The following is a 236,081-nucleotide window of genomic DNA, read 5'->3' on the forward strand; positions in this document are numbered from 1 at the left end:
CTAAATAGATGGAAAGAATATTTTGAGAAGTTGATGAATGAAGAAAATGAGAGAGAAGGAAGAGTTGAAGAGGCAAGAGTGAAGGACCAGGAAGTGGAAATGATTACTAAGGGGGAAGTCAGAAAGGCACTACAAAGGATGAAAAATGGAAAGGCAGTTGGTCCTGATGACATACCGGTAGAGGTATGGAAGCAATTTGGAGAGATGGCTGTGGAGTTTTTGACCAACTTATTCAACAGAATACTAGCGGGCGAAAAGATGCCTGAAGAATGGAGGAAAAGTGTTCTAGTTCCCATTTTTAAGAACAAAGGGGATGTTCAGAGCTGAGGGAACTATAGAGGAATAAAGTTGATGAGCCACACAATGAAGTTATGGGAAAGAGTAGTGGAGGCTAGACTCAGGACAGAAGTAAGTATCTGCGAGCAACAGTATGGTTTCATGCCTAGAAAGAGTACCACAGATGCATTATTTGCCTTGAGGATGCTCGTGGAAAAGTACAGAGAAGGTCAGAAGGAGCTACATTGTGTCTTTGTGGATCTAGAGAAAGCCTATGACAGAGTACCAAGAGAGGAACTGTGGTACTGCATGCGTAAGTCTGGTGTGGCAGAGAAGTATGTTAAAATAGTACAGGACATGTATGATGGTAGCAGAACAATGGTGAGGTGTGACAGAGGAATTTAAGGTGGAGGTGGGACTGCATCAGGGATCAGCTCTGAGCCCCTTCCTGTTTGCAGTGGTAATGGATAGGCTGACAGATGAGGTTAGACTGGAATCCCCTTGGACCATGATGTTCGCAGATGATAGTGTCATATGCAGTGAAAGCAGGGAGCATGCAGAGGAACAATTGGAAAGATGGAGACATGCACTGGAAAGGAGAGGAATGAAGATTAGCCGAAGTAAAACAGAATATATGTGCGTGAATGAGAAAAGTAGAGGGGGAAGAGTGAGGCTACAGGGAGAAGAGATAGCGAGGGTGGACGACTTCAAATACTTGGGGTCAACAATCCAGAGCAATGGAGAGTGTGGTCAGGAAGTGAAGAAACGGGTCCAAGCAGGTTGGAACAGCTGGCGAAAGGTGTCTGGTGTGTTATGTGACAGAAGAGTGTCTGCTCGGATGAAGGGCAAAGTCTACAAAACAGTGGTGAGGCCGGCCATGATGTACGGATTAGAGATGGTGGCACTGAAGAAACAACAGGAAGCTGAACTCGAGGTGGCAGAAATGAAGATGTTGAGGTTCTCGCTCGGAGTGACCAGGTTGGATAGGATTAGAAATGAGCTCATTCGAGGGACGGCCAAAGCTGGATGTTTTGGAGACAAGATCCGAGAGAGCAGACTTCGATGGTTTGGACATGTTCAGAGGCGAGAGAGTGAGTATATTGGTAGAAGGATGCTGAGGATGGCGCTCCCAGGCAAAAGAGCGAGAGGAAGACCAAAGAGAAGGTTTATGGATGTGGTGAGGGAAGACATGAGGGCAGTTGGGGTTAGAGAGGAAGATGCAGGAGATAGGCTAAGATGGCAAAAGATGACACGCTGTGGCGACCCCTAACGGGACAAGCCGAAAGGAAAAGAAGAAGAAGAAGAAGAATTTGTTAAAAAAAAGTTCAAAATATCCAATAAAATTTGTTCCTGTTCACAATTGTGTCCCACTTGTTGTTTATTCTTGGCAAAACATTTAAATTTTATATCCTTATGTTTGAAGCCTGAAATGTGGCCGAATACTTTCACAAGGCACTGTAGAATAAAAACTGGACTGCGTACAGGCCACTTTCACTTGGTCAACTCCCGATCAGGGCAAAACATTGCTTTGGGTACGATTTCACATGAAAGTTGACGTCCTTTGACATCCTTACAATTGAACATTGTGAAACATAATAAATCCAATTTAATTTGCAAACGTTAGGTTTAGCTTTTTTATTGCGCATTTGGTTGTCAAAACTTTTCACTGGTAAGTGTGTTTCAGCTTAACGTTCATAATTAATTTTTATATATTTATCACATCGTTTTCCATAATAATGTGTGTATGTTTACCATACTTTTTGCCCTGAGCAGAAGTCATAGCCTGTTGACCATGGCGGAACTATTGATGGATGCAGAGTACGCAGTCCCGTTTTATTCTACATCATTGGTGTGCCTAAAAATGAACAAAAAGTGCTCCTTAATATCCTAAATTTTGCTATAAAACTTTCACAAATAAGACTTTACAATTTGCACGAATCTGCAGACCCATTCAAAATTTCATTGGAAATTTGGAATTATATTCTTCATTGCAGTTTGTTTTGTGCATACTTCTTATCCTATACAAGTAGATAAGCAGCTCAGTCTTCATATATTCAATCTGTCATGAGGGTGACTATGCTCACATTTGATAATAGAGCACTTAAATAAAATTGTCATGGTTGATTTCTGGTGCTTGGTGTCTCAGCTGCAACCTGAGGCTAGGGCTTGGCTTGAGAGATTCAACACAGCAGACTGCATACCAAGAAGAAAAAAAGTAATGTTCCCAATTTTAATTGCTCATTTTATATACAGTGCAATATATACTTTTGTAATTGACATTTGATCATTGTGAGTGCAGCATGGTGGATGGATGACTGATTGGCTTCCCAGTTCCTAGAACATGGGTCACGGGTTCAAATCACCTTTGTGGAATGTCCATGTTCTCCCCGTTTCTTACCAGATCCCAAAAACATGCATGGTAGGTGAACTGAAGACTTTGAATTGCCTCTCGGTGTAAATGTGGGTGCAAATAGTTGTTTGTATATGCCCTGCGATTGCCTGGCGACCATCTCAGGGTGTACCCTGCCTCTTGCCTGAAGATAGCTGGGATGGGCTACAGCACACCCACTACCTGAGTGAGGATATGCTGCATAGAAAATTGACAGATAGATACCACAGACAATAGGTGTCAAAATCAAGGCCCGGGGACCAAGTCTGGCCCACCATATGATTTTATGAGGCCCATGAAGACGAATCATGTTTGTCAACTTCCATTTTTTGTTAAAATCTGTACCAATCATGAATGACGATGTTTAGATATTGCAAGCATTTGTCTAACCCTAACCTCATCAACAGTATTTGAAATACCCATTACCCTGGATTTTTAATAATTTATACATTTCATATGTAAATATGATGAGGCGATTAAAGATTTTTAGGGTTTCAGTCACAACAGCCCTCAGAAGGAAACCGTTACTACAATGTGCCCCACGCACGACAAAAATTAATTTGAGACCCCCGGCATAGACATAACATGTTATGTTTTTTTTACTGGTTACTTTGAGCCTCCTCTGCATCTCTGGTGGTCGTATTACTGATTTTAAATTGAAATAGATTTGAACCATATATTATAAAAGGGCGTATTTAAAAAGAACATGAAGCAAGCAAGGAATGTTATAAAAATTTAATATTATTTGAAAAGTGAAGTCAAGGGTGAAAGGATTTTTTGCTTCAGTCCTCCCACTACAGATGCAGAATTTATTTAATTTAAAGACTCCTATTCAATAATCACTACAAACCAAAATAGTATTCAGTCGACTCCAGACCTTCAGCTAGGGTCCGCAATCTTAAACATGCCCATCTTTCTATTTTTGTTGGCTACAGCTTCACTCCAGTGCAGAAACTAGTCACCCTGCAAATGTTGATAAAAGATGAAGTTCTCTTGCGATATCTTCTCACAAACTTGCACTTTGGGAGAATTCTGCATGAAAGAAATCAAACCTTTTTGGGCAAATATTTCATATTAGGATTAAGTTTACTTTTGCTGGTTCCTTGAAAATAACAGCGTCATGTGCACGTCTTTAGTACACTTTGCAGCTTCTGTGCATGATAGGAGCCAAAAACATTTAATTCTGACAGCTTCGAATTCAGCCATGGGATCGGTGCTCGCATTCATTTATAGTGTAAATATGTATGCCTCTCTTTGTAATCAGTAGGATTCAGCAAAAAGCTGCCTCTCCAGACTCATCATCAGATAAAAGGCGTTCTGCCTGCCTTACTGATAGTCACGCTTTGCCATGAGAATAATGGGATTAATTTACTCAGCAGATGACCGATAACTTCAAACAACCTTTGTGAGGGAGGAAAAATGGAGCTGTATAAAACCACTTTTAATTAAGATGGTTGACTACCAGCCATTCACTATTTCTGGTGGCTGTGAGTCGTCTGCAATATAATCAAATTACATTTTTCCTGTGGTCCTTTTTTTCACGATTTTTTTTAAGTTTTTTTTTTTACAAATTGTTTGGTCACTTTCATCCACCTATGCATCTTCTACCACTTTTCCAGGTTGGGTTGCAGGGGCAGTAACTTTAGCAGGGCCCAGAATTCATATTCTCCAGCCACTTCATCCTGCTCTTTCGGAGGGATCCTGACACATTTCTAGGCCAGCCGAGAGACGTAATCTCTCAAGCGTGTCCTGGGTCATCCCTGGGTTTTTTTGTTCTGGTGGGACGTGCTTGGAACACCTCACCAGGGAGAGGGCACTCCACCTTATTCCGACTGAGGACCATGGTCTCAGATTTGGAGGTGCTTATTCTCACTTAGCTGTGAACTGCTCCAATGAGGATTGGAAATCACAGTTTATTGAAGCTAACAGAATCACATCATCTGCAAAGAGCATAGATCCAATGCTGAGGCCACCAAACCCAACTGCCTCTATACCTCGGCTCCACCTAGAGATTTTGTCCATAAAAGTTGAACAAAATCTGTTAAAAGGGGCAGCCTTGGTGGAGTCCAACTCTCACCATATATGCGCCCGACTTACTGCAATGCAGCCCGAACTCTGACACCGTACCCCATACTGGACTCCCATAAGGACCCCCCACAGGAATCCCTGAGGGACACTGTCAAAGGACTTCTCCAAGTCCACAAAACACATGTAAACTGCTTGGGCGAACTCCCATGCACCCTCAAGGATTGTGCTGAAGGCTTAAAGCTATTTCACTGTTCTATGGCCAGCACAAAAACCACATTGCTCCTCCTGAATCTGAGATTCTACTTCCCGATGGACCCTCCTGTTGAGCACCCCCTAATAGACCTTAGCAGGGAGGCTGAAGGGTGGTGATCCACCTGTAGTTGGAACACACCCTTCAGACCACCACCCTAGTCTGCCATTCCAAAGGCCTTATTCCTAATATCCAGGCAATGTTGCAGAGGCCTGTTAAGCAGGACAGCCCCACAACATCCAAAGCCTTTCAGAAATCTGGATGAGTCTCATACACCCCGGGGCTGTCACAAAGGAGCTTTTTAACCACCTCAGGAACCTCAACCCCAGAGAAAGGAGAGGCGAACTCAGAGAACCCAGACTCTGCTTCTTCATGGGAAGGCGTGTCGGTGAAATTGAGGAGGTCTTCCAAGTATTTTCCAAATTGACTCAACGTCCCAAGTCAAGGTCAGCATTGCCTGATCCTCAGTATACACAGTGTTGATAATGCACTGCTGCATTCCGCATGGCCAGACGGTACCTTTCAGCTGCCTCAGGAGTCCCACAGGCCTGAAAGGCCTGAAAGGACTGCTTCTTCAGCTTGATGGCATCCCTCACTGTTGGTGTCCACCAACGTGTTCGGGCATTGCCGCCATGAGAGGCACTGACCACCTTACGGCCACAGCTCCAGTCACCCGCATGACCAATGGAGGCGTGGAACAACCTTCACTCGGACTCAATGTCCCCCACATCCCTTGGAACATGAGCAAAGTTCTTTTGGAGGTGGGAGTTGAAAAACCTTCTGAAGGGGTTCTGCCAGCAGTTCCCAGTAGACCCTCAGACTACTTTTGGGCCTGTCACGTTAGACCGGCATCTTCCCCAACCATCGAAACCAACTCACCACCTCTCTTCACCTGAGTGTCCAAAACATGGAGCTGCAAGTCTGATGACACAACTACAAATTGAATCATTGAACCACGACCTAGGGTTTGCTGGGGCCAAGTGCAGATGTGGACAGCCTTATGACTGAACATGGTGTTCGTTATGGACAATCCGTGATGAGGTCCAGGAATAGAACACCACTGGGGTTCTGGTTGGTTGGGTTGGGGGTATTGGGATTCATCCCAATCACACCTTTCCAAGTCTCACTGTCATTGCCTAGAGTGGAATCATCCCCTTTCAAGAGGACCGGTACCAGAGCCCAAGCAGTGTGTAGAGGTGAATCCGACTATATCTACTTGGAAGTTTTCAACCTCACACAGCAGCTCGCGCTTCTTACCTCCCAGAGAAGTGACATTTAATGCCCCTAGAGCCAGTTTCTGTAGCCGGGGATCGAATTACAAAGGTTCCCTCCTTCAGCACTGCACAGCTCACACTGCACCTGACCCCTATGAGCCTTGGGAAGGGGGACCCATGTTACCCTTTCAGGCCATAACCAGCCGAGGCCAATGGGTGCAGGCCTGAACACCAGGCGATCGCCTTTAAACCCCACCTACAGGCCGGACTCTGGAGGGGACCCCCGGGGACTATCGCCCCTGCAAGTGAAACCTGAATCCATCTGTCTTTACAGTCATGGGGGTCTTTTGGCCATGCTTTGTCTGGTCCCTCGCCGAGAACCAGTTTTCCATGGATGATCCTTCCAGGGGCATGAAGCCCCAGATAACTTAGCGCCTAGGACCAATGGGACACACAAACCACTTCACCATGATAAGGTGGTGGCTCAAGTTGCTGACATCACCTCTGTTGGCAACTTATTGCATTTGTGTGCACCATAATAGCTAAATGCTATATATATATATATATATATATATATATATATATACAGTAATCATAATAACCCCAATACCGCAAAAAGTAAAAAAAGGCGTTTTTTTATTTATTTATCTCTTTGCTTCATAGGTCCTTGTCATCTTGCTGGGGATGCCACATTATACCCTATCATTGAGACTTCTGGCATTGGCATGGGATGGCACATTGGAACGTAGCAATCCCGTTTTTTTGGGGCGGAGGGGTGGAAATCTGCGATGCACTGAATCTGCGCTAGGTGAGCTGCGAAGTAGAGAGGGATTACTGTATATATCTATCCATCCATCCAATTTCTGAGCTACTTATCCTCACAAGAGTCACAGGAATCCTGGAGCCAATCCCAGCAGTCAACTGGCAGTATGCAGGGTACACCCTGATCTGGTTTTCAGCCAATTGAACGCCACATGGAGACAGGCAACAGTCACACTCACAATCACACTGAGGGGCAATTTAGAGGCTGCAGTTAATGCATGTTTTTGTGATTTGGGAGGGGGAAGAAACCAGAGTACATGGAGAAAACCCACGCAGGCACAGGGAGAACATGCAAATTTCACACAGGTAGGACTGGGATTTGAATCCCAGTCGTCAGAACGGTGAGGCCAACGCTCTACAGATACACCACCGTGTTTCTATCTATCTATCTATCTATCTATCTATCTATCTATCTATCTATCTATCTATCTATCTATCTATCTATCTATCTATCTATCTATCTATCTATCTATCTATCTATCTATCTATCTATCTATCTATCTATATATCTATCTATCTATCTATCTATCTATCTATCTATCTATCTATCTATCTATCTATCTATCTATCTATCTATCTATCTATCTATCTGTCTGTCTGTCTGTCTGTCTGTCTGTCTGTCTGTCTGTCGAACCATTATCTCAAATTTTATTCATTTTCTTTTGGATAAATCCTTTCTGGATAAAAAATGTACAGATTTTAAATGATCTTATCGAAAAGGGTGGTCATATGAGAAAGTACATAGGCGAGTAAAAAAAACATGATGTGATGGCTATTACTTTTTGACCCTCTGCAACCTCCATTTTTTTCTCTGTTTTTAACAGAAATGGAGCGAAGAGAGACAACCAGATCCCACGTCTGCTTAATTTCCCAATGTGCAACATGAAGGAGAATGTTTTGCTTAACAGTATATCCAGAGGATTTGTTTTCTGCAGAACTCTGTACCCTGCGTCATGAAAACGTGCACGGAAGTAAGAAAAATAAATAAATACATTTAAAAAAAGTTACATCCTCTGCTTGTGTGGACCCTCAGGAGCGAAGCAAAGACCAATGCCTGCCAGTTACACAACAATTTGATCGGCCTCAAGACTGTTAACCGCAATGACTGTTATCCATTTACTGCCCTTGCCACTTTAGGTACATGTTTTTTCTATAGCGAGCTCTTAAAAAAATATGAATTAGTCTAACCAGACGGAATTCCAATCAATTATCCTGTTGGAGTATTATATATTTTTTGCAAGTATGGAGCTCATAAGTTTTTCTATCAAGCTGCAGATGTTCCTCAGCACATGTATGGGCCTGCAGTTTTTAGGCACACCAGGTCAGTGGGCTCGTTACCTCCGCTGGGATGCCAGTATCCGTGGTGATCTCAGCTTCCAATTCAAGACAGAGTTCTCAGAGGCACTGCTGCTCTACTTTGACGATGGAGGCTACTGTGACTTTCTGCAGCTGTCTGTGGTTGAGGGTCTTCTTCAGCTGCGTTTTAGCATTGACTGTGCTGAAACTACAGTTGTGTCTGACAGAAGGGTGGATGACAACAACTGGCACTTTGTATTTCTCAGCAGGTATAACTTGCGCACTGTTTTGGCACTGGACGGAAAAGCCAAAGCAGATGAGGTGCGGCCGCAGCGCCAGTACATGAACATTGTGAGTGACCTGTTCCTGGGTGGAGTGCCTCAGGATATCCGCAGCGGTGCATTCACACTGCCCACAGCGCGAAACATGCAGCCCTTCAAGGGCTCAATCACAGACCTGAAATATGGCAAGTCACAACCACTGTTCCTGGGAAGTCTCAAAGTGCCCCTGGAGTCCGAGGGGTGGTGCACCGAGAACCCTTGTGAGAATGGCGGCACTTGCACAGTGGTGGACGGGCAACCATTCTGTGATTGCTCCAAAACAGAATACAAAGGCCACTTCTGCACAGAAGGTAACAAACACTTCTTAAAAATTTTTTTTTTCATTCACATTCACTATGTGACTACCATCAATTCAAAATTAACTATGATGTTTTCCCAGTAATTATTTGTCACAATACACAGTAAGGACAAAAGTATTGCCAAACAGGTCATCACAATGATTAAATGGGTAAAGGAGGGCGCGGCAAAGCAAGTAAAAAGGTAGTTGTGTGAAAATACAGGTGGGGGCAGCAACCTGGTTGATTCAGTTCAAATGATGACCACAACTATATCGATCACCCCCAGTACTATTACTTTTACCAGTACTACTCCTACAACTACAAGTACAACTACGGTGTCCTCAAGTGCCGCTAACACACAGTTCACATTTATGCCATCATCACCTCATCAATTTATTCATTTTTGGTGCATCAGTCCTTTAAAAGAAAACAGCATTCCCAAATAATTAATTATTTTATGTATTTTATTTTTTATTTAATTCGCATTATTTTTATTTATTTTGATCTATTTTTTATTTTGCTTTTAAATATGCACAGAAGCAAGAGAGGCTCTCCAATTTCATTATACAGTTTGTATGATTGCAATAAATGACAGTCATTCATTCATTCAATTTCCATCAAGCAAACACAGATCGGCAAAAGAATAAAAATTCACGGGTATGGTTCGGCATCTTGTCAAATCACTGAATAATTCTTAATAGTTTCTGTCCATGTGTCGGTCCTTATAGTGAACCTTCACAGTAGTGGACCTGCCTTTGGGCTTTTGGGGGCCCTGTTGTTGATAATGTAATAACAAATGGGTGCGAAACAAATAGTCAAATATAAATTCTTCTTCTTTTTCTTTCGGCTTGTCCCGTTAGGGGTCGTCACAGTGTGTTATCTTTTTCCATCTAAGCCTATCTCGTGCATCCTCCTCTCTAACACCCACTGTCATTTCTGCTACCTCCAGTTCTGCTTCCTGTTGTTTCTTCAGTGCCACCGTCTCTAATCTGTTCATTATAGCCGGCCTCACCACTTTTTTATAAACTTTGCCCTTCATCAAAGCGGAGACTCTTCTGTCGCATAGAACACCAGACAACTTCCTCCAACTCAACAAAAACATGCTTTGCTTTCACAGAATGTATTAGTCGTGGCTACTCTTACAAATTATATGGTACCCGCATAACCTTGAAATGTCGTACATTTTTCTGATTTATTTTATTTTCACTGGTCAAAGGATTGTTTCTGATATTTCACCAAGTATTGCCATTTTACCGGTAGTTTGACTTTGTGAGCTTGCCAGGCTCTCACTGTAATATGTGTTGGTGTCTGTGTATGTGACCAAGCTGTAAAATCTGAAAGCTAATCTCAATACTGCTAGCCAGTACAACACATTCTAATGACATGGTTCTGCAGCCGCTGATAAGGATGCCTCTTGAGAGAATGGAGCTCCCCAGGCCCCTTTTCATTATCCAATCACTAGATGTCAGGTGTCCTATATCACATTCTTTTGTGCTGGGAATTGCACTACTGAAAAGGCTCCCCATCTCCCCCACAACCTTACCCCTCAATGTGTTTTCTCTCTGCACTCCCAAGCACAAACACCTAACCTTTCTTTTGGTACAACATGATGACAACTTGCACAACATAACACAGGGGTTCGATGAAATATTTTTCAAAACAGTTGCTAAAAATAATACAAAGGTCTGCATTACCGTAAACTACAACCACAATAATAGACTGTACCTCCCACAACTTTGGAGAGGCAACACATTTGAAACAGCTGTGGTGCAGTGTTTTTACACAGCTTTGAGTCACCAGTAAATTCAATTCTAAAAGTAATCATCAGCAACCAAAATATTTTAAATTAACAGTTTACCGAACTGATTAAGAATCAATTTTAAAATCATTTGGACTCAGTTCCTCTCTTTAAGATGTCTTTCTGTGAATTCATCCATCCATTTTCCAAGCCACTTATCATTACAAGAGTTGCGGGAGTGCGAAAGCCTTTCCCAGCTCACTTCGAGTGAGAGGCGTAGTACACCCTGAACAGGTCACTAGTCAGTTGCAGGGCACATATCAACACCACGACTGAGCAGGAATCGATCCCACACTGCCAGCAGATGTTTGCACCACTACACCATCAGTGACTACTCTTTTAGTGCCTTCAAATAAAAAAGAAAAGTTTGGCTTATTGATTTCCATGAAGGGGGCAAACTATGAGAAATACCTCAGTTTTAGGCTGTGCAGTTCTGCTCCTTTAAAAAACATAATATGCATTTTTCTGACAGTGCCAATCATCTATCCATCCATCCATTTTTTGTGCCACTTATCCTCACTAGGGTCATGGGCTGCTGGAGCCTATCCCAGCTATCTTCTGGACAAGAGGCTGGGTACACCCTGAATTCATCACCAGTCAATCGCAGAACACATACAGAATAAGCAAAAAAACATTCACACTCACATTCACAACTGCAGTCAACCTACCACGCATGATTTTGAGATGTGGGAGTAAATCAGAGTACCCCAAGAAAACCCACGCAGGGTTGGGAAAAAAATGCAAAGAACACACAGACAGGGCCTTGATTTTAAGCACAGTCCTCAGAAGCCCAAGGCAGATGTACTACCACAGTATTGCCCAGTGCCAATCGAAATTACTTAAAATGATTTGAATTTCCATAATCTCTCATCTAATGCCCACGTGTATAGTACACACACCCAAACTTTAATTCAAAATTCTGGTCAATGCTTAGAAGGCCACTGACAACTAAAACATAAAATTTAGTATGTTGTTAAAAAAAAAAATCAGCTGTAATGGACACATCCGTTTGTTCAAGGCGCGTCAAAATATTCATTTTTATTTTAATTTATTCATCTACCGCCATGAAAATTCTGCCGACTGGTTTGAGTTGATGAAGAACCAGAAAGTTATGTTTTTTTTTGCAGTAGTGGGGTTGAGTGTTTATATTGGTTTATACCTATTGTACTGGCGAGAAATTACCTGTTTTTTCTGCATGTTAGCTAAAATGCTGGCTCGTTGTATTGCTGGATTTTTCTAGAACACTCAGGAGAATGGATTCACTCGTCACATGTATCCAAAAGACCCATTTGTTGTGAAAAATGGATTGCACAGGTGCAAAGGTCAAGAACTTTGTGTGTTCTAAATGACAGTTAGGTGTGTATATAGCTATTAAAAAAATAATTGTTGGGGGGACTAATTTGTCTCACAGTTTATAGCATATGTTACGTGATAATTTAAAATAAGTAAGTAAGTTTCTTTTGGCTTGTCCCGTTAGGGGTCGCCACAGGGTGACATCTCAGATGAACACTCATATTCGCTTGGCACAGTTTTTACGTTGGCACAACCCCTCTTGGGGAGTAGAGGCCCCAGTGAGACACGAACTCATGACCCTTGGTTTACCAAACCAATGTTCTAACCACTGAGTTATGGGGCCTCCAATTGGGAATAAATCTCCTGGTCAAACCAGCTAAATATAACAAAGCACTGGGTTAAAGACAGGTTAATCACACAATAAAATAAAGGGACCAGACAAAGTGTGACTCCAAAACCCCGATGATGAATACAAAAATTGGATCTTGGTTTCTCTTGCTTGGACGCTGGTCATCGGGGGCCCCTTCTGGAGCCAGGCCTGGAGGTGGGGCTCGAAAGGCGAGTGCCTGGTGGCCGGGCCTGCACCCATGGGGCTCGGCCAGGTACAACGCGAAAGGTTAACATGGGTCCCCTTTCCCATGGGCTCACCGCTTGTGTGAGGGGCCATAGGGGTTGGGTGTGATTTAAACTGGGGCGATCCCCAGCTACAAAAACTAGCACTAGGGACATGGAATGTCACGTCTTTGGCAGGGAAAGAACCTAAGTTGGTGCGTGAGATCAAGTATTTCCGACTAGATATACAGTGAAGAAAATAAGTATTTCAATACCCTGCTATATTGCAAGTTCTCCCACTTAGAAATCATGGTGGGGTCTGAAATTTTCGTCGTGGGTGCATGTCCACTGTGAGAGAGATAATCTAAAAAGAAAAATCAAAAAATCACAATGTATGATTTTTTTAACGATTTACTTGTGTGATAGAGCACCTAACACCTGAGAAAACCAATGTTTATATTTGGTACAGTAGCCTTTGTTTGCAATTACAGAGGTCAAATGTTTCCTGTAGTTGTTCACCAGGTTTGCACACACTGCAGGAGGGATTTTGGCCCACTCCTCCACACAGAGCTTCTCTAGATCAGACAGGTTTCTGGGCTGTCGCTGAGAAACACAGAGTTTCAGCTCCCTCCAAAGAATTTTTATTGGGTTTAGGTCTGGAGACTGGCTAGGCCATGCCAGAACCTTTATATGCTTCTTACGGAGCCACTCCCTGGTTTTCCTGGTTGTGTGCTTCAGGCCATTGTCATGTTGAAAGACCCAGTCACGACCCATCTTCAATGCTCTGACTGAGGGAAAGAGGTTGTTCCCCAAAATCTCACAATACATGGCCGCGATCATCCTCTACTTTAATACAGTGCAGTCGTCCTATCCCACATGCCGAAAAACACCCCCAAAACATGATACTACCACCCCCATGCTTCACAGTAAAGATGGTGTTCTTGGGATGGAACTCATCATTTGTCTTCCTCCAAACACGGTTAGTGGAATTACGACCAAAAAGTTCAATTTTGGTGTCATCTGACCACAAAACTTTCTCCCATGATTCCTCTGTATTATCCAAATGGTCATTGACAAACTTAAAACGGGCCTCGACATGTGCAGGTTTAAGCAGGGGAACCTTCCGTGCCATGCATGATTTCAAACCATGATGTCTTAGTGTATTACCAACAGTCACCTTGGAAATAGTGGACCCAGCTCTTTTCAGGTCATTGACCGAGTCCCGTCGTGTAGTCCTGGGCTGATTCCTCACCTTTCTAAGATTATTGAGACCCCACGAGGTTATATCTTGTATGGGGTTCCACTCCGATTGAGATTGACCATCATGCTTAGCTTTTTCCTTTTTCTAATGATTGCTCCAACAGTGGACCTTTTTTCACCAAGCTGCTTGGCAATTTCTCTGTCACATCTTTACAGCCGTTTGAAGTTGTACAATTTCTCTGGTGTATTTGAACAGTTCTTTGGTCTTGGCCATGTTACAAGTTTGAGTCTTACTGATTGTATGGGTGGACAGGTGTCTTTATGCAGCTAAAACCTCACACAGGTGCATCTGATTCAGGATAATACATGGAGTGGAGGTGGACTGTTAAAGGCAGACTAACAAGTCTTTGAGGGTCATAATTCTTGCTGATAGACAGGTGTTCAAATACTTATTTGCATCTGTATCACACAAATAAATTGTTAAAAAAATCATACATTGTGATTTCTGGATTTTTCTTTTTAGATTATGTCTCTTACTCTGGACATCCACCTACGATGAAAATTTCAGACCCCTCCATGATTTCTAAGTGGGAGAACTTGCAATAATATAGCAGGGTGTTCAAATATTAATTTTCTTCACTGTAGTCGGACTCACCTCTACACACCGCTTGGGCTCTGGCACCACTCCTCTTGAGTGGGGTTGGGCTCTGTAACACTCTGGAGTTCCTTAGTCGTTCCTCTGGGGAGACCATCATTCTGCTGGGGGTCTTCAATGCCCACGTAGTCAATGACAGTGAGACCTGGAAGGGCGTGATTAGGAAGAATGGCCCTGCTGATCAGAACCCAAGTGGTGTTCTGCTACTGGACTTCTGTGCTCATCACGGATTGTCCATAACGAACATAATGTTCAGGCCTAAGGGTGTTCATATGTCCACCTGGCACCAGGACACCCTTGGTTGCAGTTCGATAATCGATTTTATGGTCGTGTTATCGGACTTGCGACCACAAGTCAATCAAGACAATCGGGTGAAGAGAGGGGCGGCGCTGTCAACAGATCACCACCTGTCGGTGACTTGGCTCCAATGGTGGGGGAAGATGCCGGTTTGACTTGGCAGCCCCAAACATATTGTGAGGGTCTGCTGGGAATGGGTGGAAGATTCCCCTGTCAGAAGCAATTTCAACTTCCACCTCCGAAAGAAACTTGCTCACGTCCCAGAGGAGGCGTGGGACATTGAGATTTTCTCTTCCTCAAAAAAGAGCTTCGGTCTCAGAAGGAGTGTCAGAAAAATTGGAAAATCGCTGTTATTCATCTGCCATAGCATTTGGCACAATGTGTTTTCTCTCGCAACTGCCCCAGTGTGACATCTGCAAATGACGTCACAGACAAAATGGCTGCCACTGGGATGTCGAGTCATACCTTCGCTACTTTGCACTTTAATAAAATGCTCCCAGCTCACTTTTTACGACTCATAATATCATCAAAGTGATTAATATTGCATGTAGTTTTGGTAACAATACCGTTTTAAAATGTATATTTTGTTCTCAGTGGCACTTTCAAGAATCATTTTTCTCTATATAACCTATTAAAATAAATAATGTACAATATACATAATGCCCTGCAACTAATTGGTGACCACTTTAGGGTGTAGTCGACCTTTCGCTGGAAGTTAGCTGGGATAGGCTCCAGCTCTCCTGTGACCCTTGTGAAGATAAGCGTCTTGGATAATGGCTGGATGGGCAGAACATGTAATGTAATCCGCATTTAAAATAATAACTCAAGTGGACAGCTGTAAGGGCGGCACGGTGGAGCAGCTGGAACGCATTGGCCTCATAGTTCTGAGGACCCGGATTCAATCCCATCCTTCCCTGTGTGGAGTTTGCATGTTCTTCAAAGATGCTTTGACTGCACAGACTGGAGTGTCTTCGAAAATTCAGCCCGCAGCTTCGATTAATTCATGAATATTTTTACTGTGTATGTCAGTTTCTGTGAGCAGGTGTGTGTACCAACAAAAACTTTTTGCACGTTCAATAACAACAAGCTGTGGTTTTCAGCCAGTCTTGGGCAACTCCGCCATGCTGAAGAGATTGCATATCATAGTGGGCACAGGGCCCTCTACAATCGCACAAGAAATCAGCTGACTAAATAAATTAACATTGGAAAGAGGTACTATGCAGTTAGATTGGAAAAAAATCTCAGCGCTAATGACTCCAAATCAGTTTGTCACAGACAACAACCGCTCACCAATTACAAGTGATGTTGGCACCTGGTAGAAAACAAGAGCATGGTAGCTGATGACCATGCCACGCACCCACCAAGCTGCACCATCTTCCACTCCACTGTATAACATTCATGAAAGCAAGGTTGTATAACATCCATGAAAGCAAGGTTAGACAGATTTTCAATCAACAAAGGATCAACAAAGTGCCAGGCCCAGACTTTGTGTTCCCATCCTGCCTCAAAGTCTACGCAGAGCAACTTTCTCCTGTCTTCACAAAGATCTTCAACTTGTCTCTACAACTGTGTGAAGCACACAGTTGACTACAAGCCTGTTGCCTTGACATCTGTGGTCATGAAGTCCTTGGATGGCCTTGTGCTGGACTACCGCAAGAGCATCACAGGTTCCCAGCTGGACCCACTGCAGTTTGCCTATTGAGCTAAAAGGTCTGGGGATGATGCCGTCAACATGGGTCTGCACTTCATTTTTAAACATCTTGACAGCGAGAGTACCTATGCGAGGATCCTGTTCATAGACTTCAGCTCTGTGTTTATTACCATCATCCCTGAACTCCTCTCTTCCAAACTTCTCCAGCTCGGAGTTTCGCCTACCATCTCCCGGTGTATCTACAACTTCCTGATGGGCAGGACACAGCAGGTGAGGCTGGGGGACACCACCTCATCCACTCGCACTGTCAGCACCAGGGCACCTTAAGGTTGTGTGCTCTCCCCTATGCTCTTCTCACTCTACACAAACAACTACACTTCGTGGCGTCCGACTGTCAAACTCCTGAAGTTCGCAGATGACACCACGGTCATCGGCCTCATCAAAGACGGCGATGAGATTGCGTATCGACAGGAAGTGCCGAGATTGGAGTTTTGGTGTGGTCAACACAACCTGGCATTGAACACTCAAAAGACTGTAGAGATGATTGTCTACTTCAGGAAGCATCCTTCACCACAACTGCCCCTGACGCTGTCCACCTGTCTTGTTTTTGTCAAAATCTAACCCATCGTGGTAATAAAATGATTGCAGTTGTGCGGGGCTTTCAGACAAAATTCAGAGCCACTATGCACCATGTTTGAAATGAAACAATCGGCATAATGTGGTAAGGAGACATTACGGCCCTACGGCATTTGGTGATGGACCAGCTAGATGTTTGTCAGCATGGCAAGTCAGCCATCAGGCTGCTCATAGCTGCTCGGGGTTTGCAGCACATGCAAGAATAAAAAAATGGTGTTTAACATTTCCGGGGTTCTACATTTACTATCCTGGAAAACGTACTCAACTCTTTGGCACAACGTGCACAAGGACCAATAAGAGAGGGAATGCCCACACTTTAGTGTTCCTCCACCTTAAATGCGCACATGCTCAGAAGACGTGAAAATGATGGAATTTAGTGGACGTGAGAATTGGTGTAGACAGAAAAGTGCATAGCTGTACACCTTTTCTGACTTAAACCTATGATACATAGCCCTTTATCTTTATAGCTACAGCTAGAAATGATCTCAGTTGATAATCTTATTAAATTAGATGGGATTAACTGATCGAGTCAAATTGTTTCTTTGAAAATAACTAATTTACAAATCTGTCTTGGCTGGTATTACATACCAAGTAAGTGCTGTGTATGCAGCCCTGCTGTGCAATTTAGCTGCTATGGCAATATCCAATTAGGAGCAGTGTGAACAAGATAAGGTCTGGTACTCTTTAATCAATTATTAATTAATGAAGCCAAAAAGAACAGGAAATTAGAAGAAGTGTTGTTCTGGATAAATAAAATTGATGATGAAAGAGAAAGCTCGTGATGAAACTCCAGATAAGGTTACTTATCCATCCATTCATTTTATGAGCTGCTTATCCTCATGATGCTCAAGGGAGTCCCGGTGCCAATACCAGCTGTAATCGGGCAGTAGGCAGGGTAAACCCTGAACTGGTTGCCAGCCAATCGCAGGGCACATGGAGACAGACAATAGTCGTATTGACAATTACACCAAGGGGGAATTTAGAATCTCCAATTAATACTTGTTTTGGGGATATGGGAGGAAACCGGAGTGCCCAAAGAAATCCCACAAAAGCACAAGGAGAACATGCAACTCCACACAGGTGAGGTTGAGGTTTGAAACCCAATACTTAAAACTGAGGCCAACGCTTTATAGCTGTTCCACCATGCAGCCTTAAAACATACAAAAACATTTCACAGCACTGTGAACATTACACAATGCAGTAGGACAGAGTGTAATACAGTTCTCTGGAAACTTAATTGAAGATTACATTTTTTGTTACATGTTCTATCAATCCATCCATCCGTTTTCTGAGCCGCCTATCCTCACGAGGGGTCGTGGGAGTGCTGGAGCGAATCCCAGCAGTCATCAGGCAGGAGGCAGGGTACACCCTGAACTGGTTGCAGACAAAAGACAGACAAAAGTTACACTCACAATCACAAATAATGCCAATTTATAAAATTAACCCATGTTTTTGGGATGTGGAAGGAAACCAGAGTGCCTGGAAAAATCCAACAAAAGCTCGGGGAGGACATGCAAACTCCACACAGGTGAGGTCAGGATTGAAACCCCAGTCCTCATAACTGGGAGGGCAATGCTCTACACCTCTTCCACCATACCGCCCCTGTTACATGTTTCATTGTCCACATAATTCCCTTTTTTTTCTGAGCCAAGAAGAAAAGTTAAACAGGACCACCTTTTGTAAAATTCATACTGCTTATATTTTCTGTTTTTATTTTTATTTTAATCAAATTTACCATTTTGAATTTCACAAATAAAAACTCAAAATATATAATAAAAATAAATAATCAATCCAGATTACCATTAAATCATATAAAAATATAAGAAAATTTATTGCTTCAAGAGATTATAACAATCCCTCAATTAGGGAATAATGGTAGAATACAGTGCTGTGAAAACATCTTTTTGAATTCTCAATTGTGTAAATATTTCCACCATTTAAATGTTTAAGACCATCAAATAAATTTCAACCCTCAACAAAACCAAAGCAAACAGAAAATGCGGTTAAGAAATATTTAAATACTTAAGGGGAAAAGCTATCCCAAACCAGCTGCGCCACGTGAAAAAGTAAATAAAATTTCACTGCCAAAACCAAAGATATAAACACTTCCTTATCTGACACAAAAATCACATTTTAAAGTAGTATTGTTATCAAAACTATAAATAATACTAATCACTTTTATAATAATACCAGTCGGAAAAAGTGAGCTGGGAGCATTTTATAAAAGCGCAGTTGCGTAAGTCTGACTCGACACAAAGGACATCCCAGTGGCAGTCATATTTGTCTATGACATCATGTCCAGACATCACACTGGAGCCCTGCCATTGAAAACACGCTCTGCTGAATTCAATGGCAGATGAATGAGGGCTATTTTTTGGATTTTTCTGACGCCCCTTCTGAGACTGAAGCTCTTTTTGAGGAAGAAAACATCTCAGAAGCAAATGGAGTGACCGGGGCCATTTTATCATATCGTTTCGAGCTATATTTAGACAATATGTGGATCACTTCTCCACTGACAACAGAGTCGCCTACAGACACAGACAAGTGGGGAGATGAGGAGGATGAGGGACCTCATGAAATATTCTAAATGATTGGCCCACAATTTTTTGATTTCCTAACCCTTTTACAAGTCTTGTGTATGTAGCGTATTCAGGAGGACTCAGGAGGGTGAAGTGAATATCATGGATGTTATCGGAATTAATCTAGAGCTATGTGTTATGTGTGTCTATATCTTTCTTGTAGTTATTCATTCTTTATTCTTCTCTTTATTTACCTTTCTTGCATACTTTATTACTTATGTCAGGGGTGCCCAAACACCGGTGGCGGGTTGGGGGAGAGGTCCTTTTTCATCCCTGTGCCCGCCCACCTATCTGCCTGACCGTGTTGGGGGAAACAGCAGCCTGCGTCCCTGGTAACGGCGGCCCGTGCCACCACTAACGGCAGCCCGCGCACATCGACACATTGAGCACCCTGACTTACGTACTTTATTAAGTTATTATGACATGGATCTTTTGTTACGTTCTGAGAGAAGGACTCCATTATGTGGTCGGACGCAGATGTCTAGAATGTTCAGAAGGATGGCTGTCAATGGAGTTACTACCACTGCTGCTTTTGGACAAGTACACAGACGACACACTGTCTTCTGCCTTTCATATCCGGAACATTCACTGACTTCGAGCATTCGCTGGAAATAATATTCGCCTGTTTGGAACATTCGTTTGACTTTGGTGATGTTACGTCATTTAGCTAGTTAACTCGTCTTACACGTTTTTATTTCTATTTTGTTATTGTTTTGTTTTGTATTGTATTGTGTGTGATTAAATTGTCTTGAACGCAATACAAGTGCTTTGTTATGTTATGCTGGTTTGACCAAGGGGATTTATTCTAAATTTACACGTAACATATGCTATAAACTTTGACACAAATTAGTCCCCTCACCCTATTATTTTTTTTTTACTAGCTCCATACACACCTACCTGTTAATTAGAACCCCCAAAGCTCGTGTCCTTTGCAACTGTGCAATCCATTTTTAACGACGAATCAGGTCTTTTGGAAATGTGTGGAGAGTGAATCCATCCCCCCGAGTCTTAGGGAAAAATCCAGCAACAGAGTGAGCTTGCATTTAAAGGCTCCATCACACCATGACGTTCTGGTCAACCTCCTCTGAACGTTTCAATCGTTCTATTTTTCAGCCTTCTCAAACGTGGATGACACATGTGGCGTGTGATTGACGTGTGTCTAAAGCATGACTTAATGTGTGTCTAATGCACGAAAAGCGTGTCTAACACACGAAAAGCGTGTCTAGCACACGAAAAGCGTGTAACAGCGACCAAATAAGATACCCCTAAAAACCATTAGCGTGTGCAAACGCGTCATTGGGGCGCGACGTAAGACGAGTGTGTTGCGCGTGAGACCAATGGGTGAATAACGACAGAAAAGCGTTTTGCTGGCATGTAATTTTTACAGTGGAACCGGCACTAAAACGTTAAAAAGTTCATAGTCACTTCAATTGTTGTCGTGAGTTAGAACAGTGAGCATTATGCCGCCGAGAAGAAAAAAAGTTAGGGCGCGGACTTCAGCAACTAGCGATGCTAGTAAGAAAGCTAAGCCTCTTTCATCACGAGCAATGTGATTGGAGGAAAAACAACAGCAGGAGGAAGAGCACGTCCACGAAGTCACACACCAAGTGACACCCCCTGGGGACCCTAAACACCTTGCAAACCCCAGTGAGGACGGTCCAAGAAAGAGACAAAAGAAGCAGAGAAAGGATTGCAGGATCCTGGACCGAGCTGTTGAGGATAGTCTGGTGGAGTTTTTCCACGAAAACGAACTGCTGCTTTCTGGATCTTCCATAGGAGGTGCTCTCTACTGTAGCTTAATATTAAATGGACCTTGCTTTCACAAAGCATCGGTTTATATACCCATATGCATGGAAGTTCGGGAAACGCTGGAATGACGGTCAATGGACACCAAACGACGTTCGTTTCACTTTGGTTATACGCTGTGTGCGCTAGGGGATTATTCAGTGGGCGTTGCCAGGTTGCCAGTGAGTCGTTCACTGCGAAGCAAACGATTAAGTAACAACCAAGTAAAGCTAGAGTTATGACTGACTAACGATAGGCAAACACGTGCACCGCTCGGTGAACCTTAGTAAAACGTTCCATGGATGTTCTTGAAAGTTCTGCAGTGTTTAAAATTAAACGTTGATGAACGTTGGTCACGGTGAGAACTTTTGTGCATGTTCAAAACTTTTTTTCCGGACCGGCGTTCTCTGCCAATTCCCAGCGATCATTGACGTTCACTGGCGTGGAAACAACGCTACTCTGGAGCTAGCCCGGCGACCATGGGTGACTACCAACTGTCACGACCCATCGGAACGGAGGTCGGACCCAAATGCACCCCAACCCCAGTCTGGTGGCCATCCAGGCCACCAAACGCGAGGCGTCCGGGTGGACAGGTCAGGAGGATGACCCGGATGGGAAACACCAGGATCCCCACGGGGCGATTCGGGTGGGCGACCTCGGTGAGGAACCAAACGGCGAAGCAGGAACCAGACCAAGGCAGGCAACTGCTCCAGACGAGAACCTCCAATGTCGTGGTTGCGAGACAACCAGGGATTGGTCGCCACCAAGGCTTGGTCAGGAGGCAGCCGTGGATTGGTCACAAATGAGACCTGCTCATGAACCGGCTGGGAGCCATCAGGAGCGAAGAGGATGATGGAGAGAAGGACCAGAGCCATGACCGCCACCCCGAAGTCTCTCTAGCTCCGGGGTGGCTCAACAAAACTCCCCAGCTCCTGTCGCCATCGAGACAGGGGCGTGGGACGGCCGCGGATGAGTTGCCCCCGGTCCTCCTGGACGGGAACGTGAGAAGGCGGCATTCTCGCCACCTCCTCCTGGACAGCACTGTGAGAAGGCGGCGTCCTCGCCACCTCCTCCTGGACAGCAACATGAGAAGGCGGCGGCGGCGTCCTCGCCACCTCATCCTGGACGGGAACGTTAGAAGGCAACGGCGCCATCTCCACCTCCTGGACGGCAACGTGAGGCGGCGGCAACGACATCACCATCTCCTCCTGGATCGGGATGTGAGAAGGCAGAGGCGACATCACCACCTCTTCCTGGACGGGAACGTGAGAAGGCCGCAGCGTCCTCGCCACCTCCTGGACGGCAACGTGAGGCGGCGACATCACCACCTCCTCCTGGACGGGAACGTGAGAAGGCAGCGGCGATGGCATCACCACCTCCTCCTGGACGGGAACGTGAGAAGGCGGCGGCGACATCACCACCTCCTCCTGGACGGGAACGTGAGAAGGCGGCGGCGTCCTCACCACCTCCTCCCGGACAGCAACGTGAGAAGGCGGCGGCAAAGCCACCATCGCCAACTCCTCCTGGACAGCAACATGAGAAGGCGGCGGCACCATCGCCACCTCCTGGACGGGAACATATGGGTGTGCCCATCACCGTCGGAGCAGGAACGGGGGGCGACCACGGACCGGTCGCCAACGTAGTAGGAGCGTGGAGCGGCCGCGAGCCGGTCGCCACCGGTACTCTTGGGCACGGATGAGAAGGGGCTGCGGAGACGTCGCCACCTCCTGGACAGCAACGTGAGGCAGCATCAGGTCAGTCTCTACTGCCACGTGAGCTTGCAGTGCTTTCGTTGATACAGCAACGTGGGCGTGGCGCGTGGCGGATCCATTTCCACGGCGACGTGAACAAGAGTAGGCAGAGAGTCAGTCGAAACTGACACGTCGGCATGTCTCGGGGGCGGGTCAGTTCCAACTGCCGCGTGAGCATGAGTCAGAAATGAGTCCGTTGAAACTGCAACGTGGGCGTGTCGAGGTGGCGGATCACTTCCCACTGCAACGTGCGCTTGGCTTGGTAGTGGATCCGTTCCCACTCCAGCGTGAATCTGCGTCAGGAGTGAGTCAGTAGTCGTCGCAATGTCAGCGTAGCTCGGCTGGTTCTTCAATCCTTGCTGAATCTAGGCCATGAGAGCCGCTCTATCTCCACCCGCATTTCGCGGCAGAACACCTCGTGATTTGGCGGCTCCTCCTCCCTCTTGTCTAGAAGCTTCGCCACCAGCTGCGGGTCTGCCGGTTTCACGTCGTATTCATAGCTTGCCGGCGGAGCATGTTACACGGAAGTGTAGAACGTCATGGAGCCTACCTGGACCAGACCGGCTTGGTCCGGCAGTCGGTCTCCCTTGCGTCGGTCCCGGTGACGCCAGGTCTTTCCTGCTGGGTCCTGTTTTGGCCAGATCGTTCTGTCACGACCCATCGAGACAGAAGTAGGACCCAAATGCAGGAGGACACTGGAGACGCAGAGGTAATTCGGGATAAACATTTATTATTCAATGGTCGGAGATCGGGCAGGCAGTCAGGAGCAGCAGCGGTATTTGGGACATCGGTCATAGAGAGCAGGTCAGCGGGCAGGCAGGAGATTGATCAATTGATCAAGGAAGACAGAAGTGTCAAAGGAGTCAGGCTTACGGGGTCGGTCGGAGAACAGGCGGAGGTCCGTACACACGGGTTGACGATCAGGGATACGGGAGTACTTGAATGGGGCATGAAGCTCAACGATCTGCCCAAGAACCAGTCGTCATCGGGGTCCTATATATACAGGGGATAATCAGCCCGCATGAGGCGCAGGTGTATGCCTCCCACTCAGCGCGACCGCGCGGGCACCCGCACAGCCCGGGCTGGAGCGGCAGGATCATGACACCAACGTTTCCTCAAATGTTATAGGACGCTGGCCAGAACGTCATGGTGTGGCGGTGCCATAAGCAAAAACAGGTAATTTCTCACCTGTATAAGAGTTTAAAGCACTTGATCCTGCAGCTGAAGTTGTCTGCAAAATATGTTACTTCCGGCGTATTCTTTAACCTTACACAGTCCACAGATTTTTCATGGGGCGAGAGTAAAAAATCAATATTCAGCAACATTCTCACGTGCCGTGACCAAACGGATGATTCCATTCCTGCTGATTTTTTTTGGGGGGGTGTTAATAACATACTAAATTTCATGTTTTTGCTGTCAGTGGCACTTTAAGTTACACCCAGGAGATGAAGACAATTTCACGAATGATCACACAAACCCACACCAGACACTAAAAAGCCTTTAAATGAAATGATGAACGATATTAGATTTTAGCTGAAAAATAAAATTTTCGATTTTTGTTTATTCTTAGTGGCTTGAAAATCTTGCCAGTGTAATTTTTCAACTGTAGTGTAGTGACAATTGCAGTGATTTTTGATTGCTCAGCCTGTCCATATTTATAGAAAAACTGTGTATCGAGGGTGGGGTGGGTATTTCCCCCTCAAAGTCTAACACGGACATTGCACTGCAAATGCTGGCTAACTAAATAAATGAACTTGAAAAAAGGCACCCAGATTCAACCATCATTATTCTTGGCGATTGTAACAAAGCAAAACTCAGCCACAAACTCCTTAAATACAAGCAACAAAATTTGAGACCACTACAATACAACAGGCGACACAGTGAAGCAACTGGTTAGAGCGTTGGACTCACAGTTTTGGGGACTGGGGTTCAAAGGTTCCAGCCCCGCCTGTGTGGAGCTTGCATGTTTTCCCTGTGCCTGTGTAAGTTTTCTCTGGGCAATCAATACTGTTGTCTGTCTTTATGTGCTCTGCGATTGGCTTGCAACCCCTTCATAATGTACCCTGCTTCCTGCCTGATGATATCTGGGATAGGCTCCAGCACCTCCGCGACCCTTGTGAGGATAAGAAAGATAAGACAAGAAAAGAATCTATATCAACGATATACATCTATATAACTATATATCTACAGAGCTCGTGCACCAATGTCATAAAATCACATGATTTTTGCTTACGTCGGCAGATTGCAGGTAAAAACAAAGCATTGTTGCAACCTAATTTTGTTGAGTCGAACCAAAAATATGTCTCATAGCACGACACCCAGAGTTTTGTCCAATACTGTTAAACATTTAGAAGGTGATAATAAACGAAGGTACATGGAAACATGAGAGACACTTGGCATAGAGGATACATATTTATGCCGAAGTTGATGTTTTCGTTGATAAGAAATTTGGACTGTTAATTCACTTCCGCTTGTCTTGGACAACTGGATATTCACACGTATCTGGTGAATAGGTCGTTGAGATTTACACAGAAGAGTTTGAAAGCGTATAAAAGTCTGGACGCCTACAAATACTATGTTGCTGGATCTGTTCTCAATCAGGAATAAATCTCACATAGTGATTGACTCAGATTTTTTCAATACAAATACCAATATTTAAGTCCTGGCACTTGGTTTGACACAAACTTTCATTCTTTAACTATAATTGAAAAAAATTTAGGACAGCGAGTCATCTCCTCGGTACACGGAAGCGTATTCCTGCCACATGCTTACCTCCATTAACCTCTCTGTGACAGACTTTTTATTATTTTTTTTAAAGATGCATTGTTCTCAAATGAGTCAACTTGGCTTTATAAATACTTCTTGCTAATTCGAAATTGAGAAGAATAATTCCTGCCTGAAATGAAATGATCGCTACACAGGCGTGTGTACTTCGTTGGGCACCATCCATCCCGTTTAATTGCCGAAATCCATCAATCTTTTCTCGTCTTTTCAGCTGGTATTCCATTGAAAGATCTATTTGAAGAACTGTCTCATCTAATGTGACAACCAACAGCACAATAGGTCTCGGGCATTGTGAAAAATCCAGTTCAACGACTTCCGTACTGACAAGCAGCCTTGTTTGACCAGCTATCCATCGATGTTTTCTTGTTTTTCAGCTGGTATTCTATAGAATGGTATCTCTGAAGAACTGTCTCATCTATTGTGACAGCCAACAGCACAACAGTTCTTGGGCAATTTGAAAAATCTTCTCCTGCCGAAAGACTACCGAGCAGCTAGGTTTGACCGGCAATATGGCGCCATGCAAACTGTGATGTCATGTGCACGAGCTCTATAGCACCAGCATGATGCTGCCACCATACATCATTATAGGGATGGTACTGACAAGGTGATGAGTGATGCCTGGTTGCCTCTGAACATGACATCTGGAATTTATGCCCAAGATTTCAGAATTTTGCCTCATCAAACCAGAGCATTTAATGTCTTATGGACCCAGAGTCCTTTAGTTGCCTTGGGGCAAATTCAGGTGTGGTGTCATGCGCCTTTTAAAAAGGTCTTCCGAGTAGCAAGTCAACCATACAGCCCTGACTAGTGGATTGCTGCAGCAATGGTTTTCTTCTGGAAGCTTCTCCTCTTTTTTCAAAGAAACCCCAAGGATCTGACAGTGAACTCTCTCGGTCACCACACTAAAACCTAAGAAGACTCCCTCAACCACTCAATTTAGATGAGCATCAAGCTCAAGGAAGAATCATGATGGTTCAGAACAGCTTTCATTTGCTGATGAAGAAGGCAATCCTACTAACTTGGATCTTCAAAAGAGCAGAAATTTTCTCTGAAACATTATGTTGATCTGTGCCATGAGCTTATCCTCTCTCGTAGGGCTTCAAAAATTTCTTTGACATAAATGCTTGGTCTGAGCTTTGCATCCCTTTGGGGGGGGGGGGGGGGGCACAAACCAGTGCAAACTGTAGGGTGACCCCATGCAGAGGGTTGTGTCAGGGAGGCCATCCGTCTAAAAACTTTTCCAAACAAATACCAGTGTTCATCGAAAGAATCCCACACCAGATAGGTCATGGCCCGGGATAACAACGTCTGCCCCCGCCATTGTTAACCTGCAGTGTGCTTGTGGAAATTCACTTAGTCTGAGTCAAAGACAAAGGAAAGCTAGAAAGCGGGTTCTTCAGAAAGAGAAGAGGAAAGCACAGAGCCCACAACTTTGGGATGATGACAGGAGAAGCTCACAGCTCAGGAGTTGGTTGACATGATGTTTAGAAGAAAGGTTAATATATTGTGCATCCAAGATAGCAGGTGGGAATGCAGTAAGGCTAGGAGTTTAGGGGAATGGTTTAAAATATTTGACCATGGTGCAGAAGTGAAGAGAAATAGGGTAGGGGTTATTTATAAGGACGAGTTAGCTAAGAATGTCTCGGAGGGCTTGCAATTGACTGGCGACCAGTTCAGGGTGTACCCCACCTCCTGCCTAAAGATAGCTGGGATAGGCTCGAGCACCCCCACAACCCTTGTGAGTGTAAGGGGGAATGGGAATATGGGATGGGAAGAGAAATGTATTTGGGATAATTTTAAAGGAAGAGTTAGCCAAGAATGAGTGGAGGTTAAAAAAAAAAAGGGGGCGAAAATATGTTGGAACACTAGAATGAACACCAGATGTGCACGCTTGAATCTCTGATGTTGAATCTGTTAATTGTGCCAAAAAAGGAAAGCAAAGAAATGCAGTTTATTATTACAAAAAGTGAGGTAATCGCAACAATTTACAGCCCGATACGACATCGACATTTGACCATGGGATATTTGAATGCTAGAGGGAAATGTTGTCGTTAACTGAAATCCAATAATTACAATTTGAAATGAATCCAGTGGTTTAAACCATCCATCCATCCATCCATCCATCCATCCATCCATCCATCCATCCATCCATCCATCCATCCATCCATCCATCCATCCATCCATCCATCCATCCATCCATCCATTTTCTTAGCAGTTTATCCTCACAAGGATTGCGGGACTGCTCCAGCCTGTCCCATCTGTAAACAGGCAGAAGGCAGGGTGCACCCTGAACTGATTGCTAGCCAATCGCATGAGGGGAGATAGCAGCTGCACTCACAATCACACCTAGGGGGAATTTAGAGTGTTGGTTTAAACCAAATTAATCTTAAAATGAAAAGTAGGGTTTGGGCAGTACAGGCATGGTCTGGCCCCTGGTTCGAGCTCGGATATGAAAACACCCACTTGTCCCTTCTCCATGGATAGAAAAGGCCAATGACATACTTCACTTGCTCTCTCGCTCTCTCCCTCTGGACGATCTCTTGAGATTCGTCCTGGCTGGTGCGATTGGTTGGCGAGCAGTTCAAGGTCTACCCTAACTCTTGCCCAAAGATGGATGCACACCCACAAACTTAACCTGGAGAAGCTGTGTTGAAAATGACTGGGTGATAATAATAATAGTTATAAAAATAATGAAACTGTTAGAATCCAAAGGGTTTGTACTTGTCCTGAACCAGATCATTCAGGTGAAAGCACTGAATCCCTTACACAAGTGGTTAAAACCGAGAATAATCTTTTTTCAAGTTATTACCCTCACCCTTACCCCAAACACACATATGTATGGACCCTAACACATGCATGTATACATGCATGGACACAGACACACACATACACAGACAGACTCCTTTCCAAGATTTTACCAAGTAATTTCAATGACAGAGTACTGCTAACATAAGTTCTCATTTTCAAATAAATTATTAGTTAATGCATATCTGAATGACTTCCATCTGCTTGTATTCACGTTAACAGTCACACATGCTCAATTTGTCCCGGCCAAGGAAATTTAATGCATCTTAAATCAATTATATTTATGTTAAATTAAAGCAATTAGATTTGCCTGAAAATAAATGTTGTTCTGATTGCTTTTATTTTGTCACAACAATCTTGAGTATTTACTGTATAATTAGCCATATATTACAATTAGCTCAAGTATCAACCTAAGACGATTGAGATTTTGTTTTTATTGTCCACATGGTCAACAGAATTTTCACAAGCTTATGTCTGATTCATGAGGTCATTTATCTGCACTGAAAGAAAAATGCAAAAGAAAAAGGGGACGTTTGCTAATCTGGGTCAAACTAATTTAATTTCTCCATTCTCTGAATTTTCACCTTCATTATTATCACTCTAATAATATTGAGCTGTGATTTGACTGAAATGTCTTGAAATGGTACAGAACATACACATGGTTGTGCTCACTGCTGGCCATTTGTATGGCCCATGAAGAGTGCTGTTACAATATTTGCATGACAGTGAACATGCAAGTCACAAGAGTGTCTAATTCCTCCTTTATTTCCTTTTCTCTCTATTTTTTGTTGCAGAGGTCAGCACCAAAACAGGTGAGTTGGAGTGAAAAAAAAAACTAAAAACTGATTGATATACTGGTGACTGTGACAGGACTTTATGCATCTTGAATCTCATATTTAGGTTTTGCATTAATCGATGTTTGAATCTTTAGTTCATAGTAACTTACTGGAATAATAATGTTAAAATACTAAAACAAGACAGGTATAACATAAAATACTATAGTTATCATAGTCCAGTGATTCTTAATAACAAACAAGAACTTCACAAATGCTTACCAGTCTTTGTTTCCAACACTAAATAGAACCATTAGAAGTGCTCAATCTCAACAAATGAATATATGGGGTACCTCAAGGCTGAATTCTTGGATGCCTCCTTTTCAGCCTGTATATGCGACCCTTGGGTCAAATTTTACAGCACTTTCGTTTTGACGATTATAGCTATGCAGATGACACACAGTTACATGTAGCAGTGTTTGAAGATGGATGAATAACTGGATGAGCCAACATTTCCCTACTAACTAAACCACAATAAAACTGATATACAGTGAAGAAAATAAGTATTTGAACACCCTGCTATATTTCAAGTTTTCCCACTTAGAAATCATGGAGGGGTCTGAAATTTTCATTGTAGGGGCATGTCCACTGTGAGAGAGATAATCAAAAAATAAAAATCCAGAAATCACAATGTATTATTTTCTTAATGATTTATTTGTGTGACATAGCTGCAAATAAATATTAGAACACCTGAGAAAACCAATGTTAATATTTGGTACAGTAGCCTTTGTTTGCAATGACAGAAGTCAAACATTTCTTGTAGTTGTTCACCAAATTTGCACACACTCAAGGAGGGATTTTGGCCTACTCCTCCACACAAATCTTCTCTTGATCAGACAGGTTTCTGGGCTGTCGCTGAGAAACACGAAGTTTCAGCTCCCTCCAAATATTTTCTATTGGGTTTAGGTCTGGAGCCTGGCTAGGTTACGACAGAACCTTGATATGCTTCTTACGGAGCCACTCCTTGGTTTTCCTGGCTGTGTGCTTCGGGTCATCTTCAATGCTCTGACTGTGGGAAAGACGTTTTTCCACAAAATCTCACAATACATGGCCGCGTTCATCCTCTCCTTAATAGAGTGCAGTCGTCCTGTCCCATGTGCAGAAAAACACCCCCAAAGCATGGTGCTGCCACCCACATGCTTCACAGTATGGATGGTGTTCTTGGGATGGAACTCATCATTCGTCTTCCTCCGAACATGGTTAGTGGAATTATGACCAAAAAGTTTAATTTTGATCTCATCTGAACACAAAACATTTTCCCATGATTCCTCTGTATCATCCAAATGGTCATTGGCACACTTAAAACGGGCCTCGACATGTGCAGGTTTAAGCAGGGGAACCTTCCGTGTCATGCATGATTTCAAACCCTGACGTCTTAGTGTATTACCAACAGTCACCTTGGAAACGGTGGTCCCAGCTCTTTTCAGGTCATTGACCAAGTCCTGTCTTTCTAAGGATCATTGAGACCCCATGAGGTGATATCTTGCATGGGGCTCCATTCCGATTGAAACTGACCGCCATGTTTAGCTTCTTCCATTTTCTAATGATTGCTCCAACAGTGGACCTTTTTTCACCAAGCTGCTTGGCAATTTCTCCGAAGCCCTTTCCAGCTGTGTGGAGTTGTATAATTTTGACTTTGGTGTCTTTGGACAGCTCTTTGGTCATGGCCATGTTACAAGTTTGAGTCTTACTGATTGTATGGGGTGGACAGGTGTCTTTATGCAGCTAACAACCTCAAACAGGTGCATCTGATCCAAGATAATACATGGAGTGGAGGTGGACTAATAGGTCTTTGAGGGTCAGAATTCTAGTTCATAGATAGGTGTTCAAATACTTATTTGCAGTTGTATCACACAAATAAATCATTTTAAAAAAATCATCAATTGTGATTTCTGGATTTTTCCTTTTAGATTATCTCTCTCACAGTGGACATGCTCATACAATGAAAATTTCAGACCCCGCCATGGTTTCTAAGTGGAAAGCACTTGCTATAGAGAAGTGTTCAAATACTTATTTTCTTCACCGTAATTTTTTGTGACAATGAAGAAAAAAAAGATTGCTGTTCATAAATACCTGGACTAACTATCTTTAAAAAGCAAAGACCAAGTCCGCAACCTTGGTGTTCTGATAGATTCCAACCTCATATGTCATATGAAATCCATTACTAAAACTGCCGTTTACCATCTGATGAACATATCTAGATGAAGGCTTGCATGTGTCAAGAAGCTCATCCATGCTTTAATCTCATGTAGACTTGACTATAGTAAAGAGCATTAAACAGCTCCAGCTTGTTCAGAATGTTGCAGCCCACTTAAACTGTTGAGTGAGGTCGAGAAGATCCGACTAGATAGAGTTGGGTCACCTCCACATAAGTTTTGGGCTCTGGTATCCATCCTCTTGAGGATGGTTGGACTCTGTTCCTCTGGAGTCACCCATGGTGAGAGGTGCCGAGCAGGTGTGGGCATACTTTATTGCTCCCCAGCTTGCCGCCTGTATGTTGGGGTTCATCCTGGTGGATGACAGGATAGCTTCCCTCTGCCTTCCAGTCGGGAATGGGTTCTGACTGTTGTTTGTACCTACGCACAGAGCAACAGTTCAAAGTACCCAGCCTTTTCGAACTCCTTAGCCTCTGGAAGCTTCGTGTTACCTGTAAGCATGCCCTGATGTCATGCTCTCCCTTTTGTGGGGAATCATGTCGTCACAATACCAGTGTATTGGAAATGTGCTCAAGTGTTCTCTTCCACATCTTTTCCTTCCTTTCCCTTTCACCTTTTCAAGGCCTTGCACACATGATGGCAGAACAAGGTATGACTCTCTTGACCTTCCTTCTGTCATGTCCAGAATTTGTTTTCACTGCTGTAACACATTTGCCAGTTCAGACACTAGTTTTTTGATCCTTTACTACATTGTCCTACAAAATTTAAGCGCAGTCAAATCAGTCTTTTGGCTTTAAAGCCAGCAACAGAGCACATATATGTTACAGAGGGTTACATTATATTAATGTATGTTCTGCTTAGTTAACTGCCAAGGTAGTTATGGATTGTTGCTCCTGAAGCTTTGAGTACATACTATATTAGTAGTTATTAAATGTTAGAGAATTGGGTTCATAACCACTGGTAAATCAAAACTCAAGAAATCAAAACATCATATTCATTATGAGACCATGGTCCGTAATAAAAATGACATTCAAGTAAAAAAAGAAATACAGACAGAATAAAGAAAATTCATTTGTAAAATAATGAACCCATTTTACAATGTGCTACTTCTCCCTTTTTGTTGGGAATCTATATATTAAGACCGTGTGCTCTGTCGCTCAAAAGTCTGTTCTGATACGTAGTTAGTTGATGTGGTTGCATGCTTGAAGTGGTTTTTGATGTGCAATTGCAATACTGTTGGGACTTAACATCATTTGATGCTATCAAAGCATGTTCCCATGAGCAGCTTACTCAATTGGGGCGGAACCAAATGCACTGTAACAGAAGAAACCCAGATATAATTGTTGGGCAATGAAAAGTAGGAATCTTCATTTTTTTAAGCTTTGTTTATCAGTAAACCATCCAACCATCCATCTTCTACCACTTATCCGGGTCAGGTCAAGGAGTGGGGGAGCTTTAGCAGGGACCCCCAGACTTCCCTTTGCACAGTCACTTTTTCCAGCTCTTTCAAGCTACCGGCTTCATCCAGATCCCAAGGATTTTCCAGGCCAGCCCAGAGACTTAGTCTCTCCAGCGTGTCCTTGGTCATTCCCAGGAAGCTAATTTCGCCCATTTATATCTTTCGGTCATGACCCATAGCGAGTGACCATAGGTGAGGGAAGAAATGTAGATCGAGGGATTAAATTGAGAGCTTCAACTTTCTGCTTAGCTCCTTCTTTTCCACAACAGATCAATACAAAGCCTGCATCACTGGAGATAGTGGACCATTCCACCTGTCCATCTACTGCTCCATTCTTCCCTCACTCATGAACAAAACCCCAAGATACTTGAACTCCTCCATTTGGGGCAGAATCTCATCCCGACCTGTAGAGGGCATGCCACACTTCTCCGACCGAAGACCATGGGCTCAGATTTGGAGGTGCTGATTATCATCTTAGCCACTTCATACTCTGCTGCAAACCTCTCCAGTGAGAGTCGGAGATCATGGCTTGATGACACCAACAGAATTACATCATTTACAGAAAGCTGTGATGCGATACTGAGGCCACCTCTCTGCTTCGGCTGCACGTAGAGATTCTGACCATAAGTTATGAGCAGAATCGGTGACAAAAGGTAATCTTGGCGGACTCCAACTCTCACTTGAAACGAGTCTGAATTTCTGACAGCAGCAAATTCAGTCACCAGACGTGCAGTGATCGAACAGCCCTTATCAGAGTGTTCAGTACCCCATACTCCCATCACCTGGAATGCGAGCAAAGTGCTTTTGGAGATTGGAGGTAAAACTCTTTCTGACAGCGGATTCTTCCAGATGTTCCCATCAGACCCTCATGATGCATTTGGGCTTGCCACATCGGACTGGCATCTTCCCCAACATCGGCACCAACTCACCAATAGACGGTGACCAGTTAACAACTCAGCCTCTCTCTTTACCCGAGTGTCCAAGCCATGCAGTCTCAAGATAAGACAACCACAAAGTTGATCATTTAACTGCGACTTTGGTCATCCTGGTGCCAAGTGCAGACATGGTGTTTGTTATGGACAATGGGTGATGAGCACAGAAGACCAGTAATAGAACACGGCTCGAGTTCTGATTTCGGGGGGCAGCTCTTCCCATTCACTCTGTACCAGGTGTCACTGTCATTGCCCACGTGAGCATTGAAGTCCCCCCAGCTAAATAATGGAGTTCCCAGAGGAAGCATTCTCTAGCACCCCTTATAAGGGCTCCAAAAATGGTGCTGTTTGGTGCATAGGCACAAACAAAAATTGGGACCCATCCCGCCACCTGAAGGCGGAGGGAGGCTAGCCTCTCATCCACCAGGGTGAACCTCAATGTCCAGTCACTGAGCCAGAGGGGAATAAATATAATCACACCTGATCGGCCCCTCTAACCGTGTCAACTCCAGAGTGGATGAGAGTCCAACCCCTCCGAAGAAGACTGGTACCAGAACCCAAGCTGTGTGTGGAGGTCAGCACGACTATATCTAGTCTGAATTTCTCGACCTGACACACCAGCTCAGGCTCCTTCCCTGCCAGAGAGATGACATTCCCATGACTAACCCATCCCTTCTGCAGCTAGGAATCAGCTCGCAATAACAAAAAATACAATTTGAAGATGCATGTTCTTTAACAATAGTGTTTTAAGACAATATATAACCACCAGTTATCCAGTAGCAAGGTTACTTTTACTTTTATTTCACTGCCTGTTGTTTTTCAATAGTACAAAAAAAGAATTTCCCAAACGAAGTCCACTAACTGCTCATGAGAATGCCACTGCATGAAATATATTAGTAAACACTATGATGAATTATATCAATCAATGTACTTTTTCTTCTCCCTGTCTGTGTGTCTTGGCTGTGGCTGCGGTCTCTCTTCTCCCTTCAACTCCACCTGCTCTTCTAGCTAAAAGCAAAGGTACAGCTTTTTCCTAATCTTTCCTTTTTCAACATTATGAAAAGCAACACTTGCTCTGTGAGTGAATGGGACCACATTATAAATTCAATAATGTCTTTGATCTCAAAAGTGTTTACACATCTGTGCTGTTTTTCCTCTCTCATGGCTTCTTGGTGAAATATTTAATTTGCATTTCAGTCAAACTTAATTGAAGCAGAAAGAAATGTGTCTTAGTTTGTGTTTTCTCTGTGTATATTTATTATTTATTTGTAAATATTTTTTTCTGAAGGTTTCCCTGCGTGAACTGGGCCAAAAGATATTTTTACAAACCCAATTTAACAGCACTTTTATATTTTCAATTATGTTGCATTTTCCTCAACTCAACAAAACAGTCACCAGTTTTTTGCTGTTTGCTGGAAAACATAACAGGACAATAAATATTTTATATTTTTAGTATATTGAGAAAACAGCTATGCTTTTTCTTTTTAGCATTGTTTTTACACGAAACTTCATTTACATCTGGTGTGATTGGTATTCAGATTTTAAGATGACTCTTTGCCCAGTCATTGCAGCAAGTTACAACACCAGTGACACAAATCCATCTAACTCATGTCCCCAGAGATGGAAGTAAGTACAGTACATACAGTGAAGAATATAAGTATTTGAACACCCTGCTATATTGCAAGTTTTCCCACTTAGAAATCATGGAGGGGTCTGAAATTTTCAATGTAGGTGGATGTCCACTGTGAGAGAGATAATCTAAAAAGAAAAATCTGTCACGACCCATCAAGACGGAGGGAGGACCCAAATGCAGGAGTACATGGGAGACGCAGAGGTAATTCTGGAAAAAACGTTTATTTTTCCAAGGTCGAGGATCGGACAGTCAGTCAGGTACAGCAGCGGTAGTCGGGACGTCGGGCGTAGAGAGCAGGTCCACAGGAAGGCAAGAGTCGGTACACGGGAGATCGATCAAAGCAGGCAGGCGTATCAAAGGAGTCAGGCTTACGGGGTCAGCCGGAGAACAGGCGGAGGTCAGTAGAAACGGGTTGACGATCAGGGATACGGGAGTGCTGGAACGGGGCATGAACCGCAATGATCTGGCGCCGGACCAGTCGTCCCCATGGTCCTATATACACAGGGGCCAATCAGCCAGCATGAGGCAGGTGTGTGCCTCCCAATCAGCGCGACCGCGCGGGCACCCGCGCAGCCAGGGCTGGACTGGCAGGATCATGACAAAATCCAGAAATCACAATATATGTATGTACATTTTTAATGATTTATTTGTGTGATTCAGCTGCAAATAAGTATTTATTATCTGAGAAAAACAATGTTAATATTTGGTACAGTAGCCTTTGTTTGCAATTACAGAGGTCAAAGATTTCCTGTAGTTGTTCGCCAGGTTTGCACACACTGCAGGAGGGATTTTGGCCCACTCCTTCACACAAATTTTCTCTAGATAAGACAGGTTTCTGGAATTGCACTGAGAAACATGGATTTTCTATTGGACAAAGATTTTCTATTGGGTTTTGGTCTGGAGACTGTCTAAGCCACGCCAGAACCTTGATATGCTTCTTATAGAGCCACTCCTTGGTTTTCGTGGCTATGTGCTTCAGGCCATTGTCATGTTGGAAGTCCCAGCAATGATCTTCAATACTCTGACTAAAGGAAAGCGGTTGTTCCCCAAAATCTCACAATACATGGCCGCGGTCATGCTCTCCTTAATACAGTGCAGTCGTCCTGTCCCATGTGCAGAAAAACACCCTCAAAGCATGATGCTACCACCCCCATGCTTCACAGTAGGGGTGATGAACTAGGGATGGAACTCATCATTCGTCTTCCTCCAAACACCGTTACTGGAATTATGACCAAAAAGTTCAATTTTGGTCTCATCTGACCACAAAACATTCTCCCATGACTCCTCTATATCATCCAAATTGTCATTGGCAAAGTTAAGACGGTCTTTGACATGTGCTGGTTTCAGGAGGGGAACCTTCCGTGCCATGCATGATTTCAAACCAAGAGGTCTTAGTGTATTTCCAACAGTCATTTTGGAAACGGTGGTCCCAGGTCTTTTCAGGTCATTGACCAAGTCCTGTCAGGTAGTCCTGATTCCTTACCTTTCTAAGGATCATTGAGACCCCACGAGGTGATATGTTGCATGGGGCTCTTTTCCGATTGAGATCGACTGTCATGTTTAGCTTTTTTTCACCAAGCTGCTTGGCAATTTCTCCATAGGCATTTCCAGCCATGTGGAGTTGTACAATTTTGCCTCTGGTGTCTTTGGACACCTTTTTTGTCTCTGTTATGTCACAAGTTTGAATCTTACTGATTGTATGGGGTGGACAGGTGTCTTTATGCAGCTCGTGACCTAGTAGAGCTCTGAGATCGACAGACTCAGGTGAAATAGTGGCGCGCAGAGTCAAAAGAAAACATGGTGAAACAGCATTTAGCCATTATGGTGCACATAAACGAAATAAGTTCCCAACAGAGGTGATGTCAGCCCTAAATTTTTAATTTCAGGATGAAAATTCTTCTTTTTTCTCATGCTTTTTCTAATTCTAATATTTCTTGCATTGTAAACTGTTTTTAATTGTACTTTTATTTTTATTATATATATATATGTTGCTGTCATTTTTATTGTTTTTCCCCATTTAAATGTTTTATCTCTTTGTATTCAAATCTTTTCAATCACACAAAGCACATTGAGTTAACTTGCATGAAATGCGCTATATAAATATGTTTGCTTTCTTTTGATTTGCTTTATGTGTCAACCCACTAAGATGCATTCTCTATCATGAGGCCAAAATTAAAGACATTAATTATTTGTGGAGTAATCATCATTTGTATCACTGTAGTAATGCTAATTAATACCAGCGCTGTGTTTGCAGCCTATTGAATTGGCTGTGAATGTAACGATAAATCCAGATTTTAGGCAATCAATTACAGAATTTGTCAAACATAAAAATGCCACCTGTGATGTGACGTTATGACTATGCATAAAAATAAAACAATCCACTACCTTTAGTGGTGACACAGTGGGGCAACTGTAAAGGTACAGGGTTCAATCCCAGCCCGCCTGTGTGGAGTTTGTATGTTCTTCCATGTCTGTGTAGGTTTTTTTACGGGCACTTTGGTTTCCTCCCACATCCCAAAAACATGCAACATTAGTTGGACACTCTAAATTACCCCTATGTGTGATTGTGAGTGCAACTGTTGTCTGTCTTCATGTGCCCTGCAATTAGTTGGAAATTTGTTCAGGGTGTAGCTTGCCTTCTGCCCATTGACAGCTGGGATAGGCTCCAGCACTCCCACAACCCTTGTGAAGATAAGTGGCAAAAAATGGATGGATGGATGTATGGACTACCTTTTGTACTCCAGAGCACAAAAATAGAAAACACAAAACAAAAAGACAATCCTGAAATAACAAACAAATCTAGAAAGACCTCCCTTTTTTGATAAAGTTACATGTGATCCTATCCATGCTCACTTTAGCAAAATACAAAAGCATAGAACATTCCCAAAAACCATAAAGCAGTAAACACCGGATGGAATTTGCCCAAAGAGTAACAAGACACATACTGGAAAAATACTTCCAACAGTGTCCATGCGAAGTAGATGCTGGCGGTGTTGGTGGATGAGCAGTTTAGCATTTGTCGAATTGGCGGATTGTTTCAGATTAACCCTAGATTTGCTGATAGCTGAAACAATTTGAAATTACTTGGGAAATGTCCAAGATGCAGAAAAGAACATTGCGTAAGAAGTTCAAATCTTAAAGCCCCAACACAAAGCATGTATGGCTGTTGTCAAAAAATTTACCCAATTAGTCAAGCGCTGACAGATGACCAAAAGGCTTGCATTCTTGTACTCACACTGAAGGTTTCAATGTCAGAGAAATGAGAACATAAAACACACAGCTGCACATAAAAAGATCAGTCCAGAGCACATCAAAACAAAAAACACAGCTACACACAAAGACACAACGCTTTTATTAAAACCACAAAAAACACAGAAAAGACAAAAAATAAAACCGAAAGCTGCACAAAGTCATGACTGCAGGTTGTACTTACCCCATAACGATCAATTTTAATAATTCAATACCAGTTTTACGTTGAACTCAAGACACTACTAGTTACCGTTAACTTTGAATGCACGCAGATAATTATTCCAATCTAATATTATTTTCTCTTCTGAACCTCTAGTTGGTCTATTTCTCAGATTTTGACGGCTGCCTTTTCTCCTATTTTCCCTTATTGAAATCTGTTTTTGTACAGGTCTCATGAACAATCCACTTTCACCAAACTCTTGATTAAGATTCCAGCATTTGTTTCTCAAACACCACACGAACACATAAACGTACACGCAACATCAACACAAACGCTCACACAAAGTCCTTTTTTGTAGCCAAGTGGAATCTTGTGTCATTAAGATGTGAAGTATGGATCTGAAGGGAAAATGCGCTTTGTTGATCACATCAATGACAAGAAGCACACACAGTAGGTTGTGAGTGCGTGTGTGTCCTCTCTCCAATGGCCACAACAACGTAGAGAGGATGTTGAAATCAGTTAAATTTTATGTTTACTCACTTGTAGCCATTTCATTGGGAAAAGTCAGCATGTATGAAGCAAACAAAAACATCACACATCTATTTAGAAACAATAGATATCAAAAGCAGTCAAACTGACCCCCCAAAATATACGGCAAATAGGCTGGTTAATTAATTATTAATCTATCTAAGACAGATAGATAAATTGCCAATGTTTCTTTCGGCTTGTCTGTTAGGGGTCGCCACAGCGTGACATCTCAGATGAACGCTCATATTTGTTTGGCACAGTTTTTACGCCGGATGCCCTTCCTGACGCAACCCCTCTCGTGGAGTCGAGGCCCCAGTGGCATACAAACTCACAACCCCTGATTTACCAAACCAATGCTCTAACCACTGAGCAATGGGGCCTCTTTGATAGATTGCCAATGTAAATTATGTCATTCCATACACCATGAATATCTTCCAAGTCTCTATGATACCATCTGGTCACAGAAACAATGATCAAGTCTTGAAAATACTGTATGTATTGTTACACACCTCAGAGCATATCACACTAGTGTGTGTGTTTTGAGAATATTTGTTTACAGATTTTTGGAAGGAATTCATCAATACTCATTGATACAGTAATGAGAAAACACTTTTTAGTGAAGCCCATGCTTGGTTAGCTTCTCACACCCACTTGAAAGAAATGCCATATTGTGTAGAGGTCTGTGCTAGCAAGCTTTGTATGCCAAAAAACCAGCAGTGGCATCCTATAAACAACAGAACCAGACACAGCAGAACAGGCAAAGCCCTGACAAATTTTTTTCTTCACTGCTTCCCTCTGCCATAGATTGTCTCTCTACTCATTGTGTTCCATATGTTTCTGAGCATGTACTTTATACTGGAGTGTTAGAGTTGCTTTTGTGTCACATGTGCCTGCATACACTACCCTCCAAACAAATTGGAATTCTTATATTTTCCATTCACTATCCAATTTATGTACTGCTTCTCCTAACTAGGATCACGGGCCAGGTGCACCATGAACTGGCTGCCAGCCAATTGCAGAGCTATTATATGTACCAAAAGCATCTTCTTCTTTTTCTTTTGGCTTGTCCCGTTAGGGGTCCCCACAGCGTGTCATCTTTTTCCATTTAAGCCTATCTCATGCATCCTCTTCTCTCACGCTGACTGTCCTCATGTCCTCCCTCACAACATCCATCAACCTTTTCTTTGGTCTTCCTCTCGCTCTTTTGCCTGGCAGCTCCATCCTCAGCACCCTTCTACCAACATACTCAATCGCTCACCTCTGAACAGGTCCACACCATCGAAATCTGCTCTCTCTAACCTTGTTCCCAAAACATCCAACTTTGGCTGTCTCTCTAATGAGCAAAAGCAAAGCAAAAGCACAAAGTGGCTTGAAAACAAGAATGTGACTCTTTTGTTAGTAGTTTTAAAGCAAGTGAAACAGACAAACCATTTGTTTTGAGTTTGGTACCTTAACCTTTCATTGCATGAAAATGGTAAAGTATAAAAAAAAAAAAAACAAGAGTACTGTAAGAGTCTAAATATAATTTGTTTGCTAAAATATTTCAGCAAAGATTTCATAATCTAGGATACATTATTTACAAATGGTTTGTTCTATGTACGCTGTTGATGACGAGCATATTGCTTTCTGTGGTTGTCAAAAATGCACATTTGTTTGTTACAGTTTGTGTTGTGATAACGTTATGAACCAGAAGAAGAAGGACAGTCAGACATGCAGTGGAAATATGGAAGGGCGAAATAGTGATCATTCTAGAGTTCTAACGCTCTACCATTCATTCATTCTCTATTTCTTTATTACTTCACTATGCTTTAATTAGGTAGCTTACAGTGGAAAGTTCATTCGATGTGGAATGTTTTATTTTGAATTCAACTAAACCGTTTTTCTTTAAACAAAACTCCTGCATCGGTGGATTATCTTTTTTGCAAGTGAAGACAAGGAAGAATGCGTCAAGCTGAGCCCATTCAGGATACTATAAGTGCTGTACAATAATTAATTAGTAAATGGAGTGCTCACTTCTATGTCTGTCCTTTATTTGATGACGTGAGTCATCACCATCCCACAAATTTGGAAATGAATGAACAAAATGAATGAAAGAAAGTCTAATGTGCATTCCTCCTTGAAAGACTATTGAGAAATAGATTAAATTAGAAATAAAAACAATATGGCAGCACGGTTAGTGGATGACCAATTAGCACATCTGCCTTACATTTCTGAGGACTCAGTTTCAAATCTGTCTCTGCCTTGGAATAGAGTGGAGTTTGCAAGTTGTTGCCGTACCTGCGTGGGTTTTCTCCGCATGTTGCAGTTTCCTCCCATATTCCAAAAAACATGTATTAATTGAGGACTATAAATTATCTGGAGGTGTGAATGTAAGTGAAAATGGTTGTTTGTTTCTATGTGCGCTGAGATTGGCTGGCCACCAGCTCAGGGTGTACCCTGCCGTTCACCTGGAGGTAGCTGGGATAGGCTCCAGCATGCACATGAACCTAGTGAGGATAAGATGAACAGAACATGAATGAATGAATATAAATAAAAATAAGATAGATAGAAATAAAAGGGTGCATGGTGGCGCAGCTGTAAAGTGTTGGCCTCACTGTTCTTGTGGTCCAGGGTTCATTCCCGGCCCCGCCTGTGTGGAGTTTACATGTTCTCCCCATGCCTGCGTGGGTTTTCTCCGCGCATTACGGTTTTCTCCCACATCCCAAAACCATGCAACATTAATTGGACACTCTAAATTGCCCCGAGGTGTGATTGTGAGTGTGGCTGTTTGCCTCGATGTGCACTACGATTGGCTGGCAACCAGTTCAGGGTGTACCCCACCTCCTGCCCGCTGACAGCTGGGCTAGGCTCCAGCACTCACGCAACACTTGTGAAGATAAGCGGCTAAGAATATAGATGGATGGATGGTTAAAAATAAGAAGAATATGATGCTCAAGGAAGCTAACCCAAATGAAGGATATCACATGAAAATAAGCCCAAAAGACCACTCACTAAATGAGCATTTAACAATAAATCGGGCACTACATGTTTTTTTTCTCACTCATCCATTTTCGCTTATCTGAGGTTGGGTCGCGGGGGAAGTAGCTTTAGCAGGGACACCCAGATTTACCTGTCCCTAGCCACTTTAGCAAGCTCTTCTGAGGAGATTCTGAGGCGTTCCCAAGCCATCTGAGAAACACAATCCCTCCAGTGTGTCCTGGATAGTCTCTGGGGTCTCCTCCCAGTAGGAAATGCCCGCACCACTTCACCAGGGATGGTTCTGGGAGGCATCCGAATCAAATGCTCTAGCCACCTCATCTGCCTCCTCTCAATGCCCGGACACCCTGTAGAGGTAACTAATATTGTCTGCTTGTATCGGGCATCTTGTTTCGGTCATGGCACACAGCTAATGACCAAATGTGAGAGTAGAAATATTGATTGACTGGTAAATTGTGACCATCGTCTTTTTCCTTAGCTCCTTCTTTACCACAACAGTCTGATACAAAATTCCGCATCACAACAGACACTTGTTCCATTTGTCACTCACTTGTGAACAAGACCCCAAGACACTTGAACTCCTCCATTTGGGGCAAAATCTCATCACCTGGAGAGGGTATGCTACCCTTTTCCGAATGAGGACCAGGGTCTCAGATGTGGAGGTGCCGATTGTCATCCCAGCTGTTTCACAGTAGGGTGTGAACCACTTCACCGAGAGTTGGAGATCACTGCTTGATGAAGCCAACAGAACCACATCATCTGCAAAAAGCAGAGATGCAATACTGAGGCCAGACAAACCGGATGCCCTCTATGCCTCGGCTTCGCCAAGAAACACTGTCCACAGAAGTTATGGATGGAAGGAGTGACAATGGGCAGCCTTGGTGGAGTCCTACTCTCAAATCCGACTTACTGCCGGCAATGCGTACCTAACTCTGACACCGGTCACACAGGGTCCAAACAGCGCATATCAGGAGGTTCAGTTCCCCATACTCCTGAGGCACCTCGCACAGGAAGGACATGGTCAAATGCCTTCTCCAAGTCTACAAAACGGATGTAACCTCGAGGACCCTGCCGATGGTGTAGAGCTGGCCCACTGTTCCACGACCAGGGCGAAACCCAGACTGCTTCTCCTGAATCTGAATTTCGACTTCCCAATGGACCCTCCTCTCCAGCACCCTTGAATAAACATTAACTGGGAAGGCTGAGGAGTGTGATCCACCTGTAGTTGGAACACATCCTCTGGTCCCCCTTAGATGCACGAGTAGGTAAAAAATGACATGGTGAGGTTATTTTCTTGAAATAGCTTAGTATCAATAATTAACATTTCATATTCCAGGAATTCCTCAAAATATGTCTTTGATATAGTGGCATTCACATTTTAACTGACCTTTTATAAATTTCAAGAAATTGTAGTTTTTGTATTACGACCCCAACATCCATAAGTGGGTCACAAATGACCCGCAGGCATTTTCTATGGAGTCCCATCCTTTGATTCTAATCAAATTTGGCTGTGAGGAATAAATTAACTACAGACCACACAGACTATACAGGAAGTGTCACGCCTCAGGAAAATGATTTTACACAGCAAGAGGTGATACGTGTAAGTATTATCGTCATATAATATTGTGTATGTTTCATAACTGTTGTTATAATCTACAGATTAGGGTACTTTATAACTAGCGAACTAAGATACCTAATATTACTATATTTAGTGTGTGTATATGAGTATTTATTTATATCACTCCATAATGACCAATTGAAAACATAACTCTTGTGTTGCCTCATCCAAGGTGTCATAACTGCTTGATACACATCTGAAATGGTCCAACAAATGCTCGATCAGGAGAGGCAATAAGGTTGGACTTGAAGTCTGAAATTTCTAATGATAAGGACCCAAACTATTGTCCAAGTGGCAGTGGCAGTCATCCACCTGGAAATCCAACTGAACCGGATCAGTCTGACACAGAAGATTCTTCTTGTGTGTCCTCTGAAGAAGAAGGTGTGCAAATCACGTCCAACACAATGAGTCAGAAGGGGTTTTATTGGAGTGACTTACCTCCCACCCAGGGCAGAGGACAAAGCCCCAATATCCTCAGAAGTTGGTCAGGGCCAGCACAAGCCCCTGACCACTGTCTCAACAAAAGATGTATGAAAACTATTCATCACTGATGATATAATTCAAGAGGTGATGAAGTGCATAAACTTGGAAGGATGGAGAGGAGCAACAGCTAGAGAAAAAGAATGGGATAATGTCACCAAATCTGAATTCATGGCCTTCATTGGATTTACCCTTATTGCAGGAAGTGATAATAACTCAGATGTATCAGTGAGCTGTTTGGGAGCCCTCTACATAATCCTATGTACAAAGCCATGATGGCTGTTGGAAGATTTGAAGAGATTCACCATAACTTGCACCTCCATGATAAGAGGACCAGAGCTTCCCAGCTGGAAAGACGTATGGCAGCTTTCTGCTATGTATGGGACCTGTTCCTAGTCCACTGCAGACAGCGATTCATCCCCACTGATTGTGTCACTGTGGAAAAACAGCTTTTGCCGTTCAGAAGTAGGTGCAAGTTTCTACAGTGGATGCCAACCAAGCCTGCCAAATACGGCATTAAGACCTTCTGGGATTGTGATCCATGCATCTCTTATGCAACAGATGGTATAGTTTACATGGGGAGACAACCAGGGGAAGGAGGTCAGAAGAATCTGGTGGAAAAATTGTCCGGCAGTTGTGTAGTAGACTTAAAACACAGGTCGCAACATCATGTATGTCAGAAAGAAAGGAAAGATTTCAAGACTGGCATCACCAATGCACGACGGCTCATCCTCAAAGAGCTGTCAAAGGAGCTTGTTAAACCACACGTGAGGTGTCAACTGGAAGGCCGCCCCCAACTCCAAAACCTGATTATTGAAGCAATGAAAAGGTGTAGGGTAACAAAGGTTACAATCCAGCTACAGGAAAGAAGCAAACATGGCCAACCAAAGAAAAATAGGTGTCAGATCTGCCCAAGTAACAAAGACCGCAAAGTCAACAATAGTTGTGGGAAATGCAAGATACCTGTGTACAATGATCACTGCCAGAAACAGGTAGTTTGTCTACCTGCATAAAATGATGAGACAAGAAGGCATAACAGGGAAAAGAGTGAGAAACCATCAATGATTGGACAGTTACAGGTACACACATTTGTACTCACACACACGCACACACACGCACACATATACACCATGGATGCTCACAGTTTTTTTTTATTGCTGTTTTGGGTCATTTTCTGTTTCAAAAATGTTAAAAGGTGAAAAATAAAGATATTTGAAACATGAGATCATTCTTGTGTGGTCCTAAATACAACACTAAATATTATACAAGTGATTATTCTGTCACGAACGAGGCTTGGGAGCGGACCCAAAAGCACGACTCAGGTTGTTGAGAAGCGGTGCGGAATATGCCTTTATTCGTTCCAGTATCAGAGATCAGTGAGTCGTTCCAAACAAATAGCAGGGTCAGAATCGGCAGGCTTACAGGAGAGTCGGTAGACAGGCGTAGGTCGGTAAAAGGGAGGTCGGAGTCAGGAGTTCAGAAGTGCGGGAACGAGGCATCAGTGGCAATGATCTGGCGAAGGACCAGTCATCCCCAGGATCCTATATATACACCGGAGTTCATCAGACCGTATGAGGCGCAGGTGTGCGTCTCCTAATCAGCTAGCCACGCCCAGCCAGAACTGGACACCAGGGACATGACATATTCTTAACCAAAATCACATAAAAACACTGATTCTAATGTGGGTCATTTTTGACCCACTTATGGAAGAGTACAGGGTTAAGTCAATCGTCTATCTAAGGATTTAAAAGGGGGACCACCAAACCAGTCTGCCAATCCAGAGGCACTGGCCCCCACTGTCCATACGTCCACATGTTGCAGAGGCATGTGAACCAAGACAGCCCGACAACATCCAGAGACTTGAGGAACTCTGGGCAAATCTCATCCAGCTCCAGAGTTTTTCCAATGAGGAGCTTTTTTCCACCTCGCTCTGCCCCTCTGTTCACCTTAGTGTCCAAGACATGCGGTCACAAGTCTGATGACGCAACCACAAAGTCGATCATCAAACTGCGACCAAGAGTTTCCCGGTGCCAAGTGCACATGTCAAGACCCTTATACTTAAACTTGGTGTTGTTATGGACAATCCGTAATAAGCACAGAAGTCCAATCATAGACAAAATTTGGGTCTGATCAGTAGAGGTGGTGGTGGAGGCCCGTAGCTCAGTGGTTAGAGCACTGGTTTTGTAAACCAGGGGTTGTGGGTTGTGTCCCACTGGGGCCTCCACTCCCTGAGAAGGGTTGTGTCAGGAAGGGCATCCGGCGTAAAAATTGTGCCAAACATATATGTGCGTTCATCTGAGATGACACGCTGTGGCGACCCCGAAAGGGACAAGCTGAAAGTAACCATCAGTAGAGGTGGTGGTGTGGGGTGTTTCAACTGATAATGCCCTTATAGCTTTCACTCTATTGCCCACGTAGGCATTGAGGTCACCTGGCAGAATGATGAAGTTGCCATGGAGAGTGCTCCCAAGCATCCCCTCTAAGGACTCCAAAAAAAAGGTGAGTACTAGGGGGGGAGGCCACCCTCTCGTCTACTGGGGTAAACCTCAACATACAGGGGCTGAGCCGGGGGCCAACAAGTATGCCCACACATGCTTGGCGCCTCTCACCATGTGCAACTATAGAGTGGAAGAGAGTACAACACCTCTCAAGAGGACTGGTACCACAGCTCAAGCCTTGTGTGGAGGGAAGCCCGACTATATCTAATCGGAACTTCTCAACCTTACACACAAGGTTGAGCTCCTTCCCTGCCAGAGAGGTGATGTTCCACTTTCCTAGACCAAGCTTCTCTAAGAGGGGATTGGATTGCAAAGGAGCCTGCCTTCAGCCACTACCCAGCTCGCAGTGCACCCGATCCCTATGGCCCCTCCCAAGGTGGTGAGCCCAAAGGAAGGGGGACCAACATTACCCTTTTGGGCTGTGCTTCAAACCCCACTTCTAGCCCTGGCTCCAGGCAGTGGAAGGCTTTGACCTGCATCTGGGTAAAGGAAACCTTGATCCATTAAATTTGCTTTGGGAGTTTTATCCAGTCCCTCACTTAGGACTGTTTGCCATGAGTGAACCTACCAGGGAAGCTCCAGACATCTTAGCTCTCAGGATTATTGGGACACACAAACCCCTTCACCACTTTGCGGTGATAGCTTCCAGGACGGTTTTTTGTTTGTTTTTTACTTCTCGGAGAAAACATACCAAATAAACAATAATCTGCTATTTCCTATAAGGCACCAATTTTACATTTTATTTTGGCTTTTCATGAGATTACAATTAGAGTGCTACACATTAAATCTCAATTTAATCGCTTTCTATATTGAAAGCCATACTATTAATCAAGATCTTTATGATTATGATTACAACTATAACTCTTCTCATTATTATTGGTATGAGAGGAATAGTAGTCGTAGTTGTAGGATTTTTTTTTCTAAGACAGAAGGACAAAACATTGTCATGGTCCTCCAATCGGTCGTAAACGAAAGCATTAATTAATATTTTCTCGTAAACTGTACCCACAGAATGTGTACATTATGTATATAGTACTATCTACTGATAAGAAAACATTATCAAATGAATATTTATTCACTTCTTCAAACCAAACATAATTTGGGGGAATCATTGTTCATGCCTAATTTTAGACCTCAGGTGTTCCTCAGTGTGTCTCATCTTCTGACACACAAGTACCAAACTATTAATGTAAAAAAGGAAGGTGCAACAGAGGGCACTTCTGCAATGTCACAAAGACCTGAACATTGAATGGTAACACATTCAGTCAAAGATGTCAGCCCCAATAGTATAATTGCCCTAGAGCAAGCACATTTGAGCTGCAAAACACTCCCCAGACGACATTTCAAAGAGGAAGTTGGGGGGTGCAGCACAGATGTATGGTTGGGGTTGGTGAGGTAGGGGAGAGAACATGCTTCAGGGGAAGAAAAACATGCTGCTGATCTGGGAAACGATTAAACCTAGATTCATACTGACACATTTTCTCTTCTCCCAGAGGGAGATGGCGCTGGGAGTCACAATATAGAAAGAAAAATGAGCAAGAGGGGAGGGAAGAAAGAGATTATGCGCGAGGAAAGACTGGTTATCATAATTAAATGGAATTGCATTTTATCCTTATCCTATTGATTTGTGCCAAGGGCAATGTTTTTATTACCAAAGGAAAGTCTGTGCTGTTATTTTGGTTTGGAGCCGGTATTTTTGCTTGTGGAAGATGTGAATATTGCAGTCAACAAGCTATTTAGTACATCATTTAACAGAGTCCCAGAAAAAATGTACACCTGCCAGATAAAATTGGGCTCATACAGACACAATGAGACGACACATGATCTACATTGAGGGGGAGGAGTGAAAAAGAAACACAAGGCAATGACAGCAATGCATTTTCATTTTCTTACTTTCCTACCCTCAATTGCAGTCTTCCCTTTCCTCATTTTGATTTTTGCAAGTGAGTGCAAACTCTTGTCGAATGCACTTTGGCCTGGACAACATAGCTTAAGTATGTCTTTGCAATTTTTGTGGGCTGCTTTCTACTTGTTTTTTTACATTAATACCCCATCATTCATCTTTCCTAGTTCTCGCCTTAACCCAATCCACCTGTCCTGTGTCCTCTCTCCAACACTCCTTGTTCACTGTATTTTGCATTATAAAATCCCCCCCTGCTAAAAATTTTCTATAGAACATTTCTAAAGAATTTCTAAAGAACTATAGAACTTTAGGACCCAAGTCCTATAGAATTTTTGCAGAAATTCTATTGTTCTGGAGAAATTCTATAGAAAATTACAGCCAAAGTTCGATTGAACAAGTTGTTCTGTACAAATTCTATGGAATTCTATAGATTTCTATCGAATTTCTATAGAAAATCTTTAGCAGGGTCTTATCATGATCATGATACTAATAAAATATTGCCATACATGACAACATAGCACATTGAGTAGGCTGGCAAACTCAAGTATAGTTTTAAACACTTGGGTTTCATTGTTTTATTCTGCAAATGTATTACCTTTTACATTTTTATAAAGGTAAATCCATGAAGGGAACATACATATACTCAGAAATGAAGAAAAGCCACAGAGGAGTTCTGTGTGCGTGACAAATGTTTACATCTTTCAAGATCCAAAACCTGCCAACCCCTCAGCATTTACCTCTCAAACCATAATCAAACGTAAAGATTTCACAGTTTTGAGCAGCCAACAGCTCCCATTTTTTACTTTGCAATATTAAAAGCGTCCCATTACAATCTTACCAAAGTTGAAATTCTCTCTCCTGCAAAAAGCATGGTTTATGTTCTTCTTTTTATTCCCATGCTTGTATTTATTCATAATTTGTGAAATTAATTACATGGACGGCAGCACGGTGGATCATCTGAAAAGTGTTGGCCTCAGAGTTTTGAGGTCCCGGGTTCAATCACTCCGCGGAGTTTGCATGTTCTCCCCGTGCCTCCGTGGGTTTCCTCCGGGCTCTCCGGTTTCCTCCCACATCCTCAAAACATGCAACATTAATTGGACACTCTAAATTACCCATAAGTGTGATTGTGAGTGTGGTTGTTTGTCTTGATGTGCCCTGCGATTGGCTGGCAACCAGTTCAGCGTGTACCCCGCCTCCTGCCGGTTGACAGCAAGGATAGGCTCTAGCACTCTCTGTGACCCTTGTGAGGATAAGCGGTTAAGAAAATGCATGGATGGATAATTACATGGGACTGGTTAGCCTTTCTATTTCTCTATTTTTATTTTTTTTATGGCCTTCAGGAAGAAAGGACTGCATCATGCTGAAGACTCATCATGCTCAAGCTCTTTACATTTGTAGAAAATGTAAAAAATAAAAGCGTGTTCAAGTGAAAGCAATTGCATCTTTAAGAGCCCCTTTGGTACCAACAGAACCTATAGCCTCTTTGTCAAACTTTGTTGTTTGCATTTTTTTTTTTTTACATAAAAAGTGAGCATGCGTTATTTAAGATCTTTGAACACTATCTGTTCCAGTCATATGGAGGTAAATATGTGCCATCAGGATTTGAATTAAAAATGCCACTGAAAATTTTATGTTAGAAAATTCGCATTGTTATTCCAAAGTGATTTGTATTTCAGATTAGGCGGCACTGTAGCACAGCTGGTAAAGCGTTGGCCTCACAGTTCTGAGGATCCGTGTTCGATCCCAGCCTCGCCTGTGTGGAGTTTGCATGCTCTGCCCGTGCCTGCATGGGTTTTCTCACCCCAAAATATGCAACATTAATTGGACACTAAATTGCCCCTGGGTGTGATTGTGAGTGCGGCTCTTGTTCGTCTCTATGTGCCCTCTGATTGGCTGGGAACCAGTTCAGGGTGAGCCCTGCCTCCTACACGTTGACAGCTAGGATAGGCTCCAAAGTACTGTGACCCTTGTGAGGATAAGCGGCTAAGAAAATGGATGGATGGAGGATGGAGTTATTTTGTGTATGAAATGCAATAAATTTCCTTTGCTTTGCTTGTCTTCCTTGCCATCACTAACCCCAACTAACTCCAATTAATGCACATTTTATTGGGATGTGGGAGGAAACCGGAGGGCTCGGAGAAAACCCACACAGGCATGGGGAGAATATTCAAACTCCACAGAGGCGGGTCTGGGATTGAACCCAGGTCTGCAGAACTGTGAGGCCACCGTGCAGCCCACTTCTCTTTATAGTTGTTGTTATAAAGCATAATTTTTAAGCATAAAAGAACCAACTCGCATGATTATATCATTATTGTAGCTATTTACAATTAAACAGCAAAACCATATCCCTCTTAGCTGTTCCTGTTAACAAAGTAACGTCAATCCATTTCTCGAGTATGAGTTATCTCTGAAATGATAAGTGTATTCGTAGTTATTCCGACACCTCACCTTTCTGTCCACCTAAATTACCACCTAAAACCATATGGATACATGTTATATTCTTTTACAAAGAAGGTGTGGTCAGCATAGACAGGGAACAATATTATTCTCTGGTATTTCACCACAAATAAAATTTGCATACCTTTTATTAACTTAGCAGTCAGATTTTGCCTTTCACATCTCTTAAGCATTGTTCTACTTGGCTGAGTTACAGTGATCATCTGATTGCTGTTACTGCAACAATCATGACTCTCAGAAAGAAGAAACGTTTCCCTGTGCTGCCTCGTCCTTTGATATTGTCTCAGGAATAACTACAGATAGATATTATTGCATAATGCTGAAGGTGACCTGTGAACCTTTCCCATCTGTCTCTGAAAATTTGAAGGTTGGTGGTATGAGATGGACAAAGGCTAAGCTGATATACTGTATATGCTGCATGACAATAACTGAACATATCTATTATTTAAATACCAATTGTTGGATGCTCTGCCTCGGAGACAAATTTGTCTCATGTAATATTCTATCAACATTTTCCAGCCTCCTGAATTTATCAGTAAGGGCTATGCCCAGTATATTCTTTGTAATCAAGGCAGAATTATTCATGCTTCACCATCATCTGGGTCCCCAAGAAACTGTCACGACCCATCAGAACGAAGGTAGGACCCAAATGCAGGATTCGTCAGATGCAAGGTAGTTCGGGGAAAAACGTTGATTATTCAATGGTCGGGGACCGGGCAGGCAGTCACTCTCAATCTTTGTTCATGAAGTCCTTTGAATGCCTTGTGGTTGACCACCTCACGACCGTCACAGGTCCCTGGCTGGACCCACTGCTGTTTGCCTACCGAGCTACCAGGTCTGCAAACGATCCGGTCAAGATTGATCTGCTCTTCATCTTTGAACACCTCTTGCCTGCTATCTGGCAGTGGATCTATAACTTCCTAATGGGTAGGACTAATAGGTGAGGCTGGGGCAACACCACCTTATCCATGTGCACCATCTACACCGGGGCACCCAAAGTTTGTGTCCTCTCCCTGCTACGCTTCTCACTCTTTACAAATGGCTGCACCTCAACGCACCTGGCCTGTCAAACTCCTGAAGACCGCAGAGGACACCACAGTCATTGGATTCGTCAAAGATGGTGACAGGTTTGTGTATCGACACCAAGTGGAGAGGCCGTAGCTTTGATATGGCTGACAACCTGGAGCTGAACACACTAAAGACTATAGAGATGATTGTGGACTTCGGGAGGCATCCTTCACCACATCTGCCCATCACACTGTCCAACTCCCTTGTGTCAACCGTCAAGACCTTCAAGTTCCAAGGAATTATTAATGTCAAAGGACCTGAAATTGGAGACAAACATCCACTCCATCCACAAAAAAATCCCAGTCAACGATGTAATTCTTACAGCTTCTGAGGAAGCACAGCCAGTCACAAGAGCTGCTGAGACAGTTCTACTCGGTGGTCATTCAATCAGTGCTGTCTACCTCCATCACAGTCTTTTTTGGGGGTTCCACAAAAAAGAATGCAACAGACAATCAAAACTGCAGAACAGATAGTTGGCACCACCCTACTCAACTTTGACAACTTACATGCCCCCCGAACTAGGACAAGAGCTGCCAGGATCCTATTGGACTATCCTAGACGCCAGCTCTTCCCGAACTTTCCCTCGAGTAGGCGCTTCCGAACAACACAAACCAAAACTAGCTGGTATTCCAAAAGCTAACATCCAATTCAACTGCAAAATGTAGCCATTTTTCTGCCTTGAGTTTGTTGTCACATTCTGCCAGGCCAATTAGTTTGATACATTATAGATTACAGGTTTCAAACTCAAGGCCTAAGGGCCAGATCAAACATGCCACATGATCATTTGTGAACTTCCATGATTCTTGTGAAAATGTGTTTGTTCTGTCTATTTCCATCAAAATTTATTTCAAATTGTCGTATTATCAAAAATAATAAGGTTGAGATGATATAAGCATTTTTTGTGTTACCAAACATGAACAATGTTTGGAAAAACCATTACCTTTGAATTCTGATTCCAAAACTAGCTCATACATTTCATGTGTAAATATAAGGAAACAAATATTTTTATGGTTTCAGAGTCATAACGGCCCTCTGAGGGAAACCATAACTACAATGTGGCCCTCGGCAAAAAAGGATTTTGACACTCCTGTTATCGATTATTTATGCACTCAGTGTGGTAGTGTGACCACTCTGCACCATCTGCACGTCTGCTGTTGTCTAATATTAGCCTCTTGTACCTGAGTAGCACCTGCACTAGCACAATCTCTGTCAATGTCTGCTGTCGTACTCAATAAGTATCCCGTACTAGGGCGATTCCAACTACTGGTGTCAAATTCCTTGTGAGTTCATTTATATACTTGGACAATAGAGCTGATCCAGATTCTGATTTATCAACAACACCCATAAATACCCCTGACTTCTCTGGGCCAGAGCTCATCTGAGATGAACTGGCACAAAGTGGAAAAGCATGCGGCGGTCTGTCCACATTTCAACTTGTTTTGGGAAATCATGGATGTCATATCCTTTGAGCCAAAGAGGAAAAAAAAAACTATCTGGATTGTTATCAACACAAACTTCAAAAGCTGATATCGGTCATGCTATGAGGTTGTGTTAGTGCCAGTGGCGTGGGTAACTTGTATTTCTGTGAAGTCATCATTAATTCTAAAAAGTACATACATACTGCCTTTCTCTGATAGCCATTACAAAATTCTGTCTTCAGAGGGGAAGGGCCTTATCTACGGTGACCTCTTGCATGCAGAAGGGAGCACTATCCAGAGATCATCTTAAAGATGCTTTACAGCATACTATACTTCTGTTCTGTGTGTACCTAGTTATGTGTTGTGAGTGGTTTTATTGTAGCTGAGCTTTTACATTTTTATTTGACAAAACAGTATGGATGGAGAAGTGCTGTTTATATGTGTGTGTGTGTTTAAAATGTCTGTGTGCGCGCGCGTGTGTGTGTGTGTGTGTGTGTGTGTGTGTGTGTGTAGCCAGATTATTCCATCAGTAGAGAACAATCTGCAATCAGTGCTTCGCTCCATCTCAGTTTATGTAATTACGACTGATGATGTAATGTTTCTGCGTGTGCGTGCGTGCTTGTTGTGTGTTTGTGCATAGGTTCCATGTGTTATAGTCTTTAGATTCTATTTCTGAGATGCTTATCCTCACAAGGGTTGTGGAAGTGCTGGAGCCTATGCCAGCTATCATTGGGCAGGAATCGGGGTACACCCTGAACCAGATGCCAGCCAGTTGCAGGGCATAACAGTCCCACTCACAATCACACCTAAGGGAAATTTAGAGTCTCCAATCGATACATGTTTTTGGGAAGTGGGAGGAAACTGGAGTGCTCAGAGAAAATCCACGCAGGGACGGGGAGAACATGTAAACTCCACACAGATTTGAGATTGATCTGAGATTTGAACCCAGGTTCTCAGAACTGTGAGGCCAAGGATCTAACCAGCTGCTCCACCGTGCCACCTTCTGTAGATTTCATTCTGACCAATAAGACCGTTTCAATAATTTGTGGTGATTTGATCAATTGGACTTTTCTAAATGGCACAATATCCTTCTTTTATTTTAGTTCAGCATGCTACTAAGTGTTCTTTGTTTGTTGAGACTTCAGATCCATCCATCCATTTTCTGAGCCACTTATCCTCACACAGGTCGCAGGAGTGCTGGAGCCTATCCTAGTTGTCATCAGGCAGGATGACTGGTTGCCAGCCAATCATAGACATAAGATCCAAAAGTGGTTAAAACTGACTCCAGCCTCCCTCTTCTCAGTCTTTGTCTTTGGTTTTGTATTTGGAGATTAGGTAATTCACGAGTTTCAGGCATGTTTCTGACCTAGAAAATATTAAGTATCCTATCTGAAATTAGAGTTAAATAATTCCAGAAACCATGAACCATTTTTTCTTTGAAATGCCACAACGGATTTAAGTAATTGCAGTGGATACTTACAGCTTTAATTTTGTGGTTTTACAAAACCATTTACCAATTAAAGAAAAATAGGAGCACACGTATCTTAAGGAAATTAGATCTCTGAAGACAAAGTGGCATAACTAGATAAAATGTAAATGATTTAGTAATTTTAGTAAATTTAAATATACATTTAAGGGCATCAGATGGATTTGGACAGTGTGACATAACTAAACAACACAATAAGCAGTCAGTATATGTAAATCTAAACATAATTTCTTGAGTAATTATTTAAACACAAACAATATTTCCCAAGTTACAATATATATATAAATATATGCCATATATTTGTAAATCTCTTAAATTAAAAGTGATACACGACCTATCAGTCACACCTTGGTTATGGCTGTTTGATTTCTGGTGTCTAACGCAAATATCAAAAATAATCAGTTACCTAACAGTACTGAACATTGTCATATAACATATAGGTGTGACAATGTTCAGGACTACAGCAATGAATGCACAGTATCTGAGATTTAATATGTTTTATCTGTAAAACAAAACCATCAACATTGTTTAAAAAAAACGTGATACAATACATGATCATGGTGATAATCAGATAACTCCTTTGTAACTGACTGAATAAATTCAAGTCAAATGTATTTATATAGCCCTGAGTCACTAAAGCATTTCAAAGGGATGCACAGGCCCACAGTGTTCAAAAATCACTGACAACCATTGGTCAAGAACCCCCCCCCCATTCCCTCCCATTAAGGCAAGGGAAAAACTAAGAGAAAATTATTTGAGGGGGGCAGGAAGAAACCTTGATTTTTATTCCTTCACTTTCTCCACTCCTGCAGGGACATTGTGATTTGAATCTCTTTCATCCTTTATTTTTTCTTTCTTCATATGTGTTCGGACCGTAACTTTAACTGAGTCTAGGTAGTATGTGAATTGTGTACCTTGTGTGTTGACTTTGTTTATTTGATTGTCATTATTTGACTATCTTCAGCTCTATGGGTGGCACAAGCAATCTGTAGTCCAGTCCCAAGCAAGGATAAATGCAGAGGGTTACGTCATGAAGGGCATCCGGCTTAAAACTGTGCCAAACACATATGAGTGTTCATCAAACGAATCCCAGACCGGATCAGTCATTGCCCGGGTTTACAACACCCGCCCCCGCCACCGTTAACCTGCAGGGTGTCTGTGCAAATTCAGCTACTGTGGATCAAAGACAATCAAGAGGAGGAAAGCGGCTTAGTTGGCAGAAAGTTTAGGAGCAGGGTTTAAATTATTTTACCATGGAGTAGATGGGAAGAGAAATGGAGTAGAGGTCATTTTAAAGGAAGAGCTGGCTAAGAACATCTTGGAGGTGAAAAGAGTATCAAATAGAGTGATGAGGCTGAAATTTGAAATTGAGGGTGTTATGTATAATGTGATTAGTGGCTATGCCCCATAGGTAGGATGTGACCGAGAGTTGAAAAAAAAATTCTGCAAGGAAGTAGATCAAGTAGTTCTGAGCATCCCAGACAGAGAGTTGTGATTGGTCCAGGACATGTTGGTGAAGGAAACAGGGGTGATGATGAAGTGATGGGTAAATACGGGATCCAGGAAAGGAACTTTGAGGGACAGATGGTGGTGGACTTTGCAAAAAGGATGGACATGGCAGTAGTGTACTACTTTTTTTCCAGAAGAGGCAGGAACATATAGTGACAAGAGCGGAGGTAGAAGCATGCGGGTGGATTATATTTTGTGCAGACGATGTAATCTGAAGGTGGTTACTGACTGTAAAGAATTGGTAGGGGAGAGTGTATCTTGACAACACAGGATGGTGGTGTGTAGCACAATTCTGGAGGTGGCTAGGTAAATTAAGAAAAACAAAGGTAAAGCAGAGAGCCAGGTGGTGGAAGCTGAGAAAGGAAGAATGCTGTGCGGCCTTCTAGAAAGAGGTGAGACAGGCTCTTGATGGACAGGAGGAGGTCCGGGAAGATTGGACTTCTACACCGAAGGTGATCAGAGAGACAGGCAGGAGAGTACTCGGTGTGTCTTTTGGTAGGAAAGGGGAGAAGGAGACCTGCTGGTGGAGCCTTAAAATACAGGAAGTCATATAGGAAAGAGATTAGCGACGAAGACGTGGGACAGTGAGAGGACTGAGGAGAGGCGAAAGGAATACACTGACATGCGACATAGGGCAAAGGTACAGGTGGCGAAGGCTAAACAAGAGGCATATGATGACATGTATAGCAGGGTTGACACAAAAGAAGGAGAAATTGATCTCTACAGATTGGCCAGACAGAGGGACAGAGATGGGAAGGATGTGCAGCAGGTAAGGGTGATTAAGGATAGAGATGGAAATGAGTTGACTGGTGCCAGTAGTGTGCTGAATAGATGTTAGAGAAGTTGGTGAATGGAAAAAAATGGAAAAGGAAAGGATGGAAAATGTAAAGGCACTTGGTCCTGATGAAATATCGGTGGAGGTATTGAAGCAATTTGGAGAGGTGGCTGTGGAGTTTTTGTCCAACTTATTCAATGGAATACTGGGAGGCGAGAAGATGCCTGAAGAATGGAGGAAAGGTGTGTGAGTCCCTATTTTTAAGAACAAAGTGGACTTGCAGAGCTCTGGCAACTATAGAGGAATAAAGTTGATGAGCCACTCAATGAAGTTATGGGAAGGAGTAGAGGAGGTTAGACTCAGGTCAGAAGTCATTTTCTGTGAGCAACAGTATGGTGTCATGCCTTGTGGGAGAATGAGGCTCCCGAGAGAAGAGATAGCGAGGATGGATGACTTCAAATACTTGGGGGTCAACAATCCAAAGCAACGGTGAATGTGGTAAGGAAGTAAAGAAACGAGTCCAACCAGGTTGGAACAGCTGGCAGGAGATGTCTGGTGTGTTATGTGACAGGGAGTCTCTGCTAGGATGAAGGGCAAAGTTTATAAAACAGTGGTGATGCCGGCCATGATGTACGGATTAAAGACAGTGGCACTGAAGAGACAACAGGAAGCAGAACTGGAGGTGGCAGAATTGAAGATGTTGAGTTTCTTGTTCGGAGTGAGCAAGTTGGATAGGATTTGAAAAGATCTCATGAGAGGGACAGCCAAAGTTGGATGTTTTAGAGACAAGGTTCGAGAGAGCAGACTTCGATGGTTTGGAGATGTCCTGAGGCGAGAGATTGAGTATATTGGTAGAAGCGTGCTGGGGATGAAGCTGCCAGGAAAAAGAGCAAGAGGAAGACCAAAGAAAAGGTTGATGGATGATGTGAGGGAAGACTTAAGGACAGTGAGTGTTTGAGAGGAAGATGCACTAGATATACTTAGATGGAACCTAACCCTAACACACCGTGGCGACCTCTAACGGGACAAGCCGAAAGGAAAAGAAGAAGAAGATTTGCACTGTACACTCTTGAGCGTCCTATGCAATACATGTCCACAAATGTACGTGAGTGAAATTCCTGAGATGATGCTTTGCTGGATTCATAGATGATGTTTACTGAGGTTACAGGTTTGATGAACACCTTTTCTGAGTAAATTTTATTATTTGTAATATTTGTCTATGTATGTATGTGGAAGTGTTTGAGGATCAGATTATTGAGGTGGCTATCATCCTATCTCTGTAGGCCAGGTGCTAACCGTGACACACCATTCATATGATGAAACAGAGAGAGAGGGGGGGGGTAGAGCTGTTATCTCTTTCCCTGCAGAACCCACATTTGCACAACCAATGTCCCTCCCTCTAATCACTACTGCTCTCCAATTCACAATACTTCCCATTGTCTGCCCAATCCCCCCAATCATCTTTATTCATGAAGGTCCATAGCACAATAAACCAGTCCACATTTTATATTAGTATTTCAATTGCAACATTTGTAATGTGTCTTCAACATAAGGGGGAAAAAAGCACTGCCAACTACAGTGAAAAAAAGGATAACTAAATTTTTTCATTATTTTAGCTTTCATTCAATAAAAATAATCAATTTCGTGTAACTTAGCTTAGTTAAGAAAGACAGCAGCAAGTTTCAGTGCTTATACACGCACACGCACTTCACTCAAGGCAGTCTTTTACTGATTTTATTTCACAACATTTCATTTTTGGCATATTTGAGAATAATACAGTTTATACATTTAAAATGCAGCTCTTTCGGTCCCCAGTGTCTAATTGCGTGTATCCTTTGGACAATAATGCGTTGAATTTGACAACTGAATAAATCCTTCAGTCAAGGTAACATTGTTTGAAAACTGAAATGACTTCAACCAAACTTTATGTCCTTAAACTACAGCATATATTAATTTTCCTTCCGTCCTTCCTTCCAAACATCAACATCAGTCCTTCTATGCAAGTCTTCATGTCACGAGCATGGGACATGAATTTAGACCCAAATGCAAGACAGGAGGCAGAGACATGATGTCAAGGATGGTTTTATGCTAGGCACCAAATTACAGTAAAGAAAATAAATTTCTATCAATTAAAGCAAGCACTCCAATATTTTTCAACAATTTGAATAAAAAATCTAGTAAACAGATGAGAGCTATTTAAACACTTTAATATAAAATGTTCAACCACAGATTTCTCCCCTTACATCTGTAAACAAAAATGGTGAGTCACAGTGTGTACAAGCTTTTTCCAAGAGGTAATTCGGGTTACAGTAGGAGAAAGGGCTGCTCGAGGTGGTGGTGAAAACAAGCCAATCAAGCCTGATAATGTGTTCCGAGATGCACCACTCACTCTCACCTCAATAACACCCCCACTCCTTGGTCACAACATAATTACACACACATTTACACTCAACAGAAAGACACACCAAGCTTCATTTATCAATAAGAGTTTCTTTTTTTATTTTCAACCATTATGTTTTGGACTATTGTTTAGAGTAAATCTATACTGTAGTCCAAACAGTATAGATTTCAAACAGGTATCTAGATTTCTTAACTGTAGAGTACATGTATGGTTGAACTGCACAAGCCATCCTTCCATTTTCTCACATATTCCATGCAAGGTAATTACATTGACAGAACATTATTACCACATTTTCTTACTTTTTAAACTGTGTTGTGTGTATGCTGTTTGTATGTGTGTGGCTATGCACGTTCATGCATCCGTGTTCACATATACAAATCTATCTTTGTGGATAAATGAGGGAAGGGTGATTGATTTGAACTGTAAAGCACATTGAGATCCATATGATTGCTTGAAAAGTGGTCAGTAAATAAAAGCTGGATTGATATGACTAGTTTTGATTTGATGGGAGAGCTGGAATGTATCCCAACTCTTTTTTGGGCTAAAGAAACGAATGGACAGGTGTCAATCGAGTGGCGATGTCAGTTGACTCTGGGTGAGAGAAGAATTACATCCTGAAGTGGTTGCTAGTCAATCGCAGGGCACATATAAACAAACCGTTTGCACAACCACGTTAGAAATTAAAGAACTGTTCCCATAAATTTGAGTGCAAGAAATTTTCCAAACTGTAGGCTCCTTAGTTTCAGTGAAAGGAATGCTGCAGGGTTCAGGATTGTCACGTAAGGTGAGAAGCTGGACCCAAGAGCAGGCAGAGGCAAATATAATATGATGAACAGTTTATTTAAGAGTGGTTATGGAGGTGGTCCGGGATGTGGTTTCAGGTGGTGGTGTGGACAGGTGGCAAGCAGTGAAGAGGCCAGGTGGCTGGCTTGGTGTCAAGAATAAAGTGGGTCAGGAACACAGGAGAATGAGAAGACACAAGGATTAACAAGAGAACAAGGAATATACATACATATATATATATATAATATATATATATATATATATAATATATATATATATACACCCACATATTATAAAGTTCTGCTATTGGTCTATAACTCCTGAAATGGTTTAAGTCCTGAATACATGAAAGAAGTGCTGATGGAATACAAACCTATTAGGGCTCTGAGAGTGACTGACTCAGGACAAATAGTGGAGTACACAGTCCAAAGCAAACATAGTGAAGCACCATTTAGCTATAATGCTGCACAAAAATGGAATAAGTTTCCAACAGAAGTGACTTCAGCGCCAAGTGTGAATGTTTTCAAATCCACTTGAAGAACTCTTGTTTTTTTTTTGTCATGCGTCTGAGAGTACTTCCACTCTTCAATGATATGTAAACTGTTTTAAATGTACTTTTTATTTTCAAATGTTTGTATTTCTCTGAATTTGAATGCTTTTAGTCATGTAAAAGTAAACTGAGTTTACTTGTGGGGAGCACAATGCCGTAGCTATAAAGTGTTGGCCTCACAGTTCTGAGGACTCAAGTTCAATCCCGGCCCCGCCAGTATGTAGTTTCCACATTCTCCCTGTACCTGTGTGGGTTTTCTCTGGGCACTCCAATTTCCTCCCACATCCCAAAAAATGCATTAATTGGACACTCTAAATTTCCCCTGGGTGTGATTGTGAGTGCGGATTTTGTTCGTCTCTATGTGCCCTCTGATTGACTGGGAACCAGTTCAGGGTGAGCCCTGCCTCTTACACCTTGACAGCTAGGATAGGCTCCGAACTACCGTGACCCTTGTGAGGATAAGTGACGAAAGAAAATGGATGGATGGAGGATGGAGTTACCTTGTGTATGAAATGCAATAAATTTGCTTTGCTTTGCTTGTCTTCCTTGCCATCACTAGCCCCAACTGTGGTACCACCACCCAAGACCACCAGAAACCAAAGAACTCATGAACAAAATGCAGTTGCAAAAATATTATACAGGTTTTTTTTAATATTAGTAAGAATCTGAGCTTGTTAAACAGCTCAACATCATTAATTACACAGCTCATTATCATTAATTAACTAAGCCTCTTGAAATTGACTGCTTAGTAATTTTAACATTTCCCAAATTGTTTAGGATTTTGATTGATTTATTATGTTGTTATTTTTAATTTGTGTAATTTCTCTTAACTATTTGTGCAGTGACTTTAAAGGAGAAATCCACTGGTCATGTAATATACTCTATTTTCACAATGTGATGTTAAATCCTCTCTCATTTGATAGTGTTTTGAGAAGATTATGAATTTTCAGGGGCGCTGTCACATGACCTATGTGCATGGATGTGACGTGTTACAGTGAAGAAAATAAGTATTTGAACACCCTGTTATATTGCAAGTTCTCCCACTTACAAATCATGGAGGGGTCTGAAATTTTCATCGTAGGTCCATGTCCACTGTGAGAGAGATAATCTAAAAAGAAAAATCCAGATATCACAATGTATGATTTTTTTTAGCAATTTATTTGTGTGATACAGCTGCAAATAAGTATTTGAACACCTGTCCATCAGCTAAAATTCTGACCCTCAAGGACCTGTTAGTCCGCCTTTAAAAATCCATCTCCACTCCATGTATTATCCTGAATCAGATGCACCTGTGTGACGTCGTTAGATGCATAAAGACACCGGTCCTCCCTCTCACCCCCATACAAACAGTAAGACTCAAACTTGCGACATGGCCAAGACCAAAGAGGTGTCCAAAGACACCAGAGACAAAATTGTACAACTCCACATGGCTGGAAAAGGCTACGGAGAAATTGCCAAGCAGCCTTGTGGAAAAAAGGTCCACTGTTGAAGCAATCATTAGAAAATGGAAGAAGCTAAACATGACGGTCAATCTCAATCAGAGTGGAGTCCCATGCAAGACATCACCTCATTGATCCTTAGAAAGGTGAGGAATCAGCCGAGGACTACAGGGCAGCACTTGGTCAATGACCTGAAAAGAGCTGGAACTGTCACGACCCATCGGAACGGAGGTAGGACCCAAATTCAGGAATACACAAGGGACGCAGAGGTAATTCGGGAAAAACGTTTATTATTTCCAAGGTCGGGGATCGCACAGGCAGTCAGGTATAGCAGCGGTAATCAGGACGTCGGCTGTAGAGAGCAGATCAGCGGGCAGGCAGGAGTCGGTACACGTGAGATCGATCAAGGAAGGCAGAAGTGTCAAAGGAGTCAGGCTTACGGGGTCGGTCGGAGAACAGGCGGAGGTCAGTACGCACAGGAATACGATCAGATATACGGGGGTGCTGGAACGGGGCATGAACATCAATGATCTGATGGAGGACCAGTCGTCACCAGGTCCTATAAGTACCGGGCGTAATCAGGCGAAACAAGGTGTAGGTGTGTGCCGACTAATTGGGTGGCCACACCCAGCCTGGGCAGGATGCCAGGACCATGATAGGAACTACTGTTTCCAAGATGACTGTTGACCTTCCTGTTTGCTGTGGTCATGGATAAGCTGGCAGATGAGGTGAGAATGGAATACTTGGACCATGATGTTTGCAGATGATGTTGTGATCTGCAGTCAAAGCAGGAAGCAGGTGGAGGAACAATTCAAAAGTGGAGGCATGCACTAGAAAGAAGAAGAATGAAGATTAGCCGAAGTAAAACAGAATATATGTACGTGAATGAGCAGGGTTGAGGGGGAATAGTGAGGCTACAAGGAGAAGAGATAGCAGGGGTGAACAACTTCAAATACTCGGGTCAACAATCCATAGCAATGGTGAGTGTGGTCAGGAAGTGAAGAAACGGGTCCAAGCAGGTTGGAACAGCTGGCGGAAGGTGTCTGTGGTGTTATGTGACAGAGGTCTCTGCTAAGATGAAGGGCAAAGTTTATAACAGTGGTAATGCCGGCCATGATGTATAGATTCAAGACAGTGGCACTGAAGAGATAACAGGAAGCAGAGCTGGAGGTGATATAAATGTAGATGTTGGGGTTCTATCTAGGAGTGAGCTGGTTGGATAGGATCAGAAATGAGCACATTAGAGGGACAGGCAAAGTTAGATGTTTTGGAGACAAGGTTTAAGAAAGCCGAGTTCGATTGTTTGGACATGTTCCGAGGCGATAGAGTGAGTATATTGATAGAAGGATGCAGAGGATTGAGCTGCCAGGCAAAAGAGCAAGACGAAGACCAAAGAGAAGGTTTGTGGATGTTGTGAGGGAAAACATGAGGGCAGTTGGTGTTAGAGAGAAAGATGCAAGAAATAGGCTTACATGGAAAAAGATGACACGCTTTGGCGACTCCTACCGGGGCAAGCGCATAGTAAAAGAAGACTAATATTATTATTATCCCTCTATTGTGTATCCCAATGATCCAAGATGCTAAGTTGTCTTGGACTCCACAGTAGGATCGCTCCTACTGTGAAAAAACATGGCTCCAAAAACCGTTATGATGAGTACAATAAATGGACATGGGTTATCACTGGAGCCCCCTTCTGGACCATGGGGCACAGTCCCAAATGGTGATGTCTGTCCCGCATCTCACCACCTGTGGAAGGGCTCAGGTGCAGTGTGAGCTGGGCGGTAGCTGAAGGCGTGGACTTTGGCAATTTGATCTCTGTCTAAAGAGCTTGTGCACCTACGTCATAAAATCATGTGATTTTTGTTTACGTCGCGTTATTGCCAGTCAAACAAAGCATTGTTGCAAGTTAATTCTGTTGAGACGAAACAAAAATGTGTCTTATAGCACGACACCAAGAGTTTTGTCCGATACCGTTAAACATTTAGAAGGTGATAATAAACAAAGGTACGTGGAAAAATTAGAGCCACTTGGCATAGAGGATCCATATATATTGCTGAAATTTATGTTTTCGCCGATAAGAAATTTGACTGTTAGTTTGCTTCCGCTTGTCTTGAACAACTGGACACATCTGGTGAATATATGGTATCTGGTGAATGGGTCATCGAGATTTACACAGAAGAATTTGAAAGTGTTTAAACGTCTGGGCGCATACAAATCATTCGTTGCTGGATCTGTTCTCAATCAAGAATAAATCCCACATTGTGATGGACCCACTCAGATTTTTTCAATACAAATACCAATATTTTAAAAAAATACCCTTGGTTTTACCCAAACTTGCATTTATTAACTTTGATTGGGAAAAAAAAAAGTTAGAACAGGGAGTCCTCTCCTCCGTACATGGAAACGTATGCTGCCACACATTAACCTCCGTAAACCTCTCTGTGACAGACTGTTTATTTTTTTTAAATATGCATTGTTCTGAAATGAGTCAGCTTGGCGTTATAAATACTTCTTAATAATTTGACATTGAGAAGAATAATTCCTACCTGAAATGAAATGATCGCTACACGGGCGTGTGTATTTCGTTGGCCACCATCTATCCATTTGAATTCCCGAAATCCATCAATGTTTTCTCGTCTTTTCAGAGGGTATTCCATAGAATGATCTGTTTGAAGAACTGTCTCGTGTATTGTGACAACCAACAGCAGAACAGGTCTCGGCCATTGTGAAAAATCTGCTCCAGTTTGACGATTCCCGTGCTGCCGAGCATCTTGTTTGAGCAGCAATCCATCGATCTTTTCTTGTCTTTTCAGCTGGTTTTCTATTGAATTATATCTTTGAAGAACTGTCTTGTCTATTGTGACAACCAAGAGCACGACATGTCACTGGCAATATGAAAAATCTGCTCCAGTCCAACGACTCCTGCACTGCTGAGCAACTTTGTTTGACCGGCAATATTGCACGTGATGTCACGTGCACGAGCTCTAGAGAAACTACCTCTTAGAATGTTGAATGTCACCTCCCAGGCAGGAAAGGAACACAAGTTGGTGCGTGAAATTGACAAGTTCGGACTAGATATATTCAGGCTCACCTCCTCACATGGCTTGGGCTCTGTCACCAGTCCTCTTTAGAGCGGCTTGACTCTCTTCAACTCTGGAGTTATCCAGGGTGAGAGGTAGCCTGTACGCTGGGTTTCACCTTGGTGGACGAAAAGAGAGCCTCCCTCTGCCTTTAGGTGGCGAAACATGCCCTGACTGTTGTTTGTGCAAATGCACCAAACAGCAGTTCAGAATACCATGATTGGAGCCCTGGAACGGAACGCTGGAGAACAATCCTGCTGGGGACTCCATCTTTCTGATAGAGGACTTAAATGCTCACCTGAGCAATGACAGTAAGAGCTGGAGGGTTTATTTTGGGAGGAAGATTGGGGAAAACAACCCCCTAATTAGTATCTGTATGGTCTTTTGGTAACACAGATTTGCATAATACTACTACATTCTCATAATAGTACTACTACTACTGGTGCTGTCAACCGATCACCACCCCCAAAAGGAACATTGAGGAGTGCTTGACAGAAAATAACTCAAAAAGATGTGGGAAGGACTACGACACATCACCAACTACAGCAAAAAACAAGATGTGTGCCGGAAACTCATATGCCTAACTGGCAGAGGAACTAAACCATTTCTTTGCCTGCTTCGAGACTGACAGATCAGATTTAGTCTTATCACAACCACTTCCCATCAGCAGCTGACGCTTCAAGAACATGAAATGAGACGTGTGCTCAGTACTGTAAGCACCAGGAAGGCTGCTCGCCCAGATGAAGTGCCTGTGAAGGTACTGAAAGCCTGTGTTGATCAGCTCACTAGTCACAATGTCCATCGATCCATTATCCAAGCCACTTATCCTCACAAGGGTCACAGGAAAGCTGGAGTCTCTCCCAGCTAGTTTCAGGCGAAAGACAGACTACACCCTGAACAGGTCGCCAGCCAGTCGTAGGGCAGATATCGACGGGACTCAATCCCAGGCTGCCCGCACCAAAGGCGGGTGTGGTTACCACGACACCATCAGTGACTCTTCAGCTCACTCGACATTTTAGAAAAATCTTCAACAGTTCCCTCCAACAATCTCTCATTCCCTCCTGCCTGAAATCTACAACAATCGTCCCTGTCCCCAAAAGCCAGCCAGACAGTTTGGTTGAAGGCCTGTTCCACTCATGCCTGTGATCATAAAGTGCTTTGAGAGGCACATCACATAAGGGGCTCACTCCCTCCCTCACTCGAACTCTACCAGTTTGCCTACAGAGGAAACCGGTCCATCGAGAATGCTATTGCGATAGCTCTCCACACTTCACTGAGCCACCTGGAATACAGAGAGAACTATGTGAGGATGCTTTTCATAGACTTTAGCTCAGCCTTTAAGACCACAATCACTGGTATTTTGGTTGACAAGCTCTCCCTCCTTGGACTATCTGCTTCCATCTGCTGCTGGATTAAAAACTTTCTTACAAACCATCCACAGTCTGTCAGACTCGGTCCACAACTCTCTTCCTCAATCATGCTCAGCACCGGGTCCCCTCAAGGTGTACAGAGTTCTCATCTATACTCTCTGTACACATAAATGCATACCAGCCCATCATCAAGTTTGTTGATGATACCAACGTCATCGGGCTCATCTCGAAAGGAGATGAGTCTGCCTACAGATATGAGATTACTAACCTGTCAAAGTGGTGTTCAGCAAACATCCTCACACTAAACACCACAAAATTGAAGGAAATCATCCTGGACCTCTGAAGGTGTGGCATGGACACGGTCCCACTGTTCATTAATGGGGAGTATGTGGAGAGGGTCCACTTTTTCAGATTTCTCTGAGTCTACATCACAGATAAACTCACCTGGACTTTAAATACCATGACGGTGGTGAACAAGGCCCAGCAGTGACTCTACTTCCTGAGAATGCTCAGGAAGAGGGCCCAGAAGATCATTAGCTGCGTTCTGCTCTCCCTCGAGGACATTCCTAGCTCTTGCTATCACAACAAAGCTACAAACATTGTTAAGGACTCTTCCCAGCCTGGTCACCATCTGTTTAACCTGCGGCCCTCTGGCAGGTGTTACATGTCCCACAAAAAAAAAAAAAACAACATTAACAGACTCAAAGATAGCTTTTTCCTTTCAACACTTTGAATTTAAAGGGCTACTGTCATGAAATGGATGCGTTTTAGTATGTTATTAATGAAAAAACATCAGCCAATATGGGCCCATGTGTTTTTTCACCACAAAACATGATTTTGATGTATACAGCTTTTTGTAACTCTCGCGATGAAAATCCTCTCAAGGGATTTGTTTTCGAGAAGAAGCAGGAAGTGATGTAAAGGACAGCGGCGCCCCCAAGTGGACTCATTTGTTTCCATTACTTTTACCCCCGGGAAGGTAGCTCATTGTTCGTTCGTGTTAGCCAAAATGCCGGCTCATTCCATTGCTGGACATTGCTTGAACACTCGGGAGAATGGATTTACCCTTCATGAGTTTGAAAGAGACCCGGTTCGTTGTGAAAAATGGATTGCATGGGTGCAGAGGACGAGAGCTTCATGGGTTCCGAATGACAGGTAGGTGTGTATACAGGTACAAAAAAAATAATAATTTGGGGTGGACCACTAATCGGTCTCTCATAACATAACAAAAGATCCGTGTACAAAATATGTCGATGTGCACGTCGGACGGCGTCGGACTGCTGCGCGGACGGCGGCGAATCTGAAGAACCCAGCCAAGAATGCCTCACTCAGCCGCGTGCGAGCAGTAATGCTCCCCGGCTCGACAGTGTTCATCAAGTACTGCGGCGGCTATGATCATCCCCCTAAAAGCAGTACGGCTCGGCTCCATTATATGCTACAATGGCGCTGAAATTTAGACACACCGGCTGAGGCGTTCGGCGGTCATGGCTTCTGCGAAGGCTGCGCGTCGGGCTTTGCGGACGGGGGCAGCTCTGAAGAACCCAGCCGAGAATGCTTCACTCAGCCGCGTGCGCACAGTAAAGCACCCCGGCTCGACTGTGTTGCTCATCGCGTACTGCGGCATCTGTGAACAACCCCCTAAAGCAGCACGGCTCGGCTGCATCATAAGCCACACCGGCCGGCTGCGATGAGCCACGATGGCTCATCTCCACTGCAGAAATGGATCGGACAGGGATGCCGTTTGGCCGTGATCGCATATCATCTGAATATGGTTTGAAACAATTGTGTAATATTGTCCCGAGGGCTCAAAACAATAGTGTAATGTTGCCCCGTAACTTCACTCGGTTGTGTGGTGTTCTCCTTTTCGAAAAGAGCTTCCGTGTCAGAAGGGGCACGTTTGTCTCCCATAGTTAGGGTGCACCATCTGTTTTCATTGGCGAATGTCCGGGTGATGTCACGGACGGTGGATGCAGCAAATATGGCGACCACGTGGATATCGTAGAATGACACTTCTGCAACTATGGCCATGGATGACGCGCTCTCTGCTCACATTTATTTTTTCGTATAGACATTGAAATGGATAATGTTATGTATTTTTTATTACAATATCTATTTTAGAATGTTTATGGGGATGACACTTGGGCTTTAAGACCACTAAACATAAAAAGTACTGTAATCTAAGATTATGCAACTGCACTTTCTTGTTTGTTTTTCTGAGCAACAGGAGGGTACAAACAGGTAATAATATTACCAATAACTGGACATGGGGAATCAGCCTGAAAAATACACCATTTATTTATTTATCTATTTATTTATTTAAGTTGTTTTTGCAATAACTGCCTTTAGTGTAAATATTTTTATTTGAGTTACTTTATATTATATTTAAGATGTTTTCCTATTTTATTTCATTGGTTCAAGCATTTTGTGGAGAAACGCCCGTTATCTCATTGTATGTAATCATATTGTATATATTGTATCATATAATGACAATAAAGGCTTTGATTTGATTGCTAACAATTATTATTATTATTCCTCATCATCTTTTTCTTTTCTATCTTCGGGCGAGAGCCAAGGTACACTCTGAACTGGTTGCCAGCCAATCGCAGGGCAGCTATTATTATGATCATTAATAATATTATTGTGATTAATAGTTGTAATACAATACACTTTATGATTATCTACGTAATGCAATGCAAACAAATTTATGTGTTAGCAAAACCATTTCATTTAAAGTGATGGAAAGGCACTCAGAAAACAAAGGATATCGAGATTCAAGGAGAGAAATCGTGAGGAAACTGACAGCAGAGCTGAACAAATCCCAAACATCAACACAATGTGCAGGAGAGTGTGTCACTTTCAGGAAAAGCTGTTGCATCAGTCAGAAAAAATGTTTTGTATGGAACAATATTGATGTAGATCAATGCAGAGATGCAGGAAACATACTGCTTGCATGCAGAAAAGGGGACACACCAGAAACCTATTACATGGCCCACTGAGTGCATTATGTAGTACACTACATGATGGGTTGTGATGCACAGATGACAAAAAAGAAAAAGCTGGAAGGGAGAGATCCATTGATTGATATCTAGAATGTTGAATTTAAAGACTCCAATATTTTGTTTTGTAAGAAGTAATCACCACAAAAAAAAAAAAAAAAATACAGTCAAACAAACAAGAATTTTGCGTTCTTTTTCCTGTAAGGTTTCGTCCTTGCAGCAGAAGGAAATCTGATGCTGAGACTTTCAAAGGGTAGCCAACCATGACACGTGATTGGGTTGGATCTTTTGTGGTCAGAATCAGACACTTCTTCTACACACAGCTTTAATGTTGCATAATTGGAAATTTGGATGGCATCTATAAAGGAAAAAGGGATGTGTGGAGGTGTAAAAAAAAACCAAACCTGAGCTTCCGCTGCAATGGACATATTGCCAGGTGGAATAGGAGCTCCGTTAGACATAAGAGAAAAGACTGGAGAGAGGTTGTGAAGACAATTCGGGTAAGGGTGCAGGTGTGTGTGTGTGTGTGTGTGTGTGTGGTGTGTGTGTGTGTGTGCGCGCGCGAGTGGGTGTGCATGTGTGTGTGTGTGTGTGTGTGTGTGTTGAGGAGGGTCAACGACACATACACAGATAAGCATCAGTAATTTCAGCGTGCTGGTGGATGTCCATTTGTTCGACTGCTTGACCAATGATGCATTGCATATCTTCACCAGAAGGCAATGTGGGGCTTCACAGGGGAGGTGGAGGTCAAACAACATTGGTGTCCTCTTGAATGTTAAGAGGAAGAGCTAAACACCACGGTATTGTTTACAACAACACATCTAAGGCATACATACACAAAGGACTGGTCAACTGTTTTGATTGATATGTATTAAAATGAATAAATAAATCCTGACTAACTAACTAAAAAGTAATTTAAGATTTTAAATTTGAATAAATAAAAAAATATATTAAAATTTATCTTAAAAGTTTAACCTGAAAGTTGTTTATTTTTTGTAAAACCATTTCAAATGTTGGAACAAATATATATCCATCCATCCATTTTCTTTGCCTCTTATCCTCACTAGGGTTGCGGGGAGTGCTGGAGCCTATCCCAACTGTCGACAGGCAGGAGGCAGGAGACTCCCTGAATTGGTTTCCAGCCAATTGCAGGGCACAAACACCCGCACTCAAAATCCCACATCGGGGCAATTTAGAGTGCCCAATCATTAATAAGTGTAATGTAATAATGTATATTTTAACCGAAATGTTAGCTCTTATATACTTACTCTAGCTAATGTTAGAAACACAAGGCTGCACTCATACACATTCATGGACTCCACACAAGGCAGAGAGGCTTTTACCATCTGTCAGGTTCACCAAATAGACATTCATTAAACAGGACAAAAAAAAAAAAAGGAAGCAAAGACACCAGTTCAAGTCTCGTGAGGAGAGGAACTGTCTCGTACAATTCACCACTGCACTCTCTGATTATCCTCTCCTCGGCACCTCTATTTATTTAGTTTTGAGACGCCCCTTATTTACATGGATGTTACAAAAAGGAGATGACAAGCAAAACAGTTTGAAACACGGTGTAAATGTTTGTTCATGTGCGTGTGCATGTGTGGAAGATTGCTGAATACATGTGTGGTCATCATTTCTTTAACAGGCAGCATTTCTAACAGTTCCGATGATTAGATGTTTTTGTTCCTGCTATCTCCTGCTAGGAGGCTGCCACATTATCTAGGGCAGAGCAAATCATTTCTTTATTGGAAGCAAATGTATGATAATTATGATCATAATTATTCCTACATTTCCCCCCTGTTTATCCTACATTTGCTACCACGTTTTCTAGAGCAGAGCAAAGCATTCTTCATTGCAGGCAGAGACAGTAACTGAATTGGAGCAGAGCAAAGCATTTCTTCATTGCAGGCAGAAACAGTAACTGAATTGGAGCAGAGCAAAGCATTTCTTCATTGCAGGCAGAAACAGTAACTGAATTGGAGCAGAGCAGAGCATTTCTTCATTGCAGTCAGAAGCTGTTACTTAATACTATTTAGAATTATTTCTACATGAACCTCCAGTTTATCCTACATTTGCTCAAATCCTTAAATCATCTAATTGATCACCCTTTCGGCTTACACTCGGAGGAAAATATAGCACTAATTACTTGTAATCTTCTGCATCAGAGAACATGTCTGGTAGAGAAGTCATAACATCATCATCATCAACAATATCACTGTCATTACCCTGTTGTGCCAATAGTGGATATATTTCTGCCAATTTGAATTTGTCGGGGCAATAGCATTGGTTATAAGTTGGTTAAGTGATGCCTTTATGCAGGGAATACAACAACATCCACACAATGGAAGAATAGCTGCAAACAGCGATAGAAACTAGGACAGAGAACACCAAATTTTTAGAATTGCCAAACTTTTTTTTCTTTTTTTTTTTCCCCACCACTCAGACCTGGCTGTTGAGGCCCCGTAGCTCAGTGGTTAGAGCACTGGTTTGGTAAATCAGGGGTTGTGGGTTCGTATCCCACTGGGGTCTCCACTCCCCGAGAAGGTTTGCGTCAGGAAGGCCATCCGGCGTAAAAAATTGTGCCAAACATATATATGCGTTCATCTGACACGCTTTGGCGACCCTGAAAGGGACAAGCGGAAAGAATGTGTGACTCAGACCTGGCTGATGTGTTTACATCAGAGTGCTCCTTCATCTTGTGGTTCAGGGTGCGGAGGCCTTGAAGGGCCTTTGTGCGTGACCCATCAGGTGCTGTGATATTTGGAATAAACAACACTGGTCACCGAACATTGAGCTGTCGCCACCCTTCTCGGCCGGGAGCATGTCAACCGCTATGCGGTTCTGGAACGTCATGAGTGAGGTTGCAGCTGGTTGTTCCCTGACGGCAATAAAGGCTGCTTCCGTATAATTACCTAGTTTCTGTACATTGTAATGTATGTAGTTGATTCTGTCAAAGTTTTTATTTAGAGTTTTCCATAATAAGATGGATTCCCATCCTGCAGCAATCTCATTAACCAATTTATACTCATCTGGTATGCAGTTGGGATCCCATTTGCATCAATGTATCTTCATCTTTCCAAGAGGACTTTTGCCTTCGGGAGAACCCAAGGGGAGGTCCAAAGATGGATGCGCCCAATTGTATATCCTCTGCTTTGGCAGGAAACACAGTCACAGATAAGAGCAGTGATACCAGTGTACACGTTCCTGCTGCATTTATCAGTGTGTCATACAACTTTTGACCAACACACCACCACAACAAATCGCTGGATGGGAGCAGTGGGGCAGTTTGCAGATGGATATCATGACACCATGATTTGTTGAGACTTCCCACCTTAAAATCTGTCCCTGTAAAGCGAACACAGGAGAAATTAGCCAATGCAACATTAGTACAAAATATCAGTTTATCATTTACTGCCTTGGTCGTTGGATAAACACTTTTCCATTTCTGACAAGTGGTGTTAGGAGTTGTTTTAATCATTGCCTCCAGGGTACATTGTGTTGGGATTTCTGTTGGAATGACACGCATTAGTGGCCTCGGGTCCATGCATGTGATGTAACTATAGTTTACCTTGTTAGCAGCATTCTACATTAATAACAACCAGTTTTGTTTCCTATTTGTAAAAAAAAAAATAATCATAATAATGAAAAAATGTTCCTCAGGCTTTTTCGGTTAAAATACTCCCTCCATAGTATACGTACTCTTTTGTATGGCATTCGGGTTTAAAGTAGCATTAAATTGGCAAATGGTGAGAAGAAAGTGGGGGTTTCCTTTAGCATAAGCCCATAGATGGAATTCCCAGCAATTAGACTCTGCCAAGGAATTTAAAAAGTGGTGAACTGATTCACTGGGAGGCACACATGGAGTCCTCCTCTCATGCCTCGGTGACTCCCGCATAGTTGTTTACCAATGTTATTTGAAATGAGGTTGCACTTCTTTATCTTATGTGTGGTAAGCATAGCTGACTGAGTATAATTATTGGTTCTGTTGTTATGTATTTTTGTCAGCTTTACAGGTGTCCAAAAGTAGCATATGAACAAAAATATCATTCTGGCTGTCAATGTTGCAGCCAAACATGCTATCATATTATTTAGCCATTTTGAAGTCATGTCGACCAAGTCACCCCGAAATGAGTCAAGTGTCTTTTAAATCTTCACCAGCCTTCAGGTATTTTCAGATACTATATATCTGCACCCACCGTATACTGGACTTTGCTCACCTTTCCCCTTGGGTGACTCAGCTGAGATGACCTTTGACAGTGTGTAAGGTGGATCCACGTGTTTTTTTTCTGCTATTTTGTCCATGTCATTCAGCTCTTGCTCAGTCTATGCCAGTGTTCGGATAAAACTGCATGTACAGTAGATGTTAATTCATAAACAGACAAAGGATGAATAAACAAATGGCAGTAATAAGGTTATTTAAAGCACAGTAACTTGTTACTTTTTTTTTCTGATGGTGTAGTGCAGGGATGTCAAACTCGTTTCTCTCGCGGGCCACGTTGTAGTTCGGGTTTCCCTCAGAGGGACATTTCGAGTGAAGGCAGCGTGGGATCGATTCCCGCTCAGTGATGGTGTCGACATCTGCACTGCGACTGGCTGGTGACCAGTTCGAGGTGTAGTCTGCCGCTGCCCGAAGTTAGCTGGGATTGGCTCCAGCTCTCTCTACGAATAAATGCAGAAGGGTTGCGTCAGGAAAGACATCCGGCGTAAAAAAAAAATCAAAAAGACAGTTACTGCCACACCACCATGACAGTGGCACAAAAATGGCTTCACGCATCAATGCTGATAAAATTCCCAATTTGTTTCTAGTCCTATCAAATTGATGCATGTGAAATTTCCTACTGACACGCCATTAGAAAACAGTTTTTTGTTTTTCAAGAGAAGTTAATGGATAGACAGAATCCCCCAACTTTTTTATTTTATTTTTTTTGCATTCATTATCAATTAATAGCATTGGTATTATCTCTGGATCTGTGCAAACAACACAATCTTTTGGACACGTTTTTTGTATGTAGTTATCCAATTTGTTTTGTTTTTATTTTATCTCTTTTTTTTGGGGGGTGGGGGCTTGAGTGGTTCCCACAGGTACCACTCGAAGAGAAAAATGAAAATAACTGGTAGCGTTTTCATCCAACAGCCAACAGTAAAATTTAACTGTTTAGTTGCCATTATGACAGCAGTCTCACTCCCATGTGTAACCGGACTACAGCGACCTTGGCAGTGGGAATGAGAACAGCCAATAAAAACAAATTAGTTTTGTTTGTGTTAACAATGGTTTCAAAACCAATAACTTTCCTACAATGAACAAATGAACTCAAGTACCCCTTTTTGCAATTTTTTAAGCTTTTTGGGGTTGTTAATAACGCCTGAAAGGGACCCACTTGTGTGTGTTTTTTTTCCTTCATCATTTGTCTATCTCTCATTGTGTGGAAAATATTGGTAATTTGTATGGTCTCCAAAACAATGTTTTGAATGGAATGAGACGCTTACGTGCTTGTAATGTATGTATAGTTAGACTAAATCTATCATTGTGTCCAAATTGCTCCTACGTGTGATTGTGAGTGCGGCTGTTTGTCTCCATGTGACCTACAATTTGCTGGCAACCAGGTCAGGGTGTACCTTGCCTCCTGCCCGTTGACAGCTGGGATAGGCTCCAGCCCTCCCCGTGACACTTGTGAGGATGAGCGGCTAAGAAAATGGATGGAGGGATGAATGGATGTGTCGCTTGAGGAAACTGACCACGTTTTGGATGCACATTCCCTTGTGGATTATGTCGCACGCAGATCAAACAAGCCCTACAAAAAAGTTTTTTGCATACAAGTTAAATCCATGGATCATGTAATGCCTTTGTACCAGGGGGAATCCCTGTTGGGACCTGAGACTTCCCATGGTTCAAGATTGCCGCCCCTTAAAAATGTTTTTGGTGGAATTTTTTTTTTTTTTTTGTATCTGTGCTGACATAATTCCCATTTTCTATGTAGTACCTTGTTTTTTCCACATTTTTAGTTCTGCTGGTAAGCTTTTTTGTTGCATTTTGTTTAACACATCATCTCAAAGTATGTCTTCATTTGTTTCATGGTCAGCTAATCCCATAAAGCTTTTGGCTGCTGCTTCTTTTGCTGTTTTATCTGGAAATCCATTTCCTAATGATTCTTTGTCTGTTTTTGATGTGTGGACTGCACATTTACATATGGCTATTTCTTTTGGTAATTGAACTGCTATGAGCAAATTTTGTAGTAGCTCTGCATGTGTCACTGTGTTCCCTGTAGTTGTCGCTATTCCTCTATTTTCCAGTATTGTCGGTGTAGATTGTGATACCACCGTGAATACAGCAGCATCTGGTCTCAGATTGTTTAAGACTGTCCAAAAAGATATTGTCTGTACAGTTCAGTCGTCCCAATCCAAATCTGGTTCTTTTTCTGTCCAATCAGGAACATTTCGTACTACCAAAACAAATTGTCCCAAACTATTCCACTCCTGTTGTAATGACGTGTGTGGTGGTGTCCATTCCCTGTGTAGTGCATTTAGTTTGTCAGTCAGTCTTGTTCCTGTCACCACAACTGATATACCATCTGAGTACAGATAATCATGATCTTGTCTGGTGTGGGCTGTTATAAGTTTATCTTATACTACATTGTCACATGCAATGAGTCACTTCCTACGTCATTGGTTGTTCAATCACGTCTTGAGCTGTTTGCAGCAAGAAATCTCCTGTTCTTGTGGGAGGTTTGTTTGGAATATCTAAGGCAGACATGTCCAAAGTCCGGCCCCCGGGCCAATTGCGGCCCGTGGACAAATTTTTACCGGCCCGCGGCCTCTATCATGAAATCAATAATATGCGGCCCGCCAGCACTGTTGACCACAGTATAAAATACATGTGTACAAAAAGCTATTTTTCATATTTTTCATTTCACCAGAAGATGGCAGTAGCCCTGTGGCCGCACTCTGGCCGCCGTGACCCTTGACCTTGCGTGATCGTTTCAGCCCAGCCCATTTCTAACATGGCGTCTGTAAACAAAAAAAGGAAAGTTGACCGCGAGGGCCGCCGCTTCCAGGACAAGTGGAAATTTGAGTATTTTTTCACTGAAATACGAAACAACTGTGTCTGCCTAATTTGCCAAGAGACTGTGGCTGTTTTAAAGGAATTCAACATCAAGAGGCACTACCAGACGAAACATGCTAGCTACGACAAGCTAACTGGGAACAAACGCGGTGAAAAAGTGAAGCAACTGGAAGCTGTTTTAACGGCACAGCAAAGCTTTTTCACAAGAGTCCGTGAGTCAAATGAAAATGCCACAAAGGCAAGCTACGAAGTGGCAACGCTGATTGCAAAGCACTGCAAACCTTTCACTGAGGGTGAATTTATTAAAGACCGTGTAATGAAAATGGTTGAGAAAATTTGTCCCGCGAAGAAGCAAGAGTTTGCCAATATTTGCCTGGCTCGTAATACTGTGGTACGGAGAATTGAAGACGTTTCATTAGATATTAAGAGACAGTTAGAGGCAAAAGGAACTGAGTTTGACTTTTTCTCGTTAGCGTGCGATGAAAGCACGGATGCGTCCGACACCGCTCAGTTACTGATCTTTTTAAGAGGAGTGGACAATGACATGAACGTGAGTGAAGAGCTTCTGGACCTCCAGAGTCTGAAGGGCCAAACAAGAGGAACAGATTTATTTGTTTCTGTTTGTTCCACCGTAGATGACATGAAACTACAGTGGAATAAAGTCACCGGGATTATTACGGACGGCGCCCCTGCCATGGCTGGCGAGCGGAGTGGATTATCAAGCCTTGTCTGTAACAAAGTCAGCGAAGAAGGAGGCAGCGCTATTAAACTCCACTGTATTATTCATCAAGAAGTTCTCTGTGCCAAATATATGAAACCGGTGATAAAGACTATTAATTATATTCGCTCCAAAGCGCTGTGCCACCGCCAGTTTCAACAGTTTCTTCTCGACATCCAGGCTGAATACGGAGATGTTTTGTATCACACCGACGTAAGGTGGCTCAGTCGGGGGTCTGCGCTGCAGCGCTTCTTCTCTCTCAGGGAGGAAATTGGACAATTCTTGACTAAAAAGGGACAACCCATGCCACAATTAAATGATCCTGTTTGGCTGGCTGATTTGGGATTTTTAGTTGACTTAACGCGACATCTGAATGCGCTGAACACAAGCCTTCAAGGGCAAAATGCAGTGGTAAGCCAACTGTATTCACACATCAAAGCCTTTCGGACCAAGCTGCTACTTTTCCAAAGACACCTGTCACAGGCGCAGCCCAATACCGCACATTTCCCGTCGCTGCAGGAAATTGTGACCAGTTTCCCACAAATCAATATCAGTGCGCAAATGACAAAGTATGCAGCAGACATCTCATCTCTGGTTGAGGAGTTTCAGCAGCGCTTTCGGGACTTTGCAGCTATTGAAAAGGAGATCACGCTTTTTTCCTCTCCTTTCTCCGTGGACCCTGATGACGCTCCAGACCACCTGCAACTGGAGCTCATTGAGCTGCAGTGTGACGCCGAGCATCGCAGTCGGCACCAACAGCTCCCTCTTGTCAACTTCTACCGCCAGCTGGATGAAGGCAGGTTCCAAGCAATTCGGACATTTGCTAAGAAAATGCTGAGCTTGTTTGGCTCCACATACATGTGCGAGAAGACATTCTCCGTTATGAACATTAACAAGAGCCGCATGAGGACGAGACTGAGTGACTCTCACCTGCGTGACGTCTTGCGCATCAAAACCACTGCTCTTGAGCCAGACATGGACTACATACTGCAGTCAAGATCCCAGTATCACCCTTCACATTAGTGCAGGCAAGACCTTTGTTAAGTCCTCTGAGTTGAATAAATTCTTAAATCTCAGTTAATTAATTTTTTTGTGATGGTCAAAATCACAGTTTGAATATGCAGTGATCATTGTTTTGTTTTCAGCACTTTTCCTACAGTGAGCATATAATAGTGAATAATATGTAATGTTTCACATGAACTTAGATATCCTTTATAGTTTTAATTTTTTGTGGTTTGTGATTTCGGTAAAAACCTAAATGTAAAAAAAAATGTAAAAGTAAAAGTATGCCATTTGTAATTAAATTAAAAAAAATCCCAAAAAGTTAATTTGTATTTAATGTTAATGGTTCAAAGAATGTCAGGCTAAATAGTCGGCCCCCACACATTTTCACCTTACCAAATCTGGCCCTCTTTGCAAAAAGTTTGGACACCCCTGATCTAAGGTGTAATAATAGAGCGCTGGATTCCTATTTTGTAAGATATTTTACTGTCCTCCCAGTAATTCCTTTTTTTCTTTTTACTTCTATTTTTCCCGTCACGAGAGAATTAAGCCCAGTCCTAGTTTCAGCAAGCCATCTCTTCCCAAAAAACGTACGGGGCAAATTAAAACGTTGCATTTAAGGAGCATTAGTTGTGACATTTTTGATGGGGAGATGGCTGCTCTCTTCCTCATCTGTGGCCACAATTATTAAATGTTTCACATAAAGCTCCATAAATTTCTCCTTCCTCTGTCAGAAAGGTGTCAACTTTCTTTTTCTTATTTTGTAGCACTCTTTCTGCGTGTAGTGCTTGGTTAACGTAATGTTACAGGCTGCCAGTCGGTTTGTCAACCCAATGTTTTTCAATCCATTGTTTTGTAGGATTATTTGAATTTGCATGAAGAGCATTTTTTTTAATTGGCCTTGATACACACTCCCTGGAGTGTGATCTTCAGGAATGCTTCTGTTTGCTTTAAAACATGCATTTATTCCAATTCTATATTCTTCAAATGGTTCATTGTTGTTTTATTTTGCTCTTCCAATGGCAGAACAATTTGTTGTTGTTTTTTTAAATCTAGCAGAGGTCCGCGATATTAACCCTCAAACTCCCTGCTGCTGTGAGAAAGTACTTTGCTGTCGTCCAAATTTATTGTACTTCCACACCATTTAAGTGGTAAGATTTTCTCAAGTCTTGCATTCCCTGGATGAATTATGTTACATCAACTTTATGAGATGTGATACCTTTTATGGCCATTTTCATATCATCTTGAGTCCAGCTTTTTTTTGTTGGTTTTTGTGTGTGTGTGTGTGTGTGTGTTTCTCTTATTTTATCCTGCAGGTTAACTATATATATTTTTTGTGTGTATGTTGAGCTGGCCAGCAAAGTCATATTGTGTTATCCACAAATTTAGATGTTTTGTTTTAGTAGGACATTTGCTTTCTCCAAACTTCTAGTCCTTACACATCATTATTATTATTTTTTTTTTAGATGTTGTGTTTCAACTATTTTGCTATTTATCAACTATTTTGCTATTTGTTTTTCCCCTGTTGGAGTCAGTGGTTCACCTAGAGTGACTATACTGACTTCCCCCTGAACAGGGTGACAATTATGTTCCGTTTGAGGTAATTCTCAAGCTTCTACCACAGGTGGCGGAGAATTCTTACCTCTGCATCCTCAAACAGTTGTCACTCAATTTCCTGTTCAAATGAGGTAGCGAACCTCCACTCACACTTTTAAACATGCACACGTTTCACGGAGCTCACGTACAGGACACACCTTGCCCTTTTCTCAGTGTTATAGACTAATTAGTCTACTCGATAGTGACTAGTATTCTCGAGGTTTGGTTCTGCCGCAGTCACCCAGACGCGCATTCACTCATTCCTCATCAGTGTGGGAGTTTCCTACTCACCAGAGATGTCTTCACTTCGTTTGGCTTCTCGTCAACCCTCAGCCTCCAGGCGCAAAGTTGAGGCCCAGTCCCGGAAAGGGTCTCAAATACCGTGGCCACGGTCTTTGCCTGGACGTTGACTCGGTCCCTGGAAACCTCAGGTATCTTGAGATCCGGCTCGAAGGACCAAGTAAATGTCAGGTTGTAGACAGTAGACATTTATTAAACAGGACAAAAAAAAGGAAGCAAAGACACCAGTTCAAGTCTCGCGAGGAGAGAGGAGAGGAACTGTCTCGTACAATTCACCACTGCAATCTCTGATTATCCTCTCCTCGCCACCTCTATTTATTTAGTTTTGAGACGCCCCTTATTTACATGGATGTTACAAAAAGGAGATGACAAGCAAAACAGTTTGAAACAAGGTGTAAATGTTTGTTCATATGCGTGTGCATGTGTGGTCATCATTTCTTTCACAGGCAGCATTTCTAACTGTTCTGATGATTAGATGTTTTTGTTCTTGCTATCTCCTGCTAGGAGGCTGCCACGTTATCTAGGGCAGAGCAAAGCATTTCTTTATTGGAAGCAAATGTATGATAATTCTGATCACAATTATTCCTACACCATCATTAGTTAAAAACATTTATGGCATGTTTTTGGTTCATCTGAAGGGAAATTACATTTACAGCTCCTCCCAACTCCACAAAGCTACTGACTATCTGGCCTGCATTTTTTGCAACATAAATTACTTCAATATAACCACAACATAACCAAAATGCAATGTTTACATTGTCACTCAAACCCCTATGATGAGTACAAAAATTGGATCTTGGTTTCCCTTGCCCGGACGCGGGTCAGCGGGGCCCCCCTCTGGAGCCAGGCCTGGAGGTGGGGCTCGAAGGCGAGCGCCTGGTGGCCGGGCCTTCTACCATGGGGTTCGGCCGGGCACAGCCCAAAAGGGTAACATGGGTCGCCCTTCTCATGGGCTCACCACCTGTGAGAGGGGCCATAGGGGTCGAGTGCGAAGTAAGTTGGACAGTGGACAAAGGCAGGGACCTTGGCGATTCCATCCCCAGCTACATAAACTAGTTCTAGGGACATGGAATGTCACCTTTTTGGCAGGGAAGGAGCCCGCGTTCTGACTAGATATAGGCAGACTCGCCTCTACGTACCACTTGGGCTCTGGCACCACTCCACTTGAGAGGGGTTAGACTCTGGAGTTGACCACAGGGAGAGACGCAGAGCAGGTGTGGGTATACTTATTCCTCGGGGCCTGTAGGTTGGGATTTACCCCTGTAGATGAGAGGGTAGCCTCCCTCCGCCTGGAGGTAGGGGGACGGGTGCTGACTGTTGTTTGTGCTTATGCACCAAATAGCAGTTCAGAGTACCCACCCTTTTTGGAGCTCTCAGACGAAGTGCTGGAGAGCACCCCCTCTGGCAACTCCATCATTCTGCTGGGGGACTTCAGTGCCCACATGGGCAATGACAGTGAGACCTGGAAGAGTGTGATTGGGAAGAACGCCCCCCGATCAGAACTCGAGTGGTGTTCTGTGACTGGACTTCTGTGCTCATCACAGATTGTCCATAACGAACACAATATTCAAGCATAAGGGTGTTCACATTTGCACCTGACACCAGGACACCCTAGGTCGCAGTTCGATGATCGACTTTGTGGTTGACAAGACTTATGACACTCGGGTGAAGAGAGGGGCGGAGCTGTCAACTGATCAGCACCTGGTGGTGAGTTGGCTCCGATGGTGGGGGAAAATGCCAGTCGGGCCAGGCAGGCCCAAACATATTGTGAGGGTCTGCTGGGAATGGCTGGCAGATTCCCTTGTCAGAAGGAATTTCAACTACCACCTCTGAAAGAACTTTGCTCACTTTCCGGAGAAGCCGGAGGACATTGAGTCCAAGTGGATGATGTTCCGTGCCTCCATTGCTGAGGCGGCAAACTGGAGCTGTGGCCCTAAGGTGGTCGGTGCCTGTTGTGGCGGCAATCCACAAACACGTTGGTGGACACCAACAGTGAGGAATGCTGTCAAGCTGAAGGAGGAGTCCTATCAGGTATTTCTGGCACCATCAACACTGTATATAGTGAAGACGGTGCGCTGCTGACCTCAACTCAGGATGTTGTGAGTTGGTGGGGAGAATACTTCGAAGACCTCCTCAATTCCACCAACACGCCTTCCCACGAGGAACCTGAGTCTGGGTGTTCTAAGGGGGTCTCTTCTATCTCTGGGGTTGAGGTCACCGAGGTGGTTAAAAAGCTCCTTGGTTGCAGGGCCCCGTGGGTAGATGAGATTCACCCGCAGTTGCTAAAGGCTCTGAATGTTGTGGGGCTGTCCTGGTTGACACACCTCTGCAACATCGCGTGGACATCGGGGACAGTGCCTCTGGATTGGCAGACTGGGGTGGTGGTACCCCTTTTCAATAAGGCTGACTGCAGGGTGTCTTCCAACTATAGAGGGATCACTGTCTTCAGCCTCCCTGGTAGGGTCTACTCAGGGTACAGGAGTGGAGGGTCCGTCGGGAAGTTGAATCTCGGATTCAGGAGGAGCAATGTGGTTTTTGTCTTGTCCGTGGAACCAAGGACCAGTGCTACACCCTTGGCAGGATCCTCAAGGTTGCATGGGAGTTCGCCCAACCAGTCTTCCGGGTTTTGTGGCCTTGGAAAAGGCGTTCGTACGACTGCTGTCAGAGTTTGGTCCGCATTGCCGGCAATAAGTCGGAGTCGTTTTTGGTGAGAGTTGGACTCTGCCAAGGCTGCCCTTTGTCACCAATTTTGTTCATAACTTTTATGAACAGAATTTCTTGGTGCAGCTGAGGTGTAGGGGGTGTCTGGTTTAGGGGCCTCAGCATCGCATCTCTGCTCTTTGCAGATGATGTTTTACTGTTGGCTTCATCAAGCCGTGATCTCCAGCCCTCACTGGAGCGATTCGCACCCGAGTGTGAAACGGTGGGGTTGGGAATCAGCACGTCCAAATCCGAGGCTATGGTCCTCAGTCGGAAAAGGGTGGTGTGCCCTCTCCGGGTCGGCGAAGAGATCCTCCCCCAAATGAAGGAGTTCAAGTATCTTGGGGTCTTGTTGATGAGTGAGGGAAGAATTGAGCAGGGGATCGACAGACACATCGGTGCAGCGTCTGCAGTGATGCGGACTTTGTATCGGTCCACTGTGGTCAAGACGGAGCTAGGACAAAAGGCAATGTGCTCAATTTACCAGTCGATCTACGTACCTACCCCTACCCATGGGCACGAGCTGTGAGTCATGACCGAAAGAACAAGATCCCGGATACAAGCGGCCCAAATGAGTTTCCACCGTAGGGTGTCCGGGCTCTCCCTTAGGGTGAGAAGCTCGGTCATCCGGGAGGGGCTCAGTGTCGAGTTGCTTCTCCTCCGCATTGAGAGGAGCCAGATGAGATGGCTGGGATATCTGATTCGGATGCCTCCTTGACGCCTCACTGGTGAGGTGTTCCAGGTATGTCACACCGGAAAGAAACACCGACGATGACCCAGTACACGGTGGAGAGACTATGTCTCTCTGCAGGCTTTGGAACGCTTCAAGATCCCTCCGGAAGAGCTGGAAGAAATGGCTGGGGAAAGGGATGTCTGGGTATTTCTGTGAAGCTAGCCCATGACCTGACCCAGAAAAGCGGTAGATAATGGATGGATGGTTGGATTGACATTGTCACTTCTTCCATCCAAGTCCGCAATGCATTCAGAAATAACTTAAAAATTAAAGAAAATAACCCCTCACTTTATCATGGTGGAGGGGTTTGTGTGCCCATTGAGGCGAGGGTTGGACTCTGCCAAGGCTGCTCTTTGTCACCGATTTTGCTCAAACTGTAACTTTTATGGGCAGAATTATTAGGTGCCGTCGAGCCGTAGAAGGGGTCCAGTGTGATGGCCCCAGTTTTGAATCTCTGATTTTTTCAGATGATGTGATTCAGTTGGCTTCACAACCCGTGATCTCTAACTCTCACTGGAGCGGTTAGTAGCCAAGTATGAAGTGGCTGTAATGAGAATCAGCACCTCCAAAAAAGATGGCATGGCCTTTCCAGGTTGGGAATGAGATTCTGCCCTAACTGGAAGAGTTCAAGTATCCTGGTGTCTTGTTCACGAGTGGAGGAAGAATGGAACACAAGATCAACAGGCGGTGGGTTTCCATTGATGTGTTCTTTGTATTGGTCCGTTGTGGTAAAGAAGGAGCTAAGTTAAAAGGCAAAGCTCTCAATTTCCCAGTCAATCTATGTTCCTAAACTCACCTATGGTCATGAGTTGCGGCTCATGACCAAAAGAACAAGATCCCGGATACAAGCACCCAAAATAAGTTTGCTCTGCAGGGTGTTTGGGGCCCCCCTTAGAGATATGGTGAGAAGCTAAGTCATCAGGGAGTGGCTCAGTGTGGAACTTCTGCTCCTCCACATTGAGAGGATCCAGATGAGGTGGGTAGGTTTCTGATATGGATGCCTCCTAGGTGCATCCCTGGTGAGGTCTTCCCGGCACATCTCACTGGAAAAAGACCAAGGGGATGACCCAGGACACGCTGGAGAGACCACGTGTCTCGGATGACCTCAGGATCCCCCTGGAAGAGCTGGATGAACTGGCTGGGGACAGGGAAGTCTGGGCATCCCTGCTAAAGCTGTTTCCCCACAACCTGACCTTGGATAAGCGGTAGAAGATGGATGGACGGATGGATGGATGAATAAAGAAATACTTTGGCAAAATGAAATACAGTTTGGTGCCCCGCTGTATAAATAAACTGCATAAAGAAAATACATAATACAATATATAAATGATAGTTCACTCAAAATAGTCAACTAATAATTTTTCAAGAATTTTAATTTAAAAAACAATACAAGAACAACTACAAAAAAATGAACTTAGCTATATTTTGCTATAATTGTTTTCACTTGACATTAGTACCAAAAGATGGGCAACCAAAATTGACAATGACGAAGATGCATACATATTAAAGACAGGTTGTGAACGCATTCATGTGAATATTCACATGTGTGTTTCTTCCCACATATGGAGAAGTGAAGGAGCACCCCTCCAACCTCCAGCCTCACTCACACGCTCTCTCACACACACACTCACACAAACCCATCCAGACGATAACTCCCTGAAGCATGACAGTGAGGTTGGCTCTGTCGCTGGACCCTTTTCATTTACTGCCCAACATAATGCCATATCCCTGTCCCTCCCCCACTCCCATCCCAACACACTCACAGAGACACACATGCAGACACACACACACACACACAAACACACACTCTTATTGGCTATTATCTGCACCGTCTGAGCCTGTGTTGATAGCTAATGAAGGGCTACGGTTGCCATTTTTCAGCTGATGATCACCATGGTTACAGGGGGCGAGAGAAGGGGAAAAAAAAGGAAAGAAGAGGAGTGTGTATTTAAACAAACAAAACAAAAAAATCTAGAAATCAGACTGCTTGTGTATTTTTGTTATTTTCACCGAGAATTGAACATTTTATTTTAACTTGGCAAAATGTGTACACATCATGGCCTTAAATACTCCATATACAATTTTGTTTTAGTAAGTTTGAGTTATTTTCATCTGTGTTATCTGAAGATGGAGTATTTTTGAGTGGCTTTATTGTCTGGATTTTACCTTATTTGTGTTTTATATGTAAAGTATCCTTGCTTTTCTGTGCCACCTCCGTCTGACTCTAAACAATCTTGGATCTGATCCCACTCCTTGTCCAGTGCCAGTCACTGTTTCATGCTGATTTGTATTCTGGTGTGTCTGATGGATGATTTGGCCTTTACCTCAGAGACATAATTGCATTTTGAGAGGGACAGTTGCCACAAGGGACAGAATCATCATAAACATTACACTCATTTCTGAAGGACAATTGTGAGTTGCAGCGGGAGCAGTGATTTGATGAAGGAGGTATGAATAACTGTAATGAAATGTGGCAGGACTTATAGGTTGAGAGCTACTTCGTGAGCACCAATCGTATGAAGGACTACATTATTTGTTAGCGGCAAACTACCAAAATAACAAAACTCCTTATACTATACATATATATAAATACTTTATTTGATACAACATTATTTAAAAGTTTTAATCAATGTAATCAAGGCAAATTCAAAATTTAAAGAACAAATAATAATAATAAAAAGAATTTGTGACCTGACCTATTTTTTGAACATACCTCGCAGGCAACCATGTGCCCCCCTATGGTGACCCCTGGTCTACACCATGACCTAATGAAGGGAGAGTCAGGTTGCGATGATGAGACATCAGTCACCCTCCACGACAAACTTCTCACTGAGACAACATGGCTTGTCCGTATGTCTGTGTACATGTGTGACATTTGCTGTTTGATGAGTAATGCAGTATACATAACATTCACATTTTTAAATCCAATTAATGTGGGACCTTTTCATATAATATGATCAATAACAATGAAGATATGGCCCACTGAATTTTCTTTTGAAAATCAATTCATTTCATTGAGTATTTAAATTATTGGTAGTTGTTACTCATCAAAAGGTGATAATGGTTTCTAAGAAGAAAGAGAAAAAAATATCTAAAAGTAATATTTTTGTAACTCTTTAAGCCAAAATATCTTTTCCATTAGGTGTGAGGTGAATTTTCATGATATGCAACATGATTCAGAAGGGTTTTTTTTTTTTTGTATATTTGTTTGTTTGTTTTTTAAATAATACAAATGCATCTCCATGTGTTCAGAGTTCCTTTTGTGGGGTTTCATTATTTTTCTGCAGGCAGCAAGCCCTTGTAGTCAATATTTTTGGTCATAGTTTAAGTTAAAACAAACTCACAGGCAGCCGTTTCTGATGATTCTTACAGTAGTAACAAATATGTTATGATTGCCATCCATCCAACCGTCCATCGATACTTCCATCCATTTTTTTTGCTGCTTTTCCTGACGGGGGAGTGCTTGAGCCTATCCCAGCTGTCAACGGGCAGGAGGCGGGATACTGGACTAGTTGCCAGCCAATTGCAGAGCACATAGAGACATACAGCCGCACTCATAATCACACCTAGGGGCAATTTAGAGAGTCCAATTAATGACAAATATATATGTTAACCAAAATGTTAGCTTTTACATACTTACTGTAGCTAATTTTAGAAATATAAGGCTGCGCTCATACACATTCATGGACTCCACATAAGGCAGAGGCTTTTTACCATCATTCATTAAAAAAGATTTATGGCATGTTTTTGGTTCATCTGAAGGGAAATTACATTCAAACAGCAGCTGTGTGTATATATATACAGTGAAGAATATAAGTATTTTAAAACCTTGCTATATTGCAAGTTCTCCCACTTAGTGGACATGCACCTATGCTGAAAATTTCAGACCCCTCCATAATTTCTATGAGACAGATAATCTAAAAAGAAAAATCCAGAAATCACTATAAATTATTTTTTAACGATTTATTTATGTGATACAGCTGCAAATAAGTATTTGAACACCTGAGAAAAGGAATATTAATACTGGGTACAGTAGCCTTTGTTTGCAATTACAGAGGTCAAACGTTTCCTGTAGTTGTTCACCAGGTTTGCAAATTCCACATAGGCGTGGCCGGGATGAAACCCGAGTCCTCAGAACTGTGAGGCCAACGATTTACCAGCTGAACCACCGTGCCGCCACACATATTTCTGCATGGTCCAGAAATATATGAAGAGTTTGTTTTCAAAACGAGACATAGGCATTTTTTTTTTCAGATTTACGAAACTCGCGCCAAAATTATCCAGCTCCGAATGGATAATTTTGGCGCGAGTTTCGTAAATCTGAAAAAAATGCCTAAGTCTCGTTTTGAAAACAAATTCTTCATATGTTAGGTTAACTCTAAGACTTGAAAATGTGATATGCATATGCATTTTGACATTGAGAAGCAAAATCAATTTCATCTTATTGGTAAACAAAACAACATGCTAAGCTTTAAACTAATCCATTATGAGTCAATACATTACTCCTATTAAAAACATGTAATTGTTTGAACTGATTATCCTCTTCCTATTGTACAGTTTTGATCAATACAATGAACGGCCTGAAATCAAGCCTTTTATAGTAACACAAAGAAATGCCCTGGCTACCTCTAGTCACCTGCTTTATCAAAGATGCTGGTAAGTCATGAACAGGAAGGAAACTGTGAAAATTAATATATGTGTAAAAACAAACGCACTGATTGGCCTTCTTCTTAGTAGTATCTACCCAAATGTGATGGTCTTTATGAGGGTGGGGGAGCAATTGATAGAGGAAAATAGTAAGTGATTTCAGATCACAGCGGGAACGCCTATCATCCAGACACATCTGTTAGTGCCAACTATACAAACACACAATGGACCTCTGTCAGCTATCCTGAGGCTAAGTGGCATTAACCTCTTTCTCTCATGGGGCCCAGACAAAAGCCCCAGAGGACTGCTAATAATCACCTCCGCCTAGCTACCTCCTCCCCCTTGTCCTCACAACTCATGACGCTCAAACCTAATTTTGGGCAATACAGTCTGGTTCCATATTGTGATCTACTCCATATAAAAAAAAAAAAAAAAAAAAAAAAATATATATATATATATATATATATATATATATATATATATATATATATATATATATATATATAGCCTGTGTTAGTTTTTTCCGAGCACTCCGGTTTCCTTCCACATCTCAAAAACATGCAACATTAATTGGACACGCCAAATTCTCCCTAGGTGTGATTGTGAGTGCGACTGTTCGTCTCCATGTGCCCTCCGATTGGCTAGCAACTAGTTCAGGGTGTCCCCCTCCTCCTGCCCGTTGACAGCTGGGATAGGCTCCAGCAATCCCGGGACCCTTGTGAGGATAAGCGGTTTAGAAATATATATATATATATATATATATATATATATATATATATATATACACACACATGACATAAATAAAAACATGTACACACACAAAATATGTCAGATAATGTTTAGCCCCTGCTATATTTCCCACACTTTTCAAAGCTATCTCATCTCTCACCTGTGCAGTAGCTATAAACATGTAATTAAAAAATTGAAGGAATTAATGTAATTACGCTAACACGGGGATATGAAAAAGGATTTGTCAAATTCAAATTAGCTGGATAAAAAATTGCTTCAGCAGGATGTCACATATGCAGCGGCAATCTGCTTTCAGAACATTTTGGTGTCATGAACTGCAGGGCTGATAAAAGCAAATCATTTCCATGAGAGGGGAGAGAGTGTGAGACCCAGAGACTCTTTGGGCTCAAACATTGATTGTCTACGAATGTATTCATCCTTTTTCTTAGTACCATTCCCATAACAATATGTATTAAGTTATAACAATAACAACACTTAGTGTATAACCACCAAAAAAAGTAAAAGTCAAATGGACTGGTTTGATTATTTAACTCTTACACGTAAAGATTAATTTTAAATATCAGAATCAGAATTTTGCCAAATGTGTAAAAAACACAAGGAATTTTTCTCCGGCAGTCGTACATTCAAAACAAAGAACGAAAAAAAGATACATTTCTGTTTATAGGAACAATTCCTTATACGAGTTGTGCAAGATGTAAAATATTCTTCATTTAAACAGGTAAGAGATAACTGTGTCAACGATATATGAATTGTAGGTGCAGCTGTGTGTATTCATTTTCTTTGAACTTCATCAACGATGATAAATGGCACACTGAATTTTCTTCTGAAAATACATTTTACTTATATGAGTATTTCAATCATTGGCAGTAGTTATCTATCAAATATTTGATTTTTTTTTAAATGGTGAAGTAATGTTTGTCAAACTTAATCCTAAAATGTCTTTATCTGTAGGTGTCTGAAATAAAGATTCATGATTTTTATGTTTTCTGATTAGGCTAATTACACTTTGGGATACATATACATTTTGTGTATTACTTTTCCATGAAAATTAACACAAATACATCTTAGTGCCTTCTGGGTTACTTTTTTTGGTTCTTTTATAAGTAGTCCTTCGTTGTCACTCAAGCTATCATTACCATTAATGCCACTGGAGAGAGCCTCATTACATTGATACAATCAAGCGGAGGGATCTTTATGATGAAGTGCCAGTATGAGAGTAATTTTGCATTCACACAACAACAGAGAGCAAAATACACGCTGTTATTTCTGAGATTTGGATGAATGTATGCAAGAATTTCTGAAAGTGGCAGAACTATTGCATGTCTTTACCATTAGTACAGTTGGATAAAGACAAAAGTGTAATGAGTTTAAAGAATAGTTAGAATCATTTATGCACCTGTATCCATAGAGTCTGAAGGGCAAGATGTTAACCATGATGCACTTTTATTTTTACTGCTGTAAAACGACATGTATGTTAATGGGTCACCACCATTTGTTCTGTGAATAAGGATTGCCTAACTATGAATGGATTTCGATTTTAACATTAATAACTTTATGAAAATAGGACTTTAAGTGTGGTTGTTTCAGTGTGGGAGACATGTATCCATATAAAATAAAGGCAACATAATCACAGCTGACTTTGAGCAAGAGGCAGGATATACCCTAAACTGGTTACTACCCAAGTTTAAGGCACATATAAGACAACCATTTACATGCACATTAACATGTACTAACAAATTAGAGTAATCATTTAATCTACTCGGCATTGTGGGAGGAAACTTTGGACGGGAGAGGACATGCAAACTCCAAACAGGAAGGCTGACCATCTCAATCCCCATGAAGCAGGGATGTCAAACGTACAGCCCACGGGCCGGTTTAATCTGATGCCATGGACATGGACACAAAAAAAAAGCTACAATTTTTCAATAAAAGCATCTGCTGTTTCTATTGCGTCCACTGGATGGCACCATAACAATTGTGCTCAACAAGCAAACCATTTACACAGGGGCAGAGTAAGTAGGTCAAGCGTGCAGTCCGGATGAGCTGCTTTGTGTACTCTCTGTGCTATTTATTACATCTTTTATGGTACAATGCTATTAATGTGTGCTTTGGCACCCTCATTGCACCAATATGTCTCTCAAAAAAGAGAAAAGTGGATGCAGAGTGCAGCATGTTCCAAGAAAAATGTTATCCCATTTATTCACGGAAGTAAATGGGAAAAACATATGCACATGTTCGGTGTGTTCACAGAATGTTTCAGTTCTGAAAGAATATAACCTTTGTCGACACTATTTGAGTCTTCATGCCAACAAGTAGGCCAGTCCGAAGAAACAATAGTCTGTGTTGACTCATAGCAGGAGACATCAGTGGCACTGCTGTGAAGGCTAGCTACCTCATTGCTAATGAAATCGCAGTGGCTTCAAAACCATTTAATGAGGGAGAATTTGTAAAACATGCACGATGAAGGGAGCAGAGATTGTGTTCCCTGAAAGGTGTCAGGCTTTTGCAATTACGTGCCTGACAAGAAACACAGTGGCAGATGGAATTTCCGATCTTTCAGTGGATTTGAACAGCCAGTTACAGCATAGAGTACGGAAATTACAGATGTTACACAACTGGCCATTTTCATCAGCGGAGTTGACGACACATTGACTGTCACCAGGGAATTCGTGGAGAGGGTGCTCAAAAAAAAGACATGACAATAGCATCTGATAATTTCACCACACTCGTAGCGGTGGTGCCATGGTGTCTGCCTAGCTACAGACGGTACACCCTTAATGATCAAGAAAAAAGGGAGGTTTTGTGACAAAGTTCAGAGAGAAAATGCAGTCTGCAAATGGAGGATGTGATTTTTGGATTTTTCACTGTATTTTGCACCAGGGGGCTTTATGTTGCAAGTCATAAAAACCGGATAACATCATTAAACTGGCAATCAAAACTGTTAATTTCATACAATCCAGAAGCCTGAATCACTGTCAGTTTTACAGCCTTCTCAGAGAGAAAGACCAAATCTATGCCCTGCCACACCATACTAAGGTAAGGAGGTTAACCCGAGTTTCTGTGCTGAGGCGCTTCTTTGATTTATAAGAAGAAATTGGACCGTTCATGGAAGAAAAGACAAACGAGTATTAGAATTCATTCCGCAGAATGGATGGCGGACCTTTTTGTTTTTGGTGGATGTTACAAAGTCCCTGAATAACTTGAACAAACAGTTGCTGGGGTGCAACAAAGTTATGCAGTATTTTGACAGAATACGCTCTTCTTGCACTTGTTTAGGAAATGGGATGATGTTATTTTTATATAAATTTCTACCTGAGAAACAACACCCTGATATGGTTGTGTTCTCTGAGATACTTATGTGAATAACTGAGGCATTGTGTGTTCTTTTTCCTTAGAATTACAAAAAAAGCTTGAAATGTTTTATGTTTAATAGTGATGTTGTCCTTGTATTATATCAAACTTTATTAAAACAAAGAAAACAATGATGAAATTTTTGTTTTTAAGTTATTAAGTATATAACTTTTTATATAAAGGTCATGATTTACCGATCCAACCCTTTTGGTAATGGATTTTCACCCATGTGGCCCCTGAGCCAGAATGAGTTTGATACCCCTGCCCTAAGGAATGGTGGTCCAAGTCCAAGTCGGTGCGTGTCTCTTCCTCTGTGAGGCCAATGAAGATGAACACTGGCTTGAGGCTGGCCTGCGGGGACACTCCGATGGTTAAATCACTTAAAGTCACTTGCGGGAGGAGTAAAAAAGTAGTTTTTATTTCCCTGGAAAGTCATTTTGAGACACGGTGGAACAACTGGTTAGACCATTGGCCTTACACTTCTGAGGACAGGGGTTCAAATCCCGGCCCCATCTGTCTGGATTTTCTATGTTTTCTCCGGGCACTCCGATTTCCTCCCACATCCCAAAAACATGCATTAATGAAAGACTCTAAATTGCCCCTAGGTGAGATTGTGAGTGTGGCTGTTGTCTGTCTCTTTGTGCCCTGCAATTGGCTGGCAATCAGTTTATGGTGTACCCTACCTCCTACCCATTGATCGGTTGAATAGGGTCCAGCACTTCTATGACCCTTGTGAGGATAAGCGGCAAAGAAAATGGATGGACAGAAGTTCAAACCATAGAATATTAGTGCAATACTTAGAGAAAAAAATCAAAATACAATTTGACAAAAAGATGATCGCATATGCAATATTATCTTGACAGCTATTAGCATGTTAGCTTTGTATCAATTTTAGAACACAAACTTAATTGAGCTGCCTTTCCGTTTTGTTGAGGCCAAAGCTTAAAGTAGTGTCCAAAGAAACCTCAACTTACAATAAATACTTCACAAATGCGGGTCACGGAATTGCAGGAGTTAGCGGGACTATTCAAAATTTATACTGTCATTGTTTCTGATTTTAATTATGATTTTTACTGAGACTAGTGACTGAAACGAATTTATTACCCACCTGTTTTCTTTTTCTTCACAACAGCAAGGGAAGCGAATGTGGCCACATTCCGTGGTTCAGAGTATTTCTGCTATGACCTCTCTCAGAACCCAATCCAGAGCAGCAGTGATGAAATCACACTCTCCTTCAAGACATGGCAGCGCAATGGCCTTATACTTCACACTGGCAAATCTGCTGACTATGTCAACTTGGCGCTGAAGGATGGTGCTGTCTCGCTTGTGATCAACCTGGGCTCTGGAGCTTTTGAGGCAATTGTTGAGCCCGTCAATGGAAAGTTCAATGACAACTCGTGGCATGATGTCAAAGTGACTCGCAACCTACGGCAGGTAAGGCCGTTGGGTGGAGTGTAGTAGGTGATAAGGTCAGTTGTGTTGAATGGAATTGTAGTGATGTACAATACAATCAATGAATGTTGCAGGTCTCTATTATACGCACCACTTGTGTACATTTTTGGTATGCTTTTACAGGATCAGGATTTTTAGGACAGGTAACTGATCACCCATTAGGGAGTTACAAAAAAAAAGATAATCAATCACCAATCTGATCACAAGATGCAGAAATGAGTCAATTTAAATGACCTGTACATTTACTGTATATACTTGTTTACTTAATTGTTCAAAATAATAAATAATGCACCTTTTTTCATCTATTTATGCCAGTGAGGCATAGTGACAAACAGAACAAATTAATGGTCTTCTATTTGATGGCAGGAAGCACATAAATCAATTAGTGTGTCTAGTTTTTGTGATGTTATTGTTTGTTGGTGTGCCGTGAGATTTTTCCCCTGTAAGGTACGTACTTTGGCTCCAAAAAGGTTATAACACAGTCGCCACGATCCAGTTGTATTGTCAATTGTATTGTATTGTCAAGAGTACAGTAATCGGGTCGCATTTGAGTTTCCAAGATAAAGCCCAATGATCATTAAAAACTGGATGCAGTTGTATCAGAAAAAAATTTTTATTGCAGTAGTCTGACATAGTGCAATCGTGGAAGAGCAAATTTGTATTGTAGTCTGATCCCCGTATTATGTGCTGTCTCTCAGTTGCCTTGTCTCTCCCATTGCGCCAGTTTTTTTTATTTTCTTCGTAGACGTCAGATATTTACAGTACTACTAGGTTTTAGATCCAGATATACTGTGCACAACAGCAATTTGGAGTAAATGTCTTTCTCTGAGCTGATCAATGGATGACCTCATGGATGAGATCAACAAATTATGCCATCAAAACCTATCAGCAATATCCGATCCAATCAGACCCATCAAATTGGCAGTAAGTCGCATTTTGGGCCACAAGTTTTGGTTTTTCATCCACAGGTATATTATAAATGATAAATTTTTTGAAAAATCAATAAATGTATACTTTATAATTTACAGAATCTGTATGACTTGAGGCTAGGCTGGCATGGCGGCCATTCTGTGTTTCACTCACTTAAAACCTGCCAATGTGTTTTTAGCATGAGTGAAAGTTTATGTGCTTTTTTATTGACTGTAATGTTATCGCTGCGATATGATTGGCTGATTGATCTTGAAACATAGTAAACCAAACCCTGCACACTGCATGAAGGTTAAGTGACATTTAGCTGCAATAATAACTAGTCTAATTTTTGAGCAAAGACAACATATTATCCATTCAGCCATCCATCTATCCATCCATCGATCTAGTTTCATTAATTGGATGTGGGGATGCGGGGGGCAACATCTTAAGCAGGGAAGCCCAGACTTCTTTCTGCTGAATCACTTCATCCAACTCTTCTGGTGGCTTCCCAAGGTGTTCCTAGGCTAATTTACAAGGAAAGAGATCCAGTATCACAGATTCAAACAATTCAACAGTTTAACAATTTTAGATTAATAGAATTTTGGCTTTACTTGTAGAAACAGAATATATATATTTTAATGATGGCATAAATACATTTTATCTAGTCACATATGAGAAACCCTAAACACATTTTTGTGTAATGTATACAGCTGTCTTTGCAAATAATGATAATGATGTATTACTTTTTTTTAAAATAAAAGCACAACACTATAATATTTCAAAACCTAAAAAAGCAAATGACATTGAGAAACTGCTACAGTGCTTCTTCTATCTTTAGACCAAATTATCGAAGTTGGTAATCTCAAAGTGCTTCAAGTTGTGGTCAGATTCCCCACTAGGGAGGGAAAGAAGAAGAGCCATATGATCCATTTACGGTGGCACACAGGACATCTAAGGTTTTATTCTATCTCTTTTCAGAGTGTAGGTTGTGTGAAGTTGTTCGTAGATAAGAGAGAAACATGATTAAGTCTCCACTGACTAGCATGAGGGCACCAGGAGACTGTAATTGTCACGTTGGCTGGTTGGCAGTTTTCTAACAGCTGTTGGTTGGTCTGGTGGCAAATTGAATCTAGCATTCCCCATAATGATCAACGAAAGGAAATGGATCAAATCTCCTGTCCTCACTTTCACTTTTATACCACTTTAGGTCTAGCGCTTGTATCTCTCTAGATCTTCTCTGGGATACAGTCTAACGAGAAGAAATGGAGGCGGGCTCCATATTAGAGCCCCAAAAGCAAGTAGCTTAGGCGAATCTGGGTGAACCATCATAGAGGAGGAGAAGAAGAAAATCAGATGTTGATATTCTCTAATAGTGCATCTTGCAAAATTGTAAATAGGATTTTTTTAAATACAATAAAGAGGAAATAAATAAAAGAGGAAGCGAGTCAGAGTTGCTGTAAAGTAAATGATTCTCAGTACCTAGGAGTACCTTTTGTCTTTTTCACAAGAAGATTTAAAGGAGCAACACATTATTTTGCTCAGCTTATTCACTCATTCGCAGTCTTTTCAAAAAATTGTGTGAAAGTGACTGAAGAAAAATTGGTTTGTAATATCAAGCCATCCGTTTTCTGTATCTTTGTCCTCATTTAGGTAACGAGTGTGCTGGAACCTAGTCAAGCTATCTTCGGGTGAGAGACAGGGTACACCCTGAACTTGTCGCCAAGTGATCGCAGAAACTTCTTTGAAATGAAATACCTTATCCTCTCTGATAAAATATTAACCACAAAGTTTAAATGATAAATTAAAGTAGATTTTAATATACTATTAAAAAGTAAGGTGACATTAATATTTTATTCCAGTGCCCACTTAAATTGTTGCAATGCGTCATTATTAAATATTTCAATGAAGAGACTCAGAATATAAAAAAAATACAAATAAAACATTTGAGTGTGCAAATTATTGACATGACATTTTGCCACGCATCCTATTTCTACAGTCTCAGATTACTTATTATTGTCATGCTGTGCCCACTTGTAAAATAAAATGTGGGAATTTAGAAGCCTTAGGTGGGGCCAAAGAGGGATTTTTTTTTTCAAAAGATTCTTTTAATCATCCAGTGTCAGGGTCATAAAGACAAGATAAATCGATGTGATAAAATGTTTTTTTTTTTATTGCAAAGTCTCCCTTTCATGACCACAATTTGAACAGTAAGGATACGTGTAAAACGGCTTTGCACACAGCAAAAATGTTTTTACTTTTTACTTGCACCATTGTAATTGAAATTAGAAGGATTGTTCTTATGTATTTTACTAACATTTGCAATATGCAACTCATCTTCATTTGTTTTCATTTGATTTGTTGAAATGCAATGACAAACCATTCCTAGTTAAGTTCTTCTGTAACCCACTCCACCTTTTTGCAAAGCAATCGGGCATCGGATACACCATGGCTAACACACTCCATTGTCTGGTAGATATCAATCATTCATTGTTTTAATATTTTAGGGTTTGCTGTGTACTCTTGCTTTGGCTGTATGTGCAACATAGTTTTTAACATAAGACTCTCAGAACAATAAAATATGATTTGCTTCTTTCTGTTTAAAGTTGGAATAACTTCAATTTCCTCTTATACTTGGGTCAAACTTGGACCTTGATCTTAAGTGGGATGTTTACATGGACAGGATTAATTTGTCCAATCATTTATTTATTTTTTATTCATTAATTTATTTTTTGTTTTACATTCCACAACACATAAGCCAGTATCCCTGCAGATTTGACACAAAATGCCAACAAAATACTGTAGTCTGATCTAGGCATAACGCATAATCAAATGTGACAAGTATAATTTTGGGAAAAGCATGGATAATTACACAACCAATTCTACGTATTCAATAATAATATTAATAATAATAATTAATGTGCCATTCCCAAATATGTAGCCTTCTTTAGGCTAATTCTGGAATATTCATGTTCATGTAAACATAATGACTTGAGCCACATGTGTTTTCTGTTTTGATGAGATTGCTCTGGAAACTTGCCAGGAAAAAAAAACTAGGATTTTCTGCCTTGTATTTACAATTTCTTACCTGACCATTCTCTTGAATCACATTATTTGATTCAGCACTGTGGATCCGCCATCCTTTGTGTTCTGAATTTTCATTCTGTTTGTCATTCCTTATTTCACCTGGTTTGACAGTTGTGTTGATTTTTTTTTTTTTGTTCTTGTTGAAAAAAAAAGATTTGCTGCTACGCCTTATAAAAAAATATATTAAGCCAATTCTCATCTCATCACATTAAGACACTTTTTAATGGTCTTTGCATCTACTATTAATTTACAAAGGAATTACTCTTCTGCAGTTCTAACATAATACCATTACAAACCGAGAAAAATAGCTGTGCTACTGTTCAGATTTGAAATAGTATACAAGTAAAACGACGGTACACCCAAAGGGCAAAGTCATTTTAATATTATTATCAAATGTCAGTTCATAATCTTGACTTGATTGAATGTGGATGATATTCTCGTAGTGGTAATCAATGTTCTTATTAAAAATTAATATCAGAGGATGACATCATTTCCCATGTTGATCTAAATGACTTGACACACTTTAAAGCCCTGTATAGTATTTTCACCAATCCGAAAGGCTAGCACTCTATTAGCCAGAATATAATGCAGAGATCCAAAGATAGTGCTGGTGCTGTTGAAGCAATAAAAGATCAGATGTGCATACACTAATACGTACCTAATACATAATTGCGTTTAAGTAGTTTCAGAAAGTTTAATTAATGTTCATATGAATTATTATATATATTATTAACATAAATATTTCACTAATGTGACTGCTTTTAATGAATAGTCCAATGTCAATTGTACTAATTCAACACTAGGAACAAAGGACTGCCACGTTTCTCCCCAGATATCACCACAAAGACTTAATTTACTTACTATTCTTTTAACTCCTCATCATCAGGTGACAATATCAGTGGATGGGATTTTGACCACCACGGGTTACACCCAGGAGGACTACACCATGCTTGGCTCAGATGACTTTTTCTATGTTGGTGGTAGCCCCAGCACTGCTGACCTACCCGGATCTCCTGTGAGCAACAACTTCATGGGCTGTCTCAAAGAAGTAAGGGGCCACATTCTTTGTGATTTTATCAATGTTTGGTGAACATTTGGTAAAAGGAAGTTTTATCTGTGAAAATAAAATTTACGGAGATCTATAAATAAAATATATATTGGTGATTTCTTTGACACATTAATTAGAAACTCTAACTTGCCCTTTGTTGTGATTGGGAGTGCGAGTGTTTTATCTCTATGTGCCCTGAGATTGGTTGGAGTCATGTTCAGGGTGCACCCTGGTTCCTACCCGATGATTGCTAGGATTGGTTCTACCACTCCTGCGACCCTTGTGAGGATAAGCGGCTCAGTAATGGATGAATGGATGGATTTCTTTAACAATTTGATGACCGCCAAGGTTGAACATCTGCGCTGCGTTCTCTTGGAATTGTTTGGAGATTTGAACAGTTGCAGCAGCAGAGTGACACGCTGTAGTGTTTGTCTCACAGTTGTGAGGACCGGTGTTCAAATCCTGGTCCCGCCTTTGAGGAGTTTGCATGTTCTCCCCATGCCTGCGTAGGTTTTCTCCGCCCACTGTGGTTTCCTCCCACATCCGAAAAAAAGCGGAACATGAATTAGACACTCTAAATTGCCCCTAGGTGTGATTGTGAGTGCAACTGTTGTCTGTCTCCATGTGTCTGTGATTGGCTGACAAACGATTCAGGATGTACCCTGCCTCCTGCCCGAAGACAGCTGGGATAGGCTTCAGCACTCCTGTGACCCTTGTGAGGATAAGCAGCTCAGAAAATGGATGGATGGATATGAAAAGTTGCTTGGTAGATTTTTTTTGTCTTGTGATGTCAGCAAAAAATCTGACAAACGAGTACACTTCAGACTTCCACTGCTTGATGGCAGCACAAACGTCGCACCATCGGGCCACCACCATTTCACATTGGTTTTCTCGAAGTCGAAGGACATTATCAATTGATGGTGCCAATGCGCCATTCAGATATTGTGCCAACTACCAATAAATCCAGCAGAAGACAAAAAAACCCCAAAACATTAGATACATTCACGTTTAGTGGACCCAAATTCTGTGTTTGCAGGTCAGAAAATGTCGTTACTGAGTGTAAATATACAATAACATATATTTGGGTACAATTTTTCTTCTTCTGCTGTGTGTCTAAATTCACAGATGGTGAGTATGCCAAAGCATTTGGACTTGTTGTCAATAAACATTTTGCCAACTTCACATAAAGACAAGATAATCAAACAAATAAAGGACATACCATTGTCGGCAAGAACTATTAACCATCCCACCACCATGATAGCAAATTAAATTGAATTATGTTCATGAGTAACAGATGGAAGTCTCAATGCCTGCATGAAGCTTAATCTAATGATGTATGAAACAGACTATAAAGCCATTAGCAAAACGGTGCAGCACCAGAAGTCACATTAATGGTAAGAAGTACTTTTGTCATCATTGGTTAGCAACACCGTAACAATGTTATTTAAAATAATTCTGAGACTTATTGTACTCTAAAAGTGTTAGTCTTACATAAATGCGCAATTTACACTTGTAATTATTTTTTTGTAAATATTGTATGGGTCTTTTGAAATTACACTTATAATATTTGGCCTTTATGGGTCTCTCAGTGGAAAAAGGTTCCCGACCCTTCCACTACAAGAAAAACTTGGATGGAGTCTGGTTGTGTTTGCAATGACCCCGTTTTTTTTTTTTTTTCTTTTTATTTACCAGCACTGTGAATACAAATACAAAGCTACTGTCCATGTGAGTGCTCCCTCACCTACTCTCTCATTAACCTCTAAAAGAGGTTGCGCAATGCATTGCTCTAAATGCGGTAAGCATGTTTACTGTCATGATCCAGCCGCTTCAGCACGAGCTGTGCGGGTGCCCGCGCGGCTGCGCTAATTGGGAGGCACACACCTGCGCCTCATGCGGTCTGATCATCCCCCGTATAAATAAGACCCGGTGACGACTGGTCGGCGGCCAGTTCGTTGAGCTTTATGTCCCGTTCCAGCACTCTCGTATTCCTGACAGAACCTGTGTGTACAGACCTTCGTCCGTTCTCCGACCAACCCTGTAAGCCTGACTCCTTGACCCTTCTGCCTGCGTTGATTGTTTCCCCGTGTACCGACTCCTGCCTGTCCGCTCATCTGTTCTCGTCCCTCGACGTCCCAACTACCGCTGCTGCACCGGACTGCCTGCTCGATCCCCGACCTCGGCATATAATAAACGTGTCTCTTCTTGAACTACCTTGCGTCTTCCGAGTTCCTGCATTTGGGTCCTACCTCTCGTTCCGATGGGACGTGACATTTACTACAATTGGGTGTGGTGATGATAACCATTTGAAATGTTAGCATAATTAATCAAACAACTGTAATCCATTTCATCCCCACTGTACACTAAAACACACTCAAGAGTGAAATGTACTGCTCCCTCAAGCTTATCATGTCTGACACTTGAATGGAATTGGTTGCTGCAGCAGAGGGCTGACTTTTGTGTCACAGCCAAGACAAAATACACACACAGAAACACTGACACCGAGGGTGCACAGTACCATATGAGCTCCGGGGTGAATGAGGATGTGCTGCAGTAGCGATTTAATCCTGCTCTGGCCCACTTCCTGCTCTGAGCATGCTGGTCAGGTTTGCCATTGCCTGTACCATACAGTCGAGACAGGCAGATACACACACGTTCAAACTCAGACATATCAATAGAAACACACATTCTCTTTGGAGCTGTCTTTTGTGTAGAGTATACTGTACATGTTAACAGAGATTTAAATAAAACAAAACTTGAATAAAACAAAAGATAGATGTTGTATGCATGCTCAAGCAAACACAAGTTGACACACACCCATACAAACAAGCACGCACTCTCTGCCTTAATGATGGATTGCAATTAAGATGCTTTCTACTGGTCATGACTCATGAATTCAACATCCAGCTAATGAAATCACAGTAAATAAAAAAATTGAAGATTGAGTTTATCCATGCCAAAATAGCTAATCCTCATTAATACCCAACTCATCACATTGATACCTAAATATAATTTTGAAACATGTTATACATGAAATTTATCACAGTCTAACATGAAATATATCATTCTGTGCATGTTCTCTCCGTGCCTGTGTGGGTTTCCTACGGGCACTACGGTTTCTTCCCACATCCCAACAACATGCAACATTAATTGGACACTCTAAATTGCCCCTTGGTGTGATTGTGAGTGCGACAGTTTATCTCTATGTGTCCTGCGATTGGCTGGCAACCAGTTCAGGGTGTACCCTGCCTCCTGCCCAATGACAGGTGGGATAGGCTTCACCACTCCCGTGACCCTCGTGAGGATAAGCGGCAAAGAACATGAATGGATGGATGGATGGATGGATGATATGTTATGGATATTATATAGTAATGTCTTCATTTCAGATGTCTAAAAGTCTTAAAGCGGCGCTTGGGGTGTGAAAGGTTGCTGACCCCTGTTCAAGAACTGCCCATCTCACTACTTCATCTCTGGAGCTCAGCCACAGCCTCTTTAAGTTCTTCTTTACCTTTATCACCAAGGCTTTTCTACCCCGGTTGCTCAATTTGGCCAAACTACTAGCTTGACGAAACTTTCTGGTAGTCCCAAACGTCTTCTATTTAAGGATTATGGAGGCCACTGTGATCTGATGAACCTTGAGTGCAGCTGATTTTTTTTCACGTCGGTCTTATCTGTGCCTTGACACAATTCTGTTTGTGAGCTCTTCGCGCAGTTCCTTTGACCTCCTGATTCTCATTTGCTCCAACATGCACTGTGAGCTGTTAGGTCTTATATAGACTCCTGAAACAGCTGACGGTTACTGGCTGCCCATGCTGTTTGGCACTTTTTTGGTTGCTGATTCTAAAACTTGAGCATGGGAGGAGTTGGGTGACGTCATGAAGAATGACTTCTGGGTAGATTTGGGGAAATTCTGGTCCACCATCCAGTGTCTTAGGATCACCCTCAACACTATTTGCACTTGGTATGAGGTGCTGCTGATCTCGACTAGGGATGTTGTGAGTCAATGGGGAGAATATTTTTAAGACCTCCTCAATTCCAAAGACACGCCTTCCCATGAGGAAGGAGAATCTGGGTTATCTGAGGTGGGCTCTCCTATACTGGGGTTGAGGTCACTGAGGTGGTTTTAAAGCTCCTCAGTGGCAAACCGCCAGGAGTGAATAAGATTTACCCAAAGATCCTAAAGACTCTGGAGGTTGTGGGGCTGTCCTGGTTGACACACCTCTGCAACATCGCATAGACATCTGAGAAAATGCCTCTGGATTGGAAGATTGGGGTGGTGGTCCCACATTTTAATATTGTGGACATGGGAGGGGGGCGTCCAACTACAGGGAAATTACTCCTCAGGCTCCCCAGTAAGGTCTATTTGGGTGCTGGAAAGCAGGGTCTATTGGGAAGACGAATCTCAGATACAGGAGGAGAAGTGTGGTTTTCATCCTGCCAGTGGAACAGTGGCCCAGCTCTTCATCTTCAGATGGGTCCTCAAGGGTGCATGGGAGTTCTCCTCTCTGTTTTATGGACTTTATAGACTCAACCGTGTTTTGTTGGAGAGTCCTGTGGGGGATGCTTCTAGAGTATGGGATAGATACTAAACTATCTGGTACGGGCTGTTTGGTCCCTGTACGATGTCTGGGTTTTTTCTGCATTTCCAGCAGTGAGTCAGACTCATTTCCGGTGAGAGTCCAATTTTACCAAGGCGATTCTATTAACTTTTATGGAAAGAATTTGAAGGTCCAGTCAAAGTGTAGAAGGTGCAGTCAAAGTGTAGAGGGGGTCCGATTTGATGGCCTCAGTTTTCCATCTCTTCTTTTTGCAGATGATGCGGTTCTCTTGGCTTCTTCCAGCCGTGATCTCCAACTCTCACTGGAGCAGTTTACAGTTGAATGTGAAGAAGTGCTGTGATGAAAATCAGCACCTCCAAATCTGAGATTATGGACCTCAGTCGAAAAAGGGTTGAGTGACGTCTCCACGTTGAGAAAAGATCCTGCCCATAATGGAGGAGTTCAAATATTTCTGAGTCTCGTTCACAAGTCAGGGAAGAATTGAACAGGAGATCGTCAGATGGATTGGTGCAGTTTCTGCAGTGATGTGGGCTTTGCATCAGTCCATTGTGGTGAAGAAGCAATTAAGCCAAAAAAATTAAGCTCTCTATTTTTATTTAAGGCCACACCTCAAACACCCTGCTTCCTTGTGTGATATAATGGAAAAGTCAAAAGAAATCAGCCAGGAAATCAGAGAAACAATCATGTTGTTCCACAAATCTGGATCATCCTTGGGTGCAATTTCCAGGTGCTTTAAGGTGCCATGTTCATTTGTTCAAACAATCACACGCAAGTATAAACTTCATAGGAATGTCCAGCCATCACAACATTCAGAAAGGAGATGAACATGTTTTGGTCTAAAATGTGCGAATCAACCCCAGAACACAAGCTTAAGACTTTGAGAAAATGCAGGATGAAGCTGGGAAGAAAGTGTATTTATCCACAGGGAACAAGTCCTGCACTGACATGGGCTGAAAAAACACTCACAGAGAATGAAGCCATTACTTTGAAAGAAACATTAAAAAAGACAGATTACAGTTTGCAAAAAGACACCAAGACAAAGATCTTAACTTCAGGTGACATGTCCGGTGGTCTGCTGAAATTAAGGTGGAGCTGTTTGGTTATAATGACCAACAACAATTAACATTAAATGGTGATATTAAGGCAACATCTCCAGACATCAGCCAGGAAGCTAAAATGTTGGCACAAATGGGTCTTCACAATGGACGATGACCCTTAGCATACTGACAAAATTGTAAAAAAGCGGCATGAGGATAACAAAGTCAATGTCTTGGTGTTGCCATCACAAAGCCCTGATCTGAATCCCATTTTAAATTTGTGACCAGATTGCAAAAAGGCAATTGGAGCCCAAATAATTTGGAATTGTTTCTAGAATAATCTAGTTAAGAAATATCACCAATGGTTATACATGAATATTTATTCAGTGTTTAGTATCTTATGTCATCATCCCTGAAGATTTATATTATTTCCATCAAACCATGCAGGGACTTTCCTTTGCAGAGTTCCATCCAAGTTCAGTACTCACCAGCAATCCTTGTCTGCTGTCACACCCTCTCATCCTGCACCTCAACCATTATGAGGCTAATTTCCCTGCTTACAATGCTCTTGTCGTTGCCATCCAGAGTGGCATTATCGAAAAATGTTTTGTTACCATGGCACCAAACACTGGTTGCCCTAGGTAGCCCATTTGGCTGGCTAGCCCACGATTATTATGCCTTTCATAAGCCAGCAATTACAGAGAAAGCCTACATCTCAGGGCCTACAAAATGCATAATGGCCTACAATAACACATAATTGCTGTAATTGTGACAACTCCCAGTACCCCCAACCAGGTCCCCCACATTCCCCACCCCCTCTACCTTTCACATCTTGTCCTTTTACTTAGCCAGCAGTAGACTATCAGAACACAAAGGACTGAGCACTAATGTAAAGCAAAACCCTAACTGCTGATCTCACTCAATAAAGTCACAGTGGTTAACAACTTTCATAAGCATACTCATCATTCCCACCAAAGGGATATATTTCTTGCAATATTAATGATTAATTTACAGTCCTCCTATGTACAATGAAAAATAAAGCAGGTATTACCAGTAAAAAAATGGGTAGATCCAAACCATGCATAAAATTAAATGGCCATTGTGATTAGTTCCAATGTATGCTTGCCTGCACTTCCAGAATATAGATGATAAACCTTCTGCATGAGAATACAAAATAATCTTAAAAAAATAGAAATGATGGGGACTGGTGTGTCGCAGTCGATTGGGGGTCAGCATGATAAAGCCTGCAGCCTATTGAAACTGAGCTCTCCACAAAAGTGTGGAAGGAGATGTACTATTTGGCCTCAAAGCAAAATGTGTTATTTTATATATGATTTTAAATCTTTAAGGATATGAGTCATCATTTTGTCACACAGAATATGTAATCTTTGTTTTCAGTTTTCAATTATTTTAATGGCCTGCACAAATGACTGTGTTAGAATCTTCAGTGTTACAAGCACACAGGTACAACTTAATTGCAAATTTACTGTGTTACACAACTATCGTACATTAAAAGGAATATAGCCACTTATAATTGTTTTAAGGGTTCCACTTTAGTACCTTCAAGCTCAAATATTTCTGTACATACTCAAATATGAAAATGAAATTGGATAACCAGATCACAGACAAGCAGGCATACAAGAAGGAACGGAAAAGGTGCATGCAAACAATGCTGCACCTCTTGAGGGGGGTGTTGTTAGTGCCTTTCTGAAGGGCAGCTCGACATTGGCCTGGAAGCAGACTAGCATCTTTTCAACAACTCGCTGCTATTTGTACATATGTCCACAGATGGATTTTAACCATGACACCTTCAGAAAAGATGAAGTACTGGGACCACAACATTGAAAATACAATTTGTATTTGTAACTATACATATTGTATTGTTTTTCCCAAGAAACAGGTGAGCCGGGTTGAACTGGACTGACCTGAAATTTTTTATTGACTTTTTATATGGGTTTATGGATTAGAATTAATTGTACTAAATAGTAGATTGATATATTTGTACCAAAAGTTAAACAAAAACATCTTGGAGAAATAATTGAATATTACACATTATATTAGCCAATCCTGTAAAGGATGGTTATTGTGAGGTTGAGTGTTGAAACTGTCAGCCTTATTTAGGTCTTGATTTTAAAATTCGTACAGAGTGCTGCAGCTGCTCAAATGACCCAAAGTAATTATGTTCAATCTGAGCATCAGAAAGCCTGGCTGAGGTTTGGGGCTGTTGGAGAGGGAGAATGTTGATGGATGAGAGGAGAGGGTTTCGAGAGGAAGGATGAAATAAAAACAGAAATGATGAATTAATGAGTACAAACAAAAGAAGGAAAGGCAAAAACTACAATTTCCAATCCAGTTCACCCAGACCTCAGGAGATAATTTAATTTATTGTCAAATCTGATGGTGGATTGTTGATGATCTCAGCCCTTTAATTTACGCACTCAGACATAACTCTGGGCAAGTATATACATACACATACATACTTTATTTTGTTTTTTGTATGCCCACGCCCAAATATATCCAGACAGGAGTTACGCTGTCCAGAGAATGAAAAAAGAGGTGAAAAAAGGGCTTTAATTTTCCACTTGAGCAGATTTCAATTTGCACACACACACGTTTCCATGACTCCCTCCTCCCTTTGTTATTGACAGCATTTAGAACTGCTGTGATAAGATATTGGCCACTTAATGTTTTCATTCTTTATTTTTCCTTCATTGAATGGACAATTTCTTCTACATGGGAATATCCCCATTTTACTGTTGAGATTTATCAAAATTTCATCGAGATGAATGTTGAACAAAAGCCTATTATTTTTCTTTGTGGTTCATTGTGTGTTGTAGACAGAGAAAACGGATGGGATTTCTTATGCAGCGTGGTACAAAAATCCCTGATCAACAAGAGCCCTTTTTTTATATAAACCTCATTCACAGCAGTCATTTTAATAGTTTGGACAAAAGGTAGAACAAATGTGACTGTTCCGATGCAGTTAATCTGGGAACTCTCATTTCAAATAGAATAGTACACAGTATATCTGCAATTATCTATATGTCTACACATGATTGTTTATTTATTTATTTAGGGGGGCACACGTACACCCAAGTGATGCTCAAACCTTTGCACTTTTTTCCTAGATGAAAAAGTTCCCTGTTTTTCCTGTGCTCGTCATTCATAAATATTAAAAAATGGGAAATAAAAATGACCCTCTGTCATTCCTTCCACTCCATGTTTTGATATTTGAATGGCTTTTTTATGTCCTTGGGAAAATTGTATGTTAATTTACAGTGAAGAAAATGAGCATTTGAACACCCCGCTATATTCCAAGTACTCCCACTTAGAAATCATGGAGGGGTCTGAAATTTTCATCATAGGTGCATATCTACTGTGAGAGAGATGATCTAAAAAGAAAAATCCAGAAATCACAATGTATGATTTTTTTTAACGATTTGTTTGTGTGATACAGCTGCAAATAAGTATTTGAACACTTGAGAAAACCAATGTTAATATTTGGTACAGTAGCCTTTGTTTGCAATTACAGAGGTCAAACATTTCCTGTAGTTGTTCACCAGGTTTGCACACACTGCAGGAGGGATTTTGACCCACTCCTCCACACAGATCTTCTCTAGATCAGACAGGTTTCTGGGCTGTCGCTCAGAAAGACGAAGTTTCCGCTCCCTCCAAAGATTTTCTATTGGGTTTAGGTCTGGAGACTGGCTAGTCCACACCAGAACCTTGATATACTTCTTACGGAGCCACTCATTGGTTTTCCTGGCTGTGTCATGTTGAAAGACCCAGCCACGACCCATCATCAATGCTCTGACTGAGGGAAAGAGGTTGTTCCCCAAAATCTCGCAATACATGGCTGTGGTCATCCTCTCCTTGAGACAGTGCGGTCATCCTGTCCCATGTGCAGAAAAACTCCCCCAAAGCATGATACTACCACACCCATGCTTCATAGTAGGGATGGTGTTTTTGTGATGGAACTCATAATTCGTCTTCCTCCAAACACAGTTAGTGGAATTATGACCAAAACATTCCATTTTGGTCTCATTTGACCACAAAACTCTCTCCCATGACTCCTGTGTATCATCTAAATGGTCATTGGTAAATTTAAGACGGGCCTTGACATGTGCTGGATTAACCAGGGGAACCTTCTGTGCCATGAATGATTTCAAACCATGACGTCTTCCATTTTCTAACGGTGTCTGGTATCTTTGGACAGCTCTTTGGTCTTGGGCATGTTACAAATTTGAGTTTTATTGATTGTATAGGGTTGACAGGTGTCTTTATGCAGCTAACGACCTCATACAGGTGCATCTGATTCAGGGTAATACATGGAGTGGAGGTGGACTTTTAAAGGTGGACTAACAGGTCTTTGAGGGTCAGAATTCTAACTGAATCACACAAATAAATTGTTTAAAAAAATCATACATTGTGATTTCTGGATTTTTCTTTCTTTTGATTATCTGTCTCACAGTGGACATGCACCTACAATGAAAATTTCAGACCCCTCCATGATTTCTAAGTTGGAGAACTTGCGATATAGCAGGGTGTTCAAATTTGTATTTCCTTCACTGTATTTCTGGTTATTCAGAGGCACTTTAAATAGTGGCACATGTGTGGTAACCCCCATTGATTGCCAAACTCCGAACACAGCAAAATCTCCGTTTATAAGCAGTTGTGCTATTATTTTTACTTCTCATCTCAAAATTTTCTTCCTCAATTAAGTGAAACAATTTATAGGTAAACTAATGGTGGATTATTTTTTTAATGGTCAATGTTGAAACACTGACCCCCTTCCATGGTGGTAATATATTTTTGACTGTGTTTCTTATGTTAACAGAAATAAATACATCAGTTAAATATATACTACTGTGTTGTTTTCTAAATTATTGGATTTGGTGATAGGTACCCATTGGTGATAGGTACCCCAAAAATGTCTCTGCATGGTTTGGATGCAGTTTGGATTTTCTTGTTACACAAATTATATTTGAGTCACTGGTTGTGTTGTTGCACAGTTGCTTGATTGGTGCAGGGTTTTGTGAGATTCATTGTCGTACAGGCAGGTGCCCTGTGACTGACTGAATGGTGACCTACCCAGGGTGTAGTCTGGCTTTTGCCCAGAATGAGTTAACTCTGTGTCCCTAAAAGGGATAAGCAGTATCGAAAAAATGCTCCATGTTTCTGGTGATCCAAGCGTTGTCCAAAAACAGTAGATTTTTGTCAAAAATGACAGAGGAAATCTTCAATAAAACTAAATTTATATATTTTTCTTGTTTCTTAAATAGGTGGTGTACAAGAACAATGACATCCGCCTTGAATTGTCCCGACTTGCCCGGATTGTTGACCCCAAGATGAAGATCCAGGGTGAGGTGTCCTACAGGTGTGAAGATGTGGCCACCCTCGATCCCATTTCTTTTGAGACCCCAGAGGCCTATATCAGCTTACCCAAGTGGAATACCAAGCGGATGGGATCCATCTCTTTTGATTTTCGCACTACAGAGCCCAATGGCCTCATCCTCTTCACCCACGGCAAACCACAAGAGCGTAAAGATGCAGCCCGTAGCCAAAAGAACACCAAGGTCTGGCCTTCTGTATAATAATAATATTGTACAAGATGTGATGCTTTTAATTATGTGCACAAGTTCATTTCCAAGGTGCTCGATGGGTGTCAAGGTCAGCCCTTTGCACCCAATGCCTTTTCTTGTGCACTGAAGCAGAGTTATACTGGAATAGAAGAGGGCCTTTGCCAAACTGATCCTACAAAGCAACAAAGCGTTTGCCAGATTTATTTGCATCCGCAATCTTATTTGCATCTGCTATCTGAGTGACACTGCCTGTATTTGAAAGCCACAGACTGAATAATATAAACTAATGGCATTACCTAAAGGAAGATCTACTTTGATTTCGATGTCTGTTGGTACAATTTGAAAAAAAAAAAACAACGTTTTTTTCCAGGTGGATTTTTTTGCTGTTGAGCTACTGGATGGAAGTTTATACTTGCTGTTGGACATGGGATCAGGGACTATAAAGGTGAAGGCCACTCAAACAAAGGTCAATGACGGTGCCTGGTATCATGTGGACATCCAGAGAGATGGCCGCTCAGGTCAGTTCTGTCAGCAAAGTTAGTAAATTATTGTTTTGCACATGGAATTAAATAAAACAATGTTATCCACCCAAGATCAACAAAAGACAGCTAATAACATTTAGTGTCTCAATGTAGAGTTACTTTCTGTATTTATTGAGCAATTCCCTAGCTGTGACACTGTAATTGACCTTCCAGAAAAAAAATTATTAAAAAAAATTCAACCCCAAAGAGAAAAATAGTAAGCTGTATATTTTTTAGACTGATTGTAGTCTCAAAGTGAACTGTAAGAATTAACTTAAATGTATCTTGTATATATCTTCCTGGAAGCTTTCACCTTATCATGGTGAAGGGATTTTTGTGTCTCAATGATCCTAGGAGCAAAGTTGTCTAGGGCTTCACACTCCTGCTAGGGTAACCCATGACAAAGAGGTCCTAGGTGAGGAACCAGAAAAAGTACGGCTATAAGACTTCTATGATGAAAACAATAAATCGCTCAAAGTTTCTCTTGCCCAGACATGGGTCACCGGGGCTCCCTTCTGGAGCCAGGCCGAGGTGGGGCACGAAGGTGTGCGCCTGGTGGCCGGGCTTACACCCATGGGGTCCAGCCGGGCACAGGTTGAAAGGGTTGCGTGGGTCCCCCTTCCCATGAATTCATCCCCTGTGGGAGGGTCAATCGGGGTCAAGCGAAGCCAGGGACCTTGGGGATCCAGTCCCTGGTTACAGAAGTTGGATCTCGGAACATGGAACTTCACGTCTCTGCCAAGGAAGGAATGAACTGGTGTATGTGTTCGAGAACATCCAACTAGCTATAGTCAAACTTGCCTCTCCACACCACTTGGGCTGTGGTATAAGTTCTCTGTCATGACCAGAACACGGGATTGGACCCAAATGCATGATTCGGGAGAGGTAGAGGCCGTTCAGGAAATGTATTTATTCAGTCCAGTGTCGGGGATCAGCCAGGCAGTCAATGGGAGCCGCAGTAACAAGGAAGTTAAGTGTAGGAGGCAGGTCAGGGGCCAGACAGGGGTCGGAACACGGGAGATCAGGAACAGGATCATGAGAGTGCGGGAACGAGGCATGAAGCAACGATCTGGCAAAGGCCAGAACGTACATGTGGTTCTATATAACTGGGATGTAATTACTAGAGACAAGGCGCAGGTGTGCGCCTCTGCTGATTGCGGCAGGAAGGTTCACATCGGGGACCGGTACGGCCGGGACAGGGACCGGCAGAGCCATGACAGTACCACCCCCCCTTAACGGCCGGCCCCGGACAGCCCAGGCGCCTTGGGGTGAGAGGCGTGAAAGTCTCTGATGAAGGAAGGATTGACCACGAACTGGGACGGGATTTATGATCAGTCTTCGGGACTGTAGCCCTTCCAGTCTACCAGGTACTGGACACTCCTTCCCTGACGTCGGGATGACACAAGCCGGTGCACAGTGTAGACCGGGCCCCCATCAACCATGCGGGTGGCGAAGGGGGTTCAGCAGGCAGGACCACCATTCTTGGACCCTGGCCTGTAGAACATCGTGAAGTGGATCCTAGTAAAAAAAAGGGGGCCCACCTATCTTGGTGAGCTTTCAGTTTTTAGATATTTGAGGTTTTTATGGTCCGTCAGCACTAGGAACAGGACTGGAGTCCCTTCTAACCAGTGTCACCACTCCGCCATGGCTGTCTTGACGGTGAGCAACTCCCAGTCTCCAATCTCATAGTTCCATTCCATCGGCGTCAGCCTCTTGGAGAAGAAAGCGCATGGGTATAGTCTCCACTCCCTGGAACTCTTCTGAGAGAGGACCGCCCCTATCCTGGAATCTAATGCGTCCACCTCGACAATAAACTGCCTATCAGGGTCAGGCAGGATGAGGACCGGAGCTGACGTGACGCGGCCTTGAGCTTGCTGAAAGCCGCCTGGCAGGCCGGATCCCAGTCAAAGGCACTGAAGGGAGAGGTGAATGCATGCAAGCGTGCAGCTATGGTGCTAAAATTCCTAATAAACTTGCAATAAGAGTTGACAAACCCAATGAATCTCTGTACCTCTTTACGATTCGTGGGAGTGGGCCACTAAAGGACGGCCTCGACCTTGCTGGGATCCATGCGGGTTTCCCCCTCTGCTAGGACAAAACCCAGGAATGAGACAGAGGATTCGTCTGCCTTGGATCTGCAGGGACAGGCAGGGAGTCAACGGGAGCCCTGGTAACAAGGACTTTAGGTGTAGAAGGCAGGTCAGTCGGCAGGCAGGGGTCGGTACACGGGGAGATCAGGAATGGGATCACGAGAGTGCGGAAATGAGGCATGAAGCAACGATCTGGCAAAGGCCAGCCCGTAAGTGTGGTTCTATATAACTGGGACGTAATTACTAGAAATGAGGCGCAAGTGTGCGCCTCCGCTGATTGCGGCGAGTGCGTGCCGCATTGGGGACCCGTACAGCCATGAAACAGACCGGCAGGGCCGTGACATCCTCTTGAAAGGGGTTGGGCGCTCTCTTCCAGAGGAGAGGAGCCGAGGAAGTGTGGGTAAAATTATTGGCCCCCAGCTTGGCGCATGTATGTTGGGGTTCACCGCAGCGTTGGGGCTCACCCCATCATTGGGGTTCACCCCAGTGGATGAGAGAGTAGCCTCCCTTTGGGAGGACAGGTGCCGACTATTGTTTGTGCCAATGCACTGAACAGCAGTTCCGAGTACCCAAGTTTTTTGGAGTCCTTAGAGGGGGTGTTAGAGAGCTCTCCCACTGGGGATTCCATCATTCTGCTGGGGACTTATATGCTCAAGTGGGCAATGGCTGTGAGAACTGGAAAGCATGATTGGGAGGAACGGCCCAACCCCCGATCAGAACTGGAGATGTGTTCCATTATTGGACTTCTGTGCTCTTCAAGGATTGTCCATAACAAACACCATGTTCAAGTATAACGGTCTCCACACATGCGCCTGGCACCAGGACAGGACGGTGCACTTTTGCGTTGAGAGGACCCAGATATGGGGGCTGGAGCATCTGATTCGGATGCCTTCCATATACCTCCTTGGTGAGGTGTTCCGGGAATGTCTCACTGGAAGGAGATCCAGGAAGAACTGGATGAAATACCTGCGGAAAGTGAAGTCTGGATGTCCCTGCTGAAACTACTCCCTCCGTGATCCAACCTCGGATAAGGAAAAGAAGATGAATGGATGTTGGATGTTTTATGCATTGTCATGTTTCATATGTTGTTTGAATAGTGTTCTGATAAAATTTTGGATGTTAATTTAGAACTGGATCAGATTGGGTAACCCCTCCAGAACAAGTCAAATACTTTTACAGTGTGTGCGATTTCTTTTCATTCTTTTATTTGTTTTACTCTTTGGTAGTTATGTTATTCTGTTTGGTGTGGTGTGATAATTTTAGGTTTGATGAGAAACTATGAGGTGGCATGGTGGAACAGCTGTAGCATGTTGGCTTCACAGTTCTGAAGACCAGGGTTCAATCCCAGCCCCGCTAGTGTGGAGTTTGCATGTTCTCCAAGTGTCTGTGTTGGTTTCCTCCCACATCCCAAAAACATGCATTAATTGGACACTCTAAATTGCCCCCAGGTGTGATCATGAGTGCAACTGTTGTCTGTCTCCATGTGCCCTGCGATCGGCTGGCAACCAGTTCAGGTTGTACCCTGCCTCCTGCCCAATATTATGTGTATATTTACTCTGTTCTCTTTATTTTCCTATGATGCTTTTAACTTGTTGTAATGCGGGTCTTTGTGACAGCCAGCAAAATTTAGTTTAATGTTGAGCACTTCATTAGGTCTCCTACCCCTGAATAGGTCTGTGATTTGCGCAAATCCGACCTCTGACAACTTGCTAGTTATTTCCGACTTGATGCCAAACCTGCTATGAGGAAATTCCAACTTTTGAAAATTGTTCTGAATCATTACGTTGATGAGAGAATATTTATTCCTGATGTGTTGGCCTTGGTTGAGGAACCTTCAGACGATTTGGAAGTAAGGAAACTGGAATTACAACTTCAGATTGCAAAAGAGAGACGAAGGAAAGAAGAGACTGAACTTGAGAAACTTGAAAGGTCCTTTGATTCAGTTAGTTCATCCTCTTTTGATATTACACGGTGTCAAAATGGTCCCTACTTTCAATGAAAAAGAAAGTGATAAATATTTCCTCCACTTTGAGAAAGTTGCTGAAAATCTGATGGAGGAATTTAAGCAGTGCGTTCATTCCAATCTTACGACTTAGTCGGATGAACAGAATGTTAAAATCTTACATGATGCAGCGGTGTTAGCATATAATTATTTTTTGACTCAGAATAGTTCTTTTCAATCTGTTCAGACTGTTTCTCTCGAGTCAAGTGATGATAAGGCAGGTCGAAATTCAAATTCTCAGGACCGGTCTGTGCCTTTTGTAAGAAGCCCAGTCACTTGATTTTTATTTGCAAAAAGCTCAAATACAAAAATCAGTCCACTCTTTCCCCAAATGCCTGTGCATATATCGCACCTCATCCTTCCTTGCCAGGTGGTTCTGAGGAGAGTTTTGGTTCTGACAATGAACTTTCAGATTCTGAAGTTACGGTGACGTTTTTACTTTTTATTTACAATGGTTCGGTTTCACTTATGGGAGATAATTCTACCCCAAGGCCCATTACTATTTCGAGGGACACTGGAGCTCTGTATTCTCTGATTTTGAAGGATGATTTGCCCTTTTCTGCAGAGTCTTCAGCTAACTCGGATATTATTATTAAGGGTATAAGTGGCTGTTCTCTTGCTCCTTTGCATTTTGTGAATTTGACTTCAGATCTCGTTTCTGACACCATCGAAGTTGGTGTTCTTGACGCTCTTCCAGTTCCGGGTGTCGATTTGTTGATAGGCAATGATCTTATAGGGGCACAAGTTGGCACAGATTCCATTGTCACTGGTTCTCCGGAGTGTTCGCCCAATACAGAGCAATTACAGTATGACATTTCTTATCCAGTGACTCCTTGGATGTCATAAGACATTTTTACCAAGACTTCTTTGCCGAGTGATTCCATTTGTGATCTATCAGATACATTCATGGGTCATTCTTTAGCCTCAAAGGCTGATGACTTATTTTCAAACTCCTCAGGTCCTACTGATTATTATGAAAATATGTTAAAGAACACACAAGTCAGTTGCATTGCAACAACACTCTCATCCCCAGTTACTGATTGTACAGTTGATGATGATGCAAGCGTCAAAGACAATGTTGATGATATTATCAGCGAAGTCAAGTTTGATGATGTAAGTGATAATGCATCAGCCAAAGTTGTGCAATTCCAATGTGTTAGCGCACCTTCATGAAAAAGTGACACATTTATCAACTGACCTGGAAGCAGAAATGTCACGTTTGCTTTTTGAGTTTTCTGACCCGTTTCCAGATGTGCCTGGCCGCACATGCACAATTAGTCATGATAAAGATGTGGGTGATGCTGTCCCTGTGAAAAAAAAAAAAAACATATTGAATTAATCCTGCAAAGAGAGAGATTCTGCAGAAGGAGGTGCAGTACATGCTGGACAATGAAATTAAAGAACCCAGCGACTTTCCATGGAGATCACCAAGTGTACTTGTGCCTAAGAGTGGTGATGTCAGTTGGCGCTGCTACACTAAGTCAAAAAATGTCAATCCACTGTCACGAACTGACTCCTACCCTCAGCCAAGAGTGGATGATTCCATTGATCACGTCAGTCAAGCTACATACATGAGTACGTTTGATCTTCTGAAGGGCTTCTGGGAGGTGCCGCTCACAGAGCGTGCTAAGAAGATTGTGGTATTCCCTTTGCCTGACAGACTGTATCAATACAAAGGGATGCTGTTCGGCTTAAAGAATGCCCCAGCAACGTTCCAAAGGCTCCTCAACAGCGTGACATTGGGTCTGGAAGTTGTCAAAGCCTACATGGATGATGTCATCGTTTATGCCATGGAAGAGGATTCAGGAGTTCTTCAAGGGACTGTCGGCAGGGAAACAGACTGTCCATCTTGCAAAGTGCAAGTTTGGAAAGGTCCAGGTTGAATTCTTGGGGCATGTTGTAGGGCATGGCCGGTACAACCAGTCAGTGCTTAGGTGGAGGCTATTGCACACGATGATGTACTCTCCAGGGTGTAAAGTTATGTTTGACTTTTGATACTTCTGTTGTACTTTTCTGTGTTTTCGTTCATGTATTTACTGTTTTAACATGTTTAAGTGTTACTTAGTTATATTACAACAGAAGGTTTCTCTGCAACTTTCTTTTCCTGAAATGGGAGCGTGTTATGCGTGTGTGTATTTTCACTCTCTGTTCTCTTTATTTTCGTATTATGCTCTTAAGTTGATTGATGAATGATGTGTAGGTGAATTGTAATGCATCTTACTTCATAACCTTCTGGTAACATTAGTGAAAGAAGATGTAAATCGCTGTAAAATATAAAACCAATACAATGTTCTTTCACGAGCAAGGAACAAGGGTGAGGACCCAAATGCATGACTCCAAGGCCAGACGTAGTTTTAAGGGAAGTTTAATCCAGGCAGAGGTTGATTCACAAGTCGGCAGTTCAAAAGATGACAGTACATAATGCACGGCAAAAGGCAAGGTCCAAAAAACAAACAAAGGTTCTGATTATCATAAGGCAAGATGTGGAAAAAAAGATTGGTGGAAAGTGAGAAACATGTACAATGAACTAGCCATGAACAAATTGACACACGAGTTTTGCATGCATTGCACAATTAACATAAGGCACAGGTGAGGAGCTTGATGTCAGGAGTAGACGGGCGTCAGGCAGTGGCATGACCACGCCCCTGACATATTCTGCCTTTGGTACAGTTACTAGTCAAAGAACCACAAAGTAATCATGGGAGCGGTGGTAAACTACACATGACACTGGTGCCCAAATGCGAATGAAAAGTGTGTTACAGATATCCCAATGCAACAAACTGCAAGGCAAAAAGACCTGGTATAAAACACACATGCACTGAAAAAAAATTAGCTTTGTTCTGCATATTTACCTGCAATTATTAACAAGATATCATAATATGACAATTTTTGGACCTAAACAAAAACAAAACATGTTTGCAAGTAAAAAGGGCATTATGACTAATGAGGTTTTATTTTTTTTTTGGCTTGTTTGTTTATTTAAGGTGACTCCTGAATTTAGAAATAATGTGACCCTAATTCTGATTTTTACTCCATACTAATTACAGGCACCATCTCTGTCAACAGCAGAAGAACCCCATTCACAGCAAGTGGTGAGAGTGAAATCCTAGACCTGGAAGGTGATATGTACTTGGGCGGGCTTCCCACTGATCGCACTAACCTAATTTTGCCGACTGAGCTCTGGACAGCAATGCTTAACTATGGCTATGTAGGCTGCATCCGTGATCTTTTCATTGACGGTCGAAGCAAAGACATCCGTCAAATTGCTGAAGCACAGAATGGTGCTGGGATTAAGCCCTCCTGTAACAAGCAAACTGGAAAACAGTGTGAGAGTTACCCCTGCAAGAACCGAGGGGCCTGCAAAGAAGGCTGGAATCGATTTATCTGTGACTGCACCGGCACGGGTTATTGGTCCCGCACTTGTGAGAGAGGTAAATATTTGTGATGAGTGTCTGAGTGCTTTTATCTGTTTTACAATGCATTATAAATGTAAAACTAAAAAGGAAATTTGGTGCAGAGTAAGAAATTACACCAAATCAACCAAATTTTGGCATGCTTCTTGCGCTGGGCTTGTGAAAAATATCCAGTTATCTGTTCTTCGATTAGGCCTGGGACAAGCACAGGTAATTTTTTAGCAGTGACTGAACCTACGCATAAAGAGAAAAAAAAACATTTAATATTTTAGGTCATATTGTGTGTGCTGTGTTCTGTTACTCCCAACACTGAACACCACACACATTTGGATTATGTTCCACTGCTGATATAGGGCCACGTTCTCAGAAGCTCAGATGTCATGTCATATATGATCAGTATTATTGGGACATATACACTCATAACACATTTCAGACCTAAGGTTTTTTTTTGTTTTGTTTTTTAGGATAATCTTTTTAAAAAAAAAAAGACAGTCTGGCATTTCACATGCTTGTTCAGGTGAAAGCAGGGAGGGGGGATAGGTTACAAAATTGCCTAATTTTTTCCTTTTGTGTATACTAAATACTAATTCTGAAGAACACGACAAAATGTTTGTACACTGTTTACCACTGCCCTTACATGGTTCACTCGTCTTACTTAGTTAACTTTTACATCTAAGCCTCAAAATGTCTGCTTGGACTTTTTTGCTTATTTTGACTATAAAAGGATCAGAAAATGTCGTGTGAATTTTGTTCCTTTTCCCAGAAAACTTGAAATTTTCAAGAGACTTTAAGCCGATTTTATCAGCCTGATTAGAATCAGATGATAATTGCCATTTTATGCTGATTGGGTGATCACCTTAGATGTCATAATTCACAGTTCCAATCAATGACGTCATTGATCAGCTCCGCAAAAGACATTGACTCCACGTCGCTATCGTGCACAGTATATCTGAATCCAAAAGCTAGTTTTTTTTCAAAGGGGGTTATGTGTGTGTGCTTTGACACAGTACTAGAAATAGATGACAGCCAATAGTTATCTAAAAAGAAAAAACATTGGCCCCAAGTGACAGATAACACTTCTGAGACAGACAACACATAATGTCCGGATCAGATTATAAGATAAATGTGCTCTTTCACGGTTGCACTGTTAGACTATAGCATTAAAATCCTGAATTGCGATACCACTGAATCCCATTTTCGTCCCTCATATAGCGACTGTATTTAAACAGGCTGCTGTCCTGTTGAATCATGCTTGAAATATTTGGTGTGGGTGAAGTAATTTAATTACAAGAAAATCATTTCATGACAGTAAATTACCACCCATTATTAGTCATTTTGTAATGTTGGTTTGACAGAATGACTCCTGAATTCCCTTGATTCCCGAATGAAGGGCACTTTACTTTCATCCATTGGACAACAGGCCACTCCTTCTTCTCCTTGACCCAGTTGTTAAGCTTCCTACGTAGGCTCAGAAGTGGCTTAACCCAAGAAACTCTACCATTGTAGTCCATCTCCTGGATCTGTCTGAATATTGTGGTTTTTGAAGCTCTGGTTCCCAACTCACTCCGCTCTTTCTGGATATCTGCTAGAATCTTAAATTTTCTTTGTTTGGTAATCTGCTGACTCTGGATTCGTCATCTCCATCTTCTTCTTCAGCATTTTGTCCCTCCACTAGACCTCCCATTGATACAGTGAAGAAAATAAGTATTTGAACACACTGCTATATTGCAAGTTCTCCCACTTAGAAATCATGGAGGGGTCTGAAATTTTAATCGTAAGTGCATGTCCACTGTGAGAGAGACAATCTAAAAAGAAAAATCCAGAAATCACAATATATGATTTTTAACGATTTATTTGTGTGATACAGCTCCAATTAAGTATTTGAACACCTATCAGCTACAATTCTGACCGTCAGAAACCTGTTCGTCCACCTTTAAAAAGACCACCTCCACTCCATGTATTATCCTGAATCAGATGCACCTGTGTGAGGTCGTTAGCTGCATAAAGACTTCTGTCTACCCCATACAATCAGTAAGACTCAAACCTGTAACATGGCCAAAGACACCAGAGACAAAATTGTACAACTCCACACGGCTGGAAAGGGCTAGGGAGAAATTGCCACGCAGCTTGGTGAAAAAAGGTCCACTGTTGGAGCAATCATTAGAAAATGGAAGAAGGTAAACATCACAGTCAATGTCAATCGAAGTGGAGCCCCATGCAAAATATCGCCTCGTGGGGTCTCAATGATCCTTAGAAAGGTGAGGAATCAGCTCAGGACTACGCGACAGGAATTGGTCAATGACCTGAAAAGAGCTGGAACCACCGTTTCCAAGGCGACTGTTGGTAATACACTAAGACCTCATGGTTTGAAATCATGCATGACACTGAATGTTCCCCTGCTTAAACCAGCACATGTCAAGTCTTGAGTTTGCCAATGACCATTTGGATGATACAGAGGAGTGATGGGAGAAAGTTTTGTGGTCAGATGAGAACAAAATTGAACTTTTTGTTCATAATTCCCCTAACCGTGTTTGGAGGAAGACAAATGATGAGTTCCATCCCAAGAACACCATCCCTACTGTGAAACATGGGTGTGGTAGCATCATGGTTTGGGGGTGTTCTTCTGCACATGGGACAGGATGACTGCACTGTATTAAGGAGAGGATATATTGTGTGATCTTGGGGAACAACCTCTTTCCCTCAGTCAGAGCATTGAAGATGGGTCGTGACTGGGTCTTTCAACATGACAATGTCCCAAAGCACACAGCCAGGAAAACCAAAGCACACAGCCAGGAAAACCAAGGAGTGGCTCTGTAAAAAGCATATCAAGGTTCTGGCATGGCCTAGCCAATCTCCAGACCTAAACCCAATAGAAAATCTTTGGATGGAGATTTAAACTCCATGTTTCTCAGCAAAAGCCCAGAAACCTGTCTGATCTAGAGAAGATCTGTGTGGAAAAGTGGGCCAAAATTCCTCCTGCAGTTTGTGCAAACCTAGTGAACAACTACAGGAAACGTTTGACCTCTGTAATTGCAAAAAAAAAGGCTACTGTACATTGGTGTTCTCAGGTGTTCAAATACCTATTTGCAGGTGTACCACACAAATAAATAATTAAAAAATCATACATTGTGATTTCTGGATTTTTCTTTTTAGACTATCTCTCTAACAATCGACATGCACCTACGATGAAAATTTTCAGCCCCTCCATAATGTCGAAGTGGGAGAACTTGCAATACAGCAGGGTGTTCAAATACTTATTTTCTTCACTGTATTTCTTCAAATCAATATCAATACATTTCAGGTTTTGTACATTATATTATGTAATATGTATTTACTTTAGGAAATAATGTGAAGGAAAAACATAGTAGACTAAAGCAGGCATGGAAAGAAAACACTGGAAACATTTTCTCGTGTCGTTTGCGATAAAACCCACTTAGCTTCTCCCCATACCCTCACCTATCTGAGAAATAGTTTGGCATTGGAAAATAGCATTTTTAGTATCACCAAAGTCATTAAGAAAACATTTTTTTTGTTTTGTTCATCAGACAAAAACTGGGGATCCCTTATTGTCATATTTCTTGTCTTTTTTCCCAAATGATTGGTGACTTGACTGTTGTGGAGCAAGCTAAGATTGAAGCTTACTTTTTTAATCTAATCTTCTTATACATTCATATCTTTACTTTAATATTTCCCATGTAATTAAAAATTTATAATTTCGTTGAAAGAATTTGTAATTGGACTATGGATTTTATTGCCTATTTTCAATACCTAATTACGTTTCACCAGTCGCGAGCGGTGACCTTTTGCAGTGGTAATGCTGAAGCTACACGTGAAAAATTTTGAGGTATTTTAAAAGACATGATGTTTTTTTATCAACTCCTCCTGTATATCAACTTGATTTTGGCTTACAGCCATACTATCCTGTGAACGCCCGAGCTCATCAGATCTTGGATCTAAGCGGGTTTGGCCCTTTAGTACTTGGATGGGAGACTGCGTGGGAATACCAGGTGCTGTAAGATTCTCTTCCTGGCCAAATGCAGAGGTGGTGCGTAATAAGGGGCATCTGGCGTAAAACTGTGTCAAACAAATGTGCATTCATCTAAGATGACACGCTATGGCGACCCCAAACGGGACAAGCCGAAAGGAAAAGAAGAAGATATCAACTTAATTTTGATGGACGCTCTCACACCATACAAACAATAATGTATTGGAATTTACAGTCTAGTTACAAAGTTACAGCGGAAATATTCAGGACTGACGCAGGTTGATGCACCACACAGTGTAATGTAAGCAGCTCCGTGGTCAGTAAAATGACACAATCACATGCCCACAAATTTGCCAATAATAATGAATACGGTGACATTTTTTTACTACACAAGGTTTGTGTGGAGATCCACGCTCGTGCTTGCTCATAGCAGTGTGAAGGTTGTTTAAATCATTATGAACTGTCGTAGTCCAGACTGTGTTTTGTGGAAAAAAAAATTGACAGGGTAAAGTTTTCTAACTTGTGGACAGTCAGGTAGACATTTGTGTTTCTCTTACGTACTAGCTTGAAAGTGACGGACAAAATTCTTCCCTGTTTTCGTGATGACTACTTCAGGAGTAGACCAACCACTTCAAATTATATTGTTCTTTTCCTCAAAAGGAGGAAATGGCACTGAACGAACAGACTGAAGTAAATTAATTTCACTCATTGTGACACCACGATTAACTGAACCACTGACAGTTTCCCACAAAACAATTTTAATAAACCAGTTACCCGCACTGGCAGATAAGCTGCTTGACTGACAGTTTTTTTTGCCATTCAAAATGTGCACGTACATTAAACAGCCTCTTTGAACTCACAATACTACTTGGTATCTCATTGCGCATGCACGAAACAAGCTGTCGGCTTTCCAGCTTCTTGCAAGGAAAACAGGACAAATTAGACAGGAATTGAAAACAAAAACAGGAGCACAGGGTATTGTATAACAAAGGACACTGAGAGATAAATATTTTCAATGATTTTATTGAAGGGCTTGGGCATGCACTGCATTTAAAGCTTATTATGACTGCTCACAACTGCTTTTCACGCAATTTGTATAATGTTGTATTTTAACAGAACGGTGCTGACTTGATTGACCCAATGATGCTGACAAAGGTTTCTGAGAACATAGTTCCACAAGAGAGCCATCCATCATGGGGTTGCTGCAACAGAATTGTGACCGTACCCAACTTTCTTGTGGAGGTCCAGTCCAAGTCCTTCATTTGAAAAGAACCAGTAGTAACACTGTTTGGCCACCAGTGTGTACTGTAATATCTTGAGTCGTCCCAAAACTCACTTACGAGTTTCTTTTCCGGTGAAGGAGTTATGTAAATTAAATTTACCCTAACCAGTGATGACTTTCAGTGACCTGCACTCTCTCTCTCTCTCTCTCTCTCTCTCCCTCTCTCTCTCTCTCACTATATATAAAGTTGGCATAGTTTTAATAACATCAAACAAAGGTAAATATTAGCCAACTAAACATGCTGCTTCATTTTACTTAAATGCGTGAGGGTGGGGTGGCATGTTGAAGGCAGTGTCTTGCGGAGGGGGCATTGAAAAAAACTCTTGGAGAACTTCTTGTATTTAGCGTTATCCAATCATATTTTTAATCTGATTTTTTTCCCTCATATACACGAACTAAATCGGAACCGGAATATTAAAGATGAACAGTACAGATAAGATTTTGTGCAGGGTAACACTGCCTTCTGCAGGACACAACGAGTAAGGGCGCACATAACATGAAATTTATTTATTTCAACTCGACCTTATTTCCAGTTTCACGTATAAAATGATATTTTATATCAATATGTTTACACCTTTGTCAGCTAACAGGGTACCTAGTAAGGGAAATAGCTTCTTGGCTGTTATTGAATACCTTGGTTTTAGCATATTGATATATATCAATGTCTTTGAGCAACTCTTGTACAGTAGTGTTAAAAATAATAGAAGTCCAATATGACTAACCAGATTAATCCACGTTTTCAAAAACAAAAAACATTGCTACCTGCCAAGCAAGTTACAAGTAGGTGCAGTAGATGCTCAGAAAACCAACAACATGATATCCACACTCTTAAGGGTATGAAATTGGGCAATTTGTTAAAAGGAGTGTGTTTAAAAAAAAATTGCAATGTGCCATTCAATCAGTAAGATCATCAATTTTGTGAAAAACAGTGCTGAATCAGGAGGCCCCTTTTTAAAGATGATGCCAGCAACGGCTGAACATGCATTTCTCCTTGAAACACTGAGGATAATGTGTTGTTCAACACATTGGTCAGATAAAACAGAATACTTTGATTAAAAGTTTGATTGGAGAGGTGCAACCTTGTAAAGAGGTGCAAAACATTATAGGCTGTTCAGCTAAAACAATCTCTAATGCCTTAAAATGGAGACCAAAACCAGAGACATGTGGCAGAAAACAGAAAGCAACCATCAAAAATGGATCGCAGAATAACCAGATTGGCAAAGGCTCAGCCAGTGATCAGCTCCAGGATGATCATCAAAAATTCTGGAGTTACCTGTAAGTACTGTGACAGGGAGAAAATGTCTGTGTGAATCTAATCTATTTTCAAAAGTCCCCCACAAAGTACTTCTAATAAAAAAAGACGTGCAGAATTTGCCAGAGAACACACCAACTGGAGGAACAGTTTGTGGACTGATGAGAGTAAAATTGTTTTTTCTTTAAAAAAAAAGTTTGTGAGATGACCCCCAAACTCTGAATTCAAGCCATGGTACATAGAGAAGACAGTGAAGCATGGTGGTGCACAGATCATCATATGGGCCTGTCCCGAGATTATATGACCGCGACATTAGCACATCCACAATGATTATTATTAATGATTGTTGTACGGAGAGTTTTTTTGAAAAACAATACAAGTACAAACCTAACAAAATATAATTACAGATCATTACTAATATTCTGAGCACATGGGTAGTGGCAAATTGGTGATGCGCATTGTACATTGGTAGAAGGGTTTTCCTGATTGTTTTAGGTCAACTTTTGGGGAAAAGGGTGGGGTGCCCTGTCCAGGTCGGGGAGGAGATCCTGGCCCAAGTGGAGGAGTTCAAGTATCGTGGGGTCTTGTTCACAAGTGAGGGAAGAATGGAGCGGGAATCGACAGACTGATCGGTGCAGCGTCTGCAGTGATGCAGACTTTGTATCGGTCCGTTGTGGTAAAGAAGGAGCTAAGTCCAAAGGCAAAGCTCTCAATTTACCGGTCCATCTACGTTCCTACCCTCACCTATGGGCATGAACTGTGGGTCATGACCGAAAGAACAAGATCCTAGATACAAGCGGCCGAAATGAGTTTCCTCCACAGGGTGTCCGGGCTTTACCTTAGTGATAGTGTGAGAAGCTCGATCTCCGGGAGGGGCTCAGTGTCGAGCTGCTTCTCCGCAGTGAGAGGAGCCAGATGAGGTGGTTGGGGTATCTGATTCTAATGCCTCCTGGACGCCTCCCTGATGAGGTGTTCCGGGCATGTCCCACCGGAAAGAGACCCCGAGGATGACCCAGGACACGCTGGCGAGACTATGTCTCTCGGCTGGCTTGGGAACACTTCAAGAACCCTCTGGAAGAGCTGGAAGAAGTGGGTGGGAAAGGGAAGTCTGGGTAACCCTGCTGAAGCTACTTTCCCTGCGACCCGGAACTTTGGGGGTTATGCGGTAAAGAAAACAAAAATTTGAAAACCCTGCTATAATGCAAGTTCCCCCATTTAGAAATCATGGAGTAGTCTGAAATCTTCATCGTAGCTGCAAGTCTACTGTGAGAGATAATCTAAAAAGAAAAATCCAGAAATCACAATGTATGATTTCTTTAACGATTTATTTATGTAATGCAGCTGCAAATAAGTATTTGAACATCAGAGAAAACCAATGTTAATATTTGGTACAGTAGCCTTTGTTTGCAATTACAGAGGTCAAAAATGTCCTATAGTTGTTCACCAGGTTTGCACACACTGCAGGAGGAATTTTGGCCCACTCCTCCACACAGATTTTCCGTGCTGTCAGTGAGAGACATGGAGTTTCAGCTCCCTCCAAATGTTTTCTATTGGGTTTAGGTCTGGAGACTAGCTAGGCCACCACAGAACCTTTATATGCTTATTTTGGAGCCACTCCTTGATTTTCCTGGCTCTGTGCTTCAGGTCATTGTTATGTTGAAAGACCCAGCCATGACCCATATTCAATGCTCTGACCAAGCGAAAGAGGTTGTTCCCCAAAATCTCACAATACATGGCCGCAGTCATCCTCTCCTTAATACAGTGCAGTCATCCAGTCCCATGTGCAGAAAAACACCCCGAAAGAATGATGCTACCACCCCCATATTTCACAGTATGGATGGTGTTCTTGGGATGGAACTCATCATTCCTCTTCCTCCAAACACGGTTAGTGGAATTATGACCAAAAAGTTCTATTTTGGTTTCATCTGACCACAAAACTTTCTCACATGACTCCTTTGTATCATCTAATCGTCAGTCGCAAACTTAAGACGGGCCTTGACATGTGGTGGTTTCAGCAGGGGAACCATCTGTGCCATTCATGATTTCAAACCATGACGTCTTAGTATATTACCAACAGCCACCATGGAAACGGTGGTCCCAGCGCTTTTCAGGTCATTGAGCAAGTCCTGTCGTGTAGTCCTGGGCATATTCCTCACCTTCTAAGGATCAGGGAGACCCCACGAGGTGATATTTTGCAAGGGGCTCCACTCCAATTGAGATTGACCGTCATGTTTAGCTTCTTCCATTTTCTAATGATTGCGCCAACAGTGGACCTTTTTTCACCAAGCTGCTTGGCAGTTTCTCTGTAGCCCTTTACAGCCATGTGGAGTTGTACAATTTTGTCTCTGGTGTCTTTGGACAACTCTTTGGTCTTGGTCATGTTACAAGTTTGAATCTTACTGATTGTATGGGGTGGAAAGGTGTCTTGATGCAGCTAACAACCTCAAACAGGAGCATCTGATTAAGGATACTATATGCAGTGGAGGTGGACTTTTAAAGGTGGACTAAAAGGTCTTTGACGGTCAGAATTCGAGCTGATGGATAGGTGTTTAAATACCTATTTGCAGCTGTATCATACAAATACATTTTTTTGAAAAAAAATCATACATTGTGATTTCTGGATTTTTCTTTTCAGATTATCTCTCAGAGTGGACACACACCTCCAATGAAAATTTCAGTCCCCTCCATGATTTCTAAGTGGGAGAACTTATAATATAGCAGTGTGTTCAAATACTCATTTTCTTCACTGTACCTCAGGACACATTATACTCGAGAAATTACGGTATTTTTTTATTGTTGTCTTTTTGACTGTTTTTTTCTGCACGCAATTATAAAATCACTATTTTAAAAAAATTGATTTTATATTTTCTTGGGTTGTCTTTGACTAATCTTTATTTTTCTTTGATCATTTTAAATATAAAAGTGGGGAAATTATGCAAGCAACTAATTTAATAGAGGGGATTTTTTTATGGCATTGTAAGCAAACATCCAGTGTTCTCATGGACAATTTAGAATCTTCAATTAATGTAACATGGATGTTTTGTGAGTTGACGAGGAATGAAGACTGCCTGGAAAAAACCCACGGGCAACTTAAGTTGATTAGGATGGAAAAACCTGGATTTACATATACTGTATTTGTGATTTAGAAAGTAAATTTTGAGTAAATCTTTGCAGGTGAATACAAGAATAGTCCAAATATGAATTATCCAAACAATGAGAAAAAGTGTCTTGAGTGGGTACAAAAATCTCTACCTGTAAAATAACGTTTTGAACAGATCTATCAACCTCTCTTTCAGAGGCTTCGATCCTTTCCTATGATGGGAGCATGTATATGAAAGTTGTGATGCCAACCATCATGCACACTGAAGCAGAGGATGTTTCGCTACGTTTTCGCTCCCAGAGGGCTTATGGCCTCCTTATGGCCACTACTTCCCGAGACTCAGCCGACACCCTCAGACTCGAACTGGATGGAGGCCGCGTCAAACTCACGGTTAATCTAGGTATCGTAGACATCCTTCTTCATCTGTGAGTGCACCACCACTCTCTTCATGAGATGGTTTGCCATTGAGTGCTAATATTTCCTTGGACCTTTTCAATCGTTTTTGTCCAGCTTCTCATCAGATACCATACTTGAATCCCTTTAAGGTTCATATTAGCTTCAGTCAGACCAGCATTATTCAATTTGCATGAGTGTCCATGGAGTTCGGGCAAACCTAAAACTACCAAAAGTTTTCATTGTACAACTACAGTGGAACCTCAAAGGGCAAATCACAATCCGTTCTGAGGCAGTGGTCCACCCACAGTTTCTTCATATTTCAAACAAAAAGGTTCCATCCGAATGATGCCATCAGAAAACAATAAAGTAGCAAAATTGTTAATTGTCTAAGCTTTTATCCTCACAATGTTCATGAGAGCCTATCCCAGCTAACACCTTCACTGAGCACGAATCAATCCTACGCTGCCTGGACCAAAGGACCATGAACCGCTACACCGTTTTATTTGTATCCAATTTGGTGCATATTTGGATTTTTATTTTCTTCACGTTCTTCTGACTCATCTCATGCAGTATACAAAAGGGCTGTGTGATATGTAAATGTCTCATGTGACATCATGAGAGACATTCTTTTCAGAACATTTTGGGCAAATGTTATCCTCTCAAAGGTTTGAGGTTCTACTGTACATTTCAAAGACGTTTTAGTCTATAGTATCACAACATTTCATTTCATTTCAATGTTTTCAAAAGTCAAGCCACAGTAACACCCATATTCTTCTTCAAAAATCTTTTCTGGAAGTCACAGCACTAAAAAGGCAAAACACGTTTCCAGACGATTGTGACGAGCCTAGGGCTTTAAAGTCTAATTTCCAAATTCCTAGAAAAGAAATGTGCTGAGACTTTCTAAGAGGTGACTTACATAATGTTATGTTTACTGACTTCACATTACTCTGTTGTTTAGTAAATCTTTTCTCTCACATTTCTCGAGTGATTTGTGTCATCTGCTGACTATGGTTTGTGGAAATTTTGGTTTTCTATGTAGCTGTCAACACCATTTTCCATTATGCTTTTGTCAAAAGATGGTATTCACCCCTTCAAAGGCCTTAAGCCTGCGGCCCGTCAGGCGAACAGCCCGACAACAGAGCCCAGCAAAACCAACAGCTGGCTGTGACCCCAAAAGCCTTTTCCATTGGTCAAACAACTCAAATTGCAGGATTAACGCAATGACTAATACAAATGATACATTGGACCATAATGCAATCACAGCAGATGTTGAGTTCTCTCTCAAGACACATTTATACATTTACAATCGTTATTTTTCAATGCCCAGTAAAGTTTCATACAAAGACACGAGCACACCCCCCCCCCCCCCGCACACACATTATATATGGATATACCCGTATTTATAAGTATATTTTAGAATAGCAAATCTGATGGCCGGGGTCCTGTGCCTCTGCATGGTGCTGGTGCTGACTGGATCGTGGCTGTTTGCTCCCACTTTTCTGTTGCGGTTGACGACACATGAAACTATCAGCCACATGGTAACCAACCCTTAATATCCTGACAGGACAACTGTCAATTTTACAATCCTGTTAGTCTATTGATGCACAAATTTAGTTCATTACTAAAGGGAAATCAGTCCAATCCATGTCTGATTTTGTGGGTTGGAAATCAAATGCAGCTGGTACTAAAAGTGGCCATTTTACTGTTAGTATTGTCTCTCAATAAGTAACGCTTACAAACTGTGGTTAGCAGTCGCACTCAACAAAACAATGGCTGAAAACACACATGCAAACACAAATACACTTACACACGCATAGCATTCCTTTCTCTAAATTAGGGCTTTTTTGTAACAAAAAAATAATGTCTTACATATAACTTTGGGAGTAATAAAATGGCCGTCTTTCTCCATGTGTACGTCCCCGGAAGGGTGGAACTTTTGTTTATGGATGTCTGCAGCTGTAACCTTGAAGGATGCAATTTCATCTGTCATTTATTCTTCCCCATCTAGACTGTATCAGGATAAACTGTAACTCCAGTAAGTTACCACTCAAGTTTCATTTTGCTTTCTATGTTGATGATGTGTTGGTCATGTTGATGCAGTGTATCAAAACTGCTTTTCTTTGTCTTTTGCACCACCTTCCACTTTCCCTTAAAGGAGATATATTTAGTATTTATTCCCCAATTAAAACAGTTTCCAGGTGGCATAATAGAGTATTTCTGACTTGCATTTGTCAAGGAGCAAGAATTACAGCAAACTTTTCTGTATATCCCCTATAAATTTACCTGACCCAAACTACACTGCTTCGAAGCAGGTGGTCTTATCTCATTAAAATTAACCACTGCTCACCCAAACCCTAACCCTAGTTGTACCAATACTAAGACAACTCAACACAGAGCGAGAGGTTAGCTACATGTTTATCGAGCCCAGTTTTAAAAAACAAAAAAAGCAAGGCCCTCACAAAGTCATGATTGTATTTTCATTCACATTCACAGTGATTGAATAAACTGCCAAATTTAATAATACTGCCTGCTATATCACAGTTCACATGTCGTAGAATTCAGTGTATTCCAGTTTTTTTTTTCATTAGCTCTGTCACAAGCAGGGACAAGGGATAGGACCCAAATGCAACGAGTGCAAAGCAAAACGTTGTTACCAGGGAACTTTAATTTCAGCCTAAGGTTAGTACACAGGTAGGTAGTCCAAAAAAGGCGACAGTATCAAAGACGTGAGGCAAAAAGGCAAGGTCTATGAAACAAGATGAGATTATCCATCAATCCATCTTCTTAGCCACTTATCCTCACAAGGGTTGCGGGGAGTGCTGGAATCTATCCCAGCTGTCAACGGGCAGGAGGCAGGGTACACCCTGAACCCAATTGCCAGCCAATCAATCGCAGGGCACATCGAGACGTACAGCCACACCTAGGGGCAATTTAGAGTGTCCAATTAATGTTGCATGTTTTTGGGATGTGGGAGGAAATCGGAGTGCCCGGTGAAAACCCACACAGGCATGGGGAGAACATGCAAATTCCACACAGGCGGGTCTGGGATTGAACTCGGGACCTCAGGACTGTGAGGCCAATGCTTTACCAGTTGATCCACCGCCACTTCCACTAGATCAGATTACTTTGAGTAAAAAAAAAAAGCATTGAATATGAAATACAAGATTTGACTATGGGGCAGCGAGGCACAACTAATTCACACAATGAACTGCCCAATAATGACATGACATACAAGGCTTATATGGATGGCAGTAGCAGATGCACAGGAGGCAGTGGAATGATCATGCACCTGACAATCTCTGACACAGTTAGCTTTCTAGCTGTATGAATGCAGCCAGATTCAGCAATGATCCACATATGGGAAACATGGATCTTAATCTTAGCAGAAAACAAACTACATGTCAATGTCACCACAATGCTTAATGGTTTTTGCAGAAAACCATGCAAGCACTGTCAGTGTGAGGAAAGGTTCCAAAACTTAAGGCAGGACATGCCTTTTTACACTTTTCTGGACTATAGCCTCTGCAATAAACAAGTCTTTCCTTTATATGTCTCATGTGGTGGTAACATCACAAAACACAAATAGCCCAAGCCTTCGTACCCCATAACATAAAATTTCAACAAAACTCAGAACAAACAGACACATTTTCAGAAATACAGTATGCAGATTTACTTGGTTGTGTAAACTCACTCTCGAGACAACCAAGATCAGATTATTTCACTTTTACAGCAGAATGTGGAAGATGAGTTGTGAAAGCTTTTTCTTTTTTGAGGGTATAGTATTTAATATTAATCTTTTCACAATTTTAAATTATCACTTCAGCTTTGGAATGAACTTTTGCATAGTAAACTATCTGTCTCCCCTCTGCGAGGGAGAAATGGCAGACTAATAAGAAAATATATGTACTGTAGTAAGTGGGAAACCATTAAAAATGTGTTTTCATATGCATGCTGAAGATGATCATTTTGGGAAGCTAACTCAGATAAGTAACAGTGATAATGGAGACATTCTCAAATGTAATAAAGAGAAATAGAATGTTGGGCTTGTGGTTGTGGAAAACTATCTATCTTTTAGTTACATTACTATACGCTGTATGTGAGAGCCATCACTGATCAACTAAAAGTGCAGGCGTGTTCCGAAGTACCTAGAGTATATTTGTCCAGTGTATTTCACTGTTTGAACCAAACCTTTGTTTCCCAGACGATTAGATTGTAAAGTAGCTTTAAAGGCATCTTCTGCCACTCTAGCTGAAATGGTGGGAAACTAAAGGATTGGTTTGGGGTTCAGAATGTCTTTAACTTTGTGATTGTTCTCAGGCAAAGGACCGGAGATGCTGTATGCTGGGCAAAAGCTCAATGATAATGAATGGCATACAGTACGTGTGGTGCGTCGCGGCAAAACCTACAATCTAATCGTTGATGATGATGTAGCAGAAGGTATTTACCTGCATAAATCTGGCCTCATTTTGTTTTTACCCATAGTAGCGATGCAATTCTGCTTTAAAGCAAACTTGCTGGCATGTGATTAGGAGTGGCTGCTTGCATCGCCCTAATTTTGTTAATTTAATTTTCTCCTTAAATCAGCCCTTTTCTGTTAGTGTCAGACAGTGTTCTCTTTTCTTTTTTGTTTTTGTCTTTCTTTTCAACCCATCCCCTGGGCCCTTCCCATCTTCAGGCCAAATGGTGGGTGACCACACACGTCTGGAGTTCCACAACATTGAAACAGGCGTCATGACAGAGCGCAGATTTGTTTCAAGCATCCCATCCAGCTTCATTGGTCATCTGCAGAGCCTCAGGTATTGAAAGTTATCAGAAGTTGTTCATATTTGTATATAGTTTTTAAATGAGTGGCACCACTCTGGAATTCCACAACGGTTATGTTGCAAAACAAACCCGACAAATTGGCTGAAGTAGACATTGAAGTTGATTCGTCAGAAATGAAACTATCAAATTACAGCAGTGCTTATCAATTATTTTTTTCTCACGCCCCCCCCCCTTGCAAGTAGAAAACAATTTGCGCCGCCGTCCCACTCTCTACCACGACTATAAATATTATCATCTGTCTATAAGATTGTTGTATGTAGAGCTCTGCTGAACATTGTATCCTTATTCACATCACTGAAAATAAAAAATAAATTAGAAAATACCTTTATTAACAGTGTTTTTTAGTCTGTAACAGAAAAGATTTTAAGCGCATCAATTTGCCTTAAATAACAAAAGTCCTTGTTTAAACTGTAAACATTTTTGGCTAACTTATTAAAGTTAAATTATTATTAAAATCAGATAAAATGAATAAATAATAACAACTTCACCTGATTGGTGCAATAAAAAAACACTACACCTAATAGCTACAACTAACACCCCCTGTGCACACTGACAATGACAATGCCACTCAAAACAAAAAAGCATGTTCCCCAGGGTCACCACTCCCTACCCCCCAGCATAGCCCTGCACCCCCCTATCCCAGTCTTTGAGAAGCACTGAATTACAGGGAACCACTGAATTTTCAAAACAATGAGCTCTATTTTTGTAGAATGTACAAGTGCAGTTTAGCATAAAATCCAGTGTATCTTGATGTTTGTGCAAGCACAAAGCTCACTGTGCGTGCTTTCACATGTGCCAAGCCAGTGTGCCAATTTGGCAGCAGAATGACAGTCTAAACTTGAGCATTGTGGAATCGTGTCTAAATCCACCGCAGTTGTCCACTGGTTTAACATGTTTTTGGGGAATTTGATCAGTTCATGGGCAGACAGATACGCTAGCTCCGTGTACACAATATGATGGATGTCATTATTAAGCTTCAAACTGTCGTCAAAATTAAATTCTTATTAATTGTACAGGCATCGTTTATTAACCATTTTGGCATGTTTGACTGTCACACAAATGTAAAAATAATACACGCACTCAGCACTGGAAAATTAATTTTGATGACGCAAGACACAATTTGCATACAGGGACGTGGATAGGGAGACTTGCTGAAAACAAGTAAACTGAATTAAATACAAAAAAATGAGGGCATTACCCCTGTACAATGTCACCAGATCGCAAAACTGAAGTATTGTAACAGAACCTTAAAATAATTCAGGGATTAGGAAGCCCTCCCCTTTCTTCCATGGGTCCCGATTTCAAACACAGTCCAGCAGTCAATTATGTAAAAAATATATACAGTATACATGCTATGATCAATAATATGATATAACTCTTTTTAAAAGTTGATTGGACAGTGGGTGTTAGAGAGGAAGATGCATGAGATAGGCTTAGATGGAAAAAGATGACACACTGTGCCAACCCCTAATGGGATAGGCCGAAAGGAAAAGAAGACGAAGTTGGACAAGTTTTGAAAGATGTTGCAACATCGTAGTACATTTTATTTGCTGTTAAAAAAAAGGGGGGGGGGAACCTTTGCACAGCATACATTGCCTAATGAAAAATATATTTTTCAAAAACATAAATTGTGAGAGGCTTGAGTGTTCCTTTTTCAATTCATACATGCAGATTGACTGCATGCTTCAATCAACTACTGTATCTACTTAACCTTTAAATGAATAAAGTGAAGATTTTCTCAATGAAATAATTTAAGTCAAAATATATCTTAAATTATTTGTGACTTTGTTAATCATCTACCTATTCAGTCAGTTTCTGCATCATTAAACCTTACTACGGTTTTGTCAATCATTTCTTGTTACAAAGGTTCTCAAGTAAATACCTTATACAGAACTCATTTGTCGATTTAGTTCACAGAGAGTCTGATTGTGCCCTATTTTTATGTTCTATTCCTTATCCCCTTTCTCCATTTCACTTCACCTTAAGACAATTCAAGCTCGTTTTTTGTTAATGCACATGTACAATTGATGCTGGCTCATCTGGTTCTGTGATTATCACATTTCTCTTATTGTCCATCACTTCACACATTTTTCCATAAAAACATACAGTATATTTTTTAAAAATGCCTATATTTTACTAAGTTTCTGTTCCTTTCCTTTTTTCAGATTCAATGGCATGCTCTACATTGACCTGTGCAAAAATGGAGACATTGATTTTTGCGAGCTTAATGCCCGCTTTGGGATACGTTCCATTATTGCTGACCCAGTCACCTTTAAATCTAAGAGTAGCTATCTCAGCCTAGCCACCCTCCAGGCCTACACGTCCATGCACCTCTTCTTCCAGTTCAAGACCACTTCCCCCGATGGCTTCATACTATTCAACTCAGGAGATGGGAGTGATTTTATTGCTGTAGAGATGGTGAAAGGGTAGGTCTGAAAATGTTAATTTCCTTCTCCTGACATCTCACAAGATCCAAAATGAGATAAACATTAAAACAATATGGTATTACAAAGATCATATTTCTAATTTTAGATTGACACTCTCATAGAGGTTTGAAAATGAATATCTACTATATAATTGTGGTATTTCTCCACTGCATTATTCTGACATTTGGAACTAAAATCAACTATCCACATAATGCACAGCAGTTCCACACCAACGCTATCTATAACAGGCACGTGCACAGCAGGACCACCTTTAGGACTTCATACTTAAAGTGCCACTGACATCCATATATACATTGTAAACTAGATATTATGAAAATTACATATAATATTATTCACTTCAATGTCTATATGAAAATATTAATATGAGCGGAGAGCATGTCATTCATGCGCAAACTTGTGGACGGAATTCTCACTCGACATCCAAGTGGTAGCCATATTGCCTGCTACATAATTTACAGCTGTCACATTGGGACAGTCGCTATTGAGAAGACACTGTACCACCTGCTATGGGAGATGAACAACAGAGATTTTCGGATTTTTCCGATGCCTCTTCTGACACAGAAGCTCATTTCGAAGAAGAGAACATCTCACAATCGAGTGAACTGACTAGGGAAATATTACCCTATATTCTAGCCCTATTTAGATGATATATGGATCACTTCTAACAAACAACAGAACCCCCGACACTAGGTATGACAGTATGTAGAGTACTCATTTGCAAGCGATGATATAGCTGGGGCCGGCCGCGAGCGACTGAAAGAAGGATTACGTCCCCCCAACTATTATTTTTTCTAATGGCTCGATACACACCTACCTGTCATTTGGAACCCACGAAGCTCTCATCCTTTGCACCTGCGCAATCCATTTTTCATGACGAAGTCTTTTGGAAAAGTGTGAAGAGTGAATCCATCCTCCCGAGTGTTCGAGCAATATCCAGCAATACAACAACACACCATTTTGGCTAACATGCAGAAAAAAACAGCTACTTTCACGATGGTAAAACGGTATAAACACACAAAACCGCCAGTGTGTGCTTCATGAAAAAACGTCATTTCCTGCTTCTTCTCCAAACGAATGCCTCGAGAGGATTTTCAAGGTGGGAGATACAAAAATCCATATACGACAAACATCATGACGTGGTGAAAAAAATCGATGGGTCCATTCCGGCTGCCTTATTTTCATTAAAAACATATGAAAAATCATGCTTTAGGTGTCAGTAGCCTTTTAAGGGAGCATACATAAATGTTAAGGAGGCATCATGTGACAACATCCAGTGAAGAAAATAAGTATTTGGACACCCTGCTATATTACAAGTTCTCTCACTTAGAAATCATGGAGGGGTCTGAAATTTTCGTCGTCGGTGCATGTCCACTGTGAGAGAGACAATCTAAAAAGAAAAATCCAGAAATCACAATATATGATTTTTAACGTTTTATTTGTGTGATACAGCTGCAAATAAGTATTTGAACACCTATCAGCTACAATTCTGACCGTCAGAAACCTGTTTGTCCGTCTTTAAAAAGACCACCTCCACTCCATGTATTATCCTGAATCAGATGCACATGTGGGAGGTTCGTTAGCTCTATAAAGACACCTGTTCACCCCATACAATCAGAAGGACTCAAACTTGTAACATGGTCAAGACCAAAGATCTGTCAAAAAACACCAGAGACAAAAATGTACAACCCCACACAGCTGTGGAAAGGGCTCCGGAGAAATTGCCACGCAGCTTGGTGATAAAAAGTCTACTGTTGGAGCAATCATTAAAAAACGGAGGAAGCTAAACATGATGGTCAATTTCGGAGTGGAGCCCCATGCAAGATACCACCTCTAGTGGTCTCAATGATCCTAAGAAAGGTGAGGAATCAGCCCAGGACTACACGACAGGACCGGATCAATGACCAGAAAAGAGCTGGGCACATCGTTTCCAAGGTGACCCTACGTAATACACTATGCAGTCACTCACGTTTGACGAGCGCGACCGCGCTCGCGCGCCTCCGTGCTTGCAAATCTGCACAGTCGAGCATGAAAACTCACGCGCGTAAAATTTTTACGAGTAGAAATAATAGATATTGAAAGACGTCGGTTATTTTGTGTAGTCTTGACATTAATTTACGTGTTTATTTCATAAACGTTGTTAACTAAACAAGCCTGGTCCAAAACAACCAGTATTCACCTGGAAACAGGAAATGCAAGTTAACCGTACTGAGCATGTACGGAAATTAGGCCAAAAGCGTATGTTCAGAGCTGCTTCACGTACTGCGAGCACATTTACTTCGGAAGTCATCAACATAATGAGCCATGTCAAAAGAAATTCAGTTACATCAGGAGTGTTCATTGCATTGATCACGAGGCAGTGTGACGGCGTGCCCTCCCTAAAAAAAAGACATTTGACTATCATCCACCTCGTCGTTTGATTCAGGTCCGGCCAATACGTCGAGCACGTGCACATAAAGGCGCATTCTCGCAAGCCGGCCTCTAATTTAGGGCAGTCCCGCTATGCGTGCCCCACCACAACAAAACATCACGATTGCCGACAGTAATGTTTGTTACAATGTATCGCTAGCTTGTTGCCACTCACGGCAATTATGTTGAACTAAACTTTCAGCATTTTCAAAACATTGCGGGTATAGAGCATTTGTGTTCAATCATTGACAAGCCAGAGCATTTAACTTTTCTTCAGATAAAGTTTGTCAGATCAAGAATTTTTATTGCTGAATAATTTTAAATACTGTTTTATATCATGTTCTATTAATATCAGTTGAAATTGGAAATTATCATTTCTGAGTTTGAAATTTTAGTTATGTATTTCTTTATTTTATTTTTTATTTACAGTTATGTTATATTAATCCAGTCAATTATTTTAAGGTCTTGAGAGTCCATCCTGATTCACACCCGCAACTTTATCTGCGAGCATGACTGACCACACCCATACATTTTTCAAATTTGCGTGACTGCACTATGATGTCATGGTTGGAAATCATGCATGGCACGGAAGGTTCCCCTGCTTAAACCAGCACATCTAAAGGCCCGTCTTAACTTTGCCAATGACCACTTGGATGATATAGAGGAGTCATGGGAGAAATTTTTGTGGTCATATGAGACCAAAATGGAACTTTTTGGTCATAATTCCATTACCCGTGTTTGGAGGAAGATGAATGATGAGTTCGATTCCAAGACCCCATCCCTACTGTAAAGCATATAGGTGGTTGCATCATGCTTTGGGGGTGTTCTTCTGCACCTGGGACAGGATGACTGTACTGTATTAAGGAGAGGATGACCGCGGCCATGTATTGTGAGATTTTGGGGAACAACCTCTTTCCTTCAGTCAGAGCATTGAATATGGGTCATGGCTGGGTCTTTCAACATGACACAGCCAAGAAAACCAAGGAGTGGCTCCGTAAGAAGCATTCAAGGTTGTGGCGTGGCCTAGCCAGTCTCCAGACCTAAACCTAATGGAAAATCTTTGGAGGAAGCAGAACCTCCGTGTTTCTCAGTAACAGCCCAGAAACCTGTCTGATCTAGAGAAGATCTGTGTGGAGGAGTAGGCCAAAATCCCTCCTGCAGTGTGTGCAAACTCGCTGAACAATTACAGGAAACATTTGACCTCTGTAATTGCAAATAAAGGCTACTGTACCAAATATTAACCTTGGTTTTCTCAGGTGTTCAAATACTTATTTGCAGCTGTAACACACAAATAAATCGTTAAAAAAAACACTGTGTGTATTCACAGATAACCATTTAACTTGTCACAATTTTTCTCGCTAAATATAGTTTCAAGTGTAATATTGACCTGAAAATTCCACCAGATGTTGGCAAAGACAAAAAAAAAAAAACCATACATACAAAGAAAGAAGAACAAATGAGATCAGAAATTAAGTTGTGTGTAAAAATATGAAATGAGCAGGGAAAGAGTATTGAACACTTAATGGACAGCAAATTTATTTGTATAACGCATTTCATACATAAGGTAACTTCATGTTCTTTACATGATTAAAAGCATTCAAATACAAAAATAAAAACATGTGAAAATAAAAAGTACAATTAAAACAGCTTTTAGTCCAAGAAATATCACTGGAAAGTGGAAGTACTCTAAAACACATGAAATTTTTTTTAAAACTTTCACACTTGGGGCCACCACCATGCTTCACTGTTTATGTAGTGAAATTAGTGTTTCTTTGTTTTAAACTTTTCTTTTCATCTTTTCTTTGAAGCTTAAGTTTAGTAGTTCTTTTTCCTGATCTTTATTATTTTCTGTTATGCCAAAGAAGTGGAAAGAAATATCGTTTCTCTTTGATCGGATGTCGATTGATATGACTGAGAACTCGATGATCGATTGTTGCTGTCTCAGTCCTTGACAGAGAGCGCTCAAGTGCCTTGTCGTCAGTGCACATTGTGTCCGGAAGAGAAACGCATCACGTTGTGAATTCATGTCTCTTCACTTTGCGCCTTCTGTCATCAACAGCTTGAACTATAGACAAGCGATGTATACTGATGACTCTAAATTGACCATAGGTGTGAATGTGAGTGTGAATGGTTGTTTGTTTCTATGTGCCCTGCAATTGGCTGGCAACCAGTTCAGGGTGTACCAATGACAGCTGGGATAAGCTCCAGCACTCCCGTGACGCTTGTCAGGATAAGCTCTTGAGAAAATGGATGGATGTTTCTCTCTTATTATTTACACTTATTCACAAAAACGTTTTTGATTACTTTCCACCAAATCTGAACTCTAATAAAAATGCAGGTACCAATGCACTTAAAGTACCTTAGTGTCATCCATCCATCTTCCACTGCTTCCACTGCAAGGACATTTTAACCACCTCGGCGACCTCAACACCCAGAGATAGACGAGCCCGCCTCAGAGAACCCAGACTCTGCTTCCTCTTGGAATGGCGTGTTGGTGGAATTGAGGAGTTCTTCGAAGTATTCTCCCCACCGACTCACAACGTCCGAGTTGAGGTCAGCAGTGCCCCATCTTCACTATATATGGTTTAGAGGGTACTCTGTTTCTCCCTCCTAAATCCCAGATGGTGGACCAGAATTTCCTCGAAGCCATCCGGAAGTCTTTCTCCATGGCCTCACCGAGGTCCTCCCATGCATGGGTTTTTTGCCTCAGCGACCACCTAAGCTGCATTCCGCTTGGCCAGCCGGTACCTATCATCTGCCTCAGGAGTCCCATAGGCCAGAATTGCCCGATACGATTCCTTCTATAGCTTAACGACATGTCCACCAATGTGTTCGGGGATTGCCGCCACAACAGGCACCAACCACCTTACGGCCACAGCTCCGATCGGCCGCCTCAACAATGGAGGTGCGGAACATCGTCATCTCAGACTCAATGTCCCCTCCTTCCCCGGAACATGAGCAAAGTTCTTTCGAAGGTGGGAGTTGAAATTCCTTCTGACAGGGGAATCTGCCGGCCGTTCCCAGCAAACCTTCATAATACATTTGGGCCTGCCACGTCGCACTGGCATCTTCCCCCACCATCAGAGCCAACTCACCACCACGTGGTGATCAGTTGACAGCGCCACTCCTCTCTTCACCCAAGTGTCCAAGACATACATGCCGACAGTCCGATGACACACCACAAAGTCGATCATCGAACTGCGACCTAGGATATCCTGGTGCCAAGTGCACATGTGGACACCCTTATACCTGAACATGGTGTTCGTTATGGACAACCCGTGATTAGCACAGAAGTCCAGTGACACAACACCACACGAGTTCTGATCGGGGTGGGGTGGCGTTCTTCCCAATCACGCCCTTTCAGGTCTCACTGTTATTGCTCAGATGGGCATTTAATTCCCGCAGCAGAATGATGGAGTCCCCAGAGGGAGCGCTCTCCAGCACTCCCTGTAAGGACTCCAAAAAAGGGTGGGTATGCTGAACTGCCGTTTGGTGCTTAGGCACAAACAACAGTCAGCACCCCTCCCCCTAACTGAATGGGGAGGGAGGCCATCCTCTCATCCACCAGGGTGAAACCCAACGTACATTACCTCAGTGCTTTAGGAATGAAATTTCTTCATGAACTGTCAAACTACTGGGTCCTAAAAAAAATGAGACAAAAAATATTTCTTGTTAAAGTGAATGATAATACGAGAATACCCAATACTCTCTCCTCTGCTGTGGTTAAATTTATTGATGGGAGCCAATAGAAAGTTGCAAACATGTCTAAACAGCCCAAACTGTCCATAACACGTGATGACAAAAGAGAGGAAAAATGGGAGACGGAGAGGTCAGCTTATTGCTACTTTAGGTTTATGCCATTTGGTGTTGCAACAAGTTTCCTCGCATGATGTGTTTGGCAGTAACAAAATGAAGAAAATCTTCAAGTTTTTAAATTTTGTGGCATGGCATGTGCGCTAAAAGCAATTTTAAAACTATTACGATTCAACGTTTTTTGTAAACGTATATACTGTATATCCTTGATAGGGCGGGGCGCCATTGAGAATATTGCCTCCAAGGCCACATTGACTAGGGGCCAGCCCTAAGACATTTTATGGTGACTGGGGAACCCCTGACCATGGCCCATCACAGCTCCGACTGTAGAGGTGTCCCTAGGCTCCCATCCCCATTGGGACACACTCGACATCCATCGCACATTGTGCATAGACTTTTGACATTTTTTTTTCTATAGATGCAAATCTGTAGGTTCTTTCCCTTAAAATGTTAATATAACCAAATATACAGCAGAGTGGTTACTATTTACGTCATCTTCATATTGAGTGTAAAGAAACTGTACTGTATTCACATTCACTTTTGTTTGTGGAGACCATAAACAAGCCATTATTTGATGATTGTAATGTTAATATATGGAAACTAGAAGTTTCTTAGACTACAATAAACCAAACAAAATGTTATGAAAGCCAGTCGTGTTGAGTTAAAATTTAATTTGAATAAATATCTATCCTGGTTGTTGAGCATATTTAAAGTCAGATAATTGATTGTTAGTAAAAACCTTTTTTTTTTAATCTCAAGGACTTTTCCGTCAAGTTATACATCATCGACAAAATGTCACAAGATGAAATTCTTACTCAAATGAAAATCTTCTTGCCTGCAGATATATCCATTATGTTTTTGACTTGGGAAATGGACCTAATCTCATCAAGGGAAAAAGTGAAAGGGCCCTTAATGACAACCAATGGCACAATGTGGCGATCACCCGAGACAACAGCAACACCCATACACTGAAAGTAGATGCTTCGGCAACAACTCAGAGCATAAATGGGGCCAAGAACTTGGACCTGAAAGGTATGAAAAGAGGCTATTTGCCACAATCATAGTTCAACATTGATGAATCCACCTTTCTAAAAAAAATGCCAGAAAATAGGGGAGCATTTGAAATGTCTTTTTTGATTGAACACAAAGTTTATTAGCCTGCGGCGGTGCAATAGGATGGTTGTTTAGCAAATCTGCCTTGCAGTTTAAAAGACCTGGGTTCAAATCCGGCCTCTCGGAGTGGAATTTGGGTGTTCTCCCCATTCCTGTGTTGGTTTACTCCTGGTTCTCCACTTTCCTCCCACATCCCAAAAACATCCATGGTCGTTTGATAGAAGACGATAAATCAGACTTAGGTGTGAATATGAGTGTGAGTGATTGTTTTTATGTTCCCTGCAATTAGGTGGCGACCAATTAAAGGTGTACCCACGCCATTCGCCCAGAGTCAGCTCCAGCACCCTCACTCCCCTTGTGCGGATAAAATTTGAGGATGGATTAATCCGTCTGCTCTCAAGGAGGACAGCAAAAATCTGAAAAATATGTAATTCAAGGATTTGGACATTATCATTTGGGATCATTTAGGCAGCACGGTGGTTGACTGAGTAGAGCTTCTGCCTCACAGTTCTGAGGACTGGTGTTCAAATCATTGCCCCGCTTGTGAGGCGTTTGCATGTTCTCCTCGTGCCTGCGAGGGTTTTCTCAGGGCACTCCAGTTTAACTCGCACATCCCCAAACCATGCAGCGTAGTTTAAGTGATGACTCTAAATTGCCCATAGCTGTGAATGTGAGTGTGAATGGTGGTTTTTTTCTATGTGCCCTGCAATTAGCTGGCAACCAGTTCAGGGCGTACTAATGACAGCTGGGATTTGCTCCAGTACTTCCGCGACCCATGTGGGGATAAGCGGAGAAAATGGATGGATGGCTGGATTCATTGTTTACAGCTGAGGTCTCAAACTAGCAACACTTAGGCTGAAACGGCCCGTGAAACAATATTTTGTGGCCCCCACGTTAATATGAAAATCTTATGTTAATGTGGCCTTCGATTTTTATCTGAATGGCACGCTCACAATGTCTCGTGCGGAGCTGATGAATCTTCCAGTCATAGTGGGTTATATGGCTCTCGAGGTCATGATAATGATGATGGAAGTAAAGAAACACATTTCAAAGAATGAAAGTTAATATTTGTGTGGACAGTTTTATGAGTAGTTGTGCACACAATTTCTTTACAGTAGTGTCCTTGCTCATCATTTTTTTGTGTAAAAAATAAAAGAAGTAAAACAAATGGAGAACATTGGAATTTTTTACAAATTTTTAATTTAAATTGCACGCACATGCATGAGTGCAAAGGCTGCGGCATGATCTCAGCCAGACTCTGCCTCGGGCGGCCCCAAGGTTAAATGAGTTTGAGTCCCCTGGTTTAGAGGTTAAACGATTAATCAATTATCAAAATATCAGAGTAATATGACAATCAATTAGTTGTCGATTAGTCAATCAGTTGTTGGAGCTCAAGTTATTAATTAGTATCATAATGTATTCTAATCATGATCTTGGATTGAAATGATTAGATGTTTTCATTTTATCTCTTCAGGTGACCTTTTCATTGCTGGACTGGGTCCTGGCATGTACGGTAATCTGCCTAAACTTGTGGCTTCGAGAGAGGGTTTCCAAGGCTGCTTGGCTTCTGTGGACCTAAACGGGCGTCTGCCAGACCTCATCAGTGACGCTTTGTTTCGTAGTGGGCAGATTGAGCGTGGATGTGAAGGTACACGGTTCCTCAGGTCTGAGCCTGACTTAGACTACTTCAACATAAACTTCAACTCCAGCACCTCATTCTACCGGTTCAATGCAAACAGTAGCACCAAAGCCTTGAATCCATATGGACAATCATCCATCTTATTAGGTGTACTTGTTGCCTCACTTCAACTCTACTAAGGTAAAGTTTAGCTTCAGACACCTCCTCCAAAAAATGTTAAAGAGGCCACATTGGCTGGTTTCTGATAGTGGACTTTTAATCACCAATACCATACTACCATCACACAAAAAATGACTAGGTGCTTTACGTTGGTAATGATTGTGAATTGTATTAATATATCAGAGGATACTTAATGGTATCAGATCTACATAGCAACACTAAAAATTCTTCATGTATTGATCTGACACACAGGGGTGTATCCTTCCATTGAACTATTTGTTGACCGAGGGATCCATGCTAGGGAGCAACAGAGCCCGCAAGTGCTCAGGGCTCTTGGACAGTTGTTTGCTTCCACCCAGCATAATTTGTTGTCCCTGCTGACACATGTATTGACATAAAAAGATAACAACTACAACAAACAAACTAACTAACTAAAGGTACTTGTACATTATAAACAACCTTACACAACTTTAGAGAGTATTAATGCTTATCTACTAGATTTAGGGTTAGGGTTTTAGTATTATGACGGGGGAATTTTTTCGCATTCTTTTCCAATTGGAATTCAAAATTGTATAAAACAAAACTACTTTAAATTCACAAAACCATTTTGTCAAAAAAAAAAAACATTCCGTTAATTTATTTTATCCCATTTATCCTGTTGAGGTTTGCGGTTGAGCCGAGTCCGACCACAGCTGACCATTTTGGTCTACTCATGAGTCACTACTCTCGAAGACAAACAATTCACACACACACGCACACCCACACGCACACACACACACACACATGAACACCCACACACGCACACACTTATGGGTATGTTAGTGATCAATTACGGGAACCCAATTAACGTATGCAATTTTGCAATTGAAAAGCACTACAAATCATCAGTCATTCAAATCTGTCAGTTCCACTAATATTATGATGACTATATTATTTAGAGACACAGAGTAAGAGAGTGAAAGAAGTAGTTTCTGACCCATCGCACACAGCAAACAGAAAAAATAGTATATGTGATTTACTTATTGTTACCCTACATAGTTGATCTCAAAAGTACCCTTTTTGCTTTAAATGATATAAAAATGGTCAATCTCATTTCTGATGAGTCATTTACAGCATCATATTTTCAATAATTTTGTGAATGTGCCTTACAAATTCAAATTGAATGTGTTGGTGAAAGCTCCCCAATAAATGTCGTTGTACAATGTATTGCTTCTGGTATAGGGTCTAGTATGAAATATATATAAATATATATAAGGATATATCATACCGTTTTAAGGTAACCTTAGCACATGCAACGTTTAAAATTTCTTTCAACTCCAATTGGACCTTTCAGTACAGCAGCTTGTTATATTATAGCTGCATAAAAATGGGCTTTTGAAACATTTTGCATGAACAAGAAAATGTCCTCATAGCAAGATGTTTCCATTCTGTGTGAGTTGTGCTATCTTTTACGGCTGTTTTTTGTCATTTTCTTAAGCTTCTGGATCAGCTTCCTTATGTTGTTCTTGTTTGCATGGAAATCATCTTCTGTAGAGTAGTTTTATTTTTTTTGCCTGCCACATCATTCAGCTGGGCAATTAATGTATTTTTTTTTTTTGTGGCTCACAGACTCCCATGTTAGAGAAAAAAAATATTGAATCTATTAGCATCAAGTGACAATGTGTACTTGTCTCACTGTGGCAGTCTCAAATAGGTTGATAATGCTGTTATTCATTGTATAACAATAAAGTAATGGAGGATTGATTCATTTTCTAAAATAAAATCTCATCAATCACAGTTTTTGGGTGTTGTTTAATGTCCATGGCAATCTACTGACTCATTTTTGTGTCCTTGCATGTGTACATTTTTCTCAGCCAATTAATGCATCACGATTTTTAATTTAAATTGCATTGTCATCAACTGCCTAGACTTGAAATTGCTTTGTTTTTTCAGCTTTCATGCCATTATAAAGCCCATTAATGATATTTAGTCATAATGTGACCAATTTGAGTCAGAACATGTAAATATTGTACACTTGAACTTAGCTATATTGGATGAGGTCAGCAAGCAGGGATTTTTTTTATTTAAAGAAATAAACTCCCTTCCAAAAATATTGAAATAAATTTATGAACTGAAAACACTAAAGTTTGACATAAAGCAATGGCTACAGAAACAATATCAAAAGATCAGCTGTTATTTTCATATATGGATATCTGCCTTTCTGATACACAGCTTGGAAGAACAAGTTTTTAATCACTTGCTTGGAATAACTGCAAAATTTTTGCATTGTTCATATGTGATTGTTTTTGCAGGATTTCACCACCTTTCAGTTGTTGCTTGTTTTGAGAAAGGCAAGTGTTACTCACGAAGTATAATGATTGATATGGCCCATCTTAACATATCCCACTTCTTTCACCTGATAAACTAATTTGTTGTTCTATGGCTCATTATTTTGTGGCATGATTTAAGGACCCTGCAATCATTTTGGATTGGTCTTTTTTTAAAATTAGGAGACAATCGTAGCTGTAGCTTTCTGAGTTCACGTCTCTGCTTTGATTAAATTTGTGAAGATTATTACCACCTTTTGGCACAGCAGACAATTGGTTCGCAACATGTGCCTCATAGTTCTGAGGACCCGGGTTCAAATCCATCCTTGCCTGTATGGAATTACCAGTTTTTTTTCGGTTCCTGTGTGAGTTTTTCCGAGTTCTCTGGTTTCCTCCCATATCCCAAAAGCATGCATGTTGTATACATTAGCCGTAGCTGTGAATATAAGTGTGAAAGGTTGTTTGTTTATATGTGTCCTGCAATTGGCTGGCGACCAGCTCAGGATGTACCCCTCCTCTTGCCCAGAGTCTGCTAGGATAGGCTCCAGCATCACTGCGACCCGAGTGAGGACAATTAGGAAGCAATATGAATGGATGGAAGATCTTTCCGTATGTTTTGCTCAAGAAAATTAAACTGGTGGTCATTTCTAATCATATTAATCAGTTTTAGAGGCCTTGGTAAATGCCTAATTGACCTGGGAACACCACTTTTTCATTGCCAGGTTTGCTATGCCGCCACATTTTTGTTTGACTTCATAGGTAGAACTGGAGACCAAATTTGCTGCAACAAATGAATGAACTATATAAATTATATACTATACTATATATATACTATACTATTATAATACCAGCTGAAAAGACCAGAAAATATCAATGGATTTCAGCAATTACACAGGATGGATGGTGCCAAACGAAATACACACGTCTGTGTAGCGATCATTTCAGGTAGGCATTATTCTCAATCTCAAATTATCAAGAAGTATTTATAATGCCAAGTTGACTCATTAACCGTGCCACAGAGAGGTTTACGGAGCTTAACGTGTGGTAGCAATACGCTTCTGTGTACGGAGGAGACGACTCCCTGTCCTAAAAAAAATTTCCAATCATAGTTAATTAATGCAAGTCTGTGTGAAACCAGGGGTCACTTATTTAAATAGTGGTATTTGAATTGAAAAAATCTGAGTAGACCCATCACTATGTGGGATTTATTCCTGATCGAGAATGGATCCAGTAATGAAGTATTTTTATGCATCCAGACTTCTATACACTTTCAAACTCTTCTGTGTAAATCCATCCATCCATCCATTTCCAGGACTTTTCCGGGCCGCGGGGGAAGTAGCTTCAGCAGTGATACCCAGACTTCTCTTCCCCAGCCACTTCTTCCAGATCTTCCGGAGGGATCCCGAAGCGTTCCAAGGCCAGCCGAGAGAGATAGTCTCTCCAGCATGTCCTGGATCGTCCCTGGGGTCTCTTTCCAGTGGGATATGCCCGGAACACCTCACCAGGGAGGTGGCATCCAGGAGGCATCCAAATCAGATGCCTGAGCCACCTCATCTGGCTCCTCTCAATGCCGAGGAGAAGCTCCTTGAGACTGAGCTACTCCCGCATGACCGAGCTTCTTACCCTATCTCTAAGGGAGAGCCCAAACACTCTGCTGAGAAAACTAATTTCGTCCGCTTGTATCTGGGATCTTGTTCTTTGGTTCACGACCCACAGCTTGTGCACATAGGTAAGGGTGGGAATGTAGATCAACTGGTAAATTGAGAGTTTCACCTTTCGACTTAGCTCCTTCTTTACCACAACAGACCAATACAAACTCCGCATCACTGCAGACATTGCACCGATGAGTCTGTCGATCTCCCGCTCCATTCCTTGCTCACTCGTGAACAAGACCCCAAGACACTTGAACTCCTCCACTTGGGACAGGATCTCATGCCTGACCCGAGGGCACGCCACCCTTTTCATACTGAGGACCATGGTCTCAGATTTGGAGGTGCTGATTCTCATCCCAGGCGCTTCCCACTCGGGTGTGAACCGCTCCAGTGAAAGTTGAAGATCACGACTTCGTGAAGCCAACAGAACCACATTATCTGCAAAGAGCAGGGATGCGATGCTGAGGCGACCAAACTGGACACACTCTATGCCTCAACTGAACCTAGAGATTCTGACCATAAAAGTTATGAACAAAATCAGTGACAAAGGGAAGCCTTGGCAGAGTCAAACTGTCATTGGAAATGAGTCCGACTTATTGGTGGCAATGCAGACCAATGTCCCATATGAAGAAAAACACCCCCAAAGCATGATGCTACCACCCCCATGCTTCACAGTAGGGATTGTGTTCTTGGGATGGAACTCATCATTCGTTTTCCTCCAAAGATGGTTAGTGGAATTGTGTCCAAAAGTTCCATTTTGGTCTCATCTGACCACAAAACTTTCTCCCATGACTCCCCTGTATCATCCAAATCGTCATTGGCAACCATAAGACGGGCCTTGACATCTGCTGGTTTAAGCAGGGGAACCTTCCGTGCAATAAATTATTTCAAACCGTGACGTCCTAGTGTGTTACCAACAGTCGCCTGGAAACGTGGTCCAAGCTCTTTTCAGGTCATTGACCAAGTCATGTGGTGTAGTCCTGGGCTGATTCCTCACCTTTCTAAGGATCATTGAGACCCCACAAAGGGATATCTTGCATGGGCTCCACTCCGATTGAGATTGACCATCATGTTTAGCGTCTTCCATTTTCTATTCCATTGTATCGATTCCACTGTATCATCAAAATGGTCATTGGCAAACTTAAGATGGGCGTTGACGTGCTGGTTTAAGAAGGGGAACCTTCCGTGCCATGCATGATTTCAAACCATGACGTCGACGTCTTAGTGTATTACCAACAGTCACTTTCGAAACAGTGGTCCCATCTCTTTTCAGGTCACTGATCAAGTGCTGTCATATAGTCCTGGGCTGATTCCTCACCTTTCTAAGTATCATTGATATCTTGCATGGGGTTCCACTTCGATTGAGATTGACTGTGATGTTTACCTTCTTCCATTTTCTAATGATTGCTCCAACAGTGGACCTTTGTTCACCAAGCTGCGTGGCAATTTCTCCGTAGCCCTTTCCAGCTTTGTGGAGTTGTACAATTTTGGCTCTGGTGTCTTTGGACAGCTCTTTGGTCTTGGCCATGTTACAAGTTTGAGTCTTACTGATTGTATGGTGTGGACAGATGTCTTTATGCAGCTAACAACCTCACACAGGTACACCTGATTCACGATAATACATGGAGTGGTGGAGTTTTAAAGGCGGACTATCAGGTCTTTGAGGTTCAGAATTCTAGCTGATAGACAGGTGTTGAAATACTTATTTGCAGATTTATAACACAAATAAATCATTAAAAAAATCATACATCGTGATTTCTGGATTTTTCTTTTTGGATCAGGAGTCCCCAGACTATTTTACCCCAAAATTTACTATTCTAACTTTTCTCGTGAGCTACCGACGAGTGGGTGGGGGGGATGATGACGATGCTCCCAATGTTATGTTATTAATGTTATTTGATTGTTCATATGTGAATTGTGCCATTGGATGGAACAACCAGTCATCCCTCACTCATTGAATCACATTGCAAAATGCCACAAACTGAATAGCTGTATGCTATAATTTAAATTTGCATTGGATTTTTTTTTTTTTTGCGCAATGCAGAATATCTGTGAAGAGACTGTAATAGCGGTGCACAATTGCGCACGCGTGTAGTTTAGAGGGAAGATTGGCTGATTTATTTATTTATTTATTTTTTTGACACGCCGTCCCGCGATCGACCAGTCAATTGCGATCGACGCATTGAGCACCCCTGTTTTAGATTATTTCTCTCTCAGTGGACACGCACCTATGAGGAAAATTTCAGACCCCTCCATGATTTCTAAGTTGGAGGATTTCCAATATAGCTTCGTGTTCAAATACTTGTTTTCTTCATTGTACATCCCCAAAAACATGTATGGCAGGTTCAGTGAAGACTTAAAATTCCATAGAGGTTTCAATGTGAGTAGGACTGGTTGTGTGTTTCATGTGCCCTGCAATTGTTTGGCAACCAGTTCATGGTGGACCCCACCTCTCACCCGAAGACAGCTATAACAGGCTCCAGCACACCCGGGACCCTAGTGAGAAACATTGACTTTTTTTCCCCTCAGTGAGTGTTGTATGGGGCTGTAGTGCTACACCCTGTGAGGGAGGACAGGACAAGAATAGGAGAAAAGGCATGCAGGACAAGTGTCGTGAACCCAGCTGTACAAATGCAGGATCGGGCACAGGGGTTTCACCCGAGAGCAGCACAGTGGATGGAACAGAAGCTTACTGTTGTTGGATGGAATAGATGGAATTGTGATCAAGATGATTAAAGCTGACTAGGGCTTACTAAATTTGACTGGAATTAGCTAATTAAGCCTTCCTGACTAAACACTTTAAATGCCAATCTTAAATCTTCTAAGATTATCCTATAAAACATTTCTTAAGCCTGAGGTGCATTCAGAGTGGATTCATGACAATTTTTGTGTCTGAAACGGTCAGGCTAACAATCTTAAATAATGGACATTCAATATTTATGTCTTCATATGAGTTGGGAGACCCCGAGTTATGGTACCGTGAAATGTGATGTGGAACAGAATATGGCCAATCAAGACTCATTGTGAGTCAACAAAAGAAAATGACGGAATAAAAATAAGTACCTTTAACCAAATGTTGTTTTTGTACAAAATTGGGTTCCGAAGATGGCAAGAAATATTTCCAAAGCAAATTTTTTTTAGTAAAATGCCATTTCACAGCAATGAACCTCCAGCAACCTTGAAGAACATTGGAGAAACATCTGCGCAAAGCCAAAAGTATTTTTCTTTTCTTAAGATTTAGAGTTCAGCGGAGGAACGGAATATTTGTGTGGTGTTCTCTCTTTGAGATTATTGAAGCACACCAGACACAATATAATGAAAAATGATAAATGCCAGATTTTTCTTTAACTGTGAGGTATGCCACAGATCCAGTAAAAAATTTAAGTTTTAAAAAGTCCTCATATGTGTACCAGGGCTTTAATAACTCAAAAGAAGACTGCACAAATATTAAATTCTACAGGTCATTATCACATACTCACCTCTTATATGATTGTGTGTAAGGTTGTGCTCTTTTGAGAGGAAATTATTATTCCTGAATAAGGGTCTTTTAATACTTTTCTCCCAGGCTCTGCAATGTAAAACAAACTCCTTAGCTTGGTTTGATTTCATATACAGCCAAGTACTTTTGCTTCAAATTTTAGGCCTTTTCTGTCATTCACCCTGGAGAAAGCATAATTTGAATCACGTTCAGATTAACCTCTTTCCCAACCCCTTAAAGGTAGAGTCTGGAGCTTTGTTTCTTGCAATTTGAAAATACGTTAGCTAGCATTTATTTTTTATCAAAAATCTCCAAACTCAAACTTCAATTAACAAACGCATTTTTCATTTTTTGAAAAAAACATTTAACGTGATACTTATTGCACATCCACAGGTAATCAGTGAAAGGCAGAGATCATTTTACACTTGAGACTATATGAGTTCCGAAATGCACGTTATGGAAACAATGAGCCCCAGCTCAGTATCAATGAATTGCTCCAACTTATCATAAAAACAGATACAGTATACCTCTGATATATCATGCTTTTTCCTTCACAGTCATGCAAATTTTTATTTCAGTTGTCCATCTTGTTATTGTCTTTTATACTGTTTGTACAATGTTTTTGTGTTATCCATTGCTCTTGCTCCATCTCAATATATTATGTTTAGGCCTTAAACACTTATATTTATGACTGAAATTCTTGCACTCAGTAAGACTAGTTGAATGCACTCACACAAGCATGTCACTGACGCTGACTCACACATGTCAGTCAAACTCATTCGCACAACAATGGCACTCACCCATTCATGTCACTGACACATACGTCAGTCATGTACATGCCCACGTCTGATTGGCTATGTAACTGTAGACCATTGTCAACTGCCAAAAGTACCAGACCATCACTACGGGGATAGCTGGCAGGCCCCACACCGTTTCGGTGCACCCATTTTGGGCACGCATTGTACCCGCGTTGTACCTCTTAGAGCGTACTTAGGCCAGGGAATCGCAGCAAAAAAAAAAAAAAAGAGGGTGCATCCAGGTGACCACTCATTAGGGAAACAACTGCCATGACGTGAAAACACGCATGAAACCCATCATTGTCTCTCAGATCTAAGAGAAGCAGCGAGTGAAGGGTAGGGATCCTTCATCTGATTGTCCATATGCAAATATGTGCACGAGCATGCTGGTTTTGAAATATGGCCAGTCACATACAGGAAGCTAATTTTTCTAACAGTGACCTGGTAGATGCACAGTCACAGAAAATTGATTAGCAATAATTAAAATAATTCCAAATCTTAACAATAACGTAGGAACATTTTGGATTGAAGCCTAATGTTTCATGTCATCTTAGAATTATGGAACCTTTATCCCAACAATGCAAATACAGTTGTACTGTAAAAGCTTGCAGAATATGATGCAGCTGTACTCACATTACATAAAGTATAGCGTTACTTACTTTTGTAGTAGATATAGCAATTGAATATGTTGACAAAGGCTGCAGATTAGTTTTACAAACTTTGAATCAAAGCAGGTTGCTTCTATCTACTTATTGTAGCTCCGGAGGCGCCATGCCGCAGCGATCGCTGGCTCGTACAGCCGGGGGGCGGCCAGCAGTGTTTTGGCGCACCTGCACAGAGCGTCACACCTTCAGTTCTCAAACATAATCGAAGGTCACATGTCTGTTTATCAAAATATTTTAACCCAAAAGAAAAAAGCAAACAAAAATGACCTATAGCTATTGTTAAATGCCAGTTGCCTGCATTATCAGATGTAATTTTTGTGTCATGATTGTAAATGTTACTCTGCATGGTGAATATTGCACTGTAGCTTGATTTGAAGAATCAAATCCAGATTGCAATATCTCCCAGAAAAAAAGCGCAATTAGAACACTGTAAGCCGCAAACACTAATCCTCACAAGGGTCGTGGGAGTGCTTGATCCTATCCCTGCTATCAACAGGCAGGAGGCCGGGTACAACCTGACCTTGTTGCCAGCCAATCGCAGGGCACATTGAGACAAAAAGCCGCACTTACAATCACACCTGGGGGCAATTTAGAGTTTCCAATTATTTAATTTCTTGAATATAATGCATTCTGAAGTTTAATCCGCACCTCCAAAGTTGACCAAAAAAATCAGGAAATCCCTTCGACCAATGTACAATACGTACCACCAATTTGCTGTATTATCTGTATTTATATTTTGTTAGGTTTATACTTGTATTGTTTTTCGAAAAACTGTCATGCTTGTCCTGGTCCCTGTAATTGTCAGAACAGAATCCCTAACCAACTAAAATAAATGCTCAATGAATCCATAACATTTTATTAATACTCTTGATAACACATATTACAGTCTAAAATAAATATTTAACACTGGTTGACATCAACATGTTTTGCATTAAATATTTGTGCATAAAACGTTTGTGCGTAGTGCAGTTTATTCTCTACATTACATTACTTCAACAGCAACATCTGGCTCATCTCCAATCTGAAAAATATCCATCGTAGCTACCTTCGGTGACTTGGTGCAGTTCTGGTGCCCCCTGAATTCATGAACAGTGATCCTATTTCCCTCCCACAGTATGTCATCCTCTGTGCGATCCATGGCATTTGTGGGGAAACATTTTTTGAATCCCAAGAGTTTTGTTTTACAGTGCAGGCTCTTGCCCACCTGACGCCATAGCTTTCCTAAGGCATCAGGTGGCTATCAAAACAACGTGAGTTCAAACTGCGTAAAAACGAGGGTAATGGCCACATTAAAAAAAAAAGAGAGCATTTTAATTGTGTGCGCTCTCCAATTTTTTTTTTTTTTTTATCTGCCCATGACACTCGTATGACGTAGTTTTAGCTCACGTTGTTTTGAGAACCACCTGAAGCCATTGAGGCGAGCTATCGTTGTTTCGGACTACTGCGCTAGTTTCAGGTTCGCGGCGTCATCGGCAGAGTCGTGACACATTTCTTTGAAAAGCAGCCATTGTAGTCAATGTTTTTTTGTTTTGGTTTTAGTTAAAACAAACTCAAGGGCAGTCATTTCTGATCTTTAGTGCAGTAGCAACAAACATGCTACGCTAACAATTGTAAAATGCAAGCTCCCCGAGAAGGTCATATAGTTCAAGTTGGGGGCGCATATTACTGTAATAAATATAAATGTGTAGCATAAGAGATAAAACATTATATTGAAATGTATATGCATACCCTTTTTTTACCACTCTATTTACCTGTGTACAACTATACAATGTGATTGTATTTTTTTACTTTTCATCCATACCTAAATATATTGTGCTCTATTAACGTTTTGAAAATATTTTTGGAAAAATGTGCACATTATTTTTGAGAAATTACAGTAATGCATGTTTTTGGGATGTCAATGGAAACTAGAGTTCCTGGAGAAAACCAACACAGGCACAGGGAGAACATGCAAAGTCTACACAGGTGGGGTCGGGATTGAACTCCGGCCCTCATAACTGTGAGGTCAATGCTTTACAGCTGCTCCACTGTTCCGCCATATATAAACGTGTATGTGCATTGGGCGGCACGCTTGCTCAGGTGGAAAGTGTTGGCCTCACATTTCTGAGGACCGGAGTACAATCTCGACTCCACCATGTGGAGTTTGCATGTTCTCCCCGTGCCACCATGGGTGTTCTTTGGGAACTCCAGTTTCCTCCAACATCCCAAAAACATGCAACATTAATTGAACACTCTAAATTGGCCCAATGTATGGTTGTGAATAGGACTTTTGTTCGTTTCCATGTGCCCTGCGATTGCCCTGCAACCTGTTCAGGGTGTAACCTGCCTCCTGCCCAATGACAAGTGGGATAGACACCAGCACTCCTGCGACCCTTGTGAGGATAAGTGGCTAAGAAAATTGATGGATTTTTGGGTTGTGGGAGGAAACTGGAGTGCCCAGAGAAAACACACGCTGGCACAGGGAGAACATTCAAACGCCAATCAGGTGGGACTGGGATTGGAACTGTGAGGCCAATGCTTTACAGTTGCGCCACTGTACTGCCTAGTACACAACTGTGTAGAATTATTTTTTTCTCACATGAAAAAATGTGTAGATTCAATACAAAGGTGCTGTTGTGTGACCTATGTATCAAATACAGACGTAAACACTATAAACTGATCCAAATGTTTGATCTGCCAAGTAAAAATCAAGGAGCTTTGTTTCACTGCTCAAATTTGTTGCAGCGTGTAGGTCAATAACAAGGCATTGAACGACTTTCAGAGCAGAACATTCCTGCAGCATAGCCTTCTACAACATATGTGGCTACTTCTAAATAATTGATAATGTTGGAATTATTAGAATTGGATTATTGTTCATGAAAATCATGTACAGTATATGTTGTAATTTACTGATCCAGTCATACTCACCTCCCAGCTTTTAGTGTGCGAAGACAAATAAAAGCATTTAAATAAACCTACCCCTGAGAGAACTATAAAAAAAATCCATCCATTTATCAATTTTCTTTTGCCACTTAAGGTCACAAAAAAAAGGTTTACACACTAACACACACGCACACACGCATGCATACACGTGTAAGGCACACATGCACACACACACTTCGGAAAGACTTGTCATTTATTCCAGAAGAGTTGTCAGAATTCATGCATGGCTGAGAGAATCTGATTTACCGTCACCATTCCAGTGCATTCCAAATCTGTTTGATGAGGTTAAGATCAGAGTTCTGTGTTGGCAATCTAAGTTCTTCTGCCACACTCATCCAACCATGCTTTTATAAATCTTTCTTTCTGGATTGGAGCACCGTCATGTTGGAGCCTTTCCCACATATTTTTCCCCAAAGTTGAAACCACAAGTTCCCAAAATGTATTGGTAAGATGAAGGCCAACATTTGAATTCCTGATTAACTAAAGCATTATGACCAAAATCCAAATTATTTGTTTTTTGTTTTTTTTTTTGTATTTTACAACATGTTTTTTCAAATGTACAATGACAATAAGGTAAAGGCATCAAAAGTGGCTACAGCATGGCAGAAATTACAGTATTATTTATTTAGGTAACATGACCAAGTTATAAATCTGTAAATAAGTCAAGCTGACAAAAAAAATTGTTCACATTGCACCAATTTACAAACATTACAAATGTCTCAAGGTACTTTCTAAATGGCACTACAGTATTGTCTTGATCATGTGTGTGCCAATCAAAACAACTTTAGTTTCTGTTAAATTTAGATCTGTATGTTTTGTGTGTGTGACTCGAAGGTCTTTTGGATTCTACAGGTCCCAGCACCACCTGTCAGGAAGACTCATGTGCCAACATGGGTATTTGCATCCAGCAGTGGGAGAACTACACGTGTGACTGCTCCATGACCTCCTACACTGGGACACAATGCAATGATCGTGAGTGCTGATGACCCATACACAAATCACTCTGAATGTCTCATTAGAAGTAAAGGAATTCTGTCACATGATTTGAGTCAGTCTCAAGTCGCTAATATAAGGACTCGGGACTTTATTTGCTAAAATCATTGACTTTGACTTCAAATTTATAAAACTCAATTGGACTTATAGTATGTGACATTCAGACTGAACATGAAAAAAAAATTGACTGGCATCCTCTGGGCAAGCTTTTTATACATATTGAATGTGAATTCACTGTATTTGCCTCATACTGATATGGTCCTTCCATCTCAAAACTCTTCAGCAGGTCACGTTCCCATTTGCGTTCGTCAGTGGTGTGCTTTGAGCGGTACAGCAAGCACGACATGTTCATTTGGTTCCTTTGATTTTTTTTTCTTCTCAGTTCAATTTTGAGTGACCACAATGGCCAGTTCTACCAGCCTACCAACCTTGAAGCTAATGGCTACCGTGACATGATTGGTGACTTAGAGTTCAAATTTATAGTTCCCAGTAGTAGTAGTATGTAGTATGAAGTACAGGTGGTTAGGCATAGATTCACACCTATTCACGTGAACTACATTAACATTTTATATAATTACATCGCATGAATGTCTCAGTTTGATGCCGGTGTGAACACAGTATTACACTTGAAATGCATGATGGACAAATTTTGCATGATAGACAAATCTTGCCTTTTTAAAGTTAAAAATCAGGATTTTCAAAATAAGGTGATATTTGCTTTTGTTGAAAGAAAAGTACTTTTTGTTTACTGTATGCAAACCTAGCAACACAACAGCATGCTATGATGTGAAGTCCCGAGGGCACCTCATTAAGCATTTGTATTCATAGTAGCCCATTATAAAAGGAGTTCCAATGATTGTCACAGTACATTCAAGGATTATGTTTTTGATAAAAATGGGTAAAAGAGAATGGCAACAAGCAAGGTTTGCAACAATAATAAGAAAAGCACAAACGTGATTTCCAACTTCCTCACTCACTACTGTCACGAGCATGCGACAAATGCAGGACTTAGAGGTAGTGATATGATGTTAGGGGTGGTTTTATTCCAAGCAGAGGTCATACACCGCGGTAAGCAGTCCAAAAAGGCAGAGGCACAAAAACATGAAAATGAGGTCGGATTACTCTTGGGCAAAAAACAAGACTTGATTTAGCTCTGGTGGCACAGGAATGCTGGCGGTGACAGCGATGCGAATACACAACGAGAGGCTCTTATACTCGTGCAAGTTAACGCAGTCTCAAGCACAACGAACTGGGAACTGAGAATAAAAAACAAGTTTATATGACTGGCCTAATAGATACTTTTCATTGACGTCACGGCGACCAGGTGTTTTTGTTTACGTCATTTTGGATGCCAAGATCGTGTCTACATAGTGATAAGTGTATACTGTAATGTTCTGGCTAAGTTATCGTTTGATCTTTTATCTTGAAAGTCCTTTGACAAACGAACACTGTAACCAGAGGCGATTGAGGCACTTGTGCTGGAGTGAGGAATAAAGAAAGAAGCCACATGTGAAACTCGAGAGCAAGCATCGTATCGTTATAATTAGATTGAGCTATAGTACTTCTCCAAGTGTGGCATGATTGTGTCGATGTCAGCTGGCCGCGACGAGACAGGACGATAAGGAAGTGAGCTGGAGAGGTTGCCACGGTGGAAAAGTGAAATAAATATCACCCACGTTAAAAAGTATAGTTGGACTCACATCTACATTATTCAATAAGACGACAGCAAGGTCATAACTTGGTGTCAGAGTGACGGTAGTATAACTATAGACTCACGGGAAAGAAAAAAAAATAAAGACGACGAGGAGGCATTCGCTGTTCCAACTCACCCAATTTACTAGATGTGTGGCGGAGATTCAAGCAACACGCCAAACTCATGTTCACGGAACCGCTTAAAAACAGAGCTGAAGAGGAAAAGTGCAGTTCCTCCTGCTGTGGATTGGCGAAAAAGGATGGGATGTCAGCAATACGTGGACACTGACCGGAGACGAAGAAAAGTTGCTAAAAACTTGTTTCAAAAAATTCTCTGATTACCTCACTCCGAAAACAAACTCTATATTTGCTAGATATAAATTTCACGAGAAGGCGCAAGGTAACTGTGAGTCATCTGAGCACTTTGTGACAGAATTCAAGCTCTTGCTTAAAGACTATAACGACACAAACAGTGATGAGCCGGTCAAAGACCGCATAGTTTTCGCTACCAAATCACTGAGTGTGCACAAAAAGTTCCTCAGCAAGGGGCCGGCACTCACGCTCAAAAAAAGTGATCGGCACAGCCAGCTCCCACGTGTTAGCAAAAGTGCACCTAAAGGCTATGGCTAGCGACAGCCACGAGGTTCACGTTATCCACCGCAAACCTGGAAAGCAAAGTTTAACTGCGGGTGCGAGGAGCCATATTGATAGCCCTAAGACCTCCATTATAGCAAATGTGGAGGATACCACAGTAAATTGGCTGAATGCTCAGCAAAAGTTAAACAATGCCTGAAGTGTCAGACTCGTCTGTCTGTTCTTACAACCATAAGCCACACAATGAAATACCATGAAGAAAAGGGCGTAAGATGCTTAGAAACAAGCCAATATTCACAAAAAGATCATTAAAAAAACACGAGTTGTATTGTAGTTTTGCTATCCAGTGGGCGTAGTAAACAAAAGTCATGTGACTCATGACGTCACGTGAAAAGTATCTATTAGCGTCAATAAGGTCCAGGTGTGGAGATGCGCCCAGGGCAGTGGCCTGGCCACGCCCCTGACAACAACAAAATCCCCAAATAAAGATAAGATACATAACCTTCATAACATGGAAATTTCAAGTTGGTTAATTTAGAACAGTAAAAAGCAAGTAACAGTACGAAAAACAGGTTTGGGACCATTAAAAACCATGCAATCGTGACCTGGTAAGTAAAGCTGACTATTCCAAGTAGAGCCAGCATTGACATTAAATAATACTGACCATGAAGTTTTTAAAGTGCAACAACAATGTGCCAACCCTATTGGAAACACTTGAAACACCACCATTAATTCACATATTGGACACTGTTGTGACAGCTCTGATGAGGGCTGGCTCCTAAAAGTGATCCCTGTGTTAATCCAAACAATTTTAAAGACGCATTCTGAGTTTGATCAAGTTAAATCTGTGTTCAACACTTTCTCTAACATAGCATATCACGTGACTTTCGTTTACGTCGCCATATTGCCAGTCACGCTAAGCATTGCTCAATGCTAAGTCGGTTGGAGATGACAGGGAAATATGTCTTGTAGCACGACACCCAGAGTCTTGTTCGATACTGTCAGAAATTTAGAAGGTGAAAATAAACAACAGTTTGTGGAAAAATTAGTAAACACAGCATAGAGAACCCAGATTTAATGCCGAAATCAGTTTTCTTGCCAATAAGAAATTGGACTGTTAATTCGCTTCCGCCTGTCTTGGACAAGTGGATATACACATGGATCTGGTGAGTAAGTCGTCGAGATTTACACGGAAAACGTTGAAAGCATATAAAAGTCTGGACGTATACAAAAACTTTGTTGCTGGATCTCTTCTCATCTGCAATAAATCCCACATAGTGATGGTTTTGACAGCTTCTGAACGTGGAAGTGTGTTCAGCGACATGTTAACCTTTGCCGGAATCCATCGATCTTTTCAGATAGTATTCAATAGAAATACCAATACTTAAATAAATGACCACTGGTTTTACACAAACTCGCATTCATTAACTATGATTGAAAGAAAGACGATGGTTGACGGCTCGTGAAGCAGAAGTGTGCTCGGTGACACGTTAACCTTTGGCGGAATCTATCGATCTTTTCAGCTAGTATGCAATACAAATACCAACATTTAAATAAATGACCCCTGGTTTTACACAAACTCACATTCATTAACTATGATTGGGGGGGAAAAAAGAGGACAAGGAAGTCGGCTCCTCCGTCGCGTTTCCCAAAAAGTACTTAAAATGCCAAGTTGGCTCATTTGAGAACAATGAGTTAAAAAAAAAAAGACGGATTCGGCTCCTCCGTACACGAAGCGTGTTGCGGCCACACGTTAACCTACATAAACCTCTGTGTTTACTGATGGTTTATTTATTTTTTTTAAATACGCATTAGACTCATTTGACAACAATGCATATTGAAAAAAAAAAATGGCTGTCGGGGAGAGGTTGGCCGGAACACGCTTCCATGTATGTTGGAGATGACTCCCGGTCATTTTTTTTAATACGCATTGTTCTCAAATGAGCCAATTTGGGATTATAAATACTTCTTGGGAATTTGAGATTGAGAAGGATAATTAGTACCTGAAGTGAAGTGATCGTTACACAGTCGTGTGTATTTGGTTGGGCACCATTCATCACGTTTAATTGCCGAAATCCATTGATGTTTTCTGGTCTTTTCAGATGGTATTCCATAGAATGATCTCTTTGAATGTCTGTCTCGTCTGTTGTAACAACCAACAGCACAACAAGTCTCGGGCATTTTGTATATTCTGCTCTAGTTCAATGTCCCCCACATTGTTGAGCAGCTCTTTTTGACCGACAATATGGCACCGTGAAAATGGTGACGTCACATGCACGAGCTCTATAAACACACAAATCCACCTGAGTGTGCATCTGCAAATAGCGTCACTTCCTGCTTCTTCTCCAAAACAAATCCCTCGAGAGGATTTTCATGGCGGTAGTTACAAAAAGCTATATACGTCAAAATCATGTGTGGCAAAAAAATGGATGGGTCCATTCCAGCTGCCTTTTTTTAAATTAAAAATTGTGCTTTTGGTGACAGTTGGCCTTTAATGTACTGTATAAAAATAAGCATAAGCATCGAATAGCAGATTTAACTGGTGGATGGAGGTGCAGCAGAAGGTTGACACCCAGGGAGAAAACACAAGTCAAAGGAGAGCCAAACCTGCAATATTACTGCACTTGAGCCAATGGCGTAAAACAGATGTGGTTGGAACAACAACATGAAAGCGAGTAAGGCGACAATAATCCATCTTCCTTCTGCTTTTGTTCCCCTTAAAGTGACCACCTGATCATCATAGCCATCAGGTCTACAACAGGGAACTCTGTCCACCACCAGTCAGCCACATATTGAAACCACAAACACAAGAGAGCAGAGAAATGACAGTTTCGAATTGGGATTGGTACTTTCATTTAGGAAGAGACTAGCAGGCTGAGACTTGGCCCATTGAGAAACACAGCAGCCCCTCGAAGTACACTAAATTTCGATGTGCTTGCTATGACAGTGTTTTTACAGTAAACTGCCAAACTCATATTGTTGTATCACTAAATAGTAAATGTTCTCCTTCTCTCCTCAGCTGGGACCACATACATCTTTGGCAAAGGAGGAGGTCTCATAACATTCAAGTGGCCAGCCAATGAGAGACCAAGCACCAGGACGGACAGGCTGACCGTTGGCTTTAGTACATCGCTCAAAGATGGCATCCTTGTCAGGATCGACAGCGCTCCTGGTCTGGGGGACTACCTCATGCTGCACATAGTAAGTTAACTACTCACTCACATGAGGATAAATGGATGGATGGATCATTCCATGCCCTGACCTCATTTTGGTAACAAATCGGGCCTGAACTAGACAATTTGGTCAGCTTGTCCTACATCAGTTAGTTTAATCATATTCTCAAATTCTCACTCACCATGTACTGCGACTGTGTGTCCCCTCCTGTGTATTCAAATAATTAATTGAGTAATTAAATTGGATTATTGGCCTGATTGGAATCGGACAATAATTGGTATTTTATTTTATGTATGATTTTTTAATGATTTTTTTTTGTGTGATACAGCTGCAAAAAGGTATTTCAACACTTGTCTATCAGCTAAAATTCTGACCCTCAAAGACCTGTTAGTCCACCTTTAAAAGTCCACCTCCACTCTATATATTATCCTGAATCAGATGCACCTGTGTGAGGTCGTTAGCTGCATCAAGACATCTGTCCACCCCATACAATCAGTAAGACTCAAACTTGTAACATGGCCAAGACCAAAGCGCTGTCCAAAGACACCAGAGACAAAATTGTACAACTCCACATGTCTGGAAAGGGCTACAGAGAAACTGCCAAGCAGCTTGGTGAAAAAAGGTCTACTGTTGGACCAATCATCAGAGAATGGAAGACGCTAAACATGACGGATAATCTCAATCGGAGTGGAGCCCCATGCAAGATATCCCTTCGTGGGGTCTCAATGATCTTTAGAAAGGTGAGAAATCAGCCCAGGACTACACCACATGACTTGGTCAATAACCTGAAAAGAGCTGGGACCACCGTTTCCAGGCGACTATTGGTAATACACTACGACGTCACGGTTTGAAATCATTTATGGCACGGGAGGTTCCCCTGCTTAAACCAGCACATGTCAAGGCCCGTCTTATGGTTGCCAATGATCATTTGGATGATACAGGGGAGTCATGGGAGAAAGTTTTGTGGTCAGATGAGACCAAAATGGAACTTTTTTGGTCATGATTCCACTAACAGTGTTTGGAGGAACACGAATGATGACTTCCATCCCAAGAACACCATCCCTATTGCGAAGCATGGGGGTGGCAGCATCATGCTTTGGAGTGTTTTTCTGCACATGGGACAGGACCACTGCACTGTATTAAGGAGAGGATCACCGCGGACATATATTGTGAGATTTTGGGGAACAACCTCTTTCCCTCAGTCAGACCATTGAAGATGGGTCGTGGCTGGGTCTTTCAACATGACAATGACCCGAAGCACACAGCCAGGAAAATCAAGGAGTGGCTCCGTAAGAAGCATATCAAAGTTATGGCTTGGCCTAGCCAGTCTCCAGACCTAAACCCAATAGAAAATCTTTGGAGGGAGCTGAAACTCTGTGTTTCTCAGCGACAGCCCAGAAACCTGTCTGATCTAGAGAAGATCTGTGTGGAGGAGTGGGCAAAAATCCCTCCAGCATTGTGTGCAAACCTGGTGAACAGCTACAGGAAATGTTTTTCATTGTGTATGCCTGAGAAAAACAATGTTAATATTCGGTACTGTAACCTTTGTTTGCAATTTGAGAGGTCAAACGTTTCCTGTACAGCACAGCCTCTTGCCCCTGTTCAGCAACAATCTAGAGCAGCTCTTCATATTGTCAGGTCGCTATCAAAACGAGAGCTCAAACTACATAGAAATGAGCGTACTGGGCAATTCTTTAAAAAGCGAGCATTTCAATTGTGTGCGCTATCCGTTTTTTTTTCAATGTGCTCACGTAGACCTGAACCCATTGAGCTATCGTTGTTTTAGACTGCAGCACTACTTCCAGGTGGGTGGCATCATTGGCCGGAGTGGTGACACATTTCTTTTAAAAGTGGCTTCACAGCTAACCGTTGTAGTCAAAAATTTTTGTCTTAGATTTAAGTTAAAACAAACTCACGGGCAGTCATTTCTGATGTTTGGTGCAGTAGCGACAAATATGCTACATTAATGATCGTAAAATGCAAACCTCACCCGAGGAGGTCAGAGTTCAGGTTGGTGGCGCACATTACCGTAATTTATATAAATGTGTAACATAAGACTTTGAATATCATATCAAATGTATATGTATACCTTTTCTTTACCATTCTATGTACCTGTATACGGCTATACAATGTGAACGTATTTTTTATTTTCATCCATACCTAAATATAATATGCTCGATTAACTTTTTGAAAATATTTTGGGAAGAAATTGCGCATTATTTTCGAAAACTTACAGTACTTACTGCCATACATTAGAAGACAATTTATTTGTTCTGTCTGTAATTCTGCCTCACAAGCATAAATAGATGATCAAAGATACATTATTGATTGTAGTTTATGTTTGAGCAATTATGTACACAAGTATGTACAGTCAATGAACAGATCATTGAAATAGACTCATTGCTCCCTCTTTTGACCTGATTGGTTAATGTTTTTTAATTTTTTTTAACTCGCTGATTGCCCCCAAAAATCCTGATTGAACACATTTCTTGTGAGCTATAATTCTTTTCCTTTTGGCTTGTCCCATTAGGGGTCGCCACAGCGTGTCATCTTTTGCCATCTGAGCCCATCTCCTGCATCTTCCTCTCTGACCCCAACTGCCCTCAAAAAAATGTAAACTGTAGGTCATGCATTCATTCCATATTCTTTATCTAAACATGTTGCTTTACTTTGCTTCTTCTTCTTCTTTTCCTTTCGGCTCGTCCCGTTTGGGGTCGCCACAGCGTGTCATCTTTTTCCATCCAAGCCTATCTCGTGCATCCTCTTCTCTAACATCCACTGTCTTCATATCTTCCCTCACCACATCCATAAACCTTCTCTTTGGTCTTCGTCTTGCCCTTTTGCTTGGCAGCTCCATCCTCAGCACCCTACCACCAATATACTCACTCTCTCGCCTCTGAACATGTCCAAACCATCGAAGTCTGCTCTCTCGAACATTGTCTCCAAAACATTGGCGAGGAGAACAACAACATTGGCTGTCCCTCTAAAGCTCATTTCTAATCCTATCAAACCTGCTCACTCCTAGCAAGAACCTCAGTATCTTCATTTCTGCCAATACCAGTTCTGCTTCCTGTTGTTTCTTCAGTGGCACCGTCTCTAATCCGTACATCATGGCCAGCCTCACCACTGTTTTGTAAACTTTGCCCTTCATCCGAGCAGAGACTCTTCTGTCACATAACACACCAGACACCTTTCGCCAACTTGCTTGGACCCGTTTCTTCACTTCCTTACCACACTCACCATTGCTCTGGATCGTTGACCCTAAATATTTGAAGTCGTCCAGCCTCGCGATCTCTTCTCCCTGTTGCCTCACTCTTTCCCCTCCACTTTTCTCATTCACGCACATATATTCTGTTTTACTTCGGCTAATCTTCATTCCTCTCCTTTCCAGTGCATGTCTCCATCTTTGTAATTGTTCCTCTTCATGCTCCCTGCTTTCACTGCATATCACAATATCATCTGCGAACATCATGGTCCAAGGGGATTCCAGTCTAACCTCATCTGTCAGCCTATCCATTACCACTGCAAACAGCAAGGGGCTTAGAGCTGATCCCTGATGCAGTCCCACCTCCACCTTAAATTCCTCTGTCACACCTAAGGCACACCTCACCATTGTTCTGCTGCCATCATACATGCCCTGTACTATTTTAACACTTCTCTGCCACACCAGACCTACGCATGCAGTACCACAGTTCCTCTCTTGGTACTCTGTCATAGGCTTTCTCTAGATCCACAAAGACACAATGTAGCTCCTTCTGACCTTCTCTGTACTTTTCCACTAGCATCCTCAAGGCAAATAATGCATCTGTGGTACTCTTTCTAGGCATGAAACCATACTGTTGCTCACAGATACATACTTCTGTCCTGAGTCTAGCCTCCACTACTCTTTCCCATAACTTCATTGTGTGGCTCATCAACTTTCTTCCTCGATAGTTCCCACAGCTCTGAACATCCCCTTTGTTCTTAAAAATGGGAACTAGAACAATTTTCCTCCATTCTTCAGGCATCTTTTCGCCCGCTACTATTCTGTTGAATAAGTTGGTCGAAAACTCCACAGCCATCTCTCCAAATTGCTTCCATACCTCTACCGGTATGTTATCAGGACCAACTGCCTTTCCATTTTTCATCCTTTGTAGTGCCTTTCTGACTTCCCCCTTAGTAATCATTCCCATTTCCTGGTCCTTCACACTTGCCTCTTCAACTCTTCCTTCTCTCTCATTTTCTTCATTCATCAACTTCTCAAAGTATTCTTTTCATCTATTTAGCACACTACTGGCACCAGTCAACACATTTCCATCTCTATCCTTAATCACCCTTACCTGCTGCACATCCTTCCCATCTCTATCCCTCTGTCTGGCCAACCTGTAGAGATCCTTTTCTCCTTCTTTCGTGTCCAACCTGGTGTACATGTCTTCATATGCCTCTTGTTTAGCCTTTGCCACCTCTACCTTTGCCCTACGTCGCATCTCGATGTACTCCTTTCGCCTCTCCTCAGTCCTCTCAGTATCCCACTTCTTCTTCTTAATCTCTTACCTTGTATGACTCCCTGTATTTTGGGGTTCTCCTTCTCCCCTTTCCTAACAAAAGACACACCAAGTACTCTCCTGCCTGTCTCTCTGATTACCTTGGCGGTCATTGCCCAGTCTTCCGGGAGCTTTTGCTGTCCATCGAGAGCCTGTCTTACCTCTTTCCGAAAGGCCGCACAACATTCTTCCTTTCTCATCTTCCACCACATGGTTCTCTGCTCTACCTTTGTCTTCTTAATCTTCCTACCCACCACCAGAGTCATCCTACACACTACCATCCTATGCTGTCGAGCTACACTCTCCCCTACCACTACTTTACAGTCAGTAACCTCCTTCAGATTATATCGTCTGCACAAAATATAATCCACCTGCGTGCTTCTACCTCCACTCTTGTAGGTCACTATATGCTCCTCCCTCTTCTGGAAATAAGTGTTCACTACTGTCATCTCCATCCTTTTTGCAAAGTCTACCACCATCTGTCCCTCAAAGTTCCTTTCCTGGATGCCGTACTTACCCATCACTTCTTCATCGTCACAGTTTCCTTTACCAATATGTCCATTACAATCTGCACGAAATCACAACTCTCTTGCTGTCTGGGATGCTCAGAACTACTTCATCTAGTTCCTTCCACAATTTCTCTTTCAACTCTCGGTCACATCCTACCTGTGGGGCATAGCCGCTAACCACATTATACATAACACCCTCAATTTCAAATTTTAGTCTCATCACTCGATCTCATGCTCTTTTCACCTCCAAGACATTCTTAGCCAGCTCATCGTTTAAAATAACCCCTACTCCATTTCTCTTCCCATCTACTCCGTGGTAGAATAATTTAAACCCTGCTCCTAAACCTCTAGCCTTACTACCTTTCCACCTGCTCTCTTGGATGCACAGAATATCAACCTTTCTCCGAATCATCATGTCAACCAACTCCCGAGCATTTCCTGTCATAGTCCCAACATTCAAAGTCCCTTCACTCAGTTGTAGGCTCTGTGCATTCCTCTTTTTCTTCTGACGATGGATCCGGTTTCCTCCTCTTCTTTGTCTTCGACCCACAGTAGCTGAATTTCCACCGGCGCCCTGCAGGTTAGCAGTGCCGGGGGCAGGCGTTGTTAACCCGAGCCACGACCGATCCGGTATGGGATTCTTTAGATGAACGCTCATATTTGTTAGGCAGAGTTTTTATGCCGGATGCCCTTCCTGACGCAACCCTCTGCATTTATCCGGGCTTGGGACCTGCCTACAGATTGCACTGGTTTGTGCCCCCATAGGGCTGCATTGTTGTGAGATATAATAATACATGGAATTTTGTTTGGGGGCAATTAGTCAGCCACGTGTGAGTAATATCACCCAAGATTGCAGCGACTCTCTCCTCGAACGGCTGAGACCCCCCCATTGGTTATTAAATTATTTTTCATCATTACCTTGCTCCTTTTCCTTTTTTTTTCTGATCATGCAGAGATCAGGATTTCAGATGCAGGTTTCATTTAAATATGATTTGCATTTTTAAATGTGGGCATGAACAGGGAGGGGCTGGCCTGTCGATGTTGGTACGTGTCCTCAATTATACGTTGATTGGGATATACGGCATGAAGGAAATGTTCCTGGATTCATGTGTACATCTATATTCATACATCTGGATGTTTTTGTGCACACGCTTTTTCTGGATTTAATAGGAAATCAACGCAGATCTTTGTACATGATGGCCCAGGTGTCTTGAACCTTTGTCCATCTAGTGTATATGGACCAGTTGCTCTATGGTTTTTTCATAGACATTCAATCGGTCACAAAACATGCCTCACCTGAAATTCAACAGCAATGAAATCAAGACCCACATAACACAACCACATATGGCATAGCCGTCATCACATTTGTTTTGCAAGGTTGTTGCAATACTTGTTTACTGAATTGCAAAATTCATTATTCATTCATCATGATCCAAATGCATCCCTCACCTGAATGACATGCAAGCAGCATGGGGTTCGTTCTTGATCAGTGATGGTTGAAGTAATGATTGTTTAGCTCTCTGTGGGAACTGATTCACAAGTGACCAAACCATCCTGTAGTCTGCCTTTCCCCCAATGTCAGCTGGGAAAGACTCGAAGTCCCTCCTATGCTAAGCAGAAAATGGATGGATGATTCATTACAAAGTGCCCAAAAACGGAGGAGGCTTTTCAATTACAATTGGGTCATCAAATACTGTATACATACTATAAGCTACATGATTGAGATGAGCGGTCACTATTATTCCAATGGTAAGCCTATGTTTATGAAAATTCCAGTTTTTGTGTTTGTTTGTTTGTTTCATTTTAGCAACAAGGCAAAATTGGTGTGACTTTCAACATTGGGACAGTGGATATCAGTGTACAAGAGAGCAGTACCCCAGTGAATGATGGAAAGTATCACGTGGTCCGCTTCACCAGGAATGGCGGTAATGCTACACTGCAAGTTGATAACTGGTCCATCAATGAACATTTCCCGACAGGTACAAACCCACAAACCTTTCTAACATAGAAACAAATCTTGTTGTTAGCGTTGTGTCAAACATCATTGCTGTTTGTTACGTTTTGGTTACTTTCAGAAGGACAAAATATTAAATATATGAAATATTTTAATAAAAAATGTAATAATAATGTGAAAAATTTAAATCAATATTTTCAAGGGCACCTTTCAATCATAGGCCTCAAGAATTGTCATAAATTTTTGACAGGGCTTTTTTATTGGATCTCGTGTGAACCAAACCTCTTCAGCTAAAGCCATGTTTTCAATCTTAAAATAAATCTGTGTCCCGACCTTTTCCATATGTTTTGAAAAGTCGAAAAAAAAAAAGGTTGAAAAAAGTCTCTTAAACCAACAGGGGAAAAAATAATTTCGATACTTTGATTGTGTTCCTGGCTGGTTCAGATGGAAAGCGCTGGCCTCACATTCCTGAAGTCCCAGGTTAAATCCCGGACCTGCGTATGTGAAGTTAACATGTTCTTCCCGTGCCTGTGTGGGTTTTCTCCAGGCACTCCAGTTTCCTCCCTCATCCCAAAAACATGCAACATTATTTGGACACTCTAAATGGCGCCTAGGTGTTATTGCGAGTGCGGCTGTTTGTCTCTATATGCCCCGCGATTGGCTGGCAACCAGTTCAGGGTGTTCCCTGCCTCCTGCCCGCTGACAGCCGGGATAGGCTCCACCACTCCCCGTCACCCTTGTGAGGATGAGCGGCTAAGAAAATGGATGGATGGATGGATGGATGGATGCATTATGTTCTTTTTTATGTCTTGAGCACACAATGCTGATGGTAACTAAATCCCTGTAATTTTTTTGTTAAAGGTAACAGTGACATTGAACGGTTTCAAATGGCCAATAAGAAAATTCCCTTTAAATACACACGGCCAGTCGAAGAATGGTTTCAAGAAAAAGGTATTTGCAAACATTTTTATGCTTTTATATGTATTTACATAACTCATATATTGTGTGGGCCATTCCACCGAATAAAGGATATTTTGTTGTAAAGCTTTCAAAATAAACTTCCAGCTGTCATTTCTTCAACACTAAATATCATAATACAAATGTTGAACAACTCATAATGTGAATTATCCCGTTTCAGGCAACTCAACTTTTGTATGTCATTGTTTTATGTATTGCTACTCCTCATTTGAGCAACAGGACTAACAACAACAGGAGTGAGTTTTTACCAGAGGATTAGGAAATACAATACATGAACTGGAGCTACACCTTGACATTAATCACATTAGCAATTCAACAAAAAGTTGTATTTTAAAAATAATCAAAAAATATATCTGAAAATAAAATGTAGGCAACAGGGCTGAGGCATAATTTAGTTATAGCTAAAATATCTATTTCATTCATCATGTCATATTTTATAATATGTTTTAGATTTCTTGTGTTTAGACAAATATTTTTCAGGTAAAGAAAAGTTCTCTTACCTGGCTGACACTTCAGTCATCGTCAGAGCTGTCACTCCTTCCAGGTGTGACATGTCGAAAAAAAAAGTTGATCAAGCCGGCTAAGGTAGTCCTCTGGTGTGATCCTGTAACGGAGCTTCTTTTTAACCCTAAAATATTTGTCTGAACTCAAGACAAGATATGAAATCTATAATTTAAGAAAATGAATGTGTGATCTTTCTTCATATGGCCTGCAGAGGATCTGAGTGATGCAATTTCTATGTGACTTTTAAAATGCTCCATATTTTTCAGAAGGGGTGTTATGATAACAGGACTGTTTGAAAGTTTTGGATACACCTTGTAATTCAATAGCATGAGCTATTGAATGAGAGAATGGACGTGACTATCTGACTACATAATCCGGGCAGATTATTTTTGACACATTTACTATAACACAATCAAATTTCAGTGGTTGTGTTTTGTCAAAATTTGGATGAAAGAAAACGTTAATACAACAATATTTTTTCCTTGATGCGATCTTCTTCTTCTTCTTTTCCTTTCGGCTTGTCCCGTTAGGGGTCGCCACAGCATGTCAGCTTTTGCCATCTTAGCCTATCTCCTGCATCTTCCTCTCTAACCCCAACTGCCCTTATGTCTTCCCTCACCACATCCATAAACCTTCTCTTGGTCTTCCTCTCGCTCTTTTGCCTGGGAGCTCCATCCTCAGCATCCTTCTACCAATATACTCACTCTCTCGCCTCTGAACATGTCCAAACCATCGAAGTCTGCTCTCTCGAATCTTGTCTCCAAAACATCCAGCTTTGGCTGTCCCTCGAATGAGCTCATTTCTAATCCTATCCAACCTGGTCACTCCGAGCGAGAACCTCAACATCTTCCTTTCTGCCACCTCCAGTTCAGCTTCCTGTTGTTTCTTCAGTGCCACCGTCTCTAATCCGTACATCATGGCCGGCCTCACCACTGTTTTGTAAACTTTGCCCTTCATCCTAGCAGACACTCTTCTGTCACATAACACACCAGACACCTTTCGCCAGCTGTTCCAACCTGCTTGGACCCGTTTCTTCACTTCCTGACCACACTCTCCATTGCTCTGTATTGTTGACCCGAAATATTTGAAGTCGTCCACCCTCGCTATCTCTTCTCCCTGTAGCCTCACTCTTCCCCCTCCACTTTTCTCATTAATGCACATATATTCTGTTTTACTTTGGCTAATCTTCATTCCTCTCCTTTCCAGTGCATGTCTCCATCTTTGTAATTGTTCCTCTGCATGCTCCCTGCTTTCACTGGATATCACAATATCATCTGCGAACATCATGGTCCAAGGGGATTCCAGTCTAACCTCATCTGTCAGCCTATCCATTTCCACTGCATACAGGAAGGGGCTCAGAGCTGATCCCTGATGCAGTCCCACCTCCACCTTAAATTCCTCTGTCACACCTAAGGCACACCTCACCATTGTTCTGCTGCCATCATACATGCCCTGTACTATTTTAACATACTTCTCTGCCACACCAGACCTACGCATGCAGTACCACAGTTCCTCTCTTGGTACTCTGTCATAGGCTTTCTATAGATCCACAAAGACACAATGTAGCTCCTTCTGACCTTCTCTGTACTTTTCCATTAGCATCCTCAAGGCAAATAATGCATCTGTGGTACTCTTTCTAGGCATGAAACCATACTGTTGCTCGCAGATACTTACTTCTGTCCTGAGTCTAGCCTCCACTACTCTTTCCCATAACTTCATTGTGTGGCTCATCAACTTTATTCCTCTATAGTTCCCACAGCTCTGAACATCCCCTTTGTTCTTAAAAATGGGAACTAGAACACTTTTCCTCCATTCTTCAGGCATCTTTTCGCCCGCTAGTATTCTGTTGAATAAGTTGGTCGAAAACTCCACAGCCATCTCTCCAAATTGCTTCCATACCTCTACCGGTATGTCATCAGGACCAACTGCCTTTCTATTTTTCATCCTTTGTAGTGCCTTTCTGACTTCCCCCTTAGTAATCATTCCCACTTCCTGGTCCTTCACACTTGCCTCTTCAACTCTCTCATTTTCTTCATTCATCAACTTCTCAAAGTATTCTTTCCATCTATTTAGCACACTACTGGCACCAATCAACACATTTCCATCTCTATCCTTAGTCACCCTTACCTGCTGCATATCCTTCCCATCTCTATCCCTCTGTCTGGCCAACCTGTAGAGATCCTTTTCTCCTTCTTTCGTGTCTAACCTGGTGTACGTGTCTTCATGTGCCTCTTGTTTAGCCTTTGCCACCTCTACCTTTGCTCTACGTTGCATCTCGGTGTACTCCTTTCGCCTCTCCTCAGTCCTCTCAGTATCCCACTTCTTCTTCACTAATCTCTTTCCTTGTATGACTCCCTGTATTTTGGGGTTCCACCACCAAGTCTCCTTCTCCCCTTTCCTACCAGAAGACACACCAAGTACTCTCCTGCCTGTCTCTCTGATTACCTTGGCTGTCATTGCCCAGTCTTCCGGGAGCCATTGCTGTCCATTGAGAGCCTGTCTTACCTCTTTCTGAAAGGCCGCACAATATTCTTCCTTTCTCACCTTCCACCACATGGTTCTCTGCTCTACCTTTGTCTTCTTAATCTTCCTACCCACCACTAGAGTCATCCTACACACTACCATCCTATGCTGTCGAGCTACACTCTCCCCTACCACTACTTTACAGTCAGTAACCTCCTTCAGATTACATCGTCTGCACAAAATATAATCCACCTGCGTGCTTCTACCTCCACTCTTGTAGGTCACTATATGTTCCTCCCTCTTCTGGAAATAAGCGTTCACTACAGCCATCTCCATCCTTTTTGCAAAGTCCACCACCATCTGTCCCTCAAAGTTCCTTTCCTGGATGCCGTACTTACCCATCACTTCTTCATCGCCCCTGTTTCCTTTACCAATATGTCCATTACAATCTGCACCAATCACAACTCTCTCGCTGTCTGGGATGCTCAGAACTACTTCATCTAGTTCCTTCCACAATTTCTCTTTCAACTCTCGGTCACATCCTACCTGTGGGGCATAGCCGCTAACCACATTATACATAACACCCTCAATTTCAAATTTTAGTCTCATCACTCGATCTGATACTCTTTTCCCCTCCAAGACATTCTTAGCCAGCTCTTCCTTTAAAATAACCCCTACTCCATTTCTCTTCCCATCTACTCCGTGGTAGAATAATTTAAACCCTGCTACTAAACTTCTAGCCTCACTACCTTTCCACCTGCTCTCTTGGATGCACAGAATATCAACCTTTCACCTAATCATCATCTCAACCATCTCCTGAGCTTTTCCTGTCATAGTCCCAACATTCAAAGTCCCCAGGCTCAATCCCGGACCCGCCTTTGTGGAATTTGCATGTTCTCCCCGTGTCTGCGTGAGGTTTTCTCTGGGGACTCCGGTTTCCTCCCATATCCCAAAAACATCCAACTGTCACGACCCATCGGTACAGAGCAGGACCCAAATGCAGGACTCCGGAGACACAGAGACAGTTTGGGAAAAGTGTTTATTCGGTCCAAAGTTGGGGATCAGGCAGACAGTCAAGTGGAGCAGCGGTAGTAAGGACGTCGGGCGTAGAGAGCAGGTCCACGGGCAGGCAGGGGTCGGTACACGGGAGATCAATCAGAGAAGGCAGTAGTTTCATAGACGTCCATCTTATGGGGTCGGTCAGAGGACAGGCGGAGGTCGGTACACCAAGGTTCACGATCAAGAATACGGGAGTGCAGGAACGGGGCATGAGTTGCGATGACCAGTCGTCCCCTGGGTCCTATAAATACAGGGGTTAATCAAAGAGGATGAGGCACAGGTGTGCCAGGGCTGGACCGGCAGGACCATGACACCAACATTAATTGGACACTCTAAATTGCCTCTGGATGTGATTGTGAGTGTGGCTGTTTGTCTCGATGTGCCCTGCAATTGGCTGGCAACCAGTTCAAGGTGTACCCCACTTCCTGCCCGATGTCAGCTGGGATAGGCTCCAGCACTCCCACAACCCCTGTGAGGATTAGCAGTTCAGAAAATGGATGGATGGATAAAATGTATTCACATACCTCATCAAGCCAAAGCAAAACAAAAACTGATTTATATCACAAAATATGTAGTACATGCTTCATCCCCCTACATTCACTTGTGCAGTCATGTAAAAACGGAGGAATATGTAATCTGCAGTAAGGCAGAAAAACAGCATTTAGTCAGACAAAATCCTCCACAGTCCTTTGCTCTCCCCAGCAAAAATACAAAAGCAGGCTGCTAATTGATCTGAATCTATTTGAGGTCTTTTTTTTTTGTTTGTTTGACGGTTTTAAAATATGTGGATGTCCCTTCCAGGACGACAGTTAACCATATTCAATACTCAAGCCACAGTTGCAATTGGAGGAAGTGATCGTGGACGGCCATTTCAGGGTCAGCTGTCTGGCCTCTATTACAATGGCCTTAAGGTGTTAAACATGGCTGCTGAGAGCAACGCAAACATCAAGATAAATGGGAGCGTGAGGCTGGTTGGTGATGTCCCCAGTGGGGCAGGCTCAACCAAGTCCACTGCCATGCCTTCAGTTGTGTCCACAACCTTTGTTGAGACTACTACCATGATGTCCACCACTACCACACGGAAACACAGATCCTCTTCAGCGGTACGCCTTAAATACCTCATATCCAAACATACGTAAATCTTGCATTTTAAAGGTCACAAATGAACTTCTGTGTGAGTGTTTTGTGTTTCTTGGCCTATTGTACCTGACAATCAACTTCTGATTAAGAAGCATGCATCAGATGATATTGTGTCATCTGCGGAGTGTTCCAGTGACGATGAAGACCTCGAGGAGTGTGAAACTGGTCATCCAGGTGGGCTAGGTTAGTTTGCATTTGCTTGCTTTCTATGTGCATTCATGCATCAGCACTTGTATGGATGATGGCAGTCTCAAAGCATCACATCCCCATGGGTAGACAAAGTGTAACTTCGCTTCAAAAAATTCAACTGGCTATTCAGAGTGCTATTTGTTAGCTTGCAAGTTGTATTCAGAAGAGCTGTAGGTCATTACTGTCGTGAACTACACTTGCACATGGGGTCATTAAAAGTGTTCAAGATGGTCACATACACAACATACAAATTTCATCTGCTGAGATTAAAAATCAGAAAATGTGAGTGCGTATATACTAGATGAGTGAAATTTGTGTGAGAGTGAACCATTATGAGCCAGTGATGCTGCCACTCATCACTATTCTTTTTAAATTGTACATTTTATTCATTTGTTTTAATTACATTGACTTGAGTTTTTTTTCCCATCATTTCATTTCCACATTTGATTGTGTATCATATTTAGATGCTTGCATTTTTGCTTTAAAGAGACCGAGAACAGAGAGAACAGTTATCATTGAATTTCTGTGTATATTTTGTTTTCCTTTTTTGAGTTTTGCTTATAAGCATATTTGTTTTTCCTGTCTTTTTGCACCTAAATACCCCCCCCCCAAAAAAAAAAGCCACTCTTTATAAAAACAGAAAATATATTTGAATGAATTTGGCCATTTCCACATTGTCTGATTATTAGTTTTGTCCAAAGGAAACAAATAAAAAAAAAAGTGTTGGTTAAAGGTCAAGGTCCTATTTCTTCCCTCTCTCGTCAGATATTTTGGCTGACAAACAGTTGGCCATTCCCAATTTCTTTTAAAGTCTAAGAAAGAGATCATCATGTAAATGACTTCAACGATATGCTGTGTATTGTAAAATTCATCGGGATTTAAGAAGAAAGGATAAGACAGGGCCCCTGTCATCTAATCATATTTACACAGAAATTCATGCCATCCTAACCCTGACATTATTTTGATGTTGACAGTGGCATGCTTTGTGGATTCAAAATGTACTTTTCTGTTCGTGACATTACGTGATTACAGTCCATTGTTTTCTTTGGTTTGCTTTAACTTTTGTAGCATCCAGATGAAAACATTCGTTTTTGCAAGGCAAATGACTATTTTACAAATGCTAACATTTCAAGTGCAAAGTAAACTCAATTATAGAGATTTTCACATGAGTGAAAAAAACCTTTAAAATTACCTCTGGATTCCTATTATTTCCTATTTAATTGATTGCTTTGATTGAACACATATTTTACATCCCACCACCAATGGTAATGGTATGGTTTTGTTTTTTTAAATCAACCTTTTCTTTATCTTTTGATGATTGGTACTATGGTACTCTTCATTTTGCTCAAAATAAATTTTATTCATCGATTTGCATGACAATTTTAATTACAATACAGTCAACATTGCTTTGCCTGCATTTGCATTTAAGCTGCAAAACATTTTTGCAGTCACAGCAACATCAATTGCAAACCCTGCATTATCCTTATTTTTGTTTTTTCCTCTTTGGTTATGAAGTTGTTTAGTGATACTGTTCTCTGTTATCCATCAGTTGTGTCCTGAATTGGTCAATTTCATAAGATGGCAAACAAGAAACCATAAAGCTCTTTATAGTCATTGATAAATTATTAAATGTGCACAAAATGACAATTAGCATAGAAACTTATTTCTATTACAATGCCATACAATCTGATTCGAAAAATAAACTAAAAAGAATTATACAAGTACAAAAACACTTTCTGGTCAACAGCTTTCCATAATTTTTAATGTAATTAATATACAAATTTATCAAATGCTTTGCCTTCAAATGACAGTATAGGACAGTGCAGATGAATAAATTTGAATTAAGAAGTCTTGATTAATTAATCTTTTAAAACAAAAGACAAGGTCATTAAATCAATTGATGAGAGGGGGCTCATTAGGTTTCAGGAGTCAGCCTTTTTCAATATTCAGCTGATTTCAGCTAGTGAGACTAGAGGAGAAATAAGGACACTTTTGTTTGTTTGTTTGTTTGTTTGTTTGTTTGTTTCATTGTTTGCAATGAGTTATGAGCAGAATAATTGAATGGTTCATTTATCACAAAGATTTAGTTTGATTGAGTGGAATACAATAGATTGTTGATTCATTGTTTCATGGTAACAGAGTGTGCAGTCCCCCTTGGCTGCAAGTAGCTAGTAGGTACTGTTGACTGAGTCCCAAGGGATCGGGTCATGAGATCAAGAACAAGAGTATGTCATTGGATTTGAGCCGTTCATGCACATACTCTGCTTATTCTTTGACCCAATACTGAATATAATTGGCATTGATAAGGGAGTTCATAATATTCTGAGATATGTTAAACAACAATGCAAGTTGACAGGAGCTTTGACTGAACAATTGGCGATGAGATTTTTAATTTAGCTCAAAATATATGGTTCTAATAACATATCGCTCAGGCGTAGTAAAAAACAACAATACACGTCCACAAAACACAACACCAATATTGGTGCTCATATAACACTAGATTTTCATCAACCCCTTTCACTGCCATCTAATGAAATTTGTCCTTAATTTTGTTCCTACATCTTTATGTGCAGTCAAAAAAAAACAGGTTAAATACATATAAATGTCAAAGGACACTATATTTATAAAGTGTGTATCCATAATACTTTGTGTATATCATATATTTACAAAGCTTTTGGGTGTAGCCAAATCAAAAAAAATTGGGGTGGACCTCAATTTTTTTCAATTATGATTATTTAAAGGCTTGGAAATTACATATATATTGTCTACAAAAGGGATGAACTTGGCTAACAAAGTGGCACAGCTGTAGAACGTTGGCCTCACATTTCTGAGGACTGGGTCCCACCTGTGTGGAGTTTGCATGTTCTCCTCGTGGTTGCGTGGGTTTTCTCCAGGCACTCCGGTTTACTTCCACATCCCAAAAACATACATAAAATGAACACTAAAAATTGCCCCTAGGGGTGATTGTGAATGTGACTGTTGTCTGTCTCCGAGTACCCTGCAATTGGCTGGCAACCAGTTCCAGGTGTACCCTGCCTCCTACCCAATGACAGCTGGGATTGGCTCCAGCACTCCTGCGATCCTCGTGAGGATAAGCACATCAGAAAATGAATGGATGGATGGAAGGTCAAGACCATATCTAGCTTTAGGTCTACTAATCCATGGCTAAAAGTAGGAATACTTAGGGCCCTATTTCCGTGAATGGCGTAAATTCTGTGCAGCAGGCACCGCCACTGTGCACAACATTTTTGAGATGCACACAAGCCAACGGATCTGAGATTTGGCAGTTTGTGTGACTGTGACAGTGTTTACAGCTGACTTCAGTTGCCTCCTATCAAAGCAAATAATTCTCAGGGCATTGACACAATTGCAACTGGATTGTTCAGTTTGTCTTACAAAGACAATTCGCCTCACATTGAAGCAGGCCTTATAAAGCCTTCATGCAACAAGCTTTTGTGAGTAGAAGAGTGGAAGACTCAATTATTTATGCTCCAACTTCAAGGCATGCTCAATGCCACGTATGGAGTCATTTTTTTGGAATCACATAAAAATGGGAGAGTCTTATACCCAAAGAACGATTCCATACATGGTGTTGGGCATGCCTCTCACTTAGCAGCTTGAATATTTGAGTTCACCACACAAACATTGGCTAGTGAATCCTGAGTAAGCCTGCTCAGAATGAGAGGGGAAACATCTTCAAAGAAAAACACAACAGTTCACCTGTGATCAGTTCAATGCCCTAAAAATGAAATGACCTGGATGAATGAGGATATTCACAGGGAAGGCTTATCTCATTCCCTGTAATTGGAGACATTCTTTCTGCATAAGAGAACGCTGCGTAATGGTAGCAATCTGTGCATGTATGCAGCATTGTCACTGCTTGGCTGGTATTGCAACACAAAATCTAACTGGCTACCCTCATTAAATACAGAATGAGCTGCTGCTAACCGCTGGCAACCACAATATGTCTGTCTCATATCTGCCTGTGCCCCGATCAAATTCATCAATATAGGGTGATACCGGCGTACTAGTTTACACCAGGATTTAGGTTTAGTCCGTGCACATGTAAGTATTTTTTTAGATCAACTTTCTGCCACCAAATTGTCACTCAGCCAGATGTAACTCCCAGGACACACACTTGCTTTGCCGCAATGCCTAGTTTGGTGCAGAAGCCACTGGCATTTGTGCCGTACCACAGATGTGCTGTGTAGGAAAAAATAGAGCCCTATTTTCTCGCTAAACTTTCAAGATTAAGTATTTGGGTGACTTGGAAGTTCTATGTAGCCTGGAGTGCTGAAATGAAAATTGCCATTAAATGAAATAACGTTAAAGTTTATGCCCTTGTATGAACTTCAACTGGGATTTGGACATTGCGATTGTGCCTTACTGTGTCTAATGGATATACACTTTGAGCTTGTCATTTGACATTTACCATGACATTATGTAATGTGCAGTGGAAATGGTCAACCCACCCCTTTTTGTAATGATTATATTGAGACCAAGATAAACTTTTTTTTTATATTATGTATTCAATTTTAAACTTTGTAAAAGTAGCATTTATTACTGGATTCATTATTTTGAGTACTGTAAATGACTATTTTAATAACTGATCAAAAGTTACTCAATCTTCTTTACGAGAGAGCTCCAAATTTGATTAATGGATTTGAGGTGTGGTAAATGAATTTGAAACTCAAAATGAAAACTTCTCGGTGCCCTCGATTACCTTAGCTTTAATTAATCAGTGTAGGAAGTACTGCAGTTCTTAGTAATAACACTCCAGTGCTCCAACAACGGTCTGTAGTTTGACTGTGCACATAACTAATTGTTTAAAAGTTCTTTTTAACCCCTTCACTGATATATACATTTGAATAATTGGGTTCCTATGATGTTTCTACCTCCACTGGTACAGTCCCAATCTATGTTTTTGTGCAACATGGTTTCAGACAGCATTCAAAATAGGGGTGCATGGAATAAAAGAGAAAAACCGGCAGACAGTAAAAATTCAACTGATTCGATATGGTCTCTACCAACCAATCGCGATAATACTTTTTGATGATGTCATCATATCTGGGAGCTGGGTATAAGAATGTTGCATTCCCTGGCTATTTGGGAACTACTTTGGGAATGTTTCTCGCTACAATATGTTGTGCCACCACAACTAATAATGGGTTTCCGCTGTACTGGCAAGAGATAGGAGAGGGAGAAAAAAATTGGGAGCATATATATATGTCATTTAAGTATCTAGACATTATTTAAGCATCTACACAGAAAATAAAAACAGCTGTGCACAACCAATGTTTACATGACTTCACGCCAGCTAGGAAGAACCAATAATGTTGAAAGTATATTCATACTGAATGTAATAAGAATATCAATAATATTAATAGTGCTGGTTTGTACCAAGGAGTGCTGAATTTGTATTTGGACTTTTGAAATTGGCAAGATAAATGTTTTTTTTTTTTTTTTTTTTTTTTTTTTCCAATTCAGCTTTGCTATTTTTACAGTTGAGTTTTTGTATTATGATACACACCATTCCCATGAATAAATTCATTGTAAACCATGGTATGAATTTTAGGTCATACAGTATTGCCTTCCCCAAGTTCACACTCGACAAAACACTCGGGCATTATTGACACAATCATGCCAGAGTCTATATCAAACCAAAAGTGTACAATTCTGCAATCATACTTGCACACTGAATATAACTGTGGACAGAGAAATGACACTAGAATTCTATTTAACTGAGTCAAATCTATGTGAACACAGCCAGTGAAAATAAATTTCATAATTTAATTTTTCCGAAGCGATGCCTCCTGTTATTGCAACAACAATTTCAAATTTCGACTTTTACTCCTACAATGTTTTCACAATGATCATATGTTTTGAAACCCTACTAATTTAATTGTAAAATGACAGCATCAAGCATCTAATTTAAAAGGGGTGTACTGTATCACATTTCCATATCCATTGTATATTTAATGTTTGAATTTTGTTCCTGTTCCCCACTGCTATTTGTTCAAGTTGACCTGTATCCCAATCATAGTGAATAGTCATACTGTCGCATATTGAATTATAGCTGAAATATGGAGCTCAAGGATGTTGAACAGAAATGTCAGTTTCAACAGTTAATGTTTTACTGATAGCACACATATTTAATTGTGAATCTTCCATTGTCATTTATATCACTGTTCGTCGTTTTCAATGAATATGCGCAGTTTGACTTTAACAGTATGGAATTGGGACACAGAGTCTGTCACTTATTTTGGTCAGTCTTACCTACCCCCAGTTTTCAGTGTTATTTCTTTTCTACTTTCCCTAAATGCAACTTACTTTAAGCATGCATCAACATCAACATCCTGCAGTACAACTAAAACTAAACCAAAAATGGCAATTTTAACTCATTCTCAGCCAGTACTGTCACTGTACACCCAGACTGCACGGCCGGTTCATGTTTAAAGATTAACATTACAAATATATTTGTCATCAAGGAACACATGAGAGAGGAGCCATCTCCAAGTTGAGTCCCTCTCTCGGCGGTGTCTGTTTTCTATTGTGTGCATCTGGTTGTAATGTGTGCAAAATTTTAAATGACTTTGTTCATTCATCTTAACATTATTCATTTGATAGTTTGAACAGGGTTTTTTGTTTGTTTGTTTGTTTTTGTATTAATACAAGCACCGTTTTGGTTCTTATTATGGTTATTTGGCTCTAAATGGTTATTATAGTTTTGCACAATTGGATTAGAAATAAACAGTATTGGGAAACTATTTTCTTCTTCTTCTAAAAAAAAACATACAATTGACAATTATGGATTTGGAACTGCTTCTGCTACTAACTACGACTAACTACCTTGTGTTTTTCCATCCTATTTGTGCTTTCTTTGCCAACCCCATTAAAAAAAAAAACACTCAACCAGAAATGCTCAAACCCATACAATTAGTAGATGAAGCTGTTCCAGATCCTACTTCCATTATCCTCGAGTTGTCAATATATGAAAATATATCTGATCAAAACAAATGATTATTGCACAATACATTGATTGTAAGGGGAAAAAATGAATTGCATGGCTAAAAAGTTGCAGTTTAGGGTTTGTCAGACCTGTCAGTGTTAGAGTTCTTCTGTTCTTTTATGTAGATGGGCATGTATATGCTCATTGTTTGTATATCCCCATCCCTTCCTTACAGCCAAAAGCTCTATTGCCGCCCGACCGCCTCGTTCTGCCTTTACATGGACATGGCAACTGACTTACACTGTCACCATCATCAGTCTCATTTCCAATGTAATATGCTCATAGGTCCCACCCCTTCTTCACCTGCTCCCTTGTTGTTAGAGTTAATGAAAACATAGAGAGAATTCATTCGTTCTACTCTCTAGAACGAAATGAGAATTCAAGAGTATCAATTTTTACTTCAACAGGAATAGATTCTCGATACTACTGACTCTAGTGCAACGGAAAAATGTAGATAAGATTTTGTAAAAACAAACAAGAACAAAGCTAATTATTCACACAGTGAGTGATTAGCTATATTACGAAAACAAAATGACAGTGATTATTTTTATGTTTTGTGGTGTGGATGTGTGTGTTGTTGCCTCCCTGTATTTCATGTTTAATATAGAACACACTCTCCAATGCAAAATAATACCTTATTTTAAATGCTACAAAGTGGATATCCATTATTACTATGATACACTTTTCTTTTGTAAATTATTTTCTTCCTGCCAAATTCATGCGGAGAATATTTTGATGTAAGTGGCCAAATGATGTATGTTTAATTAAATTAACCTGTTTTTCAGTATTGCAGTTTATAGCATTGCCAGCAAACATGTCACTTTGCAATGTTGTTTACTTCAGAAAGCAAACGGAGAGGGTTTCTAATTAAAGACCCTTTATGTGAAACGTGTAATTTTGCAATACTGTATACCTTCAGTACGTAACGTTTTAATTTTGAGTATTACTGAGTCTATTTATGAAAACATTCTTTCTCAGCTTTTAAACTGCATCACTGAATAATTTGTGGAAATTTGTCAGAATAATTCTGAAGTGTTTTATGACTTAAAGTATAATAAAGTGTCATTTATCTTATAAAGGTGTGTACTTGTGAATGCATATGTTGGTGTTTGGTGTGACTGTCAAGTTTTCCATCTGCATTTAAATATTGAGTATGCGCAATTTTTGATGCTTTTCATGTCAATGGCAGGTTGAATGTTCACCAGAGTCTAACTTTGCAAATTTGTATTTTAAGTAAGCTGTACAAAAATCGCATTGTGTTTAGTTTAGTGTTTTGGAAAAATTTCAGTGTTGTAATATATCACAGTATATTCTCTCAGTGTAAAGTATTGATACACATAGTTCAAATTGTAGCTGTAGCAGTTCGATGTCTAGGTGGGCGCAGTGAACACGAGTTAAACTATGATATATCTCAATATTCTTCTTTATTTATTGTCAACAATGCACATCTAAACAAATTATGTTGTTTACAGAATGGGCTGAAGATTGTAAACAGTCAGTGTTGGCTAATGAACACAGTGTTAATGAGCTGATCCTTGATGTGAATGGACAAATTTACAACTATATTAATACATACTATTACTTCTAATAATAATACTAAGAATGGCAGCACAGTGATGCAACTGGCTAGGGCATTGGCCTCACAGTTCTGAGGACCAGGGTTCAAATCCAGCCCCCCCTGTGTGAAATTTGCATGTTCTAACCTTGCTTGCATGGGTTTTCTCCGGGCACGCCGGTTTCCTCCCACGTCCCAAAAAACATCCATAAATTTGTGGCTTTAAATTACCCTTAAGTGTGATTATGAGTGGGACTGTTGTTTGTCTCTATGTGCTCTGCAATTGGCTGGCAACCAGTTCAGGGTCCACCACGCCTCCTGTCCAGTGATAGCTGGGACAGGGTTCAGGTCTCCCGCGACACTTGTGAGGATCAGTGGCACAGAAATGGATGGATAGATGAATAATAATAATAATAATAATAATAATAGGCTTTAGCACTCTTGCGACACTTGTGAGGTAAGCAGCAAAGAATATGGATGGATGGATGGATGGATGGATGGATGGATGGATGGATGGATGGATGGATGGATGGATGGATGGATGGATGATGGATGGATGGATGGATGGATGGATGGATTGATGGATGGATGGATGGATGGATGGATGGATGGATGGATGACAATAAAAACATGGCAACATAGAGGATGACTGGTTAGGACATAGGTTGTGGGTTCAAATCTGGCCTCACCTGTGTGCGGTTTGCAGGTTCTCCTCAAACCTGTATGGGTTTTCTCTCACATCCCAAAAAGATGCATGGTAGTTTCATGGAAGATGGAGATGTGAATATGAGTTTAATATGCAGATTTACTGTCATTACACCAAGTGCAACGGAAAATAAGGTAAGGTAAGCAAAGACAAATAAAAATATATAAAACTGTAATAACGATAACAAGAACAGAAAAAACAATAAGATAAAAGATTTTTGAAAAATAATTGAATCAAATGGGCATATTACAAAGACTCATATGATAAAAAATAAAATCGATTAAGGCTTCCTTTGCCTGAATGGAGGTCTTTTCTCCTGGAGGTGGGGCTCGAAGGCAAGCACCTGGTGTCCGGCCGGGCACAGCCCAAAAGATTAACGTTGGTCCCCCTTCCTATGGGCTCACCGCCTGTGGAAGGGGCCATAGGGGTCAGGTGCAGTGCGTGCTGGGCGATGGCTGAAGGCAGGGACCTTGGCAATCCGATCCAGAGGTGCAAAAGCTGGCTCTAAGGACATGGAATGTCACCTCTCTGGTCTGGAAGAAGCCAGAGCTGGTGTGTGAGGTTGAGAATTTCTGATTAGATGATAGATAGATAGATAGATAGATAGATAGATAGATAGATAGATAGATAGATAGATAGATAGATAGATAGATAGATAGATAGATAGATAGATAGATAGATAGATAGATAGATAGATAGATAGATAGATATAGATAGATAGATAGATAGATAGATAGATAGATAGATAGAAGTTGGATGATCCACTTTGTGGTTGTGCCATCGGACTTGCAACCGCATATGATCTTGGAGACTCAGGTGAAGCAAGGGGCAGACCTCTCAACTGATCCACACCTGTCGGTGAGTTGGCGTCAATGGTTGGGGAAGATGCCGGACCAATGTGGCAGGCTTAAATGTATTGTGAGGATCTGCTGGGAATGGCTGGAGAATTCCCTGTCAGAAAGAGTTTCCTCCGACATAACTTTGCTCATGTTGTGGAAGAGGCAGGGGGCGTCGAGAATGAGTGGAGAATGGTGCTTTGGTGGTCGCAAAAACACGGGCATGGCAAGAGCTCGGCGAGGCCATGGAGAAAGACTTCCGGGCAGCTTAGGGTAAATTCTGGTTCAACATCCAGCATCTCAGGATGGGGAATCAGAGTACTATCAACACTGCCTGTAGTGAGGATGGGCCTGGGCCAGGTACTGTCCCCGCTGCCTGATTCAAATAAGCAGTAGAAATGGAAGGCACATTATAAAAACACAAATTGAGCAGTTATTTACATAAGGTGCAGATTAATCGAATAATGCAAATCGAGAGTTACTGCAGGATAGCACTTCATATTGAATACTGCCATTTATTGCATTGGTATTTTTCTCATATTGCAGAGTGATTGTACTCGTTGAGGCTGGTTGTGGTTGGTTTCTTGGGTAGGGGGATGACAGTGGAGGTCTGCAGACTGTGTCAGAGTTAGTCAATCTTCCTGGAGCTCGAAAAACCATCATAATAGTCAACATTATTTACAGCCACAGATTCAAATCTGTATGGAAGTATTCCTCCGTCTTCCCAATCAACCGATACTGCTATTTCTTCATCAGATGAGGATAAATCCGACAAATCAGCGCTGGGCATAATGGTGTCCCATGTAATTGAGCGAATGAAACGGCACGTAACATGTCACATCTGCCCACGAAGGTCATGTGACTCGCGAAAATGGAAGCGCCCCTGAAAATTTTTAATTGTTGATAAAAAATCTTCTCAAAACACTATTAGATGAGAAAGGATTTGACATCACATTTTCAAGATACAGTACGTATTACAAGACCTATTGGATACATTGTTAATGCAAACCACCGGAATTCCCCTTTAAATAAATGCACAAATACACTTGAAATACACCGTCATACAACTCAGGGCGACCACACTTCGCTTGCCACTGGGTCGTTAAATGTTTCTTTTTCTTACTGGGCAGAATATCCCACCGAGCCTTCCTTAGATTATTTCTATCCGAATTATGGCAAAATTTTGTGATGCAGTAGGGCATTTCCACGTGTCCGATGGTGGTGGGACTGCATCTGATTACACTGTAAATCGGCCATGATTTCTTTGGTTACGCACAGAATACGTCACATCCACCCAAGTAGGTCATGTGGCTCGGCAAACTGGCGGCGCCCATGACAATTGGTTATTGCCGATAAAAACATCATTAAATGATATCGGATTAACCTCAAATTTTCAAGGTACAGTACTTATGACACGACCTATCGAATTAAGGCTTTTCAGTGTTTAGTGGACTATTCCTTTAACTAACTCTTGATTTAAAATAATTCCTACTCTATTTTTCGTCCCATGTACTCCATGGAAAAATAATTCCAAACTTGGCCCCAAGGCTAACTTCCTTTCCACCTACACTCTTGGATGCACACTATATCAATCTTTCTCCTTATCATCATGTCAACCAACTCCTGAGCTTTTATTTTCATAGTTCCAACATTCAAAATCCCCACATTCAGTTGTTGGCTCTCTGTATTCCGCTTCTTTTTCTATTGAAGAAACCGTGATCCTTCTCTCCATTCTTGGACCAAATTAGCTGAATTTCCACCGGTGCCCTTCAGGTTAATTGTACCAGGGGCAAACATTGTCAAGCCGGGCCATGACCAATCCGGTTTGAGATTCTTTAGATGAATGGTCATATTTGTTTGGCTAAGTTTTAAGATGGATATCCTTCCTGACCCAACACCCTGCATTTCTCAAGGCTTGAGACCAGCCTACAGTTTGCACTGGCTTGTGCTCAACATAGGTCTATATTGTACTGAAGCTGGCTCCATGGATGTACAATTTCACCTCTGTGGCAGGGAAGTAGCCCGCACTGGTAGTGAGGTCTTGAAGTTCTGAATAGATATAGTTGGGCTTCTCTCTACACACGGATTGGGCTCTGGAACCAGTCCTCTTGAGAGGGGTTGGACACTATTCCACTTTGGAGTTGCATACAGGGAGAGACGCTGAGCAGGTGTGGGTATACTTATTGTCCCCCGGCTTGCCGTCTGTACGTTGAGGCCTCCCTCCACTTTCGGGATAAGGGATGGGTCCTGACTGTTGTTTGTTCCCATCCAGCACACAACAGTTCAGGGCACCCACCCTATTTATAGCCCTTCGTGGGAGTGCTGGAGAGCGCTCCCCTTGGGGACTCCATCATTCTGCTGGGGAATTTCAAAGCTCACGTGAGCAGTGACAGTGAGACCTAGAAAGGCATGATTGAGAAGAACAGCCCGCTCGATCATAACCCGAGCAGTGTTTTGTTATTTCAGTCCAGTGCTCATCACAGGTTGTCCACGACGAACACTATGTTCAATCATGAGTGTCCACATATGCAGTTGGCACCAGGACACCCTAGGTCACAGATGATGATCGACTTGGTTGTTGTGTCATCAGACTTGGGACCGCATGCCTTGGACACTCAGGTGAAGAGTGGGGCGGAGCTGTCAACTGAACACCACCTGATGGTGAGTTGGCTCTGATGATGGTGGAGTATGCCGGTCCAACATGTATCGTGAAAGTCTGCTGTGAACATCAGGCAGAATCCCATGTCAGAAAGAATTTTAACTCCCACTTCCAAAAGAAATTTGCTCATGTTCCGGGTGATGTGGGGGACATCGAGTCTGAGTGGAGTTTGTTCAGTGCCTCTGTTACTTAGGCAGCCAACAGGAGCTGAAGCCATAAAGTGGTCGGTGCCTCTCACAGCAGCAATCCCCAAACCCGCTAGTGGACACCAATGCTGAAGGATGCCTTCAAGCTAAAGAAGGAGTCATATGAGGCATTTTTGGCCTGTGGGACTCCAGAGGCAGCTGATGGGTACAGGCTGCCCAAGCATAATTCCGCTTTGGTGGTTGATGACGCAAAAACTTGGGCATGGGAGGAGTTTGGTGAGCCCATGGAGAAAGACTTTTGGACATTTTTGAGGAAACTTTTTCCACCATCCGGCATCTCAGGAGGAGAAGCATTGTACCATCAACACTACGTAGTGGGGATGGGGTGCTGCTGACCTCAAGTTGAGATGTTGTGAGGGTGGGAGAATACTTCAAACTCCAATTCCACTGACACATCTTCCCATGAGAAAGCAGAGTCTGGGTTCTCTGAGGTGGGTTATCCTATCCATTCGGGTTGAGGTTGCAGAGGTGGTTAAAAGCTCCTTGATGGAAAGACCCCATGGGTAGATGAGATTTGCCCAGAGTTCCAAAAGGCTCTTGATGTTGTGGGGCTGTCTTTCTTGACACGCCACGGACATCAGGGACAGTGCTTCTAGATTGGCAGACTGGGGTGGTGTTTCCCATTTTTAAGAACAGGGATGTAGGGTGTGTTCCAACTTCAGGGGGATCACACTCCTAAGCATCCCTGGTGAGGTCTATTCAATGCTGCTGGAGAGGTGGGTACATATTTCAAGGAGCCAGATGAGGTTGTTGGGGGATCTGATTCGGATGCCTCCTGGGGGCCTTCCTAGTGAGGTGTTCTGGGGACATCCTACCGGAAAGAGACCCTTGGGATGAGCCCCAACATGTGGGAGAGACTATGTTTCTCATTTGGCCTGGGAAAGCCTCGGGATCCCTGGAAGAACTGGATGAATTGGCTGGGCAAGGAGAGGTCTGGGTACCTCTGCTGAAGCTACTGCCTCTACCAACCAACCCAGATAAGCGGTAAAAGAACGATGGATGGATTCTTCTCTTTTTTTCCTTTCGGCTTGTCCCATTATGGGTCCCCACAGCGTGTCATCTTTTTCCATCTTAGCCTTTCTCCTGCATCTTCCTCTCTAACCCCAACTGCCCTCATGTCTTCTCTGATGGATGGATAATAATAATAATACATTTTTAATATTGTGCTTTTCAGTGAACTCCAATGATGTATCGTTTTACACTTTTTTTAAGTTTTTTAAATTTTCACTTTCAATTTTTCAGAAAAAAATGTAAACTGTAGGTCATGCATTCATTCCATATTCTTTATCTAAACATGTTGCTTTACTTTGCTTCTTCTTCTTCTTTTCCTTTCTGCTCGTCCCGTTTGGGGTCGCCACAGCGTGTCATCTTTTTCCATCCAAGCCTATCTCGTGCATCCTCTTCTCTAACATCCACTGTCTTCATGTCCTCCCTCACAACATCCATCAACCTTTTCTTTGGTCTTCCTCTCGCTCTTTTGCATGGCAGCTCCATCCTTAGCACCCTTCTACCAATATACTGACTCTCTCGTCTCTGAACATGTCCAAACCATCAAAGTCTGCACTCTTTAACCTTGTCTCCAAAACATCCAACTTTGGCTGTTCCTTTAATGAGCTCATTTCTAATCCTATCCAACCTGCTCACTCCAAGCGAGAACCTCAGCATCTTCATTTCTGCTACCTCCTGTTCTGCTTCCTGTTATTTCTTCAGAGCCACCGTCTCTTAATTCTTACATCATGGCCGGCCTCACCACATTTATAAACTTTGCCCTTCATCCTAGTGGATACTCTTGTGTCACTTAGAACACCAGACACTTTCCGCCAACTGTTCCACCCCGCTTGGACCTGTTTCTTCACTTCCTTACCACACTCACCATTGCTCTGTATTGTTGACCCCAAGTATTTGAAGTCATCCACCCTCGCTATTTCTTCTCCCTGGAGCTTCACTCTTCCTCCTCCGCCCCTCACATTTCCAGTGCGTGGCTCCATCTTTTTAATTGTTCCTCTGCCTGCTGTCTGCTTTCACTGCAGATCACAATATCATCTGCAAACATTATAGTCCAAGGGGATTGTAGTCTAACCTCGTCTGTAAGCCTATTCATTACTACAGCCAAAAAGGAAGGGGCTCAGCGCAGATCCCTGATACAATCCCACCTCCACCTTAAATTCTTCTGACACACCAACAGCGCACCTCACCGCTGTTCTGCTGCCCACATACCTGTCCTGTACTATTCTAACATATTTCTCCGCCACACCAGACTTGCGCATCCAGTACCACAGTTCCTCTCATGGTACTCTGTCATAGGCATTCTCTAGGTCTACGAAGACACAATGTAGCTCCTTTTGTCCTTCTCTGTACTTTTCCACGAGCATCCTCAAGGGAAATAATCCATCTGTAGTACTCTTTCTAGGCATGAAACCATACTGTTGCTCGCAGATACTTACTTCCATCCTGAGTCTAGACTCCACTACTCTTTCCTATAACTTCATTGTGTGGCTCATCATCTTTATTCCTCTATAGTTTCCACAGCTTTGAAAATCGTCTTTGTTATTAAAAATGGGGACTAGCACACTTTTCCGCCATTCTTCTGGCGTCTTCTGTCCTCCTAGTATTCTATTGAATAAGTTGGTCACAAAATCCACAGCCACCTCACCAAATTGCTTCTATACCTCCACTGGTATATCATCAGGACCAACTGTCTTTCCATTTTTCATTTTGTTCAGTGCCTTTCTAACTTCCCCCTTACTAGTCATTGCCACTTCCTGGTCATTCACGCTTGCCTCTTCAACTCTAACTTCTCTCCCATTCTCTTCATTCATTAACTTCTCAAAGTACTCTTTCCATCTACTTAGCACACTACTGGCACCAGTCAACGTATTTCCATCGCTGTCCTTGATCACCTTTTACTTGCTGCCCATCCTTCCATCTCGAGCCTCTGTCTGGCCAACCTGTAGAGATCATTTTCTCCCTCTTTCATATCCAACCTGGTGTACATGTTGTCATATGCCTCTTGTTTAGTCTTCGCCACCTCTACCTTTGCCCTACGTCACATCTTCCTTTGCTGTTCATCCTTTACAGCTCAGAGAAGCATGGACTTTCACTTTTATAGTCATTTTCTACCTTCAAGTTATTCAAAGCGCTGAACAATTTCTCCTCATTCATCTACTGATGTCAAAGCATCAGGAGCAACTAGGGGTTCTATATCTTGCTCAAACATTTTGATTATTGTTTTGCCTGTGTCTAAAAAAAAGTCCTCGTACTAATATTTTGCAAATATGAAAGACAAATACAGTTCCATATACAAGTAATTTAATTTTGCATGTATTTTGTTTGTATGTTCTCTTACAGTTATAGTATTGTGAAGGATCATGAAGAGGTTTTTGTAATTCTTCAAACACACAATCTCATTAATGTTGTATCATAATGTATCTATGCATAATTTCTGGATTATGTTGCTTCGCGAGTAACTCTGGATTTCTTAATTTATCTCAGAGATACTGCAGTATTCAGATGCTTTTCAATGAGCCAACCCCTAGACTTTATAAGAATGGACGAGAATTCCATATACTGAAATTAATGCACAGTAACTAGTAAAAAGATTCACCCATCCATCTTCTGAGCCACTTATGCTCACAAGGGTCACAGGAGTGTTGAAGCCTATCTCAGCTGTCATTGGGCAGGAGGCAGGGTAGACCCTGAACTGTTTGCCAGTTGGTTGACTCAACTGGTCACAGGGCACATGGAGACAGACAACAGGCTCGCTCACACCAGGGGCAATTTAGAGTATCCAATGCACCTTTCCGACTGGCGATCTTAATCTCCGCCCCCTTAGCTACAGTTGCCATGTCCCACAAGCTTTACTGCTCACATCCAAAATGGCGATTGAACAGAACAGGTTTGAAGCCGAATATTGCGGTATGTTGTTTTGCCAAATGCATTAGACTTGTCCAAGAGAATTCTACAGAAAGGTCTCAATTATTTCACGTAAGGATATGTACACAGAATTAAGATTTTGGATGGAGCAGGATGCAATCTCAAAGTTACAGCGAAATGTTGGCGATGCAAAAAAGTTTGACGCCTCACAAACTTCATATTGAAATCCAGCAGGATAAAATTGTGGAATCGTACTGTGCATGTAAAGCCGGGTGAGTACTTTTTACTTGGAAAGATCACGAGTAATATCATTATAGTCTTTATAAGTGAGTGGGTGTATTCATTTGACTTGCCTCGTAATCGAAGCCAGAGCTCTGTCTTAAAAGTCTGATGTGATACAAATGGGCAAATGGACATTTCTCTTGCATGACATTGCACATTTACGTATCAATAACCCGACTCTTTGGCATAAAACATTACACACTTCATTCAGCAGGTCACTGATACACTCTTGTTCTCCTGCAATGTATAAAGCACTAATATTAATTAAATCAAACTCAGAGAAGATACTTCTCCCTCACTTACCTGCGAACATACAGCCATGTGTTTGTTGATATTGTTCACATTTAGTTGTACATGCGGTCTTCCGCAAGCCCTTCATCCATCATGGACACTTCGTCAACTGTGTTTTAGGCTTTGGAAAATGAATCAACCAAGTCCCTTGTAACATATCAGAATAGCTTTCATCAGAATTGCACAGTTCCCGAAGCGCATCTGAAGACCATTTTCTGCGGCTATCTGATTGGCTATTATTTTACGAGTGATTGACAGGTCGGAAAGGTCCATTAATGCATATTTTTGGGATAGGGGAGGAAATGGGAGTGCCCGGAAAAAAAACCCACACAGGCACGGGGAGAACATGCAAACTCCACACAGTCGCGACTGGGATTTGAATCCCAGTCCTCAGAACTGTGAGACCAACGCCCTTCAGCTGCGGCACCATGCCGCCTAGTAAAATGTTGATATTTTTTATTTGCTTAACAAAGGTTATTTATTAATCAATTCAAATGGGAGAGCTCAGCTTACTCAAGCTAACCAGTCAAATGACACAAGAAAGTCACATGTCCGCAAACAACGGAAATAACATAACGTGTACGACCCGACCAGCTGACCCAAGACGCGCTTTGTTATTGTGAATTGGAACGCCCTGGAAAAAAACCAGAAATAACATAACGCGCACGGCCCAACATTATGACCCACAACGCACTTTGTTATTGTGTATAATGCAGCCACTGTACGAAGACGTGTCCCGGTAGATACATTTACTGACCGTTTTTTTCTTCCTATTGAGGACTATTAACCCCCAAGCATGGCTCCAAAGAAGTGACACTTGATAAGTTCTTTGGGGAAAGAAAAGAACTTCTAGGAGGCCAATCGCCCCCACTGAAAAGATTTGATAGTGTATGTGCCTTGCCATTGGCTGGCAACCAGTTCAGGGTGTACCCTGCCTCCTGCCAGTTGACAGCTGGGATAGGCTCCATCACTCCCTGGAATCCTTGTGAGGATAAGTTGCTAAGAAAATGGATAGATGGATGGATGGATGCAAGGATGGATGGATGGTTTTGGATTGCTTTTTTTCTTGTGAACTTTAATAATGCTCTGTTCCATTAACATTTCTACATTTTTGTTTTGTTTCAAAGATTTCATTAACTCGAGTAACGAGTTATGTTACTTTTTGTATAAATAAAAAAACATTTTCTTGGCTTTTTTCCCCCCTTCATTATTGTTTGTTTCAGGTTATTCTGCACTTTTGTTAATAAAAAAAAGGTAATAAGACTGAGGGCCGAGTCGCTACAGATACGGTAATCCACTCCCGGCCTAGCCTACTCTACTACAAAAGCATACATTTTAACCAAAAAATAAATACATTTCTTAAATTATTTCATAACATAAAGTATTTAAACTGTACATGTATTTCTACTATGCAGTTTATTAAAAGAAAAAGCTTTAAAATGCTTTTAAAAGCCTATTTTTTATTCTATTAATTGTAATTCGGATTTTGAACAAATCACTTTTCGAACCGCCGTCTGGAATGGATTGTGGTCGAGAAAAGAGTTTGTATTGTATAGCCTGAGGGCTTACATTACCCTAACTAATCGACTCTGGGAAATCAGCTCCTTCTCATTAAAAAAGGTTCAATGATTAGGAGTAAAGTATAATCCTTCAAAAGGTGAGCATTCAAATCACTTTGTTCTGCCATTGACATTGTAACAGTTTTTCTTTGTTACAGAGCTGTTCATGTGACAGTGTCCTTATCACATTTGAACAACAGCAAATAAATGTTATCCTTAAGGTCAAAGGCCAGGTGAATGTAATTGAATTACAACAAATATATGTTATCCCTACGGTCACAGTTCAGATATCTTAAGTTACAGTTTGAAAAGCCTCCCTACAATGGAAGTGTTCTTATCGTTCTATCTTCACGATGAAAGGAAACTGCAATAAAGAAATATTTTAGGTATTCAGATTATTAAACCTACATTTTAAACAGTATTCCAACTTTCAGCTCTGTATCATAGAAATAACTAACTGAGCTATAATTTCAGTTGTATCATGAGTACCAAGTAAGAGGTTTAAGGGATATGGAGAAGTATTGATTGGTGAATCTGCTATCACACGTATCTATAGGAAGTCAACAGTATGTAGTTTGAAATATGTAGTCCTTCTCGATGAACTACAATAAAGGGAAACAATTGGAAAAATGAAAGCTGTTGCATTCTTGTACTCATTTTTGAATAGCATACTATATGCATCAGAAATACTGTATATTTGACTTCTATGGCTCATCCTTACACATCTCTTAAACCTTTTGAAAAATTGCATGTGGTATGAGGTTTGAAAACTTGTTGCTTGACTATATTTTTATTTGGAGATGTTTGCATTTATTTTTGTATTGTTGGATGTTAATTATATTTTACAATGAAAATACCGTCCCCTAACATCTTGTATGTCTTTGTCCATACCCAGGAGCTGAGTTAGTCACCCAAGCACTCGAGGATCCAATAGTACAGTACATCTCATTGTCGATCCTCATGCACCCTTCATTCCCACTCCCTCAACCCACCACCCACTCCTCACCATTACTGAGACCACCAAAGAGTCCCTGTCCAAGGCCACTGAGGCAGGGGGACCGTGCTTGTTGGACCGAGGCAGCGATGATTGTGATGATGATGGCTTGGCGATATCGGGGTATGGCTCTGGGGAAGAGTTCAAGTGTAACCAGTCCTCTACCACTGATGAAGATTTTTTTTTACACGACCTTCTCTTTTGTCCACGTCGGGCTACATGGTGGCTAAAAAGCTCACTTACCCAGGACTGTTAGACATAACAAAGCTTCAGTCTCCAGACGCAGTAGGACTATCATTATCGCCATACCACAAACCGCCAGAGCCGCACCACCGCCACCTCTGCCTTCACAATACACCCGCCAAACATCCGACTGGCAAAATGAATAGCTAAAACCTCTGCCAGACCTAGAGTTGCTTCCATTGCCCACATCCTATGAGGTAGACGGTACCCAGCTGAGGGGCCCATGATTAACCTCCCCCGTGTTCCATAATATACCCACAGCACTTCCCACAGAACCAGGCGTCAGGCCGGGACCTTCAGAAGTAGTCCGGGAATCAAGCAGCACCACCGGGATGGTCATCGGAATAGTGGCGGCCGCTGCCCTGTGCATCCTCATCCTTCTTTATGCCATGTATAAGTACAGGAACAGGGATGAAGGCTCCTACCAGGTGGACGAGAGCAGGAACTATATCACCAACTCAGCACAGAGCAATGGTACTGTCATCAAGGACAAACAGCAAAGCTTGAAAGGCAACAATAAAAAGCAGAAATATAAGGATAAGGAGTATTACGTGTGACTGAGTTTAAAGACAGTGAAAAGAAAAAGGCAGCATTTCAAGTACATATTACTTTGCTTGTGAAGAGAAACGACAAATGATGGTATTAAATGGAACTTGAATGATCCTTTACTGTGCTGAGAAGCTGAACTGATGACATGTACTATAATATAAAGCACGCTTACTTCTGTAAGCAGAGAGAGAAGTCTTAATAGCAACATTACTTACTATTCTATCTGGTCCGAGACATTATCAGAATAGAAATATTTCCCAGCTACATCATTCTCCTAAGTGACTCTTAAAACAATGTGATCTGTGACATAAAGACAAAAAATACATTATTTTCTATGTTACAAAAAGTCTAATAGGCTTGACCATTATCAGCATGTTAGGAACTTGTAGTGCATAACAAGAAGGGGTCAAACCAAACGATTGTTGTTCCAGTACAAAAGAAAAACAAAAGACTTGTGTCGGAATATGACAAATTTGTATGGTTTCTAAATAATAATAGTGTGGTGTCCTATTTATTTTTGCTTTCAGCAAAAGAAAAATTGAGGTAAAAACAACAAGTAAACAGCTATTTCTGTGTATAAAATGAAATCAAGTGAGCAAAAGGACAGCACTCACTGAAACTCTTCTCATTGAAATCGTATTTAATACAATTATCCAGATTGTCTGTCACACTTGAAAAAAAAAGGTTGTGGGGGTTCTCTTGGGAAAAAAAAACCAAATGATTGTAAAATGCATGCCATCCTAACTTACAGTATAATAGTAAAGTCAACATTCTTCAACTTGAACAATATTCTATTTGATAAAAACGATTCTTAATTAGACAGAACTAAACTCTTCCCACTTTGGGACGCCCCAAAGTATTAGCTGTGGAAATAGTAGCTCTTTAAGCAGTCTGTTATTCCTGCACAGCAAGTGGCGTTCTGATTTTTTGGCAAAACTGTATGTTAATGTATGCCTATTGTTCTCTTTTTCTATGGAAGTGTGAGGAGAATAAAAAAACTGCAGTACTCAAGTTGTTAACGTGTATACAGAAATGAATTAATTGGTCAAAGTGTGAAATCTAATCTATAAACACAGTTAACTGTGTCAAAAAATGGTTTACATATTTTATTACATTCTAGCTGTTGTACTTTGTAGGTAGTTAATTGTACATATACCATATGACATTTGTCATTTTTAGTACCGCTATTGTACAGACTGAACACAAATAGCATATTTCATGACAGTCTATACACTGTTAATTTACACTCAGAAAAAGAATTTGGAAAATAACATTGATATTTCATAAGAAATAAAAGTTGTATTGTTAGCCTAGCACTCTAACCAGAGATGTTTCTAAAGTTGCATGAATATTTATCTACTTGCAGTGTTTCAACAAAATGAGATGCCCTTTCTTCTGTATCACTGCTATACTGTTTTGGGTTCCAATAGTGTCATTCATTTTGAAAGAAAATAAAGTCAGGAATACGACAAATAAGATGAAAGTTTTAATGAATGGGCTTCTATGTTTCATGTAGTTTAGGCCTACCAAACATTTTGATTTGTGTCTTATTATACTTGTACTAGCTTGATTCCCTAAAGGCTTGATTAAAATTACACTGATGTATACTGTATTCTGTATACCCGGGATCTCAAACTCAATTTACCTTGGGGCCACTGGTGGGAGAGTCTAGCTAAGCCCGGGCTGCAGCCTCGGTGCACATGCACATGGGCGCAATTTAAATTAGTCATTAAAAAAATAATAATTCAATCTTTTCAAATGTCTTTTTTGTTTTTTTTTAGCACAAAATAAGATAAACAAGGAAGCTGGTGTAAACTCATAAAATTCCATGGCAACACATCTGTAACTTTCACTCAATGAAAAATGTTTCTCTGCTTGCACTTAGCCTGGTCAATGTCATGCCCCCGAGAGCCATGCACTGATTGGTAGGCTCGTCTCCTCCGCAGCAACACTTTAAAAGTGCCGTTCACATAAAGCTTGAGGGTTCCATTAACATTAAACTTTCATAGTAATGTGGGAGCCATAAAATATCATCTTGGGGGCAGGAAGTTTGAGACCACTCCTGTATACGGTCAACATCACAGCACACCACACACAAGCAAGAAGGAATGTCAGTGACAGGCTGCTCAAAACAGACTGCAATCGCAATCGCAATCTCTCTCTCTCTCTCTCTCGATCTCTCTCTCTCTCTCTCTCTCTCTCTCTCTCTCTCTCTCTCTCTCGATCTCTCTCTCTCTCCTCTCTCTCTCTCTCGATCTCTCTCTCTCTCTATCTCTCTCTCTCTCTCTATCTCTCTCTCTCTCTCTCTCTCTCTCTCTCTCTCGACTTGAAGTGAGACCCAAATTTTTACAGATGAGCCACTGCCACCTCAATTTAAGTCTCTGAAATTATTAAACTACAAGATTTAATTTTGTGGCAAAGCAGTTTTATAATTGCATGTATAGTTTTAAGTTTAAATTCGGCTTTATTAAAAAAAATTGCTAACAAAAAAAACTCGAGATTCTTAAAGTTATTAAATTAAAAGATTACAACACTGCAATTGGCTGGCAACCAGTTCAGTGTGTACCCCAGCTTCTCCCCGTTGAAAGCTAGGATGGGCCCCAGCACTCCCCACGACCCTCGTGAGGATAAGTGGCAAAGAAAATGGATGGGTGTATGGATGGATGGATTACAACACTTGGGCATCGATGACAATACTTTTACATTTTAGTTCAGGGACAACATTCACCCCAATTTGATTGCAAGAATAGATATATTTGTGGCCAAATGAGCTACAAAAACAATTATACTTTTTTTTGGGGGGGGTGCAAATAATTACTTGTGCATTTAGAAAATATTCAGATTTATTGATTTTGATGTTTTGGCAAATGTGGTTCAATCTGAAATCTGTGGATAAAAATTAATGCAATTTCAAAAACACAACATATGTGGGCAGCATGGTGAGGAAGTTAAGAGTACCCACTCCAACAATAGTGTTCATAGTTAGTATCCCCACCTGTGCGCATGTCGTCATTGTGTCCCTGGGCAGGACACCTGGATGATCCACTCAGTACAGTGAGTCACTCACATGATTTGTTTGGTACAGTTTATACACAAATGCCTTTCCTGAAACAATACACCTATTATGTCTAGGTTTCGCACTGGCTTTGGCTGGTGTTGAAGAAGCCCTAGTCCTGAGCATCCAGATGGAGGGATGAATAAAGATTGATGCCAAAGACCGAGTTGGTCTTTAATCGGATGCATGTTTAGAGACCGGCAAAGGTTGTGATCAGTAACTGACTTAAAACGTCTTCTGTCTAAAAATCAAAGGCAAAAAAATGTAATGCTGAGTGTCGACCGTTAGATGGAGGCATAGAGTAGAAATGTATTACCGAATTTCACCCACCAGATGTAGACAGAAAGGGATATCACTCAGCAATCAAAAGGTTATTCAGTCTTACAATACAATTACAGTATATGTTTACAAAAAGGCTTATTTAAATATGTACCTGTACCTCTACCAGTACCATACCTGTAACAGCTTAGATATTCACAAGCGTGAATTCAGGTAAAAAAAAAAAAAAAAAGTCATTCTGATTCTATCAATGTTTTGAAGAAATAGAATAGTTGTGAGAAGAAAACATTAAAAAGATAAATAATCCATCCATTTTGTTAGCCGCTTATCCTCATGAGCGTCGTGGGGAGTGCTGGAGCCTATCTCAGCTGTCATCAGGCAGGAAGGAGGTGGGGTATAACCTGAACTGGTTGCTAGCCAATCGCAGGGCACATGGAGAAAAACAACATTTGCACTCACAATCACATCTGGGTGCAATTTAGAGTGTCCAATTAATGTTGCATGATTTTGGGATGTGGGACGAAACCGGAATGCTTGGAGAAAACACATGCAGGCATAGGGAGAACGTGCAAAATCCACGTGGGCGGGGCCAGGATTGAGCCCAGGACCTCAGAACTGTGAGGCCATCGCTTTATAGCTGCATCACCGTGCCGCCAAGATAAATAATCTTAATAATTTTAATCATTAAAATTTTTCATTTTTATATACTGTAATCCAAGGCAGTCTTGGTCGATCGCGGGACACGGTGCCAAAAAAAAAAAAAAAAAAAAACGTCAGCCAATGGTCCCTCTAAACTGCGAGTGCGCAATTCTGGACCACTGATGGCATCTCTTCGCAGATATTCTGCGTTGTGCCCAAAAAATAATCCAACGCAAATTGAAAGTATAACATACAGCTATTCAGTTTGTGGCATTTTGCATTGTAATTCAATGAGTGAGGGATGACTGGTTGTTACATCCAATGGCACAATTCACAGGCATACGATAAAAATGAAAAGAAGCCACTATTTCTTTTAGGGAGCACATGGAACTTTCTCTAACAACGACTGCTGCTCCGCCACTCTTCCTAGTTTACATTACACCCGTCCGCCACCCCTCCTAAAGACGTACACTCATTATTAGAAATGTTACAGTACTTACGCAGCCCATCAATGTGTTTTGTAATGGACGAGATTTTCTCTTTTCCGATTTGGAAAGGTCTGGTCTGACGTCAAAGTAGAAAGTGCAGGATGAGATGGTGTGTAAGTTTAAAATTTCACCTTGCCACAGCCTGATCCAGGATGAAAACACAGACAATACAGCGTACAAAAAGCTATATCTGTATTTTAAATATAGGAGGCAACATAACATTAACCTTAAAACGGTTTGGCAGCATCATCATCACCCCATTCCCTCCCCCTCCCCTCGGTAGCTCGCGAGAGGCTAGCTGCTTGAGAAGTACATCTTGGGGTAAAAAAAAGTCAGGCCAACCCGGCTGTAATCCATATACTTAATTCAGCATCTAGTCAGAAAGTATTCTACAACCATATAGGTGGTTGGAGGGAGAGTAAACAGTGTATGTTAACAAAGTTTACCTTTGCTTCCCGTTCGCTACTTCTATTTATCATTTATTGTGTACCTGATCTATTTTAAGACTTTTTTTTTCCAACTTCCACAACGGAACCATTGCACCAATCCAACATAACCATGGTGATGTTAGACTCAACATTATTTTATTAGCCAAATGACACAAGAAAGTGACATTCGTACACAAAGTATTCCATTGGGTTTTGTGGGCCAAACACAGTGACTCATATTGAAAAAATGTCTACATCGTTGTTTATATTATATATATGTTATATTTCACACTACGAAGAACAACTGCTTTATCATGAAGTCCAGACTTGCAACTGCCCAAAGTTGGATATTTCAGCCCACTTGAAAGAAAACTTGCTGTAAGTTGCAGATGAATTTGTTTTGTCTGTGGGTATGACAATAATAGCTTTATTTTATGGTCATAAGTAACTGTTAAAAATGCACCTTTGCCTTAGTCTAATCTCTCTTGCTTACTCGCATGTGCTCACACACAGAAACACACAGACACACACAGAAACACACACACAACCTTACATACACAGGCACACAAGACTAAGACCAAGCCTATAAAATATTTCAGTTGTTGTAGACGTTTGTTTCATAACGTCAGAAACAAAGTCACAATACACGTCGTCGTTTAGTCGGGGCCTCATAATTCAATCAATCAGGCACGACAGCACACGTTTGACTGCCAATGTGTCTGTTGGGGCCACATAACATATACCAGTTTCTCTTGGATCTTGGCAAAAGAGATAATGGTTGGTAGTTGTCAAAGAGCTTATTTAACCCTACCGGATCTGAAAATGGAAATGATGTTTTCAATTTTCAATTACTCAGGGACAATACGAGACTGCAATGATTACTCCCAAAAAATAAAGGTAGGGATTAGGGAACAAATGATACAGTTTATAGTTTATTCAATATGACTGCTGTTCATACCACCATATCCTTGGGTGGAGTTTTTGAAGTTCTTAAAGATTTTCTTTCTGTTAGATGCTCAACAAAAATGATTGGTGATTTATATTGACGCAAAAAAATACCACATTAAATCAATCAGCTATGTCTCATGGATCTTAAAGAGCCCCTTCCCTTTCCCATCATCTCAACAGGAGTAGCAGCTGAAGTTTGCTTTCAAGTTGCCTAAATGTTGCTCTAAACGTACATACATTTATTTGCATAATGTTTTTTTTTCCCTTACTGACTGATAGTTTGAACATATTTCTACATTAATGCCACTGCGATATATTTTTTCTTTATAATTTCAGAGCACCTTTGTCTTTTACAGTGTTGACTATAACCAACTAATAGAATGACATTAGTTCAATAAATTTGACAGCATTTGATTTTGTTCATGTGGACCATTCCTTCTAAGCAACTCCTTGTGGGTTTACCACCACGACTACAATTTTTTCCGCCCCATACGTATAAATGAGAACACCCATCCTTTCCAGCTTCTTTGTACTGGTGCCTCTGATCCCTTCTGAAATGTTGCAGAGGTCCATGTTGACCTTCTTCCACAAAGCCTTGTTGCAGGCCTTTGGACATTTGATCAATGGTCTACACCCCTGGATCTTACTCTCTGCAGTTGGTTGTAGTGGTGGCTTGGGTCCAGGTTGCTCTCCTCTGCCCAGTTCCTCCTCCTCCTCCACTGGGACAGGGGCGTTGATGTCCTGCAGAGTGTGGTGTGTATCCTGCTGCTGAACTTCTGAAGACTGACTTGACCTGCTTCTCAAAAAGTAGCTATCAATGCGACTTACCCGCTGTCCCTTCTTTAAGCACTATTTCCTGCCCTGGTGAATCTTCAGGCCCAAAGTCGAAGTAACCTTTGCCCAACCACAAACGCAGACTTGGAGCTTAAGTCCTGCTTTGGCTGTTGGAGTTTCATTTGTGCTGATAAACGTTCTCGTAGTCTTTTCTGTTCCTTTGTTTGTTACCATGTTGTCAGGCAATGAGCCATCTTCCACCCCCGCTCTCGCAGGCTCAGGAGGTGTTTTCTTCTTAGAATTTTCTGTCGCAATGTTGGGTGGAACCCATAGGGCAGTTGTCCTGGGCCCGCCACCACGTGTAGTCAGCCCAAGGTGGCCCCGTTGGGGTCTATTCCCTCCTGCCAGCTCTCTTTCCAGGCTGTCAAAAGGTCTTTCCCTTGTTGACAGCTGCCCTTTTACAGCAGTCACTGGTTCCCCAGATTATCTGATGTATTATGGAGGACTAGATGTTAATATCCCTCTATTCATGCATAATTCGGCTCTGATAAGGCTCTGTGGGATGTTCAAATATGTGATGGCACCCTACGGGTTATCAAGTGAGCTTCCTTCTGTCGTCAAGTGTTTTGCTGATAGGCCCATGACACTCTCGAAAGCGTTTAACAGTGAATCCCAGGGTGCCGGGTTCATCCACTAGGTGCCATCAATCTCTTGAAGGCCCAATTGGGGTCTTTCCTCTTGATCCACAGCCACTGGCTGGCCTTTTCCACCGTCTTGGACAGATCTCTGACTGCCTACCGATGGGCCTTCCTTTAGACACCCATCTCTCTGAGTAGTCTGGATGTTGAAAAAGTTATAAACCCTCTGCAGCCAACTTCCACCGGGCGTACCTCTGTTCTGCAACTATGCTGTTCCACTTCAGCCGCAAGTCCTGTATACCTAAGCCGCTTCCGCTCACACGGCTCTTCGGCTGCCCCCTCCCAGGGCACTGTGAGCTAGATGACGTAGGTGAGTTTAAGAGAGGCAGACCAAAGCACTAGATCTGGTCATAGGATGGTAGTTGCAATCTCCGATGGAAACCAGAGCTTCTTGTCCAGGTCTGCCAGCAGCATCCAGTCTCGTGCACTGCCCAGCTGTCCGCTGTCTGGTGGCTTGTTGGTGTGGCCGGTTTGACTCTCCCCCTCCCAAACAAACAGCCTTGGTTGCAAGTTGCCTGACAAGGGCGAGAGGGAGTTCACCCTCATCCGCTGGTTCTCTAAAAACACGAGCGAGATACTTCAGCACTTGGTTGTGCCGCCAGGTATAACAGCCTTTAGTAAAGCTGGTCTTGCAACCAACCAGAATGTGGTTCAGTGTTGCAGGACTTGGGCATAACAGGCACTTGGGATCTTTGGCATGCCACTGGTTTAGGTTCGTGGGAGAAGGCAAGATGTTATATACAGCTGTGATGGTAAGGCTTGTCCTGAATGCCTCCATTTCCACCAGGTCTTTCCAGTTGATCTTCCTTCCCTCCACTCCTTCCCAGGCCAACCACTGCCCTTGCCTGGGCTGCGACACTGCTTGGGTGCACTTTTATTACTTTTACCTCCTGGACCACCAGCTTGCGCTGCTCATCATAGTCATCTACTGGCTCCCAGACCAAGGCCACTCCTCCCCTCCTGCACTAGGCCAATCAATGTCCTTATCATGGTGGAGGGGTTTGTGTGTCCCGATGATCCTAGGAGCTAAGTTATCTGGAGCTTCATGCCCCTGGTAAGGTCACGCATGGCAAACAGGTCCGAGGTGTCAGGTTCACCAATCAGACATTCATTAAACAGGACAAAAAAGGAAGCAAAGACACCAGTTCAAGTCTCGTGAGGAGAGAGGAGAGGAACTGTCTCATACAATTCACAACTCCACTCTCTGATTATCCTCTCCTCAGCACCTCTATTTATTTAGTTTTAAGATGCCTCTTATTTACATGATGTTACTAAAAGGAGACGGCAAGCAAAACAGTTGGAAACAAAGTGTACTTGTTTGTTCATGTACGTGCCCATGTGTGGAAGATTGCTGAGTACATGTGTGGTCATCATTTCTTTAACAGGCAGCAGGGGTCACCGGGGCCCCCCTCTGGAGCCAGGCCTGGAGGTGGAGCTCGAAGATGAGCGCCTGGTGGCCGGGCCTGCACCCATGGGGCTCGGCCGGGCACAGCCCGAAAGGGTGACATGGGTCCCCCTTCCCATGGGCTCACCACCTGTGTGAGCGGGCATAGGGGTCGGGTGTAATGTGAGTTCGGCGGTGGCCAAAGGCTGGGACCTTAGCGATCTGATCCCCAGCTACAGAAACTAGCTCTAGTGACATTGAATGTCACCTCTTTGGCAGGGAAGGAGCCAGAGTTGGTGCGTGAGGTCGAGAAGTTCCGACTGGATATAGTCAGACTCGCCTCTATGCACCACTTGGGCTCTGACACAACTCCTCTTGAAAGGGGTTGGACTCTGTTCCACTCTAGCGTTTCCCATGGGGAGAGACGCCGAGCAGGTGTGGGTATACTTATTGCCCCCTGGCTCGTGGCTTGTACGTTGGGGTTTACCCCGGTGGATGAGAGGGTAGCCTCCCTCCACCTGCAGGTAGGGGGACGGGTCTTGACTGTTGTTTGTGCTTATGCACCAAACATTAGTGCAGAGTACCCACCCATTTTGGAGTCCTTAGAGGGAGTGCTGGAGAGCGCCCCCTCTGGCAAATTCATCATTCTACTGAGGGACTTCAATGCCCACATGGGCAATGACAGTGAGACATGGAAGGGCGTGATTGGCAGGAATGGCCCACCCCAATCAGAACTCGAGTGGTGTTCTGTTACTGGACTTCTGTGCTCATCACGGATTGTCCATAACAAACACAATGTTCAAGCATAAGGATGTTCACATGTCCAATTGGCACCAGGACACCCTAGGTCGCAGTTTCATGATCGACTTTGTGGTTGTGTCATCGGACTTTGTGACTGCATGTCTTGGACACTCGGGTGAAGAGAGGGGCGGAGCTGTCACCTGATCACCACCTGGTGGTGAGTTGGCTCTGATGGTGGGGGAAGGTACCAGTCCGACGTGGCAGGCCCAAACGTATTGTGAGGGTCTGCTAGGAACGGCTGGCAGATTCCCCTGTCAGATGGAACTTCAACTCCCACCTCCGAAAGAATTTTGGTCACATCCCATAGGAGGCGGGGGGCATTGAATTTGAGTGGACGATGTTCCGCACCTCCATTGGTGAGGCGACCGACTGCAGCTGTGGCTGTCAGGTGGAAACCAACAGTGAGAGATGCTGCCAAGCTGTAGAAGGAGTCCTATCGGGCATTTCTGACCTGTGGGACTACCGAGGCAGCTTATAGGTATCGGGTGGCCAAGCGGAATGCGGCTCCGGTGGTCGCTGAGGAAAAAACACGGGCGTGGGAGGAGTTCGGTGAGGCCATGCAGAATGACTTCAAGACTTTGAGGAAATTCTGGTCCACCATCCGGCGTCTCAGGAGGGGGAAGCAGTGCACATTCAACACTGTGTATAGTGGGGATGGGGCGCTGCTGTCCTCAACTCGGGATGTTGTGAGTCGGTGGGTGAATACTTCGAAGACCTCCTCAATTCCACCAACATGCCTTCCTACAGGGAAGCTGAGTCTGGGTGATCTGAGGCGGGCTCTTCTATCTCTGGGGTGGAGGTCACTGAGGTGGTTAAAAAGCTCCATGGTGGCAGGCCCCCAGGGGTGAATGACATTCGCCAGGAGTTCCAAAAGGCTCTGGATGTTGTGGGGACTTCGGGGACAGTGCCTCTGATTTGGCAGACTGGGGTGGTGGTCCCCCTTTTCAAGAAGGGTGACCGGACGGTGTATTCCAACTATAGAGGAATCACACTACTCAGCCTGGTAAAGTCTACTCAGGGGTGCTGGTGGGTCCATCGGGAAGTTGGGTCTCGCATTCAGGAGGAGCAATGTAGTTTTCGTCTTGGCACTGGAACAGTGGACCAGCTCTACACCCTCGGCAGGATCCTCGAGGGTGCATGGCAGTCCGCCCAACCGGTCTACAAGTGTTTTGTGGACTTGGAGAAGCCATTCGACCCTGTCCTTCGGGGAGTCCTGTGGGGGGTTCTTCGGAGTATGGGGTACTGAATCCCCTAATACAAGCTGTTCGGTCCTTGTATGACTGGTGTCAGAGTCTGGTCCGCATTGTCGGCAATAAGTCGGACTTGTTTCCGGTGACAGTTGGACTCCACCAAGGTTGCCCTTTGTCATTTTTTTCCTAACTTTAATGGACAGAATTTATAGGTGCAGCCGTGGCTAGAGGGTGTCCGGTATGGTGGCCTCAGCATCATATCTCTGCTCTTTGCGGATGATGTGGTTTTGTTGGCTTCATCAAGCCGTGATCTCTCGCTTTTGTCATGACCCATCGCTGCGGGAGAGGACCCAAATGCAGTACTCCGGAGACGCAGAGGCAGTTACAGGAAGGTCTTTATTCGTTCCAAAGTCGTAAGCCAGGAGGTCAGTCAGAGAGAGCAGCAGTATCAAGGACGTTAAGCAGAGGTCGATACGCCGGGATTCAGGATCAGGAACAAGGAAGTGCTGGAACGAGGCATGGATGGCAACGATCCGGCAAAGCCAGACCGTCTGCTGGGTACTGGGGTTCATTATCACCGATGAGGCCCAGGTGTGCGACTCCTAATCAACGCAACTGTGTAGGGTACCTGCACACCCAGGGCTGGGACCGGCAGGACCATGACAGTACCCTCCCCCCTTTAAGGCGCGAATCCCAGACGTACCTAAACAAAACAAGCACACACACACACACAAAATAACATGTCCAGGGGCGGGTGGAAGGGGTCTGGAGGAGGGCACCCCCCCAACCCCAGTCTGGTGGCCATCCAGGCCAACAAAAGTGAGGCATCCGGCTGGGCAGGTCAGGAGGTCGACCCGGATGCCAAACACCATGGTCCCCACAGGGTGATTCGGGTGGACGTCCTCGAGGAGGAATCCAACATCAAAGCAGGAACCAGACGGAAGCATGTGACTGTTCTGGACAAAGACCTCCCAGGACGTGGTTATGAGGCGACCGGGGATCGGTTGCCACCGAGGCTCGGTCAGGAGACAGCCGTGGGTCCCTCACCGCCAAGGCTAGGTTGTGAGGCGGCCAGGAATCAGTCGCCGCCGGGGCCAGGTCGGGGGGCAGCCGAAGATTGCTAGCCGTCGTGTCATGGCTCTAAGACGGCCACGGACCGGTCGCCATTGAAGCAGGAGAGGGAGGTGGCAGCCATCGAGACAGGGGCGTGAGACGGCTGTATACCTGTTGCTGTCGAGACAGGAATGGGAGACCAAAGAATACCTGTCGCCATCAAGACAGGGGCTTGGGACGGCTGCGTGCCAGTCACCATCGAAGCGGGAGGCGGCTGCGGGCCGATTGCCGTCGAAGTGGGAGGCAGCCGTGGCCCGGTTGCTGTTGAAGCAAGAACGTGGGGCGGCCACAGGCCGGTCGCAGTCTAGACAGGAATATGAGACTTCCGACTAACTGTCGCCGCCGGTATTGGAACGAAGGGAACCGTGATGCCGTCACCGCCTGCTGGACAGGAACGTGGGGCGGCCAACGAGCCGTCGCCGCCTCCGGGACAGGAACATGGGGCGGCCGACAAGCAGTCGTCGCCCCCTGGACAGGGATGTGGGGCGGCTGTGGAGCCGTTGCCACCTCCTGGGCAGGAAAGTGAGGCGGCTGTGGAGCCTTCGCCACCTCTTGGACAGGAACGTGAGGCGGCTGCGGAGTCTTTGCCACCTCCTGGACAGGAACGTGAGGAGGCTGTGGAGCTATTGCCACCTACTGGATAGGAGTGTGGGATTTGGAGACTGGCTCCTGAAAAACCACAGGCCGCGGAACGCTGCGTTGTTTCTCTTTCGGTGTTTGACTTGGCACACCTGAACTGGGAGCTTGCTCATGAATGAGAGTCTACTGCTTCAGACAGAATCCGACTGACTCAGAGTCAGGGTTCCCAGAAGAGAACTAGCAGAAACTAGGAGGCATGAATAGATCATTCTTGGGAACAGCATGGAGCGACGGGAACGATAAATTGCTCCCCCTCTTTACTGGAGGAAAATAGTTTGACTCATCTTCATCTGAATTCACTCCATCCTGTGAACTTAAGCCCTCTGCAATTCGTTTCTGAGTTTTGTCTTTTGGGAAAACACACATTAGAGGTCCTCTGGCAGGCTTATCTTCGATCGCCAATTCCACCCTTTTACTTCGACGCTCAACCGGAAGTCTGTCGCCACCGCGACGTGGGTGTGACACGGCGATGGATCTGTTTCCACTGCAACGTGAACTTGGCTCAGGAGCGGATCAGTGCCTACCGCAGCGTAAGCGTGGGTTTGTAGCGAATCTGTTGAAACCGCAACATGGGCATGGCACGGTGGGGGATCTGTTGCCACAGAAACTTGAACTTTGCCTCCTGCCTGTTGACAGCTGGGATTGGCTCCAAGCACTCCCAGCGACCCTCATGAGGATAAGCGGTAAAGAAAATGGATGGATATTATATTATATTATTATTTTATATAACAAGCACACAGAACGCTACAAGGTTGAAAACTCTTTTTTTCCCTCAGGCTTTTTAGAATATATGCACTTTTTGATCATATTTCTCACACTGTATGCAATTTTAATTGCTTTTTTAAAACATTGTTTGTCATTTTTATTGTTTTTAGACAGTTTTAAATGTTTTATCTCTTCGTTTTCAAATGCCTTTAATCATGTAAAGTTACCTCGTGTATGAAATGCGCTATACAAATAAATTTGCTTTGCTTTGCTGTACAATGATGCCTATGACAGAGGCTCTGGCAGGTCCAATATACAAGCCGTTTGATCTTAAAGATGTTGATTGTCTTACTGCTAACTTGCCTCATCTCTCTTCTGCTGGTAATGCATGGCTGTCTAGTTTTGTGGAAACTTTTACACTCTGCATGGGAGACTGGAGACAAGCAGCATCTAGATCATGCACTAGTATTGAACAACGAGAAATCGAGACAACTGCAGGTATGCTTAACGTACCCAATCGAACCATATTGAGAGCACACTTCGAGCGTCTGCCTGCAGCTCTCAAAGAGAGGTTCCCCAGTCCTGTTACAGCCGCACCCACTTATTTCCCCAATGTTAAACAACCCACTGGAGCACTTGACTAAGTTTACTAAACTTTGGACTGAATCGACTGGACATCACCCTCAACAGTCCGGTTAGGAAGAGGCTATGTTCAGGATATCACCATATTAGAACACGAGACCCTAACTAGAGAACACGGACGTGACTACTCTGACCATGACGGCGGCAAGTCAATGTTGAACGAAATGCCTAAATTAGTTTGGTCCTCTGGGCCCTTTGATGTTGGACATTGTACTAAGACACCAGACATTAAAATCACTGTTTTTCCAGGATCTCATGTTTACAGACCTCAATATTCTGGACTGGCAGCTGCTAACCAGGGGATGGAGGACACTCTCACGGGCCTGTGGAATTCTGGAGTCTTGGAAACATCCACCTCCTCATGGTGTACACCACTCAGGCCAGTTTTAAAACCAGAAGGTAACACTTATCGTATGGCGCATGAGCCGTTAATGATGTAACGACCACACCATTGTTACCCCTACCAGACCCCCACACAATGTTGTCTACCATCACACCTGAAATACTTCATAGGATGTAAACTCCTGATGTATGTTGATCTCCTTTTGGCAGCCCCAACAGCAGAGTTGTGTATTTCTCTAACTAAACTTGTTTTAGTGCGTTTGCATGAGCTGGGATTCAAACCTTCCAGAAAGAAACTTCAGTGTTGTCGCAAATTGGTGACCTTCTTGGGCAGAGTGGTGTCCTCTGAAGGGTCCACTATGTCCTCGGAGCATCGTTCTTCTATTCTACACATTCTCTTCATGCATGTGCTGATCTCTCTGTCCAACCTCTGACAAAATGCAGGGTTCTGTTCACTGATGGTTGCTGTCACTGTAAGCCGAATGGCTCTTTGGCTGCGGCGGCTGCCGTAGTGGAGCAGCAGCCATCAGGTGAATTTTTAACTGTTTCCTCTTTCGTACTAACATCTGCTCTCTCAGCCCAGGCAGCGGAAGTGGTCGCACTCTGTCTTGCACTGGAACTGGCGGTCGGACAATCTGTCACTGTTTATTCTGACTTAGCTTACGCTGTCTCGGCTGCTGTGTTGGACCTGTCTGCCTGGAAATTGAATTATTTTAAAACAGCTTAAGGTACTCCTATTGCACATTTGACAGTGATCCAACGATTAGATAAAGCCCTGGCCAAACCTTCGGCGGTGGCTATTGTCAAGGACATTGGCCACTACAAATCCACTTCAACCACAGCCCTCTCATCCGCTTGGACAACGGTTGCACATTTCACATCCACACACCTAGCTACTGTAGAGAAGAGGTTAGGGTTAACTCACAAATTTGGTTGTGTTTATCAACCCGGCAGTCAAGGTTCAGTTGAACGTATGAATCGTGCATTGAAGGAAAAACTGGCTAAAATATGTACCTCTTTGGGTTCAGGCTCTCCTCCTTGCTCTAATGTCTGTGAGACAAACTACTTGTTTCTCTCCTTACGAACTTCTTACAGGTCATCTGATGCCTGGCCCTTCCTCCTCATTCCAATCGGTCGAGGATAGCGTTGTATATCCCAAGTTTTATCATAAACTGTTTTGGACACAACTTTTGCTTCTAATTTCTCCTTACAGATCCAGGACTCTCTTCCATCACCACCTCCTACACTTGATCTTCCTGAATGGTCATTGGTCTACCTTAAACGACTCTCTCGTAAGTGGGCAGAACCTGTATGTCTGGCCCCCACAACGTGACTGCTCGTACCTCCAAAGCCGTCCGCTTGGAGGGAAAAGGAACTAAGTGGTTTCATTGTTTTATGCTTTGCCCTGCTACAGACTCTTAATTGCACTTTCATTTTATTGTTTGTTGTTGTTTTTATTGCTAACCATGATTCCTACAGATGGTCCGATTGCTTGTCGGACCAAGAGAGGGAGAGCAGGAATCTATGGCATTCTTATTATTAGTGTTATTCTTGCTCTAGGTATTTTGATCTGGGAAATCGCTCAAAAATACCCCATACCCACATCCACATCAGTGCCAGCTGTTAGCACAACCCACCCAGAAAATATTTACCACAGAGAAGAGTTGTATTATAAACAAACCCCTATCTGTTGATGAGTGGTTTAGGGTTTTGACAGGCATTAGCGCAGGAAAGAATAATTGGTTACTAGTGGCAGAATAAGCGGCGAATAAAACCCCGAGTGACTGTGTTGTATGTATGGGACCTAGACCTTTGTTCCGTGTTGTTTCCTCTTCTGTCATCTCCACCTGTGTTCCAGATGTTATGAAAAATTATGTGCCAACTAAAAATGAATGCAAAATTTGGGATACTGCTCACCGGGTAACACCAGCCCAAAAGAACAAACCTGTGTTTTATCATGCTGTGGCGCCCAAAACTTCACCTGTATTTTCCTTAAAGATAATCGTGCCCCAATTGACAATATCTCTGATGATCAGTGTGCAGAGACCCAGGAAACACCTTTCTTCCAACCTGTCAGTCGTACTGATGTGTGGTGGTGGTGCGGAAGGGACCGTGTCGTCGACCGCCTGCCGCGCAACAGTACAGGCAGATGTGCACGAGTAACTTTACTTTTCCCTATTTCCATTGTTCCTCTCACCCTAGATGAACTGGCGGTTGCTCCTGAACACGTCAAGGAATCTCTTGGCCTATTACACCGTTCACGTAGGTCCAAACCTACCTGGCTTGGTGCTGACAACCCCACCTAAATTGTCGCTATTGGCGTCCCCCGTGGTGTCCAGATGAGTATAAACTGGCTGATCAGGTCGTTACCGGTTTTGAAAATACACCTGTAATTTCCGCTCTTTCCCCCGTTGTTCCTAACGAAAATGTCGACTGTACCAATTACATACATTATATGTGCAACATTTGGGCAATTTCACCCTTGTAGGACTTGAAGTTGTACATGGGCAACTTAAGGCAACATCTATTTTGACTTTCCAAAATAGGATCGCATTAGATGCACTGTTGGCCGAGAAAGGAGGGGTTTGCCGAATAACACCTAACCGGCGGACGCCTCACTCAGGCCATCGATGGACTTAGAACCATGACTAAGAAAGTGAAGGACTATGTGGGATAACTGGATGAATGTGTTTGGTAAATGTAAGGGGTGTCATTTCATCAATCTTCATCTCTCTGGCTGTCTTCACCTCTATTCTCACCCTCTGTGGATGCTGTTGCATTCCTTGTATTCGTTCTCTTTTAACCTGTCTGATTGAGAAGGTGACTAGTGCCCCAGCTGATGGCCGCGGTAATTATGTCCTCATTAGACCCCAGCCACGACACACTCCTCAAGATGATTTTATGTTGCTATCGCTCCCTCTGAAAATGATACTAAACTTCCACCGCTTCCTGATTATCATGATGTTGACATGCCCCGTGATTGCATTGCCCTTCTGTTCTACTGATACTTTTTGTGTGATATTACTTTTTTAGAAATGTTTTGCTGTTTTTGAGTTGTCTAGTACTGTCCTGGAGGTTTAAAGCTTACGGGTGTTCTGAATCATGAGGCTACGCACTTGTTAATAGGTATGATTGGACGATTAGAGAGGGTTTTATGTTTTCCATATTTCTTGAAGCGTTACTTTGGGAATTTTCGTGATTGTTTTTGTGATCTATTTTATAGATCAAGAGAGGGAATGAAGACTATTTTACTTTTATTGCACTTTCATTATTTGCTTAAATATGACCTTATACATTTAATCAACAAATAAAGTGTTGCCCATTTGCTAATGAGACAAGGATGTGTTGTGGAGGCCGTGGTTGTCCTTGATCTTTGTACGCAGAAAACCGGCTGGCGCTGTCCTCCTCTCCCAGGCATTGCCGTGGAGACAAACAACACCAGATAAGGAGCACAAAGTTACCATCCCGGCCCAGGATGCAGGGCGCAGCCACTTTTACGATATAAAACCTTGTGTTATTGGGCTTTTGTCTTCTTCTTTGGCTATCCTGCCAGAAGACACACGTCTCGTGTGCGGCAGATACCTATATAAGACCCGGACGTTTGTACTGCACATTCCTTTGTAATAAATCCATTTGCTGTTAACTTTTTCTCATCATTGGTCATATCTTCCTCGCCGCGTGAACACGCGTAGGGTCCAAACTCGCAAATCCCTACACTACCCTCACCTATGGGCATGAGCTGTGAGTTGTGACCAAAAGAAGAAGATCTGGGATACAACCGGCCGAAATGAGTTTCCTCCGCAGCATGTCCGGGCTCTCCCTTATAGATGCTTGGTCATCCAGGAGGGGCTCAGTGTCGAGCCGTTACTTCTCTACATTGAGAGGAGCCAGCTGGGGAATCTAATTCGGATGCATCCTGGACGGCTACCTGGTGAAGTGTTCCTGGCATGTCCCACCGGAAAAAGACCCAGAGGACGACCCAGGACACGCTGGAGAGAATATGTCTCCCGGCTGGCTTGGGAACGTCTTGGGATCCCTCCGGAAGAGCTGGAAGAAGTGGCTGGGGAAAGGGAAGTCAGGAAATATATATATGAAGCTACTTCCCCCGTGACCCGACCCAGAAAAGCGGTAGATAATGGATGGATGGAAAAATTTGTACATAAAACGTTTGTACATAATGCAGTGTATCCTCTACATTACACATCCTTGGCCAAGACTTCAAAAGAAGCATCTCGTTCATTTCTAATCTAAAACATATCCATCGTAGCTACTTTTGGTCCATCATTGTCAAAGTCATCATTGATGACTAAATACAGTTCCAGTGCCTCTTGCATTGCATCATGAACATCACATTTTGCTCCCACCGCATGTCATCCTCTGTGGCATGCATAGCATTTGTGAGGAAACACTTTTTTAATCCCAAGAGTTTGGGTTGCGCAGCGCAGCCTCTCCTCCTCCATTCGGCTCCAATCCAGTGTGCGGTCTCCTGCTTTTGTTTTTGTACTCATTACGCCCTTACTATTTAATTTGAGCTCATGTTGTTTTGATAACGACCAGAAGCCATGGAGCTCTCATTTTGACTGACGCGCTGCTTCCGAGTTGCTTGTGTCAGTGATGACACATTTCTTTTAAAAGCGGCCGCACAACTAGTCATTGTAGTCGACATTTTTTTGTCTTAGTTTAAGTTAAAACCAAACTCACGGGCAGTCGTTCTGATCTTTAGTGGAGGAGCAACAAATATGCTACGCTAACGATTGTAAAATGCAAAGCTCCCCAAGGAGGTCATAGAACTCAGGTTGGTAGTGTACATTACCGTAATATGTATAAATGTGTTACATAAGACATCGAATATCCTATCGAAATGTATACGTATACCTTTTTTTTACCTCTCTATGTACCTGTATACGACTATACAATATGATTGTATTTATTTTATTTTTCATCCATACCTAAATATAATGTGCTCTATTAACTTTTTGAAAATATTTTTGTCAAAAATTGTGCATTATTTTCAATTAGCACATAGCCCAGTTTGTCCTTGGCTGTGCTCTTTGTGAAAAATAAAATAAAATAAAGTTTTGCCTAAATGAACAGAGGGTCAGCCAGAGCAGAGTGGAAGAGATTTCTGTTATGTTCACCCCGAGGCATTTATATCTTTGAAAATAAATAAATAAAACAACAATAACACAAGATCCAATACGTACTGGCCTCCACTCATGCCACAAATGTACCCAATTAGCTTGAAGTCTTCTGAAATAAAAGAATGGCAGCTCTCAATGCTTCTTGTGATGGGAATGGGCTTTTACTCATAGAATACCACAAAATGTTCTGTGATTTTTTTTTTTATTTAAAATGAAAAAGATAAAATATTCAGGTGAATATTTACTTTATTTTCCACTTTATTGTTTCCCTTGACAAAATAGAAAAGAGGATATTGCATTAAATATGAATCAAAATAGACAATAAATGCAGTTTGTTGAGACAAAGCGCTTCAGTTTAGATGTAAAAGGACAGATGCAGTTGTTCCTTCTAAAGTTGATCAGGTGTGATTACAATCCAACCAGAGACTGAGTTACACACTCTTTCATCGCAGGTCTTCATCAGTACACCTTTATCACCATGAGCAGGACCATCTGATTCATGGACACTCTTACCATACAGACACCCTTCACAAATGCTCTACACACTACAGATCGACAACAGGATGATAATATTGTTTAAATCTCAGATGTCATGAACAACATTTGAAAGTTAAACAAAATAATCAACCTGTACATTTACATAAACATTTCTACAGACAGCATATTGCAAAATTCTTCACAAGCTCTCTATAATCAACCCAAAGCTGTGTCAACTGATATTTTGTTTTAAGGCAGCGAGGCTCAGAAAGGGACCTGTTTCAAAGGCAAGGCAACACAAGAAACATGGAATGAACATTGAATTAGTTTCTGCAGATAACTCAATGAGTTGTTGAGACTTGTCTTGTTGCAAGCAATTTCTCCAATTGCTCTAATTGCATCGTGTAATTTTCCACGGACCTCCAATTTTCCCCCCACACTTTGGCCCATAAATTCACATTAAAAAGAGATATAACTATTTTGAGCCCTTTATCGTGAAAACTGAAACACCCAGAATATTTAAAAAAGCAGGATAAATTCCCATATTTCCATCCAAAGGTTTTTTGAGTGAGAAAAGTGAACAATCAAAGCAGCATGTGTTTTCTTGATACATCTTATGAAACATTATTGTGTAGGAGGCAGGGTGTGGTGCTGGAATGCAACAGATGTCCACACAGGTTCCCTAATTTATGATGGCATCACGTAGTATTAACTGTATATTCCACAAACAATATAAGTACATATTTACAGTACATGTCAAACATGGTGGAGTCAAAGAGCCAAAGTCAAAATTTCTGGAACAGTTTTTATGATGAGACAATGATGGTCTCAAAATTAAAGTTAAAATGTCAAGAAAAACTTCAGATCATTGACAATCTATATTGTATTGAATACAGTATAACTCCATGCCCCCTTCAAATAGACTGTACATAGGTTGAATCTTTTAAAAACTAAAACATTTTGTTGAGATCAAATTGAAGCAGTTGTGTGTTTATAAATGATACATGGTCTAGTTATTCTTCTAGTTCTTCTTTTTTATCCCCTTTGACACATACAGTATGAGCAACAAGTGTGGATCCCAGCAAAATGCACTCAGGTCATCAGTTAAATGCCAGTGTAAATGCACCAGGCATTTTAATAGGAATGAGAGATCATAATCTTTTTGGTAAAACTCATGTTACAACATGACTTCAGACTGTTGAGCACCTTAAGTTGTAAGGCAAGAATGTTAAATCATTTCATTTAAAACAAACAGTCAGGGTCCTTGCTTCTTAATGTTTGCTCCTGCACGTTTAAAAAAAAAAACAAAAAAAAAAAAACAAGATCAATTAGATTTGAATGTTGCACTATATTAATTTGTATGGAGGTTAAAAAGGAGTTTCTGACTTTTTTTTTTTACATTGCTTTCAATTGACGCTTGTCCCCATTGTAGGTTTGAAGGATTAAATGGAGTTTTACTGCATTGTGTCAATTTACTGAGTTCAACTACACTTGTAGAAATTGTATAAATATAAATTAAACCAGATGAAATAAAAGTTAAGTTGCCGCTTTGCTAAGAATCGGTTGAGCTTATAAGCTAAGTGAGCATGCATGAAGTTACACTTCTGAAGAGACGGAATAAAGCAGTTATTCCGGATGCATAGGTTTATGAGAAGATGGAAGACATAAATATAGTGTAGGGAGTTTCTGTCCAAAAAAAAGTCTTTAGAAATTGACCCAGAAATAGTAACGGGGATGGGTTGTTCAGATGTGGTTGTGATTTTGGGTCTGGACTGTTCCTTTGTAAACTCAAACTTTGAATGTGGCAGTTAATGGGAAAACACAGGGGAAATATTATAGTGACCTAATTTGACCAACCAGTGCACTTCATCTTTTTAATTTGCCATAACGACCTTTTTAGTTTGCCCTGGTCAAAAACTCATTGTTTACTCTACTGGAAAATCTGCATGTGCTGCTTGAAGCATTGACAGTCTCGATTATCACATATATTGCTGGGATAAAGGCTTTTGGCCCCTTGTCACTTTTTTTTTTTCAATTTCCCCATTCCTATTTTTAAGATCATTTTCCATCCATCCATTTTCAGTACTGCATATCCTCACTCGGGTTGCGTACATAAAGAAATATAATTATCAGACATGGATAACCCATGTAAAATCGATATTTTATTTATTAGAGGAGAAGAAAAACAATTCAATGCAACTTCACCTTGTGTGAAGAAGTAATTGCCTCCAAAACTTAATAACTGGTTGGGTGGGCCAATCTCAGCAGCAGTAACTGAAATCAAACATTTTCTGTAACTGGCAATCATTCTTTGACATCTGTATGTATTTGGGGGGCCCACTTCCTTGCAAAATTGTTTCAATTCAATAGTGGAGGGGTTTTGACTATGAACAGCCTTTTTTAAGATGATTCAAGATTAAAGTCCGGACTTCGACTCGGCAATTCTAAAACCTTCTTTGTGTGTTTGTGTGTATTTGCAGAAAAAGACAAACCTTTATGTTCTTTTTGGTCACCAGTGGGTGTCCCCTTGGAACTCTGCCTTGATGAATCCTTATTGTTTAGTCATGAAAACTCTGACCTGAACCGAGGCAAGGAGGCCTGCTGTTCGTTAGACGTTGTCCCTGTTTTTTTTCTTTTACCTCGTGGATGAATCATTTTTGTGCTCTAGGAGTACCTTTCGTATGGCGGCAACACCCGAGAAGGATTTGCTTGAGTCATAAAGCTTTGGAAATAGATTTCTAACCCTTCCCAGACAGATAGATGTGAAATATGTTATTTCTCATTTGTTCTTGGATTTGTTTGAATTGTGGTATTTTGTTGCATGTTTTTGATATCTTTGGGGAGACTTAATTCTGGTAGACAAGTTCGATTACATGATTTCTAGATTGAACCATTCTTTAGTTCGTCAGGCTTGGATCTGGCCAATGAAAACAAAAATCAGCTTTCCTAAAAATGGGATTAGCCACATTTAATTCATAATTTAAGTGGAGGATCAAATACTTTTTCGCAAAGGGCAAAGTAGCTTTGAAGAGATTTATTTTCCTTAGTAAATTAACTTATTAAGTTCGCCTTTAGTTAGATTTGTCTGATATTTAAATTTGTTTGATGCTTTTCAACATTGTAATGGGGAAACTCTAGCTAAATACAATAATATAATAATAAGCTAAATCCAAATTTGAGAAGGGGACAAACACTTTTTTCACAGTCATGTATGAAGTAAGTGGTCATGCAGATGAGAGAGGGCGACAAAACTATGTGTGAAATTATTACTTTGGAAGATGGCTGGGAAACATTTAAAGACCCATGCAACCTCCTTAATGCACACTACCAATATAGTAAGTTGTTATTGCTCTCATTCTTCAATTTCAGGAATCAACAGAAGTGTTAGCAGCATAGAACAGGTTTTGCCATTGGTAAAACTAAACATTGAAGTTTATTCAGTCACTTACTTATTCATCTTGTCTCACGTGCACAAGGAAAAACCAAGGTTGTCTTGAAGAGCATGAAAAGCAGGATACCATAATTGCTCTTTTTTACCAGTCCTGGATTTTTTCTACCGTTTTCCATAGCTTTGTTCCAGCCACTGCCTCACATCCTTCAGATTGTAAAAAAATGGCCCCTTGCCACCCAGATAGCTAACTTTTCTGTGTTGCACTATACACACACGTTCATTTGACACACCATAAGCCACATTAGCATTGTTGTCCATACAGTCAGCTACCAGCTGACACTGTGGTGGGAGAGAAAAGTGATCAATTAGTTGGCGCGCCGCGCCCAGCCTTTCTTCTAAACTCTGATGCTTCCGTACGTTAAAAGAGCAAGAGCCCATAGGCGGGGCCACCCAACCGTCAGATGGATGAGCCTCATCAATGTACACCAGCAGAAAGTCAGCAACATCGTTGAAGTCTTCCACCAGCCTCCGGAAAGATGGCAAGTGGCTGATAAAGGGGGGTCATGTGACCGAGCCAAAGTTGACCACCAGGGGGCGATCTGATGACTCAAAATCCAGGAGTCGGCATTCATCTCGATTTCGGACCCTTGTAGCTTGTGGTTCATTAGGAATAGTCTGAACCATGTTGCTCGACTGAGGACTACTCGACACCTTCACAACTTTGGAGTTAGGTGCCTCACAGCCGACTTTAACCTAAGAAAAAAACAAAGAAGGGTTGACATTTACCTATGGTGAAAAAAGTTGAACAAAGCTGTCATTCACTTTTTAAATTCAAAATTTTGATAAACATGACTGCTTATTTTAAGTGATGTAAATGTATTTTATCCACTCCAATTAAATGTGCATAAAACTGAAGGATTTCCTTGAAGTCATTGACAGTGTAGTAGTACAAAACCAATTCCATTGAAGTTGGGATGTTGTGTTAAATAACAACAGAATACATCCATCTATTCGTCAATCCGTTTCCTGAGCCGCTTATCCTTATGAGGGTTGCGGAAGTGCTGGAGCCAATCCCAGCTGTCAATGGGCAGGAGGCAGGTTACACCATGAACTGGTTGCCAGCCAATTGCAGGACTCATAAAGACAGACAACAGTCACACTCACAATCATACCTAAAGGCAATTTAGAGTCTTCAATGAATGCATGTTTTGGGGATGTGGGAGGAAACCGGAGTGTTCATGTTTGGTAACACAAATGTGCTTGCAATATCTCAAGGTTCTCATTTATGATCTCACAATTTTAAATCTTAGTACTGATTTTAACAAGACTCATGGACAATCACACACGTGAGTTACCTACATAAAATGATGTGGCGGGCTGGATCTGGCACCTGGGCCTTGAGCTTAACACCTGTGGTTTAAAGTCAATTATGTCTTTAAAAATGTATCTGTCAAATATTATAATACTATATATATATATTATACTATTATATTACTAGTATTACTATTATACCTCAGTACTTAGTACTTTGTACTAATTGTAGGAGGTAGGGAGAATGTCGAGTGAAAAGCTGCAGATAATTGACAGGCATTAAAATTGCATTGAAAAAATTATCTTTTTTTTTTTTTAACCCATTGTTCCTTGATACTACTCAGGATAAAACCACCAGCAAGGGTTTTTGGGGTTTATTGAAAAGATTTTGAAAAATAAACTATACTGCATGAATCTTTATTAAATCAAAGCTAAAATATTAAATGTGTAACATTATTTTTGTGAATGTCTGGGTGCGTGTGTGGGGTGTGTGTGTGCGTGCCAGATCCTGAGAGCTTTGTCAATATCATGTATTAGCCTACTTTTAGTGGTGGTACATGTTGTACTGTGACGCTCCATTTTGACCTCTTGATCTCTTGAATGTGATTCTGTTATTTGAGGTATAGATTAACAGTCAGTGGCTCGATTAGCTGTGGAGGGTTTATATCTTTGGTCAAATATTTACAATTGGAAAACATCACGTCACTGTCTACTTTAAAAGGTGTCTTGTTTCATGAAAACCAGAATGACTTCACCTAAACTCCTTCTGGTGCTACAAAGTAAATCTTTTTCATTGAAACAGACATACATCGTTACAGGTTAAAAAAAAAACAAACAAAAAAAACATTTGGTTTCAAAATTGTCACGTCTTTTCTCACTGGCACTTTCCTAACTTCACTTCAATGCAGCCAGATAGGACACAGTTGTTCTCGGTTAGCCTGACATGTTATTTGTAGTTCTGCTGAACGACAATGAAATATGATTACAGGGCCATGTTTCCTGACACGTGCAGCTGAGTGGATCATGCAATAGTCACCATGTGATTCGACTGAATAAATGAAAACATTTACCTTAAAGTTGGTGACATTAGTGGTTTGTATACTTCACATACAAGAACGTTGCGTAAAGGGGGGTGGGGGGCGGGGGGCTCCAACAAAAGTCAATTGAGATCCCAGATTTAAATTACACGCAAATATGCATCCTTTAACGTTTCATTGCACGGAACAGCAGTGAGTATTTTAATGAATCGCCGTCGCTGGCTTACCTTTTTGTAGGCGTCCAGCAAGAAACTATTCCAGATGGAGCGGAGCCCCGCCGTAGTCAACATGCGGCGCCACTCTCCCGAGCCGGCGGCGGACCTGGAGCAACTCAAAAGCGAAACCATGCGCTTCACGAGCACCATGGAGTCGTACAGCGCCAGGAAAAGACAGTTTGAAAAGAAACCAGGTAAGATTTGGAGAGTCACTAGCAGATCTTCGCTGGCCATCCTCATTTTGTGTCTTTCCACGAGATCGCTCGCAGGCTGCTAAAAGTTGCCCGTCATTGCGAGACACATGAACGCGCTGTGGTGCAGCTCAGTCACATGCTTTCCGTACAGCCGAGAGCAGGCGTACAACCTCATGCGCAGGACAGGTGAGTACTGGCCACTAACCCATCACTCGATTGCACTAATTCACTCGTTCTCTCTCTCGCTATCTCTCTCACCTCCCTCACTCACGCTCTCTCTCTTTCGCCCCCCCGCTCGCTCTCTCAAAGAGCGAGCGAAACAAGCAAATACACATGTCCGGTTCTAAGTATGCATACTTGAGGGGGCATGCTGGATTGTTACAGGGCAATCATGTGACAGCATATTTCCATTTAATTTTATTATTATTGTTATTATGATGGCGGCACAGTGGTGTATCTGGAAAGCGGAAAATGGATGGATGAATGGATGTTATGATCCTAACTCTACAATTGCTATACAGCATCTTTCATTGCTTTACTCTTTTCACTCGAATAACCATAGGCGTAACTAACAGATTGCTGTTTATGTTTTCTGCAATTTTAACATCCAGCACCTTTTGCTTTTTTTCCCCCCCATTCAAACATTTAATAAAATAATGTAAAATAATGAAATCTCAGTTGTAGTTCTGGCTACATCTGATCTATTTTATCACTGGTTATCATGTTTACCTGTTTTGTTATTCTGCAGAGATTCTAGAGTTTAATTCTGACACAGTATCTTAGAGGATGCATTGTTTTACCTTGCACGTGATTATTGTCACATTAACCAACTTGTTTCACTTGGGTGATCTGCCAAGATCAAATTTGAGAAAAACACGGTTGATTATCTAAAAGAGGAAATCAATTGCTCATTCATTATTCAGTGTAATGTTTAATTTTCTTGTGTAATCATAATTGCTCTTTAACTAAACAAATGTATATTGTATCTACACACTTATTTGCTAGAACTGTCAGGTGGCTGTCCGCCTAAAAATTGCAGCCATTCTGGATGCAAATTCTCATTTGTGACAAGTCTGTTTAATGTCAAAGCATAGAATTTGGAAGAGTAACTGAAAACATCGCATCGATCAATTTTGAAGGTGCAAAAATTGTGACCAACCCCCCTACTTTTTTTTTTTTTTTTATAAATGTGCAATGGACTTGTTCTCATCCATCCATCCATACATTTTCAAAGCTCCTTATCCTCTCAGGGGTCACGGGAATGCTGGAGCCTATCTCAGCCAACTTTGGGCAAAAGGCGGCCTACACCCTTAACTGGTCGCCAGTCACTCAGAGGTCACATATCGACAAGGTCATTAATGGAAACTTCACCCATGCTGCCTGTACCAAAGTCAGGTGAGTGTATCACTACACCATCAGTTACTGGACTTGTTGATTTTCAAATATAATAAATAAATGTTATATATGTGACCGGTTGACTTCTGGGTTGTGTAGTTTTAAAGACCACGTCGTGACACACGATTCGTCTCAGATGCAATCTTGATTTATTTAACACACCTGTCGTGAATCAGGCAAAACAAACACTTTGTAGTTTCTGCAAGCTAGGACCTAGACAAGTGTAACAAATATATTATCCTCTATACTACAAAGTGGGAACACTCCTCAGCCATGATGTAACTTACAAAAACATACATCATTGAAAAGAGGAGGGGTGAAGACGGTTGCAATACTTATTACGGGAGGGTGTGTCCCCTCTATGTATACATGGGGGTTCGAGGGTGGTACTTAAATTGCAACGTTCCACTCGGGGTTAATATGTCGGGCAACTATGTACAAATTTTGCGTGATTATAAACGTAAACTAAATATATATACTTTTAACTCCGTTACATATATTAAATGGCAATTCAGTGGCAGAAAGGTGGACACCAATTGGTTACCACTTCTGCCTAACAGTTCTGAGGACTCAAGTTCAAATCCAGCCCCGCCTGTGGGGAGTGTGCATGTTTTTTCCCCTGTGCCTGTGTGTGTTTTCTCCGGGCACTCCAGTTTCCTCCCACATCCCAAAAACATGCGCAAATTGGAGATTCTAAATTGCCCATAGGTGTGGTTGTGAGTGTGACTTTAATTGGTTGGCACCCAGTTCAGGGTGTACCCTGCCTCCTGCCCGATGATACCTGGAATAGGTTCCAGCACTCCCATGACCCTTGTGAGGATAATTGACTCAGAAAATGGATGGATGGATTAAACTATATTATTACTTTGTTGTTAATATTAGCTGAAAGGATTCAAAACTCAAAGTGTAGGACTTTTGGTTTGACTTGAAACATGCTTGTTTCTACTTGGGACTATTTGGCTCGGAGGGCACAGACTTTGAGACTTGTAACTTGCAAAGCAATTACTAGGTTCCAGCACATCACAATAGAGTGTAAGATTATGGAAGGCAGGACATACAGTGGTATAAATGGACTGCACTTTATCAAGGTTATTAATTTGAGCCAGTTAGACAGCACACACATTCAAATGGAGACGAAGTTGCTATCGATGAAGATGCCGACACAGAAGCCATCATGGAGGAAATTCCTTGTGTTGGAAACAAAGACTGGTAAGCATTTGTGAAGTTCTTGTTTGGTCTAGTTAGTCATAAACTCCTAAATAGTAAAGGCTTCGATATCCTGAATGTATATACAAAGTTTTCTGTCTTGTTTTAAAATGATGTAAACACCGTGTATTTAGTAAATAGGTACGTGGCCAACCGGCCGTTCATTGTACACCGCGATGATCAGCCTGTTTGTATGAGAAACTATCTGCAGTTCGATATGCATCACTAATTTGTGTTTACAAGGCTCGTTTATTATTGCACCAAAACACACTTAAGATAACGTAGTACACATTCTAAGTTGGTATATTTTCACAAATAAGGATTTCAATGAATGAAATCCGTTTAAAATGGTGTTAAATTAATTTGAGAGCAATATCTGGTCTTAACTTGCTTCACCATCAATGTAATTTCACGTGCTAAACTGATGCCATAACCAGACAGTACCCAGACCAGTCCAAACCCCATTTTAGTCACAATTTGTCACAAAAAAGACGTCACGACAAAAACCGCAAAACTTTTTCATGAAAATAATGAACTGGTGTATTGTGGTTTTGTTTGTGCACTAAATCCTTAAAATACAAATGTAAAAGGGGTGGATGGTTCTGTTTACTGGACCGATATGGATGTTTGAGAATGTAGAAGTTTGTAAATGTGAACAGATTTTTATTTATTGATTTATTTATTTATAATATCCACAGGTGTGCATGTAAATGCTGCATTCCTATGCAAACAACAGGAGCGTTTTTGTTGCTATGAGAGTCAACATATTCACCAGAAAATGTCAGATTATCCAGACCAGTTACAGTGCATGATGGAGCACCCAGGATTTATTGCCAGCTGTCTGTACCCGTGGGTACTGGAGGTTGCCTACTTACAATTCCAGTAACAGTATCGGCAGCGACTGGATTTTCCACAACACGAGTAAGAGCTATTTTTAAAAAACATTAATATTTCTCCTAATCTGGCCATCTTTTTTCCATTTACAATCATCCATCCATTTTCTTCATCGCTTATTCTCACAGGGGTCACGGGAGTGCTGGAGCCTATCCAAGCTGTCACCAAACAGAAGGAAGTGGAGATCCCGACTGCACATCCCAGAAAAAAACACAAAGGCACGGGGAGAACATGCAAACTCCACATAGGTGGGGCCGGGATTGAACCCGGGTCCTCATAATTGTGAGGCCACCTCTTTACAGCTGCTCCTCCGTGTCGCCCTGCGAAAAGCAGCATTTGTCCAATCAATGCTTGTTCAAACAAAGTCCCATTCTGGAAAATTGTCAGATTGTCATTGTGAGATGATGTTGGGAATTTTGTGGGCAGAAATAACCGTGTGCCACGTCCATCCTGCTGTGTGTCAAAGATTGGTGGACACCTTTCCTGATCAAGAAGGCCAAGACTACACGGGATTTAAATAGTCAACATCCTGATTTTTTTTCCCATTTGTTTAAATGTTGATGTATATGTTTGTATATGAAATAAACATACACCACAAGACTAGAATCATAGCATTTTTATTGAACTGTATGCTAAAATTTTGGATAAATATATTACATAATATTAGCACAGAATTACTCTTTGGTCTTTCACTAAAAGTACTTTAAGAATACCTGAGATTGAAATACACGTCGCAGTATTCTCTCTGCTGTCGGAAAGGTGTGTTCTGTCATGACTAGGCACTACATCAGTCTGGCAACCTTTGGAATGGACCAAAGATGGAGATTCAGCATCTGCTGGTTCGATGTCAACCTCTTGTGCAGAAGATGCTTCCAGCAACATCTGTAAACCTTCTTCTCCTTTTCCTTTCAGCTTGTCCCGTAAGGGGTCGCCACAGCATGTCATCTTTTTTCATCTAAGCCTATCTTGTGCATCTTCCTCTTTAACACCCTCTGTCCTCACGTCTTCCTTCATATCAACATTTTCTTTGGTCATTCTCTTCCTCTTTTACCTGGCAGCTCCATCCTCAGCACCCTTCTACTAATGTACTCACTTGCTCGCCTCCGGACATGTCCAAACCATCGAAGTCTGCTCTCTCGAATATTATCTCCAAAACATCCAACTTTGGCTGTCCCTCTAATTAGCTCATTTCTAATCCTATCCAACCTGCTCACTCTGAGCGAGAATCTCAACATCTTCATTTCTGCCACCTCCAGTTCTGCTTCCTGTTGTTTCTTCATGCCATCGTCTCTAATCCATACATCATGGCCGGCCTCACCACTGTTTGATAAACTTTGCCCTTCCTCCAAGCAGAGGATCTTCTGTCACATAACACACCAGACACCTTCCACTAGCTGTTCCAACCTGATTGTACCCGTTTCTTCACTTCCTTAACACACAGCTTTGCTCTGGATTGTTGACCCCAAGTATTTCAAGTCTTCCCACTCTCACTATCTCTTCTCCCTGGAGCCTCACTCTTCCCCCTCCACCCCTCTCATTCACGCACATATATTCTGTTTTACTTCGGCTGATCTTCATTCCTCTCCTTTCCACCGCATGCGTCCATCGTTCTAATTGTTCCTCCACCTGCTCCCGGCTTTCACTGCATATCACAATATCATCTGCAAACATCATGGTCTAAGGGGATTGCAGCTTAACCCCATCTGTCAGTCTATTTTTTATTCTTAGTCTATTACCACAGCAAACAGGAAGGGGCTCAGAGTGGATCCCTGATGCAACCTCACCTTTACCTTAAATTCTTCTGTTACGCCTACGGCACACCTCACCACTGTTCTACTGCCCTCATACATGTCCTGTACTATTCTAACATATTTCTCTGCCATACCAGACTTCCGCATGCAGTACCAAAGTACTGTCATAGGTTTTCTCTAGTACCACAAAGACACAATGTAGCTCCTTGTGACCTTCTCTGTACTTTTCAATTAGCATCCTTAAGACAATGCATCTGTGGTACTCTTGCTAGGTATGAGACCATACTGTTGCTCACAGATACTGACTTCTATCCTGAGTCTACCCTTCACTACTCTTTCCCATCACTTCATTGTGTGGCTCCTCAACTTTATTCATCTATAATTCCCACAGCTCTGAACATTGCCTTTGTTCTTAAAAATGGGAACTAGAACACTTTTCCTCCATTCTTCAGGCATCTTTTCGCCTGCTCGTATTCTGTTGAATAAGTTGGTCAAAAACTCCACAGTCATCTCTCCAAATTGCTTCCATACCTCCACTGGTATGTCATCAGGATCAACTGCCTTTCGAGTTTTCATCTTTTGTAAGTGCCTTTCGAACTTCTCCCTTGCTAATCATTGCCACTTCCTGGTCCTTCACACTTGCCTCTTCTACTCTTCCTTCTGTCTCATTTTCTTCATTCATCAACTTCTCAAAGTATTCTTTCCATTTATTTAGTACACTACTGGCACCAGTCAACACATTTCCATCTCTATCCTTAATCACCCTTACCTGCTGCACATCCTTTCCATCTCTATCCCTCTGTCTGGCCAACCTGTAAAGATCCTTTTCTCCTTCCTTCGTGTCCAACCTGGTGTACCTGTCATATGCCTCTTGTTAAGCTTTCGCCACTTCTACCTTTACCTTACGTTGCATCTCAATGTATTCCTTTTGCCTCTCACTGTCCCACTTCTTTTTTGCTAATCTCTTTCCTTGTATGACTTCCTGTATTTTGGGGTTCCATCAGCAGGTCTCCTTTTCCTCTTTCCTACCAGAAGCTCTTTCCTACCAAGTTCTCTCCTGCCTGTCTCTCTGATCACCTTGGCTGTAGTAGTCCAGTCTTCCGGAAGCACCTACTGTCCATCGACAGCATCTCTCAATCCTTTCTGGAAGGCCGCACAGCATTCTTCCTTTCTCAGCTTCCACCACCTGATTCTCTGCTCTACCTTTGTCTTCTTAATCTTCCTACCCACAACCAGAGATGTCCTACACAACACCATCCTGTGTTGTCGAGCTACACTCTCTCATACCACTACTTTACAGTCAGTAACCTCCTTCAGATTACATCGTCTGCACAGAATATAATCCAAATGCGTGTTTCTACCTCCGCTCTTGTAGGTCACTATATGTTCCTGCCTCTTCTGGAAAAAAGTGTTCACTACTGCCATTTACACCCTTTTTGCAAAGTCCATCACCATCTGTCCCTCAAAGTTCCTTTCCTGGATGCCGTATTTTCCCATCACTTCTTCATTGTGAATTCATCATCTGTAATTAATATAGAGAAATAAGGTTCAAAGTTAAATAAGAAAAATGTATTGCTAAAACGGTGGCCCAGGCTGGTAAAGCATTGGCCTCACAGTTGTGAGGACCCGGGTTTGATCCCGGCCCTGCTTGTGTGGAGTTTGCATGTTCTCCCCATGCCTGCGTGGGTTTTCTCCAAGAACTCAGGTTTCTTCCCACATCTGAAAAATATGCAACATTAATTGGACACTCTAAATTGGCCCTACGTGTGATTGTGAGTGCGGCTGTTTGTGTCCATGTGCCCTGCGATTGGCTGACAACCAGTTCAAGTGTACCCTGCCTCCTGCCCATTGACAGCTGGGATAGGCTCCAGCTCTCCCGGCGACCCTCGTGGGGACAAGCGGCAAACAAAATGGATGGATGTATGGACGTATTGATAAAGAACAGGTTTATTTAATTCTATTTAATGGTTCACAAATTATTTTTGAAAAGTTGCACACAGGACTCCTGTGAGTGACTAGTATGTAATACTGCTTGTTTTAGTGTTATGTAATATTTTATTAAAATAATAAAACAAAAAAACTGCAACAAAATTAATAAATAAAAAAACAAGTTGGTATCCATTATCCATTTTCTTAGCCGCTTATTCTCACAAGGGTCGTGGTAGTGGTGGAGCCTATCCCAGCTTTCAACGGGAAAGAGGCAGGTTACACCCGGAACTGGTTGCCAACCAATTACAGGGCACATCGAGACCAACAGCCGCACTCACAATCACATATAGGGGGAATTTAGTGTCTCCAATTAATGTTGCACGTTTTTGGGACGTGGGAGGAAACCCAGGCAGCCACGGAGAGAAAATGCAAACTCCACACGGGGAGGGCTGGGATTGAACACGGGTCCTCAGCACTGTCAGAGCGACGCTTTCCAGCTTCTCCACCGCACCGCCATTTGTACACATTATCCTGTTATTCTAGTTGAGAATGTTCAAAGTATTTGCGTTAATAGGACTTTTTTCACAAAGTACGACCTGTGCTTCAATCATTCAACCATGTAAACAGTATTCAACGTTTTCAGTACATAAAAAATTATCAACATACCTCCGCAACTTGTCTTTTAACAAAGGTCTTTGCAGTTTTGGTCCTTTGTGTGGGGGGGCTGAGCTTGTTGAAGTGTGTCCAGGTTCAGGTGAAATGTTTACTGCATATGACAGAGTGCTGACCGGGTTTGGAAAAATTAGCCCTCTTCGTTTGCACAAAGCTTACCCACTGTCTTCTGAGGTTTGGGTGATTGGGAAAATAATGCACACTGTGAGCAGAATTATTTAAATTGCTACAAAACTGAAGCACACTCCTGTGCACCATTGTTATGGATTGGTTGTAGCTTACAATCACGGAGGAATTCTCGAAACCAACGAGTCTCCGTGCTCATGTAAGTCACAGTATAGAGCTCATGTGTGTGACGTCACTGTTTTCACGGCGCAATATTGTCGGTCAAACAGAGGTGCTTGGCATTGTGGGAGACACTGAACTGGGGAGAATATGTCCTATACACGACACCTGCTGTGCTGTTTGTTGGTTGTTACACAGATGAGACAGATATTCAAAGAGACCATTCTTTGGAATACCAGCTGAAAAGAACAGAAAAGATGGTGTAAAAGTGTAAAACCAGGGGTCATTTATTTAAATATTGGTATTTGTATTGAAAAAATTTGCGAGGGTCCATCACTTTGTGGGATTTATTCCTGATTGAGAGCGGATCCAACAACTTAGTATTTAAATGCGTCCAGACTTTTATACGCTTTCAAACTTTTCTGTACAAATCTCGATGACTTACTCACCAGATCCACTTGTATATCCAGTTGTCCAAGACAAGCAGAAGCAAATTAACAGGCACATTTCTTAGAGTAAAACATCAACTTCGGCATTAAATATGGGTCCTCTATGCCAAGTGCCTCTCATTTTTCCACGTACCTTAGTTTATTATCTAAATGTTTAATGGTATCAGACAAAACTCTGGATGTTGTGCTATAAGACGCATTTACGTTTCGTCTCAATGGAATTAACTTGCAACAATGCTTTGTTTGACCGGCAATACGGCGAGTCACGTGATTTTATGACGTAGGTGAACGAACTCTATAACAGAAAAAGTTTCAGAGAATCTGGAGAAATTTAATCAGCAAGGCCAAAAACCAACATTAAATCACTGCGAACTTCGATCCCTCAAGGCAGCACTGCTTTCATAATTGACAATGTTTAAAGGACATCACCTCATGGGCTCATGAATACTTCAGAAACTCCATACATTATATGTACCTTACACATTTATTAGTACCTTATATTCAATCTGCCATTGAGTCATTGTCCTCTGTCATTTTTTGCAATGCTTTTCCAATGGCCCATTATCAAATGTCCATGCGATAAACCTGGATAGTAGCCAAATAGTTCCAAGTTGTGCAAATTGGTTCTGGTCGGCGCAAATATGCACTACTCTATTCATAGGTTTTAATACCTCGAGGCAGAAAGTTTTGCATCAACCAAGTTTTGTCGTCAAATTATCTGAGTTTGCTGGGTTTGTTTTTTTTCACAGGAGCCCTAACGGCGTAAAAATAAATTCTATTTTCACGACAATAAGGTTTATCTAAACACCTTCTCTTTCTTCGGCTTGTCCCGTTAGGGGTCGCCACAGCACGTCATCTTTATCCATGTAAGCCTGTCTCTGCATCTTCCTCTCAAACACCAGCTGCCCTCTTGGCTTCGCTCACAAGATCTATCAACCTTCCCTTTGGACTTCCTCTCACTCTTCTGCCTGGGAGCTCCATCCTCAGCACCCTTCTACCAATATACTCACTCTCTGCCATCGAAGTCTGTTCTCTCAAATCTTGTCTCCAAGACATGTCCAAACCATCGAAGTCTGTTCTCTCAAATCTTGTCTCCAAGACATGTCCAAACCATCGAAGTCTGTTCTCTCAAATCTTGTCTCCAAGACATCTAACTTTGGCTGTCCTTCTAATGAGCTCATTTTTAATCTAATCCAACCAATTCACTCCTAGAGAGAACCCCATCATCTTCATTTCTGCCACCTCCAGATCTAATTCCTGTCTCTTCAGTGCCACCCTTTCTAATCCAAACATCATGGCCGGCCTCACCACTGTTTTATAAACTTTGCCCTCCATCCTAACAGAGACTCTTCTGTCACTAAACACACGAGACACCTTCCGCCAGCTGTTGCAACCTGCTTGGACCCATTTCTTAATTTCCTTACCACACTCACCATTGTGGTGGATTGTTGACCCCAGGTATTTGAAGTCGTCTACCCTCACTATCTCTTCTCCCTGGAGATTCATTCTTCCCCTTTCCTCCCTCTCATTCACGGACATATATTCTGTTTTACTTGAGGTAATCTTCATTCCTTTCCTGTCAAGTGCATGCCTCCATCTTTCTAATTGTTCCTCCACCTACACCCTGCTTTCACTGGAGATCACAAGATCATCTTTAAACATCATGGTCCAAGGGGATTCCAGTCTAACCTCATCTATCAGCCTATCCATTACCACAGCAAATAGAAGGGGGCTTTGAGTTGATCCATGATGCAGTCCTGTCTCCACCTTAAATTCTTTTGTCACACCGATGGCACACCTCAACACTGTTCTTGTGACCTCATGTATCTCCTGTACTATTCTAAGATATTTCTCCGCCACACCAGACTTATGCACGCAGTACCACAGTTGGTACTCTTGGTACTCTGTCAGAGGCTTTCTCTAGCTCTTCAAAGACAAAATGTAGCTCCTTCTGACCTTCTATGTACTTTCCCTGGCATCCTCAAAGAAAACAATGCATCTGTGATACTCTTTCTAGGCACTGTTGCTTGCAGATACTTACTTCTGTCCCGAGTCTAAACTTCACTACTCTTTCCCATTACTTCATTGTGTGGTTTCAATTTTATTTCTGTATAGTTCCCTAAGCTCTGTAAATAAATCTATGTTCGTAAAAATGTGAATGAGCACAGTTTTCCCTCATTCTTCTCACCCGCTAGTATTCTGTTGAATAAGTTGTTTAAAAACTCGACAGCCACCTCTCCAAATTAATTCCATACCTCCACAGGTATGTCACTAGGGCCAACTGCCTTTCCATTTTTCATCTTTTAGTGCCTTTCTAACTTTCCCTTTACTTATCATTGACTCTTTCCGGTCTATGACACTTGCTTCTTCTACTCTTCCTTCTCTCTCATTTATCTATTATCTCTCATTTTTCTCATCTTTTTGGCACACTACTGGCACCAGTAAACACACTTCCATCTCAATTTTTAATCAGCTTTACCTGCTGCACATCCTTTCCATCTCTATCCCTCTTTCTGGTCAACCTGTAGAGATGCTTTTCACCTTCTTTCTGTCCAACCTGGTGTACATGTTGTCATATACTTCTTGTTTAGCCTTTGCCCTATGTTGCATCTCAATGTATTCCTTTTGCCTCTCCTCAGTCCGCTGTCCACTTCTTCTTTGCTAACCTCTTTCCTTGTATGACTTGTACTTTGGGGTTCCACGACCAAGTCTCTTTCTTCTCTTTCCTACCAGAAGACACACCAAGTACTTTCCTGCCTTTCTCTCTGATCACCTTGGCTGTAGCAGTGCAGTCTTCCAGGAGCTCCGACTGTCCATCGAGAGCCTGTCTCCCCTCATTCCGAAAAGCCACCCAACATTCTTCCTTTCTCAGCTGCCACCACATGGTTCTCTCCTCACCTTTGTGTTCTTAAGCTTCCTCCCCACCATCAGTGTCATCGTACACACCACCATCCTATGGTGTCCAACGACACTAACTTTGTCAATAAACTCTGTTAGATTACATTGTCTGTACAAAATGTAATCCACCTGTGTGCTTCTACAGGCGCTCTTGTAGGTCACTCTATGTTCCTGCCTCATCTGGTAAAAAGTGTCAATTTCCATCCTTTTTGCAAAGTCCACCACTATCTGTCCCTCCTTTGAGTTCCTTGGCTTGATGCTGTACTTACCCATCACCTCTTCATCGCCCGTGTTTTCTTCACCCACGTCCATTACAATCTGCACCAGTCACAACCACTCTCTGTGCCTGGGATGCTTAGAACTACTTCATGTAGTTCCTTCCAGAATTTCTCTTTTAACTCTTGGTCACATACTACCTGTGAAGCATAGCCACTAATCACATTATACATAACACCCTCAATTTCAAGTTTCAGCCTCACCACTCGATCTGATACTCTTTTCACCTCCAAGCCATTCTTATCCTGCTTTTCCTTTAAAAAAAGCCCCACTCAATTTTTCATCCCATCTACTCCATGGTAAAATAATTTAAACACTGCCCCTAAACTTCTATCCTGACTACCTTTCTACCTGCTTCTTGGATGCACAATATATCAACCTGGGCGGGACTGTGAGTGAGTTGGAAAGCGTTGGCCTCACAGTTCTGAGGTCCCGGGTTCAATCTCAGACCCGCTTGTGTGGCATTTGCATGTTCCCACCATGCCTGCGTGGGATTTCTTCGGGCACTTCGGTTTCCTCCCACATCCCAAAAACATGCAACATTAATTGGACACTCTAAATTGCCCCTCGGTGTGATCATGAGTGAGAATTGGCTGGGAACCAGTTCAGGGTGTACCCTGCCTCCTGCCCATTGACAGCTGTGATAGGCTCCAGCACTCCAGCGACCCTTGTGA

General features: G+C 41.9%; 2 protein-coding genes and 1 long non-coding RNA gene across 9 annotated transcripts; 1 reads left to right on the plus strand and 2 right to left on the minus strand.

Moving 5' to 3' along the window:
* Positions 1–8,221: 8,221 nt before the first annotated feature.
* Positions 8,222–198,157, plus strand: nrxn3a (neurexin 3a). Of its 6 annotated transcripts, XM_061843918.1 has the most exons (22): positions 8,222–8,906; positions 32,292–32,318; positions 94,430–94,731; positions 98,083–98,106; positions 99,629–99,790; positions 110,666–110,959; positions 111,336–111,483; positions 118,626–119,009; positions 128,807–129,010; positions 131,015–131,041; positions 133,324–133,443; positions 133,682–133,802; positions 135,996–136,256; positions 143,338–143,528; positions 145,084–145,257; positions 158,080–158,199; positions 163,526–163,707; positions 170,520–170,691; positions 171,528–171,617; positions 176,472–176,773; positions 176,900–176,975; positions 197,474–198,157. In XM_061843918.1, exons 1-22 carry the CDS (start codon positions 8,222–8,224, stop codon positions 197,767–197,769), a joined length of 4,362 nt encoding a protein of 1,453 aa, XP_061699902.1. In that variant the 3' UTR covers positions 197,770–198,157. The 6 variants fall into 6 exon arrangements, with proteins under 6 accessions (XP_061699902.1, XP_061699903.1, XP_061699906.1 ...); XM_061843919.1 differs by lacking the exons at positions 32,292–32,318; positions 131,015–131,041 and having other exon boundaries at positions 98,083–98,127; positions 176,900–176,993; XM_061843922.1 differs by lacking the exons at positions 98,083–98,106; positions 131,015–131,041; positions 171,528–171,617.
* On the minus strand, positions 95,431–160,387 carry LOC133513294 (uncharacterized). The gene is made up of 5 exons (XR_009798447.1): positions 160,255–160,387; positions 160,050–160,152; positions 154,300–154,470; positions 116,777–116,885; positions 95,431–96,182 (listed from the first exon to the last, which is right to left on the minus strand). It is a non-coding gene; the product is annotated as an uncharacterized LOC133513294 (long non-coding RNA).
* Positions 198,158–215,829: 17,672 nt separating the features above from the next.
* dio2 (iodothyronine deiodinase 2) lies at positions 215,830–224,916 on the minus strand. Of its 2 annotated transcripts, XR_009798303.1 has the most exons (3): positions 223,471–224,916; positions 220,954–221,648; positions 215,830–215,946 (listed from the first exon to the last, which is right to left on the minus strand). XR_009798303.1 is itself a non-coding variant. In XM_061842803.1 (2 exons), the coding sequence occupies exons 1-2, from the start codon at positions 223,696–223,698 to the stop codon at positions 221,058–221,060; spliced, it is 819 nt and encodes a 272-aa protein (XP_061698787.1). In that variant the 5' UTR covers positions 223,699–224,915; the 3' UTR covers positions 217,263–221,057. The 2 variants fall into 2 exon arrangements, 1 of the variants encoding a protein (XP_061698787.1); XM_061842803.1 differs by lacking the exon at positions 215,830–215,946 and having other exon boundaries at positions 217,263–221,648; positions 223,471–224,915.
* Between the last annotated feature and the right edge of the window lie 11,165 nt (positions 224,917–236,081).

The sequence above is a fragment of the Syngnathoides biaculeatus genome, chromosome 15 (assembly GCF_019802595.1).
Source record: "Syngnathoides biaculeatus isolate LvHL_M chromosome 15, ASM1980259v1, whole genome shotgun sequence".
Taxonomy (NCBI): domain Eukaryota; kingdom Metazoa; phylum Chordata; class Actinopteri; order Syngnathiformes; family Syngnathidae; genus Syngnathoides; species Syngnathoides biaculeatus.

What these genes read in the sequence shown, in the direction of transcription:
- nrxn3a (XM_061843918.1), top strand. Translation starts at nt 8,222, where the DNA reads ATGGAGCTCATAAGTTTTTCTATCAAGCTGCAGATGTTCCTCAGCACA. An exon ending in CGGGCATCGGATACACCATG is followed by an intron (nt 98,107 to 99,628) that starts GCTAACACACTC and finishes CCTCATCATCAG; the next exon opens with GTGACAATATCAGTGGATGG. An exon ending in CAAACTCACGGTTAATCTAG is followed by an intron (nt 129,011 to 131,014) that starts GTATCGTAGACA and finishes TTCCCCATCTAG; the next exon opens with ACTGTATCAGGATAAACTGT.